Below are 212,301 nucleotides of genomic sequence, written 5' to 3' on the forward strand. Positions count from 1 at the left end.
AAATTGGTGAGAAAAAGGGGGGTTAGTTTAAAACACTTGTGTCAAGTTCTTAGAAATGTAAAAAAATAAAAAAACTTTATAGAATTTTCTACAAAAAAATTAATAAATACAAATTCAACTTTAAAATTGCCATGTGGTGAAAACCATCTTAGTAAAAATTATTATAATACTTTCTTTACACCTTGAATACATGAGAGTACAAACAAATGTGTGGCTTGTGTCATGGATGGCAGAGATTTCCATTCTTTAATGATTAATATAATCTTCTAGCAAAAGTTGAGTCAATTCTGTAGCATAAGATCTAAATAATTCAGTGGCATAGCCATCTGGCCCCAGAGCCTTGCCTGTAGACTCTGGGGCCACCAACTCCTCCAAGGTTATTTCAGAATCAAGAGAATTTTTTTTGCTCAGTCATCAGTTTAGGGAGTTCTAATGGTTCCAAAAAGTTTATAATATCTTTCTCAGTAGACTAAGACATGGAAATATAAAGATCAAGATAGAATTCTTTGAAAGCATTATTAATATCAAATAATTTCACCACCAGCAGATGTCACTGAGGTAATGGTATAAAAAGACTCTCTCTGCTTTTTATATCTAGCCAAAAGCTTCCCTGCTTTGTCCCCCGACTCAATGTATGATTGTCTTGCCCTGGATAACCAAAACCAAACACCGTTCTCATGGTATTATATCTGTATTTCAGTTGGGTCAATTATCTGCGGCCATCAGATGACATTTTGCGCATCAGCTCTGCCTCAGCACTTTAATATTCCCTTCCAACTCCACGAGTTATCATGCCTTGGACTTTTTGATGAATGAGACATCCTGTAAGTGCCTCCCAAGCCACACCTACAGAGGACACCGAGTACCAGTTGGTCTCCATATACACATTGATTTCCGCCTTTAACATTTGTTGGAATTCAGAATTTTTGCAAAAAGTATACACTAAAGCACCAACTATACAGTATGATTTCTTTTTCCCATCTGTGTCAACACCTCTAAACTCGTGATCTGAGGCTAAGAAGTTTCAAATTGAGCAATCCACAACAGATTAAATGAGGACAAATCTTATCGATTGATGAAAAAAAATTATAATCCCTACCAGATGGGTTCAAAAGTCTCCAAATATCTGTAAGACCAAGATTTTTATACATCCTGTGAAGCGTTGATGTTGGTCTAGGAGGCTTGCTGATTTTCTGGGTAATTGATTTTTTAACCAATAGGTCTCAGAGAGTGCTGGTCAATAATATCTTTTCTGACCTCCTATATACTTCAACTGGCTCTCCCCAGGGATGTGTCCTTTCACCTCTGCTCTTCATTATGTATACCGACGAATGTAGATCTACTCAACCTAATTGTCATCTGATTAAGTTTGCCGATGATACCGTTTTACTGTCTCTGCTTTCAGGCCCTTCAGCAGCATCATGGCCCAGCCCTTCAGGAATTTGTTGAGTGGTGTGACATTTCCTGTTTGGAGCTTAACTTGAATAAGACTAAAGAGATGGTAGTAACCTTTTCTAATAAGCAGAGGCAGGTGGCTATGGCAGCATCTACTGTTATTCACGGGAAGCCTATAGAGATTGTCAAGGAGTACAAGTACCTTGGGACGATTTTTGACAATCTGTTCAAATTTACTTCCAATACAGAGGAGATACTGAAGAAATGCCAGCAGCGGCAGTATCTTTTAAGGAAGCTCAATTCCTTTGGAGTTAGTAAGAACTTGCTCACTATGTTCTACTACTCCTACATTGAAAGTGTCATTACATTTTCCATCGTCTGCTGGTTTCATTCTATAAGCCTCCAAAATAGAAATAGTCTGGAGCCACAGTTAAAGTCTGCTCAAAAATTATTGGACTCCCTATTAGGGCTCTTTCTATTATAAGTGAACAGCAAACGCTGAGGTTGGCTGGAAGGATCTTGCGAGACACATCACATGTAATGTTCTCTGTTTTTGAGTGGCTTCCTTCACGGCGACGGCTTCGTTGTCCATGTTGTAGGACACAAAGGAGGAAGGCAACCTTTGTTCCCAAATCGGTGCAGCTTTTAAATTCTCAACCATCTCTAGCCCTCTTGTTTATTATGTCTTGATTTAATTATTTTTTAATATATGTATATTAGGTATTCATTAATATGTATTTCATGTACACTGTGTTATTTATTTAATGTAGGATGTTATAACGTACAATGGTTACGTTACTCTATGTGGCCTTATTAATTGCCCCTTGGGGACAAATAAAGTGTTTTGAATTGAATTGAATTGCGCATCTTTTGCTTCACTATGATCAAGTCATCAAAAGATTATAGTCTCCTCACAATATTATATCATGAGGGGTGCCAGGACTTGTAACATCATTCAAGATCTATAAAAAAGACCTGATCATCAACGATGATCAACATTTTAGCCAAAATCATCCTTTGCCCCTGAATTTTGGCTAAAAAAATCTCAGAATCTTCCTAATTTATCATTAATCTGTTTGAGACATTTGAATTATAGATGTTTACTTATCAGTGTAATGACTACCCTGCTCTTACTTGAGCCAGCACTAAAGAAAATATGTCCACACCATATCTTCCCAAATTTTTCAGCTTCCTGCTGGGAAAGATGCATGTATTGAAGAAACACAATATCATATTTCTAACGTTCCAACACAAAAAGGAGCAAAGAAGGCACTCAGTTCCCCGGACGAACAAGTGAAATAGCTGTATAGCCAGTATCGCACAATAACTTACTCATTCCATTGACTTTATGAAGGTCTTATTTTGGAAGGAAGACTTTACTGTGAACTTATTTTGTGTCCATCCTTAGTATCTATTCTCAATTTGGCCGGGAACATCAGTGCAAAAGCAACCTTCTGTTGATGTAAGAGTTCCTTGAATCGATCACATTTCTCTCTTGTCGAATTCTCAAAGTCTGGGAATAGGAATTGCTGTGGTTCTTCCAAGAAAGCCTTCCTTTGCTCCTTGCCTCGCATAACACATGATCTATATCGGATGATCTCAGAAATTTGGCTAGAATTGATTGGGGCCTGTCTCCCTCAGTGGATCTCCGAGCCGGAACGCGATCAATTTCCAGCTTATGGCCTGTTATGTCAAGCAGCCTCGGGAAGAACTTGTCTAGGAATTTCACCATATCTCTGCTTTCTTTGTCCTCAGGAATTTCAACAATTCGGACGTTGTTTCGCCAGCTACAATTCTATAAATCTTCCAATTTTTCCCAAACACGTTCCAAATCTGTCTTGGTTGCTAGCGAATTAGCAGCTAATTCCCTAACTCCAGATAATCGATCCTCTTACTCTTTAATTAATGAAACTCTTGTAACCAACTCAGTAAATTTCATCTCCATGGAAGCGATCGATCAGCGTTCGCCAGCATTGCCGACATGTCTGACAGTCGATGCTGAATCTCTACTACCACATCGTCTAAATTGAGTCCCTGGTCTGCGGCCCTGTCAGGGGGTATCAGCTTGAGCACTTAATGTCTTTTAATGTCTTCAAAGCCTGAGGATTTTGACTTCTTTGACATATTGTCATCATAGAACAGTTGTGGAACAGGATTTTATGACACAAAATGTATTAAAAACTAGCAAAGTGCTCAGAGCTTACCATTCACACGTCCGACCTTGTTCTAATGTCCACTTTCACTTTCACTTCCACATTCTTCTTTTGTTTTTGTAGAATTGCATTCTTCGTGCATATTGCCACCTACTGGGCAGGAAGGAGATATAATAGAAAACTTAAATATTGATCTGTTTCTCACCCACACCTATCATCTTGCTTCTGAAGATATGGATTCAACTACTGGAGTTGTATGGATTACTTTTATTCTGCCTTTATATGTTTTTTGGACCTTCAAAGTTCTGGCCACCATTCACTTGCATTATTTGACCTACAGATATTCAGATATTGTTTCCTGCAGAAGAAATTCATACACATCTGGAATGGAATGAGTGTGAGTAAATGATGAGAGAAGTTTCATTTTTGGGTTAACTATCCCTTTAAGCACCTCAACTGCCCCACAAACAACCAAGAGTTTCAGCCCAGCGCCTGGATTTTTTTATACAAAGATCAATCGAAAGGTGGTTATAGAACATAATTCTGTTTCTCTCTGGCTTCCATATGTGGCTGAGCTGCAGGCTGCAAAGCTCTGGACCTTTTCATGAGGATGACAAGGTGATCTAGCCAAGCTGTGGGTTGTGCTAAGGGGTTTGACAGTGGCAGTTCAATGGCATCTGTTGCTCAAATTCTTCAAAAGGTTCCTAGATGATTCTGTGTCTCCAAACAGACAGGCTTTTTGTCCCAGCGGTTGCAGGCTCGCTGCAAGTTAATGGAAGAAAACGTGGCAAGGATTGGGCAACCTTTTTGACATGGAATGCCATTTGTAATTTCCTTGTTAATCAACATGCTTATGCACACATGTATTCATGCATGTATGCATAACCAAACTGGTGTGTTTCAAAAGTCCATCTGTGAAAATGCTTCTATTTTGTTTATATTTTTAATACAGTTTATTTTTCATTACTTATTATAGTATCAGTTGAATGGTTTGAATTCATACGTTTTATAGAACAAAGAACATGAATTTGATAGATTTAGAGATATTAAATTTATAATTGAATATCTCCTCTTTGAGCTTTAAATAAAGCATGCGCTTGAGCAGACATGGACTCAAGTTTGTGCATAACCTGATGACCCCTATATTATTCCAACATGTTCCACACAGCTTCTTTTGTGCTTCAAGAAAATCTGACCTTTTGTACAAAATGAGTAAACACTGATGTGTTTATTTGAGTAGAGACCTAGAAATTGTGTGGAATCTTAATTAAATTTGTCATAAAGTTTCTTTGTTTAAAATGTCCCAAAATACTGAAATGTTTTAGATTTTCAATCAGACCCTGACATTTCAACCATACTCTGTTTGTGTGTGTGTATGTGTGTGTGTGTGTGTGTGTGTGTGTGTGTGTGTGTGTGTGTGTTAAGGGGAGTGTGATATTCCTAGTTCAATTCAAGTTAAGCTCTATCAGCTCAATAAAGAAATTGAATGTCACCCAAAATCTATTGGTGTTCATAAAACAGTTTTAATTGATAGAAGAGACATCGAACAAGTAACACTGTATAATACTTAGGAATTAATTTAGACTTTAGCAAGAAATCAACCAGTCAGGTTGAACGTACATGTTCACAGATTGACCAGTGCATGTATTACCTATGCAGATTTAGCCACCATGTCATTTCATCTGAAATACACACTAATCGTGGATCCCACCGGAAATTTCATTGAAGTCATATGTCCATTTGTACATTCTGGTCCACTGAATGGTCTGGTAGATTAATTGACCACAGTGTGTTAGCTTCTCTGCCCAGGTCAGATATTATTCTCTGACTGTCTCAGTTTCTTCAGGTAAAAAATTTCCATCAAAACTGGGCCAAGTTATTTATGGTGTTCCACAGGGGTTGGTGTTGGGGCCACTTTTATTCATAATTTACGTTCTCCCTCTTGGATATATTCTCCTACAACATGGAATTTACTGATGCTGATGATGCCAAACTATATATATATATATATATATATATATATATATATATATATATATATATATATATATATATATACAAAACCAAACACCACCCTTCCCCCCTCAGACCTTACGAACTGTCCACAGGGGGCTGTTCCAGAAAGCAAGTTTAGCTTATCTTGACACAAACCGTGAACTCTAGGTTGCTTAAACCAAGTTTTGCTTGTTTGCAGTTCTAGGTTCCAGAATACCAGTTTTTGGTTAGTTTAAACAACCCTGAGTTTGAAACTCACAGTTTAGGCAAGTTCACAGTGAACTCAGAAAGGCATTCTGAGCAGAGCACTAAATCTATGGGTCACCATGGAAACAGACACTAAGAACAAATGCGCACCATATTTCAGTGATGCAGAACTTTTGATGTTTTAATGACTGCAGATGAGCATTATAAAGTCATCTTCATTCGTAATAGCGAAAGGTGCTGCACTGGTTTAGGACTGAGTTTGCTTGACCAAAAGCTGCTGAATCAATGAGCGAGTTTTTAAAATCATAAAACTATAGTTTTGCTGTATTTTTGAAAGCCTAATTCAACATATTAGACCTCTCTTGCCCACCTACATTAATGTTTAATAGGTTGACTGTTATGTCATTAACTTCATAAAAGGTAATAACATTCATATTCTATTAATATTACAATAATAGTCTGTATAGGTTTACTATATGTATTTATTTATTTAAAGTACCAGTTTAACATCTGAGATTCTTTAAACTAAGCATCATATTATCTTCCATTTCCCACTGTTGCTTTGTTTCATTGCACTGCATTTGTAGGATTGTAGGATTTCCCAGCTGTCATAATTTTCCATAAATTTCATGTAATGCTTTTCAGTAAGTGAAACATGATTATTCATGCGCATTCTAAGATGAAGATGAAACTCATCTCTTCCTGTTTAGGAAGCTGTAAAAGGTCCATGTGACGAGGAGGAGGTGTGGCCGGCCCGAGAGGATTCACACCTGGCGCTAAGTTGCCATCAGCAGGAGAGAGATAAGAGGAGGAGGCTGTGCATCAGAAAGATATATATTTTTATTGAATCACTTGACCACCAGCTAAAGGAGGGCATTGTAGGTTACTGTAAATGACTGCATGTCTCATTTATATTTTCAGATAATAAAGAGTACATTGAATAAAGACTGGAAATGTGTTCATTTCTTTATGTACATGAATTAGTAAGAAATCAAATATCTAAACTCTTTGCTATATCAGTGGTTCATGAGATGATCACATACTGTATCATCGCTTTTATTATCTAATTAGTCAAAAATAATGAGTGAAGTGGCAGATATTACCTGCATACTGATTCCACTGTATGAAATGTAATTTTGTAACATTCATTGACTGAAGGAACTGGAAAAAATAAATAAGATTATTGTGGGTGTGTAATTAATTATATTATATTTATAACATAGATTTGTTAATAATATTAATTCATATTAATACGGAGTATGGAGGCTTTTCCGATGTGTCATTGACAATATTACAGTATAAAAATGTTCTATTAATAAAGCTCAATTAGAAAAAAAATATTTTTAATGCAAATCTGTGGTGTGTGTGTGTGAGACTGGAAATGTCAGACAGAAGAAGATAAAGAAACTGAAGCTATATAATGCTTTAAAATGATAATATTGTGCTTAGTTTGAGCTTCCACACCCATTTACTGTAAATAAATGTATTCATTAAACAACTAACATTTTTATGTTATTTTATATAGGTTACAGTTTTATCTTTTATTATTTCATTTTTGGTTTAACTGTGTGCTTTGCTGTTTTGTGTGCATTTTAACTTGCTTATTAGATAAATTGTTGCTTTTCACTTCTTGTTATGCTGTCAAGTGCTGTGAAAGGCAAATAAAATGTATTATTATAACTCCAAGCAAGCTAGGGTGTTGTCTCTGTAGTAAGTGTAGGTAGGGTATGGGTTAAATGGCTCCTTTGATTTTATTTTCTTCTAAAACACTTTTTTTTTTTTTTAAATCACAGTACTTTCCTAAATACCTGTTTGTCACTATGAACAGCAATTCATTTTTCCTCTTCCATGAGATCATTGTGTGTAATGTCTGAAAGTTGATTTTAAAGCCATTTGATCTAATATTTAATATTATTTTAAATGTTGTATGAATATCCTGGAAATTATTAAATTTATTTTGAAACAAAATACTTATTTGTCATTTTCAATTTTGTTTAAGGTGATTGTGAAAGGATAGTGTTTGGGGTAAAAAGCCCCTGTTGCAGGGGCTTAAGGCCCCTATTAAACACCTTGTTTTTCTTTAGTGTTTCTTTGTTTTGATTTTGTTTTTCTTTAGTGGGGTGAACAGGACTCGAACCAGCGTCTATTGCGTGGGAGGCGGGTGCGCTAACAAGGAGGCTAAAGGCTCTAGCATCAGTCACTAGTGCACCTCTTGAGGTCAGGAGAGTGAGGTTTACACACTGCATTATCTACTAGCTGGCTCCTGTTACACTCACATTAAATGATTCGGTCACAATGGAGATTAATTTGTTTATAGAATACATCTTTTGTATCAAAAGTATTTGCATAGGTTGACAAATTGTGCCCTATAACTATTGCCCCTCTATCTACAGGATATCAATCTAAACCCCCCACCCCCCTCCATCAATATGTTGCTCCATCAATATACAATAACAAGAAATGTATTTCTTAAATCTGGTGGCACTTTGTGACCAGAAAAAACTAAAGAAATTCCTTAAGGTACACATTTGGCCCCGTTTTCCCCCCTCCTTTGAGTGCACATACTTGGCCCCATAACTGCTGGTTGCATCATTTTATTTATTGTTTGTTTAAACTTTTAAAGGATCTTTCATTGTTTTATTTGTTACCAAATTAAAAAAAAAATTATTTGCTTCCAACAATGGAATTCATTAACAATACTTAATTTCGGCTATTACTCTACAAATATATATATTTATGATTTTTTGGAAATCATTCGTTTTCTAAAAAAAACAACCAAAATACACAATGACTTAGCATTTTCTTGAAATAGCTTTATTATTATCTGGAAATTGATACCATTCAGAACCAGAAATAACTATTATTAAAGCATTAACAAAACAAAAAAAATGTTTTTGACTGCATTTACTGCAAGTAGAAATAAAGCAAGGTCTTATTGTTCGTGTTTGGAACATAACTTCAGTATGAAATTGTTAAGACACTGCTATTCCCCTTGATGAATTGCATACTTATGTAAATTCGATCAAGAACATAAGGGAAGACTTTATATTCGATTTTATTTTCTTATACATATTTGCAACTGTGTAATATTCCTAGTTACATGACCAAAGCTTTTTAACTTATCATTTAGTCATTTTAATGTGTGACATTATTTAAAGGCTGGATGAGGAAAAAAAAAGTTAAGATAATTTTGAAAGTTATATGACAACAAGTATATAGTGCATTAAATTAATGGAAATTTGCCAAAAAAAGTGCCTAGAACATGTTGCAAAAACCCAGAAAATGGCTATATTTCTTTTCATCTTGAACCACTTGTGAACCATGCAGTCTAATAAACCTTAAATCAACAGCATGTCTAATAGCGTAAATGAACATTCACCCCCCATGAAAGAAGGGCCTTTTGTGATGGCATCTCTTCATTCAGGCCTTGCGGTGTCTGAAGAGGGCTCAGGACAGGCAGACTTTGTGATGTGTGGGTCGGAGTGCAGAGAGGGCCTGAAGCTGGAGCGTTCCAGAAAACCATCGTTGGTAACAGAATAGCAATGAGATGCCCACTCCAGTCGTTCCTTCCTCACTGCATTCAATTCTTGTACTTCTTTGGGGAGCTCAATTCCAGTCTGCTTAAAGAATTCAATGGAAATTAATATAGTCAAGATCATATGGCTGTGATAATCTGTATTGTGCTATGGAAAGACAACAAATATTAGATATTTATTTACAATTCTCAAGCGCAAGTCATACCTTTCATTTCTATACCTCAGTATTCTTCTTCTTAATGCATTAATATTCATAAATACGCAATCATTACATCAAAAAACAGATGCCAGCCAAAATAGCTAAACATAATGCAGCAATCATTAGTGTAAAAGGTTTCCAGAAAGACAAAGAAGGTAGTCCTTAAGGTTATAAGAAGTCAAATGATCTATGTGGAATAGCAGAATTGACCTCCAGTATAACATGGTTTACAACTGTTGGCATTAATATTCCCATGTTTCCCCATATTTAGTTCGTCTTAACCTGCCAAGTTTCAGATCTCTGTCCTTTCTTGGACATTGACAGCAGAATGTCCTACTCACTAGTCCTACACTGCCTACTCCCTTATCCAAATATGGTATATTGCGGTTTTATTTTTAATTAGCTTTTTTTCCACTTGGATATTGTGGGTTACTGTGTGAAAAGCTAGAAAAAGTCTAATTGTATAGGTTTTAATTTTACGCAAATATTCAGAAAGAGGGTGTTGACTTTCTTTACCCAACATGTCCTAACAAACAACAAATGTTACTTCAATTAACTACGATATAGCATAAATATACACAGATGAGCCAAAATATTACGACCACTCACAGGTGAAGTGATTAACATTGATCATCTCCTAATAAGGCCATATGTTAAGGCCTGGGTAGATTAGATGGTAAGCGAGAAATCAGCTCTCGTAGTCAACGTGTTGAATGCAGGAGAAATGGGCAGGAGTAAAGACCTGAGCGACTTTGACAAGGGCCAAATTGTTGTGGCCAGATGACTGGGTCAGAGCATCTCTGAAACGGCCAGGCTTGTTGGGTGCTCCCGGTCAGCAGTGGTGAGTTCCTACTGACAGTGGTCGAAGGAAGAACAAACCACAAACCGGTGACAAGGTGTTGAGCGCCAAAGGCTCATCGATGCGCGAGGGTAACGAAGGCTATCCTGTCTGGTCCAAACCGACAAACTGTGGCACAAGTCACAGACAATTTGAATGATGTTATGGGAGGAATGTTTCACAACACACAGTGGATCGCACCCTGCTGCACATGGGGCTGCATAAACAGACTGGTGAGAGTGCCCATGATGACCCCTGTCCACTGTCGAAAGCACCTACAATGGGCAAACAAGCGTCAGAATTGGACCTTGCAGCAGTGGAAGTATGTAGCCTGGTCCGACGAGTCCTGTTTTCTTTTATATCTTGTGGACGGCCATGTATGTTTTCAGTTTACCTGGGGAAGTGATGGCACCAGGATGCACTGTGGGAAGACAACAAGCCGGTAGAGGGAGTGTGATGCTCTGGACAATGTTCTGCTGGGAAATCCTGGGTCCGGCCATTCATAATTTATGTCAATTTGACATGTGCCACCTACCTAAACATCATTGTAGACCAGGAGCACCCTTTTGTGGAAATGGTATTCCCTAATGGCAGTTGCCTCCTTCAGCAGGATATTAAAACTTTGGTTTTAATCATAATCTATATCCCTCTGGTTAACTAAACCCCAGAAATAATTTTTAAAGTGTCTCACCTTGCCAATATGCAGCGTATGAACAGATTTGTTGTGGCTGGTGTCCATGTAAGAATCTACCAAGATGGTGTAGTCTGACATAAGGGCATCCAATAAAACTAGACGCAGAGGGAGCAGGTGAAGGACTGATACAGCCATGACCTTCAACAGGGCAGGTGGACAAGGACGCATATACCACACCTCTGGCGTCTCCTGCCAAGAAAAGGAACAATCTAATGTATTTCAGCGTGGAATTGGTTATACAAAGTATAAGGTTCAAATTGTCAGGAAGGATACAAGATGACAGCCTTACAATACAAATCAATTCTTATAGCATACTTGACCAAGTGCTTTCCAGTTAAAATATAAAAAAATACATTAAGCATATGAAGCTGTGCCTCAAAAGCCAAACTAAAACTAGTCTTAAAATGAGATTTAAACGTCTTAACTGCAGATATTTTATATAAAGAGGGAGTTTGTTCAAGAGTTGGGTAACAACAGCAGTTTATTATTAAAACTATCATTACAGTTACATTTCTTTGAAAATCCAAGTAGTTAATGAAGAAAAACACATTTATTTTTACCTGGGTCTTCATTGGTCCACTTATGAAATTTATGGGGCTAAAGTCATATACATTCTAGGGTTAAAGGTGCTGTAAGCGATTTTAACAATTCTAGAATTTCTACAAGCTCGTTGGATTAGCCATGCCCCCTTTTTCCATAACCCGCACATCCAAATATACCAAATGAGCTTTATTGAGATGACACAAGCAGAAACGGTTGTTAAAAACAACAGCAACATAATAGCGCCCTCAACTGACAACTGTTATGAGCAACATGGCATTAAAATGGCATTATGCCTCAATAATTTGCTGCAACAATTGATTTAGACTGGCAGAAAGGATTAATATCCATGACTTGCTTTTTTGTTTGCTGTTCATGGGGTCTAGAGCTGTCAGAGAGACTGGTGAGATATCTCATGACACTTATTTCATTAATATCTTTCAGGGAGTATACCTTTCTATGAAAGAAAAAAAAAAAAAACTCTTGCAGCACCTTTAACAAAAATAGAATATTTGTTTATCACATTTCAGGGCTTGGTTGAAGAGAACACCAATATTTTGGAAGTGAATGGCAGTTCATCTTTTCAATGTCAAAGTGTTAATTCAAATCAAAGTTTGATCTCTTGAAATTTAAATTATTTAACATAGTTACATGTACCATAACCTTAACTTGACATTATTTATGTTATTGCCATTTTAATAGATTTTTAAAGGCACCTTTAAATGAAACCAGGTCTGTATACCTCAGAGTCATGGGGTGGCGTGCACACGGTTTGTCTATAGCCTAATATGGTTTATTTCTAGGCATCTCATTGAGGTTGGAATTTGAGTTTATTCATTTAAAAAAAAAAAAAAAAAAGTGTTTGAGCACTCCAAATAAACTCAGACACCTCTAAAATAAGAGACCATACCGTTTGTACGTGTAGTGTAGTTTATATTACAGCTTTTTAAATGTAAATGTTTAAATTTTTGTCTTGAAACTGCATATACACTCACCGACCACTTTATTACGTACACCTGAACACCTACTTATTCATGTGATTATCTAATCAGCCAATTGTGTGGCAGCAGTGCAGTGCATAAAAATCATGCAGATATGGGTGAGCTTCAGTTAATGTTCATATCAACCATCAGAATGGGGAAAAAATATGATCTCAGTGATTTCAACCATGGCATGATTGTTGTTGCCAGATGGGCTGGTTTGAGTATTTCTGTAGCTGCTGATCTCCTGGGATTTTCACAAACAACGGTCTCTAGAATTTACTCAGAATGGTGCAAAAAAACAAAATACATCCAGTAAGTGGCAGTTGATGAGAGAGAGAGAGAGAGAGAGAGAGAGAGAGAGAGAGAGAGCTCAGAGAATGGCTAGACTGGTTCGAACTGACAAAGTGTATGTTAACTCAGATAACCGCTCTGTACAATTGTGTTGAGAAGAGATAGTTTGAGATGGGGGCTGGCGCTGTTTTGGTGGCACGAGCGGGACCTACACAATCCAAGGCAGGTGGTTTTAATGTTCTGGCTGATCCATGTGTATATTACATAAATAAACATAAGAATTGTGACCCAATGCTTAGGGGGATCAAGCTTTGCAGCCCCTAAACTTTCCAAAGTTGTGTAGCCCTGTCCTTTATTCGATTTTCCAAAGAGGTCATGAAGCTATATCTTGGCAACGATTTGGTGTATTAAAAATAAAACTTGATATGTCATTACAAGCATTCTGGCACAACGCCACCTACTGGTCAAGAGATATGTTTTCTTTTTGTAACTTCTGAATAGTTTAGCCTAAACTCATGAGACTAGACTCTTTACACTCTTTGGGCCATGCAGAGTCAAATGATACCCAATTTGCCATGGACAACCATACTTCCTGTCTGCCATTTTGAATGGAAATTGAAAACCTAATTTTTCGAACTGCTACGTCATATTTGCCTGAAATTTGTTGTCTATCATCTATGTACACTCACGACAAAAGGTTATTAAACGTATCAACAAATTTGATGGCAAGAAGCCATAAAGGATCCAAGGCTGTATCTTGGCATATTGACATTAAAGAGGCCTTATTACCATAATTTCCGGACAATTGAGCGCACCTGAATATAAGCCGCACCCACCGAATTTAAAAAAAATATATTATTTTGAACATAAATAAGCCACACATGTAGCCGCAGATGCCTACCGGTACATTGAAACAAATGAACTTTACACAGGCTTTAACGAAACAGGGCTTGTAACAAAAATAAATAGGCTTTAACGAAACACGGCTCGTAACAAAAATAAATAGGCTTTAACGAAACACGGCTCGTAACAAAAATAAATAGGCTTTAACGAAACACGGTGTGGCAGCGGGTGCATGGTTAAGCGCCCGTCCGGGACAGAAAAGCGGTAAGGGCGCTTACACCTGAGCTAAATTATTCCCTGCTGAAAACTGTCAAGGACACGTGAAGCAGGGCACTTGACGTTCCAGTTAAGGCTTTTAATGGCCACAGCAATGTTTACAATCAATTTTATACAGTTTCTCAATTCTTGGTCCTCTATGCGCCAACACTAGACTGATGTGTGTCACTCACTCTCTCTCTCTCTCTCTCTCTCTCTCTCTCTCTCTCTCTCTCTCTCTCTCTCTCTCTCTCTCTCTCTCTCTCTCTCTCTCTCTCTCTCTCTCGGCTCTGTGGCTGCTGCCTTTTTATGCCGCTCTCCCCATGCTTACTGAAATTAGACACAGGTGTTAGACATAATTTATGTGTAAGCGCCCTTACCGCTTTTCTCTCCCAGACGGGTGCTTGACCACGCCCCCGCTGCCACACATGGCTTGTAACAAAAAAATTAAATTTGCAGTAAACGGTAGTCTACCAAGAAAGTCATTGGTCACTATCTTCCTCCTCCTGTGCACTGAAACCACTGAAGTCATCTCCTTCGGTGACGGAGTTGAATAGCCTCAGCTTTAGTTGTCTTTTTGCAATGAGTCAATTCCTCACGCTGCTGTTTCCAACATCTTATCATCGACTCATTAAGACCAAGCTCCCGTGCAGCAGCTCGATTTCCTTTTCCAACAGCCAGATCAATCGCCTTCAACTTGAAAGCTGCATCAAATGCATTTCTCCGTGTGTTTGCCATGATGAGGGTGACAAAATGACTACCGTAATCAGAATGATGGGAAGTTTGAGCGCGCTCGATTTAATCTAAACAGTAAACAAAAAAGTTGTTTGACCATAACCCGTTCGGCAATTTCATTGGTCTAATGAATGCTTCACGCCACAAGTTTTTTTATAAAATTTTAAAGCGGGAAAAATCCATATATTAGCCGCGTCATTGTTTAAGCCGCGAGGTTCCAAGTGTGGGAAAAATGTTGCGGCTTATAGTCCGGAAATTACGGTAGGCTTTTTGGAATTTTACCTTTCCTTGAGTGTGTAATATAGCTGTTTGTGCATGTAAGTTACACAGTCACACACCAAAGGGAGTAACTCTCTCCCACAGAAAACACTGCACCTGAACTGCCTGAAACACATAGTTTGCAGTCCAGCCATTACTTCTATGACATACTGTAGCTATGTCACTATGTAACACATCTGTGTAGTGCCCGCCTCAGAATGTGCTGCTCAGGAAGCCTCGGCAGCTGAAACTCTGTTATGGTAAGGGCCGTTATATTTCCAAAACACGCTCTTAAGCAGTTGACCAATCACAACAGACTGGGCCAGCTGACCTATCAGAGCAGACTGGGCTTTTCGGAAAGCATGGCTTTAAAGAGACAGAGTGTTTCAGACAGAAGGTAAAAAGAGGTGCTGCAGCAATGTACAATATGACAAAAATAATGTGTTTTTTTTTTTAAAGCATGTAAACCTGTACTAGTAGACCCCTCAAATTATGAAACTGTAAATGAGCATAATATGGGCTTTTTAAACTTTGAATGTCTTTGTCACCACACCCTTACCACACCATATAGATTTGGTGACCGTGCCACCTATAGGTCAAAAGTTATAATGAATTGTATTGTGATATAGAGGGTATAGAGATCTGAAAGTACATGCCAAGTTTGGTTACAATTTTTCTTTTAGCAGTTAAGACTGAACCTGTGATTTCCTTCTTATTAATGTTCGGATTGCTTGTGGTATACTGTTTAGTTTTTGAAATTTACATTAAATACATATTTACATCACTGTATCTTTTATATTGTTCTGGCATTAAAAAAAGCAGCAGGTTTCAGTAGTTTGTTTGGACTATACTAATAATATAAAGACACAGGACAGGTGTTACTCAATCGCACAAGAAATACAGATTCTGTAATGCATAAAAAAAAATGGGAACACAAAATGGTTATGACAAATTAGGTAAATGCCTTCAACTGTTCAAAATATATTAATCTCATTCGCATACATTGACAGGTGAATGCTGGAAGGTGTGGGGTTAAACTGGAATCAATTTGTAGAACAGCAGCCAGCTGCTTACTTTAAAGGGGTCGAATTGGTTTTACATTTTATTCATTTTGGTCTTGGTGTGAACATCCCATGTGTCTGCAATTCGTTTAGCATTTTCTCAAATTTTATATGAATAGGTCTTGTAATATAAGGTAAACAAAGTTAGAGAATTGAAACAGATCATATTCTAAAAAGGAAAATCGTTGATAGTTTGACCTATAATTCATGGAGGTCCAGTATTTAAAGCCCTTGATTCTTGTTTGTACTTACCTTTCTGCAAATTGTGTGTACAGTATCTGTTGTTTGACTTAAGTATTTGTAATAAGACCACGTAAACAATGCTGTAAAGTTCAAGTATTCCAATTACAAATGTCTAAAAGGGGTCATGATGTAATCTTTTTATTAATTTTATCATCTTCCCTAAGGTCCACGGATAAAGTTAGTAAAGTTTCTTTGCACCAAAACAGTCATAATTTAGTAATACATGATATTTTTCCTCCCTGTCTCTGGCCCTCTGTGTGAAATGCTTGGTTTTGGCCTAAGGGCCTCCTTAAAACTTTATGTAAACGCCCACTGTTATGACTGGCTAGCATCGTGCAGCCCCTCAAATACAGTCCAAAGCAGGATGAACAAGACGGGCACACACATACTGAACATTATGATCGTGCAAAGAGGCACACATCACTGGAAACACATAAAAACTTTTAAAGATGTCCACCTAGTGCATGCTTACATACACCAACAATTAATAATAGCACAGATGGGTGCAAAGACACCTCCAGGACATATTTGTGCTCCAAACAACAAGATGCAGCAGCTGAGTGAAACAGGATCTCCTTTTCAGAATTGTAACTTCACACCATGTCTTTTAAAAATGCAAGATACATAGCAATGGTCAAAGAAGTCTATATACAATAATATTTTAAAATAGTCCAGATGGGTTCCATTTTGGGGTTCAGGAATAGTTAGTAGGCCACACCAGGCCTGTTCGTCCTGCTCTCTCTCTCCGTTTCAAACTAAGCCCCCAGTGGGCGGGGTCAAGGATGCAATGACATAAAGTTGCCGTAAATGTTGTTGCTGTAGAGGTGGTCATGAATTAATGGGCCCCTTCATGACATAGGGAAGTCACGGAAGTAGAAAAATAGGTGCGTTTCTGCTTGATTTCATTAAATGCTTTTATTGCATTGGGTATTAAGTTTTGAGTTCTGAAATTTACAGCATTTTTATATAGTAGAAAGCCCTCTTATATGTCAAAATATCAAGGCAAAATTTATTCTTCATGGCGTGACCCTTTTAAACGGATAATGGTATGGGAGTATATCTTTTTCATATGCAGTGTGTAGCTTTCCTCTCAACATTCTCAAACTGTTTATAATGAAATGTGATTATAATAAGCCTCTTTTTTATTGTAAACCTCTGTTAATGTGCCAATGAAGATTAAATATTTGATATCTTAATTTAATATTGTTGACAAAAGACTAAGTTTGTAAAGGTGCACTCAATAAATTTTTGTTGACATCGTCTTGGACTTACATTGACACTTAGTGGCAGCATCTTTCAAATGCAATACATTTCAGTTACTGATGTCATTGTAGAAATTCACTAGTCACAGCTAGCCATGATTAATTAAATCCCTGAGTGAAAGTGTTCAATAATAAGGGCGGTTACTGAGATTAAGCGAGTAGTATTCGGCTGGTCATGTGATCCTAACATGGCAGCCCCATGACTGGTTCCTCTCCATGGAGAACAAAACTGATTTTATAAGGTTACTGATATGACTGAAGTCTTCATCTCATGCGAGTAGTCATGATTTTTGATGTATGTTTCAAAATTACAATTAATTTCTGCTGAAGTAAAACTTTTTAAAATGAGGAATAAATTACAGAGTGTACTTATAAATTCACATTAAAAAGGTTTTATATTGACACGTAACATTAATTTAGTCCTGTTCTGCATCTCCCCCATTTTGCTGCTGAATTGCGCTTCTTTCTGACCTTAGTTTGCTGTTCTTTGGTCCAGAAAGGAAAGAGGTCAATCATGGGAACTTTTAGGTGAAGTCGGACCAGTTCTTGCAGAGTGCAGACCCTGTCTGGTAGGAAGCCTCCAGTGTCATTGTAGAAAAGCATGATATCAGCTACCTATAGCACAAAACATTTTCACCAACAAAATGTGAATGCTGTTGAGCGATTGTTGAGAAAAAATAAAACAGCAGCAATACCACTCATGATTTGTGCGTGTGTGTTTAAAGTTTGAGAAGAGACGTACCTGTGTGTCAAACACATTAGTAAGGTTCACTCCAAACTGTGCTTTTAAGCATCTGGCAACACAGCGGCTGTCATGAATGACCTAAATATGTAGAAACTTCAGTAAGCACTTTATTCCTCAGACACTTTTGTATGAATCAAGAGTATTTTACCTTCAGCATGTGGGGATTTTCCAGAATCATGGACAGCCCATTCTTAAAAGCTCTTCCACCAAGCAAAAGGACATCAAAGAGGTACACTGTGTTCTTAGTGGCAACCTGCATCAAAACAATCGTCATGTAAAAAATGTTTCCCGAAAGAATCTTGCCATTCCTTATACCGTTATCCTCTTAAAACTTTAAAGCTAAAGAGTGTAATTTGTGTCACTAGCTCCACCGCATGGAAATTTTTCTTCCAAAAAGCCTGTGATAAAAAATGAAATAAAATAAAAAACAGATAGTCACACCCCAACTCATGCCACTGGTTGAGTCAATGTTGTTGTGTTGGAATGGATGTTTTGCAAAACAAACGAGGATTTTTCAGTGTCGGCCCTACCTAATAAGAACCATATGCGGCTGCATAGGGCCCTGTGACCACCAGAAGGCCAACTACCATGGGTTCAGTGTAGACAAATAATTATTTGCTCATACTGTAAATTGCACTGGCCACATAGCCCAGCTATAAATAACAATAGTCTCAACAAATGACAAAAAAGTATATAATCGTTAAAGAAAGGGCATAAAGACACATGCAAATTTGACTTTTTGAATATCTAAGAATTGGCATGGCGACATTAGTACGGCAGTTGTCTATCAGTGCGGGCGACCTGGGTTCAAGTCAACCTTTTGCCAATTTCACTCTTCTACCCATATGCTTGGCATTTAAAGGCAGAAGGCCATTACATGACAAATCAGGCACATTTTCTCTCACTGCCAGCATTGTATTAAAGGTCCGTCAAAATACTTACACTACATGCAATGAGTAAGTCTGCTGGTTTCAAAGCGTTTTGAATGTTTCCCTTATCATGTAGCCTATAGTTAAGTGCCGTTTTCACAACTGCCACATCTATTTATGGCAGTTTTTCAGCATTAGCATAAATACAAATTTAATATTCCATGTTCTTAAGTGTCAACCCTTCTACATATAGTGGAAATTATCAGGGTTTGCTTTAAGCTAAGCTAAAATGCTATTTCTAGCCATTTTACATGCACGTTACCAGGCACGATCATATTTTCTATCAAGAAAATTCACGTTGGATCATAATATCTTTTTATCTAGTAAGACTTTGATTGTATTCTTGATAATCATTTTTGCATAGTTTTACAGGAAAACAATCTAAAAGTCCTTAAAACAAGATAAATTTCATGCATCTTGTTTTAGAAACAACACTGCATAAGATATTTAGTTTTTTCAGAGAATGTGTTTTTTGTCATGCTGTACTTGCTCAACTTACTGTAGAGTTTTTATAGTCAAAACAAGTGAAAAAATCTACCAGTGCTGAAGAAGTAATCCAAAGTATTTAGAATATGTTACTGACCTTGAGTAATCTAACGGAATATGTTACAAATGACATTTTACAGCATTAATTCTGTAATCTGTAGTGGAATACATTTCAAAAGTAACCCTCCCAACCCTGGCATCATACTTTCGGGATTGTGCATTTCAATTCAGAGTTTTTACATAGTGTGTCACTAATTAATTGTAAATCAACCATCTGTTTTTCATATCTGAATATTCATGCTTAAAAGCCATATGCTGACAATTTTAATTTACTCAATAAATATATGATAAATATTGGCAGCAGATACATCTGTGCATCCCTAGGTCATTTTGTGCATTCTCTGCACTTGTGTTCTTGAGTATTGTAATTTAACTTTGTCAGTGGATGATGTTCAGTGAAAATTTTGAGTTGAGTTTCTTAGCCCTAATTGACAGTATAAAAATGATCTTTACATTATTATATTCCGCCATGAACAACATGTTTATTTTAGTTTATGGCCCTTCAAATGTTCCACTAACCTGTAACCAACAAAGCCTCTCTTGTTCAATGACTCCAAATACATCAGCTCCGATTCCAATCACATCTTGTTCTTGGATGTGCATAACCTGAAAGACAAATGTAGTTATTAAAGCGTGTAATTTCTGCACCAATACATCACCAAAACAATTCTAAAAAAGAATCAGTTTTCCAATATATTCCAGAAAACTTCAGGATCACTTAACTCACCGCTGGGCCAAACTTCTCATGAAGCTCATCGATCACTATATAGTTGATGCAGTCCTCATGTTCATAATCATCTGGAAAAAGTGAACATGATGTCAAATTCCCCAATTGAAATAAATAGATTAATATAAAAAGCAATGCCAAATTAACATATAACATGATCACACTTACCCAACATTAACCTGTTCCCGGACTGAATATTTGACTTGTTCTCTTCGTCAGCACTGAACCTACAAGAGAGTTTGACAAGAAATGCTCATGACCCGGATTTAATCAAACAGAAGCACTCAATCAAACAGATTACATTTGTAAAAAGACACTCACGGGTTGTCTTGATTAGCGGAAATGGGAAATTCCACTTTAAGAAAATAAAAGGAAGAAACGAAATATTCGTTTAGGCTGCATCAACAACTGTAGGCGCTTTAAACATTATCCAGTTTGTACCGTAGTTCGGTCGGATTACAGAAACAATATGCTATTACTTTACCTTTAACAATTTCTTGTCCGAAAAAGAGTTTGACACCTCGAAATTTTCTCCCGCTTTTTACTTCTGACACTTCAGGGGAAAACATAAAACATTACGAACTATAATACACCCGGGGACATATACTGCACATTTGAACGGACTAGTGTTTATTTGGCCTTACCGTTCTCTAAAATGACTGTCTTGTTTAAATTGATGCGCTGTATAACGCCAAAGACTTGTGTATCTAACAGCGTTATTTTAACGCGTTTCCTCTTAAAATCGTCCAAAAATCTGCATTCCTCTGAAGATGATGCCATGAGCACACAGATGAAAATTAAACAGATATCGACAGAAGTTCATATATTTTCGGGATATCACGCCAAAATATACGTCAGTGTTACTTGGCTAACAGTTTAACTCTCAAATCAGGCGCTTTGATTCGTAATGACGCTTGCAGCTGTACGTTTGACATCGTATGTAGGCTAGGTGCATCTCTGAATTTTAATTTTTTATTTATTTTTATGTCGGGTCATTTTTTTCGAAATATTAGGATTTAGGATTAGAATAGAATAGCATTTAATATCAAAACAATATTATTTTAAACAATTTACAATCGCTGGAATATGCCATATCGGCCCAACAAAATGTTTAAAATTAAAAATAAATCGAACTATTAAAATATAAAAACAATGAACACAAATGTGCATTAAAAAAATATCACATCATTTAAAATAAAAATAAACATAGGCCTAAGCTGCGTCCGAATATCAATACTTCCATACTACATAGTATGGCAAAAACACTATGCCAATTGAGTAGTATGACCGAATCCACAATATTCATAAAACTGGATGACCTACTATTTCCGAGTCATTCTATGAAACGGGTGCCATTTGGGTCCGCAACGTTTAATGAGATGCATTTAAGGCACAAAAAAATGTCCCAAAGTGTGTTTCCAAAGCTTAAAGTTATTAATTCAAGTGTTCTTGTCAACATGATATATGATTAAAAAAATACTATTCTTAAAGAGTAACATACTAATTTTAATAATTTTTCATTAGTAGCTATATAGCCAAATTCACATGTCCGTGTTGACCAACATGACATTTTCATCTAAAATATCACCTTATAAGTTTTATATTTTTTTCAAACATTTATTATTTTCAGGGTTATATGTGTGTCCCTGATTACATAAGATATATTTATTCAAAATAAACCTTATTTTTTGTAAATATTTTATGATTTGTGTGCATCCCTCAATTTGACTTACCACCCCTCACACTAACTTGTTTTATCTATAAATAATGTACTGTTGCTTTAAATGACAGCACAAAGTGGAATTTACATCATTTGAGCCTTGTAGCCACCAAGAACAAAAGCAGGCAAGTAGCCTACTGACATTCTTTTACTTTGTTTATTTGTTGCTTTTTCATGTTAGGCAGGGTCCCTCAAGCTCAAACCAACCACCCTGTCATGCAATATAGATAGGGAAAACTGTTTTTTATTAAATTTTTTATATTATTAATGCAAATAAAATTATATTTCAGATTGAATGCATTTATCCTATGTTGTGATGGGGTGGTTCTGCTTCCCGTTTGAATGTGAGGATGTGTGAAATCAAGGATTCTAATATATGCTAATCAATTTATTTTCTGTTAACTTAACCCTGTTTGGTTCACTCACTCACTCATCACTCACAATATCTTTCAGTCACTCATCACTCACAATATCTTTCAGTCACTCATCACTCACTATATCTTTCACTCACTCACTCACTCACTATATCTTTCACGCACTCACTCACTCACTATATCTTTCAATCACTCACACACTATCTCTTTCAGTCACTCATCACTCACTATAACTTTCAGTCACTCATCACTCACTATATATTTCAATCACTCACTCACTCACTATCTCTTTCAGTCACTCATCACTCACTATATCTTTCAATCACTCACTCACTCACTATCTCTTTCAGTCACTCATCACTCACTATATCTTTCAGTCACTCATCACTCACTATATCTTTCACTCACTCACTCACTCACTATATCTTTCACTCACTCACTCACTATATCTTTCAATCACTCACACACTATCTCTTTCAGTCACTCATCACTCACCTATATGTAGACCAACTGGACCTCAGTATCAACTGTGGGGCGTGGCTTGGGAGGCACTTAAGGCAGTTCTTAGGGGTCTGATCATACAGTAAGTCAAGTCAATTTTATTTGTATAGCGCCTTTCACAACACACATCGTTTCAAAGCAGCTTTACAGAATATCAGCATTAACAGATGATAAAACTGTAATGTCTATAAAGTCAATTAATCATCGTGTAATTTAGATAAAATACGATTTTTAATAGTGTTTAAAAATAATTAAATGATAATTGTAGTAATAACCCCAGTGAGCAAGCTGTAGGCGACTGTGGCAAGGAACACAAAACTCCATAAGATGTAGATTAATGGAGAAAAATAACCTTGGGAGAAACCAGACTCACTGTGGGGGCCAGTTCCCTCTGGCTAACATTATGAATGTAATGTAAATATTAATTATGTATAGGAAAAATCATGGTTTAAAATTATTAAACTAAGTGTTAAGGGTCAGTGATTAAACATCGATTGAGTTTGAACTGTAAGATTAATGACCAAAGTCTTTGAAGTCCATCTTGATTAATTGCAGAAGTTCACATAGATGCAATTGTCCTTGTTAATTGGCTGATGAAGGCTTTTGTTGGCAATAGTTAGTCTAAGCATTCCATTTCAAGATCGTAGTCCATCAATAGACAGAGGTGATGCAGGTTGGAGTTGGCATCATTTCATCCTCTGAAGTCCGTCATAATAGATTGAAGTGATGTTTGGCTGGCACCGGCTGCATTTAGTCATCATCATTCTGCGACATGTAGCAGTAGAGTCCAACATGAAGCAGGAATGGTGCTGGATCCAGCCGGTTCTGGTGACCTCAGGATAGGAGTCCCGAGGTTGATACAGTATGCCTCATTCATCCAAAAAAGCACGGGAACTCGTGGAGTTGGAGGGGAATATTAAATGTGCCAATGCAGAGCTGAAACGTCGAATGTCATCTGATTGACCTGATTGAAATACAGATATAATACTATTTTGTCACGAAAGTTGGAATTTTGGGTTTTCAGGGCAAGATAGTCATATTTTGAATTGGGGGACAAAGCAGGGAAGCTTTTGGCTAGATATATGAAGTAGAGAGAGTCTTTTTCTACCATTCCCTCAGTGAAATCTGCTGGTGGTGAAATATTTTCCTCAGCCATTGATATTAATAATGCTTTTAAAGAATTCTATCTTGATCTCTATAGTTCCACTCCTTTGTCTACTGATGCATTCGAAACATTGTGGGACCATTAGAACTCCCTAAATCAGTGGTTCTCAACCTTTATTTCTACTGGGCCGCACTAAGGTCCAAGTGTTTTCAAGGGCCGCATATCATTTACATATGACGTCATCAATGCAAACGAACCGAATTTAATATTAAATAAGTTAATCAGTTATGGCAGTTAATAATATGAATATCGTGATACCTAGACAATTACATTTAAACAGAGTATAATGCTAATTGTTTGCCGTGTTTGGCAAGGAGCCATGACATTTTTAACGTTGCTAACGTCACGCCCTGGGACACCTTTAAACTAGCTTGCATTATATTCTGTTCAGCAATCGCATTTTTGTCAAGATTAGTTATCTTGAGAGCTCTGTCCTGAGATCCAGCTGTGTATTTCTTGTCAAATGTTGCATGGGTGGTATCGAAATGTCTTTTGACATTGTAGGTTTTGCATATGCCCTGTACTTTACTACAGAGCCAGAAAGGCTGCCCGTCTCGATCAGTGACAGCAAACAAGTTCTTCCATTCTTCCAGCACTCTCTTACCTTCACTGCTGATGCTTCGACTCTTCTTGTTTGTATGTGTTCCTTCGTTGTCATTTTTCTCATTTAGTTTCTCTCCCCTAATAAGAAATTTGTCCATTTTGATCCTAATTTTACCTAATGGCTGTTGATGACTGTTTTAATTCTGCCAAAGCACGCGCTTGCAAGTGCTCGTTAACTGCGTAATTGCGTGAACTCACGTAACTACATGCTCACATAGTAGGTCTGCACATGTCTAAAAATAATATATGATCACCTAAATAATTTTATAAGACAAAACATTTTTATAGTTCAAACTTTTTTGGTGATTTTTCACTGCCCGCAAACTTTTGATTTGGTTTAATACATATATAATATATTTTTGTATTAATTTGAAAACGAATTGTAAAACTGAAAGTTATTATTTAAATGTGGGTGGCATATCGCGGGCCGCACTTCCATGCATGACGGGCCGCAGGTTGAGAACCAATGCCCTAAATTGATGAATGAAATTATCTTGATTCTGAGATAACCTTGGAGGAGCTTGGCGAGGTAATTAAGGCTTTGCCTACAGGAAAGGCTCCGGGGCCAGATGGTTTTACCGCAGAATTTTTTACATCTTATGCTACATTGGCTAAAATTGACTCTAATATTGTTAGAAGTTTATACAGAATCATTAAAAATGGAAAGCTTCTGCCAACCATGACACAAGCCTGGATCAGTGTAATTCTTAACAAGGACAAAGATCCAAGTGAGTGTAAGAGTTACCATCCTGATTCCCTGATCCAACTAGATGTAAAAAATATTCTCAAAAATTCGGGCTAACTGATTAAGTAAAGTTTTGACATCTCATACATCATGTGGTCTTTATTCGGGGCCGCAGCTCTTCTCATAACATTAGGCATTTCATCAATAATATGTGGTCAGTGGCAAATTGTTAGACTCCGGTCACAGCAATCTCATTTGACGTCTAAAAGGTATTTGATATGGTTGAATGGGATTATCATTTTAGGATTTTGGAAATAATGGTTTCAGGATGTCACGATTCCCTTGTTGTCTGCCCTGTGTTTCACTAGTCTTTGTAAAAAAACTCCACTTCCCACAATTCCCAGCCCTCATCACTGCCAGCACAGTCATCTTCTTGGATGTTTTTTCGTGTTTTTCTTTCATTATTTCCCCTCGTGGATGTTTCTTTTGTTCCTGTTTGTTTGCCTTCACTTTTGACTAATAAAGAACCCGCAGTTAGATCCCCACTCCTCGTCTGCCCTCGTCTGCATTCCTAACAGAACGACCGACCATTATGGATCTAGCGGTTCTTCGAGCAAACTGACGTTTGCTGAACCTGAGGCAAGAAAACCGTCCTGTGGAGTACCATGTCCGTGATTTTTCTCGAGCTAGCGAGTGCCACAGACTTCCCAGACTCCTCCCTGGTGGTTTTCTTCCGGGACAACCTGACCAGTTCGCTCAAGGAGCGGTTGCCACCGGCGACGCGCGGCTGGACGCTCCGCGATTTCGTGGAGGAGACTCTGCTGGCATGCGGCTCGCTGTTCACTGTGGGCGTTGTTGAGGAGGACCCTTCCCATCCTCCCACATTGGTGACCCTCCAGTCATCCATGGCTCGTCCTTTCACGCCTGCCCCACCTGCCAGCAAGCCAACCCCCACGCCTGCCTTGGTCAACAAGCCAGCGCTGCCAACTTCGTCCACCCGGAGGAGGAGGAGAAGAAAGGCTTCCGCTCCCCAGCTCACACCTGCCACGGTCTGCAAGCCAGAGCCAACACCTGCCACGGTCTGCGAGCCAGAGCCCACGCCTGCCACGGTCAGCGAGCCTGAGCCCATGCCAGCCACGGTCAGCGAGCCTGAGCCCACGCCAGCCACGGTCAGCGATCCAGCGTTGCTAGTCTCGTCCACCCGGAGGAGGAGGAGGAAAGGAAAGGCTTCTGCTCTCCAGCCTCCGCCTACCATGGCCAACCAGCCAATGCCTGTAGCCTTGAACATCAGTGAGTCAGTGCCAGTAGCCTCGACCGTCCCAGAGCCAGCGCCTGTAGCCTGGACCGTCCCAGAGCCAGTGCCTGTAGCCTGGACCGTCCCAGCACCAGTAGCCTCGACCGTCCCAGAGCCAGCGCCTATAGCCATGACCGTCCAAGAGCCAGCGCATCTCGAGCCTCCCAGGGCTCCGCCTCTCGAGCCTCCCGAGCCTCCCAGGGCTCTGCCTCCCGAACCACCCAGGGCTCCGCCTCTCGAGCCACGCAGAGCTCTGCCTCTCGAGCCACCCAGGGCTCCGCCTCTCGAGCCACCCGAGCCTCCAAGGGCTCTTTCTCTCGAGCCTCCCAGAGCTCTGCCTCCCGAGCCACCCAGGGCTCCGCCTCTCGAGCCACGCAGAGCTCCGCCTCTCGAGCCACCCAGAGCTCCGCCTCTCGAGCCACCCGAGCCTCCAAGGGCTCTTTCTCTCGAGCCTCCCAGGGCTCCGCCTCTCGAGCCGCCCAGGGCTCCGCCCCTCGAGCCTTCCTCGGCTCTGCCCCTCGAGCCTCCCATGGCTTCAATTCCTGAGCCTTCCACGGCTCTGCCTCCCAGGGCTTCACCTCTCGAGCCTCCCAGGGCTCTGCCTCCTGAGCTTCCCAGCTCCGCCTACCTCGGCTCCGCCCTCGGAGTTCCCCATGGCTGTGGTCCTGAGGCCGACTCCCAAACCTCCCAAACCTGTCCTGTGGCCAGCTCCCAGGCCTCCTGATCCTGTCCCTGCCCTGTGGCCACCTCCCAGGCTTCCTGAACCTGTCCCTGTCCTGTGGCCGACTCCCAGGCCTCCAGACCCTGTCCTTGCCCTGTGGGCAGCTCCCAGGCCTCCTGAACTTGTCCCTGTCCTGTGGCCGCCTCCCAGGCCTCCTGAACCTGTCCCTGTCCTTTGGCCGCCTCCCAGGCCTCCTGAACCTGTCATTGCCCTGTGGCCAGCTCCCAGGCCACCTGACCCAGTCCCCGTCTTGTGCTCCCTGTGGACTGCCTGTCTGCTCCCTGTGCCCCATTGGACTGCCTTCTTGCCCTCTGTGCCCCCTTGGACTTCCTGTCTGCCCCCTGTGGCCCCTTGGACTGCCTTCTTGCCCTCTGTGCCCCCTTGGACTGCCTGTCTGCCCCTTGTGCCCCCTTGGACTGTCTGTTTGCCCCTTGTGCCCTCTTTGGTCTGCCTGCCCCCCCTCACTCCTTGGACGATTTTAGTTTTTTTGGGTATTCTTTTTTAAGAGCATTTGGAAGCCGCTCCTTTGGGGGGGGGGGGGGTTATGTCACGATTCCCTTGTTGTTTGCCCTGTGTTTCACTAGTCTTTGTAAAAAACTCCACTTCCCACAATTCCCGGCCCTCATCACTGCCAGCACTCTGTCATTGTTTGCACCTGATTGTCGTTTGTTTTCATCGTGTCTCTGTGTATTTAATCCCCGCTGTTCCTCCATTCCCTTGTCGGTCGTTGTTTCCTTGAATGTGAATGTTGATGTATGTTGTCTTTGCCTTTCATGGATGTTTCCCCAGCCTGTGTTCTTTTTGGATGTTTTTTCGTGTTTTTGTTTCATTATTTCCCCTCATGGATGTTTCTTTTGTTCCTGTTTGTTTGCCTTCACTTTTGACTAATAAAGAACCCGCAGTTAGATCCCCACTCCTCGTCTGCCCTCGTCTGCATTCCTAACACAGGAATACTTTTATTGGATGGATTAAGTTACTTTATAGACACCTGGTAGTGGCGGTACAAACAAATGTATTAATTTCAGATTATTTTACTCTGGATAGGAGCACCCGGCAGGGTTGCCCTATTTCCCCATTATTGTTCTGTCTTGCCCTAGAACCATTAGCAGCCTCGATAAGAAGGGAAGATGATTTTCCAGGGTTGGTGGCGGGAGGTGTGGCGCATAAGATTTTGCTTTACACAGATAATATTTTATTATTCGTCTCTGACCCCATTAGCTCTATGCCTTGCCTACATAGAATAATTTATGACTTTTCTAAGTTCTCGTGATATGGATTCATTTGGTCTAAATCCGAAGCTTGGGCTCTGACAGCGTACTGCCCAGTAAAGGCTTTCCAGCCGGGGGCCTTCCAGTGGCCCAAACAGGGCAAGTATTTGGGCATTTAGTCTGATTTTGACAGCTTAATAAAAAGGTTTTTGAGTGATGTGGGCAGCTGGGCTTCATTACATTTATCTATGATTGGGAAGGTTAATGTTATTAAAATTAATTGTATTTGACTACCTGCTGCAATCTCTCCCTGTAGATGTCCCCCTCTCTTATTTTAAGCAATTTGATAACATAACTTAGTCCTTCATTTGGAACAGTAAGCGTCCTAGATTGCATTTTAATAAGTTACATAGGCCGATTGACAAAGGTGGGCTATGCCTACCCAAGATTTTGTTTTATTGTTATGCATTCGGTCTCAGTATGCATTTGGCTCATTGGTTGCTTCCACCTGAAAGAGCCCCTCCCTGGTTTTGTATTGAACAGGAAGTACTTGCACCTATTTTGCCATTGCAAAGCCTTTCTATCAGACTAATCAGAGAAGTTAAGTTACACTCCATTATCTCCCATTTGCACTCGGTATGGACAAAAGTGTCCAGAGTGTTTAATTCGGACAGTTATTTGTTAAAATAACAGTTACATGTTGCCTCAAGTATATGGCTGAACCCTAAATTACATATTAATAAGTCCCCTTTAAGTCAGAGTGGATTGTGAGGGGGGTTACTAGACTCGGTGACCTGTATGAGAGTGGAGTGTTGAGATCTTTTGAAAATTTGGTTCAGCATTTTGGGATTCCCAGATTTCAGTTTTATAGGTATTTACAGCTGTGCCACCTGCTCTGTATTGTTTCTGGGGGTATAACACACACCCCTAAAGCAGCAGATACTCTGGGAGAGGTGATTACTGCTTTTGGAAAAGGTAATGAGGCATCAGTGTATTACTCCCTGCTAATTCAGAGTCTGGGGGATGGAGGTTTTATTTCTCTAAAGAGATTATGGAAGAATGATTTAAATTTGGTATTGGAGTGTGGGCTAGGATTCAAAAAAATGTCAAGTCTACATCTATAGTAGGGGCCTTGGTGGCTCAGCGAGTAAAGATGTTACCACCCCTAGAGTTCGTGAGTTTGATTCCAGGGTGTACTATTGGCTCCAGCCAGGTCTCCTAAGCAACCAAATTGGCCCTGTTGCTAGGGAGGGTAGCGTCACATAGGGTAGCCTCCTCGTTGTCGCTATAATGTGAGAAATTTGGAATTTCTTGCATCTAGAAATGCAAAGGTTTGCCTTATGCAATTCAAGATTTTGCATGGATTCTATTGGACCCAATAGATTGTATAGGTCTTAAAGACACACCCACCTGCTGGTGATGCCAATCAGAAGATGGAGATACATCACATGTCTTTTGGGGATGTGTTAAGATCCAAGAATTTGTTGTATGTGTGGTATTTTGGGCACTCAAATTTTACTTTGTCCCAGACTGTGTATTTTAGGTGATTGAGCGGTCATAAATTTGGGGGATAAACATGTAAAATATTATTGGCAGACAAATTATTTTAAGGTGTTGGAAGTCGGATGGAGCGCCATTATTTTCAGTGTGGTGTGCAGAGATGGGGAGTGTGGCAACTTTCGAGGAGGTGGCAAGTATTAGGCTGGGTTTTGGGGAATTGTTTGTTAGCAAATTGGGGTAATTATTTAGCCTTTTGGGGGGACTCTCAGGGAGGGGGTGGGGAGAGAGAAGTTTAGTTTAATTAGGTATGTTTATTATATTGTCTGTTTGTGTGTGTGTGTGTGTGTGTGTGTGTGTGTGTGTGTGTGTGTGTGTGTGTGTGTGTGTGTGTGTGTGTGTGTGTGTGTGTGTGTGTGTGTGTGTGTTATTATATGTGACCACTGGGGTGTTCGCTAGGGGTCAGGGTGGGGTTGGTGATTGGGGAGGGATATTAGTAGGGGTTAAATATGAAATGTTGATTCGATGTGTATGTATTGTGATTTGCTCTCTTGCATATTTTTAAATCAATACAAAATGTAATTGGAAAAAAGAAAATAAATCAATAGTTTTGTTAAGCTATTTTCCAGATACATTTCATAAAGGTATATTATAAATGTTCATAGCAATGAAATGAAAACTAATTGATTCTGATTCCAGTGAATCTTCTGATGCTAGTGTTGAAGGAAACAATAAATAAAATTAAACGGTAGCATTAAAAAAGTTTCCCTATATTTATATTATTATACAATTATTAAAACCATTTTAAAAGATTGTAAAAAGATTTTTTTAAACATTTATAATTTATCATGATAAATTATATCAGGCAAATGTGTGCCAAGTGATGTTAGTTTGGTCCAAAATTAAAATCATCTTTTCTCCATGTTGTTCATGTTGTTTTTGTTTTGAGTGTGAATTATTCCATGTACTGTATATTACTAAAATCTTACATAAATAACTTGATGTGTTAAGTGATAGCATTACTGCATTTAGGGATATCTTCAAAAAATTTCCCTTCACAAATTCCCCAATGAAAAGACAGCAAAACTGAAGAAAATGTTTATAAATTGCTTAAATTGTGATAGAAACAAAATCCAGAGCTGTGCAAGCAGACCTGAACAAATTGGTGCACAAAACATGATGATGGCAACAATCAACAGATCATTCTTTTTATCATGAATGGGTCATTTTAAATGTATAACCACAATAAATGTATTTTCCATGCTTGATGTAAACACTGCCACAGACACACTTAGCTCTACTTTAACAACCTGTCTAGACAACATCTGTCCTCTCTCCTCTAGACCAGCACGGACTACACCACCCAGCCCCTGGCTGTCTGACGTCCTTCGTGAACATCGGACTGATCTCAGGGCAGCTGAGAGGAGATGGAGGAAATCTAAAGATCCAGCTGATCTAGGTAAATATCAGCTTCTGCTTGCAACTTTTTCAATTAACGTTAAAACTGCAAAAACTTCATATTACCAGACCAAGATCAACAGCACCACAGACACTCGTAGCTTGTTTAGAACATTTAACACACTTCTCTGCCCTCCCCCTCCACCACCTAACACATCACTGACAGCAGATATATTCGCCACATTTTTTACTGATAAGGTTACAGCCATCAGCAATACATTCACAGCACCACACCCTGTCAAACACCTGGCTCCTGTATGCAACCCTTCTTTCCCTATGTTCTCTCCTTTAACTAACAATGAGGTCTCTAAACTCCTCCTCTCCAACCACCCCACAACCTGTTCCCTTGACCCCATTCCATCACACCTTCTCCAGGCCATCTCTCCGTCCATCCTACCGGCACTTACACACATAATTAACACATCCCTTCTCGCAGGCACTTTTCCCACTACATTTAAGCAGGCTCGAGTAACCCCACTGCTGAAAAAACCTGCACTTAACCCCACACAGATAGAACAATACAGACCAGTCTCTCTCATCCCATTCATGGCAAAAACTCTTGAAAGGGCAGTTTTCAATCAGATCTCCGCCTATCTCTCACAGAACAAGCTGCTGGATGACAATCAGTCAGGCTTCAAAAATGGACACTCCACTGAGACTGCCCTGCTGTCTGTCATCGAGTCGCTGAGACAGGCGAAAGCTGAATCCAGATCATCCGTTCTGATTCTGCTGGACCTTTCTGCAGCCTTTGACACAGTCAACCATCAGATCCTACTCTCCACCCTCTCTAAACTGGGTATCACTGGAACTGTGCTTGACTGGTTCAACTCTTATCTCTCAGAAAGGTCCTTTGAGGTAGCATGGAGAGGGGAAGTATCCAAGCCACACCAGTTACTTACTGGGGTACCTCAGGGATCAGTGCTTGGGCCACTTCTCTTCTCCATATACACAACATCACTGGGACCCATCATTCAGTCACATGGTTTCTCTTACCACTGCTACGCTGATGACATGCAACTCTACTTGTCTTTCCAGCCCAACGACACCACAGTGACCACTCGAATTGCTGCCTGTCTGGCAGACATCTCAGCCTGGATGAAGGAACACCACCTTCAACTCAACCCTGCCAAGACCGAACTCCTTGTCTTTCCAGCCAACCCGGCTGTTGAACACAACATCACCGTGCAGCTGGGTCCAACTACAGTTGCGCCTTCCAAAACGGTCAGAAATCTAGGGGTAACCATTGATGATGGGCTAAATTTCACAGACCACATTTCAAAAACTGCAAGATCATGTAGATTTACACTCTACAATATCAGGAAGATAAGACCCTTCCTCTCTGTACATGCCACACAACTGCTCGTTCAGTCCCTTGTCATAACTAGACTGGACTACTGTAACGCTCTCATTGCAGGCCTTCCTGCATGTGCTATTAGACCCCTGCAAATGATCCAGAATGCAGCAGCACGTCTGGTCTTTAATGAGCCTAAGAGAGCACATGTTACACCACTCTTTGTCTCTCTCCACTGGCTGCCGGTTCATGCACGTATTCAATTCAAGGCCCTGATGCTGGCATATAAAACAGTCACTGGGTCTGCTTCAGCATACCTAAAAACATTTATGCAGAGCTACGTTCCCACCAGAAGCCTGCGGTCGGCTAAGGAACGTCGCCTTGTCGTACCAAAACAAAGAGGCACCAAAATACTTTCCCGGACTTTCAGTTTCATCATACCACGGTGGTGGAATGACCTTCCCAACTCAGTCCGGGAAGCTAACTCACTCTCTATCTTCAAAAAACGGCTAAAAACACATCTTTTCCAAAAGCACTTAACCGGTCACTAAAAAAAAAAAAAAAAAAAATTATTTACATTTCTTGTTGCACTTAAATCTGTTTGGTGTACTATTCTGATGATAGTGAAACTTTGTAATATGGCACTTTTTGTACCACTGTCTCCCTAAGATGATTCGCTGATGTTCTTCCTCTTTTGTAAGTCGCTTTGGATAAAAGCGTCTGCCAAATGAATAAATGTAAATGTAAATGTAAAATGTCATTTTAAGTAAAAAATTAACTTCAGTCTTACCAAAAAATAATCAACAATTAAAATGGTGTAAATAAACTTGCAAACAGTGAACCATGCAAGCTCATTATTTATTCAAGCCCTGTGCACACTGGGAACACCAGCTTCAAAAATGTAAGTAAAATGTACTTATTTCATTTACTCAAATTAGCAAATAAATATGAAAAGTTTTTCTACTTAAGGGTTGATACATTGTAAACATAACAAACAATCATACATCATTTTTACTGTTAAGCTAGAGCATTAATTTTTACATGTTTGAATTGAGTACAAATGTAGAATTTACTTAATATTTTCAAGTTCACGCTTAAAACAACTTACATAATTTCTTCATCTTTTCTGCTATATTTACTTTACCATAAAATATTTTGTTTTCAGTGTTGTCTCTATTGGTTAATAACCTCTTTCTGGATTTAAAGCAATCACACAAGTAAAGGAATGGTGTGGTGCTAAACAGTATTTTCTATGCCTGAAATAATAATTTTAACAAGAATACTTGCACAACTTCAAATGAGTCTAATATTCTGGTAAATGCATTATTTAGTATACTGAATCATTGCTGGAGAGTTACCAGTGAGCTACCTTCTTTATGCTGACCCCATGATTGATATAAATGACATATTTATTTGTTTACATGGCATAGAGGTGTATTTACATTGTATGGATGGCTATTCACTTAGAAAAATTTGCAGATATAGCTCAGCAAGTAAAGACGCTGACTACCACACCTGGAGTTGCAAGTTCGAATCCAGGGCGTGCTGCTGAGTGACTCTAGTCAGGCTTCCTAAGCAACCGGTTGCTAGCGTGGGTAGAGTCACATTGTGTTAACCTCCTCGTGCTCACCATAATGTGTTTCTCTCTCTCAATGGGACGTGTTGTGAGTTGTGCGTGTATGCCGTAGAGAAAAGCGTGAAGCCTCCACACGCACAATGTCTCCGCATTAACGCACTCAAAAAGCCATGTGATAAATGCATGAGTTGACGTCTCAGACGCGGAGGCAACTGTGATTCATCCTCCACCACCCGGATTGAGGTGAGTCACTACACCACCAAGAGGATTTAGAGTGTATTGGGGAGACGAGGGAAGAAGAAAAAGAAGAAAAACATTTCTTTGTGAATTAATTTATATTGCCAGCCAGTTGCTTAATGACCATTTAAGCAACTGGCAGACAATATCGATCTTGTCGATCTTGCTCAGAAGCCGACAATCAGCCATACTACTAGCAAAATTAGGGTAGGAAATGGGACGTTGAAATTTTTTGTACATTTTTTGTCATAAAATATATCCCTGGTGTTTTAGCTTTTATTCACTTTTGCACACATTTTTTGTTTTCCTGGATTGGTTGATCTAAATAAACATTTACACACATATGTGGGTAGTTGAAATTGAATTTCAAGCATTGTCAGCAGTGTCCTATACAATTCAAACTAAAACTGTTTAAACAGAAATTTTCTTTTTTGTGTTACTTTAATGGGTAACACTTATGGTTGTATTTGTTAACATTAGTTAACTACATTTGTTAACATGAACTAACAGTGAACAATACTTATAATCTTGGTTCCCTGTCTGTCGCTCACTTCGAGGTTGTGTCGAGTAAAGCGACAGTAGGGGACTTCTTTGAAGGCCTCGTTTACCTCTGAACTTGAGAAAAGGCCAATGAGAAATTGGCAGAAAGAATTTGCATGCCCCTCCCCCAGACATACGGGTATAAAAGGAGGGAATCATGCGTCTGTCCATTCAGATTTCTTCTTCGGGGCCAAGCGGTTGTGCGATCAGTGAGCTGAGATCACGTACTGTTTCACTCACCTCTGCAGAGCTTATGCTGTTGGATCTATGATGCATATCTGCAGCTTTCTCCTTCTCTGCACGGCAGTGCATCTTTGCCCCTGGGCGCTTCGACAGTACTAATAAAAGAGAGTATTTTCCTAAAAGAGTTTATTTTTCTCTAAAAGATAATACACAGCTGGCGATTAACTTTTCAGGATGCGTCTTTATAAAGATGCCCTTCCACCCCTGTGTAGTTCCTGGATGCGGTCGATTTCTCTCCGCTCCTGACGGTAACAGGCACTACCTTGTGTGTCTGAGTAGCGAGGCAGCGTTTGTGGATGGTTTGTGTTCTCACTGCGAGAACCTTACCATGACAACGTCGTGGTCGCGGCTGTCCTTCTTAAAGAGGAACGCCACTCCATCCACTCCGTCATTTCTTCTTCCCACGAGATTGAGGACGACCCGGCTGGCAATTGAGGCGATTTGGGGATGGCAGCAGGCTCGGTTTTGCAGGGTAGAGCTCGAGGTGAGAGCGGCTCTCCTCACGGCCAGTCTGTTTACTCCCTCGAGCCCCCCGAGCTGGAAGATGAGTTCGCTGCTGCATCGGAGAGCGTTCCGGCATCTAACGCGGAAGTCTTGACTGGACTGCCTCCTTCGGGTCAGTACGCCTAGTCTGAGGCTCATGCCCAGATGGCCGACATGCTAGCCCGGGCCGCCGTCAGTGTGGGGCTGGACTGGAATCCTCCGTCATTCCCACAGCCTTCAGGGTTACACGATTGGTTCCCCGGGTCCGGGCGCCCCTCACAGACCCCCCACCCCCCGCCCGCCTGGTTTCTTTCTTCCCAGAGGTGCATGATGAGGTCATGTAGGGCACCTTTCACTGCCCGCAACCGACCTCCTTGCTCATCCACTCTCTCTACCCTCGACGGCAGGGTGGCCCACAGGTACTCTGAGGTCCCCCAGGTGGACAGAGTGGTTGCGATCCACCTGTGTCCTGAGAACGCCGCCACCTGGCGGGATCGCCCGGTGCTCCTCTCCAAGGCCTGTAGGATGATGTCATCATTGACCACCAAAGCCTACAGTGCCACCAGACAGGACACCTCCACCCTGCATGACATGGCCCTCCTGCAAGTACCATGCCCTGCCGCCGTACCAGCATGGGCCGTCCTCCGTCTGCTCGCCAAGGTTGTCCTCCTGTGGCTTCTAAACAACAGGCAGCTCCGCCTCAACCTGGGCCCAACTCTCAGCCCCAGCGTCGAGTGCCCCTCAGGAAGTACACGACCCCTGTGTCCTGAACGTCCTCCAGCATTATATATAATGTCCCTGTGGTTCACGTTTTCACCATAATAATTACTAGAAAGGATTAAAAACCTTTCTTCTTATTGACAAATTCATCCAGATCTGACAAGAGCTCTTTTGAGCTCTTCACCCAAAAACAAAAATTTTAGAAGAATTTCTCAGCTCCTTTGGTCCAAACAATGCAAGTGAATAGGTGCCAACATTTTAAAGCTTAAAAAAATCACATAAATTTGCATAAAAGTAATCCATAAGACTCCAGTGGTTAAATCAATAGCTTCAGAAGCGATGTGATAGGTGTGGATGAGAAACAGAACAATGTTTAAGTAATTTATTCATTTGCACCCCTTTAAAGTGATAGCTCAGCCATAATTTAAAATTCTGTCATCATTTTACAACCCTCATGTTATTTCAAACACGTATGACCCTTTGTATTCTGTGGAACACAAAAGATGTTTGACAGAATCTTAGGGATTGACTGTCTCGGTCACCATTAACTTTCAAAATATATAGAAAAAACACATTCACTGAAATTAAATGGTGACCAAGGATAAGATTCTGTCGAAAATGTCCTTATTGTGTTGCATGGAAGAAAGAAAGTCATACAGGTTTGGAACAAAATAATGGTGAATGATGACAGAATTTACATTAATAATAATAAAAAATAATAATTCTGTAATACATGTTAAATGTGTATTATGTAATGGAATGTATGGAGTTAACATCAATTATGTAATTTGTGAGATAACGAGTTACTCACAATTTGAGTACTCTTTTAATTGGATACTTTCTTACTCTTACACAAGTAATTATTTATGTTAGCACTTTTAATTCTACTTGAGTAATAATTATTTTAAAGTAATTGTTCCTTTACTTGAGTACAGTTTTGGTTACTCTACCCACCTCTGATCAAAAGATTAAACTTATAAAGGCAACAGTCAACTGGGCGCAATCCGTAACTAAGTATACCCGGGCCTTTAGGGCTGGTCATTCTGAAAATGATTAACTTGATTGATCATACATTTTTTATAACGTGCAGGGTAATCGAGATAGAGACATAATTAAACATTTATTGCAAGGAATCTGATACAGTTTCTAAAATGTACATAGAGCTAAGTGCAGTGTTGCATGTGCCAAAGTCACCCTTTTCTCATTCTCATTACATTACTTGTTCATAACATTTGTTTATGTTGAACCAAATATCTCAATAAATTGGAAAAAGAACCTTGATAAATAAGGTTATAGTCGCATCTTCAGTGATAAAAATAAAACAAGTATTACTACTCTAGCTATAGACTTTGAAAATAAATGTATTTAAATGCACATTACACATATACTAGTCTTCATTTCTCCTGTCTTTAATTCCAAATCTTGAAACAGGTATCTTCTTAAGAGGTTGGAGTATCACATTTCCAATACTGGTTTGACGTCACCTGACATACATTAAACATGACATCATGTGACTTGTACAATTGACAAAAAAGACATACTGTTAATGCCATTATGTCGGAGGAGAGCAAGACTGCACAATGACTTTTATAGCCAAAACTTTTTATGACCTGCATGCAACTACGCTGGAAGGGGAAACAATAGATTTCAATATTTTCAGAGGAAGAGTGGTGCTGATAGAGAATGTGGCATCACTTTGAGGGACAACCACCCAGGACTACAGCCATCTTAACGAGCTCCAGAGCAGATATCCTCACCGACTTGTGGTCCTGGGCTTTCCCTGTAACCAGTTTGGATACCAGGTTTGTAAATGGGCAAGTGCAGTTCACCGTTTGTTTATTATTTAAATTCCATTTGATTATCTACAAATTTCCAAGTTCATTCGATGTAACAAATTTTTTTTTAATTTTGACACTTCATGCTGTAGAACTGGTGATGATAGACCTTTCGCAGGATTATTGCATGATTCTTATTCATAGAATAATTTTGCCCTCTATGTCATTTTCCAGGAGAACTGCTCTAATGCAGAAATTCTGAATTCTTTGAAGTATGTACGTCCAGGTGAAGGATATAAGCCTGAATTCACCATTTTTGAGAAGTGCAATGTAAATGGGAATGATACACATCCTGTCTTTTCCTATTTGAAAGACAAGCTCCCTTACCCAGATGACGACCCAGTGTCATTCATGCAGGATCCTAAATATCTGATCTGGAACCCCATCAGTCGCAGTGATATTTCATGGAATTTTGAGAAGTTTCTAGTTGGACCAGAGGGTGAACCTTTCAAGAGATATAGCAGGAAGTTTCAGACTATTAATATTGAGCCAGACGTACAAAGATTGTTAAGGCTGACCAAGAACTAACCAAAAACATGTTAATTGATCACATTTCATACTGAGTCACGTATTGACTCATTATTGATCATGGTATTTCAATGTTTGCTGCATTGTGGCATTATCTCACTTTCTTTTATATGATTTAATGAGAGTGATATACCAAAATGTTACGGAGTATCACCTGAGACTGTACATATAAAAGAATTAGAGACGATGCCACTAAAAATTATCTGTAATGGTAATACTTAAATAAAATACTGATAAACACAAAATTAATGTGTGTGTTTTGTTTTTTGTGGGAGGACAAAATTATCAGGTTCCTATATGGCTGGCAGATGGTTAAACAAATTTAGACAAACAAACAAGTACACATACATAAAGTATATAAATGCTCAGCCCACTGTCAAAAGATATTCTAGCACAGACCATTTATGATCATAATTATCATCATTATATAATTATTTACTATACAGTGTTTTTAAAGGTCAATTATCTAACACTGTTGTCCACGAGGAACCTACCTGAAATGTTTCATATGTTGTCACTCTTGACTTGAAAAAAATAAATCAACACTTTTCTGGTGTTGAGTTCTTTAATCCAGGATCATTTCTAATCCCTAACGATGGGCCGACTGTTTGTTCATGCATTTATTTACTTAAGTGCAGCGCAACAGTAAGCCTGCAATCTGATTAATACTAAAAAATACATTGTTTTATTAAGTACTAAATAGGGTTTACAAAGTGCTTTAGGCATACAGGAAATGGACAATTATACTGTAGAAGAAATAGACAGTACTGAAAAAAACCCACCATTAAATAAACTGCAAATTAATAATCATTCATTTTTCAGTAGGTTTTGTATAGAATCAGACTAAATTACAAAAGCAATCAATTACAGAATCAAATGCACATCTGGGGCCCTATTTTAGAAGCACCTATTGTTAAGTATTAGTCTTAAGTAAAGCTCTAAGCAATACGTCACAGGCGCAAAGTCAGTGGACATGTCCACTGGTGAGCTGAGCAGGTTTTTGAATCATTCCTATGGGAGTCGAGCACCACGTTCGCGAGAGGGATTGTGGGATTGACAAAGGTGAGTAGCAAGCGCTTAGGGTGGTCGAGAGCATCAAAAAATAACAAAATGCTCAATGTTATCCAAATGAAAAGTGGAAATGCCAGCTAGCAGCCTATCACTGCAATCTGAAAGCAGTGATGTCTGTCATAAGCGCTTCAAAATCTGACAATAATGCTGAAGTTTCTGCTGGAATCAGTGCTTTAATCACACTATAATGTTTATTTCTGACTTCAGTTAGACTTTAAATGATGATTGCATGCATTCAATGTGGCAGTAATGTGGCTGAGTAAGCAAAAGGCATTCAGAAATGAAGTTGGCATCTTTCCAACTGTAATTACGCATATTGTAGGCGATACTATTGATATATTTACCTTCGCACTGTGAAATTGCGCTACTGTAAAATGTTGTATGAACATGAGATTTCAAGCCCTCATCTTTAAGTAAATGCAGTTGTCAATCCCAAAAATATGTGTGAACATAGCCTTAGGTAATCATAAACTGATAGTATACACTAATGTAAAGGTCTATGGAATAACATTTTGGAAAGTAATATATTTACGTTCTGCTTGATCTATCAATGGGTCCTCCAATAGTGGTTCAGAACCACGTTGCAGTGGGGAGGAGCTCCCCCACCCAAACTTGCGCTTGGGTGGGGGTGGCACACTTATAATTTGGGGGGCAAAGCCCACTCCAGTATCCCCATAGATCTGGCCCTGTCATGAAATCAGAAATTTGGTTTCGAAGATTCGATTCTATTATTTGTAAGGCTGTCAATCCATTCAAATGTTTTAATTGAATTAATTACATGGAATGCCGATTAACTAAATCAAATTAATCACATATGTAAATATTTGCTGACATAACTCAATCATTGGCCTATAGTTCACAGCAAACCATTTTGCAACTAAATTCATCAATCAATAGATTTATTATAAGGGCTTTTCTAAGGATGTCCCAATAACCTTGTTTCCATCCACTTTTCGTGAAGTTTTGTTATCGATAAAGTGAAAATGTGTAAGAAATGGCCTTTTATCAATAACAAATGGTGTGCGTTATGATGTCATACTTAAACACTTTGTAGCATAAGTTTTGGTTTATCGCAAAAGAAGTCTACCCTTAAGCTATTTCCTTACAGAAATGAATTTATATCGCTAATTGTGTACCTTTCGCCGCTCAAATTTCATCTCCTTGCACTTGTCGATGACAGGTGCATGATACCAGATATTTGTGTTGGCACTCCTGGAGGTGTCATGACGCAGATGTGTTTACAGCATTGGATCTGTGCAGGTATGCCATTAAGACCAATCCATAACAGTGTGAGTAATGCTTCATGTACAATAAATTGGGTTTCAAGGAAGTACACCTTGTCGTCATGATTAACACAGGCAAATGACTGGGGTAAATTGTGTCATGTGACACTACATTTTTGCTTAAATGCCTATTTTCTCAACAAAAAGTGTTTCCAAACCAGTTTTTCATGACATTTGAAGTATCGACATAGAGTTTATGTGCTAGATTTAAATGGAAAAATATTATGTCAACATTTATGAAATTGTAACAATAATTTGCATTTCCATCAACTACAGCGGTAAACTTTTTGATTCGCTACACCTATTGTCGCACCTGTGTCAGACCTACGATTTTTGAACTGCGCAATTTGTTTCTGTTCTCTGTCTGGTTCCCTGACCACACCCCCTCATTTAAAGCATAAAAAAGCCAAGAAAATACCAGAAGCATACTCATTGATATTCATTAGCTGTGTAAAATGTGTCCATTAACTGTAAGAGTGCTATTTTAGTTGCATGAAGTTTCGTAAAGCCACATTGGTGCTAATATAAAATGCAGTGCTTTTTAAATGATGTGTTTTTTACACAAATGTTTTAGTATATGATCACGTCCAATATTATCATGTCCTGCTGCAGATACTTTTAAATTACTAATTACATACATCGCCTTCATGGTATATGTTTTTGGAAATTGCCAAGTGTGGCAGGGCAGAGGGCGGAGGGCGGGGCCGGGTCGTGATTTTACACACCCGGTCCTTATCAGGCTAATCAAGCCTCCGAGAGGGATAAAGGCCGACTGCGGAGGATTGTGCGGGAGAGAGAGAGATAGTTTTGGTTTAAGTTATTCATTAAAATCGTATTATCCTCCTTTCCATTGACTATGTTACACTGGTGCCAAAACCCGGGAAGGAGGAGGGATACGGCGTAGTAGTGTTCTCGCCACGGCCATGGCCATCTGATGGGGGACGAGGAGCCCGGCCGCCTGGAAGCGGATGACGGCTGCTGACCGCGAGGGAAGAAGGGGCTCCTAACCGACCACCTAGAGCAGTCAGGGCCGCTGCCAGGGGCAGAGAAGTCACCTACCAGCCGCTGAAACCGCCGACCGTGAGCAGGGAGGAGCTCACTGCCGACCGCCTGGAGCGGGAGAACCGCTGCCAGGGGGGAGACCCCTTCTGTTCCCCAAGAATGCGGCAGGGCGTTCCGTCCGCCAGGGGCTGGAGGTCTGCCTCGGATCTGCCCGGAGAGGCGCGGCTGTCATCCGTTAGAGGGTGGAGGAGTTGCCGAGGAACAAGCTACAGCGTATCGGAGAAGTGTTTTTTTTATCTCTCTCTCTCTCTCTCTCTCTCTCACTGCCACTCCGTGTTGGCCTTTTCCCTCTCGTTTAAATTTTACTGTGTTTTTTTGGAGGGTACACACTGTTACAGGAGGTACCCCCCCTATTTAATTATTTCTGTTTCCCTCCCCTTGTCCCCTCCCTCGTCCAGGTAGACTGGGATGACCTGCCGGCAGACGGGGCAAAAAGGCACGCCCTTCCCCAGGGAAAAAGGGGGGGGGGGTGTACGTCATGCCGGGGGCTCCCCTGCCTGAGAGAACGAGGGAGGAATGTGGCAGGGGGGAGGGCGGGGCCGGGTCGTGATTATACACACCCGGTTCCTTATCAGGCTAATCAAGCCTCCGAGAGGGATAAAGGCCGACTGCAGAGGATTGTGCGGGAGAGAGATAGTTTACAGATATGTCCGTCATGTGTGAGTTTGTCTTTTGGTTTAAGTTATTCATTAAAATATTATTTGTATCGTCAAGCCGGTTCTCGCCTCCTCCTTTCCATTGACTACGTTACACCAAGTGAAGGAAAGTTTCCCTTAAAATAGTGTAATATATTCCTAAAAAAAACCTGAACTGAGTGCCTTAATAAATTATTGATTGATCCACTTTCTGCATGCAACAGGGAGTTTGGTCTTCTAAATACATGTAAAGTTAATAGTAAGCTTTATAGCACCTTAAATACAATCTGAACAGAACATGGATTCCAAGTGTAGTTAAAGTTGCACTCTGTAATTTTTTCCTCATTAAAAAAGTTTGCTCCTAAATATATGAACTGTAATTTTGAAACAAATGTATAGAATCATGTCCTGCAAATTTTTTTACTTAATTTATAGGATTAGGTGTCTTACACACATGCATGGGACCGCAAAATGTCAGTTTGGAAGGTGTGTACCACAGAGGGAAGAGGCGGTCACGGATAGAGATGACTATTTAAAATATATATTTTTGACAGTGTACAAGTAAACACTAAAACCCTTCTCCAGGCTCTCTCATCACAATTAATATATTTTTAGCCTGACAGAGAAAGATAATAAAGCACAGGGAATTTGTCTGCCATGTTCTCGATTTTGCAGTGCAACTAGTCCTGCCTCTCCGAAATTCACATTGGTCAATGGATGCCTACAAAACAGTGTGTTGCAGCAAAAGTTGAAATGTCCAGAACTTTTGGTTGCATGGCAGAGCTTCACTATTGGAAATCTTTGTGTTTTTGCTCTCCGTCGTTTCGAAGCAACATCCAATTTGAAATCAATGCATCTGCAGTGTTCTCTGACGCAGCATAAACTCTTGTGTGAAGACACCTTAGGATCGATGCCTTTTTCATGCATCAATATTCTGAAGATTTTCCAGATTATTATCAATATATATTGGGATTTTCTAACATATTTCAAAACACAACTTTAGTAAAGTGTGAGTGGCAGGGTAAATTAAATGGGGTCGCAAACCATTTCTGCAGTGCCACAGAGAACATTTTGCATAGTTCTCTGTTAAATTGAACCCAAATCATTATCAAAGAACAAAGGTAATTTATTCTAGCCATCACTGAATGATATACTGTATAGTGTGTACAGCCTTGGCCAAAAGTATTGGCAATGACATAAATTTTGTGTTTTGCAAAGTTTGCTGCTTCAGTATTTGTAGAGAATTTTTTCACATGTTTCTATGGTATACTGGAAAACAATGATAAGCGTTTCATGAGTTTTAAAGGCTTTTATTGGCAAAAACATTCAATATATGCAAAGAATCAATATTTACAATGTTGACCCTTGTTCTTCATAACCTCTGCAATTCGCTCTGGCATGCCGGATATCAGCTTCTGAGCCCAATCCTGACTGATGGCGATCCATTCTTGCCTTATTAGTGCTCAGAGTTGATCACAATGTGTGGGCTTCTGTTTGTCCACTCGGCTTTTGAGGATTGACCACAGGTTCTCAATGGGATTAAGATCTGGGGACTTGCCAGGCTACGGATCAAAAATTTCAATGTAATGATATCCATGCCACTTCATTATGACTCTTGCCTTGTGACATGGTGATCCATCATGCTGGAAAATGCACAGATCACCAAAATGCTCCTGGATCTTTGGGAGAAGTTGCTCTTGCAGGACGTTTTGATAGCATTCTTTATTCATTGCAGTGTTTTTGGGCAGAATTGTGAGAGAGCCCACTCCCTTGGAGTGCAAATTCACCCACATCAACCTGCTGCCAATATTGAGCAAGCTTGCACTGGTGGTGGCACGATTCCGTAGCTGACTCTTCTGGAGGAGACGGTCCTGGCGCTTGCTGGACACTCTGGGACGTCCTGAAGCCTTCACTGCAGTTGAACCTCTCTCCTTGAAGTTCTTGATGATCCAGTAAATGTTTTTTTTTCAGGTGCAATATTCGTTGCAGCAATTTCCTTGCATGTGAGGCCATTTTGATGCAAAGCAATGATGGCTGCACGTCTTTCTTTAGTGGTAACCATTGCTAACAGAATCAGAACACAATGATTGGAAGCACTTCTTCCTTTCTTTTGTAGCAATCAGTCTGCTCTTATAATCCAATCAGAATGATTGTTAGGTATACCTTGTCTTGTCCCACTGTTGCCCTTTGTTTGTCATTTTTGTCACTTTTGTAGTTCCTTAGTTTTCACTTTTGTCACCCTTGTAGCTCCATAGTTCCCTTGTTAGCTTTCGTGTTCTCTGTTCATTGTTTTCACCTGCCCTCGTTAGTTTGCCATTGGTTTCTGTTTATTGCCCTGTTATCTTGTTTGAGTTCTGTTTGTTCATTGGCCCCCGTTTTCCCATGTCCATGTATTTTAACCCGGTTGTTTTCACTCCCCTCTGTCAATCGTTGAATGTTGTTAAGCCTGGTATGTGTTCCTTGCCCGAGTTCTCAGTGTTGTTTCATCGTGTTTAAGTTTCCTGTTTTCCCATTGTGGGTTTTTCCTTTTGTGTTTGTTTGTTTGTTTAAATAAAGTGAGCTGCATTTAGATCCACTCTCCTCGTCTGCCTTCGCTGCCTCCATTCGTAACAATGATAGAGTGATTTCATCTGACTAGTACTTGTTCACACTTTCCCAGGTGCTGCTGATATGATTAGCGAAATTATGTTAGCTGGTCATTTTGTGCCAGGGCCAAAAAACAGTGAAATTTGGGGTTTTGTGATAAAGTTAATTTTTTTTTTGGCCAATGAAGCCTTCTTTTTTTTTTTTAAGTGAAGAGAGAGCTCAAGTGCTCATGGTTGCCAAACTAACAGAATATTTCCAAACTTCAAGTGTCAAGATTTGATTGGGGGATTTCAGCTATAGAAATCTGGCAACCTTACACATGTTGAATCCTAATTCTGACTGGCAAATTGATGCTATTTAAAGTCTGTTATTTATAAAGGGTAAAATATTTAATATTTTACTTGCACGATTAGTTCTAAGTAATACATGGCACAATTAATCTAAAGGGGATGGTAAGGGGGCTTGTGGTAACAAGGGGGATGCTTTTTGGTATTTCTTTCAACAAGGGGGATTCCACCCCCATACATATATAAATAAAATATCTGTATTTTAAACTTTCGTATTTTAAACGTCACTATTTTTATTCAACTCGCTTTGAAGGATTCCTTTACTTTAACCCACGCAAAATTTTAAATGAAATGAATGAATGAAAATTCTGTCATAATTTACTCATTGCTTTATTATTACATTTAAATTTTTGTTTGCAGTGGGACACAGAAGGGGTTTGCAGAATTTCACAGCCGCTGCAGCTCAAAAAATTATAATAGCCCTATAAAAATGATCATAGAAATTATACACTATTTGTGCACTGTATTCCAAGTCTTTCGAAGCCATATGATAGCTTTATGTAAGGAACAGACCCAAATTTAAGTAATTATTTAGTGGGCAAAGTCCCCATCTGTTATGACACTCAAATCCCACACTCATTTAAACATTCAAACATTTCCGCATGTGACTGCTTTGACGAAGGGTTTCAGCGATTATAATTCACTTAATGTTGCTTTCTTTTTGTAATTTTTTACAAAAAGCACAAGATAAATTGTAATAAATTATTGTGACTACTTTTGTCTGCAGATTTTACTTTTCAGTGTTTAGAGGTTGTTAGGTTTAGGGTATCTAAAATATCTATATAACATCATGGGAAAAGGCCATTAATGCCTGGATGTTGTAAACACAAATAGTGGTAGTTCATCAAGCAAACTAATTAACTAAAACATTTTAACCCACTAAAACCATCATTATTTCTGGAATAGCAAAAATATGAACATCCTTGCACTAAAATATAAAACAAAATAATAGTAGTTATAATAATAAAACATTTCTAAAAATAAATGGACAAATGTATTTGTTTTTTGTTCTTTTACAATTCTTTATGTAACTATTCTTACATAGTTACAGGTTATTTAAAAAGTAACCCTCCCAACCCTGTATATACAGGTTACTTTTGTATGTTTTCCACTACAGATTACAGAATACATGCTGTAAAATGTCATTTGTAATGTATTTCATAAAGTTACTCAAGGTCAGTAACATATTATAAATACTTTGGATTACTTCTTCAGCACTTGTTTTGACTATAAAAACTCTTCCAGTACAGTAAAAACAAAATACACATGTTAAAAATACATTCTCTGAAAAACCTAAATATCTTATGCAGTGTTGATTCTAAAACAAAATAAATCAAATTGATCTTGTTTTAAGGATTTTAAATATTTTTACAGGAAAACAATATAAAAATGATTATCAAGAATACGATTTTTGCTCTAATATCAAAGGTCTTACTAGAAAAAAATTAATTATGATCCAACATGAATTTTCTTGATAAAAAAATATGATCGTGCCTGGTAACATGTGCAAGTAAAATGGCTAGAAATAGCATTTTATCTTAGCGTAAAGCTGAAAATTTACACTAGGTTTATTTATATTTCTTCTGCTCCAAACTTACTTCAAACGTAATTCTCTGTCTGCTCGTATGAATGTAACACATCATAAGAAAGTGTTTCACTGCTGTTCAAATGCACTTTGGATCGCATCATTTATATGTATAAATGTTTTCCATCTGAAAGGACTAAATATGAAATGAAACAAATTACAATAAAATGCAAAGTAATCTCTTCAGTGATAAAAATACTTTTTGAATAGAACTGTATTCTAATTACAAATGGTGGAATACTTATATTTTGTATTTTACATTTTTGTTAAAAATAGTTGTATTTTGTTACTCCCAAACCCTGTATACTGTATTTATATATACTGGCAGGATAATGCACAGATATTGGTCTTATGGAAAGAAATTGGTACTTTTATTCACCAAAGTGACATTTAACTGATCAAAATGTATAGTCAGGACAATAATAACGTGAAAATTACAATTACAATTAGATTTTTTTTCTTAAACAACTTCAAAGAGTTCTCATAAAAAAATCCTACACATGCAGCAATGACAGCTTTGCAGATCCTTGACATTCTAGCTGTCAGTTTGTCTAGACACTCAGGTGACATTTCACCCCATTCTTCCTGTAGCAATTGCCATAGATGTGGCTGTCTTGTCAAATATTATTATATAGAGAATATTGAACCATATTCAAATTCCAATGTATGGATATAAAGGATTTTAACACAAGAAAATTACTTAAATGACATTGAAAATTTTTTAATTTTGGTTGCACAGCGTTTGGTCAAAATATCACCACAAAAGGAACCAACAACTTTCTTATAAAGTGGGGGTGCCAACATTTATTGCGTTATCATAATTTAGAGGTTGCCTGTCGCCTGATAGTCTGATCCATGCAAACAAATTAGATTGATCAGTTGTGTGTTTGTTAGCAGCTTTTACAAAGTCCATGCAAAACTCAGACTGACCTATCTATCTCAACTTCAGAGGCATGCAAACCTGTAAATATACAGCGCAACTGAGCTGATATAGACAGACAGACAGACAAACAGATGTATAGATAAATAAAATGAGGTGGAGGAATACAGAACATACATTTGACTTAAAATGTCCACTTATTTCAAAACCACAAAGTAGATAAAAAAAGAATTATAATCAGTAAGGATGATGCTGATTCGTGCAGACGGCAACACCCACCCACATGATTGACGTAAGCGCACTAAGTCGTATTCTCGAAGGTTGTTACGGCAGATGTAATTCTTAGCACGAGACAGGAACAGAACTCGACACGTGCTTTTAAAGCGAACATCGTAAACTGCAAAATACAACTTTATCTCACTAATCAAACTTTATACAAGAAGCTTATTTGACAAAGTATCACGATGCCAGCCCAAATCATCAGTGGGAAAGACGTCTCAGCGTAAGCGATTTTCTTTCTTAAGCTTTTTTCTCCCCATGCATGCTTGATGCAATTGTATACTCATTTAATTACATTTCAAGGTTTTATTATTCATGTTCACCCATACTTGTGTTAAGTGCTATTTAATTTAACATTTATGAGTGCGAGTTGAACTCCAGTAAGCCGCTCACGTGTCTGGTTGTTTTGAGGGGTTGACGCAAAGTGAACTTTGACTGTTTCTATCGTTACATGCTCTGTACGGACGTGAGGTGGGAATCTGAAGAAATATGCTACATTTACAAAGCCCACCCCTAGATCTAAGCATAGAGAGGCACAAGCTCTGTGGAGTAGAGTACAGATCTTTTTCTTACATTTTGAAAGAATATCTCATTATTTTCAGTGAATATAATCAGAAGACCAACAGCATGTGATCTTCAGATGATCCTCATTACGGTCAGTTAGGGATGTGTGCATATTTAATCAACTAGCCCAAAAGAAAGAAATTATCAGAAAACAGTCCAAAAGCATAGTATATGCGATGCATTTGAAATACTTTATCTATTACTCCAATAGCCAAATTTTGATACTAAATACTGCTGATAAATAAGACGTATTATTATGCTTGGCTTGACTTATTCTCATTGTACATTAGGCTATCCTATAAAATGACTGAATCAATGTCGGCTAGTATAGACGTATTTATTAAAAAACAATTGAATTGATTAGGCAGTCATTTGAGTGTAGTCTTGCACATCCTTACAGTCCACAATCATCCTGGAGTAACTAGAGCTTGAAAGATACAGTGATGGTAGTTCAATAATCAACCATTTTGTTTTCGTTTTTGTAACACTGTCAATATTTGTTAATGCTTGCCTTGAATGCTGAATCATGGCATCAGTATTTTCAATCCTCAGCTCTTAAAATGAGAATGTTTGTCCAATGTTCATTTATTAAAGTGGTCCTGTCATGAGGAGTAAATTTTTTCCTAGATATTTTGACATATAAGTTTTCTACTTTAAATACTTACTGTAGTTTTCAGAACTCAAAACTTAATCCCCAATGCAATAAAAGCCCTGTCCACTGGTGTCAATTTGTACCCTTTTGAGACAGAAAATAGGACAAATAGACATGGTGTGGCCTCCCTATTCCTGAACACCAAAGGGGACCCATTAGGACTATTTTGAATTATTATTGTATTTAAACATGCATTAGACAGACATCCTTGACCGTTGTCATGTATCTCACCACTTTTAAGAGACACAATGTGAAGTTACAACTATGAAAATACATTTATGCTGAAGTTTTAAGGAGGCACTTAGGCCAAAACAGCATTTCAGGCAGAGGGCCAGAGACAGGGTGGAAAATTAATCAATATTACTAAAATATTATTTTATTTTTTTGCACCAAAACACTTTTCAAACATTATCATTGGAGCTCAGGGAAGATGATGGAAATATTTTTATATATAAAAAAAAAAAAAAAGAGAGCATTTCATGTCACCTTATTTTATATTACCAAACAAAAGTAATTATGAGTATTGAAAAAACCTGATAGACTCTTCATATATCCAATTACTGAAAATCGTATTAAACTCAAAAGAAGTAGGATACTACAACGATGTCAGGGTATACGTATTCCTGACCAAAGCTCAATTTTTACTGCAGAGGCCAATGCTCTACTGTTGGTACTGAAGTTCATTGAGACTGCACAACAACAGGATATTTTTAATTATTATTTCAGATTCAAAACCATGCCTTGAAGCACTAGAATCTATTCAAACTGATCACCGAGCAATTGTGAAGATTTTAATAAAATTGTCTTCCCTTGAAGTAGGGATGGACCGTTCCGATACCTGGATCGGTATTTTATTATCGGAAGCTTTTAAAAATATCGGGTATCAGTCTGACAAGCCCGATCCAAATCTGATACTCTTGTGTTAGTCATGTTTGTTACGGTCAAGCTCAAAAAATGACATAAAAGAACCATAAAAACACAAAACAGTTCATATGACTCGTGCATTTTATTCAAAGCAAGTAAATATATAAAATGCGCATGCAGCTCCAGCGTGTTAGTGAATGGCACTGCTGTTTACACTTGCGGCTATATTTATCCTTCACAGTGGTGTGCAATATTTTAGTGCTACTCACGATCAACATCTCAGATGTAGATGCTCAATAGTTCAGTTCACTTATATATTATATATGCATATTACCAGAATTTAAATAAGAAGTGAATTAAACTATTGTGAACTTGCCTACAGACACATACAAGACTTCCTTGGGAGTTCAGAATGTCCATAATTTCATATGTCGAAAGCAAGTGGCAATCAGAATGGGATCAGTGCTTAATAAAAAAAACTCAATCCCGCTGTTGATACCAGAACTTTTTCTCTTTTAATAACTGCTGGGACCGAGATTATGTCGGATAGGCCACTGTCTGTCAAGCATTTTAATGGAATTTAATTTCAACAAAATTAATCCAGATTTAGTTTTAGTAAAAAATTATTATATATCCATCCATCCATCCATCTTCAACCGCTTATCTGAAGTCGGGTCGCGGGGGCAGCTGCTCCAGCAGGGGGCCCCAAACTTCCCTATCCCGAGCCACATTAACCAACTCTGACTGGGGGACCCCGAGGCGTTCCCAGGCCAGTGTGGAGATGTAATCTCTCCACCTAGTCCTGGGTCTTCCCTGAGGCCTCCTCCCAGCTGGACGTGCCTGAAACACCTCCCTAGGGAGGCGGCCAGGGGGCATCCTTTCCAGATGCCCAAACCACCTCAACTGACTCCTTTCAACGCAAAGGAGCAGCGGCTCAACTCCGAGCTCCTCACGGATGACTGAGCTCCTCACCCTATCTCTAAGGGAGAAGCCCGCCACCCTTCTGAGGAAGCCCATTTCGGCCGCTTGTACTCGCGACCTAGTTCTTTCGGTCATGACCCAACCTTCATGACCATAGGTGAGGGTAGGAACAAAAATTGACCGGTAGATCGAGAGCTTTGCCTTTCGGCTCAGCTCTCTTTTACGTGATCAACGGTGCGATAGAGCGAGTGCAATACCGCCCCGCTGCCCCGATTCTCCGCCAACCTCCGCTCCATTGTCCCCTCACTCGTGAACAAGACCCCGAGGTACTTGAACTCCTTCACTTGGGGCAAAACCTCATTCCCTACCTGGAGTACGCACTCCATCGGTTTCCTGCTGAGAACCATGGCCTCAGATTTAGAGGTGCTAATCCTCATCCCAGCTGCTTCACACTCGACTGCCAAGCGATCCAGTGAGAGCTGAAGGTCACGGACCGATGATGACATGAAGACAACATCATCTGCAAAAAGCAGTGATGAGATCCCCAGCCCACCGAACCGCACACCTTCCCACCCCGACTACGCCTCGATATCCTGTCCATGAATATCACAAACAGGATTGGTGACAAAGCGCAGCTTTGGCGGAGACCAACCCCCACATGGAATGAACTCGACTTCGTGCCGAGGACCCGGACACAGCTCTCGCTTTGGACGTACAGGGATTGGATTGCCCTAAGAAGAATATATATATATATATATATATATATATATATATATATATATTTTTTTCTCCCAATTTGAAATTCCCAATATGCTCCAAGTCCTTGTGGTGACCAGTCCGGGTGACAGAGGACCAATCTCAGCTGCCTCCGCATCTGAGACTGTCAACCCGCACAGTCTTATCACGTGGCTTGTTGAGCACATTAACGCAGAGATATAGCATGTTTGGAGGCTTCACGGCATCCACGCACTACTCACCTCGCGCCCTATTGAGAGCGAACCACGTTATAGCGTTCCCGAGGAGGTTATCCCGTGTGACTACCCTTCCTACAACTGGGCCATTTGGTTGATTAGGAGACCTGGTTGGAGTCACCAGGGATTCGAACTAGCGAACTCCAGGGATAGTAGCCAAAGTCTTTACCACTGAGCTACCCAGGTCTTACTTTAGTTTTATTATTTTAACCTGGATTTCACCATTAAAATAGCCATTGAAGCTGGCATGGCATTAAGCAACAAACAAACAATTATGAGTATTATGAGACACATGCTGTTGTGAAAAGTCAAGCTATTCAAGAAACGCATATTAAGAGTGAGGCAGTATAAGTCAATATACAGACAGGTGATGGTCAGGTAAAGGTCCCTGCAGACTTCTTATGAAATCATTTAAAAGTAAATCTGGCCAAAACGAAGGTATTTTTTGAGTTAGTTTCTGTGGTTCGTAAGAGATCTCCAGGGCAAACTTTCAGGATAATTTTATTCTGGCTGCTAAATGCCTTATTGCCATTGGTTCACGTATTTCTGTAGGTGTGACCTGGAGTTCCACCTACTTTGAGGCTGACATATTTTTCAGTCACATTTTTCAGTCAGTTAAAATCAGTCAACATGAATGCATTGGCATGCTGTGTTACTAGGTGTGTTCAACTTCCATGTGGCGCTGCACAGACCGATCGGCACTGGACTTGAAGCAGCGCATGTCGGTTAGAAATGTAGTCCGACTTCAGAAGGCGCCATCACGTTACGTATGCCATCAAAGTAATGCGAGAGCAATTCGAGAGCAGCCACCTGGCTCAATTGCAATTGGCCAGAATCACAACGTGACAATGGTAATGTGTTTCATGGGTTGCATTCGTGATGACGCAACACATACTACTCTTTCTACTTGTGCTATGTCAGTCTATGGCAGAATTAATAGTATAATAGTATGCCATTACCAAGGTGTTTATTCTGACACCTCCAGTTCTGAGAACTCACAAATCCACAAGTACATTTTGTGTTTTTGTAGTTTGTTTTTCTATTTCATTTCACCTCCATCAAAATGCAGTCACAGTGATTTACAATATTCTGTCATGTCTTTTTTATGAACAATTTACACGTGGTCAGGAGTTGGTATAAATATTGTTTGTGCCAACTTAACATTTGTATAAAACATTTTATCAATGCACAATTTGCACAAGAATGGCTTTGCAACTGATTTACACAAAAAAATCTTTCTGCTTGTGTATGATTGAGGCCCACTGTGTAGAATGGATCAAACAAGAAGTGTATTGGATTGACGAAAGAGCTGCCTTCTATTTATTCTGTTCCGACCACTTCAGCCCAATTTATGCTGTACAGTACTGTAAACAAAATGCATTGGCCTACTTGGTTGTACTGTGGCTTGCTGTGTTATTAACTCATTATATTTCTCCAGTCAGGTCAGACAAAGGCTGAAGGAGGAGGTGGACGCTATGAGAAATCTGCATCCCAATTTCAAACCAGGCCTTGTGGTGTTGCAGGTCAGTGGGAACAAGTTGATCTGTCTAAAATTGAATTTCATCCATCCATCCATGAACTGATTTTGTGTGCTCTCTCAGCTGTTGGCGCATTAAAGCTGAAGTCTAATTCCTGCGCAACAAACCCCACCAAACATTAGGGCTGGAAAGACCCTATGCCCTCAGACCATTTTGATATTGAATCTGCAACCAAATATTGTTGTAATAAGAATTGCGATTTAGGTGTTATGATATATTTAGCTATGTTAACCCCTTTTTTTGTGAAAGAAATGTTTATTGAAGAACAGTAGTGTCTGACATGACATTTGTTTCACTCTGTAAAATTTGCTGGTAAAAGGTAGGAATGTGCACAACTACCAATTTTCAAAATCGACTAGACTGTGCAGTGTCTGAGCTGTTAGTCAACTAGTCAATAAAGTTGCATTATGTACATGTCACTCCGATCAGACGTGGTTTAAATGGATGAGACGCTAAGCTCATCCATTTAAAGGTGCACACAGTCATTCTTTCCTCAAAGTTTAACTTCTGAAGACATGAATTGTAATTTTGCAATATGTTGGAAATCATGAGCACTCACATTAAAATGAAGACTCCAGTCATAAGTTACATTATAAAAGCGGTTTTATTAGACATGGAGAGGGTCCGCACATGGGGGCTGCCATGTTAGAATCACATGACCATCCCTACAGTGAAGCATGGTGGTGGCAATTTTCAGTGGCAGGAACTGGGAGACTAGTCAGGATCGAGGGAAAGATGAATGCTGCAATGTACAGAGACATCCTTGATGAAAACCTGCTCCAGAGTGCTCTGGACCTCAGACTGGGGTGAATGTTCATCTTCCAACAGGACAACGACCCTAAACACACAGCCAAGATAACAAAGTAGTGGCTACAGGACAACTCTGTGAATGTCCTTGAGTGGCCCAGCCAGAGCCCAGACTTGAACCCGATTGAACATCTCTGGAGAGATCTAAAATGGCTGTGTACCGACGCTCCCCATCCAAACTGATGGAGCTTGAGAGGTCCTGCAAAGAAGAATGGGAGAAACTGCCCAAAAATAGGTGTGCCAAGCTTGTAGCATCATACACAAAAAGACTTGAGGCTGTAATTGGTGCCAAGGGTGCTTCAACAAAGTATTGAGCAAAGGCTGTGAACACTTATGTACATGTGATTTAAATTGTTTTTTTTTTTATACATTTTCAAACTTTTCACATTGTCATTATGGCGTATTGTTTGTAGAATTGAGGAAAATATTGAATTCAATCCATTTTGGAATAAGGCTGTAACATAACAACATTTTGAAAAAGTGAAGCGCTGTGAATACTCTCCGGATGCACTGTACATTTCTACAATTGCATCAGAAACTGAAAATGTTTGATTTTAAATGATTCTGCATTCAAACCGGTAGGTGTCAGTGTAAGACCAAGATGACACTGAGACAAAAGATACTCTGTGCAACTTTAACAGCGTAACTAATGGATAATCTTAGTAACTTTTAGTAACCCCATATCATGCAAACATTTAAAATAAAAAAAGTGCATAGCTGTTAGATTATAAATATTGCGGGGTGCAACATGTAGTTCACAATATCAACCAGTTTGACAAGCCTTTTGTACTGCTAAACTATTTATTAACGCAGAATCTGCAGAATGACTAGTGAAAAATACTCTCCACAACATCCCCTAATAAAATTAGGATTATGCACAGGGTTATTATAGTTTTTAATATTTGTCTAGTTTTGATTTTCAATTTTAATTTAGTTTTAATGGCATATAGTTTTTATTTTTTGAAAAAGTCATTAGGATAGGATATTTATAGGATATTGAAGTTATAGGGATATTTATGCATTAATTTTAAATTTTTAACTACAAAAGCTTTGAACTTATTTTTAAAATTTGATTTTTAATTTGAGCTCTAGTCGGCTCCATAAAATTCTGGGGTCAATTTTGATAATACAAAGTTTTCCAAAGGAAAAACTCCCTGGGTTTACCTGGGTTTGGTGCTCTGATGGCTCTTTAGAATGTTTGATAATGCGATATGGCCAGCGATAATCCTATGATGATGTCATCAGAGCCTGTGGAACATTTGCACCCCCACCGCCCAAATATAACTGAATTTTATTTTGAAAAAAAGGACTGTCTTTTCCAGAGAACAAACATAATTTCATTGCAATGTCTTAATTCCAATTTGCATATAGACTAGGGTTGGTGTGTGTTGGATGCTAGGTGGTACTTTGGGGACATTTTCATTAAACAGGGTCAGGGTTAAGCCTACACAATAAAGCAAGACACATTGATTTTGAACTTTTATTTTTTATTTATTTTAACTTGATTCAAATGAAACTGGAAAAAAAAAAATTAAGTGCAGTTAAAATGTGTTTTACCTTTTGAAAGATGGCTTTACAACTGGTGTGAAGGGCAACATCTCTCTGGCAAAGAACCTATTTTATCCTTGCATTCTCTACCAGTCGGGCATTTCGTTGTCCAGAAAATACATCGTGTGTGAAATAAAAAAAAATTGTACCCTCCTTCATATATATATATATATATTAGGGCTGTTAATTGATTACAATTTTTAATCAAATTAATTACATGGTGTCCCGATTAATTAATCGCATATACAAATATTTGCTGAGAAAGCCCCTCATATAACAATAATTCAATATATATAATGATGAAATAATTATACATAGTTATCTTTAAATATTAGAAATGATATATATATTCAGATAATTAAAATGCATTACATTCTTGTATCCAGAAGAGTTAATCGTTAATAAGACAATACAAAAAGCAGCTTTAGAATACAATGTATTGTTTACTACCCTAGTATTGAACATAAACCAATCATTGTCATACAGTTCACAGCAATCCATTTCACAAGTGAATTTGTCAATCAGTTCAAGATTTATTATGAGGGCTTGTTTAAGGACCTGTCAATGTACACCTGCGTCAGACATGCTTGTGTAGCGTCTTGGATGCATTGTCATAAACATAACATTTTTAGGTCACTGTGTCAAGTTTAATACTTAGAACCCATTGAGATCTCTTAGTTGGGATTTGCACTTCAAGTGTTTTGAACGCAAGAATGTAACGCTTGTCTGTTTTCTGCTGCTCAAGGGTGTTTTTCTTCACTGTATAAACTGCGCATTGCCACGCAGCTGAAGTTTCAATTACATAAAAACAATTAGAAATGTAAAAATAACAATTATAATGATGATGATAATAATCACTGAAATATAAATCATAGTTCGTGAACTGAACTCAAAGCACCTTCTGAGCGGAGAAGTCTGATGTCATTTGCAGCACTTATAGACAATACTATAAAAATTTCGGAACACAGAAGGAAACCAAGAAAGAATGAGAACCTTTTACATGTTTTCCATGAGACTGCATTTTATGTCATCTGTTCTTAATAATATAATAAAGTGTGTTTTCTTTAAACGTGTGTCTGTGTGCCATGGGGCAAATTATTTGTAATATTCATTTGATGCTAAAAATGTAATACTTTAATGGGGAAAACGAGCCAAATATCGTCTTGAAATCGTCAAAGGCATACGCAATTGGCGATCACTCTGACGATCGCCAATCCCCGATATCATCGTCGACACCACCCTAATAAACACGGTGTATAATGCATACGGTTTTAACATTAGCTACATTTCCATAAATGTGTCGCGCTCCATCATTTGAACCAGTGATAGTGTTTTTTTAACACTCTGTGACAAATTGCGGAGCTGCCCATTCAAAGGGAGTGGGTAGCAACTCTCTCTCTCTCTCTCTCTCTCTCTGACTTCTAGCATGAAAAAAACATGAATGAATATCAGAGGTCATGTTGAACGATACAATACAACTTACTGAAATGCATCATATCTCATGTATTCGGCCAAACTGTTAATGTTGAAATGACTGTAGCCTAGTTTCCATCCACCTTTCGCGCCATTTTGTTATTGACAAAGTGAAAATGCGGGAAAAAGAAATTGCAACATTTGCTGCCTTCTGGCCATTTCCATTCAAATGGCCTTTTATCGATAAAAATGGTGTGTTCGATAACGTCATGCCTAAAAAAACGCTTTGTCACGTAGGTTTTGGTTTAGCGCAAAAGAAATCTTTCCTGAAGCCGTTTCCATTCAGGAATGTATTTATCGCTAATTCGCCTCCCAGATGTCCCTAATTTTTTTTCCTCTTAAGTTTGGGTAAAATGGGGAAATTGAGACAATTGAAATGAGTCAGCTTTCTCATTTTAATTAACAAATAAAAACAATCAGAAGAGGAGGAATTGCCCTTCTGATAGGACTGTAATCTTGGTCCTGATGTTGCGCATATCGTGGGTTGGCACCGGTTCCGACCCGAAAGCGGATCGTCATGGCCCTGTTCAACTGCTGGCAAAAGTAGTGGGGGAAACTTTCTGTATGTGATCCGAGGTAAAGATGGTTAGATTTAAAGTATTTAAATGTTTTAATGTTCAAAAGCTTGTTTTCTGAAAGTGAACTCTGCATTGGACAAATAGTTCTGATAGTTTGTAGTCTTGCAGAACATTCTGAGAATGTAATTCAGCCGACTGTTTTCATCTACAGAACAGGGTAAAGCTAATTTAAGTTTGTGTAAAGAAAATATATTGGTACACTTATTCATGCGATTTATCTAATCAGCAATGGTGTGCAGCAGTGTAATGTATAAAATCATGCTGATACAGGTCAGGAGCTTCAGTTAATGTTCACATCATCCATCAGAATTGGTGAAAAATGTGATCTGTGATTTTGAGTGTGGCATGACTTTTTGTGCCAGACAGGCTGTTTGAATATTTCTTTAACTGCTGATCTCCTGGGATTTTCACACACAACATTTTCAAGAGTGTAAAGAAAATGGTTGGGAAAAACAAAAACATCCAGCGAGCAGCAATTCTGTGGGAGAAAATGGCTTGTTAATGACCGAGTTCATAGGAAAAACATCACCTGGTCCTACAAATCTGGATATCAATTTTCTGTTCTTGGCTGACAGAAGTGGAACCAACGTGGTCTTCTGCTGTTGTAGCCCATCTGCCTCAAGGTTCAACATGTTGTGCATTCTGAGATGCTATTCTGCTCTCTACAATTGTACAGAGCGGTTATCAGAGTTACCGTAGCCTTTGTCAGCTCGAACCAGTCTGGCCATTATCCGTTAATCTCTCATCAACAAGGCGTTTTCATCCACAGAACTGCTGCTCGCTGGATGTTTTTTGCTTTTTTGCACTATTCTCTATACACCAGAGACTGTTGCACGTGACAGCCCAGGAGATCAGCAGTTACAGAAATACTCAAACCGTCTGGCACCAACAATCATGCCATCGTCAAGATCACCTTTTTCCACATTCGATGACTGATGTGAACATTAACAAAAGCTCATGGTTTTATACGCTACACTGCTGCCACATGATTGGCTGATTAGATAATCGCATGAGTAAGTAGATGTACAGGTTTTCTAAATAAAGTGGCCAGTGAGTGTATGTTAATATATGCTACATTTAATGCATTATGAACTATAATTATCAATTGTAGATTTATAAATCACCATTAACCTGTAACGCTCTCAAGGTCAGTTCAGGGGAAATGAGGAAATGGGAACCAGCTTACACACTAAAGTAATCGTTTTTTTTTTGTGCCGCTTTTTAGCGTACACGCAACAAATTCAGTAGCTCAAAACAAACTAAAAGCACTCTGTCATTGCTGTCTATGCTTTTCTGTCTCTCTCTCCATCTGCGGTTCTGGCTGCTCTTTATTTCTCTCCAGTTCTTCACTGTAACACAAAACAGATGTTAGAGAGAATTTCCCCCAGGTGTCAATCCTTACCACTCTTCCTCTCCCGGCCTAGCTCTCCTCAGACATCACTCAGCCACGCCCCCATCACCACAAACCAAGATTAATAAATGCTATAAAAATTGTATACTATAATAAAGTTCTGTAAAATGTTATCAAAAATATTGTTTTTTGTTTGCTTTTGATGCATTTATTAATTGTTAACAAGTTAGCCTGTATGTGATAACACAGGATCTGAAGCTTTTCATGCTCAAAATACTGTGAAAGTTTAAAAAAAATTGTCAAATTCATTACACCGCATACTGCAGCACTTGCTAACATGAATATGAATATGAAATGTGCTATGAATGTTCCATTGTCGATACATTCAGCCCTAACTACACTGACGACATCTCCACATTTACTGTACATTTAGCAGCATGGAGCCGAAGCGCACAGGTCTTGTGTCAAATGATCCACACCAGAGAATAACTAGTCATTTGATGAGGTCAAATAAATGGGGCAATAATTCATGTCATGCTGTCTTTGCAATGTTTCCAAGATGACAAGTGCTTTCTTGTTTATTTGTATATTGGTTATGTCCAGAGTCCCTTTTTTCCAAAGATATAACAAATCGGAAATGAAATGTATCCACTTATTAGATGAAAATATTATCTAGACATCGTCATATGAACAAGCAGTAAGTAACGGCACTGCCTGACTGAAGTCTCACAGATCTGAAGTACAACATTATATAAACTTTTCCAGAGACGGTTTAGACTTGTTATGTAGTCTAATGTTGTACTTCATTTAGAGTTGGACATTCATAACTTATAAGATTCACAGAACATATTCACCGCTCTTACTGATGTATTAACTAAAAAGAACCAGCTCGGGGGCTGGGTAGCTCAGCGAATATTGACGTTGACTACCACCCCTGGAGTCGTGAGTTTGAATCCAGGGTGTGCTGAGTGACTCCAGTCAGGTCTCCTAAGCAACCAAATTGGCCCGGTTACTAGGGAGGGTAGAGTCACATGGGTTAACCTCCTCGTGGTCGCTATAATGTGGTTCTGGCTCTCGGTGGGGTGCGTGGCGAGTTGTGCGTTGATGCCGCGGAGAATAGCGTAAAGCCCCCACACGCGCTAGGTCTTCGCGGTAACGCGCTCAAGTGACGTTATAAGATTTGTGTCCTCTGCTGCCCGGATTGAGGCAAGTTACTACGCCACCATGAGGACTTGGAGTGCATTGACAAAGTTTTAAAAAAAACATTTTTGTTAGCCAACTATTTGGATGTTGATTGTCTGTTGTAGGTGGGAGACAGAGAGGACTCAAACCTTTACATTAGGATGAAGTTGAAAGCTGCTGCTGAGGTAAAGCCACACCCACTGTTCTAGAGTATAGGCACTGTAGCTAGCTTCACCTTTGTTTATACATTTTACATTTCAATTAAAGGTATTGAATATGCAGGTACTGACTAATTCTCTTGGTTTTAAGGTTGGGATCAATGCTTTTCATGTGAAGCTACCTCAGACTGCTACTGAAAATGAGGTACAGTATATCGGCAAGATTTCCCAAAAAGCTTTTAAATAGTTTTTAAGCTTAGAATGGCAGTATGCCATTTACATGAGATTTGGAATCATTGGGTTATTCTCTGGTTTTGACATCAAAACGTAAACGTGCATACAACACGTGCACATTGGATAAGCGAGCAGAATGCTGGAAAAGGTGTTTACATGCAATGTTGATTTAATGGGCATCAATCTACAGCAGTGTTTCTCAAACTTTTTTTAAATCAGACATTGCAAGTGCCACCTTCTTACCGCCATAGAAAATTAAAAATTGTATTTGTTTGCATTATTATTATTATTATTATTATTATTATTATTATTATTATTATATTGTTGTTTTGTGAAAGTATTACTTTGCGAGAGTTAAGCAAAGCTCTTCACCAATAGCGTGGGGCTTGCATGCTTTAGCAATCAACAGGCTTCCTGAATACAAAGATTCTTGCGCTTTGGTCACAACAGTTACTGTACTTTTTATTGTGGGCTTGTTTTGATTTAACATGTTCAATTTCCACTTGCCACCCGGGGGCGCTTCCACAGTTTGAGAACCACTGATCTACAGTATTTGTGCTGATCAGTTTATACTTCAATTATTTAGGACCTTAACCAATAAAAGTGACCTTACTGGCTAATGCATAATCGGTGTAAGATGTAAACGTGCTCACTGTTTAAGATTGACTGTTTTGCTGCTGTCACACACTCTTTAAGGTCTTGCGCAGTGTTATTGATGTCAATGAGGACTCCAGTGTTCATGGGCTCATAGTGCAGCTGCCTCTCGACTCTATCCACACTATTAATACAGAGATGGTTATCAACACAGTGTCTCCAGAGAAAGATGTGGATGGGTATGCTAAAGAGAATTGAAGCTTTCTGAAGTTTTAATGTTTGTATTATGGCATTATTGATGAATGTGCAAAATTCAAATTGCTTTAATTGTAATTGTGGTGTTTTGATGTTTGATGTGTGCTGCTTTGCTTTAGTTTGACCAGCATTAATGCAGGGAAACTGGCACGTGGTGATCTTGGTGACTGTTTTATCCCATGTACTCCTAATGGATGTATGGAGCTCATCAAACAAACAGGTGAGACACACCCCAGTGTAGATTTGAGTGTAAGATATATATGGACTTTGGAGTAGTTCACCCAAAAAGATGAATATTGTGTCTTTGGTGTACTGATACCATCCTTTTGTGAATTTATTTTTGTAAAATGAAGTGCTGCATAACAGAAGGGAGATATTGGTTAAATATTATACAATTACTATTGATTTATTATTATTATTATTATACGTAGTAGTGGTTTTACAGTGAACATACATTTTTCCCATTTAAATTGAGCTTTTATTTTGAAGCCTTTTTCAGTTCCTGTGTTCTTGATGGTCGCTACGTGACCCACTGTGATTATGAAACTGCGAAAGGCTGCTATTTAATTAAATAAAAATGTGGTCTATGTCCCTCACACTATAAAGTAGATTAACGCTCTGCTCGCTGTCATATGCTACAAACAAGGCATGCTGTGCTCATGATGGTATTTTCAGTGTATGAGCTAAGAATCTCTAAAAGGTATGAGCACTTTGTGTCCTTATGTCTGCGTAACACTGGCTCACACATTCACAAGCTCACTTTTGAAGTGCGCAGCACATGCAAACTATATATTTATCTCATTAAATTGCAGCCCTTGCGTTTTAATAATGTCACTAGGACATAATGTGATTTGAATTTGTGCACTGTTTACGTAATCGGACCATTTTTATGAGCTTGAGTACAAGTACATGAGCGCTCTCAGACCCGATTCCGACCAGTATCTGTATCAGTACATCTCTAATTCTCATTCTTTACTCTTCCATGGAACACAAAAATTAGACTTTTGGAAGAATATCCTGGCTTCTCTTTTCCATTAAACAAAAGTGAAAGAGAACAGGGGCTGTCAAACTTAAAAATCACAAAACACCTTATAAAAGTAGTCCATATGACTCATGCATGAATATGAATGTTATAATCCAAGTAATACGATAGCTTTATGCAAGACTGAATTTCATTATTCACTGAAAATCTTGATGTCAGCTTAAATCTCTTGAGTTTATGAAAGTTGTAGTATATCGTATTTAGAGTCTTTTTGATCTTTTGATTAAATTTGTTTATCCTGTTCATCTTTTGGGCCTTGTTTTCCAAAACCGTCGTTAACCCAAATATATCATAGATCTAAAAAAAAAAATAATAAATCACAGCTATGGTAATGCAAAATGTTATTTGATGATAGTAATTAAGGATTTATATTCATTCAATATCTTTTGTCCAGGTGTGTCTTTGGCGGGAAAAAGGGCTGTGGTGATTGGCCGCAGTAAGATTGTGGGCGCGCCAATGCACGACCTTCTCCTGTGGAATCACGCTACTGTAACAACCTGTCATTCAAAGACTACAGACCTGGCCTCTGAGGTATTGCTTTATTTTGTGGTCCTTTTTTGTTACATTTCTGCCCTCTGATTTGAGCTACTGAAGAAGGAATTGTGGAGATACCTTCTCTCAGTCTATAGATGTATCTCACTGAGGGGGTTTGACAGAAGCCCTGAAGGGCAAGGTGGAAAAAATGGTTAGTGTCTTCCAGGGATTAGAAACAATTTTTTCGTTTTAGTTCATTCAGAGCTTTCCGGTTACTACAATAAAGTCTTATCATTTAAAAACAACACACTGCCTTTGTTTTATTTTATTTGAATATCTGAAACGATTTAGTATGAGATGATCTCAAAAAAAGAATAAATCGGCATGGACAAATACATTTTTACAGCTCTGTATGTGCCTTTTTAACATTAGACTAGATGGTTAAAAGTTACTGGGAACTGTTGAGGAGATGGAGAATGAAAAGTGCAAGGAGTTTTATTTACTTATTTATTTTTTCTCCCCTATTTGGCATGCCCAATTCCCAATGTGCTCTAGGTCCTCATGGTGGCGTATCCACGTCAATCCGTGCAACTTATCACGTGGCTTGTTGAGCACGCTACCACGGAGACCTAGCGCATGTCGACGCTTCACGCTATTCTCTCTACACCACAGAGAGCGAGAACCACATTATAGCGACCATGAGGAGGTTAACCCAATGTGACTCTACCCACCCTAGCAACCGGGGTAATCGGTTCTTAGGAAGCCTGAATGGAGTCACTCGGCACGCCCTGGATTCGAATTTGCGACTCCAGGTGTGGTAGTTGGCGTCTTTACTATCTGAGCTACCCAGGCCCCCAGAATTTTTTCCAGACTAATCTACACTATGCCCCATGATGACAAGGCAAAAATCTGAGTTTTGATATCTTTGCAAATGTATTAAAAAAGAAAAAACTGAAATATAATATTGACATATTCAGAACCGTTGCTATGACACTTGAAATTTAGCTCTGGTGTATCCCATTTCTCTGAATCATCTTTGAGATGTTTCAACACTTCAAATGGAGTACACCTGTGGCAAACTTAATTGATTGGACATAATTTGAAAAAGCTCATACCTGTCTATATAAGGTCTCACAGCTGAAAATGCATATCAGAGCAAAAATCATGAGGTCAAATGAACTGACGGGATGTGTCGAGGCACATTCTAAATGCAATTTATATCCTGATAAATATCTATATCGAACTATATGAAAAAGAATATTGTGATAATATTTTTGGCCATATCGGCCAGCCCTACAATGAACCGTATGTCCAAAGATCAAGGAAAATGGTATGCCTCATTTCATCATGAGTTCTTTAAAAGTGGAAGATTTCTTTGATTTGTGATGTTACTAGTTAAATGGCAGTTGAAGTGAGAGCTATGATACCTCCGTATTAGTGAAAGAACATTGCTGTTTTTTAGGTGGGAAAAGCAGACATCCTGGTTACTGGGATTGGTAAAGCGGAGATGGTTCGGGGAGAGTGGCTGAAGAATGGAGCTGTGGTCATTGACTGCGGTATTAACACTATTCCAGGTGTGTATGTTGAACTTGCATGTGCATTTCTGTCTACCATGTGTATGTTTAACAAAAGCCGGTTTTATGTTAGATGCTTCTACGTTTGGCAATCAATGAATCTCAGACAGCAGTAGACTAAATTAATGAATGAATCTTAACTAGACAGCAGTTAACTAATTAGAGAAGAGAGTCAGTCTTTAATTCTATTTTTAAATTAATATACATCACATCTCAGACAGCACCAGACCCAGTGGGAAGAGAGTGGTTGGAGACGTTCACTATGACTCTGCTAAAGCTCAAGCAGCGTTTATCACACCTGTGCCTGGAGGAGTTGGCCCAATGACTGTAGCCATGCTCATGCAGGTACATTATTCCTGTTCCATGAAGATCACACATTGTTACAATTACTACGGTCTATTGTTACTATCTTTTATATCAATAATGTTTTTTGTTGTGTTGTCTACTCTTTTTAGGGATTCAAGCACAGAAGGTGCTGGAACCACATTGTATTTGTAATTATTTTCTTATTAGGGGCTAAGTGCAGTTCTTTTCAAAATTCATACTGAATTTGGCATGTGTCATCTAGGAGCACTCGTGGAAGTTTTTAGATTGACCAAAGTGTTCTCATATACCGCTTCAACAAATTCAGCGCACGCCACAGAAGCTGTGAAGCTATATCTTGACATTTAGCATATTATTACTTTTTAAACGTCATAGCCATCATGCCTTGAAGTTACCTGAGCAGTTTTGGCTAAGCACCTCCTATTGGTCAAGAAATATGAAAAATTTATATTTTTGCTGTAAGTAGTGCTGTCAGTTGTTTAAATGTTTTTATTGTGATTTAATCACATAATGTTCTGAATTAATTGCAGATTTTGGAAGTGTTGAAATTTGACACTATATATTATTTTCTGGTCAAAATACATTTATTTCCAGCTTAGAAAATAAAATGTAACATATTGCTTTATTATCATTTTTCCAAACAAAGCTTTCCACAGTACAAAGATAGAAATGCACTAAAATGGCACCAATTTGAGTAACCTTAAATGATTCCCAAAGTCTAACAGGAAGTGAAAAAATTGAAAGAACTAGTCCTTATTTTCATTGCAATGGGCAATAAATCTCTTAAACTCCACAATCTGCCATTGGACTTTGCTATCCACTTGCCTACAGAATTAGTGAAGCTGCATTAATGATTCGTTTCAGGGCATCAATGCCAGTGCTGCTTTGAACTTCACATGAAGGGCGCTTGCAAACAAAAATGTCTCATTCTGCGTTTTGGTGATAGTTAAGACTTTGTGTTTCTGTGGTAATTAAAATGCACCTTATATAGACTTAAAATACTTGATTTCTATCACAAGGTGTGTGTGTGTGTGTGTGTGTGTGTGTGTGTGTGTGTGTGTGTGTGTGTGTGTGTGTGTGTGTGTGTGTGTTGACAGAACATAATGGGTCAACTAGCGTGTTACGAGAGTACCACCCATAAAATGGGACCGTCACTTTATGCTAAGGTTGTAAGCTCCCCTTGGTAGAAGGGCTCTGGTGTGTTTTGAAGTGTGCATCAGTGTAATGGCTCCAGTCAGACACTTTGTAAATGTCATAGCCATCATTCCCTGAGGTAACCGGAGCGGTTTTGGCACTCCGCCACCTATTGGTCAAGAAATGTGAAAAATTGCTTATGTCTGCGTCGTTTGGCTTATAACATATTAATTCCTTTAGGCATACAGAGTAAAATGATACCCAATGCTCCTATGTTAGCCATATTGGGCATCAAACCTTATGAATTTTTTGAAATGCTGTATTTTACAAACGTTTAGCGCATTGTTACAAATCTTGGTACGTGTAATCAACATGATGCCCTAAATGTACCTGAAATGTTTGGGGCCACCTAGTGAACAATGTATTATTAAATGTTTAAAAATGCTTAACAACCAATTTGATTAATTTGACTAATCTCAAGTCTAGTCTCTTTACATTCCTCAGTTGATCCTCAGATCAGCTTTCAGACCAAGCTGGGAAAAAGTCTAAATAAACCGTTGGTGCTAAAAGGGCTGCCCACAGACATACTGATAGATGGGTACTCTTGCTCATGTGATATTGCATTAATTTTATATTATACGCTGTAGTAAAAAATTTTTTCTACATTCTTCCATTTCTTTGCTCTCCGATGAAATCCACGAGCGCTTAAGTGCTTATTTTACAGTAGCTTTTCAAGAGCTGCTATGAGTGCCGTCTGCGGTGTGGGTCAGTGAGATGTCCGAGTTAATTTTGAGTGCTCATATAATGTAATAACGTTGGAAAATGAGACTCTCAAATGTGGAGTTCATGGCATTTAAAATTCCCTTATTTATTAAGTAAAATGTTACTGGAATTTGAAGTACACAATCACGGATTTCTTAAATAACCTCGATCAAGTGATTTTTTTAATTATCGCAACAGGCCTATTTTAAAAATAATTCACAAGTTTCTGTTCAGAAAGTTTACGCAAAGTACCTGGTCTATATCTACAGTTGAGTGCACAAGTTTGCATAACCCTTTTGTGTTCACACACCTGTTGCAAAATGTATACAAATGTGAGATAAAAGTTCTCACTGTATTCACTTTTCTTTTTTTCCTCAGAACACTGTTCTGAGTGCCAAACGTTTCCTTCAAGCACAAGAACCTGGGAAGTGGAACATACATTTCACCAAACTCAACCTGCAACGACCTGTTCCAAGGTTTGGTTAATTTTTCATTTTGTTCATTTTGACTAAACCAACTGTGCTAATGACAAAACAAAAGTGTTGGCGACAGCCACATCAATAGCCATGTTTCCACGATCTGGTCAAATTAGGGCTTCATTTGGATGCCAGTTGCATTACCACTGTTACTTTCGGGGCTTCATGGTGCCTTCTCGGGGCCAACAGCACCTTTGGCCTGCTGATTACCGTAATTTCCAGACTATAAGCCGCAACTTTTTTCCCACGCTTTGAACCTCGCGGCTTAAACATGATGCGGCTAATATATGGATTTTTCCCGCTTTCAAATTTTATTTAAAAAAAAATTACAAATTCTGTGACGTGCTCAGTTTTTTGGCGGCATGAATCTTTCATTAGACCAATGATTTGCTGAACGGGTTATGGTCAAACAACTTTTTTGTTTACTGTTTAGATTAAATCGAGTGCGCTCAAACTTCCCATCATTCTGATTACGGTAGTCATTTTGTCACCCTCATCATGGCAAAGACACGGAGAAATGCATATGATGCAGCTTTCAAGTTGAAGGCGATTGATTTGGCTGTTGGAAAAGGAAATAGAGCTGCTGCACGGGAGACGTTGGAAACAGCAGCGTGAGGAATTGACTCAGTGCAAAAAGACAACTAAAGCTGAGGCTATTCAACTCCGACACCGAAGGAGATGACTTCAGTGGTTTCATGTGCACAAGAGGAGGAAGATAGTGACCAATGACTTTCTTGCTAGGCTACTGTTTACTGCTAATTTTTTATTTTTTGTTACAAGCAGTGTGTGGCAGCGGGCTGTGGTCAAGCGCCCGTCCGGGAGAGAAAAGCGGTAAGGGCGCTTACACCTGAGCTAAATTATGTCTAACACCGGTGTCTAATTTCAGTAAGCGTGGGGAGAGCGGCATAAAAAGGCAGCAGAGAGAGTGTGAGTGAGTGAGTGACAGACAGACAGAAACACGTCAGTCTAGTGTTGGCGCATAGAAGACCAAGAATTGAGAAACTTTATAAAATTGATTGGAAACATTGCTGTGGCCATTAAAAGCCTTACCTGGAACGTCAAGTGCCCTGCTTCACGTGTCCTTCTTGGGAAAACTGTCACACTGGCACCAGTGTGACAGTTTTCAGCACTTGATGTAAGCGCCCTTACCGCTTTTCTCTCCCGGACGGGCGCTTGACCACGCCCCCGCTGCCACACCGGGTTTCGTTAAAGCTTATTTATTTTTCTTACAAGCCGTGTTTCGTTAAAGCCTGTGTAAAGTTCATTTGTTTCAATGTACCGGTAGGCACCTGCGGCTTATAGACAGGTGCGGCTTATTTATGTTCAAAATAATATATATTTTTTTAAATTCAGTGGGTGTGGCTTATATTCAGGTGCGCTCAATACGGTACCCTTGGGCCAAAGAAGGCCAACATGAGGTGGGGTCAATCTCAAAGGTGGAGTTTTGCTGAGTCAGGTCTCGCTTTCCACCAAGCAAAGACCAAAATAAGTAAACAAACAGCAGCTTAAGTCTCCATGTTCATTTCAAGGGCTATCAAGTCTCCAGAGTCTGATACCTCAGCTTGAGCTTCCCTCATGCTTGAGAAATGGGCATATTAATGGCAGGTTTTAGGGCAACTCTGGGGCGCTATTTGCCCGATGGTGGGAATGCAGATTGATTTTTGGTCTCTGGGCTCGAGGTCTGAGGTTTTGGCCCCAGCGGACCAGCTAATATCCCTGACACGCATTGACTCGATAGTGGAAATGTGTCTAATGAAGTGGCTAATTTAACGATCGCAAGATCCCCATTGAGATAAGTGTGACCGTGCCTTAACTGCACTGGCAGATTTTTTTTCACTTGTTTTTTGTTTGTTTTGTACTTTAAATGCAAGTTTATTTTGTCTTATTGTCTTACAGCACTGTGAGGTTTTTTTTTTTTTTCCACTTGTTTAGAGAATCTTTCTTTCATATACAGTCTAAGACTATGTCCACACTAATGTGTTTAGAGGGTTACTTTAAGCTTAAACACTTAAAGTTTAAAATGCAACAAATAAACAGAAATTATACATGTAGTACTCCTGCTTTGACTTTCTCACATTTTAATTATATAATTTCCCAGTAGTTCAGTTTATCATTTGATGTGACATTGCTCACTCATAGTGTGGGGCAAGTTGCACCTATGGCCCTGTTATATAGATGCTTGAATATTAGATTTATTTGTTTGACCTTTTCCTTGTTTGGAGAAGTGGATGTGGATCTTAACCCACTCTCCCTGATTCATTTTACGACTGTGTTTTATCTTGGCAGCAGAATATATATCTTTAGTGCTCTATATATCACAGGTTTTAGCATGACTTAAGCACAAAGCTATTACAATTATATCATGCTTTCTTCACCTTTGACTTTGTTGTCTTTTGTGTTCTTGTGTTTTAAATAACAAGTAAATTAATCTCTGCAGTGATATTGCCATTTCTCGCTCCTGTGTGCCTAATCCCATCGATTGTCTTGCCAAAGAAATTGGTCTTCTCTCAGATGAGGTTGAGCTCTATGGCAGGACCAAAGCCAAAGTCCAACTGAAAACAATTGATCGGCTGCAGGCTCAACCTGATGGCAAATATGTGGTTGTTACTGGGTAAGAAAATGTTTGTCTTTAATTTTGTAGCACTGATGAGCCAAAAAATCAGAGGTGAAGCAAATAATGTTGATCACGTCCTAACAAGGCCACATGCCAAAGTCTGGGTAGATAAGGTGGCAAGTGAACAATCAGTTCCGTAGTCAACGTGTTGAATGCAGGAATAAAGACCCGAGCAACTTTGACACTGGCCAAATTGTTTTAGCCAGATGACTGGGTCAGAGCATTCATGTGGAAGTCAATTTGACATGTGCCACCTACCTAAACATCGTTGCAGACCAGGTACACCCCTTCATGGCAATGGTATACTCTGATGAGAGTGGCCTCTTTCAGCAGGATAATGCAGACTGCACACATTGTTCAGAAATGGTTTGAGGAACATGAAGATTTCAAGGTATTGCCCTGGTCTCCATATTCCCCAATCTAATAGTACGCTAATAGTCAATCTCAATCCGATTGAGCATCTGTGGGATGTGCTGGACCAACAAGTCTGATCCACGGAGATCCACCTCACAACTTGCAGGACTTGAAGGATCTGCTGCTAATGTCTTGGTGCAAGATACCACAGGACATCTTCAGGGGTCGTGTAGAGCCACCACGAGGAGCTAGTAAGTAGTGGAAATTGGGAATGCCAAATTGGGTAGAAAAGGGGATAAATTAAAATAAAATATATATCTGTGTGCCTCTTGTACTCGCATTGATAATGCTGTTGGACCACAGTTTAGACCCAAATAAGTTGTTTTTTATACTGGGTACGTTTGCTGCAGTCCGATTCCGGACTTTCCCCCTCAGACTGAAAGGAAAGAGGAAAAACACTTGCAAGGTAATGACTTGTGCCTTGAAGACAACCTTGGGCACGTAGCTCACCCTCGACTGGAGGACAGCCTTGGAAAAGCCTGGGCCAAAACTGGAACTGTCAACAGTATTTTGTGCCATTTATGCACACCACAGTGAACTACACTTGCCCCTTTGCACCACATGCTACACTTCAGCAGATGTGCGTTTCGAGCAATGCATTTTCAGCCCTGATTACATCACGCTTACTCTTAGCATGCATCTAAAAGGCATCTCCCTTCTTCTGTGTCCCCCAACATTCCCTGCCACTCAAAGTGCCACGTGTCTCATAACGAAGATCCGGTTGGTTGCCTTTTGCAAATAAACCTGCAATTCCTCCATGAGCATCTGGATCAGGTCTTACCCCATCCATGCTTAAAGTAATCATGGCAGCAATGGCCACGGGTCACGCTATGGTGGGTGGCCTGTCTGTAGGTAGATTGAAGTGGGCATGTAGACCAGTGCCATCTCACCTAGTACATATCCCTGTGTAAAACATTTCTGCAGTGCTGGAAGTTATTCGCTTTAAACATTTCGAACCATACCCGTTTCACACACTATGTTGCTGTTCATTTTTGCTTCAGGAAGCTTGTTTGTGACTTAAAGGCTTGTCTGTGATAAGTCCTTGTATCAACTCCTTTGGTTGACAGCAGAATGGTTATTGGGGACATTCTAAAACGCTTCGCATGAAAAACAATTAACAAGGAGAACAATGCTGGGCTTTAAAATGACATGTATATAATCAACAACAACAAAACTGTTACCGAGGGGGGCGGAGCTTAGCAAAGGGGCAATTCTTTTTAATTAATAATTTGATTGTTTAATGTCATGCACATGGTCTCTAGATTCCTTGGGTTGTTATCAGTTTAGTTGGCCATAATGCCTGTCCACCATTTGGAATTGATCATTGATTTGTCAACTAATCTTTAGACAGTGCTGGTCAAAATTTACTTTAGAAATTTTTGATATAACAAACCATTTGCAGGTTTAACGCATTAATTTTATGACAAGGATGCCAAACAAGAACTTAGAATATTTTGACAATGACACAAAGTTTCGTCAATATGTAAAAGTATTGCAAAGATACAGCCTGATGTCTTTGACAATATCAAGAAAATATTTTGCTTGTTTTCCCATTAATGTATTAAATTATTATTAGGCTATTAATATTACAATTAATTTGCCCTGCCATGGTTCCATATCAACATCATCGCATATAACTGACACTTGAGACACCGACACGCGCGTTTGAGGATTCTAAAAATGAGGATTACTCATTTGAAAGAATTTTAAAAACGGACTCCAAAACTACATCCCACATCAAAATTCAATTACAAGTTGATTATATTCACAAATTATGTCAAGAGTGCTTGTTATAAAAGAGACGCATCATTCTTCTACCGTTGTAGTTTGAGCCATAATAATATTGTCATTATTGAATTAGTGTGCTATTAGGAGTAGGCTATTTCTAGTCTATGACTGACATAGCTTCTTCGATTTTTTCCCACTAACATTAATGTATAGGCCACAAGAGAAATATCAAGCCAATAAATTAAGATCAGAATATGTTGAGATAGATTCAGCTGTTCCTGCGCTTTGCGGAGCTCTCGTCGTCTCTGCCAGCTGTGAGAGAATGCGCCGTTAATGCAGGGACAGATGCCAAAAGCTCAATCCATTTTTGCTTTCTCCTTCTGTAGTGAATAAACATTCAAGTTATGGCCATTTGAGCCCTCGTTTGGCCGCAACAATATTGGCCCCAATGTCAGTTGTGATTCATGAAATTTTAATCTCTTCTATGTCCCAATCGTGCATGACCTCGGTCAGCCCCTCAGCCAGTAACTCTGTAGTGTGGTTCTCTGAGATGAAAGTATTTGAGACATTTTGCCTCCAGTTTCCAATCCTCCAAAATATCTGATATCTGATTTAAAACCGAAATATTGCCAAATATGCCACGTGACCTTTTCCTTTATCACCAGCTCCATCATTGCTCACAAAATGGACAAAGATTCTCATTTTCCGTACGTAATTTCCTGTGATAATAAAGTGTGTGGTGGTGGTGTAGTGGTCTAAGCACATAACTGGTAATCTTGTAATCAGAAGGATGCTGGTTCGAGTCACACTGATCAAGGACACTCATAACCTCTAGCATCTTAACTGTTCAAAGTTGCAAACATGTCTAGGCCTATAACTTTTGAATCTTAAGAACTGGAAACAAAATACATTTTTTACTCTTAATTCTTTGGGTAAATCCGAGACACAATGGGTTGCCTCATTTTGAAGCTCTGTCCACTCGATTTGTGCGTTTTGAATTTTCTAAATAAACCTTTTTGTAACTCCTCTGATCTTGACATATGTCAGATTTGCTTAAAGTTTTGCACATATTATCTACAGACATTCATGACAAAGTTGTGGAATTTCTGATCATGGACCAAACAGTTTTTTATACAGCATCAACAAATTCAACAGCGATCACTCCAAAATGAATGAGGCTGTATCTTCACAGCACTTTAGCATATTGTCACAAAACTTAATCTTATCACAAGCATGGCCTGAGTGTACCTGTACAGTTTCAGCACCGTGCTACCAGTAATTTTTGCTTATACTTATGAATAGTTAGGCCTAAAATCAAGAAACTGGTCTCGTTAGATTTCTTGGGTCATATGTAGTGTTGTCAAACACTGTCAAATGATACAAAACTTTTCTATGTCGCCTATATTTGGTGTCTGCTATTTTGAATTTGGTCTTCAAATGCTGTACTTTAGAAATGCATTGATATAATTACGAAATTTGGTTTGCGTCATCAGGGACATGAAGGTACTCTTAAAGATTGTGGGCAGCACCATTTAATGGTCAAATTATAAAATAAAATGCTTAGAACTTTTAGAAAATGTCTCCTATTGTCATGAGACTTGTGTTGTTAGCTTACTTGTGTCATACGGAGTAAGGTGATACCAAATTTGCCATGGTGGCCATACTTCCAGTGCACCATTTTAAATTTCATTGAAAACCTACTTTTTCAACTCTTAAGTCATCAAAATCTTTTATATACTGATAAACCAAACGATTCTCGAATAACGCATCAACTAAATAGATGGCAAAACTCCTAAAAGGATCCAAGGCTGTATCTCAGCAATGCTTTGGCATATAGACATAAAACTTTGTATGAGTCATTGCCACCACACCCTCACTGCACCATATAAATGTGTTGACTGCCACCTATTGTTCAAAATTTATAATTAATTGAATTGTAAAATAAGCAGTTCTACTTATACATATTTCCTTACATTTTTTTTCTACTCGTGACTGTTTTTCCTAGATTGATCACAATGTGCAGTTAAATTTACTTGTAATGGATATGGCATACTTGGCTTGTTGCTAAATATTTTTTTATACACTCTTTTTTTTTTTTTTTTATTAATGTAGAATCACTCCAACTCCCCTTGGAGAAGGAAAGAGCACAACTACAATAGGTTTGGTTCAAGCACTTGGCGCACATCTCAAACTTAATGCATTTGCATGTGTACGGCAACCATCACAAGGACCAACATTTGGCATCAAAGGCAAGTTGTACTTTTTATGTATTTTTTATTTTTTTAATTTATTATTATTTTTATCACTTTTCTCCACAATTTGGAATGCCAAATTCCAACTACTTACCATGTCCTCGTGGTGGCATGGTTCTCATCTCAATCTGGGTTGTGGAAGACGTTGTGCATGACACCGCAGAGACTCGCAGCATGTGGAGGCTCATGCTTTTCTCCACAATCCACGCACAACTTTCCACACACCCCATTGAGAACAAGAACCACTAATTGCAACCACGAGGTGGTTACCCGATGTGACTCTACCTTCCCTAGCAACCGTGTCTCCAGGGGTTGTAGTCGGCGTCAATACTTACGGAGCGACCCAGGCCCCTAGTTGTTTTATTTTAATCATACTGTACTGTAACTATCTAAGTTAAGGTTCAGTCAAAATCTTTGGTGCAACATTCAGTACCACATGGCAAAGGGCCTTGGATGTGCAATCAATTCTGATAATTTAGCAATTTTTCCTGGTTCTGAGAGCTTTAAATCACTACATAATTCTCACTGTCATATCTGTAGGTGGTGCTGCTGGAGGGGGCTACTCCCAAGTTATTCCCATGGAAGAGGTATTCTTTTATGTTAGCAACTTGTTTTGTTCAGTTAATGTAGATGTATGAAATCATTAGTTCAGTGTCAGTAATGGTCTTCTATTGCTTTTTTTAGTTTAATCTACATCTGACTGGTGACATTCATGCTATCACAGCAGCTAATAACCTGGTAGCTGCTGCAATTGATGCTCGAATCTTCCATGAAGCCACCCAGTCTGATAAGGTAAGGTACTGCTTAGCTGTTATGATTCAACTGGTGTTCATTATTAGCTGCTAGCTTTTTTGAGTAAATGTCATCTAGGGCTGGACAGTATGATGATGTATACATACATATAAGCAAAATATACCCATATGAATCGAATCTGAATCTGTCTCAATACCCAGCCCTAGTGTCTTAAATAATTTGTTTGATTATCGTAATTTATATTATCTTTTTTTTTTGTCTAGTCATCATTCGTGTAGACTTAATACAAGTTAATACTTGTTGCCATTCAATTTGGGAGATTAAGGCCTAGTCCACACTAAACCGTTTTTGTTTGAATACCCCTCTTTTATTCTCTCCGTTTTTTTTCTTCCGTCCACACTGAGATGGTGTTTTTTTGTCCACGGAAACTGAGCTTTTTGAAAACGCACTCAAGTTGACGTAAAAAGCTGTTTTCGCTTTGTAGTGTGGACTCTGAAAACGGATGCTTTGGAAAACGATAATGCATTTTTAGTCATGTGATCTATCCAACCAAAACAATCAAGATGGCGGCCCATGTTATAGCAGCGCTGTTGTACTTGATACTCACTTTGATAGTGTTGTTAAAAAATAAATGTTACTTTGTACAACCATCACATTGCGTTCCTTCAAAGGTGAAGGGAAGTTGACTCTGAATTGGTGTCAGGACAATTGCGTTTCAGACCATACATGCAATGGGGATTTTCCGCATGCGCAGTGACACGATTTAAGCGTTTTCATATGTTTCAGTGTGGACGAGCAACTTTTGGAAAACGCTTGAAAATGTTAGGGTAGACGGGGAGCGTTTTTGAAACTAAAAAGCCGTTTTCAAATGTATCCGGATTAATGTAGACGTAGCCTAAGAGACTCTGTATTGTCAATACAATATTTAGAGTGCCTGATAAATGTCTTTGTGTTCGGCAGCATAACAGAACAATCTTTCAATGTTTAAATAATGTAACTCCATCAGCCCAACCCCCTTCTGATCGGCATTCGCCCCAAAATAAGAATTTGATTGTTTAATGTGCATGTCAGCTTTATAAAAACTCTTTGATTGGTATTGGTTGTAGATTTTAAATAATTTCCATACATCATTCATTAACCCTAAAACAGTGTCTTAATATAATCTCTTACTACGCTAGGCTCTCTTTAATCGCTTGGTACCCTTGAGCGGAGATCAGAGGAATTTTTCCCCAGTTCAGATCAACAGACTTAAAGTAAGAATATTTATTTTGCCATTTTAATACTCCCCTTTAAGCTTTACCTCAGATTTTTTTCCTTCAGCAGTGGCATGTGTTGTGTGTTCTACCTACAGAAACTAGGCATAGAGAAAACTGACCCCAGCATGTTAACAGAGGAAGAGATCACCCGCTTTGCCAGGCTGGACATTGACCCAGAGTCCATTACATGGCAGCGAGGTGCGTTGTTTTTTTGTTTTTTTTTTAACCCTTGAATGCAGTTACAGGTCATTTGACTCTAAACTTTTAACATCAATTTACATCAACTTAATTTTACATTTTTGTGCAAATCTATGGCTGTTGAACTGTGATTTAACAAGCCGGGTCAATTTGACCCTCTTAAGTACTACAGTGCGTGGAACGGCACAGAAGGGTCCAGTAAAACTAAAATGTTTTATAGATTGCTTCTCTTTGAAAACATTGCTAGTGTTATAGAATATGCATGTATTTTAAATGTGATTTTTGTATTTGTTACAGTGCTGGACACAAATGATCGTTTCCTGAGAAAAATAACTATTGGCCAGTCTCCAACTGAGAAGGGTTACACCAGAACCGTAAGCTTTATCGCACACCTAAACAGATGCTTCATATAAAGTATACTAATATATAAGCAATAAAACCCTCCGATTGCCAAATTCAAGACACTTGATTGTAGTGGTGCACGAATCAGGAAATATGAGGCCAATATGATCTCTGAATTTTTTTAACACCAAGCTCTGGTGATACAGATTTTATTTATTTATTTTTTTAAATGTGCCCTTTGCCACACTTTTGCAAGTTAAATTGTGCAGTGTTAGATGTTTATGTCCCACACTACTTTTAACATTAAATAACAACATAACTGTAGTTAACATGAACTAATGAACTTTATGTTAGTTACAAAATTTACTTTTACATTTTTAAAATCTTAGTTAACATTGTTAGTTCATAGTGCATTAACTAATGACAATTTTTAATTTTAACTAAAATTATAATTAATAAAGGCTGTAAAATATATATTGTTCATTATTTATGATACTTAATGCATTAACTAATGTTAACGAGTGAAACCTTTTCATTAAGTTACCAAATTTACATTAAAATTACTTGTGAATTGCTAATATTTATTTGTTTTGAATTATTCTGTTGTCAATATCAGAAGGTCATTGTGACATTGTAAGCAGTAAAATCCATGAGAGCATCACACAAAGCAGAGATACTTTCAAAAATAAGATATATACATTACAAGCCCTAAAACTGCTCCAGTGAGAAATCATCAATATCTGTGATTTTTGTTTTCTGTCTTTGGTGTTTTGCTTAAATACAAATTAATTAATTATGTAACAGCAATATTTATTAAGCAATTGCATGAAGATGCGGTGCCGTTATGATTAAAATGTAATTGCTGTGATTAGTGTTAATGTGATCAACATCAATCTGATTTAAAGTGGGATACTCGCAGAATAAAGCTATGATGAGAGACTGATGAGATATTGAGAGCATCTGGAGAGCACGCATGTTTGATTGACACTGCGAGTGAGAATATTGAAGGGAGTGAAACTGAAAGTGCTCATGATCCCTCAAACAGTCACTGTCACTCAACACCGTCTGATTGTCATGACTCATGTTACATCACATATGCTCAGATTTGTGTGCGCATGTTCATTTGTTTTAGTTTTTATACCCATTTAAAAAATTAAAAAATATTCCATCTGTGCTCGTGGTGCAGCGAGGCAGAATTTTGACAAAAGCAGTTTTAGACACTTTTGTGTATCTTATCACATTGATATTGGTCAGAAAATCATTGTAATAGATTACCAAATAATATCGATTTTTTTTTTTTTACATTTTTTTTTTTATATTGTTATTCAAAGGGTGTATTCTTAAGATGCATTTGTGCTGACTTCCAGTATTACCCATTTCTATAAAGGTGCAAACTAATCCAGTTTACATGAAATAATCTGCTCCCAAGCAGGTTTGAGTTTACAGACCTGTTGGTGTTGCAACAAATTCAAGATAAGCTTTGAAGAATGCAACAATCCATTGGGTCAAATCATCAACAATGATATCCAGGTACAAAGAACAAAGCCCAGCTCCAGTAACCACTGAATGTTTTGTTTTGCAGGCCCAGTTTGACATCACTGTGGCAAGTGAGATTATGGCAGTTTTGGCTCTCACCACCAGTCTGGAAGACATGAGGCAGAGGCTTGCAAAAATGGTGGTGGCCACCAGCCGCAGTGGACAGCCTGTGACCACAGAGGACCTGGTGTGCGGCTAGCATACGTAAAAAAATGTCTTGCTAAGATGTCAAGATATTTAGCCGGTGATTGATTCTGTAATGTTTGTGTCTTAGGGAGTGTGTGGAGCTCTGACAGTACTCATGCGAGATGCCATCAAGCCAAACCTCATGCAGACACTAGAGGTGAGAGGAGTTATATCACATGGACAGATTGGGTTGTTGTTGTTGTTTCCATCATAGTTTTCTTTTTACCCCCCAAAAAATAATACATTTTTTAATACATAAAATTAATGACTATACCAAATTAATGGTCTATAATGACTAGGGGTATAACGATATATCCCATTATAGCACACATACATCACCCATACACTTGATTGTTTGGGTTGTTCACCAGAATATACATGTTTAAGACGTTTCCTTTTGAATGTCAATAAGACATTCTGCAGATATCTTTTGAGACGTTTATGATTAAGAATTATTTGATTTTATGATTTAGATCTTTTTAAGATGTTTAGCAGATGTTTATTAGAATGTGATGCTTTCCAGACAAAAGATATAAAAAGGACATCTCGGAGATGTACGTGTGCTGGGTCGTGGGTCATGCCACTTTTTTATATCATGATACAAAAATTTGACAGTTTGCATCATGGGTTTAAAAAAATTAATCTCCATTAACAAAACTATCCATTTCTCAAAATTTTTACCAACAAAAAGTTTGACCAACAGAAGCTGTGGTCAGCATAGGCCTCATTTCTCTAAATAAGCATAATGCTGTGTTACTAACTTTACATATTAAGTCACATAGATGATAAATTGAAGAAGCACAAAGCTCGTTCATTTCATATAAGGGATTCAGATAGATTTCAGACTGTTGATTTGCTCCGTATCATGATTAAAGTTTACTCTGTGTGTGTGTGTATGTATGTGTGTGTGTGTGTATATATATATATATGAGCTAATATTTGGGATGGTATCATTTTGACACGCTTCGCGATCAGAACTGCAATATTATTAACAAAGATCGTTCATCTCTTATTGCTGCACTGCTCAGAGTGAGTATACCACCATATACACGCGGCTCAGGACAGACATTGGTTGTTACTAATTATACAAGTGTGCTACTGACTAAGGTAGCAAAACAGAATTGAAATGGCTTGGCATAATGATATGCAGTCTCCACTGACGAGGCCATTGGTGACAATGCCATTGTCAGGTGATCGCGTATTAATTTATATGTGGATCTGGATGTAAAATTACTTTTTTTAATGATTGATACATTCAGAGACTCTCAGCCTAAGAAACTGCAGAAAAATCACAACAAAAACAAATTTACTTTGACTTTTTTTTACATTATTTGACATAACATATCTCTGGGTGTAAATAAGGTGTCTCTGAAAAACTGCTTTTGTTTTGTTCCCAATTATGTCAAATGTATCTGAGAAAAATTGTGTGTCGATATGACAAAGTAATTAAAAGTTATAGCATTACAAAAATAATTTATCGTAGTGTCCAAAAACTTCTCCATGTGCCCAAAAGCCTCTCCAAACAAATAAAACATAATCATTTTACATAAGAACTAATTACACACAGGGCTCGCGTTGAGGGGGGATGCGAGGGGATGCCGTCCCCCTTGTTGCAAAAAATACCAAAAAGCATCCCCCTTGTTAAACCACCATCCCCCCACTTACGCCCATTTCACACATACTCCGTTTGCGGTGCGTATGTTTTTCCGTACCCATGTTAACAGGTTAGAGCTTTTACACTGCACGCGTATGCAGTCCGTCGATCCGTTCCAGTTGCAGTGCGTATACAGCAGTGCAGCGATGGTTTACGGACAGAGTCTATTTTTGCTGCGCTGCACCGCACTGAATTAAAGTGGCAGCGCATTGTTCACATTAAAATAGACATAGATTGTCAAGAAACTGTAATAATGTCATCATATACGCATAATTACAGTTAATGTGTTCTACAGTTACTAAATTACAGGGTCAAGGAAAACAAAAAATTATGATTATAGTCCCAAAAGTTGCAAAATGCAAAAAAGAAAAAAAAAAAAGACAGTGATCCCAAATGAGTCTCATTCTTCTCCTTCTTAGCAACAGATATAGCGCGATAGCTTTTCTTCTGTCAACAACTCAAACTACATGTAAAACAAAGAATCACAGTGATTAAAATTTATTTTCATACTGTTTCAATGCCTTAAACAATCTCAAAGTTAACGTTTGGATTTAAAATAAAAATTCCTTACACATTTTTGATTTTGTGGCACACAGAAACTGCGGATCAGTAGCTAGCGCACTGCAAACGTAGCATATGTGAAAGCACTATAGCGTGTGCTGCTCCTGTACCGTATACGCACCGCAGACGCACTACACACGGAGTATGTGTGAAACGGTGTTACAATACCCTTTAGATCAATTGTGTCATGAATTACAGAACTAATCATGAAAGTAAAATATTTCATTTTAATGTTTGATAAATAACAGACTTTAAATTAGGGAGATTAGCCGGTCAGAATTATATTTCGACATGCGTAAGGTTGCCAGATTTCTATAGGGGATATCCCCAATCAGATCGGAACACTTGTACAGTTCCCGCAATCCGTTTTTTTGAAAACAATGTAAAATAAGTATGTTGGAGTTTGTGATGGATTGACTTTTTTCTTTCCTAGTGTTCACATGAAACTTGCACCACAAGTTTTCAAATGTTCACGCACATTCTAACATGGTCGAATAGTAGATTGAAGTAGAAAAAATGCTTGTCTGCAGTGGGTTGAGTGATCTAGATAAAAACCCTTTTCATGATCATAACCTGGATTCTTTTCACAAAATAAATCCTAAAATACAATTACAGAGGGTGTCAGGTGCATATTATGACCATATGTTCTAAGTGGCAATGAAGTGACGTTGATTTTTGTCCTGATCCATTAAATTAAAAATAAATAAATGCAATTCACACAAACCATTTACTTGAATACACCTCTTCAATGATGAACACTTTTCAATTGTGGAGTAAAAAAAAAAAAAAAGGCTCATTAAAAGCTAAAATTTCTGAAAAAATCAATGTGGGTATGACTAGTGCAGAATAATCTTTTATTGTTATTTCTTAAAGAAATAAGCAGTGAAACAATTGTTATAAAATATGAATAAAAATGCTTTTGTTCTCCAAATCAAAGTCATTGGGTATTAGTAACCAACATGTAGGTAGTTATTATGTTGTTTATGTTGACCATAAAACAGAGCAGACGCCTTCAAGTTTTAAAAAACATCTGAAAAATATGTTTGGAAAAAGTTTTGGAAATTAATGATTACGTTTTTTATACTTGTGTATTCAAGGTGCAAAGGTCTTGAATACTTTGAGTCCAAATTGGACACAAAGATTACATTTCTGAGAACATGACGCAAGTATTTTAAACTAGATTTTTAAAAGATTTCTCATATCCCAGCTTAAAGGGTTAAAAATATACACATCATGCCCGTGGCCTTTTTTTATAATGTGAAAAACACGAATTTATGAGGATTAGCTGATTTTTTCATCCATCCATCCATCTTCAACCGCTTATCCGAAGTCGGGTCGCGGGGGCAGCTGCTCCAGCAGGGGGCCCCAAACTTCCCTATCCCGAGCCACATTAACCAGCTCTGACTGGGGGACCCCGAGGTGTTCCCAGGCCAGTGTGGAAGATGTAATCTCTCCACCTAGTCCTGGGTCTTCCCCGAGGCCTCCTCCCAGCTTGTTATTTCTTAATAATAACATCAACATCAGCTTTCTAGCTGGTTTTTAAATTGTTAAAATAACCAAAAATCATTGTTGTCGTCAGATTGACACAATGACAGGAAGCTATGCCGTCATCAGTTATGCTTCAAATGTTGCGCAGCCATGGGAACCAGCTAAACCTGCTGACCTCACCTTTTGTTCCCGAGGTACTTTGATGGAAAAGTCATTGTGACCACCAACCGGCAAGATGAAAAACTTGAAAAAAAAATTAAAACGGTATGCTGTATACAGTATCTTAATTTCAAACTGCTGTGTGTTCGAGGTTACTGTGCTTTTCTATACCCACATTTCCATTTTTTTTTTTACTAATCTGGCACATGCCAATAACACTCTCTTGAAATATCTGCGATCATGTTTGCCTCTTATTGAATGTCTGCTTAATTGTGTGATTGGTAATGCATTAACACAATTCCTTTCAAATAAATTCATCATTTCAATGCAACAGTCATTATAACATTAATATCAGATTGAATGATGTTGCAGCATCTTTGCAAAGACAAGATCAGGTCTGTTTAGAGATTATTTCTTCTTGATGCTGTCAGGTGTCACAGCACGATTAAAAAAACATTGTCCCAACTAGAATGTGTGACCATTACCCCTACGCTAATTCCACATTCTTTAGTTTCAGCACCCCTTTTTTGCTTCTGTATCAACTACTTTTTCAGTAGTAAGACAGGATTAAATTAGATTCAACTTTATTGTCATTGTGCAAAATACAAGTACAGAGCCAATGAAAAGGAGCCCAGCAAGCTACTTTTTTCAACGAGTTGCAGTGTAGCATGTCATAAAATGTGTAATAATAAATGTGTGACATTATTTGTACTCGCTTCAATCACTTCAAAAGACCAGCTAGTGTTTGAAATAACTTCAGATTAGGATCATCTTTGGATTCTGATGATGACTTCTGATTGACATCTGATGATCCCTCAATGTCTTTGTGTATGTGTGAAAATAAACATGTCAACTAACAAGCCTTCAATGTGTGGTCATCCTCATAACTACATTTTGTAATAAATGAGTGATACAGGAAAGTCAGTGCTTCTGTGGTGTTGTTTACTTCCACCTCTTTGAATCAAACGGCTACTCAGAAAAGGTGGAAGGTTCTTTTAAAGCTTTTTTGCGTTTTCACATGCAAGACATGTGCTAATGAGCAAGAGCGTGATCGCTTCATCACTTTGGGGATTGAGACTTTAATGTGCAACTAGTAAAAATGCAAATTCTTACTGATTGTGCTCGTATGTTTGCAATATTCCACGAGACTCATGACACCGAGAGAGTTTATATGCCTGATCTCTTCAAAATGCACAGGCGTGGAGGCTTCATTTGTTGATTATCTCCTGTTCTCATGATTAATTATATGTTGAGTGAACTGTCTTTGCTTATGGCTTTTTAGGGAAATCCTGTGTTTGTTCATGCTGGACCTTTTGCAAACATTGCACATGGAAACTCCTCAATCCTGGCTGATAAAATAGCTTTGAAACTTGTTGGGCCTCAGGGATTTGTGGGTAAGTTACTCAGATCAATGCCAATATTCCATCTTTGTCATAATTTATACTAACCAGTTAATTTATTCAGCAAACTTGCCAAAAATCAAGAGAATTTTTCTGTTTAAAAAGCATTATACAACCGTTTTGGGCCTTTAATCTCATTTGACATGTGGCGTTCCTATAGTGATGATATTTATGGTACCTTCACGTAAAAAAAAACTCTTTCTGACATGTAATTATGAGTTTGAAGAATGTTGTAAACTGTACATTTTATTTTGTATTAAACGACTGGTTATATGTGAGGATTTTGGAGGGTTTACACTCTTCTTGTCAATTTTTGGCAGTCACGGAAGCAGGTTTTGGAGCAGATATTGGTATGGAGAAATTTTTCAACATCAAGTGTCGTTACTCGGGGCTCACGCCTCATGTTGTGGTCCTGGTTGCAACAGTTCGAGCACTGAAGATGCATGGTGGTGGACCAACGGTGAGTTTGAGATGAATTTCTGTTTTTTCTAGTTGGAGGAAAAATGCAAAGGAATACTTAAGTTCATTGTGCCCACATGTGAAGCCGAAAAGGATAAATACAGCTTTAAAACCAGCAGAGTAGAACAAAAATTGCAATCATATAACCTGCTGTATACACCTGCTCTGTTTAACCTAGTACAGTTTGTATTGGGTTTTCTTTCATTTTGTATCTAATCTGTAGGTGACGGCTGGAATGCCTCTGCCAAAAGAATATATTGAAGAGGTAAGATTGTGTTTTATTTTCTGCCATTCCTTGATCTTTTAACATATGTAATCATTGAAATGGTTCTGGTTAGTATTTCACACGGGCGTATAAATGCTGGCAAGCAAAGCATGTTTGGCCAATTTTGTCAAAACGCTATTAAAGGGATTATTAAAAGAGACAACAAAAAGTGTTACTAAGTGAATACTGTAGCACATTTCCAGGACTATTAATGATGAACTGATTTCTTTCAGAACCTGCCGCTGCTGGAAGCTGGCTGTAGTAACATGAAGAAACAAATGGAAAATGCTCAGCTTTTTGGGGTGCCAGTAGTCATAGCTGTCAATGCTTTCAAGTAAGACTGTACTTGCTGGTTAAACTTATTCAGTAGAAATAAATGTTTTTGATTATTACTTTATTCTGTCCTAGCTTAATGTGAAAATGCTAGCCAAAATTAGCCAGTAATAGGTTGGTTGACATTTTCAGCATTACTCTGTTTGTTTGAGCATCCCAGCCTGACATGGCAACAGCATTGGCTCAAGCAATGGTACAAGTTTGGAGTAAGACTATGTATTTGGCTGACCAAAGTCATATGGGGAATGTCATTATTTTTGCAGTTCCGTTTAGTGCGACCAGTGGCACAGAAATTACACACTTAACCTACATACTAATAATAATATACTGCATAAAATTGTATGCAATAAATTGCCCTCGCCCAAAGGATCGAATTGTATCATGATGGCGCTAAAGGCCCGAGAATACTTTTTTTCTGCATTTCGAAACATATCGCACCCGGTCAACCGCATTGCGAGGGATGTCATAAAATGGTGATAATTGAACGGCACGTTATTTCATCAATATATTTTTGAGGCATCGATATATTCAAATTGGCCAACATTTGCATGCTTTCCAATTCACTCAGTTGGCCTCTGTTTAACAGTCTGGCATAATAGCGTTGGGAGACAATTTACTGAAGCGCGCGCACACACACAAACACACACAGGAAGAGTTGAAGTGGCACAGGAGATGGCGGTCTACAGTTACAAAAGTTTTGGTACTTCAAGAATGAACTTGGTGACATTGAGTTTGCAGGAAATTATGACATTTATTATGCAATCTCTCTGTATGTAGCCTTGAACAGGTCTTTCTTTCAAGCTTTCAAACCACAAAACGACATAGCTGTAACTGAAAATACATTGTGTAGTCTATATGAAAGATACATGTAAACAATATATCATCCAGTGATGGCTAGAGTAAATAATCTTTGTCCATTGATAACAATTTGGGTCCAATTTAATGGAAATGTGTGTGTGTGTGATAAATTAATGTTTTTCTAATTTTAGAATGTGCCATGTGGTCCGCCATACATGTCCGGTCGGTCACACTTTATTAAAGTTGTGTTGAGAAATATGTCTACAAAGACTTGTGCATTAAGCAGCCCTATTTAAATCTGAAAAAATCCGTCCGTCCGTCCGATGTGTTAAGGCATAGATTCAAAGCCTACTATCAAACTATACTTTTTTGACTACGAGTAAATACAAGTGCGTTCGACACGTATGGAATGATGGAGGCATAGTGGGCTAAAGCACATAACTGTTAATCAGAAGGTTGCTGGTTCGATCCCCACTGCCACCAGCATTGTGTCTTTGACCAAGGCACTTAACTTCAGGTTGCTCTGGGGGGGATTGTCCCTGTAATAAATGTACTGTAAGTGCACCAACGTGGACAACCAAAATAACTTTTGCCTTAACCCTGAAATTGCTGTATAATTATTAATCATGTCTGACATCTTGTGTGCGCAGGACAGACACAGATGCTGAGCTGGATCTGATCTGTAGACTGGCCAAAGAGGCAGGAGCGTTTGATGCAGTGCGCTGCTCTCACTGGGCTGATGGAGGCGCAGGTGCTGTTGATCTCGCCAGAGCAGTGCAAAACGCTGCAGACTCACCCAGCAGCTTTAAATTTCTTTATGACACTGAGGTAACTATTAACTAGATCGTAGACATTTCATAAGTTTGCAATGTTACACAATAGTAATGCAAGTAAGCTCAAAGGATCAGTATTGATTCCGTATCCATTTGTGTTGGTATCTGACAGCTACCCATTGTAGATAAGATCAGAAACATTGCACAGAAGATCTATGGTGCAGATGACATTGAACTCCTCCCAGAGGCCCAGCAAAAGGTGGAGCTGTACAGCAAACAGGTTTGAATCATTGATTGTCCCATAAAACGAATTATTCGTAGACCACTTATTTCCTGAACCAAAAGAAGGTAACACCGAGATGGCTATTTTATCAATGTCACATGACCAAGAGAGCTGTTGAGCACTATACTGCCCCAGATATGCATTAAATCCAGTCAGTGGATGCTCATGTGATTTTAGTTTGATTCTAAATAATACCTACTGAAAAATAAAGAAAACAGATGATGCTTGTTTGCTTCATACATTATTACAATCAAAAAATGATTCATTTGTTGTTGTTTTTTCTCAGTACTTTTTTTTCCTGCTATCACCATTTCTTGAACCCTAAAACATTTTATTTTTTTCACACTGCATATGATCACACTTTGTTTTTATTATTATGGATTATGTGGTGATACAATAATGCGGTGTAAAGCTGAAAACAGTGAAAATAATCCAGGGTTAATAAATCTGTATCCAGCTGTAATGGACAATCGACCTGGGTGTTCGCCTGAACATTTTGTTAATTTATAGAGAGAAATGCACATTAGGTTTGAGCCGATCGACGATGGTCAGAGTGATCACAATAGCTGATGCCTTTGACGATGTCAAGAAGATATTTGGCACGTTTTCCCATGTATTACATTATTGTTATTAGGCTATTATTATTATCAATTAATATTACAAATAATTTTCCATGCGGCACACAGACACACGTTTCAAGAAACACACTTTATTATATTAAGAACAGATGACAGAAAAGCTGCTTTCCGTATGAAATTATCTAAAACAAACATCTCGGAGATGTATCTGTGTATTTCGGGTTAGGCAATAAATTGATCGTTTGTTGCAAAGAATGTTATATTTTTAATTGGAAGAATATAATTTTTTTTGGATTTTAAAATATACACTTTTTAAGTGCACACGGTACATTCAACTAACATGAAGAATAACAGTTATTTCTTTAGAACACTAACAGAAGTTAAAGAAGAGAGGGGTAGTTTGGAGTATATAGAAGATACTGGAATGTTTGTGCACTTATTCCAGATTGAATCCTTTTAATAATGCGGTTGGCATCATGTTCATGCAGTTTTTTTTTTTTTTTTTGTCTCCCTCAAGGGTTTTGGAAATTTACCCATATGTATGGCAAAAACCCATCTGTCTCTCTCTCATGAACCTGACAAGAAAGGTGTTCCCACTGGATTTGTTCTTCCAATCCGAGACATTCGTGCAAGTGTCGGGGCAGGCTTTCTCTACCCTCTAGTTGGCACAGTTAGTAGCATTATACTTTTTGTTCAAATTTTTTTTTACGTGTTATGCTGACATATTTTATAATATAAATGTGTAATACAAAAAAAAAGAAATTGACTTTAAAAGAAACCGCTGTGTGGAGCGACTTGATTCAACCACCAAACAATTTTCCTTTTTAAATAATGAATTCAATCATTTTCAAGAAGAACCAATGTCATTATGCAAATAAAGTGGTATTTGGTATCATTTATAAACTAAATTTGCTTTTTGATGCAGATGCCAACTATTCCAGGCCTTCCAACTCGTCCCTGTTTCTATGACATTGATCTTGACCCGGCGAGTGGAGAGATTGTTGGACTGTTCTAAATGGAAGCATTTCCAATTGGGGTATGTATTCACTATTTTGAAATTCCCTCATTTACGCATGCTCATGCCTTCCCAGATGTGTTTGAACTTCTGCTGAACACAAACATTTATAGAAGAATCTATCTCTGTAGGTCCATACAATGCATGAATGGTGACAAACTTTGAAGCTCCAAAAAGGAGATATACAAAAATAATAAAAGTAATCCGTATGACTCCAGTGGTTTAATCAGTGTCTTCTGAAGTGATCCAGTTGCTTTTGGGTGAGAACACGCCTATATATAATATATAGATGGATAGATCTATCTATATCTCCTTTTTCACTGTACATCTTGACATGGTATTCTCTAGGCACAATCATGATTTCAAGATTGATTACATTTCCTAGCACTTGACACAAGTGCAGAGTGCTAGATACGTGTAATCCCCTTGAAATCATGATCACCAAGGAGACTGCTGAACATTCTTTTGGTCTGTTCTCCCCCAAAACCAACTGGATCACTTTAGAAAACATTTATTGAACCACTGGAGTCTAATGGATTATTTTTCTGCTGACTTCATCTCCTTTTTGCAGCTTTTGGAAATGTGGTCACCATTCACTTGCATTGTATGGATCTACAGAGATATTCTTCTTACTTCTGCAGAACAAAAACAAAGATTTTAAAGGGGTCATGACATGGGTTTTTTTTATTGTATTATTATGTTCCCTTAGGTGCAATTATAGTATTAATATATTTTTTTTTAAGAAAAACTTTTAAAATCTAGTGATTTATGACCTTTTCCCACCCTGTTTCTCATCCTCTGATTCAAACAGTCTGTTTTGGGGGCGTTTTCCATTTAAGACTTCAGTGTTAACGCCCACTGTTATGATTGGCTAGCGTCAGTGCCTATGTATCAATTATTGACGCCCCAGCCAGAACAATATGCAAGTAAACTAAGTAAAAACACTGTGATTATTCATAATGAATGAAATTGCGCTTTAAAAAGTAGTTTAAAGTTTAAAATAGATTACTTACAGTTTGCGTCGTCGTTGTTCCCAGAATAGTCGGCACGGACTTATCTTTGAGCAACAGTTTTCTGGCAAAGCCAGCATCATATTGAGATTTGTTCTCAAAACAGTCATCCTTAAAATGTACAGAACAAACGCTTAAGTTAACCTTGCTGTGACTGGGACGTCCGCAAAAAATAAACTGCATCCATTTTTCCCTGACGTCTGGATCTTTCGGCAGCTTATTCAGAGGTTTTGTTTGACCACAGCCAGGAACAGCACATCTGTGTGGCATCGTAATTTTCCTGTGCACAAGTAGTCTCTGTCAGAGCTCGCTGTCCATCGACTGAACACTTGTGAGGCGCACGGCGATACGAAATGAGCGTAGTTGACTTGCGCTTAAAGCGTAGTTATCTTGTGCTGGAGGCGGTCATATGCAAACGCTGGTACGTCACTTCTAACCGTCACATCACTTCTAACCATGAATCCAGAACGAGCTGTATTTTGAGCTTGATTAAATGATTCGTTTAGAATGGGGAGGACGTCTTAAAATATTAAACTTGCAGGACGTTTTAATGATACAAAGACCTCTTATATACCAAAAGATCAAGGCAAATTTGGTTTCTCATGTCATGACCCCTTTAAGTCATACACATCTGGAATTGCATGAGTGTGAGTAAATGATCTGAGAATGTTCATTCTTGAGAACTATCCCTTTAAGTAAACGCATTATGCCATAAAAATGGTACATATTCTAACAGATTTCTTTTCTTAATTGCTATTGCAGTTGGTGGCCTTACACACAGGATTCCTTGCACTGTTCTTCGCAAAGGTTATTTTTTGTTCGTTTGCCTCTTCATAGAGATAAGATGTGATTTTGTTGTAATAACATCTGATACATACTGTACTGAATACAAATACTTTTGTCCATTTCTGAATGAATCTTTCTAATAAAAAATATTCTGGCTACTAGACTGGAGCAAAAAAACAAACTAACACTAAACAATAAATCAAAATAAAACAAGTCTGATTGAAGTGTGTATGGTTTTGTGGTTTTCTAAAATATAAAAATCCCAATTCCTATTAAATACTGTTCTATAAAGAAGAATGACATTATTAATAATGCTTATAATATACTAATACATTAGTTAGGAATACAACTAAATCATCATTTAGTTTCTAGGTGTATTGAACTATTTCTTGCAGTCAATATGAAGCTTCCACCACAAATAATTGTAAACAATCGGTTAAATAATTGCAAACAGTTGCCTCACTTCACTAGCAGTCTTGCTGCAGTCTTTGAGTCTGTTATTTAGCTTCAGTAACATGTGTTCTTGCGTTTGATTACGAAGAGCTGAATTTGAAATCAATCGCATCCATTTTAAACTGGAAAGTATCATATTTTGTAACCCTTCCAATGTTTACCTTGACAACATTAGTTCTGCCAAAAAATACCATAGTTACTACAGGTATAGTTAATTAAAAAAGTTAAACCTGGTGGAAACTTTTGGTCAGGAAATATGTAAAAATGCACACAAAAAAAAAATCAAAAATTAATTTTATTGTAACAATAATTGCAGTAGCTTGTTATTTTGGCCGAAAATATTGGTTGCCATGGTAAATGTTTTCCACAGAACAGATAAGATCATTAGTGTCAAGCTAACCATTATTCATCATACTGAACTGATGTCTTTCTGTTTATTAAAGACTGAACTATAAAGAAACTGCATGACACTCAACAGTACAAAGTACTTTTATAAAGAGCGACTCAAAACTTTGAACTTGCTCTCATAACATTGTTGCCGCTTCTCGCCCTGTCCGATACTTTTTCATCTTTCTGTTTGGCGAGTGTGCACGATAACAGTGGTGTGTCATGATGTCAAGTGGAGTGACCTGTTGGCCACATCACCTCCACCCCTGGCCATGCCTTTCCCTTGCTTGATATCGTGGTGAGAGACCGAGTCTATCAAATGACATTGAGGAAAACAGTCACGGCCAGCGCAACGGTGTGAAAGCGTGCACTGAGCAGAGCGCATTTGCTCTGAACAATTTCAGTTACTTTTACCAAGGAAATAATTACACATTTATCAAAATACCACGTGACCCAACATGTTTGGCTATGGGACCCAATTTTAATCTACACTGTATAAATTTAAGAAGAGGGCTTCCTCAGCTGAGTCTTGGTCCTCAAAAAGGATCTTCATCATGTACTGGAAACATCTTATGAAGTTTTCGATCACCTTTGGCTTACTTGCTGGGAGATTTGTAAGGGGCTATTCTTTGTAAAGCTGATTTGGAACAATATGCAATGTAAATTTAAAATAAATTGAGTTGAATTTCTGGCTGCTGTTTTTTGCCAGCCCAAAAGGAAGTTAAGATAGAACCACAAAATGAAGGTTAGACAAACTTGGGTTGCAGGAAAGTGGTTTAAATTATTATTATATACTGTGAAATTTTTACAAAATGCCATGTGCAATACCAGTATGCATTGAACAATAATGAAGAAAAGGTCTAATTAAACTTTAAGGTTTTCTATTTATCATAGATTTTTTGCCGAACATTTGTTGGTGCACAACATCGTTGAGATCGAATCCACACCAAGCACATTTGTGGTGTTTGGGGAATTCCCCACTATGTAAAGTGCTTTTAGTGTCTAGAAAAGCACTCTATAAATGTAAGGAATTATTATTACTAAGTAGTGATGTGGTCTGGATATTTAAAATTACTTATCTAGCCTTAAACGGAAAGTTCATCCAAAAATAATTCTCCCATTATTTACTCGCCATTAAGCTGTCTAGTTTGATTTACTCCAAATGTACACAAAGATATTTTGGAAAATATATGCGTTTATGTCCGTACAATGCTAGTCAATGGGGTCCAAAACCTTCAAGCTCAAAAAAGGGCATAAATGCAAGTGATACGATTGATTTCGGTGAGAAATGGACCGAAATGTAACTTTATTCAATATAAATCTTGACAACAGCAGTCTCCTTGGCGCATTCACAAGAGCATCTCTATGCACGCGTCATGCAAGAGGAAGTCTAATCAAGCTTCTCTTATTAATCGTATCACTCCAGAAGACATGGATGGGGTCTTCTGCCTACATAGGCAGCTGTCTTCTATGGCAGCATACTAACTGAAATGGCCTCATAGGAGAGCGATTAGGAACACTTTAAAAGGCAGCAACTCCGTGTTCAAGTGGCGCTCTTCACACACAGCACTGGGAAACTTGCAAATTATTTCAATACAGAAGATGTGAAAGGAATTACGCTATTTAAATAAAAAAAACTATCAATACTTTTGAGTATTGAATGGATTGTACATATAATTATAATCTATTTCTCTCGTTCCGTCTGCCATCTTAGATTTTTTTCCACGAGCTCATCACAGTGGATTCTGGGATCGCTTACCCGGGAAGGAAAAATACAATGATACCTTTAGAATTTGGTGAAAACTAGATATATTAGGAGGCAGCATAATTAAGATTTTTGAAACGGCCTTCACATCAGAAGCGTATTTATGCCTTAAAATTCTGCCTCCGGAGAAAGCTCACTAGGTTTTGGAGCAGATCCATGGATTAAACAACTTGAATCATATGGATTACCTTTTAAGTTGCTTGTGTCAAATATTGACTTGGTGGCTCACGCTACAACTACATTATAGTGAATTTACTTAATGAATTTGTAAACTGAATGTTCTCAGTGTCGAAGGAAATTGAATGCACATCACACGCTGGATAGATTTACCAGTGGTAAAGACACATTCACCTGACCCACCTGATGTCCAAACCTAATTTTGTCTATTTTGCTTCCAGATTAGTTAAACTAGCTTTAGATGAAATCTGCATTGTTGCTTTCACAGTTGAAAAAATTAAAAAATTTGAATGGCAAACTAACGAGCGTTAAATGACAATAAAATACCCATGGACCATTCAGTGTGGTGGAACTTTCTATGTTGTACTTTGTTCTTCATTGATGTGCTTAATCGAATGTTAACACTTCAACATTTTGCCTCATTCTTGGTTTCTGGACAAAAGAATCTCAGAACTGAAAATACCACAATCCAACAGCAAGTAGTCATGTGGATGCTACAATTTACATGAGCATTCAGATTTATTTTAATTGAATATTAGATGGAAGACAAGTATATTAATACACTACTGTTAAGTTAAAAATAAATATTTATACAACAACAAAAAAGGATACAAATCCCACAGGGATATATCATTCATACCTTTTTATACTACATAAAATTGTACATTTTTAAAAATGATTTCATCTATTTCTTTCATCTGAGATTTTCAGAAATACAAAATGGTTTTAGACACAACCTTAATGGAACATCAAAATTTAAAATGTTGTACAAAAGATTTTAACCACTAATCAAATTTTAGTAACAAACAATTTGTTGAAACTACTATAAATGTGTGAAAGCAGGGGCGCATTAATGCACGGGCTTACACAGGGGCTGAATCCCAGGGGCCCACAACTCATTCACGGCATCCGTCACCCTATTCTCCCCTGTCTACGTTCGCGGGAGGAGAGTGCATGTAACCGTGTTCAGCAGGGAGATGCTGATATAAACAAGTGTCTGTGTAGCGCATGTTCACAGAATAACCGTGGAATGGTGAGCCCATGGGCCCTGAGGTACCTTAAGGCGCTCCTGTGTGAGAGTGTAACTGGATGTACTTGCCAGCAGCAAACAGTACAGTGACATACAGTATGTGGTCCTGAGTGCAAAGCCTTGTAAAATAATAATAAAAAAAATCAGTCTCTAACCTAAACATCAACTGTGCAGCCACTTCTTCAGGATGACCATTGGCTGCATGTCTTGAAGTTGTTTTAGCAGAAGATCAGAACATGTGGAAATGTTTTCATGCATAACAATTTTAACATTCTTTACAGTCTTGATCTTCAGGGGATTTCTGAAATTAACAATACATTTGACTGCACCTCTTTTTCGGATGATTGTTTGAAGTGTCCGCTGTTGCTTTGATTTCCAATGCCGTGGATTTATTTTTCGCTTGGCAGAGTTTTTGGCTGAAGAGTCTCTATTGAACTTCAGGACGGATGTCTCAAATTTTGAAGGCCTGTGAAGTTTTAGTGCAACTTCTTTCTCTACATGCTTCTCTTTATGGTAAGAAGAGGTCAATATAGATCCTGAGACTTTCAACATACATTTCCTAAGACTTAGCTTCCTCTCTAGAGAGATTTTGTTTCTACATTCCGACTTGCGTGGACGACCCCTTTTCCTTTTGACTACCGGCATGGTTGTGGCAGTGGAATTTTCATGAACTAGAACATCTGGTGCAGCCAGAACATCTGCAGGAACTTCTGGGCCTACGTCTTGAAAACTGACCTCTGAATTCTCTGTTTGGTCTTCGTGAAGGACTGTTTGCTCCATCTCAGAATCTTTCGCAGTCTGAATGTCTGGTGCAGTCTGAACTTCTGCAGGACCTTCTGGGCCTACGTCTTGAAAACTGACCTCTGAATTCTCTGTTTGATCTTTGCGAAGGACTGTTTGCTCCATCTCCGTATCTTTTGAGGTACCATCTGGCCTGGTCTCATCGCTGCTTTTCTTGCAAAATATAAACTGGCCCCTCTGATCCTCAATGAACTGTTCTGTGAGACCATGAGTTGTATAATGTTTCAATATAGTCTGCTCTGCACTCATAACTGAATCACAACTTTGAATCATGCAGGGGTACTGTAGAGGAAATGTTTTATTGCACATGGCAGATGCTTCATCAACGGATTTAAGGGCTGGCTTTACAAAGGTCATCAAATGGTTTTGTGTGTTCGATTTCCGTTTTGAATTCGTTCTCTTTACTTTAATATTGTTATTTGCAGTATTCTCTTTTCCATTAGGATCTGCACTTGTGCTTAACTTGCTTGATTGAACATCATCCTCGTTCCCATTTTTTTTCATGGTTTTAAAAGTTACATGATGTTTCTTCATAAGATGTCGTAGAAGGTTTGACTTGGTTGTATAAACCCTGTCGCAACCTTCAAATTTACACTGAAATGTGAGGTCCACGCTCTCAAAGTCCCCGTCTGCCGAAACTTTTATTGCCTTGTGATCATTTTTGATGTGATCAATGTATTTCAAATGACATGTGAAGTGAGCTGAACATTTTGACTGGTCACACTGAAATGTGCCAACCTCAACACCAGATAACAATGCACTTGCTTTTTCCAATGTGCATCTGTGAAGTAAAAGATAGTGTTTCAACAAACTGGTTACCTTCGACACAACTTTTGAGCACTTTTTGACTTGACATTTGTATTCCTGCACTCGGAGAGTCCTTTCAGCTTCTTTAGAACTGGCGGTTTTTTCATCTGACTGATGCATAACCCTGTAATGGAGGATAAGATTTTGTTCGATTGAAAAGGCAGCCATACATCCTTCAATCACACATCGGTATGGCCTGTACAAACCCAGTGTACCACTTGAATCACCAGAATCAATGTTGCCCATCACCACATTTGAATTTGTCTCAGTTTGTCCATTCAACTGTGTAGTTGCACCTTCGGTACCATTGTCTGGAGCATTCCTTGTGCCAAAGGCATAGGGACTTCCACCACTCAGCTCTTGCATTGCAAATATACCTGGCTCATTTGGGTCACTAACATGATTTTCTGTGCTCACAGAAGGGATCTGCAGCGGTTTTACAAAAGTATCTGAAAGCACACCAAGATATACTGAATTTATCTGTGATCCTTCCAAAGTCCTGCAGGTCTCAGGGCTGAAAACTTTGAGGGAGTCTTGAGTAGGGCTCTCATTTCTCCTTGCTGCATTGGCAGCTTCTCCTTGCACATCTTCAGATAAATGTAAAGATGTGTTGGTTAATTTTGGATTGATTTGGGAATGAAACTGCACATGTAAAGAGTCAGTTCCCTGTTTAATGATGGGACTGGTTTTCACGCCTTCTGAATCTGCTGTAGATTTTCTGATTTTTTTTCCGCCTAGACCAATTTTCAGGCAAGACAATTCTTCTTTTGAAAAACGATGGACATTTCTGTAGTGGATTTTAAGGCCTGTGGTTCTGGTAAATGACTTTGAACATAAATGACAGCTGTAGGGTGCTAATTTGTCAGGGTTTTTCTTCATTTCGTTTATCCTGTCCTCACTGTAATCATGTACCCGGGAAAGGTGTTTAAAGAGGGCTTCTTTTGTCATTGCCCCATAAACACAGCCTTCCTTACATCTGAAAGGCTTTAAATTTACTTTCTGCTCATTTTCTTCGTCATCTTTAATTGTGTGACAATTATCATTTCTGGTTTCAGTTTTAGAACTTAAACTCAGAAGGTCACTGCTCTCAGATACAAATGTGTCCTGATTGAGTATATCGACCAAATCAAGACGTTCCAATGCCATTTCAATTTCTACAATTTTGCCATCTTCACCTGTATTTGTAGGCGTGATTTCAACTTCATGTTTGATTTCTATATCTTTCTCTGGTACAGATGGGTGGAAGAAAGTGGAATTTTGAATAATTTCATATGGGTCTTGAGTAGACATATTAGTGTTCTGAATGCTGCAATTTGTGCCAAGCATGTTTGTTGTGCTTGTTATAGTGCTAGCATTAAAGATATTTGATTCTAATGGTGGACCGATGAAGGATTCATGATTTTGGTCATGCATGTTACTTGTAGGCAAAGGCATTTGTACTGTTGAAATATCAGGATCATTCAGAAAATCAAGAAATGATGTCGGTAAATCAGCAGTAAGATCAATTTCATCAACAGGTTTGCACTGGGAACGTTTTGATAAATGTCCTCCAAGTGACTTTGTACTTGAGAACTCTCTGTAGCACCTGCAGCAAATTACTTTCCCATCCTGTATTATGGCAGGCCATTTTGTTCTCTTAGATGATTTGATTTTCTTGGTTTTTGTAGTTTCCAAAGAACTTGAAATGATCTGATCATCTAAATGGAGTCCTTCTTTTCCATTGAGTGACAATTCGGGATTACAAAAATCTCTTGGATTTGTCTCATCAATCAGGGGGACGTCATTAAAAGCTGATATGGCGAAATCTTCTGATTGTTCCTTAAAATAAGGGGTTGCAAGATTTGACATACATTTGATTTCTGATGAGAATAATGCATCAGTGCCCATTTCTTTGTTTGAATTTCCCAGCGACTGCACTGAAATGGGACTTGGCTCTGATGGGAAAGTTGAAAAATATGGACTGAAATTCTGCCCCGGCAAAGGTCCAGTATGCAACAAATTCGTGCTGAGAGAAATCTCATTGGAATGTTTGTGTCCAATCTGATTGTATCCGAGATCAACACCTGATTCAGCCTGTGACAAGTCACAAGTCTGATCACAATTAAGGGCATGAAGTACCCTAAGAGAGCTTGACACATATTTTGAGGCTTCGTTCATCACACTTGATGGTGTGTGGGCATCCACATGTGCGATGCCTTCATAAGATGAGGCAGAAGCGTAATCTAAGACTGCACCAGAATGGTATGATGGGCTGGCGTGGTTCTCGGACAAAATCATAGGAGGGTAATGATTCTGTACTGAAAAACCTGCATCCATGTTATCCGTTGAAGGTGTTGCCCATGTCTGAGATATCGGTAATTGCATCAGTCCTGTCTGATTTGGTATTGCAGTGTCACTTTGAGTGCTTTCCAGCTGAGAGCAAAACTTGGCACTTAAGGGCTGCATACTGTTATGCCCAGAGAGAATGGAGGCAGGACTTTGAATCAGTGAGTCAGGAAATTTAGTCTGTTCAATTCCCTCATCATGCTGACAGGCTTGTTTGGAATGGCATTTCTTCGTTTTCCGGGAACTAGTATTTGTGTCCTCAGATGAGGCCTTTCTTGCAGCAATTTTTGAAATCCTCTTGTATTTCTTTGACAGCTTCCACTCTTCAAAGGCCTCTGCGTGAACATTTTTAACATGTCTTGATAAACTTTTTGAGGTGCTGTATTTTCGTGTGCAGGTTTCGAATGGACATATATGAGTCAGACTTTCCTCATTGTTGACCTCTGTTATAGAGGGAGAAGATTTCAATGTGGAAATTTTGGGCTTACTACTTGGGAAAGAAAACAGCTTCTCATCTTTCAAAAGCGATTGAGTAAAACTGTCAGCATTCCTTAGCGCATTTAAAATTGTAGGATCTTCCCTCTTGATTGGAATAGGCTCCAGTTTTACATAGCAAGGTTTAAGATGCAATTGCTTTATGGGTACATCAGGCTCAATGGCAGATTTTTGGAAATCATTTTTGCTTGCTGTCAACGGAGCTGTGCATTCTGCTGAACCTTTAACAGTATCTAACATGCTCTTAACTGAGCATTTCATTTTCACTAGACAAGGCTCTTGTGAAACTTTATTTATTTGGCTATTTGGAGACAGTGCTAAGGCAAGACAAGTCTTAGCTGGTGATGGCAGTTGAGAATGTGAGCCCTCCTCAATCGCAGGGTGGTCCTGCTTTGCGTGATCTTTCTGATGCAGATCTAGCTCAGAAAGAGTGCGGAATGCCTTGCCACAGTTTTGACGTTTGCAGGAGAAGACCATGTAGTGCTGTGCTTCATGATCATAAAGTAAGTACCTCTCGCTGAATACTTTCTCACAGTTTGGATACGTACACTGTGCCTGAAATTCAGCATGCTCTTTTCTGTGCACAAGAAGTTCAGTATGAGAGGAAAAGCTGCAATTACATCCCAACTGAAAGCAAAAATATGGCTTCTCGCCACGATGTAATTGCAAGTGATCATTAAGATGAGTCACATTTACAAACTGACGGTGACAATACTGGCAGGTAGCCTTCTTGCTCTGTTTCTCTAGGAAATGTGTTGCTTCCTGTTCATTTTTGTGGGCCCTAACATGTGCAACCAAGTTCCTGAAGTACTTAAAAACTTTTTGACAGCTTGAAACGGGGCATGAACAGTCTTTAGTGTTGTTAACATCACGAACAGGTTCACCTTGTCTTGGAGATGATGCCCTAATTTTACCTTTTTTATTTTTGCTGGGAGTGCTGTTTAAAGTATAAAAATTGTTACTGCTAAATGTTATCCCTTGTTTGACTTGCACAGCAGTATTAATGTAACGGTCTTGTATTAAGGTACTGCTAGCTGATGTCAACTTGGTATCAAGACTGGGACCTTTCTTGGTTGCATTCATAGCAGCAAGACGTTCCTTACATGACTGTTTCACATGTGATGCTACATGAGGCTCTAGAATTGCCCTAGTTTCAAATGTTTTGGTACATATTGGGCAATGGAAAATCCCATCTTGGACATGCTTTAATGCATGCTTCACAATCCTGTGTCCTAGGAATTCTTTATCACACAACACACAATACTGCATATAAGCTTGCCAGTTACGGAATCGAGCAGACACAAATCCCCTCTCTCTCATCTTCTTCATTTCTCTTTTCTTCTTTCGTTCTGCTTCAACTTCACTGAGCTCATAAGTCGGACTATGGGTTAAATGTAGATTGCTAAAATCATTCTCATCAGGATCCTGGCCTTCATTGTCTTCACTGTCACTAAGTTTGTCAGCAGACAATATTGCCGTTGCCTCCTGACTCATCAAAGCAATGCAATGACGCTTTAGAGTTTTCCAGTCCCAGAACTCCGGATCAAAAGGCCACTTTGTCTTTAAGGCCAACAACAGGTCACAGCGTAGTGAGTTCACAATTGGTGGATCCTCCTCCTCGATCTTTTGGTCAGGTTCATTAAAAAGTGTCTCAACAGCATAAAAAGAGTCCAATGATGGATTTACCAGGAATTCAGTGAGTTGACAAGCCCGTTTCACTTCTAAGTCTAAAGGCAGCAAACAAGAGATTGTTTTGCAGATAGTGATATTGCAGTCCTCTTTGTCATGAACACCAATTTTTAGTGCTTGAATGCACATTTCGATGCACACTGAAAGTCCATCTTTTCCAACCTGAAGAATAAAAAATGTCATTGTCACCTAAGTGCCATTGCCTTATTTATCCATTAAAAATATTAACACATAAAAACTAAAACTTTGCTAACCTCAGCCTGAATAACTTTGATGAGAAGCAGAATATGGTACACACTCCCAGAGAGGCGTGATAACAGTCTGCACTGCTCCAAGAAGACCGGTTTTGATTCTAGCCGAATTAGAAGCTTACTCCAAAACAGTGTCAGCTCCCTGTAAGATACACATAAAACTTGTGCATTCACTGGTTTTTAAATGACTGTAGTCAAATAGAAGTATTATACATTTTCAAATGAAAAATTTCTTTTATTTTCAAGAGATTAAACTACTTTTACTACTGCGCGTACTTTTTAAACAGTGATGACAGTTACAACAGGCAAGACTTGCAGGAAAATTCAGGGTGGAAAAAAGTATAGTTCGGGTTTGAAGTGAACATTTAACATCTGCGTACAGTGGAATGCTCACCTTTCAAAGTATACTTCATTTGATTGTTTGCACATACACAGGCAGATGGCACATGCACACCACGACTGCTATGAGATACTGAACTATTTCTCATCAGGAAGTTAGACCCATAAAGATGTCTTTAACTTGAGTCTGCATGAATACAGGTGCTGGTCATATAATTAGAATATCATCAAAAAGTTCATTTATTTCAGTAATTCCCAAAAAGTGAAACTTGGAAAATGTATATATTCATTCCACACAGACTGATATATTTCAAGTGTTCATTCCTTTTAATTTTGATGATTATAACTGACAACTAATGAAAAACCCCAAAATTAGTATCTCAGAAAATTAGAATATTGTGAAAAGGTTCAATATTGAAGACACCGGGTGCCACACTCTAATCAGCTAGTTAACTCAAAACACATGCAAAGGCCTTTAAATGGTCTCTCAGTCTAGTTCTGTAGGATACACAATCATGGGGAAGACTGCTGACTTGACAGCTGTCCAAAAGACGACCACTGACACCTTGCACAAGGAGGGCAAGACACAAAAGGTCATTGCTAAAGAGGTTGGCTGTTCACAGAGCTCTGTGTCCAAGCACATTAATAGAGAGGCGAAGGGAAGGAAAAGATGTGGTAGAAAAAAAGTGTACAAGCAATAGGGATAACTGCACCCTGGAGAGGATTGTGAAACAAAACCCATTCAAAAATGTGGGGGAGATTCACAAAGAGTGGACTGCAGCTGGAGTCCTTCAAGAACCACCACGCACAGACGTATGCGAGACATGGGTTTCAGCTGTCGCATTCCTTGTGTCAAGCCACTCTTGAACAACACACAGCGTCAGAAGCATCTCGCCTGGGCTAAAGACAAAAAGGACTAGACTGCTGCTGAGTGGTCCAAGTTATGTTCTCTGATGAAAGTAAATTCTGCATTTCCTTTGGAAATCATGGTCCCAGAGTCTGGAGGAATAGAGGAGAGGCACAGAATCCATGTTGCTTGAAGTCCAGTGTAAAGTTTCCACAGTCAGTGATGGTTTGGGGTGCCATGTCATCTGCTGGTGTTGGTCCACTGTATTTTCTGAGGTCCAAGGTCAACGCAGCCATTTACCAGGAAGTTTTAGAGCACTTCATGCTTCCTGCTGCTGACCAACTTTATGAAGATGCAGATTTCATTTTCCAACAGGACTTTGCACCTGCACACAGTGCCAAAGCAACCAGTACCTGGTTAAAGGACCATGGTATCCCTGTTCTTATTTGGCCAGCAAACTCGCCTGACCGTAACCCTATAGAAAATCTATGGGGTATTGTGAAGAGGACCCAACAATGCAGAAGAGCTGAAGGCCACTATCAGAGCAACCTGGGCTCTCATAACACCCGAGCAGTGCCACAGACTGATCGACTCCATGCCATGCCGCATTGTTTCAGTAATTCAGGCAAAAGGAGCCCCAACTAAGTATTGAGTGCTGTACATGCTCATAGTTTTCAGATACTGAATTTGGGATTTCCATTAGTTGTCAGTTTTAATCATCACAATTAAATGAAATAAACATTTTAAATATATCAGTCTGTGTGAAATGAATGAATATAATATCCAAGTTTCACTTTATGAATGGAATTACTGAAATAAATCAACTTTTTGATGATATTCTAATTATATGTCCAGCACCTGTATATACAAATTTCCACCTTCGTCTCCTGTTGTTTAGAGGCAATTACATCTTCTAGCACTTCTTCGTGACAGCAAAGGCTCTATGATGAGTGTTTTAACTTATTAGTGCAAATACTTCCAAGCAAAGTATACTTGGGGCTTAAGGGTCTTACCAGGCACAGTAAACATCCCCACTGAGAAGCTGGCGCTTAAAGAATGCTGTACAAAGACTGAGAGCTCCTTTCTCGTCTTCCTCTGACTCCAAATTACAAATCATGTCCAGAGCATCTTTGCAGTCTATCTCCTTTATCTGCCCAAAATAACAGCGAATTTTAGAATACACTTAAACATGAAAGGTAACTGACTAGATAATGCAAATGACAAAAGGCTCATACATACAGAAAGCTGTAAACCTGACATGTTGCTAACAGTCTTTTCATTGATCATATTTCTGTAAACATTACTATTTTACAAGTTACTTTTTATTAACCATATTGAAAATAAAACGGCATATGTGGCATGTGTAATAATCCTTTTATACTTCCAGATTATCCACTAGTGATCTTTTTAAGGACTTCATTGATTTGATGAGTCAGGTAATGATGATTCTTAATCTTAAGATCTATTCAAATTTTTCTGGGTGTTTTACTTGTCTAAACAAGAGCTGCTCTTAGTAGCTGACTGATAATCACAAAATAAAGACAAGCAGAAGAAAGCTATACAAAACATTATGTAAATATCTTAATATTTACAATAGACAATCAATACAGTTACCAAAGTTATATGGCAACCAGTGGCACAGAAAATATTGTGCAGGCAGAAGGAATAATGGATGGATATCAAGGTTATGTCCCAGAGGTCACTGGAGAAGCTAAAAAGAGTCTTTTTATTACTAAAAACACACTCCAAAATAAACCATGAGCTGCTTCAATAAAACACAGTTCTAAATGCTGCACAAACATGCAGGGCATGCAACCTCAAAAATAGGAAGTCTGTTAGCTGGACACAAGATATCTTTTCTGCCAAGAAAAGGAAGTGACCATTTATGGTGGATGACATTCCTAGAAAAATTGGATTCTAAATAAGCATACACTTCAGCATTAATGCAATTTAATTTGGCTGATTCTTTAAAAAGATCCTCACCTCTTGCATGAGTTCTTGTTGTGATTTAATTTCACACAAACATACAAGGTACATTTGTTTGAAATTTTTCTTTCCTCCAAATTCAGGAAACTTTGTGCAGGTCCTTGCAAGCCTCGCAGCTTTTTCCACAAGTTTCTGTTTGATTAGGTGCTTTACACGCATATGAAGCAGTTCAGGGCCTTCTCGAACTAAAAACTCTTGAACTATAGAAAAAAACACATCAATTGAAGCTAACAATAGTAGCATTACAATTATAGATTAAAGCTAATGTGTGTCATTTTTTCTGTTAAAATGCTTCTATCCAATCTTTCAATGTAGCGACATCAATTCGTATGCCAGATGTATGTTAATTTTCCTGAAAGGTGTTTGAACATTGAGATTTCCTGTTTGTTTGAGCATCCCGACCAGACAGACACCGCAACATTTGGCACTTTTCCACTGCACGTTACGGTTTGACTCGACCCTACTCGCTTTACTTTTCTGAGCTTCCTTTTCCACTGCTGTTTAGTGCCGCCTCAACGTGGGTGGGATTATAGGCTGATCGTCATAGTTGCTCCGCCTCTACTGCTTTGACATCATCTTAAACGTGACTCAAAACAATAAACAATAACACGACCGCTAGCTGTTAGCTACAAGCTCATTGTGCTGCATAAAGCAGTTGTTGCATTGTGATTTTACACAAGTGTAACAGTTAAATTGGCCTGGTTGTTTTAGAAGCAAGCTTTCTATTAGCTGGTCAACTAAATAAAGTCCAGGGCACTCTGCCTCCCATTGCTCGCTGGTCTAGATAGCGTCCATTTGGTTGAACTAATTTCACTTTTCCTTGATGGTTCTGTTAATTACTTTTTTTTTTACTTTTCCCTACACTGTTGGTAGGTCCGGTGGTAGCCGTGTGCGGCCAACAGTTGAGACACTTCCTGAAAGGCATTTTCATTTTGTTCATCACTAACGAGAGGAACGTCTGCACCTTGTTTATTGCCCATGGCGTGGTTTTGCGCACAGCCATTTCTTTTTACAATTTGAAAGTCAAGTTGAACAAGTGTCGAAAATCCAGTGACGCTGATAGTGACTTCTCTCTGACCAATCAGTGATCTGCAGGGTTTTGACGTCACATTTAGTATCGGCTCGGCTCACTTGGAACCTCAACTGAGGTGGTACTAAAAAAAGTACCAGGTACTACCCACAGTGGAAAACCCCCAAAAAGCAAGCAGAGTCGAGTTGTACCGTGCAGTGGAAAAGCTCCAATTGACTCAACCAGTGATGCAAGTTTGGGGCAGGACTTTTGTTTGTTTGCCTAATGGCAGACAGATATTACACACTTCAGCTTTAATGTCATTATTATCAATGAAAACGGAACAAATAATCATGATCAAAAACAAACACTAATAATATTCAAAACAGAAAATTATACAGTAGACGGTGGATTAAGTGGCTATTTGACCTTTCTCTACATCAGGCATGTTGTTTGAGAGAAGGCTACACAGCGTGGTGTCAGTCCACACGCCATACTCTGCTAGACTGAACAGGGTGTGAAGCTGTGAGTTCCCATGTGCCTGAAAGATGCCATGAGCCACCTGCCACAAGAGAAATCATTAACACGTGCGCACCGAAAAATGAAACTTCTGTACCATTTACTCATTCTCCTGGCACTCCAAACATATATGACTTTTTTTTCTTCTGTGGAACGCAAAAGGAAATAATTTAGCCTAATGAATGTCCCGTCGCCAACTCAGTAGTGGCAAATGTATATCTTATGACAATTTTGAAGAACAACCATCTAGTTACACAAAGTACATTTTATTGTATTTTAATATTAGTACATAGTAAAGACACCTATTCTTAAGTGGAACCATATTTAGTTGCTAATTCAATGTGTATTGCCATTTTTGATTATCAGATTTTTGATTATTACGTTTAAGAAAACAAAATTATAAAAAAACCAAAGGAACTGAAACTGACAGCACAACTTATCAATGATACATGTATTCTGCAGAATGACTCCTGAAAAATATTCTCCACAGTATCTCACAAATAAACCTGTGAATTATGCACAATAATAGGAACATTACCCACAGTAGAATATTTGAAATCCGACAGTGAACAAGCAGCGCCTCTGTAGCAGCAGTGCAATAACAAACTAAGCGTTAAGAATTAAAGAGACAAAACTTCCTGGAGAGAAAACCTGTTTATGTGAAACTTGGCACAAATATATTGTTGGATTAGCATATTAAAACGTAATTTTTAATAAAATAAAAATCAATGGGAGACAATTTTAAGCATCGTGATTGCGCAATAGAATAGAATACTTTTTTTCCCACCCATAAACACAGAGTGATAGTGTGTCAATTTATGTTTTGTATAATTCTGCATCACTATTTGATTGCCCATGTCTGCCAACCCACATTAAAACATGTAAATCTTTTCTCTGACCTTGACAGAAGATTGAAACCTTTCCCATAAGGCACCTGGGAACTGTTCAGAGAATGACAGCAGAAGATTTAGACAGCTCCTAAAAATGGAACAAGAACATCAACTGAGTAAAATCACTCACAGTCAAGCAATTCCCCAGTTTTGGCTCATATCTGACACTTTTTTTTTCCTGGGCCCACCAGGACAGTAGTTCAGATTTTCACTTGCTATGCCAACATTTCCACTGTCCCCACCACAAAAGAGGTTACATTTTATACTTATAGAAATGTTTGTATGTGTCAGAAAAAGTTTTCACAAAAACATTTCTAGGTTATTACTAATTACATTACTAATATTACAAAGCCACAATGACAACTATATTAGAGGTCTGCAACCTGACCCGGGCCCAACGGAACCCAAGAAATCATAGGGTTTTGGGTGGGTTCGGGTCAGTCTTTCAAGTAGGACTTCATGCTCGGGTTTGTAATTAATGAAAAATAAACTTGTCTCGCGCACGCACGCACTCTCACTCACAGACAGGCACGAATGGACGATTTAGGGGCCGATTACACCAAACATGTTTATGTGCGCATCTGCTCTGTTTTCCTATGTAAACACATGCTGGACAAATGTCTTTGACCGTTGCACTGCGTCTCACTTTTCATTCAGCGTCTCACGCAGGACCGGCACATTTTTAGACACCATGTCAAGTAAAAATGCATATCGAGACACCTGCGGTCTGCTTCATTCGTTGCGCTGTGTCTAGCTTGTTTTTAGCACAGCTTTCACAAAGATGCAACTTTCTGAACAAGTTCAGGCTGAATAGAGGGGACTATTACAATGTCACATGCTATTATCCAGATTGTTCTGCATCAAGCAAAGTTTCGGCCCTTGATAAAGTACTTTTTAAATGCAAAATACTCTGAATAGGCTTCTACTATTTCTATGACTGATCAGAGTTCAACACTAAGAATTTTTTCTACTAGCCTGGTTGGGCCAGTGCTTCAGATTTTCACTGGCCCTGCCAAAACGTTCACTGGCCCCAACACAAAAATAGTTGTCTTTATCGTCATGGCTTTAAAAATTATGTCCGAAAATAAATATTTTTTACATATCTTATTTTTTTAATACAATGTCCCCCGGGGGCCTGGGTAGCTTAGCGAGTAAAGACGCTGACTACCAACCCTGGAGTTGCAAATTCAAAACCAGGGCGTGCTGAGTGACTCCAGCCAGTCTCCTAAGCAACCAAATTGGCCCAGTTGCTAGGGAGGGTAGAGTCATATGGGGTAACCTCCTTGTGGTCGCTATAATGTATGGTTCTCGTTCTCGGTGGGGTGTGTGGTGAGTTGTGTGTGGATGCTGTGGAGAATAGCGTGGGCCTTCACACACGCTACGTCTCCGAAGTAACGCTCTCAACAAGCCACGTCAAATTCGTCCTCCACCACCCAGATTGAGGCAAGTCACTATGCCACCACGAGGACTAGGGAGCATATTGGGAATTACAAATTGGGGAGAAAAAGGGGAAAATACTAATTAGTTCGCTCTGTGTAATATTTGTGCTTTCTCGCTTGTTGTTTGCTTGCACTAATGTTATAAATGCAGCACTGCCCCGATCAAGCAAGTGACAGTTCTAGCAACTGGCACAAATCTTTCTCATCAGCAGTTCTTAGTGTTGAGCCCTGCTGATGTTTTCATCTGTTTGTGTGTAAGCATTTGTGTTTTGGTGTGCAGCTTGTTTGACCAGCCGACATCAATCATGTATAAATAATGATCGCTTCTGACTATAAAGTGCACTAAGTAATTTTGTGTCATCTTGGCCACTGACACCATTTAAAATCAGGTTTTCAGTTTAAAATGCCATTGTAAAAATGTTGTATTCACAGTCAGCCATGATTAATCACTGAGTGAATCTTATTTTCTAAAGGATTTTTATCTTATTATTTTAACAAAGTTAAAGTTTTGTGTGATAATTTTCTTTAGCAGTTTTAAGTACAGAAGTATGACATTTTTTGTGATATATTGGCATTACATCGGCCACCTTGCTCTCTGAATATCGTCATCGACATAAATTAAAAATGACAATTTCTTATTGGATGTTGCTGTCTTTATTATACACTATTTATTTGTGCATGTAATTAAAAGAAAAAAAGTTTACCTTCTTAATCTTTAATCAAAAAGAATATTTTACCACCCCCATTCGCAACAAAATCTATTTTTTTTTTTACTTGCTTGTTTTTCATACATTTGTATTGGCACAACGGCTCCCGCTTAATTGTAATCAAAGGCGATGTGCTGTGTGCGTTTGAGGGCTGGTTATGTAGTAAAGATGACAGTTTGAACATTCGCTTCTCAAAACATTAGAAAAGCTGGCTGGCTTTATAGTTCTACATCTTCAACTACTGAAGAGGATATTAAAAACATTGTGGAACCATTAAAACTTCCTAAACTGTTGGCCGAGCAAATGGTTTTCTTGATTCTGAGATAACCTTGGAAGAACTTGGCGAGGTAATTAAGGCCTACGGCTTTGACACCTCTTATCAGGTGTGGTTTATTCGGGGCCGTAATTCTTCTGATAACATTAGGCTTTCATCAATAAAATGTGGGAAGTGACGAACGATCAGACTTCGGTTGCTGCCATCTCGCTTGATGCCGAAAAAGCATTTGTTATGGTAGAATGGGATTATCTTTTTAAGATTTTGGAAATGTACGGATTCGGGAATACTTTTATTGGGAGGATTAAATTACTTTATAGACACCTGATAGGGGCAATTCAAACTAATGGATTAATTTCAGATTATTTTACTCTGGATAGGGGCACCCGGCAGGGTTGCCCTCTCTCCCCATTGTTCTGTCTTGCCCTGGAACCATTAGCAGCTGCGATAAGAAAGGAGGATGATTTTCCATGGGTGGTGGCAGGAGGTGTGGTGCATAAACTTTTGCTTTACACAGATTACATTACTGTATATTATTCGTCTCTGACTCTACTAGATCTATGTCTTGCCTCCACAGAATTATTCATTCATTTTCTAAGTTCTCGGGAGTTAATTCTAAATCCAAAGCTTTGGCTCTGACAGCGTAATTTTCAGCCGGGCGCCTTCCAGTGGCGCAAACAGGGATTGTATTTGGGTATTTTATTCCCAGCAAATTTGTGTGATTTAATTAAGAGTACATTTTTACCCTTTAATAAAAAGGTTTTTGAGAGATGTGGGCAGGTGGGCTTCATTACATTTATCTATGACTGGGAAGGTTAATGTAAATTAATTGTATTACAAAATTCAACTACCTGCTACAATCTCTCCCTATAGTTGTCACACTCTCTTATTTCAAGATTTGATAGCATAGGGAATTTGATAGCATAGGGAAGTCCTTCATTACACTTCAGTAAGTTACATAGGCCGATTGACAAAGGTGGGCTAAGCCTACCCAAAGTTTTGTTTTATCATTATGCATTCGTACTCAGATATTTGGCTCATTGGTCGCTTCCTCTTGAGAGAGCCTCTCCCTGGTATTGTATTGAACAGGAAGTTCTTACCCCTGTCTCCTTCATTGCAAAGCTTTTCAATCAAACTAACCGGAGAAGTTAAGTTACACCTTGTTATCTTGCATTTGCATGCGGTATGGACAAAAGTGTCTAGAATGTTTAATTCTGACATTTATTGAAATGAGCATATGGCTGAACACAAAATTATGTATTAATAAGTCACCTTTCTGCTGGATAGAGTGGATTGTGAGGGAGATCAATACGCTCAGTGACCTATATGAGAGTGGAATGTAGAGATCCTTTGAAAATATGGTTGAACATTTTGGGATTCTCAGGTCTCAATTTTTTAGATATTTATAACTGTGCCACCTGCTCTGTACTATTTCTGGGAGAAGCATACACCCCTCTAAAGCAGCAGACACTCTGGGAGTGGTGAGGCATCAGTGTATTACTCCCTGCTCAATCAGTCTTTGGGACGGAGCTTCAATTTCTCAAGTGATTATGGGAGAAAGATTTAAACTTGGTATTGGAGGAGGTAGTGTAGGCTAGGATTAGGGTTGCAACGGTATGAGATTTTCACAGTACGATAACCGTCTCAGAAAATATCACAGTATCACGGTATTACACAATTATGATTATCAGTTACAATGACCTTTGAAGGAGTGAAAACAGAAGTTTTTTTTTTTTTTTAAACGCTTTATTATAATTGAAACTTGAAACCATTTTGTTTAATTGAAGTATGTGTAAAAAAAAGTCTTCATTTTGAAAATAAATAGAATAAATAAGAAAGCTAACAGAATTATAATAATAAACGGAATTATAAGCATGATAAAAAAATAGGATGTAACTATAACATGTTATATAACTAAAGCATGTTAGTTTACATGTTAGCATTGCATGTTAAATTAACTACTAAATGACAAATAACATCAGCTGTATGAGCTTTTAAAGTAATGTCCTAAGATTATTAACAATGAACATATACTGCAGCCAGACTGCTCCTGTTTGTACCTTTAACTCAGTGGTTCTCAACCGGTTTTGCTTTCAGGACCCAGATTTTACAATGGAAATCAAGTGACGACGCACCATAGTAAAACCATAACCTGTATTTAATGTATCCTGGGTCGCATTTCCTTTTATGTTTGATAGTTTTGTTCATGGTTTTCAAGTACAAGGACATGCATCAAGTGACATTATTTTTGTTGTTGAGGTCAACAACAAAAGCAACATGACTCCCCCCAACCCCTTTTTTAAAAACTGAAGAGCATATTTACTTATATGAGCCCATTATTATCCCTTTGTTTCCTAATTTCAAACATAATTCAGACAGAACATACATATTACACAGGAGGAAAGGCACCTCACTACCATAGTTAGTGAATGTAGCTAGTCTTAAATAATAGTAATAAAAATAACAAATTGTAATATTTATGAAAAGATAAGTACTAGCTGAAACACATCTTGAAACTTTAACTACAACTGCCACTGTTGATATAAAATGAGGTTTAATAGATTCTACCTTTAGATTATTTCATATGAAAATATAACATTTTGTCAAAATATAACGAATAATGTGCAATTATTTAATTTTTTGGCACATAGCACAGTGTTGCTCTTTCCCTCCTCAGTGCTGTTTGGAATGTCAGGTCTGCCTACTGTTTGAGCGATCCTCCGGAATGCTTTAAACTTGAAAAGTCTCACTAGAATTGAAATTTGTCATATAAGTTTTGAGGTCTGTGCGCCGCAATATCGAGGGAAGCCCGGTTGTTGCGTGCACGTGCCAGAGAGAAGAGCAAATCATGATCGCAAGCTGGTTCCGTTACACTCGTGTGAAAGTGCAGATGACAAGCCTTTAGCTGATTGCGAGATTATCATTAAATCTACCTCGGCAGTCCTAAACGCCGAGGTTGGAGCGCCCTCATTTTGGGAGTGGTGCATGGAGATGGGTAGGGTGGCATGTCAGATAGAAGGATAGGCAACCTGGGGATATTTAAGAGGAAGTGGGGCAGTTATTTGAGGGTGTCACAAAATATCGATATATCGATTACTGATCAGCATGTTATTTTATCTATATATTTTTGAGGCATTGATATATTAAAATTAGCCGACATTTAAATTAGAAGCACAAATTGCATGCTTTCCAATTAGGCCTGTAGTGATTATTAAATAACAGTCTGATCGCGGTTATTTGAGACAAATGCGATAATTGGGCATTCAAGTTCCAATCACATTTTAATGCCCAAATAAGGGGATTTTAAGCGAATATACTGGATAAATCCCACGAATGGCACATTTGTGTTTCATTCAGTTAAACTCTGAATTTAACTGAATGAAAGAGTGCGTGAAGCAGAGGCTTGCTCCAATCTCCCACGAAAATATAAACAAACAAGTATAATCTTTGGTAGTGAGCACAAAAAGCTGTGTGACACAGAGGAGGAGACGCACACTTATTTCTATTTCTGTGGCATGATAAAATGATGAAACCAAATCTCAAAGGTTTCGCTCCATGACAAATATGGGCTCTTGGGTTTTAACAGAGCATTAACATAACACGTGAAAGTGAAGAAATTAGAAAATAAATGTTTTACTATTGCATAATATCATATAAATAGAACGTATATATAATATATATATATAAATTATATATATTATATTATATATAAAAATTATAAAAAATATGAGATCAAGTGTAAATGTAAAACTGACCAAAACTAAAGTAGACCAAAAAGAGACATATTTTAAGTATTTCGAACATTTTCATGTCATTCGAAAGTTTTTAAAGCCTTTATTATATTCCTATTTTATTATTTGATTTATATGTTTGAAATTAAATAAGTACAAATTACTTCTTAAGGTATATGAAGCACACATGCAGAAATAGAACATTAATAATGAAAGCCCTTAACGAGAAAATGAATTGGCACAGCCCTAAAACAGATAATTAATCGTCATAATCGCAGTTATTTGTTTGACAATTAATCGTCACCCAAATTTCATAATCATGACAGCCCTATTTCCAATTCACTCAGTTGGCCTCTATTTAACAGTCTGGCATAACAGCATTGGGAGACCACAGGAGGGCGATATACCATTTACTGATGCACACACACAGGACGAGTTGAAGCGGCACAGGAGATGGTAGTCTAATGTTACAAAATGTTTGTACTTCTTCAAGAATGAACTAAGTGATGTTGATGAGTTTGCAAGTTAGTAGAACTGTTGTAACTGCGCAAACTGAACAATTAGTAATGACGACATTTATTATGCAATTTCTCTGTATGTAGCCTTAAATAGGTATTTCATTCAAGCTTTCAAACCACAAAACAACATACCTGTAACTGAAAATACATTGTGTGTTGTCTATATGAAAGGTACATGTAAACAATATATCATCCAGTGATGGCTATAAAAAATGATCTTTGTCCATTGATAATGATTTGGGATGAATTTAATGGAAAACTATATGAGCTGCGCTCCGCGGCACTTCATAATGATGACACTGAGCGTGGACGGTGTATGCATACCTTTTGTAGGAAATAAATAATTGTTTTGAATTTTAGTATGTACCATGTCGTATGCCAGACTGTCTGGTGTGCAACCCCCTTTAATTCACCCTGCTGCTCAGTTTTTTAAAGTTGTGTTGAGAAATATGTAGGAAGAGACAAAGCCTATGGTGCAATGAGCAGCCCTATTTATATCTGAAAAAATCCTGAGATATATATATATGGATAATCATCAAGAAAATCTTTTGATTATCGATTTGAGAAAAAGGCATTGGTCCCAAGCCTACAAATGTTTATTATCTGTCTTTAATATAAATATTATATAAGCAGGGTTCTCTCTCAGAATATCCTGTTAACATTTTCAATTAATTTGATCAACATTAAACATCCATTTTTTTATGTAACTTATGAGTATTGACTCGTACTCTTAAAGTGATAGTTCACTCAAAAAAAAAAAAATATTCTGCCATCACTTACTCACCTTAGTGTTGTTGCCAAACTGTGTGTGCGGGTGTGGGTGAAATTAATTTCAGGCCCTGGACTGTAAATAATGAATTTTCTATGAACTATTTAAAAGGAAATGCAATGTGATTAACTTAACTTTTTTTTTTTTGGTCTGAGCTTTAATTACATGTGAACCCCCCTGAACCATACATGCAAACCCATAATGATCTACAAGTACAGAGAGAAAACTATATAAAAACATACCATGATAACTTGTCTAGCACTTCTGTCACGTGTTCACACTCAGGGCAGAGGAACGGTCTTGCCTCAGCATAACACACTATAGCTACTGTGTACATTGCCAAAAGAGGCACCGGATCTTCATCTGGTTTCCACTGACTTCCATGATTCATCAAAACCTGGACCAAAAAATAAAATAAAATTTAAAAAAAAATTACATAAAAAAAGAAGAAAAAAACAAGAACTGTAACTGAAGTGTCCAGTATCAGTCCAAAGGCCACACTGAAACGCCTGCCTCTATTCTCTGGGACTGTTATTGAGCATGATTATCACTGATACTCCAGTGATTGTTTTGGAATTATTGATGCTAGAGTGGATGACCTAGCAAACATTTCATCCAGCCCTATGCCAATAGTATTTAACGGATGTTATAATAGTGGTAATAACAACGGAATATGGGCTTCAGAGTAGGCTGAGAACATTGCAGTGATTATATGATCATATTACATTACAGATGAGGAGGCCACGTCCTACTCAGACAAATAGTGTTGAGTGTCTAGCATGACTTATTCTACTGCTCAAAGAGATATGTAACAGATGGATAAATCCTTTAAAATTAGTTACATTTCTGATTATAATGATTATTAAAAGAAACCGCTATCGGTGTACTTTTGCAGCAGTTTTCTTCAATAAAGAACACTTGAATAACAAATCATAATTTTATGTTACACCCTTTAACATTTATATATCTATATATTTACATCATAGGTATCTAAATAAATATGCATGCATCCTTATTCTGAGTAAAAATAAAGGCTGCTTCTACAATAGGCTAACGAGTTAGCCACCAGGAGCTGTGGTCATACACACAAACTGCATGGCTGCAAGATTTACAATCTTAAACTCAAAGAGTGTAAAATTGCAATCATGCCGTATTTTCCAGCATACAGCTTTGATTTAGAGTGTTGTTTATCCCTCATATTTATAATTGCATGCATTGCAATTGTTAGTTTTATCGTTTGTGCAGCGATGCCAACATGCAGCATCGTCCATGAACAAAGACATTAAAACGCATAAATAAAATCGTACTTGACAGAAATCCTGACAAAAGCTATTGGAGGCATCAAGCGGCGACTGGGAACTCGATTTTAATTCAGAGATTAGATTCTGAAATCTGTGTCTGAGGGCCACAGCCTCGGTCCTGCTGTCCTCCTCCTCCGCCATCTTCGCCGCTCTACAGCAGCCCAAATTATTCAAACTACTACGACCAAGGCTTGATAATGAATATTCATGAGCCATGCCTCCACCTTTAAAGAGTTATGGAGTAGTGTCGGTAAGGCCTAAGTAATATGCAAGAGAAAGACTTCGTGATTGGAAGATTACTGAACAACGTCGACGCAACCTGATTAATATTCATAAACGAAGCAGTCGCCATAGGAAGGTTACTATGATTCATTAATTAAATTTGATTAAAGCTAATTAACTTTCATAACGTAACCTTCGTCATAGTAGAATTTCGCGTACCGCCCCGACAATGGCGCAGGCTTTGGGGGCAGTCTGTCTTCACAGTTGACAACAAAATCATATTTTCTGTTTATTTAACTTTGCAGCTAGGCGCCATTCCACAGAAAATTCTGGGAAAACCGGGCCACCGTTTATGTCTTTATCTGTGTCTGAATAAAATTTAATCTACAAAGCAGTTTAAAAGTTGGTTTAATCTACACAAACATACTCGCATGTTCTCTGTCTTTAAAGGGTTTTTTTTCCCTTGAAGAGGTATGCAGAAAATGTTCCTTCTCCCTGAAAGATATCAGTGAAATAAGTGTCCTGAGATATCTCACCGGTCTCTGTGACAGCAGTTAAAGACTCTTTTAACAGCAAACAAAAATGTGACAGCGGGCCACTAAAATAGGCTTGCAATTCACAAAAACAATAAAAGAGGGCTTTTATTTTAAAAAGGAATGAGAAATAATAATTGAAGTCTGACAAAACATAAAGCCTTATATGATTTGGAAACAGATATGGGCTACAATAATAACTGCAACCTTTTTCTTATCATTGTGAAGAAGAATACGTTGATAAAGCATTTAGTTTGGGGAAATAGACCTAAATGCTAAATTATAGTGTAAGTTCCAATGGTTGTAGGCTTCCACTAACAATTGTGTTCTTTTCTGCTCTGTATTACTTACAAATGGATAATAATCACAATAGTGGTGACAAGAGCTTAGTTATGACTATAAAAATGTATACAATGAAAACCCTAATAAACTGACTTTACTCAACTAAATTGAGTAAACTCGTTCCCTCAGTTTAACTGAGTAATGACACAAACTTGTGTAATTAAGATCACTTAAAGGATTAGTTCAACCTAAAAATGAAAATGCAGTCATTGTTTACTCAATCCTGTTTTGTTATATCCCTAAATTACTTTTGGTACATTCTATCAATCACTTGTTTTCTATTTTCGGCTGGCACCGGTCCAAAAACTTTCAAAAAAATAAGGCTGGGCATAGAAATGCATCAATACTTCGACTACAAACTCTTCAGATATGTTTTGTAAGTTCTGTTCTCTGTTTTGTGTGCAGCTGTGTTGTGTTCTTTTGTTAATATCACTGTTGCAGACCTGTTTTTAGATAAACAAAATTTGTTTTCGCTTGAATGCCCCAATGTGGGTGCTGCTTGAACTGTTGCTCTCGTGCCCTACCATGAATAAGCACAGAATATCAATGTCAGTGAATATTTTCACAAAATAATACATTCGATTTTGGTTTGTTTCTCACCAAACCTTATCGTATGCTTTCAAAACAATCATGAGTCTCGTGGAATAATTTATACTACTTCTTTGAATGATTATTTTGCTTATATTTTCTTTTGAAGCTTGAAGAGGTAGTCACTGAGCATAACCATTTTCACAATTTCTCCCTTTGTGTTAAGAAAAAGAAAGTCATATAGGGTTGTAACAACACAGGGATGAGTAAACAGTGACTGAATTTTTATTTTTGGGTGAACTATCCATTTAACTTTGTGTTCATATAGAATGTAATTAACTATTTATGTTAACCATGCAAGTAGACTTTTCAGTCTAGATCAATTGTATTTAAATGTTGTTTTTACTTAATAATTGTAATTAAATTGACTCAAATTTAGATAATACAATAACACAGCTCAAATAAACATTTTAACTGATTCTAGGTGAATCATAATATAAACTTAATTCTCCACAGAAATGCATATTTGTAATGGTGGCAGTATCACACAAAACAACTTTAGCAAAAAAATAACATAAATTATACTACAATAGAGCAAATACGTCTATGAGTTATAAGCCCAAAATATTGACATTTCAAGTAATTTTTAATTAAGACAACTTGATTTTCCAGCAATGACAAAATTGGGGTTTGAAAATGTAAGAACTTTGAAAGGTTTACATAACTATTGAACATAAATATATATTGGCACAGCTATACAACAAAATAATAAGAGCATGTTCACCTTAAATACATTATAGTCAGTCTAATTTAAGTAAAGAAAACAAGCATTTGAGCAAAAATGACAGGACGATAAGAGAATATAATTAGATGTAGCCAAAACAAAATCTGGAATGCTATAATGTATCTTTAAGACTTGTGATAGTAACAGGTGCTGCAGTGGCAGTCTGTGTGATTCACTAGTTTGACATCATTGACAAGTACCTGCAGGAGACAAACACATAACCAATACTTGTTATCCACACATTTGAATCATATTTAATATTATATATCAGCAGCTGTTGTTAGTTTTTTATTGTACCCGTTTAACTTCTTTGGCTACACAGCATGTAGCTTCTGATGTGATATTCTTTGGGACAAGCATGGTTTTCTTGGACCTCAGGGGAGTGGGGTAAGCTCTAGAAAAGCAGCATCCCATACACTGATAGACAGGAGCCCCAGGCTTTGAGAAAATGTTGTTCTCCTTGAGTTTGCACTCCTCACATCCAACTGTTATATATGAACAGACACAAACATAGGCTTTTAAATATAAAAATATTATTGTAAAGGCAAATTTTGTGGCTCCATCATAGTTGAAATATGTCATTGATCATAAACTTACAGTTAGACATGTCATTTTTTGGGTATAGTTGTCCAAGTTGAATAAGCATTAACAACAATAATATACTTGCTCCAGCGTATTTAAGGGTCCAATACATGATGGCTATAATAGAAAGAAAACAAAGAAATATAAAACACCTAGATGAAAAAAGGAATTCACTTAAATTAAATAATATTGACATACATGCACACCATAATCATTCATCTGAGAATCTGTAATGTGGCAATGGTCCATTTGAAAGATATTCTTTAAGCTCAGGTGATTTGATTTGAAATATTACCTTTGTTCTTGTCTTCCTGTGAGAGGTGATCGATCTGCTTGCTCAAAACCACACAAAACACACAGGCACAGGTTTAAATACCTTTTACACCTTGCTTACGTCTGCTGCATTAAGTGTGTGTGTGTGTGTGTGTGTGTGCGCACGTGTGCATGTGTGTGTGTGTGCGTGTGTGTTTGCGTGACTGAATATGTGGTTGTTCCCTCGGTGACCTTGTAGTCCATTAGGTAAATGAAGGAAAGAACTGCATATGGACTGACCAATTTTGTCTTTGAGATTTCAGACTTAGATCAGGATTACATTGTTGTTTGAAAAAGCACACACTCACTTGTAGAGAACGCATTTCCTTTATTCTATTTACTATTTATATTCTATTCTATTCTTGAAATTGTATGTTGAAGACTGTAACATTAATTCATCAGTAATTACTGTTGTTCTTCATCTCTCTACACATAGTATCAAGTGTCAAGGATAATTGCTCGCTTGTCTTGACTATCTCTCAATCTTTCCATCTGCAGTAAATCCACAAGTCCTTGGTTTGGATCGTGCTGTTTCATGCCTGATGCAAATGTAATTCAATATTTTCCAAGCCAGATGGAGAAGAGTATGCAAGATTAAAAACAAATTGATATCATTGTAGAAAAGGGCAAAGGATGCTCCAATATTCTCAAAAGCAACATTGTACATTCATAGATTTTTGGCTGTGATTTATCTACCTGCAGAGCCACAGGGACCGTAGAATCAGGGCAGCAGTTATGATATGCTATTTTGCGACAGTGAGACATTAGTTTCTGTATATTACACACAAGCATCATAGTAGACACATAAGAAATACTCAGACACATGTAGGTTTATAACACGTAGGTTATGTTTATTACTTATCAGTGGAGCGGTGTTTGGTTCTGTTTGCTTGGCTGATTCTCTTCCTCTCTCACGGTGTGTCCGAAATCGCACACTTCAGCACTATTCTATGCCATTTAGCAGTGTAAGTAGAATGTTTTCACTGAAAATGCAGCAAAAAGAAGGGTAATACGAGTATCCAGATGCTGTACTTCTTCAACTGAAGAGTGTGGAATGTTGGACACTTCATACACTCAGTGGTCGCAGATTTCCCTACGTAGCAGGAGTTCAGTTATGAGGCTGCAAAGCTAGTCTGACAAAACAATTGAAATGAATAGTGAATGTTGCAACTAGCGAAACTTCTGTGAAGACAACACCTTACAAATGTAAGTTGAATGCTTTACCATCAGAATGTGCTCTGGGAATATGTACATTATTATGTACAGCAGCCTGTAGTACATTGCTTGGAGTATGCTACATGTGGGCTGAAATCATAAGCCATATTATAAATCATATATTCAGATGTGAAGACATGCAGAAAATAACAAACATTTTCAGAAAACAGACATACACTTCCAGTCAGGAGGGAGCTCATGTATGACATGACCCTAGTCAGACCAGTAAATGAGAAGTACACACACTGAGAACTTTATTAAGAACACCTGTACATCTACTTATTCATGCAATTATCATAAACAATCATGTGGCAGGAGTGCAATTCATAAAATATGCAGATACGGGTCAGGAGCTTCATTTAATGTTCATGTCAACTATCAGAATGGGGAAAAATGTGATCTCAGTATTTCGACCGTGGCATGATTGTTGGTAACAGGCGGACTGGTTTGAGTATTTCCGTAACTACTGATCTCCTGGGATTTTCACACACAACAGTCTCTCGAGTTTACTCAGAATGGTGACAAAAACACAAAACATCCATTGAGTGGCAGTTCTGCGGAGAGAAGCGCCTTGTTGATGAGAAAGAGAGAATGTTAAGACAGGTTCGAGCTGACAGAAAGACTACGGTAACTCAGATAACCGCTCTGTACAATTGTAGAGTGCAGAATAGCATCTCAGAATGCACAACATATCGAACCTTGAGGTGGATGGGCTACAACAGCAGAAGACCACGTCAGGCACTTTATTAGCTCAGTGCATGAAGACTGATTTATACAGACAGCTATGTTTTAAAAGGCCAGGATTTTCTTAAGTTAACAAGTGTTATCCATACAATGAACATAGAGTTGGTCATTTACCTCTAGGCCATGTAAACTAATACATATCAGTAATTTCTTAATTTCCCTGTGGTTTTAGTCAGATCAAGCATCAAACATAGGGTCAGGATCCAGACGATAGCTCACCGGTAATTCTCCAGCACTAATTCAGTACGCTAACTAATGCCATTTACCAAACTCTTATAATTATTTTAATTTATGCAAGTATTCCTGTTAAAACTACTATTTCAGGCATAGTGAAGTGTTTAGCACCACACCCTTTTTTACTTGTCCTTTACATATTTTTTAAAACCCTAGCAACACCCCTGTGCTAGACTACACTCCTACAGTGACGAAGCAAGTGGCAGCTGCCTGTGGTGTTGACAGGCGGGTCTTGTTGGCACAAATGCTACACAAAGGTTTTACCCCCTCTCAAAAATAGCAGTTTGAAATAAAAAATAAATATGTCAATGTTTCATAGAGCTGTGTTATAAAGTGCTGGGTTGAAATAAATTATTAATAATAATAAAGAAACAAAACGAATAAACGATTGTTACTTTTTTTAATATAATAAGGTTATGTTGTGATGTAATAAGCAGCTCCATTAGTCACAAATGCACTGGCTGCTAAACACCTTCTTACCCAAGTCATGGCTTTGACCCATTAACTGTTGTTTTGTATGCTGCTTCTTTTATGTGCCGTTTGCAGCCAAAAGCCATTCACAAGTCTGCCTAAAGAGAGATATGCCTCAAATCAGGGCCGGACTTAGGGGGTGGGGGCCCCTGTGCTGGAATCATTGTTGGGGCAATAGATTGTTTAAATATTACCATTTTGAAAACAAAAATAGTAGCACTGAATGCTTCAGACTTTGGCTGCAAAAACAGTGGGAACAGATGCAGTGTATGAAAACAGAGTAGATTTCTGCACCCAGCTCAAAGCATTCTGTAATTGGCCCACTTGAACTCCGCTCTGGGTTTTTCACATTGCGCACTTTACTATATGAAATTTACATTCATAAATGTAATACCTCTACAGTATTTAATTATCAGGAAAACAAATATAAAGGATAAAAATAGACCTTAGCTGGGTTGCACCAAGCAGAACATTAGTCACTTTCAAACAAAGTGATATGAAATATATTGCCATTAGGGCCTACAGTATTTCCGGGGATAAAAAAAAGTATTGAGAAGGACCGCATTTAAAACAATAGGTATTCTCCACAGGCTGTGCATGCAACGTGATAGGCATGTTTGTGGCTAAGTGTCTTATTCAACTCCACAATGAGTCTTTGCTTGTGGTAATTACCTCCCCACATTTGCGTACATCTTCACATATTCAGTAAGCATATGTGATCAGTATCTTTTTTTCTGACCGTTCATTAAGGTTGACATACATTATGCTCATGATGGAGAGGTATCGAAGCAGTCTTGGAGTGAGAGAAAACAATCTGATGCATACATATATATATATATATATATATATATATATATATATATATATAGCACTGCAAAATTATCAGTTTCTTGATTTACTATTTAGCTATGTGTTTCAGTAAAATTTAAATTTTTGTTTTATTCTAAAACGTACTGACAAAATTTCTCCCAAATTCCAAATAAAAATATTAATTTAGGGCATTTAATTACAGAAAATGACAACTGGTCAAAATAACAAAAAAGATAGTGTTTTCAGACCTTGAATAATGGAAAGAAAACAAGTTCATATTCATTTTAAAACAACACAATACTAATGTTTTAACTTGGGAAGAGTTCAGAAATCAATATTTGGCCCCCTGATTTTCAATCACAGCTTTTATGCATCTTGGCATGTTCTCTACCAGTCTTTCACATTCCTGTTGGGTGACTTTATGCAACTTCTGGCGCAAAAATTCAAGCAGCTCGGCATTGTTTGATGGCTTGTGACCATCCATCTTCCTCTTGATCACATTCCAGAGGTTTTCAATGGGATTCAGGGCTGGAGATTGGGTTGGCCATGACAGGGTCAAGATCCGGTGGTCCTCCATCCACAATTTGATCAAATAAAGTGTTGCAATACACAGCATCACAGACATTGCTTAAATATAATACAATTACTATTTATTTATTATTATTTGTTGTAGTAGTATGACAGTAAATGTTACATTTCTGTCATACTTTTTTATTTAAATTGAGCTTTTATTTGGTGGAGTTTTAATTTGAAGTGTTTCTGTGTTGTTATGACCAGGTAACTCTGACCAGAACCCTTCTATATATAGTGGAGCTTTCAAGCTTAGCCTAAAATAGCATAACGCAGTGGTCCCATAGACATTCTATGGGCGGTACACTGGTGATGAGACAAGAGGCCGTGGTTTTGAATGGATGTCAATGGAAGAGATGCTTCATTACGCTGAATAAACTGTTTTTGGTAGGAAACAGCACATCATTTAATTAATTGTACGCCTGCCCGCTAATCTTCAACATGTATTGCACTAAACAATCCTTTTGGAGTGAACTATGTGTGGAGTTTACTGGGCTTCCACCATGTATTCCCTTACCAGGGGCAATTTGTTCTCTCATGTTCCGCACATGCTCGATGATGGAATGGTGGGGGGACGCCTGCTGTTCCCAGGCCTCCTTTGCAATATCCAGCAGTCCTCACGGCTGAAGGTCGAACAGCATATAGGAGGGAGTGAAGCCAGTGGACACTTGGGGCATGTATGGAATCATGAGGTCCTAGTCACGCCCATATTCAGCTATCACCTCAGGCGGCATCCGCTTCAGCTTTTGGTTGAATCACTCGACCAGCCTATCCATCTCGGGGTGATAGACAGAGGTGCGGAGGTATTTGACCTTTATGAGCTTGCATACTTACGCCATCAGCCGAGAGACAAAGGGGGTTCCCTGGTCCATCAGAATTTCCTTTGGAATGCCTTCACGGCTGAAGAGGAGCACCACCTCCTTGCCGATGTTTGCTGAGGTGGCCTTGTGAAGTGGGACGGCTTCAGGGTACTGTGTGCCATAGTCTATGATGACAAATATATGCTTGTGTCCCCTAGCGGACTTCGGCAGTGGTCCAATGAGATCCATGCCTATGCATTCAAAGGGCACCTCTATGATCGGCAGTGGGACCAGGGTGATGGCTTCTGGGGTGCAGTCCACTGGCAAACTTCACAGCTTCTGCAAAACCGGTGAACTTCAGCATCCATGCCGGGCCAGTGAAACCGATCCCAGAACCACTGGGTGTTGTTCTCTGTTCCTAGGTGTTCGGCCATTGAATGGGAGTGGGCCAGTTCTATAGCAGCTCAGTCTTCATCAGCAGAACTAACAGCAAATATCTCTCCTTCAGTAGGGGTGCAATATTCTGAGCCAACTTAGCGAATTCCCACCCCTTGCACTCGGCAACCACCTCGAATGTTTGCAGGTATGCCTCAACATCATCTTGATCCATCAGTTTTGTCAGGAGCTGTTGGGTGTTTCAACTCGGCTCAGGAAGGGGCACCAAAGATGGAGCAGCTCATCTTAAATCTGGCTCTGGCCAACGACAAGCTGTTCTGTTAGCTGCTGTTGGTGAACCGAGATCTCAGCAATATGATGAAGCAGGTCCTCGAGTCCTGGGGCGGGAGCGGAGGTGGTAGCAAGTTGAGAATCCTGCTTGTGTCATAGATAAGAGGCTTGCCTTCTCCACTAGTGTAGCGTGCCAAGGAGAGACACGAGACAGGTTGGCGAGTGAGCAACACCTGGAGGGCAATTTATTAATTCCACACACTTTTTAAAGAAGAAAGAGGAAGATAAAGAGGCTTGTAAGGTGAAGGGTAGCTCGTGCTGGTAGAGGCAGAATATGCGCTGGGTATGGATAACCGCTGGAGCATCTTGGGCATGGAGGCGAAGGAGATGAACACTGGCGGGTAGAAGAACCCAGTGCAGTCAGTTGCTTCCTATTATTAGAACAGACAGAAGAGGCAGTTAGTTTCTTGCATGCCTTTCCCAGGTCCTTCTCCGTCTTCTGATTCTCCTGCTGGCATTTATATTCCTCTCCTTGATGGGAAAATCTGCTGCAGGTGCAAGTGATCAGCCGAGAGGCTCCACTGATTGCCATTGACAGGGGTGAAGCTGATTGCCACATTGGTGTCTCACCACAGTACTATAACTGCTAAATCTATTTTTTTTCATTGTATCAAACCATTCAAAACAGCTGGAACACAGAAATGAATCAGACTTCCGATCACTTACTGCTTAAGTATTCTCCTTTGACAGCAGTTACACAACAGTTGTGTGCAGCAACATAACATATCAGAGCCGAAACATTTCACCAACCAATCAGGTAATGCTTTCCTCATGAGTGTGAAGAAATTTTCCCTTGACGGCCAGGCGTATCAGTACAAGGTCCTCCCCTTCGGCCTGTCCCTGTCCCCTCGCATATGCACGAAGATCCCAGAGGCAGCTCTTGCCCCGCTAAGGGAAGTGGGTATCCGCATACTCAACTACCACGACAACTTGCTCATCCTGGCTCATTCTCGAGAGTTACTGTGCGCTCCTAGGGACCAGGTGCTCAGGCACCTCAGCCGTCTAGAGCTTCAGGTCAACTGGAAAAAGAGCAAACTCGTCCCGGTTCAGAGCATCTCTTTTTTGACGTCAGACTTTCAACCCTTGGACAGACCTCTGCTTTCTGCGAACCGGAGTCCCCATGCAGCAGGTGTCCAGACATGTTGTGGTGACCACAGACACCTCTTGACAGGGTTGGGGCGCCGCATGCTATCGCAGCCCACCACGACGCAGTAGATGGCAAGTCCCTAGGTAAGCACGACTTCCCCGGCCTAGCCTGTTCCCCTTCTGGGATCTCTCTGTGGTCCTCTCGGGCCTTCAGTTGAGCCGCTTGATTCAGTTGAGCTCATCCTCGTGGGCACTGGCCCATGGCACCTCCTTAGCAAACATCTGCAGAGTAGCGGGCTGGGCAACACCCAATACCTTTGCCAGATTTTATAATCTCAGGGTCGAGTCGGTCTCGTCCCGTGTTTTGTCAGGTCCGAGCCGGTAGAACTCGGTAATACGGCACAACCGACCAGGTGACCTTCACCAAGTTGATCCAGTGCGCCTTCTATCCCAGGTTAGCCACTAAGAATCGCTCCCTGGATGTTCTCCTCCCTAGCCTTCTGGCCAGCGAATTCAGCAGAGCAATTTGCGGCCAGACCCACTACGAATCACAGATGCTCTGTACTGGGGTCGGGCTCAATGGGCTTAGTTCCCTTTTCAGGCAAACCCCCATGATGTATTTCCCTTGGGCAGCCCCGCTGCCCCGGTCGCTGTGCTTGTAGAGTCCTCCCTCATTAGGCTGGACCTACCACCGTGCCATTTCCCATGAACGGCTTCACAACACTCGTGGTGTATTTGCCACATGTTACCTCCCCCTAGACTGGGCAGGATGTGGCCTCCGCAGGGTCTTTTCCCCCTGAAAGAATAGGACCGGGAAAGACCGCCTTCCCTGACGTGTTTCATAGCTTTAAGATAGCCCCAGCCACTTCACGTCCTATGTGAGAGATATAGTGAGAGAAAAGGCTGCGGCTGCCGGGCTTGCTCCCAGTCATGTAGCGCCTGTTCCCCCCCTCAGAGGTGCGTGCTAGAGGCAACTGTGTCGGCTGCACGTAACCCTCCCATCTCTTGGGGGGCGTTGGGGAGGGCTACGTGCAACCGACACAGTTGCCTCTTGCATGCAGTAGCCTGCTTGCACCTGTCTCGACAGTTCACGTAACATGGTCAGAAGGGGAACGTCATGGTTACTGTTGTAACCTCCGTTCCCAGAGGGAGGGAACAAGACGTCGTGTCCCTCCTGCCACAGCACTAGACCTACCACTGTAAACGGCCATACCTTATTTTCGGCTCCTCAGTGCAAAACCCTGACTGGCACTCGCTGCCCCGCTTCCCTTTATACCCGTATGTCCGGGCGGGGCATGCAAATTCTGTCTGCCAATTTGACATTGGCCTTTTCTCAGGTTCAGAGGTACGTTTGGCATCCCAGGAAGACCCCTTGTGTCACTTCAGTCGACACAACGTCTCGTTCCCTCCCTCAGGGAACGGAGGTTACAACAGTAACCATGACGTTTTCATGCGTTCCAGTGTGGATGAGAGCCACAAACTTAGCTAAATTAATGCATATTCAAACAAAAACAGATTAGTGTGGACGTGGCCTAAATTTCAGTTTAGATTAAATTTAAACAGTGCGCAGATTTTTTTCAATCTTTCTTTGTTTTTTGCACTATTATCACTGATGCAGTGAGTGATGCACTTATCTGAACCATAGGCATAAAGGCACTTCTTTTTTAAATTAAAAATAAATCTGGGCCTCTGTTTTTGTCTACATTTTTACAACTTGAACTTATTCTTGGAACTTGGCAGTGTGATACTGTATATATTGTTACCTCCTATATGAAAAGTTGCTTGTGATGTTCCTCATTTGTAAGTTGCTTTTTAAAAGCATATGCTAAATGACTAAATGTAAATATAAATAGTGATATGCAGTGAATTGCATCAATTTAAAAAAAGACACTCACACAAGGAGTTCACACATTCACATTGCTCAGCAAACAGCAAAGTTCAGTGTTCAACTGTTACCAGGCACGATTATATTTTTTCTTTCATGAACATCTCTGTTACATCTTTCTTTCCCTGTAGTTGCACATTTGCTAAACCTGCATGTTTTTAGCCATGTGAACAAGATAATAACCATGACATAAACAAGCATATTGATAAACCGGGTATTAACCTTGATGTTTATTAAGCTACATGGACAAGTTTCCAAGCCAGTGGGATCCAACAGGATATGTGACCACCTGGCTGATATATCATCACTCTGCTGAAGACAAAAGAATACCCCCCCCCACCCCTCCCCGCATTTTGTTTTTGCTGATGTGAATAGTTTTTTCAAAAAACAATTTCACGATCCCAGATTAAAAGGCAGAGACAGCAATAATAAGTAAGCCATTTGTGAGTCGATACAAATATTCAACTATTTGTGTGCTTACATATCATGTCCAGCATTTCAATAAACTAGCGGGTCATCTAAATACAGTGGCAAGAAAAGGTATGTGAACAATGTACACATTTGTGTTAAAATCTGCTTTGATCTTCATCTAAGTTACAACAATGAACAAACACATCCTGTTTCAACTAATAATGAAAGCATAATTTAAACATTCACAGTGTATGTTGGAAAAAGGATGTGAACCCCTAGGATAACGTTGTCAACAAAAGCTAATTAGAGTCAGGAGTTGGCAAATCTGGCATCTCATTTATGAAATTAGATTGGAGGTGTTAGTTAGAACTACTTTGAGTTATAAAAACCAATCATTTTGAGTTTGCTATTCACAAGAAGCATCAGCTGACGTGGACCATGCCTCACAAAAAAGCCGCTGTTTTACAAAAAACAACAACAAAAAAAAACATTGCCGCATGCCTGAAGTTTGCCAAAGACCACCTTGACACTCCACATCGCTACTGGGAAAATGTTTTGTGGACTGAAAAATTTAAGATTGAATTGTTTGGGAAGAATACGCAGCAATACATATGGCGTAAAAAGTGCACAACATACCAACATGAAAACATAGTCCCAATGGTGAAGTACCGTAGAGGGAGCATCATGATTTGGGACTGCTTTGCTGCTTCGGGGATTGGACTGCTTGCCATCATTGAGGAAAAATGAATTCCCCAGTTTATCAAGATATCATACAGGATAATATCAGGGTGGTGGTACACTAGCTGAAGCTCAATAGAACATGGTTGATGCAGCAGGACAATGACCCTAAACATCAAAGTAAATCCACTACATTATGGCTTCAAAAAAAGAAAATCCACCTTTTGGAGTGGCCCAGTCAGAGCCCAGACCTTAACCCAATATAGATGCTGTGGAATGACCTCAAGATAGCCATTCACACCTGGGGCCATCTGTATAAATCCGCTTTGAGTAAAATTTTAGTCTTAGGTGTAGAAGTTTATATGGAATCATTGAAGAATGGAAAGCTTCTTCCAACCATGACACAAGCCTGGATCAGTCTGATTCTTAAAAAGGACAAAGATCCAAAGGAGTGTAAGAGTTTCTGTCCAGTTTCCTTGATCCAGCTAGACGTAAAAATATTGTCAACATTTTGGCTAACCAATTAAGTAAAGTCATGACATCTCTTATACATATTGATCAGGTGGGGTTTATTCAGGGCCATAGCTCTTCTGATAACATTAGGCGTTCATCAATATCATGTGGTCAGTGGCGAATAATCAGACCAATTGTCACTGACAACTCACATAATGCCGAAAAGTCATTTGATATGGTAGAATGGGATTATCTTTTTAAGATTTTTGAAATATACGGGTTCGGGAATACTATTATTGGATGGATTAGGTTACTTTATATACACCCAGTATATAGCCAGCCAACCCCATAAACTGTCTCACCTCCTTTTTGGACTTTGGATGTGGGCAGGACGCTATCGCTGCGATTTATCAATTTGGGGGTGGAAGCCCAGATACCGAACTTCCACCGCCCATTTGTGGATTTTTTCTGGTTTGCCTGCCTCAGAGACCTCAGCACAGCTCTTAGATGCTACATATGCCTCTGCCAATCATTACTGTATATGATAATGTCATCCAGGTAGGCAGTGGCATATGCGGCGTGTTGCCGGATGATCCTATCCATTAGGCACTGAATGTGGTGGGAGCCCCAAACAAACCGAACGGAAAAGTGACGAATTGGTGTAATGCGATCGGTGTGGAAAAGGCTGTTTTTTCTCAGGATAATGGAGTTAAGGGGATCTGCTAATATCCCATAGGTAAATACAGTGTAGAATAAAATTGAGCCATACCCAACCGATCGAGCAGTTCATCAATTCTGTCCATTGGGTATGCGTCAAATTTAGACACCGCATTGACTTTCCGGTAATCAACACAGAACCGAACTGACCCATCACACTTTGGTACAAGAACAACTGAGCTTGCCCAATTGCTGTGCGATTCTTCTATTACCCCCATTTCGAGCATTGCCTATAATTCGTCCAGAATCACCTTTTTCTTGTGCTCAGGTATGCGGTATGGCCGACTACGTACTACCACTCCCAGCGGAGTCTCGATATGGGGCTGTATGAAGTTAGTCCTACTGGGAAGAGAACAAATCAGAAAACTATTTTTGCAACCTGGCCACCTCCGTGAGCTGGGACGTTGAGAGGTGGTCTCCACAAGGTACCTAGGTGAATGGATCGATTTTGAATTTCACCTCTGGCCCAAGCTCCGCCCTCTCTGGAACTACTGTCTTCATGAACATGGGGACCACCTCTCTCCATACTTGAAATAGGTCGAGGTTGTAAATTTGACGTGCCTCGCCTCTATCCATTTGTTTAAATTCATAATAGTGGTCCCCGACTCACTGTGTAACCTTAAAGGGTCCTTGCCACTTGGCCAGTAATTTCGAGCACGATGTGTGGAGTAATACAAGTACTTTGTCTCCCGGTGCAAATTCTCGTAGCTGGGCACCCCTATTATAGAGCCGGCTTTGTGTCTCTTGAGCTTGGAGCAAATTCTGTTGTGACAACTGACCCAGTGTGTGTAGCTTTGCTCAAAGATCAAGGATGTACTGAATTTAATTTTTGCTCTGGGAAGGTCCTTCCTCCCACACCTCCTGTATGACTTCAAGCACCCCGCAGGGGCGGCGTCCATATGGAAGCTCGAAGGGGAAAACCCTGAGGAGGAATGCAGGACTTCCCTGACTGCAAATAATAGGGGGTCCAGCCAGTTGTCCCAATTTCTAGCATCCTCGTGTACAAACTTACGAATCATGTTTTTTAGGGTGCGATTAAACCGTTCCACCAGCCTGGGTGATAAACGCTGTTGCGAATCGATTTAATCGATCATCAACCGATGGACTCAATCAAAGTGTAGAAACATCTCAAAGATGATCCAGAGAAATGGGATGCATCTGAGCTAAATTTCAAGTGTCATAGCAATAAAAGCTGCCAGGTCAGCATATTTTAGTAAACTCATAAAAATAACCACAACAATCCTAGATGTTTATTCAGTACTGTGGCTAAATTGGTTAGGAATAAAGCTTCAACAGAACAAGATATTACATCGCAGCACAAGAATTTCTTTACAGATAAAATTTTAATAATCAGAAATAAAATTGGAATCATGCAATCATCTGTCATAGCATCTCAGTGTCTAATAATTTTCCTCACATGCAACTTCAATCCGTCTCTGTCATAGGTCATGAAGAGCTAACAAAAATTATCAAAACATCAAAAGCCACAACATGTATGTTAGATCCTATACCAACTATGATTTTAAAAGCGGTATGTCCTGTAATTTCAGAACCTCTTCTTAATATTATTAACTCCTCGCTAGGACATGTCCCAAGAATCTTTAAAATGGCAGTTATCAAACCACTCCCAAGGAAGCTCCAACTTGATCCTGGAGAACTGGCTAATTATAGACCGATTTCAAATCTCCTGTTTATGTCAAAAATACTAGGAAAGGTAGTATCCTCCCAAATATGTTCATTTCTACAGAGAAATAGTATATACAAAGAATTTCAGTCAGGATTTAGGCCTCACCATAGTACAGAGACTGCATTTATCAGAGTTACAAATGACTTGCTCTTATCATCTGATCGCGGCTGCATTTCTCCTCTAGTGCTTTGAGATCTTAGTGCTGCATTCGACACAATAGATCATGACATTCTCTTGAATAGGCTAGATAATTACGTTGGCATTTGTGGAGTTGCATTAGCATGGTTTAACAGACCGCTACCACTTTGTCTATGTAAATAAGGAATTGTCAAACCAAACAATAGTAAAATATGGAGTGCCACAGGGATCAGTTTTAGGGCCTCTGCTTTTCTCCTTGTATATGCTTCCCCTGGGAGATATTATCAGGAATCGTGGAATAAGTTTCCACTGCTATGCCGACGATACACAACTTTATATTACTTCAAAACCTGATGAGATTTCACAATTCTCAAAATTAGCAGAGTGTATCAATGAAATAAAAGATTGGATGGCCAGAAATTTCCCTCTACTCAATTCTGACAAAACAGAGGTACTAATTATTGGATCAAAACACTACAGTATAATTTGACTCTTGATGGATGTACTGTTACATCATCTTCAACAGCGAAGAACTTAGGTGTTATATTTGATAACAATCTGTCCTTTGAAAATCAAATTACCAATGTTTGTAGAACAGCATTCTCCCACCTAAGAAATATTGCTAAATTAAGGCACATGCTCTCTGTTGCTGATGCCAAAAACTAATTAATGCGTTCATGACCTCAAGACTAGATTATTGTAATGCATTACTGGGAGGATGTCCAGCAAGTTCAATAAATAAACTTCAATTAGTTCAAAATGCAGCAGCCAGAATGCTGAGAACCAAGAAATATTATCATATTAGCCCCATTTTATCATTGTTACATTTGCTACCTGTTAACTTCCGTATTAATTAAAAAATTCTGTTAACTACGTACAAAGCTTTGAATGGTCAAGCTCCGCAGTACTTAAGTGACCTTCTACCACGCTATATTCCATCACGTTCATTACGATCGCAAAATTGGAATACTATGGAATAGTCTCCCTAACACTGTTCAAGATGCAGACACACTCCTTCAGTTTAAGTCTAGACTAAAGACTCATCTATTTAGTCAGGCATACACTTAATTTATCCTTCAGTCCACAATTAGGCTGCTTTAGTTTAGTCTGCTGGAACCAGAAACATTGATCATGATTTATAACTATGCAATAAATTGAATGGCATCTATGTTTATATTATTTTATTTGTTTTCCTGTCTCAACCTCGGGACTCCTATCCTGAGTTCACCAGAACCGGCTGGATCAGCTCCATTCCTGCTTCGTGTTGGACTCCACTGTTACGTGTCGCTGAATGATGATGACTAAATGCAGCCGATGCCAGCCATACATCACTTCAGTCTATTATGATGGACTTCAGAGGATGAACTGATGCCAACTCCAACCATAAGACATGGGATACTTCATATGCCATTGTCTGAACCTTGGATTTAGGGTGGACCACACCTAACCTCACCGAAATTACTGGCCAGGTTGAACTGCGTTTCACATCCCCGATCTCTGCCTGCATCATCTCAGTCTATTGATGGACTACGATCTTGAAATGGAATGCATAGACTAACAATTGCCAACAAAAGCCTTCATAAGCCAATTAACAAGGACAATTGCGTCTATGTGAATTTCTGCAGTTAATCCAGGATGGATCTCAAAGACATTGGTCATTAATCTTACAGTTCAAACAAAATCAATGTTTAAACACTGACCCTTAACATTTAGTTTAATAATTTTAAAGCATGACTTTAACTATAAATAAGTAATATTTAAATTATATTCATGATGTTAGCCAGAGGGGAACTGGCCCCCACAGTGAGTCTGGTTTCTCCCAAGGTTATTTTTCTCCATTAATCTACATCTTATGGAGTTTTGTGTTCCTTGCCACAGACGCCTTCAGCTTGCTCACTGGGGTTATTAATACAATTATTATTGAAATACTTATTTTTAAACACGATTAACAATCACAATGATGATTCATCGACATTATAGACATTACAATTTTATCGTCTGTTAATGCCTGATCTTCTATAAAGCTGCTTTGAAACGATGTGTGTTGTGAAAATCGCTATACAAATAAAATTGACTTGACATAAATTAACATAGCAAAGGGTCTGAATACTTATGTCAATGTAATATTTCAGTTTTTCTTTTTAATACATTTGCAAAGATATACAAAATTCAGTGTAGATTGATGTGAAAAAACAATAATTGAAAGCATTTTAGCATAAGACTGCAACATAACAAAATGTGAAAAAACAACAAAGGGGTCTGAATACTTTCTGAAAGCATTATAAAACATAAGCTCAGTTTTGTGTGGGGTATCAGGTGCTTTGACAGATTCCTTCTGCAGATTAATGTGTTTGAGATGTTTAACCACAGCTCATAACTTAATTTTACTGAAATATTTATTTGTAAATATTATAACCCCAAATCATGCAAGTTTCCATTTAGCCAATCAAATAATTAAATTTAAAACTTATATAACTACAGTATAAATATGGCCCATTTATGCCATTTAAGCCCACAAGGCTTACTGATATAATTAAGAGGAAAACAAAATATATACTAGGCTTTGTCACAATTAATTTTAAATTGTAAATTATCAGACTGTCTGCCAATTTGTATGTCCACATTCATCATATTGAAATTTATATAGAGACATTTGTATGCTTTCAATGTCAATTGTTCCCCCTAAAATAATTCTTAATGCAGAATTTGTGATATATCCCGTTTACAGAAATGTTATTTCATATTCCTGCTATCCTATTTGATGGCATAAAAAGTGCAAAATAATGTGGTAGCATTGTGATCATATTTGCTAGTTAAAGCCATTATTCGCCACTGACCTTTAACATCGTAAGATTCTACCCTGAAACATTTTGAATGTAACAGGGTTGATTGGTCATTGCACAAAACATGTTATGAGAGAGAACTGTCAAGGGTTATTCATGATAGCGCCATCTTTCATTTTTAATGGAAATGACGACTGTGAGGGATAGACTTACCATCTCTTCAATGGCACGCACGGTATAAAGATGTATAAAGCTCCTAGAAAACATCTGACTTACCACAAATCATGTTGCCTGGAGTTCTTTGTATACTTAATGTTCTCTGACAGATATTTTATCAATGTTTTGTCCACGGAACTATACAAAAACACTTTAAACTGCAGTACAGCTCATTTAAGAGACTATACATCTATCCCTCACAGCCTCGTTGTCATTCCCATTAAAAATCAAAGATGGCGCTAGTGTGGATAATGTGTCATTTATTAAACTACTAGAATTACCCAGTTATCTATTAAAATGATAGAAGTTCATAAATTCCAAACTTACCGTGACAGAGGTTAAATAATGTAAGATAAATGACTGTTGCTTCTTTGCAAGACTTAACCATATATTTAGGATTGGGGTAAATGTTTAAGAATTGGCCATTGAAAAAAAATCTGTATATTAATTATTGTGAAAAAATAAAAAGCAAAAGGTATATTTTCATGAGAATAGACCATATTTGTATAAATATTCACAAACATTAAACTCTTTAAAAAAAAAACTTAAAATAAATAGGCCTGATGTATCACAAAATGTCACAATTCAAATATAATGAATTCAATTCTGTAAGGAAGAATGGTCCAAGATTCCTTCTGAATGTTGTGCAGTTATAATCCGCTGCAACCGGAAACGCTTGGTTAAGGTTATTGCTGCCAGAGGACACGGACACACACAGACATACACACATAAATTACAGGAAACAGTTGTCCAGCATCTGCAAAGAGCATCAAAAACTAGCCTATATAGTTACGTTTAGCAGGGAAATAAATTTGCAGGGCAAAGTATGGCTACTTCAGGGATGTATTGAAAAGGAAAATATGATTGGTTATCAGATATTTAATCCCATCTAAAATTAACATTCTGATTGGTGGATCAAATTAGTCGGACTGTCTGCCTTGCCCGTGCCATCATTTGCACGCCCCCATCTCCGGGCGCATTTAGAGAGAATCTCTGTACACATTTTAAAATAAAAAAATAAATAAATACAAAATTGATTCTGGAGGCATATGCATCATCGCTTATTTTAAGTGGGCACATGCATAATCCTAATAAAAATAGGTGGGCATACAGCGCCCTAGACCATCGGCATTGCCAGGTCATTTTTCCGGGGCTTCAGCACCAAATGTTTTGACTGTATCCCCCTAATGTAATTTTAAATGTAGGCAACACAAGTTTAGGTGCAGCTTAACAACAAAAATATTTTTGAATGAATATGCAATAATCTTCATGATGCCGCCTGTTTTACAGGTTTTCAAAGAACGTAGGCTACTTGCAATAATATTAGATAATAAATAACAGCCTTTTGGACTTTATCGAAAAGAGTAATAAGAGGATTTACTGAGTTTAGCTTAATGATTTTAAACTTGTGGAATGGTCAAGGATGTCCAAATTGTGGCTGGACATACGTCCTCTTTTTCAGACCTTAAAAAAAGCATCCGGTCGGGATTTCTAAATGTCCAGGATTCAGCTTTAGTTGTATTATGATGTGCATCTGGTCTAATGCTTCATTGTGTGTATGCACATATTTGCATTGCTTTAACCCCTCTTTGCAAGTCCTGCTTGATGCAACTATTGGCCAAATTCCTGCCTGTCAATCTCTCCGCGAGCACTTTTGTGTTCGGCATCAAACAGTTGCTTGACACTGACAGTCGCAGCAAATGGCAGCTGAGAGAGGAAACAATGCCCAAACTAAGGTGCAAATTTACAGAAGATTTGCACAAAAATTCATCATGCTTTCATCCATGTGAAGCAGATTGTATGACATGTAAAGTTGGCACTTATGTGTCAGTTGCTTATAAAGTTGCAAGTGATTTAGAAGCACACATTAGCTCTGCGATAAAGGGTCAGCAAAAGGTTAAAGTTCATCAGGTACATTAACAGACTCATTTTTGCGACAAGATAAAATAGTTATCACATTGCTTCATTTTCCATGGCCATTCAAAATAATAGTAATAGTAAATGAAGGTACACACATGGCATCAATTATTTAATTTTAGCACATGGACATTCAAAAGAATGTTGGAAATTGTTAGTTATGTTATGCTAATAGTGTATTTTTCACTGTATTAATGTTTGCATTTATAGTAGCACTGTTTTGAATCCTATTATCCCCGAGGTGAAAAAAAATGCATCCTCTATTTGGTCACCCTACCAAATGTCCACATTCAAGAAATAAATATAAAATATACTTGTATTTAGAAATAAGTGTACATTTGGTAGAAATAGCCTACATCTTAGCCACGGTCTCGTAATGAACCAAAAACATTTTTACACTTCTCATCTAAAATATTTTTGCTCTTCAGTCTCATAACAACATAAAATAAATGGTTGTGTTTTGTGCTCCCTCTCATGCGCCAGTCAGCTCCTCACCTGCAGCTGTAAACTCACGCGATCACACACACTTGCAGATATATGCACTGGAGTATTCCTTGATCCATCTAAAATGATTTGGTTGAGGAAATTTGAAGTAATTAACGTTAATTAACATTAAATGTATCCACTGCATTTATACACTACTCCACACACAATTTATCATCATCAGTGTACAAGAGCATACAGATAATATTATTGCCGAAGTTACAATCATGATGATTAACGTAATTTACTAACGTAATATTAACTAGCTAGCTATCTTTAGCAGTCTGAGGTAACATTAAAAGATAAAAAGCTGAAACTGAAATCCCTAGTTTGTACCCTGCTTTTCAGAAGGAGCATACAAAAATATTTTAAGAGATGTCAAACCCCAGATGAGGAAGAGACATGGGGTCTAAGTTAAATGAGGCCCTGTGAGAGATTAGTTAGCACCACAGACTCTAGCTCTAAGTGAAAATTGTGGGTCGATCCAGCTCATTTTTGCCAATCGCTTTTGGCGAGGCAGGCCTTGGCTCTGTCAATTAAACCCTGGCTGGTGGTAAAGCGCATCATGTATATGGGGAAGAATTGGGGGTACAGTTTCTCACAATTCAATTTATTTCAAAATTGCCTACTGCGGCTTTAAGAGCACAAAATTGTTAATTTGTATTTTCTGCGGACCACTTAGCACCTCCTGGTGGCCCCGTAAGAGTCTCCGGACCCCAGTTTGAAAACCCTAGTTCCCTTACGACTCAGTACACTTGAAATTGCGTTTATTAATGCATATGGGGAGTGCCGATGATTACACTACTGCAAGAGATCCTTTTTAACATCCATTTAGATTCTTTGGATCATACAAATTTGAATGATACCAAAGTCCTTCTAGCAAATCAGTCCACTGGCGGCCATTTTTGGAACATCCCAGGAGACTATTTCCAGTTAAGCCAGTGCAGCTCCAATCTACTTGAATGGAAGAACACCGACATCTCAAAAACTTTTTTGCCAAACTTGCGTTTAAATTACATATTTCAAATAAGCAGTAAACTCAAACAACACTGATATCATAAATTGTGCTTCTTTACTTCGGATTACGCTAGAAAACCCTATTTTTCCGGCTTGTCGAGCTACTACACATTCTCGAGTTGATTGACAGGCGATGTCTGTATATAAAACGTGATTGGCTTTTACCTGGAAGGCAGGACTTAATTTCTCCATCAGTTAGAAAAGCACGCAAGCATCTTGGGTGTTCCAAATTTCTCCAATTCATTTAAATAGAAGTGGCCTGTCTGCTAAATAGCTCCTAATGATACCCAGAGTGTCTCATACAGTCGGCAAGGAGGCCCCGCCTACCCGTGGGGGAAAGAAATGCACGGTTACCTTGTAAGCTTTTTGTCGGTTATTAGGCTGCAAAAATTCATTTCCAGGATTTAAGGCTTTGTCTGACATGTAAAAAAACAGCGCAACACGTTTTAATCATGTTTTTCATGGTTAAAATAGACAAATCCTTTATATGTTTCTCCACAAGGAAATAATAAGTTACTATGGTAAAAGTGTTTCACTTGCACCCCTGCTAAACCACGCCCACAGGGTGTTGCTGCATTACTGATTCTATGTCATGAATCTGTATATCATGAACATGAATTCAGGCACTGGCAAGGGTGTTGATCCACTGAACAGAGACACCCATGACTCAATTCTATGCAACACGAAACTAGGTCATGCGTTTTAGCCCATGGGACAGCCCTAGAAATGGCCGACTCCCTGATCAGTGCCCTAAGTATGGAACTAGGAAGCTTGTTGTTCCCAAACCTAATATTCCTATGTCGGAAGTATAGGTCGGCATTTTAAAATTTTTTGTAAAATGCTGTATTTTACAACCGCATTGGCACATCGTTACAAAACTTTAGGCTTTGTGTCATTGACACCATGTCCTGAAGGTATCAGAGAAGTTTGGGGTCAGTACAACCTAGTGTCAAAAAGATAGTTTAAAAATGCTTAACTTTTAAATAAGTTGGCTTATTGCTTTGAGATTGTTCTTTTTACCATCCTTAGGGTAATGGAAAGTACAATAATACCAATGTTGCCATGGACTTCCTGTCCACCATTTTGATGTCATTCTGAAATTGATTTATTCGAAATCCGCCTACACCATTTATTGGATCTTCCCCAATTTTGGATCAAATCATCTTCAGACCAGGCTGGCAAGAAGTTATTAAAAGCTTTTTGAGAGACCAGACTGCTCATTGAAATTCTGAGGCTCTTACCAAAGCTTTAATGTTTTGATATGAAACTTTGTATGTGTAACTGCGACAATTCCCTGACAATATTACATACATTTAGTGACTGCACCACCTATTTGTACAAATGTATAAGCAGGTTTATTTACATTTTAAGTAATTCCACTTATGGCTTTTAAACCACTTTGATTACCGGTATATCATCTTTGGTGTTCATTTTAGGCAATCAATCATTTTTGACATTGTTGCTATTGTGCTGCCGGCAGCAATTCAATAATTATTAAATAAAATGTTTTACCTTCTGAAATTGTCTTTCATTCCTTAGACATGTTGTCAAGACACCTATTTTTCGAGAGCCTTTATTGTAAATTAGTGAATACATACATTTTCTTGGGTTAATCATTCACAGAACATTTTTAATATCAATATATAATATCACCAATCAAAACATTACTGAAAAAAGGAGGGGAAGAAAACTAACCAAAAAAAAAAAAAAAAAAAGAAATCCATATTTAATGTACTACAACCTTGGTGCACCATAATCGTCCGGCATTCTCTCAATGTTATACCTGTCAAAGAAAAATGTTGTAACAGTCTCGTTTAGTTGAGAACTCCCATTTATGACCATAGATAATGTGTATACATATTTGTACCAAGCTAAAATTCTGCAATTACAATAAATGTGTAAATAGGTTGAAAACAAGTTTGAATTCTTGAGACTTGACCAAACAAAGCTCGAGTACCTGTGATTAGAGACGTACATGATTGGCACTCCTGGGATCTTTCGAATCCTCCTTTTCAGGTCCCTGTCCACTGTGGCCACAATGTAACACTTGTGCTAGTGGAGCAGTAAGGAATCATTTAGTAAGAAATCAAAGCAAGATATAATGTGAGTAACTGACAATTTACTGAGATCTTGTACCTGTGTTACTCTTTGGACTAAGCAGTCATCAGCATATGTTCCTTTGTGTGAGCATGGTAAGCGTTCAAAGCGAGAATCTTTGGCTATCCTGCACAGAAAGTAAAAAAATTATTAAATGTGTTTTGTAATGTGTAGCTAAAACAAGAAACATTAGCTTTAATCTCTCAATGCTTTAAAGCAAAACAGTTTCAAATGACTTTGTCAAGTACTTTTAATCCATCAAAACTGGTTACCTTCCATTAACTTTCATGGCGCTACAAATGTGAAGACTTACAGATTATGATAAAGGTTTATATGGTAAAAACCTCTCCATGTTACTCTTGGTTATAATCAAACCCTGATTGGTTAAGCCACTAAGTGGTAAAGCATGGCAGCAGCAAGTGAAGATCGTGCATAGGCAATATACGGCTTTGCAATGCCAGGTTGAATTTCCAACCAAATTTGACCCAATTCAATTTTAGAGGTGAATTTGTAAAACGGAAAATAAAGGAACAAATATTACCTGACAAATAAATTATGTAGTTTTTTATTTTATTTAATATTTTGAAACTTTGAAAGGTGAATATTTATTAGTTTTTTTACTAACTGAAATTTTGTGCAAACTGCTTTTTAATTGAAATATCTACAACATATATAACCAAGTTAAATTGCAGCCCAAAAAAATGCAAGTACTGTTAATGCAATGCATTAATTTCTTTATTTATAAACTTTATTTTCAATCAGTGTAAAAATTTGTGCTTTTTATTTTTTCGAAAGACTTTTGTTATTAACATACTTCCACTTTAAATACTTAAATATTTACTCCCCCTCATGCAATCTCAAACTCATATGATTTTCTTCTGCAGAACACAAAGATTTTTTGAATGATGTCTGAGGTGTTTTTGTCCATAGTAGGCAGTAGTTCCAGTAGCTGGTCAACTAAATAAAGTGAAGCTTTCAAGCAGAGTATAGAGTTAACATAACATCCTCCATCGTGTCCAGAGCACTCTCCCTCCCATGCACGCCATTTAGATAGCGTCCATTTGGTCGAACCACTTCCACATTTCCTTGATGGTTCTGTAGTCTCTTTTTTGTTTTTTACTTTTCCTTTCACTGTTGGTAGCCCTGTGCGGCCAACAGCTGATACACTTCCTGAGAGACTTTTTTGTTTCGCTCATAGCTAACGATTGGACCGTCTGCACCTCTTTTATTGACCACGGCGTGGTTTTGCTGACAGCCATTTCTTTTTTTCACAATTCGAAAGTCACGTGAACAAACGATACTGTTATCGCTGTTGCTAACTTTAAAACTAGCCGATTGATGTTGCGTGTCGGAAATCCAGTGACGCTGGTAGTGACGATTCTCCCTGACCAATCAGTGATCTGCAGGATTTTGACATCACATTTAGTATCGGCTCGGCTCGCCTGGAACCTTGACCGAGGTACTACCACAGTGGAAAACCCCCAAAAAACAAGCAGAGATGTACCGGGCAGTGGAAAAGCCCCAATACATCCTTAAAAAAAATTATTTTGCAGAAGAAAGTTTGAATATGAGTTTGAGACACATTAGGGTTAGTAAACAATGAAAGAATTACCATTTTATGGGGTAAACTAACCCAAAGTTTCAATTAAGAACTATTACTTAAGTGTCTATATAACAGATGACTGTTTAGCATGTGTTAAAAGTATTTTGTGTGTCATTACCGCAAAGCCACTCGATACTTCATGCCTAATTTTTCAAGCTCAGCCATCACACAGTCTGTAATGCAAGGAACACCTGAATAACACAAAGCCAACAAATTATTACAAAATTCTCACTCATGATATATATATATAAATGAATATATATAAAAAAATGAACATTCCAGGTTGTCATTGCCCATTTCCCTGGCAGAGGTCACTGAGGTAGTTGGAAAAACTCAGAAACAGCAAGGTACCGGGAGTGGACAAGATCTCATTCTGAGATGCTTCAGGCACTGGATGTTGTTGGGCCAACATGGCTGAAACACCTTTTAAGCATTCGCATGGGGATCGTGGTCAGTACCTGGGGATTGGAAGACTAGTATTGTGGTTCCCATATTTAAAAAGGTGGTCCAAAGGGTTTGTCCTTATTATAAAGGGATCACACTTCTCAGCCTACCTTGGTGTTAAACTCCACCAAGGCTGTCCCGTATCACCTATCCTGTTTGTGATTTTTGTGTACAGGATTTCATGGAGCAGCTGAGGGTCAGTATGTCTCCAGTTTGGGCATCCTAGGACTACATCTCTACAATTTGCATTTAGGACGGGCTGAGAAACTAAATTCAAATTTTTCACTGAAATGTTTCCAAAATTCGAATTATACTAAACTTTTAAAGACATCATTTCAGATGTTTTCATGGAAAAAAGCTACAAGACATCTGACTTTTCAATTTACATGGTCTCCTATGTCCACAAGAGGGCACAATAAATTAATATAAACCAATCAGCAACGTGCTATAGCTACTGCTTATTGCAAAGAACATGGCTGTTAACGAAAAACCACATAAACAAAAGATTTAGCCAGTTCAAATCCCCAAATCCTAAGTAAAACAAGGAATTGTAGGAATATTCCTTATTACAGAATTTATGCACGGCTCCAGGGCATGATTAATTGCGTTTTATGTGTTATTTTTCACAAAATGAATTGCAGTAAATTAACACGTTATGTATTGTAATCTAGTATGTTGTGTATGGAGTACATGTCACACTGTTAACTGCTGGATGTTGCTGCACAAGAATTTCCCAACATGCATCAAAAAACATCCATCCTCTTCACAACAGCAAGAATTCTGAGTAAAGAAATGGTGACTCACATTTAGCATAGAGGCAGTCCATCATTGACTGAACGACATCTAGTTTGGCTTTAATTGAAAAGTTGATGAAGTTGGTATCAACAAGGATGTAATATGGAGGTCCAAGCTGAGTGTTGTACTGGAAGAACAGACACGATGGATACTTTGCTCTGGGGAATTAGAAAAAAAAAAAAAAAGATTGAAATGGTGGCTTGAGAATTTAGTATATTAGTGTAGATTGTTCGGTCAAACATACAGTGGCAAGAAAAAGTATATGATCCCTTTGGACACACAAACAATTATAATCTTTTATGTCTTTATTGAACACATCCCAAATATGAAACACTCACAGTGCTGTGGAAAAAGCATTTAATAACTGGTGGTTTAATAATCCTCATTTGGCAGCAACAACCTCAACCTAGCGTTTCTGGTAGCAGCGGGTAAGACCTACATTTTGGACCATTCTTCCTTCTTTTACTGCTTCAGATCATCCAAATTCTTAGGCTGTCTGGTGTGAATGGGTCCTCTATTGGGTTAAGGTCTGGGCTCTGACTGGGGCACTCAAAAGGATTTTGTACTTGAGGCTTGGCATACTTCAATCAGGCAGTGCAGTACTGAATAGTTTTTCAAATTACAAGAGGTTTGTTGGAATCAGTTCATTTATAAAACTATAAATGAATCAGGGAAACGTAGTCACATTTTCTGTTTTTAGAATCTCATTAGCAATAAATATGGTAATAATTGTCCAGTGTTGCCGTCAAACTTTGCAGCAAACATTTGATGTTTTCTCACTGTGTGCAGATATATCTGCTTTACAACCTCCACAGGTTGTTTTCCATTTTAATAGAAATCATTAAGACACACAGCAGATAAAAATGCTTTGTAATGTCACTGTTCATTCAAGACCACATATGAATAATAGTCATTCAGTATATGAACTTTTTTTGCCAATTATTGTGACATCAACACTGATCTCCCATTTCTTTCGATGGAATGTGTAGCAAAGCTTATCTGAGCGAGTAACAGTTACCAAGGGGGTTGGATCTTAGTGAAGGGTAATTTTTGATGCAGCTAGTGATGTGAAAATTACACACTGTGGCTTTAAAACTGGTACAGATGTAAACATGTAAAAGTGATGTAACACAAAAGCTCAGAAAGTTAGAATGACACTTACACTTCTTGTTCTTTGATGGCCGAGGGATCTTCTTTTTTCTTCTTTTGTGTTTTTTTTCTGTCCTTTTCTTTTCTAGATGAAAGGATGCTTTATCAGTCAGGGCATTCAAAGAGCAAACGTAAAAACTGATGCATAGTTTTAAAATTGTTATCTTTTACAATCAATGATTGTAATCCATTGTTTTCAGTTTACATAATTATTTTTTTAATGAACTATTAGTTTAAGAATGGTCTCTTACTACTTGAAAACCCTCTGTTTAAAGTGATAGTTCACCCAAACATGTATCTTTTCTCATCATTTACTCACCCTCATATGGATATGAGCTGCACTTCAGTTTCTTTTAAGCATTATATTGCATTTTGTAATAACGTTTGTTACGGTAAGCCAAATAAAAAAGTATTTTAAATGGATATCTATGGTATAGAATAAATTCAATTATTGCTAAATTACCGCTTAAATTATTAGTCCATGTACAGTAAATAATATGGCATATTCAATATTCAAACTTAATAACAGCTGATTAAAATCGACCAAGATACTGCATTCAGTGTGCCCTTAGGTGGCTAGACAGGGGACCATTAATCCGGTTAGATCTTCAATGGTGATCTTGTTCATGTAAGATCATCGTTAGATCAAACAGTCATTTGCTTTCGGAGTTTGTGCGATTTGTGAAAATGTTAAATCTGCGTGGCAAATGGGTCTTATTAGAGCAGATACAATAACAATGACAGTGATTCCTGAAATATGCTATTCATGCCATATTCTTTATGTTGGCTACACTTCCAAAACACACTTGGAACAGTTCAGCCGAATTATTTTATTGATATTTTGTACAAATCAAATTCACCCAAAAAAAATCCTGTAATAACATTTTTAATAAATTGTACACAGAAATCAAACAACGTGACAAACTCTCCCATTACAATGACTGCTGTCACTCACTGCGTATGTGCCTTGATTAGAACAGGATCATTTTAGTTTTGTCGTGTTGCCCATTTTCAATGTATTTAACATCTATGTTCAAAGCGAGCAGTGCAATATGCAATAAATCCAAAATATTTACAATTTGCTTTTCGCTCTTGTTCTACAGATTGTTTTCAAATGTCAGGTGATGTTTCTTCATTATTCATTTTAATGAGCATACAAGTAATTGGCAAAACTCCAGTGGCTAAATCCATGTCTTCAAAAGCGGTATGATAGGTGTGGGTTAGAAACGGATACAATTTTAAGTCCTTTTTTGTTACTTAAAATCTCCTCTTTCAAACAGCCCTCCAAAGAGCTCATCTCTCCTAAGAAGAGTTTTTATTTTTGGCGATTCACATATACAGGTGAAACTCGAAAAATTAGAATATCGTGCAAAAGTTCATTAATTTCAGTAATTCAACTTAAAAGGTGAAACTAATATATTATATAGACTCATTACAAGAAAAGTAAGATATTTCAAGCCTTTATTTGATATAATTTTGATGATTATGGCTTACAGCTTATGAAAACCCCAAATTCAGAATCTCAGAAAATTAGAATATTGTGAAAAGGTTCAGTATTGTAGGCTCAAAGTGTCACACTCTAATCAGCTAAACACCTGCAAAGGGTTCCTGAGCCTTTAAATGGTCTCTCAGTCTGGTTCAGTTGAATTCACAATCATGGGGAAGACTGCTGACCTGACAGTTGTGCAGAAAACCATCATTGACACCCTCCACAAGGAGGGAAAGCCTCAAAAGGTAATTGCAAAAGAAGTTGGATGTTCTCAAAGTGCTGTATCAAAGCACATTAATAGAAAGTTAAGTGGAAGGGAAAAGTGTGGAAGAAAAAGGTGCACAAGCAGCAGGGATGACCGTAGCCTGGAGAGGACTGTCAGGAAAAGGCCATTCAAATGTGTGGGGGAGCTTCACAAGGAGTGGACTGAGGCTGGAGTTACTGCATCAAGAGCCATCACACACAGACGGGTCCTGGACATGGGCTTCAAATGTCAAACATCTTACCTGGGCTAAAGAAAAAAAGAACTGGTCTGTTGCTCAGTGGTCCAAAGTCCTCTTTTCTGATGAGAGCAAATTTTGCATCTCATTTGGAAACCAAGGTCCCAGAGTCTGGAGAAAGAGAGGAGAGGCATACAATCCAAGATGCTTGAAGTCCAGTGTGAAGTTTCCACAGTCTGTGTTGGTTTGGGGAGCCATGTCATCGGCTGGTGTTGGTCCACTGTGCTTTATTAAGTCCAGAGTCAACGCAGCCGTCTACCGGGACATTTTAGAGCACTTCATGCTTCCTTCAGCAGACAAGCTTTATGGAGATGCTGACTTCATTTTCCAGCAGGACTTGGCACCTGCCCACACTGCCAAAAGTACCAAAACCTGGTTCAATGACCATGGTATTACTGTGCTTGATTGGCCAGCAAACTCGCCTGACCTGAACCCCATAGAGAATCTATGGGGCATTGCCAAGAGAAAGATGAGAAACATGAGACCAAACAATGCAGAAGAGCTGAAGGCCGCTATTGAAGCATCTTGGTCCTCCATAACACCTCAGCAGTGCCACAGGCTGATAGCATCCATGCCACGCTGCATTGAGGCAGTAATTAATGCAAAAGGGGCCCAAACCAAGTACTGAGTACATATGCATGATTATACTTTTCAGAGGGCCGACATTTCTGTATTTAAAATCTTTTTTTTTATTGATTTCATGTAATATTCTAATTTTCTGAGATTCTGAATTTGGGGTTTTCATAAGCTGTAAGCCATAATCATCAAAATTATATCAAATAAAGGCTTGAAATATCTTACTTTGCTTGTAATGAGTCTATATAATATATTAGTTTCACCTTTTAAGTTGAATTACTGAAATTAATGAACTTTTGCACAATATTCTAATTTTTCGAGTTTCACCTGTACTTCGCCACCTACTGGGCAGGTAGGAGAATTTATAGTAAAAAAGGACTTGTATCTGTTTCTCACCCACCATATTACTTCTCAAGACAATGGATTAAACCACTAAAGTCTTACAGATTACATTTCTGAATATGCAACTAAAGAAAATGCAAATCATTGCACATTTCCATCAATGCGTTATGCGCATTATCTGGAGGGAGTCCGTTACTTCTGAGAGTTGTGGTATGGGACATAATGTTATTAAAAGCTGCCAGAAGACAATGAAGAATGTGGCTGTGTCCAAAATCGTTCACTCATTCACTCTTTCCTATACAGTGAGTAAATTAATGAATTCGGACTCTGACGTACACCGAGTGTCAGAGAGAGAAATGGAGCAGTCACGATACGACTTCATCACATATGTACTTTTATATGTACATTCATTTGCAAAATAATAATACTTGTTATTCTTAAATCAAATGGTATATTAATACAATAAATCTTCATTTTTATAAATGTTAATAATGATTAATTAAAACTACATAAGTTTAATAAAATAAATAATGCGTACATTATTGTTTTTATTTATTATGTTATAGTATGTTTAAACTCCAATCCTACCAAAGTAGCGTTTCTGGACACCCTCATGTGACTATAAAACAGCACTGAAGTTATCAAAATCTGTTTGTAGCAACCGAATATTTGAATCATCCACTAAATTATCATTGCCACTGTGTGCAGTCTCCTGATTTTCAATAATATCACCAGTGAATTATTTAGTGAAGAAAAAATTATTTAGCTTAATGGCAAAATAAAACTCCACTGTATGATTCACACTCAATCTGTATGATTGTGGCTCAGTGGTTGAGGCTCAGGATTACTGACCAGAAGGTTGGGGGTTCAAGCCCCAGCACCACCAAGATGCCACTGTTGGGCCCTTGAGCAAGGCCCTTAACTCCAGGTTGCTCTGGGGGGATTGTCTCTGTAATAAGTGCACTGTAAGTCGCTTTGGATAAAAGCGTCTGCCAAATGCATAAATGTAAATTTAAATGTAAACTGGCATCTCTACCGGCACGTCAGTCCTCCCCGCGGTGGATTATGGGCAACAAACCGCCATCGAGTGTACTCACCCACAATGCATTCTGATTTTGAGTGTACATCGGATAAGACTGAGTGACCGAATGTAGGGAACGAATACTTCACTACTACAAAATGGCCGACACACAAAAAAGCGCCCTATATAGTGGATAGGGATAACAATTTCGGACATAGTTCAAGTGCAATATCTCATATGAGGGTTGAATTAGCTGCTATGCCCATACACCAGCACCTCTGTATATACCTACAAAATCCTGCACTCAAAACGATTAGATGAGTAGACTAGTTTAAACTTCCAAAGGTCAAGGGCTATGCAGGAAGAGTTGTGTGCAGTGTTGGGTAAGGTACTCCTAAAAATGAACGAAATACTAACTATTCATTACATCTTCTACAGTGTAATTAGATTACTAAGGCTTCCATGGCTTCAGCGCACTGTGTTTGCCTGCTAACTTGTTTCAAATCTGGCAACCCGGGGTGTCAAAATACTAATGGGAAATGGGCAGTGGGTGGGATCACACAGGCCAAAACACAAACAGAAATTCTAGAACAGACATTTCAAATGTAGAATATACTGGCTGTATCATTGTTTTCGGAGAAGCCGGTATTTCAACTTAGCAAGTTTACTAAATCTCTGATAACATATGGTAATTTTATGCTTTAGTACAGTAAATATATACATATTGCACATTTAAATTAGAAAACATATTTTAACATTAGGCGTTACATTTCGAATTTAAATTCACTATTGTTTTATATAGAAATGTTCTTTCGCCTATACAGTATTTAATGCAATTACATCAGAAGTAACTAATTACATTAATGAAAATTAAAGTAACCCCTTAATTTACTAATTTATTCCAATGAAAAAGTAATTTACAGTAATGCATTACACCCAGCATTTGTTGGCATTTGCCAAGGTCGGACCTTTTGTTGGGCCAGTCACGTCAAACTATCGTACACCCATACCAACCGACGAGCATAATGCCATCGCGCTTTACATACACAAATGGTCAAAACAAACTGTTTAATGCGCATTTCAACTAATGCGAAACTCTAGAAAATCCACATAATCCTAGCGCATTACATTTCTACTTGAATGGAAACGCATATAAAGCATTCTAAAAAAAAACACTCATCAAAATAGTTGGATGGAAACCCAGCTCCTCTATACAAATTATCATGGTGTGCAGAAAAAAACTATCAATGATCGCAGAGTAATTCGTAAAATGATTCTTGGATATCACATTTGTACCATACGACAACAAAGTGCACAGAAACTAAATGACTATATCTTCAGGAAAAGTACAGAATTCTGCCTTAGCATTTTCACACGAGAGCCATACTCATGTCATCACCGTACTGACCAATCTGTGACACACTTTATCAACATTGTGGCATTTGTAAGAATTAATGAACGTATTTTATGCATGTTTGGAAGCGTCCTGTATTTATAGATAAACAATAAAACACGATACTCACATCCTCTGATCTTTTAAACTGATCATTCTTTTCATCGCAGCATATTTCTGCTTCTTCTGTTTCCCCTAATTCACACAAATCAAAGTTAAAAACAAAATAATATGTTTGTAATAAAAATATTTGATCATCGCTGTTGAAAATTAGTGAAATTATTTCATTATTTTACCATCGCGGCCGATTATGTTGATATCACAACTCCAGTCCTCGTGTGTTTTCCGATATGCGACCAAAAGGCTTCCTCAACGTCATCATCCTGCGACACACTCCCCATTTTACATTTGTTTCGTCATTTCCTGTGTCTTTCCGGTTCTGAATAGACATCAAGCAAGGTAAATATGTGAAAGGCAATATTGCTGCTGTCCTCTAAAGATGCATTCTTGTCACTTGTCGTGTGGTGCTTTTGGTTTATAATTTCCCATTGACTACATTTCAGGTATGTCAGTACTGTTTGATGATACTATATCTGTAGCTGTTATTGTGCACCACAAATATTTTGTTTATACCTTTGTAATTCATTCTGCAATATCTGTTGGTTTAAATTGATTCTTTATCTGGAAGCTCATACTAAAACATATTTTCAGTGACTGAAAATTGTTTTGAGTGGTTTGGATTACTAGTATGTAGCAAACAAATATTATTATATCATGCTAGTTTGCATTGTCAGCAGGAATGCTGAAAGATCAAGAGCAATGATCATTTAACAGATGCCTTCTGTGCAGCTTCAGCATTTGGTCAGATAGTCAGGTTAGAATGAATGTGGATGTCTAGCGTAATCATTGGCTATGCAGAAAAATGCTAAATGAATGACAGGGTTCCTTGAGGTTGCAAAACTCAGAAATGTTAGGGAGTTTTAAACTTGTCATTTTAAAATTATTCAATTATTTCTTTATATTTCATTTGATTAATGTTGCTCTTAATACAGTCTCTATAAAATGGTATCCTTATACTGATGAAAAGTCATGGAAATTCATTGGCCAAATAGAGTGTGAACCCTTAATCATCATACTCTTAATTTTCTTGCCAGTAATGATGCCTTTGAAGCACAGCAATCATTTTTTAGTCTCATAAACCCTTTTACAGTGTTGCTTCTTGCATTTGTCAAATGTTGGGATCACCCTGAAAATTCTACATATTTGCACATTCATTTGCAATCACACAATGCTTCAAAAAGGCTGAATTGTGTGTATCCCATTATCTTCCCAAGTACTGGAGAATACCTCTGAGAAATGCTCGGGGCCAGATAGGACAGCATCGAGGGAGGCAGACCCTGAGCTCACAGAGGTCTGAGTGGAGGCTGAAGATGGTCTGATGGACCGCCGCTTTTTGCTGACTTTCATCTTCTGTTCAGTCTCGTGGGTTTTCTTCTGGGAGGTGCGCTGGAAGAAAGGCAAGGAAAGTCAGATTGAAGAATGGCTCCAGCGGCACAGCCTCTCTGAATACAAATATTTGTTTGAAGGTCAGTTTAACACAATAAACATGATCACTTTTTGGTCTGTCTTGACAGCATGTTGCTCTCACATATACTGTAACCATAGGCGGAAATCGGGGGGGGGGTCAGGACCCCCCTATCTGAGGGTTGTCCCCCCCCCCCCTAAAATATAATAAAAATATGTGTATTGTAAATAATATAATGATATATTCTTAAAATAATTGTTTAAGAAATAAAATAATACAAATGCAAATGGGGCAACAAAAAAAAAACCTTGGTGTCCCCTTCAAAAATTGCTCTTGAGAATTGTTATATTTATTGTCCCCCCCAACATTTTGATGAAATTTTCGCCCCTCACTGTAGCATATATGTATAATGTGTATGTTATTTTGGCAAAAATCCAGGGTCACGGTACAAGTTATTTTATGTCATAGGAGTAAATATCACAATTTTGTTTTGTTTTGTCCCATTGAAATTCCATTCTGGACAAAATGTAATGCCTGGATTATCTGCAACCGATTTAAATAGTTTTTGCAAGCTATGAGTTTTTTTATATTTTAATATAAAAATGCAGATTTTTTGTTAATCTAGTGATGTTTTTTTTTTTTTTAACTGTGAAGTGTTGCTGTTAATAGTTTACTATACAACACATGCAGGCATTAAGAGTTACTACAGAACTAATTTTATATATGAAAGATATACTACAAAGGACTATAGACACTATATTTTTTTAAATGACTTAATCTGAATCTGATAAACAAAAAATATATTGGTGACACTTTATACTTGCTTTCATTAGTCATTAAAAACATAATATAATTCTTAACTGATTGGTTGTTCATTCATTCAAATATAAATTAAAATATATTGATCAAACGTTTATGACATATTTGACTATTTATATTTATTTAAAATGTTTACAAATTATTCGTTAAAAAATTTATAGGCTAATGCAATAACGCTTTTTAGTGTTAACGGTAAACATTTTATGACACGCACAAACTACCTGACATTTTTTATTCTGAGTGAACTTTTAATTTCTTTTTGCATCCGTATATGCTTTTGTAAATAGTTTTTCTATGTTATGCGCTAGACGGAATTATTTGACTGTTGTTCCCTGTCACGCTGTTTTTCTCAGCGTCTTGCAGTATCAATTCACCAAGTACTCATTCAGCTTTAAATATTCGACTAATAAAATGACTACTCGACATATTGACTTTCTTTGTGCCTTTGCCTGCCAAGGAATAGTTGATACAAAAATGAAAATTCTGTCATTCAAGTATTGCTTCCGAAGACTCGGAATGTATTTTCAGTGTGTGTGAGCAATTTTTAGATGCTGTTTTTTATTCACCTTTATGCTAATGTTTTCATAAGAAAAACAGGTTAAAAGTTTTAAGGTGGAACTTTGCCAAAACATACTCTTAAGTGAACGCAGACGTATCTTGCAATGGAAGCTCGATTTCACAATGGAAATAATTTGGCCTGACTCCGGAGTCACTCAGCACGCCATGCGATTCGAACTCGTGAACTCAAGGGGTGGTAGTCAGTGTCTTTACTCGCTGAGCTACCCAGGCCCCCACTAATAAAATGTAAAATGTTAGATGTAATCAGAGTGTCGGCAGGGTCATTATTTAGAAAGAGAGTTCTGTTAATGACCTTGAGAGACGCGATTGTGCACACTGATTTCCTCTGATTTACAAATAGCTATGTAAATGAAGCTGGACTTAAACTGAAAAGACATGTTTCTTTGTATAGATATTCAGACTCTGGAGGAGCTCAGTTTGAGTGTGCTATCTCGACTGGAGGAGGTGGTAAGGGAGAAGCGTCGCTGGAGGGAGATCACTGAGGCCCACTTGCAGCTGCTCAGAGACTTTGCCTTCCAGGAGTGGCTTTGTTCCCAGAGCCTGGAGCACTACTATCACACGTGAGTTGAAAAACTTGTCATTACGTTTAAAAAAAAACAGCAACAGGTATACCTGCACTTCAGCATTCTTGTGGAAGAATGAAAAGGTAGCTAGTAGAGAAGGGCACTAGCAACACCAAGGTTATGGCTTTGATTCCCAGGGAATAAACATGTTTATAAAATGTTTATCTTAATTAAAATGTAAGTTGCTTTAAATAAAAGGATCTGCCATATGTGGAAATGTAATGCAATGATAAGAATTCAGGGGGTTGTATTTTGAGTTACCACAAAGTAGAGATTGACCAATGTAAGTAAGTAAGTAAAATTTATTTATATAGCACTTTTCACAGATAAAAATCACAAAGTGCTTCACAGTAAAATGTAATACAAGAACAATTTAAATACATTCCCCAAAATACAAACATCAAACACTACAAACAACCATAAAAGAAACCCCTCGACTAACCAAAAGCCTGCTTGAAGAGCAAAGTCTTCAGTTGTTTTTTAAAAGAATCAACTGAGTTTGCGCAACGTAAAACAAGAGGCAAAGCATTCCACAGCCTGGGAGCGACTGCCTGGAAAGACTGGTCCCCTCTAGTTTTAAAATGAGTACGGGGAACAACTAATAACATCTGATCTAAAGACCTGAGACTTCGGGGAGGAGTGTGCAGCAGTATCAGGTCAGTGATGTATGTAGGGACTTGGCCATGCAAGGCTCTAAAAGTAAGAACCAGAATTTTAAAATAAATTCTATACTGGACTGGTAACCAGTGAAGTGATGCTAAAACAGGTGTGATGTGTTCTCTTCTCTTAACGCGGGATAAAAGCCTTGCAGCAGAGTTCTGAACAACCTGGAGACGATGAAGCTCCTTCTTACTCAAACACGTAAAAAGACTGTTGCAATAGTCTAAACGGGAGGAGATGAACGCATGAATAATCATCTCTAACTCACCTTTAGTCACAGATGATCTTAATTTTGAAATGTTCCTCAATTGAAAGAAGCAGTTTCTAACTAATTGTTTCGAATGAAGCTCCAAGGACATAGCTGACTCAAAGACAACGCCTAAGCTCCTGAGGCTCGGTTGGACAGACGGGCCCAAGTCGCCAATATATTGTATTATCTTTGGGATTTTATTTTCAGGGGCAATGATTAGTGTTTCGGTTTTGTCAGAATTGAGAAGCAAAAAGTTCTCACATAACCACTTTTTAATACTAGACAGACAGTTAATTAAAGAGGACAATTTAAACAACTCAGATTCCTTAAAGGAGCAATACAGTTGGATATCATCCGCATACAGGTGGTAAGATATGTCGCTAAACTGACTAATAACCTTACCGAGAGGAAATATATACAAGAGAAACAAAATAGGACCCAAGACAGAACCCTGCGATACCCCACACGACAACTCTGCAGTTTCAGACATAATTTGATTCATATTAACACTAAAGCTTCTACCTGACAGGTAGGATGAAAACCATTTTAAAACTGATCCCGACATGCCAACCAGATCACGAAGTCTATTTATCATAACATTATGATCAATTGTGTCAAAAGCTGCTGAGAGGTCCAATAAGACCAACACTGTATATTTTTTAGAGTCAGCTGACATCATAATATCACTTGAAACTTTAAGTAACGCCGTTTCTGTTGAATGTTTTTTGCGAAAACCAGACTGGAATTTGTCAAATAACTCATGATTCTCTAGGAAAAGGGTGAGTTTTTCAGCTACAACTTTTTCTATAATTTTTGACATGAAAGGAAGCTTCGAAATTGGTCTATAGTTTTCCGGTTGTAGCGGATCCAGATTAGTTTTTTTAAGTACAGGCTTAACAACGGCATGTTTAAAAAAAGCAGGAACAACACCATTTAAATACCAATGTATTGTTTTTGTCGATTAATTGGCACTGATAGTGCTTAAGACTTAGTACTCTTTAAGCTCGGATGGGGCTGCCAAGAAAAAAATATGAACAAAAACATTAATAATTACAGTCTTGACCAACACAACATTTTTATTGTTTTAAAGCCTAGAAGCTGTACTTTACAATGCATGTAGACATTATGGCCAAGTGATTTGAAATTTTCAGACAAATCAGAAGTGTTCCATTTTAATAATTTATTAATATTTTTGCATTGCACATTTTAATGTAATCAGTAAAAACATAAAACTGATCAAATAGCCATGTGTCATATGTCATTGGTCATTGTTTTACTCACATTCAAAAATGAAGCGAGTAATAGCAAAGTAAATGTCTTTGACATACATGTAAACAGGTGTTTGTGCCATTATAACTTCATAAAAAAGAAAACATAAAATATCACATAACATTACTTAGAGGAGGCAATTATCTTTAAAACAAGCCCCCACACAACATAATCGGATGCATAGAACATTAGACAATCCACACAAAGCAGAATGTGCTTACAGCACATAATGTGCTATCTTTCTAAAAATAACACATTAGCTTTCCTGGATCTGATGGCTTCATCAGAAATGATGTAGTTTGTTTTCCAGCATCATGGAGTGCTGTACCAATCATATTAGCATTCAGATCACTAGAAGCAGTAGTGGAAGTCATCCAAATATGGGCTGAGAGAATCGTTCACTATAATTACATATGGCCACCAGGAGATGGCACCAAGCACATGGCACAGACATATTGATGGCTCTAATGACACAGAATGGAACTGAATGAAATCTCATTACTCATGCCTGCATGATTTGGAGAGAGAGCATACCTTTTCTCATTGTTGTTTTTGGATGTAATTAGTTCTTATGTACAATCATTATGTTGTATTTGTTTGGAGAGGCTTTTGGATACTAGGATCAATTATTTATGTAATGCTATAACTTTTGATTACTTTGTCATATCAACCCAAAACGTTACTCGCACATGGAAATAAAACAAAAGCAGTTTTTTTGGAGCTACCATATTTACAACCTGAGATATATAATTTCAAATCAGAAAAATAATAATAAGAAAAAATGTCAGCAGTTTCTTAGGCTGAGGGTAATCTATATAATTAAAAAATGTAAAAGTTTTCTTTAAAATGACACTAAACACTTGACTCCCCTTGTTTTTTGTAGCCTTTAATGTTTGGTATGCCACTGAAACAGGAAATCTTTAAAATCACTCTCAGAGCTTAAAGGATTAAAATACTGTTGATGAACTTCAGCTCATATTTGTTAATTGACAATATTTATTTCATAGTGTTTATAATGTAAAATGTGGTAGATGATTGTAAAAGTGCATGTTCCTTTCCCTAAAGCCAGCGTCACACTAGCCAATTTTTCCAATAATGCCAATAATGTAAGCTTCTTTTACGTTATTGCCGGCTAGTAGGTGAGAGTTTGCATTAGCATTTGCCAGTGGAAGGCCATTAGTCCCTTGACTGATAGGACTCCCTGCTGAGTAAATGGTTCCAGCAACTGGGAAAGCACATCAAACTTGATAGAAAAAATGGTTTAGTTTCCAGAGTGGACTCTCGTCAAGTGAGCTACTCTTACTAAAGAACTGACCAGACTTCATGACCCGGTTTCCACCTGCTATTAAGACACGTTTCGGGTGAAAAATGTGGTCAGCCCTAAATACAGCTCTAAAGTGGGTCTAAAACATTTTGTGATCGGATCACAGAAACCACATATAAATGTGGTTGTGGCAAACACGCCTCAAAACACTCACAAAGACTTTTAATTCAACAAAACACAACATAAAACTGCTTTTCAGCATAACAAAAGCACACTCATAAACACTGAAGCACACACAGTGGCTGCAAGCGTCTCTCCTTCTCTCTTGAACTGGCGTCCCCGGCTCTCCTAGCTGATTGGGCTGATTCAGTGCCGGGCATCCGTCATTACTGCCCGGCAACACCCTCCTTGTCACATACCCCCAACGCCCGATTTGGGCTGGGGAAACCTTCAGCCTGACTTACCCCCTTCCTGGAGGTGTGGTGTTGCCCTTTCGGCCATCCTCCCACTGGCCGGTCTTCCCCACCTCCTGGGAATCTGATTAGGATGAGGTGAGGGAGAGGGAAAGAGAGAGTGTAAAAAAAACCTGATAACACTGCCACATGGTACCCTGGCAGATGGCAGCAGGCTCCTTCGCCTCCTGACAGATGGCAGAGGTTCCTCCGCCCCCTGTCGGACGGCAGCGGGTTCCTCTGCCCCCTGGTAGATGGCAGCTTCCTCCGATCATAGGTTCTGGTACCAGTGTGGCAGACAAGCCTCTTTTTCAGTAGGGATAGGAGGAAGCAGGAACCGGATTAACAACAAGAATTTATTTACAACATTAAATGCTGAAGTGAAACAACGACACATTGACACACAAACACAGCGGCTGGTGGTCCTGGATCCTCTTTATCCCTCTCCCGGCTGATTCTGCTGATTCGGCGCAGAGCGTCTATCGTTACGGCCCGGCCGTATGCCACCCCCAGTATCGGTTTAAGTTTAAAGTTTATTGTGTGGAGTCTGTAATTGACAATGTTGGACAAGTCTAAAATTGCATTCGGATTACCTCATGGCAAAAGTAATCAGATGACTTTACTTTCAAGTTTCTTTCTAAAACCCATCGAACCTGCAAAAAATACTAACAAGGCATTTTCACACTGCGCTTAACCTCGGTTTATCATCTTTTTAAGCCCTGCTTTTTTTTTTATCCCGAGTAAAGCAACGTTTCACACTTGTAATTTTGAAAGTGGGTTAGCACCGCTTTTAACCCAGGGCTATGAAATCCTGTTCAGAAAACATTCATAAGCTGTTTACATTCTCCATCTGAGGGAAACCGCTTAAACGTAGAACAGTGTTGGCCAACCCGATAAGTGGCCTGATGAAGAGATAGTATTAATTTTGCATGTGTTTTCAGGGTATGTTTCAGAGAGAAAGACAATTTGCTTGCCAAGATTTTCGCAGCTACATTGACAGGTTGCGAGCTGTATTCGTCCATTCACTGTTATTGACATTCATTGTTATTGACAGTAAATATGCAAATAAGGATTAACAATGACTTTCCCTGGGTAATTAATTTCAAGTGTGAAAAGCCTTCTTATTTCTGTCAGTACTTTTAATATCGACTTAAAACAGTAACAAAATTATAGCAACATGACAAACATGACTAAAAATGCAACTGAACTTTCTTATCTCAAACATGTCTAGTAATTAAAACTCTAGTATCTTCAGATGCGTGTTTATATGTCTGCTATCTACAACCTTCTTTGCTGTGTTTGGCATGTATGGTATGCTTGTTTAAAGACAGAAAAAGAACCCTCATAAATTTAAAACATTTCTGAAAACACATTTGCAAACAGTTATAGTAAAAAGGGCCGCTTCTCTGATGTATCTGTTTGCAAGAATATATGGCAGAGAGAATTTAAGGATGTGTGGAACAGGCTCAGAAGTTTCATGAACATCTATAAAAAATAGCTCTTCTTTTGTTTCTTGGCAGTCTGAAGACCCTGGGCTGCTCTAACCTGGATGATCTAGCACAGTTTGACAGCCAGCTTCAGCTCTCTCTGGCAGCGTGGGGCTATTACTACGAAGATTACATTAAACTGTCTACTGGTGTGAGGGTCCTTCTGGCATCCAAGGGAAGCAGAGATCAGGACTACGAGATTCAGCTAGTGCACAGCCTTGCTGAGAGACGGCTGAATGAGAAGTGGTCTTTTGGTAAGTGTCATACTGATGGATTTCATTCTCCTTTACAGAGTTTCTAAAATCGGGACATATCTAGGGACCAGAATATTACAGGCCCCATTTATACCTGGCCAGATGCATTAAATTTCAAGGTATAAATTCATCTCAGCTAAAGAATATACAGATACTGTCCAGCTATGAAATGCATGTTAAATGGAGTAGCATTCCGATCACAGTTAGCAAGGCAAAAATTCCACCCCCTGTACCTCATCCATTTTTCAATGAACATATTTTATTGATTCATAGACATATAACAAAGAAAAATCACAAAATATATACACTGATTCAACATTTAAACCCCACTATTACCCCTCCCCAATCAACGACCCCCAACGAACATCCCTGTGATCACAATAAGAATGCTAACACACACAAAAAAAGAAAATATAATAATCATATATGATTAAAACTAAACTACTCACTCCACTGCCTCTACTCTAGAGTCCCCCAAAACACGAAGCAATTGCCCAATTTCCTATCAAACAATTACCGAACCCCCAGCCTTCTGCTTGACCCCTCCTCGAAAGCAGCCACCCTCCCCATCTCTGCACACCACTCCGTAAATGAGGGTGCTCCATCGGACTTCCATCCCCTTAAAATTATTTGCCTGCCAATCATAATACCGGTCAGAACCCAATTTTTTGGTGTGTTTATCCCCCAAATTTATGACCACCCCATCGCCCAAAAAAAAAAAAGAGTCTGGGGCAAAATGAAACCAGAGTGCCCAGATCATCACACAAAACTCTGAACCTTCAACCAAGATTCTTGGATCTTAACAGACCCCCATAAAACATTGGTTGTGTCTCTATCTTCTGATTGGCATCGCCAGCAGGTGGGTGTGTCTTTAAAACCAAGCCTATACAATCTAGAGGGGGTCCAATAGAATCTGTGTTAAATCTTGAATTGCATAAGGCACACCCTTGCCTCTCTAGATGCAGACTTGATGTTTTTTAGAATCCTAGCCCACTCTCCCTCCTCCAATTCCAAGTTTAAATCCTTCTCCCATAATGTATTGATAGAAGTTAAAACTCCGAACCCAAGACTCTGAATTAGCAGGAAGTAATACAATGATGCCTTGTGACCTTTTCCAAAAACAGTAATCACCACTCCCAGGGTATCTGCTGCTTTAAAAAAAATATAGAGCAAGTGGTGCAGCTGTAAATACATAGAGATCTGGAGAATCCCAAAATGTTGAACCAAATTTTCAAAAGATCTCAACACTCCACTCTCATATAGGTCACCAAGTGTAGTAAGCCCCCACACAATCCACTCTGACCAGCAGTATTAATACATATTTTAGGGTTCAGCCACATGCTTGAGGTAATATTTAAATAAATGTCCAAATTAAAAACTCTGGACTCTTTTGTCCATACTAAGTGCAAATGCGAGATAAAGGGGTGTAACTTAACTTCACTGATTAGTTTGAGTGAAAGGCTTTACAATGATGAAATAGGGGCATGAACTTCCTGTTCAATATAAAACCAGGGAGGAGCTCTCTCAGGTGGAAGCGACCAATGAGCCAAATGTCTGAGACCGAATGCATAATAATATCATTATTACCATTAATACCATTCTATTCCAAATGAAGGACTCAAATTACTTGAAATAAGAGAGGGGGACATCTACAGGAAGAGACTGTAGCAGGTAGTTACATTTTGAAATACAATTCATTTTAATAACGTTAACCTTCCCAATCATAGATAAATGTAATGAAGCCCACCTGCCCACATCACTCTCAAACCTTTTTATTAAGGTGTCAAAATACTAACAATTTATTATACAATAATTGTAACAAATACTAATACAAACTAAATCAGACAAATTTGCTGGGAATAAAATATTCTGTTTGGGCCACTGAGAGTTGCCCGGCTGGAAAGCCGTTACTGGGCAGTATGCTGTCAGAGCCAAAGCTTCGGATTTTGACCAATTGACTCTGTATCCTGAGAATTTAGAAAAGGAATTAATAATTCTATGGAGGCAAGGCATAGATCGAATTGGTTTGGAACCGAATAATAACATATTGCACCACACCTCCCATCACCACCCCTGGAAAATCATCTTCCCTTCTTATCGCGGCTGCTAATGGTTCAAGGGTAAGACAGAACCAAAATTGGGAAAGAGTGCAGCCCTGCCGGATGCCCCTATCTGGAGTAAAATAATCTGAAATTAATCAATTTGTTTGTACCGCCTCTACCAGGTATATCAAATGCCTTTTCGGCATCAAGTGAGATGGTAGCGACCGGAGTCTGATCATTCGCCACTGACCACATAATATTAATGAAACCCCTAATGTGATCAGAAGAGCTGCAGCCTCGAATAAACCTCACCTGATCTATATGTATAAGAGATGTCATAACTTTACTTAATCGGTTAGCCAGACATTTTTCAAAATTTTTTACTTCTAGCTGGATCAGGGAAGATGGACGGTAACTCTTACTTTCGCTTGGATCTTTGTCCTTTTAAAGAATCAGACCGATCCACGCTTGTGTCATGATTGGCAGAAGCTTTTTATTCTTTAGTTATTCCAGACAAACTTCTAACAAATGTGGAGCCAGTTCTGTAGCATACGATCTAAAAAAATTCAGCAGCAAAGCCATCTGGCCCCAGAACCTTGCCTGTAGGCAAGGCATTAATTACCTTGCCAAGCTCCTCCAAGGTTATCTCGGAATAATAGTTTTTGCTCATTCATCAGTTTAGGGAATGTGTTTTTGAAGACAGAGAGTGAGTCAGCTTCATGGATGGAGTTGGGAAGGTCATTCCACCAACGTGGTATGATGAAACTGAGAGTCCAGGAAAGTGTTTTGGTGCCTCTTTGAGTTGGTACAACAAGGCGACGTTCCTTAGCCGACCGCAGGCTTCTGGCGGGAGTGTAGATCTGCATAAATGATTTTAGGTATGCTGGAGCAGACCCAGTGACTGTTTTGTATGCCAGATTCAGAGCCTTGAATTTAATATGTGCATCAACCGGCAGCCAGTGGAGAGAGACAAAGAGTGGTGTAACGTGAGCTCACTTTGGCTCATTAAAGACCAGATGTGCTGCTGCATTCTGGATCATTTGCAGAGGTTTAGTTGCACATGCAGGAAGGCCTGCAATGAGAGAGTTACAGTAGTCCAGTCTAGTTCTGACAAGTGACTGAACAAGCATTTGTGTGGCATGTTCAGAGAGGAAAGGTCTTATTTTCCTGATATTGTATAGTGTAAATCTACATGATCTTGCAGTATTATATCTGTATTTCAATCGGGTCAATTCTCTGAGGCCATCAGACGACATTAGGTGCTTCAGCACTTTTAATATTCTCTTCCAACTCCACGAGTTCTTGTACTTCGGATTTTTTTATGAGTGAGGCATACTGTATGATCCGACCCCTAATATCCACCTTAAGTGCCTCTCAAGCCACGCCCATAGAGGATACTAAGGACCAGTTGGTCTCCATATTGACATTGATTTCAGCCTTTAGCAATTGTTTGAATTCAGGATTTTGCAAATTGGCAGCTATATGATTTCTTTTTCTCCATATGTGGCAACGCCTCTAAACTCTCCAGGACGTAATCTGAGACAAAAACAACAGATTAAATGAGGGACTTGAATAAATAAAAAAAAAAAATCTATTCTAGATTAAATCTTATGGACTGATAAATAAAATGTATATTCCCATCCAGATGGGTTCAAAAGTCTTCATATATCTGCAAGACCAAGATTTTTACACATCCTGTGAAGTGTCACTGTTGCTCTAGGGGGCTTAAACACTTTTGCTTCACTATGATCAAGACTGAGTCCATCAAAAAATGAAAGTCTCCTCCCAATGTTATATCATGAGGGGTGCCAGCGGCTTGCAACATCCCTTCAAGATCAATAAAAAGCCTTGATCATCAGCGTTATGTGCGTAAATATTAGACAAAATCAAACTTTGCACCTGCATTTCTGCTAAAACAATCGTGACTCTTCCTAATTTATCTTTAATCTGTTTGAAACATTTTAATTGTAGATTGATTACTTATCAATGTAATGACTCCCCTGCTCTTACTTGTGCAAACACTAACGAAAACATGTCCGCCCCATATCTTCCACGTGCAGAGAGACAATCCACTCATATTAACATTTTACATTTTGACATATTAGAAAATATAGATTGTGTGTCAAAAATAAAATTATAACAACCATATTCCAACATTAGTGCAACAATCAAACCCCAAACATCCCCCAGAACAAAAACCGCTCGCACGAGAGCGCAAACTGGCATCCATCCCTCTAAACTCAAACAGTCCATGTATGCCTACGAGAGCCCCTGCAACAACTTTGCTGTCAGATTGCTCAAGTCGGGTGCGTCTATACAAATTTTGGGAGACAGAATTACATAACAGAAAATAATCTATAAAACAAACTTTAACCAATAGGAGGCATAAGCACAAAGAGCATGTAGATTCATCAACATAACTGTTCTGAAGGCGTGTTATTCCACAAAACAAACTCCAGCCGCTAGACGGAACTGTCACAAAAAGAAACAAATAAGGCGCTTCGCTTCCTCGGACAGTCAAGTGAATGTTCAGTGAGTCAGGCCCACTCAGCTGCAACATGAAATCCACAAATAACTTACACAGTCATTGACTTTATGAAGGACATTGCTTGTTGTGGGCATGTAAATATTTTGCGGCCATCCTAAGTATCTATTCGCAATTTGGCCCGGGATCATCAGTACAAAAGCAACCTCCCGTTGATGTAAGAGTTTCTTGCATTCCTTGAATCTATCACATTTATCTCTTTATCTAAAAAATGCTGTGGTTCTTCCAAGAAAGCCTTCCTTTACTCGCCTCACGTAACACGAGATCTTTATAGGATGATCTTCATAAATTTGGCCAGAATCGATCAGGGTCTGTCTCCCTCTGTGGATCTCTGAGCCAGAACTCTGTGAGCTCGCTCGATTTCCAGCTTATGACCTGTTATGTCGAGCAGACTTTGGAAGAGCCCATCTAATAATTTCACCATATCTCGTCCTCCTTCTTCCTCTGGAATTCCAACAATTCAGACGTTGTTTTTCTGGTTACAATTCTCCTAGTCTTCCAACTTCCAATGCTCCAAGTCGGCCTTGGTCGCTAGAGGGTTAGCAGTTAATTCCCTCTCCGATGACTCCAGATAATCGATCGGTTTCTCAACATCTGCCACTCTTATAACCATCTAAGTAAATTTCGTCTCCATGGCATTGATCGATCGACGTAAAGCAAGATCCAACGATCTTCGTTAGCATTGCTGACACATTTACCAATTGATGCCGAATTTTCATCACTTCACTATCCAAATTGACTCCTGGGCTTCCGGCCTGCTGCTCTGGGGCTTCAGCTTGAGCACGTAAGTGTCTTTTAATATCTCTGGAGCCCGAGAATTTTGAATTCTTTGTCATACTGTCTTCCTAGAACAGTTAAGAATCAGGGTCTATCCAATCTCACCGGTTTTATGATGCAAAAAGTATTAAAACTAGCGAGCTGGGAGCAGAACTCTCCGTTCACACATCCGAACCTCTCATGTCACCACTTGACTCCAAAATTCATGGTATGTAAGAGTGTCTTTTTTTTCCCACTTTTTTTTATATTTATAATTCTTTGTGTATTACAAGAGAAATGAGTACTATATTCATGCAAATAAATACTATATCACGTTGACTTTCTGTGCAACAATGAACTATCAACAGTGTTGAATTATCAAAACTTAAAGTACAACACATGAAAGTATGACTATTTTCATTTGGGTGTACTACTGAAATAATGTAAGTTGTGCATCTATTTATTGCCTGAGATAATACATAAGCTACACATAAGTTGCTCATACAAAACACATTATTAGATTATGTGTTATGTGTAGCTCAATATTTGTTTGTCAGCCAGTTGCATCTCATGAAATATCAGTTTGAAAATAATTAATCCTGTTCTTGATTTTTTGTGATTTGTTGCATTATCTCTTTAATTTATAAAAAATAAATACATTTTATTATTTTTTTATTGTTTTAAAAATAACACCTTGGCGGACACATACAATTCCTTAGTAACAGCGTGGCATGCCATTGCAACCACTAACAACACCCTAGCATTATGATGGCAAGTTTTGAGCAGACAAGCACCTCTCATATTTTGGAAAGAAAATTTAAAAGTCTACTTGCATTAAGTCCTTGATTTTGTTCAAGACCCAGGCAGGTGCATGCTTGTTGAAGAATTAGGTTGCTTGCTGTATGTTAAGTGCATAATATATACTAGTAACTCAGAAATACAGTAAGGGCCTGTTCTATACTCAAGTAGCAAGTGATGTCTTTAATAGTGTCCCTCAACAAAACTTGAAACTTAATGTATCTCTAATATTATTTTATTCTTTAGCATTGTATTTGTGTGCTCTGTGTATGGTCAGGGTTTTAAACCAATAGACTTTTGTGAGAAAAGAGTTCTCCCAAATCTTTCAAACCTGTGACTTGGCTGACTAGGTCAAGAAGCATGATCATGATTTTTGGTACCTCCCTGTTGCTCACACTCACTTGATGTCTTTTACTTGTAGTATGTTATTTTGTTTCTGATTCTGCTCTAGTAACTTTATTGTTACTGCAAAATAAATGGGTAATGTTATGATTTGATCATGTTGCATTGATTTACATTAAGTATTATAATGTCTCACCTCTCAGCAGGAGCTCTGATATTTGGCTGCACTGTTGCACTGTGCTTTCTGATAAGGGACCTCATGTTTTACGTGATTGGTGAGTTTATTTTTGCTTAATTATGTAGTTCCAAAATGCCTGTTGTCACAAATTTTATGCTGATATGTTCATCTATCAGTTCTTTTTTATGTGATTTTGCAACTTGATGTACAGTGCATCCGGGAAGTATTCACAGTGCTTCACTTTTTCCACATTTTGTTATGTTACAGCCTTATTCCAAAATGGATTAAATTCATTATTTTCCGCAAAAGTCTACATACAATGCCCATAATGACAACGTGAAAGAAGTTTGTTTTAAATCTTTGCAAATTTATTAAAAATAAAAAAATGAAAAAGTCACAGCCTTTGCCTTGACACTCAAAATTTAGCTCAGGTGCATCCTGTTTCCACTGATCATCCTTGAGATGTTTCTACAACTTGATTGGAGTCCACCTGTGGTAAATTCAGTTGATTGGACATGATTTGGAAATGCACACACCGGTCTATATAAAGGTCCCACAGTTAACAGTGCATGTCAGAGAACAAAACAAGCCATGAAGTCCAAGGAATTGTCTGTGGACCTTCAAGACAGGATTGTATCGAGGCACAGATCTGGAGAAGGGTACATAAACTTTTTTGCAGCATTGAAGGTCCCAATGATCACAGTGGCCTCCATCATCCAAAAATGGAAGAAGTTTGGAACAACCAGGACTCTTCCTAGAGCTGGCTGCCCGGCCAAACTGAGCGATCGGGGGAGAAGGAGCTTAGTCAGGGAGGTGACAAAGAACCCGATGGTCACTCTGACAGAGCTCCAGCGTTTCTCTGTGGAGAGAGGAGAACCTTCCAGAAGAAAAACCATCTCTGCAGCACTTTACCAATCAGGCCTGTATGGTAGAGTGGCCAGGTGGAAGCCACTCCTCAGTAAAAGGCACATGACAGCCTGCCTGCAGTTTGCCAAAAGACACCTGAAGAACTCTCAGACCATGAGAAACAAAATTCTCTGGTCTGATGAAACAAAGATTGAACTCTTTGGTCTGAATGGCAAGTGTCATGTCTGGAGGAAACCAGGCACCGCTCATCACCTGGCCAATACCATCCCTACAGTGAAGCATGGTGGTGGCAGCATCATGCTGTGGGGATGTTTTCAGCGGCAGGAACTTGGAGACTATTCGGGATCGAGGGAAAGATGAATGCTGCAATGTACAGAGACATCCTTGATGAAAACCTGCTCCAGAGTGCTCTGGAGCAGGTTTGAATGTTCATCTTCCAACAGGATAATGACCCGAAGCACACAGCCAATATAACAAAGGAGTGGCTACAGGACAACTCTGTGAATGTCCTTGAGTGGCCCAGCTAGAGCCCAGACTTGAACCCGATTGAACATCTCTGGAGAGATCTAAAATGGCTGTGGACAGACGCTCCCCATCCAACCTGATGGAGCTTGAGAGGTCCTGCAAAGAAGAATGAGAGAGAAAACTTGTAGCATCATACACAAAAAGACTTGAGGCTGTAACTGGTGCCAAAGGTGCTTCAACAAATTAATGAGCAAAGGCTGTGAATACTTATGTACATGTGATTTTCTTTTTCTTTTTTCTTTTTAATAAATTTGCAAAGATATTAAACAAACTTCTTTCATGTTGTCATTATGGTGTATTGTTTGTAGAATTTTGAGGAAAATAATGAATTTAATCCATTTTGGAATAAGGCTGAAAGTGTTGAAGTGCTGTGAATACTTTCTGGATGCACTATAATTATATCTATTATGACAGCTGTTTTTAGGACATTATTTATCTTTTCATTTTGTTTGTGAGTTGCTTCATTTAGTTTTATTGTCTGGAAAAATAGTTTCTATAGTACATGAATTTATAAACCCTACTTCTAAATTTACTCATAATCTCTTAACGTCATTCATCTCTAGGTGGAATAACTGTTTCCATCATCGCATTTGTCTTCACCATCAAGTTCCTGTGTGAGCTTGCTGCTCGTGTGGTCAGCTTCTTACAGAATGATGACCCTGCCCGACATGGGGACCGCAGTATCTATGACTATGTGCGGGGTAACTATCTGGACCCACGCTCATGCAAAGTGTCCTGGGACTGGAAGGAGCCACAGGAAGTGGGCCAAACCATGAGTTTCAGAGTACAGGTGACCAATAAGTCGGCACACTGGTGTTTTCAATTGTACTTTTGTTTTAATCACAGAATCAGAATTCACGTTTATTGCCCTTGTTAGTTGCACTTTTTTGAATTTGACTTTGGTTTGTTCAAAGAACACACATATATGCATAATAAACAGAATATACACTTGAAATACATTACACCATACATTTAATAATTGACAAAATGCAATATATAATATACACACAACAGACATAATGTACAATACAGCATACACAATACATGTTACAATACAAAACAAATCACAGTATACACATAATACCCATGTGTGGTGTGTGATGGTGTTGATTCAGAGTGCAAAAGTAATGAGCAGAATAAAAAGTAATATTTTACCCTATTAAAGTATAATAGAATACTATTATTGAATGTGTATCTGTGTAAAAAAAAAAAAATATATTTTGTTTTTTGGTGCTGTCTAGGTATGGATATATATGCACTTTTCCCATTGTTTGATTGTTATTTTCTGTATGCTACAAATAACAGATAATTTAAAACACTTATTTTCAACCCTCTTGTCAGGTACATATCGGGATGGATTCACTTTTATACTACAAAAGTGTTCAAATGTAGTGTCACAGGCATTAGACTAACTCTGTATGTGGTTTGAGTGATCACAAAACGTTTTCAACCTCATTTACACCTGTATTTAATGCTGTCAACTTGTGATCAGGTTGCCCAAAATGTATTTTAAAGGAATAGTTCACACATAATTGATAATCTGTATGGCTTACTTTATTCTGCAGAACACAAAATTAGATTTTATGATGGTGCTATGGCGTTCGTGTTCTGCAGAAAAAAGAAAATCATACCAGTTTAAGAAGGCATAAGGGTAAGTAAATGATGAGAGAATTTTACATTTTGGGTGTACTGTTCCTGTAATGCCAGGTGTAAACGGGTTCTTTAGAGATGCTTGCGCTCCATACATTACAACCTTTACTGACTATACAGTTGCTGCCTTTTTCATCCTGCAGCTCAATTGAAAAAGCCTACAGTTTGTGTCTGTGCAGTGATTAGTTGCTATGAAATCTTTTTTCTAGCTCTTTTACAAAAACGGCCAGCCATTCCCAGCACACAGACCTGTGGGACTGAGGGTGAACATCACACACATAGAGCTGGCTTTAGAAGTCCCTGTTACTCAGGAGGTCCTTCAAGAGCCAGAATCCAACATAGTCAAAGTGGCCTTCACAGTGCGTAAGGCTGGACGCTATGAAGTAGCTGTCAAACTTGGTGGCTTGAATGTGGCCTACAGCCCTTACTACAAGATATTCCAACCAGGTAAAATGCTGTTAGCTTGATGTGGGATGTGTTTTGAGAGTAGTCCTGAGCTAACCTCCTATTCTTTCCATTCTTTGACAAATTTTATTCCAGGGGTGTCAAACAAAATTTCAGCCTTGTCCACATCAGCGTTATGTGTGCCCTCAAAGGGCCGACTGAAAGTGTGGCACCAGCACCTGCACCTGATTTGGTAGCACCCAGGCAGTTACCAATAATATTGCACATTTTGTGCATTCAAATGCATAGGTGACAGTGAAGCATTAGTATTGAGGTTGAGATGCATGGTAACCTGAAGTAAAATGCATGGCTCCTCATTTTATATATAAAAAAAAGATTAGTCTAAATACATCATATGTGTCACTGCCAAAATACCATAGTTAATACAGTTGGTGAATTGTTACTATGGTAAATGATGTGTGGATTGAAAAGTCTTCTACTTTATGTCTATGCATGGCACAGAATTTTTCCCTGTTTTCTTCAGCAGATGCTTTGTCAGTAACTGATGCAATAGGAGCTTCTCACAGGAAACCCCTGAAACCACTTTCAATCATGACAATCTCACTGGCCGATGGCGCTTAGCGCTCTGCCACAGTACATGCATCGTCATGGTCATATTAACCAGAGTAGAGCACCATTTCATCAGGATTTTTCAACTGAAGGGAGGAGCATCTCTTGGTTCCTTTGTGAGAAATCAGTACTGCGGCAAACCTATGCAGGGTTTCGATCCATCCTTTCAGGGAGCCAAGGGCACAGTCGTAACCAAGACGTCCGCTTTCTAATCTGTCACTTCGATGCTACGTTAGTAGCTGATGCTATTAGAAAATACCATAACGCTGTGCTAGTGATTCACATGCACAAAGGCAATGGCCACTAGCCAACAGGGTGGTAAAAAAGCATGAATATAAAGTCCCTTCGTATTGAAAAATAGGAAGGAAAAGGGTGAACAAATAAACTGTTTCTGGCAACGGTATAACAATGACACAAGACATTCTGGGTAGTGAAACATTTTTCAGAAAACTCTTTTTCACACACAGTGGGAAAGGAAGAGATAGACTGGTAAAAGACCAGGAATGTACTACAATGACACTAGCCTTAGGTGTAATCTCCGCAAACATAGTGCTGAAGAGAGAAGACAACACGGCCATGAGACTAGTCCACTAACATAAGCACTGACACTAGCCATGTAGGGTAATGTAAAATTGATATATCAACCCTCCTTTGCAGTCAAAATGTGGGAATAGAGAAAGGAAACAGCCAAGTAATAGAAGCTGGCAAAGGTGTTGGGAGAGGCCCAGCCTACAGCAAGACAGATGTCCTCTAAGGACATGGCCTTCGCCTAGGAGTAGGCCATTCTCCTAGTGGAATTAGCCTTAACACCCATGAGACACTGTATGCAACTCTAAACAAGCCTGAAACTCTAAACAACTGTCCCTGACTGACAAGCAGAAGGTCCCCGACACGTTTGACTGAAGCTCAAGTGAGTAGACAGTAGCACAATGAGATTATGCGTAAAGGCTCAAGTATACTTTGTTTTTCCGCATTCTGCATCATCTCGCACACAGCTGAGTGCTCAGCCTTTCAAAGTATACTTATTTGATCGGAAACAAATACAAACACATTCGACATATGTGCACTCCGACTGCTTTGTTAAACTATTTTAGTACAGTCAGTGGCAAGAATGGCAGAATGGCTTTGACCTTGTTGCGAAGCTCTCACAAATAAAGCCAAATATGCCACTCAATGGAGTTCCCATAGATCTACCAATAACCTCGGCAGTGACATGGGTAGCCCAGAGTGCGATATCCGTGGAGCAACGCAGCTCTTTGAAGGACTCTGGGTTGAGGCCATTTTCGTCCACGTCCCTTAGTAGTTCAGCTTGGAAGGCTTGTTGGACTGCCATGGTGTGAAGGGCCAAACCAGTCTGACCAGCCGAACGCAAGACTTACCTAGTAGTTGAACGTGAGCCTACACTGCTTGGATGAATGCAGCGGCTTAGATTATCACGCTAGTGTGGAAGAGGGCAGGCACAAGTAGTCCTTGACTCTGTGACAGGGGTAAGCTCAATATAGCCTCTTAAGCGTGGCATGATCAAGCAACGTTGATGCTGATGCACCGGAGACATTCGGTCTCGTTGAGTATGGAGCACACAAAGTCTTGACCAGCTGGTCATGCAGCTGGGGAAACAACAGCACCGGATGGCAGGACTCAGAATTTTGCCAATTCAGTAAAAACAGCTCATCAAGTTGAGAACCTTCCTGGGAGCCACAGAAGTATAGCGGGAGGAAGGGGGACTAGCATTGGTTTTGAGAAGGAAAGACTGCAGAGAGTGAAGCGACTTGAGTTTCATGTGCTTACAATGATTGCAATCAGTTTTACCGAGCACCACTTCTGCATGAGCTTGGCTGAGGCAAAGTAGTGCTCGTGTCCGTCAGACAGAGCGATAAAATGCTACCATGGGGGAAACATTTGCAAAACAGCATCTTTACAAAGACGTCTTTAAGCAAAAGGCTCTTTTTGTTTCTATTAACAGTAAATTAGGGGTTGTATAGACTAGTCGACAGCAATTAACTTATTCGACACCGTCAGCCTAAAGTCGACTAGTCGCTCATTATTTTCCACCCAGGTGTCAAACTCCAGTGCGCATTTCCATGGCAACCTAAAGGACCCCATGCATAGTCTAACTGGCTGTCTAATGCCTGACAACATATTGCTACTTGATATTTTTGCATATAATGCATATAACTAGCTAAAACGCATTAAATTGTTGCGAACGTAGTTGTGTTGTAATTTTATGGATTGGGGAGTGGGATTTTGTGGGAGGGCTGGGGTCAGATGTGCGGGGGTGGGGGGGGGTGGAATGAAGTCATGACTAGTCAAATTTGACGTGACTAATGGCTCGACTTGTCGACTATTATAAATCAGTAGGCGTGCAACCCCTATTGTAAAGAAACACACTTGAATATACAAAATAGAACACGAAAGGGTTCAAAGGATACACTATAAACAATCCACTCGCTGTGGATTGGTGCAATTCCAAACAAAGAAGTGATGAGTCTGGTTTTCAGAGGACAAGAGATGTCAATCGGACCCGGAAGAGAAAAAATTGAGATGAAGTGGCGCTGTGCTCTGGTTTATATGCTCGTGAGGACACACACTTTGGGTGCCGGAGCGCCTGGATTTCAGAGATTGGTACTCCTGTCAGGAGCTCCCATAGCATCAACTACTGAAGCAGCTTCAAAGAGACTGACTTGAAAGGAAACCCCTGCATGACACTATCTGACTATAATTTCCATATGAATATTTACATCCAAACAGATGCTAGTAGAAACACAAAAGAAGATAAAACTGGCTGTAATTGTTGTCTGTATTAAAAAAGATGTATGAGCTGCAGTGGACAATTTGTTTGAGTTTTTTTACTCTGTCAAAATGAACAGTTTTTGTTGATTTAATTAATTGCATACATGTCTTGCAGGTACAGTAGTGCCATCCAAAACAAAGATAGCGTATCACTTCTCCACACTGGTGCTGACCTATGGTCAGCAGCACACACTGCAGATAGAACCACGTGATGAGTACGGCAACCCCACCAGTAATTCTGTCTCACTTGTGGATGAGGTCAATTACAACATGCATGTCCACTCAGTAAGAACATTTATTGCATACCTAATACTGAGTTTTTAGCTCAGATTAAGTAAACCTTGGATGTTTATGTACAGGCTACAAAATAAACTTTTACTGTCCATGAGACGTTTTATTAAAGCATATGCTGTTTTCTCCTTGGATATTTGTGGCGAAATGCGTAGGTCATCATGTCATTTGTAGCATTGCATACAAGATGAGCCAGTCTCTTGGTAAAACTATACCATCTGGATTTTGTTCCTCATATTTTTGTTTTGGTGCCTTAATGCAAGGAATATTTCACATGTGTCACCACATGGAGTTCTGAAAAAAATAAAAAATAAAGATGTTACTAGCTAAACAGCTGTAGGCAAATTTTCCACTAAGTTTAATGTCGTTAGAAGTAAGTAGACATTTTTTATGTCGTTGATTTTTATATCACATGTCACTTTCATTAGCAAAGGTCAAATATTTTGTCTTACATTTCTAATTAAACCATTGTGTATTATGTTGCAGTTTCTAATAAAGTTACCGGCCAACTGTCGAGTACCTCCATTTACTTAATCGCAAAAATAAATTTTGACTCGCATTTGGCTCTTCCTGTTTATTTTGGATCTTGTTTGTGTCAGTACTAGGATGATAGTATTTCAAACAAGTTGTTGGTCCTTTACAGTTTGCTGAATTCCATTTACATCTCTAATTGTCTTTGTTCTCACAGTTGGGCACAGTGGAGGAGGAGAGCTCAGAGGATTACTACAGTACTACTGTATCATTAAATAAGCCGCAGTGTCAGGTTCTGATGAGGCTCACCTTCAGGAAGAAAGGCTGCTTTAGAGCATGCATCTCATACTGGGACCAGCCCCTCAACAATGGAGAGTTTGACATCATTGTTCTTAGTGGTGAGTTCATTTTGGTATCAGAAAGGCCAGATTTACCAATGGTCTATGTTTGCTATATAGTGTTTATATAGTGTTTTTTCTGCTGGTTGACAGAGGCTTCTGCTTGGTCTTAGAGCTGCCATTTTACATGTCCTGCTACAGTTTTTTTCTTTGCACCTCGTTCAAGCAAAATTAAGCTCTTATATTATAATTATTCCTTAGTCTCCAGTGGTGATGACCTTAGAAATATCTGTAACAATGCCCTGATAAGGAATACATTTTTGTACTTGTGCTCTGCTCAACATGTTGCTCTCTAAATGTATTTTTGTGGCCTGCTTGATGTTGCCATCATATTAAATAGGATTAGGTTTTCATTTTCAAGAGTAGTTCTTAGAATCATTGCATTTTGTGGCAGCGGGGGCGTGGTCAAGCGCCTGTCCGGGAGAGAAAAGCGGTAAGGGCGCTCACACCTGAGCTAAATTATTTCTAACACCTGTCTCTAATTGCAGTAGCTTGAGGAGAGCGGCATAAAAAGCAGCAGCAACAGAGCCCAAGGGAGAGCCCGACACAGGCCAAGAAGCTATTGTGTTATATTAGTGTGTGAGAATTAAAAACAACCTTACCTGAACCCTGTTGCTGTTTCCGTCCCTTCCTCACTGGAAACTTGTTACACTGGTGCCGAAACCCGGGAATTTGCAGGAACAGTGGTCCAAAGCTATGGAACAGAGTCGCCCCATAGAGTCCTCCCAGCTGGCGGAAGTCCTCCAGTCCCTCGCTACGCTCCATCAGGGCCACCAACAGTCTCTGCTTGAGCTCCGACAGGACCAGGATCGTCGGTTCTTTGAGATCATGCGGGCTCAAGCAGAGGACCGGCTTGCCATCCGGAGCCTCCTCAGCCAGGAGGCTGCTCCAGACGCAGCCGCGACCCCGGACACCCGCGCCACACTGCCCCCACCCGCGCTACAGAAGATGGGGCTGGCAGATGATCCAGAGGCGTTCCTGGACCTCTTTGAGCGCACGGCGGAAATTTGGGGTTGGCCACGCGACCAGTGGGCAGCCCGCCTCGTCCCTCTCTTGTCCGGGGAAGCACAACTCGCGGCACAACAACTTCCGGCAACAAGCCTCCTGGCTTATACCGACTTGAGGAGAGCCATCCTGCAACGGGTTGGTCGGACCCCAGAAGAAAGTCGCCAGCTCTTCCGGGCCATGAAACTGGATAAATCCGACCGCCCGTTTGCGTTCGCCCAGCGGCTCCGTGATGCCTGTCGGAGGTGGCTGCTTGCGGGGGACCGCGACGTCGAGGTGCTCGTCGATCAAGTGGTACTGGAGCAGTTTGTCCAACGCTTGCCCCGGAAAACGGCGGAGTGGGTCCAGTGCCACCGCCCGGCGTCGCTGGAGGAAGCCGTACGACTCGCGGAGGACCACATGGCGGCGATTCCAAGGGCGGATGAGCCCTCTCTCTCTCTCTCCCCTTCCCCTGTTTTTCTCCCCTCCCCTCTGCCCTCTCGCTCTGCTCTCTCCCCAGGGTCCGTTCCTGCCCCCCGCAGGCGCGGAGGATTCACGAGACCAACTTCCCGGCCGTGGGAGAACCTGCCTACCCCTTCCCCGTCCTTCAGCCACTCTCCTCCTCAGGTGGGGGCGCCCGCCAGCACGGGTGCGGCCGTGGCGCCTGGGCCGGTCTGCTGGAGGTGCGGAGACCCGGACCACTTCCGGGATCAGTGTCCGCTGATGGAAATAGGGATGGTGGTGCGGGTCTCCGACTTCCCGCAGGCTGCCCTCGATCGGGCTGGAGCGTACCGTATTCCGGTAAGGATCCAGGGGGGTACATACCAAGCATTGTTGGATACCGGCTGTAACCAGACCACCATCCACCAACGCTTGGTTCAACCCGGGGCTTTGGGAGCTAAACTGGTGAGGGTGAGGTGTGTGCATGGGGATGTTCACAAGTATCCCATGGTGACTTTGGCGATTAAATTCAGGGGAAAAAACCATAGTGTGGAGGCAGCGGTTAGTTCCCGCCTCACCCATCCGCTAATCTTGGGTACTGATTGGCCGAATTTCAAAGATATTTTAGAGGGTATTTGTGCGGATGGGTCCTGCATAAAGAGGTGTGCGGTGTGCGATGCTTTGGCAGGGGAGGCGGAGCCGGGCCGTCCTCGGCTGCTCGGAATGACGAGGGAAGGGCGAGGTGGCCGCCCTCCTCTCAGGGAATTCCCTGAGGGGACTTCCCTCTAGAGCAGTCGCGGGACGAAACCCTTAAACATGCTCTTGGCCAAGTGAGAGTAATTGATGGTCAACAGCTCCGGCCGGGCGTCGCCATTGCATACCCATATTTTTCGCTTATTAAAGATCGGTTGTACAGAGTGACGCAGGACGCTCAAACAAAGGAGGAAGTGACACAATTATTGATTCCACGGAACCGCCGGGAAATGGTTTTCCAGGCGGCTCACTATAATCCTATTGCCGGTCACCTCAGGGAAAGAAAGACACTTCTCCGTCTAATAGCCCGTTTCTGTTGGCCGGGCATTGGTGGTGACGTCCGCAGGTGGTGTGCTGCGTGCCGTGAATGTCAGTTGGTAAACCCACCGGCCACCCCAAAAGCACCTTTGCGCCCCCTTCCATTGATCGAGGTCCCCTTCGAAAGAATTGGAATGTACCTCGTCGGGCCATTAGAACGGACAGCACGCGGACATCGCTTTGTGTTAGTCCTAGTGGATTACGCAACACGATATCCGGAAGCAGTGCCCCTGAGCAACATCTCCGCACGTAGTGTTGCAGGGGCACTCTTCAAAATAATCTCCCGGGTGGGGATTCCGAAAGAAATCCTCACCGATCAGGGCACAACGTTTATGTCACGTACACTTCGCGAGCTTTACGAACTATTGGGCATTAAGTCGATTCGCACTAGCGTTTACCATCCGCAGACTGATGGCCTAGTGGAGCGATTTAATAAAACACTAAAAAATAAGATTCGTAAGTTCGTACACGAAGACGCTAGGAATTGGGATAGGTGGCTCGACCCCCTGTTATTCGCAGAACGGAAGGTCCCACAAGCCTCCACGGGGTTCTCACCGTTCGAGCTGCTGTACGGGCGACGCCCACGCGGGGTCCTCGACGTCATCCGCGAAGCTTGGGAGGAGGGACCTTCTTATAGTAAAAATGAAATTCAATACGTTCTTGATCTTAGAGCAAAACTCCACACACTGGGGAAATTAACACAGGAGAATTTGCTCCAGGCTCAAGAACGCCAACGCCGGCTGTATGACAGGGGTGCTCAGCTACGGGAATTCGCACTGGGAGATAAAGTGCTTGTATTACTCCCAACATCGAGCTCGAAATTACTCGCCAAGTGGCAAGGACCCTTTGAGGTCACACGACGAGTAGGGGATCTCGATTATGAGGTTAAACGTACCGATAGAGGGGGCGCGCGTCAAATATATCACCTCAACCTCCTGAAATTGTGGAGAGAAGAGGCGGCCTCTGTGATATTGGCAACGGTAGTTCCGGAGAGGGCGGAGCTCGGACCGGAGGTAAACAAAGCCCGCAATCTCAACACCCCGGTTCCTTGTGGAGACCACCTTTCACCGCGCCAACTCTAACACCTGTTTTCTCCTCTACTGTGCCGCACAAACATCATACATCACCATATCGAGACCGAGCCGGGCGTGGTGGTACGTTGCCGCCCCTATCGCTTGCCCGAACATAAAAAGAAAGTAGTTCGAGAAGAATTGGACGCGATGCTTGAGATGGGAGTAATAGAAGAATCCCACAGTGATTGGTCCAGCCGGTCGTCCTTGTTCCCAAGAGCGATGGGTCTATACGTTTCTGTGTGGATTATAGGAAAGTCAACGCGGTGTCTAAATTTGACGCGTACCCAATGCCCCGTGTTGATGAACTGCTCGATCGGTTAGGTACGGCTCGATTTTATTCGACCTTGGATCTAACGAAGGGTTATTGGCAGATCCCCTTGACACCAATTTCCCGTGAAAAAACGGCCTTCACCACGCCGTTCGGATTACACCAATTCGTGACGCTTCCTTTCGGTTTGTTCGGGGCACCAGCCACGTTTCAGCGCCTCATGGATAGGATCCTCAGACCGCACACTGCTTACGCCGCTGCCTATCTAGACGATATCATCATTTATAGCAATGATTGGCAGCGGCACATGCAACATCTGAGGGCCGTCCTGAGATCGCTGCGGCGGTGTGCGAAAAAGTGTGCGGTTGGGCGTGTGGAGGTACGGTATCTGGGGTTCCACTTGGGTCATGGCCAGGTGCGTCCCCAAATTGACAAGACCGCGGCGATGGCAACTTGCCCTAGACCCAAGACCAAAAAGGGGGTGAGGCAGTTCCTGGGGCTGGCTGGCTATTACAGAAGATTTGTGCCTAATTATTCGGATGTCACCAGCCCGCTGACTGACCTCACTAAAAAGGGGGCTCCAGATCCGGTCCAATGGTCGGAGCAGTGCCAACAGGCGTTTACACAGATTAAAGCTGCACTTTGTGGGGGGCCGCTTTTGCATGCACCTGACTTCTCTCTCCCTTTTGTTTTGCAGACGGACGCTTCAGACAGAGGGCTGGGGGCCGTTCTCTCGCAGGTGGTGGAGGGAGAGGAGCGCCCGGTGCTGTACATTAGCCGGAAGCTCTCCTTGAGGGAGACTAAGTACAGCACCGTAGAGAAGGAGTGTCTGGCCATCAAGTGGGCGGTCCTCACCCTCCGATACTACCTGCTGGGGCGGGCCTTCACCCTCTGCTCGGATCACGCCCCACTGCAGTGGCTCCACCGCATGAAAGATACTAACGCCCGGATCACCTGTTGGTATCTGGCCCTCCAGCCTTTTAAGTTCAAGGTGGTCCACAGACCGGGGGTGCAGATGGCTGCCGCTGACTTCCTCTCCAGAAATGGGGGGGAGTGGTAGGCAGGCCGGATGGCGCCCCGGCCTGAGTCGGGCGGTGGGGGTATGTGGCAGCGGGGGCGTGGTCGTGGTCAAGCGCCCGTCCGGGAGAGAAAAGCGGTAAGGGCGCTCACACCTGAGCTAAATTATTTCTAACACCTGTCTCTAATTGCAGTAGCTTGAGGAGAGCGGCATAAAAAGCAGCAGCAACAGAGCCCAAGGGAGAGCCCGACACAGGCCAAGAAGCTATTGTGTTATATTAGTGTGTGAGAATTAAAAACAACCTTACCTGAACCCTGTTGCTGTTTCCGTCCCTTCCTCACTGGAAACTTGTTACACATTTCTTTACAGATATAGAGGAAAATAAACTGCAGGGAGAAAGAACGAATCAAACAACAAAGAGGCAAATATAAATCTGAATAATGCTGCGATCAGCAATTATGGAGCCAAGCACAAAAACGGCAAATTTAGTAAAGGGAAATTACATTGCACATAGCACCCTCGATGCTTAGTTTAGGAAAAAACTAAACTTTAAAATGTATAAGTATAATTCCTTGTGACAATACAATTACTTGAAATTAGGCCCAGATGGGATCAGCTGACCTTTTTCACATTTTCTGCCTTGAGAATACTGCACTCTTATTGGTAGCTGAAAACACACTCAAATTTGCCAAAATATTGAATAAACCAAGGTGTAATGGTGCACACAGTGGTGCAATCCTGCAGAAATCTAAGGAGTTTTCTGCAGAGTTGTGAGTGCACCAATTCTGTATATTACATCTATCAGCCACAACATTAAAACCACCTGCCTTCTCACCTTCTCATTAAGACCTTGTGGCTGAATAGTGTTTAGTTGGAAAACGTCTCTGTTACGACTGTAACCTTTGTTCCCTGAAAGGAGGGATCTAGATGCTGTGTCAGTAGCTGACACGATGGGAACTTAACCCAGGAGTGCCGATCTCCGAAGCCCATATGGAATCACGCTAATTTCAATAGCAGATGGCACTTTGGCCACTCCACCCATTTTGTGCACGTCATTGTGAGCATATAACCAGTGCACATCTCCATTATATCAGGATTTTTTTGACTGAAGGAAACAGCCATTTCTCAGTTCCTTAACAGCTAAAAATCAAGTGTGGCAAGCTGCGCAGCATCTCGTTCCCTCCTTTGAGCTAACCGTTGTTACAGTCATAACCGAGATGTTCCTTTTCGGTCACTTCGGTGCTGCGTCAGTTGCTGACGCTATGGAAATTTAATTCCGTAACATCATGCTACTAGGGCTGGGCGATATGGCAAAATATATTATCATGATATTCTTTTTCATATCATTCGATATCGATATTTATCACTATATACAATCACATTTGGACATTGCACATTTTTTTAATTTCCCAAAAAAGAAGAGAAAACTAAATCCTAAACAGTCTAAATAGTCTTTACAAAACTGCATTGGGGCCCAGACACAGCCAATGCAGTGGTGTCTGAGGGATCACAATATTTTATAGAGTTTATCAATTGAGTGCAGTTGGATATGAATGTTATAAGATGAACTGTTCATTTTGAAATCTATTTGTTTATTATTAAAGGCTTGGAACAAGCTGATTAATAAAACTAAATTGAGAAAGAAAAACCTTTATGGAAACACGCACCTCATGTTTACTCACATGTGGGCAAAAGAGAAAGCCGGTATGGACCTGGACAGGGCATCAGTGAAGCATGTTTCAGTGCTAGAGATAAATATTCAAGAATACAGCGCAGAAAGTTTAGATATGATGTTCCTGTTGATTTGTCGCACTGCTCACTAGAGACGATGAGAGGGCGTAACTGCCGTCATGATGTCTTGCTGTCAAGCTTATCGTCGATATCATAGAGTGATATATTGTGATAAATATTGATATCGTTTTATCGCCATGCCCTACGTGCTACTGATTTACACACACAAGAACAATGTCCACTAGCCAACAGGGTATCTAAATAACCTACCCTTCATATTCACAAACAGAAAAGAAGAGGAAGAAACATTCAAATTGTTTTTGTGGTAAAAAAATAACATAACAATTTCACTAGCCAGTCGACCACCAGTGGGCCCCTACCACTGGTTCAGTATAGCCAAATAATGACATATTTGCAATAAGTGTTAATAGCACTTCCCTCAGAGCCCAGCTATATTCACATCAATAGTCCAATGGAACTTGTCAAAACTATCATAAATATTACATTCGTTTTAAAGAAAAGACATGGAGACATGTCCAGCCCTAGCATTTTGGGAGCCCAAAGCAGATTTTCAAAATGAGGCCCCCATGCCTACAAGTACACCTATCTAAAAACACCCAACATAAATAACTAAGCAAGCTTAAAGTTGTGTGGATAAACATGTCTAATTGTTTTTTTTTGTTTTTTTTTTTAAACAAACCAAATTCATACACACATTAATAAATTATAATAAAATATAATTATCTTTAATGAAATTCTGTGCAAATTAATAAAATTAATTACATTGCCAAATTAAGCTATGGTAGATGCTATTTATTTACAGTTATTGTAAATAGTGGCATGCTGTTTACACCCTGGTATATTATACAACAGTATTTAATATAACAACCTAATCAATGTTTCTAGTATAAGTATTGGGACAGAACTTAAATACTTCGCTGACAGCAGAATGAAACACACTCGATGTGTCACATAATGGTACCTTGTCACTGCTGTCTTTTAAATGCCAAGTGCAGCTCTAGAGAGGTACAGGGAACGTTTATCCACGTCGCAGCCACGTGGCCGCACACGTGCCTTTCCCGCTTTTTTCCAGCAGCTTGGCATTTAACAGGCTGGTCGAGAGTGAGTGTCATGACAGCAATGTGGTTTTCCGTTCCCTGGACCTGAAGAGAACGCTCTCTCATGTGGAAGCTCTCTAATGCTGCGTTCTACATTTAAAGACAGCAGTGACGGCCCTGGATATAGTGTAGTGGATAAGATCCCATTGATTTTCCAAACTAGAGTGTTTAAAAATGGAAGCTTACAACTACTATGTTCCATACTGAGTTTGATGGAGCTGCTAAATCTATTCATATACTCATGGAATGCATGTAGTTTACCTAGAGCACTTTGATTTTGCACATTTACACTCGTGTACCAATAAAGAAGAACATTTTGGATACCTCGGCTTATAATCCCTTTTTTTTGTGAATAAATGGGAGTGAGTTGCAAAACTTTTCTGAGACCCTCATGGCATGGTGCTATTGACAAAAAAACTATTTTTTTTGCGATAAGTCAAAATTAAAAATGTCAGATGAGCAATGCGGCCAACCAAATGTTATCACTTTACTCTGTGTGACCTAAGGAATCTAAAGAGACCAGTCTTATGATTTTAGCACAATTATTCAAACGTTTTAATCGAAAATGTTTTTTTTTTGTGTGGTGCCATCACTAAACTACTAAATGCACAAATTTAGCCATGATCCGATGAACGCTCTAGGACGAGTTCCAAAAATATGTTTTCATCAAAATTCAAATCTGGTCAGGTGGAAACCAATGCAGTGGACTCGGCATGAGCCAATGAATCATAGGAAAAAATTATTGGGTTTCTACAATGTACGGTTCAAAAGTTATAAGCAGAAAAATACATGTAACTTTGACATTTAAAAACATGAAACATTCACTGCAAATGCGTTTTTTTTTTTTTTCATGTTTATAAAGTTTTCATAGTGTATTAAAATAATAAAAGCGAGTGTAAACACAATAAAAAAAAGGGTACGCCGTCTACTTGCATCAAACAAGTAATGTAGCCTCTTGACGCTAAAGCAATCCTGCTTTGTGGTCCCTGAATTTTATATAGCTTTTGTAGAGATAAATTTGCTCACAAACCAGTTGGCATGCTAACATGTGTTTGTCCGTTGAGTATCACTGCCACTGTGTGTGTGTCACTGTTTGACTCAATGGATGGCAAATGTTACTAGCTAAAACGTTTCCTCTATTTAGGACCAAAAGTGGTCTTCCTCTAGGAAAAAGGGGGCATGGGAGCTCAAAGATCTAAAGCCACCTTCAGACATGTCAAAATGTGAGATTTAGAATGTGGGAACCCCTGTTTTTTGTTCATTCATTTGAACCGCAATGTGTCAAGGACAGCAATAACCACAGAGATTGACATGACACAATTGAATCATATATTATATAATAACATTCTATGCCAAAACCCCACCATTTCTTCATGTCATTACATTCTTGTGCAGAAAATGAGAAGAACTGTGTGGAGAAAAACGTGTCTACCCCAGGTATCAGCATCTACTTTGAGGCCTACCTCTACAACATGGGAAATTACAGTAGTTGTCCCTGGCAGTTCCCAGCATCCTCTCAGCTGGCCCTGCAGAGACGGCCCTCCATGGGCGATGATGAGGAGGAACATGACTCCCCTGTAGAGGGCCAGTCAGAGAAGATCAAGAAACCAAAAAAGGTCTACTGCTATATATCACCAAAGGTAAAGAATGTCTATATAGATTAGTGGTACATTTGTATGGTTCATTTGGTTTGTTAATTTTGGGATACCACCTCCTGTTGTTTCAGCAATTCTCTGTGAAGGAGTTTTATCTGAAAATTATTCCCTGGCGTCTTTTCACCTTCCGTGTGTGCCCTGGAACTAAGGTTAGCTTGCATAACTTGTACAGGTGTTAAAATACAAGTTCAAGATGTTTGTTACAGTGCTTGTATTATTGAATTTTCATTATTATTCTCCTCTTCCTACTTCTCCTCTTTTTTCCTACTGTTCCTTATTCTACTACTCCTGCTTCTCCTACACTTTCCTGCAATTAATTCTGCTCCAACTGCAACAATGCACTGACTCCATTACTCCATTCAAATTGTGTATTTTAGATAATATTAAGCTTTTCCTCTTGTTTTACTTAAACCATAACAATATCTTTTCCTGCCTTGCAAATGCTGGTATTTCCTTCTGGAAATGCAAATCTTGAAATTTAACAACAATATAAATATGTATATATATATATCTTTGTATATTTACACTACCAATCAAAACTTTTAAAACACTTGCCTGAAATGTTTCTCATGATCTTAAAAATATTTTGATCTGAAGGTGTATGCTTAAATGTTTTACATTATTTTTGTAGACAAAAATATAATTGTGCCAACATATTAATTTATTTCATTTCAAAACAAACAAATTATTAAAAAAAAAAAAAAAAAGGTTTTGAAATGGATGACTTTGATGACTAGGCCAATAAGTGCCCAACAAGAAGTTGGTTGAAAAAATGTCAAGAGTAGATGTCTCAAATTCTAGGCAAAGGGTGACTACTTTGAAGATTTACTACTACTTTGAAGTTTTGATTTACTGTATTTTGGATTTTGTTTAGTCACAACATAATTCCTATATTGCCATTTAGGTTATTCCATAGTTTTGATGACTTTATTATAATTTTTTTTTCACATTTTAGAATAATAGTAAAGAATGAGTAAGTGTTTAAAACTTTTAACCAGTAGTATATATATATATATATATAGACATTAATAATATGAAAAATTACTATTTCAATAAAAACAAAAATTCAGATTCATTTCACCCCACACTTCCTGGAGCACTTGCCATAGATGTGACTGTCTTGTCGGGCACTTCTCATGCACCTTACAGTCTAGCTGATTCCACAAAAGCTCAATGGGATTAAAAAGCGCAATTCTTCCCTGAATCCCCGAGTCTTCTCTTTACTATGTACATGAAACTGGTGTTGAGCAGGTAGAATTCAATGAAGCTGTCAGCTGAGAACATGTGAGGTGTCTTTCTCAAACTAGAGACTCTGATGTACTTATCCTCTTGTTTAGTTGTATATCTGGTCTTCTACATCTCTTTCTGTCCTTGTTAGAGACAGTTGTCCTTTGTCTTTGAAGACTATAGTGTACACCTTTGTATGAAATCTTCAGTTTGGCTATTTCAAGCATTGTACTGCCTATCATTCCTCAAAACAACGATTGACTGATGCGTTTCTAGAGAAAGCTGTTTCTTTTTTGCCATTTTTGACTCAATATTGACATTAAGACATACGTACTGTGGCAACTCAAAAACAAAGACAGTGTTAAGCTTCATTTAATGAACCAAATAGCTTTCAGCTATGTTTTATATAATGGCAAGTGATTTTCTAGTACCAAATGATCAATTTAGCATGATTACTCAAGGATAAGGTATTGGAGTGATGACTGCTGGAAACGGGGCCTGTGTAGATTTGATCAAAAATGACTTTTTTCAAATGGTGATGGTGCTGTTTTTTTTACATCAGTAATGTACTGACTATACATTGTGATCAGTTTAATGTCACTTTGGTGAATTAAAGTACTTACTCTTGACATTTTCTCAACCAACTTCTTGTGGTATCACCCTGTGATGCTTTTTAAACAGTATTGAAGGAGTTCCCATTTATATGTTGGGCACTTAGTGACTGCTTTTCTTTATTATTCAAGTAATCCATTTCAAAAAAGAAATTTTAGTTTTTAACTAAATAAATTAATATGTTGGGACAATTATATTTTTGTCTACAAAACTAATTTCAAACATTTAAGCATACACCTTCAGATTAAAAGGTTTTTAATATCATGAGAAACATTTCAGTCAAGTGAACCCAAACTTTTGAACGGCAGTGTAAATATATACACCGATCAGACACAACATTAAAACCACCTGCCTAATATTGTGTAGGTTCCCCTTGTGCTGCCAAAACAGCACCAAACCGTATCTTAGAATAGCATTCTTCTCACTACAATTGTATAGAGCAGTTATCTGAGTTACTGTAGACTTTGTCAGTTTGAAATAGTCTGGCCATTCTCCATTGACCTCTCTCATCAACAAGGCATTTCTGTCCACAGAACTGCCACTCACTGGATGTTTTTTGTTTTTGGCACCGTTCTTAGTAAATTCTAGAGACTGTTGTGTGTGAAAATCCCAGGAGATCAGCAGTTACAGAAATACTCAAACCAGCCCATCTGGCACCAACAATCATGCCAAATCACAGAGATCACATTTTTCCCCCCATTCTGATTGTTGATGTGAACATTAACTGATGCTTCTGACCCGAATCTGCATGATTTTATGCACAGTACTGTTGCCACACGTTTAAAGTAATTAATTTCTTCCTCCTGTCCTTGGCAGTTCACATACCATGGACCAGACCCTGTTCACAAGTACCTGACTCTGGTGGTGGATGATGGGTTCCAGCCTCCAGTAGAGCTAAGCTGTAAGGACAGGAACATCATGGCTGCCACCTTCATCCGGTTTCTGCACAAGAACATTGGTCAGTATGTGTGCTGGTGTGTCTATTAATCAGTGGAGGAAAGTTTTTTTTCCTTTATAATTCTTTGACACTTCCATTTTTTTTTTGGTGTGTGTGTGCTTATCCAATAGGAGGATCAGAGACATTTCAGGACAAAGTTAACTTTTTCCAACGTGAGCTGAGACACATTCACTCTAAGAGACCTCGTACCAAAACCTGCCTGAAAATCAGCCGTCATTTACTCCTCGAGTCTGTGAGTACCTCTAGCCACATTTTAGAGGTCATTCCTCATGGTCAATATAAGACAAGTATCACAAAACACAAAGGAACATGCTAAAAAAACTGTATTGTTTACATTGTTATAAACTGTTGTAAACCTGCCTTACATCTTTAACCTCATGAGACCCCTGTGTGACTACTGTGTGCATTTTCCATTCCCCTTTTTGATTTGTAACTAGATTTGTATATATATATATATATGCCAACCATGTTAAAATAAAATTATACATTATAAATTCGGAATTTGTGTACTGATTATCATTGCCCCATGTCTGCCAAACATGCTGAGTGGTCCAAACATCATCTGCAGCCTGAAACTGAACTTTAAAAAGGAAGTTTGGATCGAATGCACGTATAGAGCATAGAGCGCTATAGGAGGCGCCATTGCTCTCTATTTAGTGAATGACTTCACCTCCAGTGGGTTATCTGTCTGCACTGGTCTCAGAACAATTCGAAATGCACCTTATTTTCATCCTAACTCCATAAAAATCCTCTGAAAGCAACATTTTCCAGTTTTTGGATGCATCCATTAATTCTCAATGTGATAATGCACAGTGAATATAGGATATTTTAACTGAAACTGAGCATACGAATGTGGCCATTGTGCTTAACAGATTGCCGTTTCGCAATAAATCACTCAAATTTGAAAAAATGGCATATCGGATGAAATTAGAGACTCTTTTGATTAAAATATGTTTCAGTGCAAAAGCTTATTTAGGTTTCTTAATAGATGTAGTTGGCATTCCAACCAAACACAAACTCCTCTGCAATAGCTGCCATGTTGGTTAACCTTTTACTGACAGCACAGAGTCTCCTGAACTGAGATCAGTAGGTTTAAATGAAATTAAGCGTTATGTATAGGGAAGCGGAAATACAGTGTCCACACTAGTGGACTAGTTAAACTAAATTGTGGCAATACAAGCAGTACTGCAGCACACCAGTAGTACTGGTTTTCAATGTCTCATTAATCAAACACACCTGATTCAACTTATCAGCTCTTAGTAGAGTATTCCAAGACCTATAATGGATGTCAAATCAAGGAGACGTCCTAAATGTGTACTGTTGTTGTGACTCCAGAAACAAAGTTGGGAAACACTGGTATAGACCACTAACTGAACACATTCAGTTGTGATACATTCTTTTGTCTCTTTTCAGTCTTTAAAGGCCACAAGGAACTTTTCAGTGTCTGATTGGAGTAAGAACTTTGAAGTTGTGTTCCAGGATGAGGAGGGTTAGTTCCAGGATGAGTGATATTATTCTTTAATTCTTTATTTATTCTTATTAAGGGCTTGATGTACAAAAGAATAAATAAGTAAAACATTTAAAACATTTGCTGGATTACAACCAGTAAAACCTTGCCATTGTCTGATTAAATGATTTGATCCCATTGCAAAAACATTGTGGCACAGTAGTGTTAAAAAAGCTTAAATTATTGTGATATTGTGACAAGTATATGTACATTTTTGTTGTGTGTGTATGTGTGTGTTTGTGTGTCTAGCGCTTGACTGGGGAGGGCCGAGACGTGAGTGGTTTGAGCTCATCTGTAAGGCTCTATTTGATACCAATAACCAGCTCTTCACACGCTTTAGTGACAACAACCAGGGCTTGGTAAGTCACATTAACTGCTTCTGATACTCTCACTGAAGATGAACAAAAAATAACTGAATGTCATTCTTGGGTGTGTCCAGAAAGATTTATGAAATTTGGGATGAGTATAAATATACTAACCATATATCAAAATACCATAGTAGTACCATGGTTTTCTTGGAAATGCATTGAATAACCATGTAAATACAGAATGGTACATAAGTATGGTAGTTGTATATCAAAGTATTATGGTATTACCATGTACTAACATCAGATATTGAAGTGTTATTGCCCAAGGAATTTGGCCTCTGAAAAGAAACTTCCAGTACATACAGAAATACAACAGCTAGCCACAGTTAAAGGATAAGATGAAAAGTAAAATGTATGTACATTGAGTTGTTATATAGGAATGTGAAAAATGAAATTATGTACAAATGGGTATGGGTTTGTACATGTAGTAGTTTAAATATGAAAATAAAAGGAGAATTTGTGATTTTGCATATTAAACACATGGGTGTGTATAGTTAGCATGTATAAATATAAATACATTATTTTACATGCACATACATTTCATATTGCACTATACTGTATACTGGTATACTCTATTGCACTATATTTTGCCATGGCTTTGATAAACAGAATGTGAATAAGTCTTTTAGATGCTTTGTCTATGACAGTATGCACCATGTATCTGGTGGATACATTTTTAAGTAGCTTAAATATAGCAAGCTACTTTTGGTGTGTAGGTTGTAGTGTAACTTGCTACTTTCTCTAAAGTGTAGCTTTCAGCTTAGCTTAACCTATCTTTCTATTGAGTAGTTGGTAGCTTAGCTAGCAAAATGTTTTGAGTAGCTTGTCCAACACTTCTTAGAGTTGGTCTGTGTCCCCAGACAGACCCCTTGACATTAGGGCTTTCAACAGGGCTAAGAATCTAAATTTGATCAGCGAGTATTGACGCTGACTACCACCCCTAGATTCGCAAGTTCGAATCAGGGTGTGCTGAGTGACTCCAGCCAGGTCTCTTAATCAGCCAAATTGGCCCTGTTGCTAGGGAGGGTAGAGTCACATGGGGTAACCTCCTCGTGGTCACGATTAGTAGTTCTCGCTCTCAGTGAGGCACATGGTTAGTTGTGTATTGATCGCAGAGAATAGCATGAGCCTCCACGTGCTGGGAGTCTCCACTGTGTCATGCACAACGAGCCATGTGATAAAATGTACGGATTAACGGTCTCAGAAGGAGAGACTTTTCCTATGCCACACGGATTGAGGTGAGTAACCGCACCACCACGAGCACCTAGTAAGTAGTGGGAATTGGGCATTCCAAATTGGGGAGAAAAGGGGATAAAAAGAAAAAAAGAGACTACATTTGAATTTTTACCTTAAATATTACCAAAATCCGAATTAAAATTGTTTATTTATGTTTTACATTGATGCTGTTTCCTTCATCCACAAAAGGACACAATGAATACATTTAAGTATGACCATCCAAATCCTAACCCAAGTAGTCACATGAGATGCATTTAAGCATCCAGGTGTAAACAGCGATGTGTCTCACCTGACCACATGTGATCGGATTACCTGAAACACATCTTAATACCAGATGGAAACAGGGTCTGTTACCATGGTGTTGCACTTGTGTCACAGTACTACCCCAGACTCAAGCCATATAGTAATGGTGATGTCACAGTGTTTTTCATTGCAGAAATATTCCCAGATATTAGTGGTATCTGGCTGAATTCTGTGGCAAAGCTGCTCACAGAGGCTGTTCAAACAGATGGAGAACAACAAAATGGCACAGAACGCGACAATCTCAAGATGCACATTTCCAAATTGAACTTTCCTGACAAAGCATTTTAAAAACCCATTGCTTAATCAAAGAAATGCTGAGAGCAAGATGCAATGGACCTCCATCAAAGGGGCTGTTCACACAGGAAGTTTTCCAATTGTTATTCTCTGTAAACATGCACTAGACGGACATATTTGACAGTTTTTAATTTATTCAGCATCTCGTGCAGGAGTGCTTTGTTTTTTAAAGATGCTGTATCAAGTTAATTTGTTAGTTCGAATCCAGGGCGTGCTGAGTGACTCCAGCCAGGTCTCCTAAGGAACCAAATTGACCCGGTTGCTAGGGAGGGTAGAATCTCATGGGGTAACCTCCTCGTGGTCGCTATAATGTGGTTTGTTCTTGGTGGGGCACATGGTGAGTTGAGCGTGGATGACGCAGTGGATGGCATGAAGCCTCCACATGCGCTATGTCTCCGTGGCAACGCGTTCAACAACCCACATGATAAGTAATAAGGTTGACGGTCTAAGACGTGGAGGCGACTGGGATTCGTCCTCCACCACCCGGAGTCACTACGTGGCCACAAGTACGTAAAAGCACATTGGGAATTGGGCATGCCAAATTGGGAGAAAAATTATAATTTAAAATTTTAATTCAACAGTCTTACTTGACATGCCCCGCAGACAGCAGCTGGGCACTAGTAGTTTGGTGCCCCCTTGTGGGCCACAGTTGAGTATTCTCCTGCAGTGTAACTGGCATGCCATGGATTTGTTATGCTGTAGCGTGTATATTTTCAGAGAAAGACAGCTGTTTTGAGCCTCCCCTGTTTGAGTCTGGCTGTCACCTGAGGCGTGACTTATGTTAAACGTGCTGTATTCATTCATGTTTTTTATTGCAATTATTTTGAATAAAGAGGTGGTCTGATTTAAGGAGAGATTCTGAAATTGACAGAAGCTGAAGTGATTGGAAAACACATTAAAGAGCATAACTGCTTTTACAGTATAGTTTAAATTTCATGATAACACTGACTAAATCTAGAAGCCGAATTTGTGTTTTATCGAAAACAATAGAAAACCCTAAACTGCCAAAACTGCTCATTGGAACTTCTGACTCATTTAGATGGAGAATGTCACATTATACTGTATACTTGCACCCTTGTCATGCAATGTGGATGCTTGACATCGGCTGTCTGGGAATTAAACCGGTTTATGTGATGCAGTATGTTGCTAGCCCTCATCGTATTGGTGACATTATCTTTTCCACCGTTTCATTGAATTCTGTGCCATGGTCACAACCTTTGGGTTGCTTCACATAAGGCTTCTTTAATATTGGGTGAATGCCAGTCTTTTCAAGGGACAGGACCAAAACGTATGAGAGTATTTTTCTAAATCTATTTTACATTTGGAGCAGACTGCTGACATTTGCGGATAAATTTTGTGGAGAGCATAAGTGGTAAAGTCGATGCAATGCAATATTTTAAACGTTCTCTACATTTGCCAAACCTTTAATAGCAGCAGTTAAGATTTGGTCAGATTGTAAAATCCAGATTCCACGCTTTTAAATGACCTTTCTTCATGGGAGCAATTTTTTAATTAATTAGTTGAAGGGTTAAAATGTTTAAAATGGTTAAATCTCGTTATTTAGAATAAATTAACTTATTAAATTGAAGTATTTGACATTAAAGGATGACACAAATTCATTTAGAAAAAAAAATGCCCTCATACTGGTAAAAAATGCCCATGAAAATCAGTTCCAGGTGACAAATAATGACACTGGTCAGCTCATTTAAACCCTTCAAAGAAGGAATGACATAAATGGAGATGGACAAGTTTTTAAAATGATGGAACGGTTGCAGAGTTGTATAGTACCAACTATAAGCAAAATTGGATGACATTTACATGTCTGCGTGTTGAAGTTCTGTACAGTTGTACTTTGCGTTTTAGATATAGGTCAAGAAGTGAATGTTTTGACAAATTAAAATTCTTTGAACAACTTTTTGTCAGGACGGTCACTAGAGGATAAATGCCAAATATTGTGTAGGTTATTATTTTAATAATACATTTTCAGACATTTGTATTGACTGAAATTAAATTGGAGTACATTTTGTTTGGCTTGACTCAAATTTGACTTGAAAAAATCCTTTTAATTCTTGCCCAAATGGCTTTGGAGCTATTAGGGAAAAGGAAATATATTTATTTATTATAACACCATCTAGCACTTTGGTGCTTTGACTCATTATTATTATTATTATTATTATTATTATTATTATAATAATAAAAGTGAAACCCTGCAATTACAAGTTGTAGTGCTTCGTGCTTGACAATCTATTAATTGGAAAATCAGTACAAATACAATAGGGTTTTTGGACCCCTAAAAATCCATTAACAAATTGAAGCCTCTATTAGCACTGAAATTGTTAAAGGTCACGATTTGTATTGTGACCTTTCATTACAGTTAAGCAAATTTTTGCATGTTTTGAATGGAAGTTTTACTTTGGAGATTTCTTTTTTATTCCCATTATTTTCAGTGTTTATCCACATTTAATTACTGTAATACAGTATTTGTTTTACTGTATTGCAGAAAGAAATATTGTATTACAGTATTTTTTATTTATGCATATATTAAAAGCAGTACAACAAGTACAAAACAAAAACTCTTGTAAATACCATATTTTTCAACCTTTTTGTTGCATTGGTTTGTTAATCAAAATCATCTAGTGAAATGCTGTCAGCCATAGAAAAACAATGTTCTGCAAACCATTAGATTAACTGTAGTTATTGGCATAAGCTTTTGAATATTGTGTTGTTGAACATTAGGATGATGTGTGTTATGCTGTTCTGTGTTTTCTGGGCAGGTCCACCCAAACGCTGAGCGTCCCCCTCATCTGAGGGTGAAGATGTATGAATTTGCAGGGCGAGTGGTGGGGAAGTGTTTATATGAGTCAACATTAGGCGGGGCCTACAAGCAGCTGGTACGAGCACGGTTCACCCGCTCCTTCTTGGCTCAGATTATTGGTTTACGGATGAACTATAAGGTGACAAAACACTTCAGTTCATAATCTGTTAATTTATGTACATTTTATCCTGCACTGTCCATTTACAAATGCATATCACTATTATGTTTAGTCATGTCTCCTTTATTTTTGTGTAGAAATAATTGTAAATACATTTGTCTTCACATGTACAACAGTTGTAATCCACTCATTTTATATTGTTTGAGTTTAGTTGAATCTAAACCTCAGTTATAGAGGTGGAATAAAGAAAAATATAGAGGCAAGAAAAAGTATGTGAACCCTTTGGAATTTCCTGCATTTATGGATAAATTTGTTTTAAAATCTGTTTGATCTTCATCTAAGTTACAATAACAAATGAGCACAATCTGTTTTAACTAATAACACACAAATTATTATATTGTTCTTGTACATATTGAATACATCCTTCAAATATTTACAGTTTAGTTTGAAAAAGTATGTGAACCCCTAGGCAAATGACATCAAGAAAAGGTCATTAAAGTCAGGAGCTGGCAAACCTGGCATCCAATTAATGAAATGAGATTGGAAGTGTGGGTTAGAGGTACTTTGACTAAAAAGCACTCAAACATTTTGAGTTTGCTTTTCACAAGAAGCATCTGCTGACATGGACCATGCCTCACAAAAAAAAAAGAGATCTCAGAAGACCTACAATCAAGAATTGTTGCTTTGCATAAAGCTGTAGAGGGTTACAACATTTTCTGGAAGAGCTTAGATATTCATCTGTCCCCTGTTGGACAAATTGTCTGTAAATGGAGATGATTTAGTACTGTGGCTACTCTCACTTGAAGTGGTCATCCAGCCAAGATGACTTAAGGGGCACACCGCAGAAAGCTTGTTGAGGTAAAGAAAAAGAACCCTAGAGTGACAGCTAAAGACTTGAAGGAATCATTGGAACTGGTTAACATCTCTGTTCATGAGTCTACTATATGCAAAACATTAAACAGGCATTGTGTCCATGGCAGGACACCACGAAGGAAGCCGCTGCTTTCCAAAAAAACATTGATGCGTGCCTGAAGTTTGCCAAAGACCATCGTGAAACTCCACAACGCTACTGGGAAAATGTGTTGTGATGAACACACTAATGAATCTAAGGTTGAAATGTTTGGGAAGAACACACAGAACTACTTATGGCGTAAAAATGGCACCGCAATCTCAAGGGTGAAGTACGGTGGAGGGAGCATCTTGATTTGGGACTGCTTTGTTGCTGAGGGGCCTGGACCACTTGCCATCCTTGAGGGAAAAAGTAATTTTTCCCACTGGAGCACCACAGGGCTGTGTTCTCAGCCCACTCCTGTATTCATATACACACATGACTGTGTGGCAACACATAGCTCCAATGCCATCATTAAGTTTGATACGACGGTGGGAGGTCTGATCACTGACAATGATGAAACAGCCTACATAGAAGGAGGTGCACACTCTGACATGATGGTGTCAGGAGCACAACCTCTCCCTCAACGTCAGTAAAACCAAGGAGCTTGTAGTGGACTTCAGGAGGAAAGACAGAGAACACAGCCCCATCACCGGTGGAGAGAGTCAGCAGTTTCAAGTTTCTCGGTGTCCACATTACTGAGGAACTCACATGGTCCGTCCACACTGAGGCCGTTGTGAAGAAGGCTCACAAGCGCCTATTCTCCCTGAGACAGCTGAGGAAGTTTGGAATATATCAACACATCCTCACACAGTTCTACACCAGTACTGTAGAGAGCATCCTGACTGGCTGCATCACCACCTGGTACGGCAATAACACCGCCCACAAACGCAAAGCCCTGCAAAGGGTGACACATCATCAGAGGTGAGCCTCCAGGACATATATAACAGGCGGTGTGTGAAAAAAGCTCGGAGGATCATCAGAGCCTCCAGCCACCCGTGTCATGGGCTGCTCTCACTGCTACCATCAGGCAGGCGGTATCGCAGCAACAGGACCCGCACCAGCCGAGTACATGACAGTGTCTTCCCCCCAGCAATCAGACTTTTGAACCCTTGATCTCTCACGATCTCAATACGATCAGCACTGCACTTTATTAATCTATTATCTCACACTGAGCTGTCATAATTATATTCTCCTCAATACAACTACTGTATATATATTTTTTTATATACTCTTTATTTTTTTATTTAATGTGTATTCTATATTGTGTGTATTGTTTACTGTACATTGTATATTATTATTGTGTTGTGTAAGTATGTGTACATTTGGTATGTAAATTAGTTGTGTAAATATGTTGTTTATTGTAATTGGTATATGTCTCGTCACTGTCATGACTGCTATGTTGCTCTGAACTGCACACAAGACTTTCACCTACTGTTGCACTTGTGTATATGGTAGTGTGACAATAAAGTGATTTGATTTGATTTGAATTCCCAAGTTTATCAAGATATCCTACAGGATAATGTCAGGGTGGCTGAAGCTCCATAGAAGTTGGGTGATGCAGCAGGAAAATTACCCTAAATATCGAAATAAATCTACTACAGAATGGCTTTAAAAAAGTAAAATTCACCTTTTGGAATGGCCCAGTCAGAGCCCAGACCTTAACCCAATAGAGATGCTGTGGAATGACCTATGAAAAGCCGTTCACACAAGACATCTTAAGAATTTGGCTGATCAGTTCTGTAAGAAAGAATGGTCCAAAATTCCTTCTGAATGTTGTGCAGGTCTAATCCGCAGCTACAGGAAGTGCTTGCTGCCAAAGGAGGCTTGACCAGTTATTAAATGCAAGGGTTCACTTACTTTTTCCACAGTACTGTGAATGTTTAATGGGATGTGTTCAAAAAAGACATAAGATTATAATTGTTTGTGTGGTGTTAGTTTAAGCACATTGTGTTTGTCTATACTTGTGACTTTGATGAAGATGAGATTACATTTTATGACCAATTAATGCAGAAAACAACCTAATTCCAGAGGGTTCACATACGTTTTCTTGCCACTGTAGTTGTCAATCATAGATGTTGTTCCAAATTTGTATGATTTTCTTTTTTCTGTGGAACACAAAAATAAATATTTTTCAGAATGTTGGGTTCAGTGGTTTCCATACAGTAAAAGAGGATGAGGATTTTTACTGTAAAGCTCCAAAAAGAAATAAAAAGCACTATAAAAGTATATAAGTCACCAGTTTTTCTGTGTTAGCTGCAAAGGGAGTCTCCAGCTGACCCCCACATCATTCCTTGTTTGAGTTTAGCAAAATACTGTATATTTAAAATGCATCTATCATATATACAGTATATATACTATATATAATTATCTAAAAGTATATGGGTAGGGACTAGGGCTGCATAATTTGGACAAAATTGGAGTTGAACTTTGATTGGATAAATAACAAAACAAGTGATTCCTTTTGACCAAATGTAGGAAATGCTTTTGCCCATGCCCTATTGCCATGGGCAAAAGCATGGGTTCACACTTGAGTCAACCAAATGTAGCCTTTTTTTTTTTTTTTATTCCAGCCAAAATAAATAAATAAACAAAACAGTAAAATAAAGAGGAAAAAATGTCTTCTTCATATTCACATTGTACCTGTATTGGTCCACTTTGTGATAGGGCTTCAGCACACATTTCTTAATTTTCTGGAACCCTGTCAACTTGATGATGGTGATGATGATGATAATAATAATAATAATTAATATAATTTGTATATAGTAGTAATGTATTTCAGTAATAAAATCTTAACTTGCATGGGACATTGCTATGCAACATAAAATGTGAAAAAATAAAGGGGTCTGAATACATTCTGAATGCACTTCAGAGCGAGCGCACGTTAGCAAACTTAACCAAACTCTGCACAGAACCTCTCTGAATCCACTGATCATGAGCCATATGTATGCTCTTAGAATCTGTAATTTACTCATACAACACAGACAGAACAGAGCTGCACACATAAACATTGAAGATTCGGTTTGCTCATCAGCTTTTAGCAGCTTGCGCTCTGTCTTTGACCGCTTGTAAAACGAAAGTTGCCTTGCAACGTCTGGCTTTATGATTGTTCTGTAAGTCCGACCCATACAGGACAACGGAATAGAATAATAAAGTGTGCTTTGTACATTATTTTGCGGTGCCCGGCATTTTATTTATATTATATATATATATATATATATATATATATATATAGATATATAGATATAGATTTTGAGTTGGACGGCAAACACGGATAAGAAATTTTGTTTGCAGCTTTACTAAAGAAAACACTGTACCTCACAAGTCATTTGGACTAACACTTTAAGGAACTTTATTTGTTTAAAAAAAAAAAGCATTTTTGATTTTTTGTTCTTTGCTCTGGCAGTACTTCGAAACAGACGATGAGGAATTTTACAAAACAAAGGTCTGCTTTATACTGAACAATGACGTCAGTGAAATGGATCTGGTGTTTGCCGAAGAGAAATACAGCAAGTCAGGACAGCTGGAGAAGGTAGTGTGCAATAATTCAGTGAAAAGAAGACAACAAATTGGACGAGTTGTATGTAATGTACAACATTACACAAGTTGTAGATGTATGTAAGTGACCCAAGGGTTTTTGAAGGTGAAGTGTAGGCTTAACTCCATTATTCGTGTCATAATGTTACAGGTGGTGGAATTGATATCTGGTGGTGCTCAGATTGCTGTGACCAATGACAATAAAATTCACTACTTGAACCTTCTGGCCCAGTACAGACTAGCCAGTCAGGTGCGAGAAGAGGTAGAGCATTTCCTCAAAGGTAAGAATCCATGATTTAACTATTCTGCTGGATTTCTCTGTGAGAAGACAGTGGGCTCTATTTTCATGACAGCGCTAGGCGCAGTGCAACACACAGCGACTGTTCGCAACGTCTTATCTAAATTTCTTAGTCCGTTTTTTTTTTGTTCCAGTGCAAAGCGCAAGTGGCCGTGTAGGACTGTTTGCACTATCTGTGGTTTTATGTGTACCAACTGTGGGTGCATTGTATGTTAATGAAGTGGTGCAATGCACAATTTGCTCATTTCCAGAGAAATAGGTTTCAAAACCACATCTTTTTTCAACGCAAAGTCTAAACTCCGTTCCTGCATTTGCAGTTCGGAGATTCCACCAGTAGGTGGAAATAAAGTTTATGTTCAAACTCTGAAAAAACAATTGGACCTCAGAATTAAATTGCACTTGACCCAGCCTGTTAGTGCTTTGGACACGCAATTTCATTAGACCACTTGTGCCTAGACTTGGTGCACGCTTACCAAATACAGAATACCAAAACTTCATGCCCATTGACATTGCATGTATGACATGTCGTATAGCGCTGCGCTTAGCGTTTTTTTTAATATGGCCCAATGACTTCAGCTAAATGACATAACCTTTTGCTCAGGTTTGAATGAACTCGTCCCTGAAAACCTTCTGGCCATATTTGATGAGAATGAGTTGGAGGTGAGAAACTTTGTGTAATTGTTTTTAATTTCAGATATGTTTCTTTGTGCGAACAAAAAACATGTCTTACAAAAAACCTTTTTGGGATTTTTGGTTATGTGTAATTTGAAGCATTAATAGTGTAAAGTATTCATTTTTGTATGGAGTTCTTTTGCATGCGTTAATTGTGTCCTATGAAATTAAATGTTCCAAAAGGCCTATAACTTTGACTTTTCTCCCCTGTTCTCAGTTGTTGATGTGTGGCACAGGAGATATTAACGTGCAGGACTTCAAAGCTCATGCTGTAATTGTTGGAGGGTCATGGCACTTCAGAGAAAAGGTGAGCGAAAGAAGAATTCATTCATTTATTAAGAGATGCAGCTACCATGAATTATTTATTTTTCTTGCCGTAAATGTTGTTTGTGTTTTCCTGACAAAAAGAGGATCATCTTAAGTGCAAAGCCATATGTGATGATTAAAAGAGGAATTATGAGGAATGCTGAGATTATCAGTGTAGTAACGTCCTTTATCTTTTGCATACTTCTCATTTTTGTCTAAGTTGTACAAAACGGTTTGCCTACAAGTCAGCAAGCACAACATGACAGAAAAAACCCAATAGGCCTCATTCATAAAATTTCTGTAAATCATTCATAAATCCATTTTTATGTGTAATGTATATTAAAACATAAAAATAGTTTTACGAACAATTTACACAGAAATTAATTACATGCGTTAGTTATTAGTATTTACTGTAATGTTTGTTTGTATGCAAGATTTCAGATGTTCGGCTGAAAAAAATGATTTAATTTTAGACTTAAAGAAGAGTAATGTGTCTGATTTCCACGTATATGCTAAGAGGTCACAGATATTGAGTTTTGGATACAAGTGTGTTAAAACGTGGTCATTATGATTCTCCTGTGTGTTTAGGTGATGAAGTGGTTCTGGGCAGTGGTGTCATCCTTCACACAGGAAGAGTTGGCACGCTTGTTGCAGTTCACCACTGGCTCCTCGCAGCTCCCACCCGGTGGTTTCAACACGCTCTGCCCCTCCTTCCAGATCATAGCAGCTCCCACACACAGCACGCTGCCAACCGCACACACCTGGTGAGACACACACACGGCTATCAAACATTCCTTCTCTTCAAAGAAGGACCACAATCCAATTCCTATAATTAAATGTCAAATTACCGAAACAGCCTTAAAAATCAGAACTTTACAGGTTTCCATGAATAAAATATAGTCATAATTATTTATTTTGTGCACCTGTAGCCATTAAATTAAATGAGATAAAATGTGTAATTTGTTAATAAGTAACTTTAGATCTTTTAGATAGTCATTAATAAATCGTATTGTTGTTGCGGTTGCAAAGTTTTACCACCGCAGTGTTTAATGGCCAACCACTGCCGATGAACGGTTTTGCACAGTGACTGGAGGGTGGGGGAGGAGGTGCATGCAAATTCCGTGTGTATAGTGGATCAAACTTTAAAAAGTGTGTCATTGAACATGGAATAAAAATGAAACATTTATACCATAATACAAAACTATTTTTTTGATTTGTTATTGCACCAATAGCCTGTCAATAACACTGGGAACATGTAAACATCATTGGCTAAAAATATTCCAAAATGTAAAAATCTGTTTAAATAGCTGAACTCGAATATTCATCAAGTCTAAATATCAGTAAACAGCCAAACTGTAATTAAATGGTTCAGTCCTACCTTGGCTGAAAGCTTTTCAATTGTCAGATGTTTTAAAAAAAATTTGACAGGAAAAACCCCAACATTGTCCGTTTTTAGAAAGGACCTCACTGGGGTTATAATGTATTTTAGCTGCACTGAATGCATGTTCAGTGATAGAAATTACTGACAGATGTTTTTTATTTATTGCGATAACAAAGATGAGATGGAAAATATTAGGCATCATGAGGATAATTCTACTGAAAACATATTGATGATGAAAATATGAAATAAAATAACACTGCAAGATATTACCAATGCACTAACAATGTTTAATTTAGAAGAAGAAAACCCTTGTTGAATAAAACCTTGTCAAATGATCCGATTGAGCTGCAGCAGCTGAGCTGAACATTGATAAACTACATTTACATTACTTTTATCCAAAGTGCTTACAGTGCACTTATTCCGAGGACAGTCCTTCCGGAACAACCTAGAGTTAAATGCCTTGCTCAAGGTGCAATGGTGATCGAACCTGTAATCTTCTGCTTACCAGTGCTTTTGCCCACTACGCCACCACCACAACATATAGCTGAAGTGCTTAGTGGGTTAATCACCTTTTTTCAAACACATCCTATATGATATTTATCAGCTAAATCAGTAACATAAATATAATATTACCACTTACATCTGAACAAAAAATAAATTTAATGCACAACTGAGCTTGTATTATGTTGTAGGAATCTGCACAGACAATGAAACAAGTTGAAAAAGTTGCGCTATATGCATAACTCATAAACATAAAAGGCTGGCACGGTAGCAATGTGCTAGTTCAAAATCCTGTAGTCTAAATAACTGAAAATGAATGCTGTCTCTAGCATTAAGATTCAACAACACAGTAACTAAGTATCCAATCCTTCACTACAAGGGCGTAGATTTGCCTTGAACATTGAGAGGGTTGTAGCGTGAAGCAATGACATGTTTCCATTGATCATGGAATAAATTATGAGTGCCGCTGTTAAATTTCAGTGGTTCAGTTAAAGTTGGCATGAAATGAAAATTCGTCCATGCATATGTTTTTATTTAATTTTTTTTTTTTAACCTCGTCATCTTTAATCAAAATGTCATAACTCGATCTTCCAGTAAAACGACAGACTTCTCTCTGGTGTCGTATGCAGGACTTCTCCAATCATTTAGTCCTCTTAAACCCGGCCCCTTTCTTATAAATACCACAACCTTGCATAGAGTTGAACGAAACATCAATCACATGTTGGTGAAGATGTCAAGATGTATTTTCATCTGTTTTCCTTCAAAACTATCATTCCTTAACCCAAAGATCCTTGGTTACGGATCTGCTTGCTTGAATTTACATTTCAAATTAGGAGGAATAACAGCGAATACGCGGATTTGTTTGAGACATTTCACGCCTGAAGCCGAGGTGATCACTGATGAATACAATGTTTCGGATGCCTCTGGATTTTTTTTTTGTTTCTTTTTTTAGTAAGATTTTTATTGATTCCATCCACAAAAACCAATAAACACAACATAAAATACGGAATCAGTTATATAAATCAAGATTATGGGAGAGAGATTTAAACTTTGCATTGGAGGAGGGTGTGTGGGCTAGGATTCGAAAAAAGTTAAAGTCTACATCTAGAGATTCAAGGGTGCATCTGATGCAATTTAAGATTAAATTGGACACCCTCTAGATTGTATAGAATTGATCTTAAAGATACACCCACCTGCTGGCGATACCAATCAGAAGACGGGCACACAACCCATGTTTTTTGGGGATGTGATAAGATACAGGAATTTTGGTTGAAGATTCAAAGATTTATTTGTGATGTGTAGGACACACAATTTTCAAAATGTGTTTCTTGAAGAAACCCTATATCACATTTCTTTAGAAAAAAATAACCTTCCTTCGTTTTATGGGGTGCCCCAACCCATTCACATTCCATGTGGAGATAGATAACCCAATCACATTAACATTTGACATTTTGATATAATAGACAAAATAAATTGTGTCAAAAACAAGATTATACAGACCACATTCCAACATTAGTCAATTCGTCAATGCAAAAGTTTCTTGATGGAGTGTTATTCCACAAAACAAACTCCAGCCGCTAGGTGGAACCCACACAAACAGAAACAAAAATGGCGCCCAGCTTCCTCAGACAGTCGAGTGTATGTTCAGCGAGTCAATACACTCACATGAGAAACACCAAATGGCTTACTTCAATGTATTTATGAAGGACAATACTTTCTTGGGACATGTAAATACTTTGCGGCCATCCTTCGTATCTATTCTCAGTTTGGCTGGAAACATCAGTGCAAAAGCAATCTTCCTCAAGTTACTTACACTCCTTGAATCAATCGTGTTTCTCTCTTGTTGAATTCACAAAGTACGGGAACAAGAAAATATTGTGGTTCTTCCAAGAAAGCTTTCCTTTGCTCCTTGCCTCGTGCAAGGATGATCTCAGAAATTCGGCAAGAATTGATCAGTGCCATTCTCCCTCAGCAGATCTGCGAGCCAGGACTCTGTGAGCTCACTCGATTTCCAACTTATGGCCTGTTATGTCGAGCAAACTCGGGAAGAGCTCATCTAGGAATTTCACCATGTCTGCCTTCTTCATGCTCAGGATTTCTAACAATCCATATGTTATTTATTTTCGAGATCTTCCAGTTTTTCCAAAATGTTTTCCAGGTCTATTTTGGTGTCGAGTGGATTAGTGGATAATTCCCTTTCTGATGAGTCCAGATAATCAATCTATTTCTCAACATCTGCCACTCTTGTAACCAATTCAGAGTATTTTTTTCCATCGCTGTAATCGATCGACATCCAAATCGAGTCACTAGTCTGCAGGCCCTTCAGAGGTTTCAGCTTGAGCAAGTAAGTCTTTTAATGTCTCCAGAGCCCGAAGATTTTGACTTCTTTGACATGTTTACCTCAAAGAACAAATATGTAACTGGGTGTAACGAATCTCATCGGATTATAACATGAAAATAATTAAAAAACTTGCAAAGTGCACAGAGCTCGTCGCTCACACATCTGCTCCTCGCATGGCATCACGTGACCTCTGCCTCTGGAGTTTATTGATATTTTTGAAAGCACAGCATGAGTAAGTCTTTTTTTCCTTCATCTTTATTGTGATTCAAAATGTTAAAATATGGTTATATTTTACTCATTTGTCTTCCATTTCATGCCAACTTTAATATTCTTGACGCAATGTAACTCTTGCTAGCCCCAATCAACTGTGTGCTTTCTACGCTGTGAAGGAGACCTCACACAACACATACACACACAAATACATGCACATACTCCGTGACGTCACTGCATAACACACAGGTGTCAAACTCACTTTATTTCATGTGGCCCTCAAGCTAATTTCTGAAATTTAGGATGGCTGGGGATTGTAAAGTCTCACTGACCAATCAGTGATTGCTTTCCCCGTGAATATTAATGAGCTCTCCCATGTCATCTTAACCTTATGTTTTGGAGTGCATTTTGCTAGCTTCAAAAGCTGAATAAAATGACGTTACCCGCACCATTTATCAACATGGTTTAATGGATAGAGCAGAGCGAGAGCAGAGCAGGTGCTTTAACTCACGGACTGCACAGATCGTTATCAACAGCGCTAGACGCTACATGGATCAATTATCAACACAGCAGAATGGAAAGAGGTGTGTGAACAAAGGGCAGATGAGTGTCCTTGTGGACCAATTACACTGAAACAAACAGCCCCCACATTCTAAATGGCACTGACAAAGAATACACATTAGAAGGCTTTTCAATCCTCACATCACAATGCTTACAAAATTTTACCATGAATTTAATGTAGCACCACTTACTGTATTAACTATGGTATTTGTGTCAGAAGATGTTTATAAAAATATGTAGAACTCCTTTTAAACTCTTAATCTCCTGTTTGTTTGTTTTTATTCCAAAACTGCTAATTCTTTATATAGAGCCCATAGTTACTAACCATGGTAGTGAGGAACCATGTGTGGTTTTACCTACGGTTACCATGGTCTTAACACAAATGCCACTGTTAAAACTATGGATACTATGGAAGAATTATGGTACATTTTCTTAATTATTACGGACCAAGCTATCAGTTTTCCACCTGTATAAAATCTTTTTTTCTTGTAATGCTCTCTGATTGTGGGAAAGTGGTTTTGTTTGCCTTTCAAGAGAAGAGATTAGTATAGATTAATCAGTAAAAGCCTGATGAAAGGAATCTGTAAAGGTAACTCAACTTAGTCGCACTGTGAGAATATTTCATTTTAGCCCTATAAAAATTAGGTGTTAATTATTTTTTTTTTAAATGTTACTGTAAATTCATAATTAACATCTGCATCCCAACCTCATCTCAGTGCACAACATATGCAATATTATTGGAAATAATGCTACATGCTGTTTTGCAAAATTATCACATGATTCACATTTTCTGCTACTCAGTGATGGGAAGTAGCTTCACTAAAAATAGCGAAGCTATTAGCTTAACTAAATTTCTTAGTAGTGAGGTAATAGCTTCTCTAGTTTTTAAATCAAGTAGCTTTTCATTATCGATGCTATATTTGTGATTGGGTAGTGGCGTAGCTTTAACAAAAGCTAGCTACTCCACTACATCATGCCTTGTGCCTGTTGTTTACTCTCTCCAGTTTTGAATCAGAACTAAAAATGTCCTATTCACAAATGAATCGCTCATTTGAGTCGGTTCTTTTCAATGAATTGGTCACACGTGATAGCAAAGTGTTCTGAATCCGTTTGCAATTCAATCTGAATGGCTCCGAATCATATGGTGCACACACTCACTTTCCAACACGCTTATGGAATATTTTACAATGCGGACAATTAAGACAATGCTGATTGCAGTGGATCTATTATCAATGGAAAACAAACCTGCAAATGCATCCTATCATTTGCCAGTGATTAAGGTCTTTATGAAGTACCATGGTATGTACCATTACCTGGGAGCACCATGTTAATACAATAGTATATGAATATGGTAATCATATATCAAAAAAGCATGGTAGTACCATGGTATTCTTTGAAGTACTTTGAAGCCCCATCTAACAACAGACTGGTACATAAATATGTCAAAGTACCATGGTATTACCATCTGATATTATCAGATATCACATTGTTATTGCCCAGAATTGCTGGTTGGTAGCTTAGCTAGCTAAATGTTTTGAGTAGCTTGCCCAACACTTCTGTTGCTGAGGTTGATGTACGGATAGGTTTAGGATTAGGTGTTAAGGTTAACAGTGTAACTATAGATGTAGGCAAGGCATGTCATTTTATATACAGTGCTGTGGGAAGTGCTTTGCCCCAATCCTGATTTCTTCTGTTTTTGTGTATTTTTCATACTAAATTGATTTAGATCTTCAAATGTGATATAACATAAAACTAAGGCAACCTGAGCAAACACAAAAAATTTAAGAAAAAAGTTATCCAACACCTACTGTATATCACCCATGTGAAAAATGAACTGCCCTCTTATACTTAATACCTGGTTGTCCCACCTTTAGCAGAACAAACTGCAACCAAATGCTTCCGATAACTGGAGATCAGTCTTTCACATTGCTGAGGTGGAACTTTGTCCTACTCTTCTTTGCAGAACTGCTTTAGTTCAGCCACATTGGAGGGTTATCGAGCATGCCCGTTTAAGGTCCTGCCACAGCCTCTCTATTGGGTTCAAGTCAGGACTTTGACTAGGCCACTACAAAACTTTAATTTTGCTTCTTTTGAGACATTCAGAGGTGGACTTACTCCTATGCTTTGGATCATTGTCTTGCTGCATAATCCAGTTGTGTTTGAGCTTCAACTCAAGGACTGATGACCAGATGTTCTCCTTTAGGATTTTCTGGTAGAGAGCAGAGTTCATGTTTCCCTCAAGCAAAGCCTCAATGCCCTGAAGCATCAAAGCATCCCCACACCATCACACTACCACCACCATGCTTGACCACATGTATGATGTTCTTTTTGTATAATTCTGTGTTTGATTTACACCAGATGTAATGGGACCCCTGTCTTCAAACAGTTCCACTTTTGACTCATCAGTCCACAGAACATTCTCCCAAAAGGTGTGAGGATGATCAATGTGTGTTTTGGCAAAATTCAGACGAGCCTTAATGTTCTTCTGGGTAAGCAGTGGTTTTCGCCTCGCCACTCTTCCATGGATGGCAATTTTCGCCAATGTCTTTCTGATAGTGGAGTTATGAACAGTGATATTTATTGATGCGAGAGAGGCCTGCAGTTCCTTGGATGATGTCCTTGGCTTTTTTGTGACTTCCTGGATGAGTCATTGCTGTGCTGTTGGAGGAATTTTGGAAGGTCGGACACTTCTGGAAAGGTTCACTACTGTGCCAAATTTTCTCCTTTTGGAGATAATGGCACTCACTGTGGTTCTTTGGAGTCCCAGAGCCTTTGAAATAGCTTTGTAACCCTTCCCAGAACCCTTCCTTTTTTCTCGTCATTTCTGGAATTTCTTTCGACCTTGGCATAGTTTGCTACTGGGTGAGACCATTTAGCCAACTTCATGCTGCTGAAAATGTTCTATTTAGGTGTTGATTTGATTTGATTGAACACGGCTGGCAGTAATCAGGCCTGTGTGTGTCTAGTCCAGCTGAACCCCATTATGTTTGCAGTTTCATAGATTTGGGGATTTGGTAACAAAGGGCAAATACTTTTTCACACAGGCCCAGTTGGTATTGGATAATGTTATATATTGAAGCAAAAAAGTTATCATTTAAAACTGTATTTTGTGTTTACTCAAATTGCCTTTGCTTTATGTTATATTTTGTTTACATTTTTGAAACAATTAAGTATGAGATATACACAAAAACAAAAGACATCAGGGTGGTGCAGATACTTTTCCACAGCACTGTAGGTACAATAAATGTACAATGTAAGTACAATGCAACAACACATATGTACATAATAAGTACATTGTATCAAATAATTAAGTACATAGTAGTTAAAGACACCTAATATAAAGTGGGTCAAAAAGTAATATTTATGTATTATAATCTTATGATTAAAACAGGTGATCCCTCCCAAATCTCATGTCACTTGTTGAGCCAATGTTGTTGGACATTTTGGACATTTTTCTGAAAATATATATTTTTTTAATATAATAAAGTTTTTCTTTTCCATTTAAATTTTAATTATACATTTCTTGCAACATGAGTCACAACAGTTGTATAAGTAGACGTAAGACAGTTAAAAAAAAAGAAGATATCCATGTATTTTCGACTTGTGTGCTTAACTTCACCTCCATCTCCTGTCCTGCTCAGTTTTAACCAGCTGTGCCTCCCAACATACGACTCCTACGAGGAGCTCCACAAGTTGTTGAAGCTGGCCATCAGTGAAGGGAGCGAGGGCTTTGGGATGCTCTGAACATCTGACCAGCTCAGACCCCCTTTCCCCCCTTATGGACATGTCACCCCAGTGTACCATGTAACAGGAGGACTCGGATCACAAGATGCCTCTGGGAGGATTCAGGAGTTATGTACATATGTATTTAAAAAGATTGTACAACAAAAACATGAAAAAGAAGTTCATTTGAATTTTATTTAGTTGCCTCAGTGCAGGCATAAATAAATGGCCTAATTAAGTGTCAAGATGCTTGGTTTGCATTTGGCATGAACTAAACTGGATTTTTTTATGGTACATTGTAGTCTAGAGATATCGGGAATGACTGCATACTCACTGCACTTTGGCCTTAACTGATCAGGGAAGGTTGTGTATATAACTGATATTTCAGTGTGTGTTTTGTTTAAACAGTGTATACATATTTTCCCTGTAATTGTTCATTTGTTCTTATTTATGAAGAAGGGACCTTAGACATGTTATCACTTACAATGTTCTCCTCTTCTAATATCCTTCTGTTTTTGTTTTTGTTTTTTTGTGAGTTTCATTTAATGCAGATTACATAAATCATAAAATACTTTTATAACATCGTTGCTCTCCTCATTGAGCCCCTTACTATACATTTGGACAATAATCATTTGGACAAGACCATACAAACATAAAGTAATGTGTGCATTTAAAGTAGCTAGTGCTAAAATATTATAATTCAAGGACTCATCGAGAACCCTACCTGTTGCAAAAATATATGGTACTTAAACTTCTATTTACTGTTATTCTGACATCTTTGGGCAACATCTATGCACCATACCAACAGGCCCAAATAACCTGATAACACTGGGTTTTGCTTGTTTCTTACATAATTGATTGCTGTGTTAAAATAATCATGATTCTGTTAATGCCCATGTTTAGCCTAAAGCAAAAGTACAGTACTAGAAAATGAAAGAGGAATGAAATCACAGGAAAAGGTATATACTTAGCATGATGGCTAACCATTGGTGAACATTACTGACCTGTTTTCAATAGAGCCTTTAGCAATACTGTAAGAGGTCACGTATAAATCTGTAGGGTCATTTTGTGACCACTACAAACCATTTGCAGGGACAAAAAACATGACTACCCTGATGTTACACTGTGCTTTTGCCTGTCTGACTCTCTCACTTTTGTTTTAAATGTATATAATGTAATATAATGTGGAGGGGTTTGAATTGAAATCATTTTAAATTTTTCTTTTTCCATGAAGTTTGCCTTTTGGGTTTCAAAATGAATATTTGTTTGCAGATTGCTACAGTTTACCTGGTATTTATGCAACAAAATAAAAAGCAGGAAAGCTACTTTACTTGTGTCGTCATACATTCTTTTATCTTCATGTAACAATTTTGAGGTGATATTAAAAAACATGTTATGGATAAACATCACCAAAAACTGATGAAAAAAAATGTGTTTTCATTTTGTACATCAGGGATATTACAATATTAACGATAAAGTTAAATGTTATTTAGTCTTTGGTACACATATTTGTTTTGGGGTTTTTTTGTCGATGGAGTACTTGAGTCTTACTAATGTTGATGCCGATTAGTCCCAAAATCTTTTCAAACTTGATGTTCTGTAAAAGAAACACTTTTTAGGATCATATTAGAATTTAGATTGTAGATATTAATGTAAACTCATTTTTTGTTTGTATTTTAGCACTGTTTTAAAACCTTAAACCAGAAAGTATTTTGATAATACTTTAATTTTATTATCACACTTATTTGCAATTCACAAAACATCAAATCAAAACACACTCAGTAAAACACAAGGCAAAAGCTAAAATTCACAAAGTAGTAAAAGCAAGTCTATACAAATGAGTTTTGAAATGAGACTTAAAAACACACACAGATTCAGCAGATCTAATATCCCAGGGTAGGCTGTCCCATAATCGTGCGGCCTTCACTACAAAAGCTCTATCAAACTAAACAAACTAAAAAGGGTCTAACTGTTTTGTAAGGTCTTTAAAGTTCTGCTAAATAATCTGGCACCATACCATGTGATGCTTTATATATAATTCATAAAATCTTAAAATCAACCCTAAAATGAATTGGTAACCAATGGAAAGAAGCTAAAACTAGAGTAAAATGATTAAAAGACCTAGTTTGTTTCAAAACTCTGCACTGATTGTAGCCATGCTTTAGTGCGTAGATTTAAAGATGAAAAAAGTGCATTACAACAATCAAGGAAAGATTAAATAAAAGCACGTATAAGCATCTCTGTACCCCTAAAACTCAAAACCTGTCTCACCTTGGAAATGTTACTTAACTGATAAAAACAAGACTGAACTAACTTCCTAACATGATATTCAAAATGTACATTTGTATTGAAATAGACTTTCTCACTGACTGCTGAATATTTGGGACCACCTGATAATGTGCTGACTCAATCGGACGTTCTTTTTTAAAACCATGGCCGATTATAGCAACCTTTGTTTTATCAGTATTTAACTGCAGAAAATGACATGCCATTAATTAGTTCTTCAAGCGTAAAGAACATTTCAATTAGTTAGATCATTGAGATTCAACAAATTACTGCTGGTCATCTGCATAGCAATAAAAATGTTTGAATCACAGAACCAAGCGGTTACATATGTAGAGAAAACAAAATTGATGCTAACAGGGATCCTTGCAGAACACCACAAATCATTGTTGAAGAGAAGGACATCTCATCTTCAACAGACACTACAAATTTCCAATTCGACAAATAGGAAACAAACCAATCTAAACTCACCCAAGATATTCCCACCCATCTCTTCAATGTATCAGTTAAAACTTGATAAACTGCATCAAACACTGCAGGTAAAAAAATAGGGATAGGGACCAATGACTCCCTACTATAGGGGTGGGTGGTTGTAGGTGTAGACTATCTGCCAAGACTACATCTGTATGTCAATGGATGTATATAATATGAGTCGGGACACATTTGTTTGCATTTTGCTTTGTGGTTTACTGGACAAGAGCGCAACCATGGAGCAAGTACAGTGCACATCTGTGTGCATGAACATTGCAACTGCTGCAGGAAATTGTATCTTAACATTGTTAATGTAATTAGATTACATTATTTGTTTTTGAGATGTATTATTTCTTTCACTAGAAGTCCTTCCACGTGAAATCATATCTTGGTCTGCTGCATTGTCTTAAAAAAAAAAAAAAGATGTACTAAAAGCCTTGGATGACGGCCCATTTGGGCTGTACAATTAATCGAAATAAAATCGAAACCGCAATATGACCTTGTGCGATTATTAAATTGCAAAGGGCTGTGATTTAATTAAATAAATACTTAAATAGTCTGCTCCCTTCAAAGTGTATTTGCGCTGGTCTGTCCAGTCTATATTAATTCAGAGCATTGTTACGGTGTTTTCAGAGCGGTTCTGTGCTCCACAACTCCCTCTCATGCTTAGAGTAACAGAAGTGCTCTGAGTTCTGTTCCGTTTGCTTAGATGCGCTAAACTGGCGCGTCCTGCGTGAAGCGGTTTTCATTATTATCTGCGGTAGCAGCAAATCATTCTCCGCAAGGCATAGGTATCATAATAATAACGCAGATTACTAGACAGGGTATAATTCAAACATCTTTATTAAATGATTACTGAGCAAACAACATTAACAGTAACACCTGTAGAGTACAGAAACATCTCCTGTCATTTGTTGACCTCACGAAAGAGCGCGTCGCCCTTATTACACTCCCCGCTGAAACAAGTGAAAGCGGAACTAATATTACCAACATCCAACAAAATGAAAAGGAACGAACATACACATAATAAATCTATATCAAATATTTAGTTACTATAATATAGTGCATTGCTAAATTAAATATAATAAATAAACAATTAAATGGTGACAAACTAATAAAAATGTTCACTTTAAATTTAATTAGGCCTACACCAATGGTTATCAGTTCAACTTAAGTTTGACATTAAGCCTCGTTCTTTAGGACTATCTTATACAGTAAAGAATAGTTTGTATACTAGATTTTAAGGCCTAGAATAAATAGTAACATTTATATTTAAAAATATTTTTTTGTGTGTGTCCTGAAATATTGACTGGCAGCAAAAACTAGGCAACGACTATGTTAAATAAATATCCCTGTTGCTAAAACCAGTGACATTTAGCAGAAAGCTTACATATAACCAGTTTTGACAGAGCTGCTGATAAAAAGTTAAATGATCAGCATCGATTGATGAGATGAAAAGAACATTGGAGATATCAGATGTTAAAATCCTGATTGGAGCATCCCTAATATTCAAGTTGACTATGTTTCAAAAACTAATGATGATGATTAGTGGGCTGAGACCCTATCACAAAATGGACAAAAACAGGTATACGGTAGATGGTAACATTTGGATATGAAGAAGACATTGTTTCACTGTTTATGTATTTATTTGTTTGTGGGTGAACTGAAAAAAGGTCTCAGTTTGGTTCTTTTTAAGAGGGTTCAAGTGTGAAAACCCATGTAGCCTTTTTGCAGTTGAACATGTGGAAAACATTACCACCATAATCGCAGTTCAAATCGCAATCATAATATTTTTCAAAATAATTGACATTTTGTCCAAATCGTGCAGCCCTACCGCCCATCAATAGAGCGCAACAGTATTGTTCCGGAGGTAAAAGTCCCATTCAATTTTCTATAGGCAAATTTATTTTCAACGATAACACATAGCCATAAAACTCAGACCTGCCGTAAACTCCGAGGTAGTTCATCGATGTTCAACCTTTGTTGAAGCCATCATTATGTGTAATGTCAACTTTATAGTTTAAAAATCATGTTTAATAGTGGAATTTCTTGTGAACAACTGCACTACCCATGGTCCAGCAGATAAATATCTATTAATCAGAGATCCCTGTCCAACAAAGAGGACCAAACAAGTCCAGCAACCACTTCCATGACGTGCTGTGAATGAAGCAATCGAGTTGGTGTCCCTACACCCTCAAACTACATGTATCAGTAGACATAAAATATATTGTTTCTATATAATGCACAACTAAATTCAATAGTTGTATATATTTGCATTACTTTTATTTGATTCCTTCATTCACAACGCTTCATCGGGTTTTGTGCCCTTGTGAAACATGGTAAGTACACAGTCTTGTGCCTTTGTCTTTTTGTCCCATTTTCAAATACTTTTTTGCTTCAAATCAAAATTTGTAATGTTGTGATTTACCTTGGAGCTGGTTGTTTGGTTCGGTTCATGGCTTAGAACTCTGTTATGAAGAAGTTTTTGAAAAGCCTATGGAAAAAATTAATGGGAAAAATACTACCGGAACCCAGCCGGATGAAAAATGAATGGTTTGCGCTCTATACTGATTATAGCTGTGGCAGCTATTGTGTGTGTTGTAACAATCAAGAGCATGAAGAACAAACCACTGAGAAATGGAAAGTTGGAAGAATTTATTCACCACACAAGACTATATTCAATTTCAAAGCAGGAGAAAGCAGAGAGATAAACAGACAAGAGACAAGTAACTAAAAGACAGAAAAAGACAGCAGCTACTGACTACAGAGGCATAATATTTTTTTACAAATTCCACTTAAGGGCTCTAGTCTTTCAAGATTCAAATATGAACTACAACACACCTTGAAAAAACTGTAGACATTACAGTTAAGGAACTAGAAAGGCAATTTGAAATGAGAGAAAACACACAGCAAAAAAGTACACAGGGGAAAGAGATAATTCGATGCTTTATCATGATTCATGGCCAGACGATGTTAACACTTTTGGATAAAATGAGATCGACACACTGTTAAAATGGTATCAAGACATCTTGCTGAAGGATGAGTGTGTTCTAAGAAATTATATTTAGCGGCTCAGTGTGAACATGGCTTTTCAGCCCAAAACAGAATAAAATCCAAATGT

At 38.7% G+C, this 212,301-nt stretch overlaps 7 protein-coding genes across 11 annotated transcripts; 3 read left to right on the forward strand and 4 right to left on the reverse strand.

Annotated features, from left to right (window-relative positions):
- Positions 1–9,166: 9,166 nt before the first annotated feature.
- exd1 (exonuclease 3'-5' domain containing 1) lies at positions 9,167–21,215 on the reverse strand. Its single transcript, XM_052144969.1, has 11 exons — positions 21,080–21,215; positions 20,920–20,988; positions 20,757–20,790; positions 20,604–20,662; positions 20,436–20,506; positions 20,228–20,314; positions 18,382–18,486; positions 18,231–18,311; positions 17,960–18,103; positions 11,034–11,206; positions 9,167–9,377 (listed from the first exon to the last, which is right to left on the reverse strand). The coding sequence occupies exons 1-11, from the start codon at positions 21,213–21,215 to the stop codon at positions 9,167–9,169; spliced, it is 1,170 nt and encodes a 389-aa protein (XP_052000929.1).
- A 17,116-nt stretch (positions 21,216–38,331) lies between these two features.
- gpx2 (glutathione peroxidase 2) lies at positions 38,332–39,114 on the forward strand. Its single transcript, XM_052145630.1, has 2 exons — positions 38,332–38,553; positions 38,761–39,114. The coding sequence occupies exons 1-2, from the start codon at positions 38,332–38,334 to the stop codon at positions 39,112–39,114; spliced, it is 576 nt and encodes a 191-aa protein (XP_052001590.1).
- A 9,770-nt stretch (positions 39,115–48,884) lies between these two features.
- Positions 48,885–91,372, forward strand: mthfd1b (methylenetetrahydrofolate dehydrogenase (NADP+ dependent) 1b). 2 transcript variants are annotated; one of them, XM_052145312.1, is made up of 28 exons: positions 48,885–49,065; positions 54,253–54,337; positions 61,417–61,476; positions 61,601–61,654; positions 62,380–62,516; positions 62,652–62,752; positions 63,969–64,105; positions 65,511–65,622; positions 65,840–65,967; positions 68,221–68,318; positions 70,756–70,929; positions 75,187–75,323; positions 75,867–75,913; positions 76,011–76,118; positions 77,258–77,332; positions 77,431–77,533; positions 77,831–77,907; positions 79,458–79,598; positions 79,686–79,754; positions 84,742–84,853; positions 85,180–85,319; positions 85,542–85,583; positions 85,817–85,917; positions 87,365–87,542; positions 87,660–87,767; positions 88,866–89,018; positions 89,274–89,384; positions 91,136–91,372. In XM_052145312.1, exons 1-27 carry the CDS (start codon positions 49,028–49,030, stop codon positions 89,361–89,363), a joined length of 2,805 nt encoding a protein of 934 aa, XP_052001272.1. In that variant the 5' UTR covers positions 48,885–49,027; the 3' UTR covers positions 89,364–89,384; positions 91,136–91,372. The 2 variants fall into 2 exon arrangements, with proteins under 2 accessions (XP_052001272.1, XP_052001273.1); XM_052145313.1 differs by lacking the exon at positions 48,885–49,065 and adding an exon at positions 49,355–49,497.
- Positions 91,373–94,436: 3,064 nt separating this feature from the next.
- On the reverse strand, positions 94,437–115,809 carry znf292a (zinc finger protein 292a). The gene is made up of 8 exons (XM_052144900.1): positions 115,675–115,809; positions 114,610–114,764; positions 106,939–107,017; positions 105,950–106,082; positions 104,509–104,711; positions 103,539–103,675; positions 101,343–101,481; positions 94,437–101,250 (listed from the first exon to the last, which is right to left on the reverse strand). The coding sequence occupies exons 1-8, from the start codon at positions 115,807–115,809 to the stop codon at positions 95,134–95,136; spliced, it is 7,098 nt and encodes a 2,365-aa protein (XP_052000860.1). The 3' UTR covers positions 94,437–95,133.
- Positions 115,810–117,893: 2,084 nt separating this feature from the next.
- On the reverse strand, positions 117,894–121,146 carry cga (glycoprotein hormones, alpha polypeptide). 2 transcript variants are annotated; one of them, XM_052145436.1, is made up of 4 exons: positions 118,955–121,146; positions 118,675–118,776; positions 118,375–118,562; positions 117,894–118,277 (listed from the first exon to the last, which is right to left on the reverse strand). In XM_052145436.1, the coding sequence occupies exons 2-4, from the start codon at positions 118,769–118,771 to the stop codon at positions 118,203–118,205; spliced, it is 360 nt and encodes a 119-aa protein (XP_052001396.1). In that variant the 5' UTR covers positions 118,772–118,776; positions 118,955–121,146; the 3' UTR covers positions 117,894–118,202. The 2 variants fall into 2 exon arrangements, with proteins under 2 accessions (XP_052001396.1, XP_052001395.1); XM_052145435.1 differs by having other exon boundaries at positions 118,675–121,146.
- Positions 121,147–139,580: 18,434 nt separating this feature from the next.
- On the reverse strand, positions 139,581–149,814 carry fcf1 (FCF1 rRNA-processing protein). The gene is made up of 8 exons (XM_052145883.1): positions 149,718–149,814; positions 149,552–149,616; positions 144,114–144,185; positions 142,961–143,109; positions 141,831–141,903; positions 140,149–140,236; positions 139,970–140,064; positions 139,581–139,795 (listed from the first exon to the last, which is right to left on the reverse strand). Exons 1-8 carry the CDS (start codon positions 149,718–149,720, stop codon positions 139,747–139,749), a joined length of 594 nt encoding a protein of 197 aa, XP_052001843.1. The 5' UTR covers positions 149,721–149,814; the 3' UTR covers positions 139,581–139,746.
- Positions 149,815–149,844: 30 nt separating this feature from the next.
- On the forward strand, positions 149,845–207,742 carry arel1 (apoptosis resistant E3 ubiquitin protein ligase 1). 3 transcript variants are annotated; one of them, XM_052145897.1, is made up of 22 exons: positions 149,845–149,880; positions 150,756–151,007; positions 152,736–152,904; positions 158,323–158,543; positions 165,230–165,301; positions 167,160–167,386; positions 168,456–168,693; positions 172,166–172,335; positions 173,030–173,210; positions 182,310–182,554; positions 182,641–182,718; positions 185,225–185,366; positions 185,477–185,598; positions 186,780–186,855; positions 187,123–187,232; positions 191,849–192,028; positions 196,303–196,428; positions 196,585–196,714; positions 197,333–197,391; positions 197,621–197,710; positions 198,298–198,473; positions 206,345–207,742. In XM_052145897.1, the coding sequence occupies exons 2-22, from the start codon at positions 150,860–150,862 to the stop codon at positions 206,445–206,447; spliced, it is 3,063 nt and encodes a 1,020-aa protein (XP_052001857.1). In that variant the 5' UTR covers positions 149,845–149,880; positions 150,756–150,859; the 3' UTR covers positions 206,448–207,742. The 3 variants fall into 3 exon arrangements, with proteins under 3 accessions (XP_052001857.1, XP_052001856.1, XP_052001858.1); XM_052145896.1 differs by having other exon boundaries at positions 149,866–149,984; XM_052145898.1 differs by having other exon boundaries at positions 149,866–149,984; positions 165,233–165,301.
- The last annotated feature ends 4,559 nt before the right edge of the window (positions 207,743–212,301 follow it).

This window comes from Xyrauchen texanus, chromosome 16 (genome assembly GCF_025860055.1).
Source record: "Xyrauchen texanus isolate HMW12.3.18 chromosome 16, RBS_HiC_50CHRs, whole genome shotgun sequence".
NCBI lineage: Eukaryota > Metazoa > Chordata > Actinopteri > Cypriniformes > Catostomidae > Xyrauchen > Xyrauchen texanus.

What these genes read in the sequence shown, in the direction of transcription:
- exd1 (XM_052144969.1), bottom strand. Translation starts at nt 21,215, where the DNA reads ATGGCATCATCTTCAGAGGAATGCAGATTTTTGGACGATTTTAAGAGG. An exon ending in AGAGGCTTTGTTGGTTACAG is followed by an intron (nt 18,487 to 20,227) that starts GTTAGTGGAACA and finishes GTTTTGATGCAG; the next exon opens with GTTGCCACTAAGAACACAGT. An exon ending in AGCCACAACAAATCTGTTCA is followed by an intron (nt 9,378 to 11,033) that starts TACGCTGCATAT and finishes TTCCATTGAATT; the next exon opens with CTTTAAGCAGACTGGAATTG.
- mthfd1b (XM_052145312.1), top strand. Translation starts at nt 49,028, where the DNA reads ATGCCAGCCCAAATCATCAGTGGGAAAGACGTCTCAGC. An exon ending in CTACAGACCTGGCCTCTGAG is followed by an intron (nt 64,106 to 65,510) that starts GTATTGCTTTAT and finishes GCTGTTTTTTAG; the next exon opens with GTGGGAAAAGCAGACATCCT. An exon ending in AATTTCTTTATGACACTGAG is followed by an intron (nt 87,543 to 87,659) that starts GTAACTATTAAC and finishes GGTATCTGACAG; the next exon opens with CTACCCATTGTAGATAAGAT.
- znf292a (XM_052144900.1), bottom strand. Translation starts at nt 115,809, where the DNA reads ATGGCGGAGGAGGAGGACAGCAGGACCGAGGCTGTGGCCCTCAGACAC. An exon ending in GTGCTAGACAAGTTATCATG is followed by an intron (nt 107,018 to 114,609) that starts GTATGTTTTTAT and finishes TTCCATTTTTAG; the next exon opens with GAGCTGTCTAAATCTTCTGC. An exon ending in AACAAGAACTCATGCAAGAG is followed by an intron (nt 103,676 to 104,508) that starts GTGAGGATCTTT and finishes TATTTTGGGCAG; the next exon opens with ATAAAGGAGATAGACTGCAA.
- cga (XM_052145435.1), bottom strand. Translation starts at nt 118,855, where the DNA reads ATGTCAATATTATTTAATTTAAGTGAATTCCTTTTTTCATCTAGGTGT. An exon ending in AAAAAATGACATGTCTAACT is followed by an intron (nt 118,563 to 118,674) that starts GTAAGTTTATGA and finishes CATATATAACAG; the next exon opens with TTGGATGTGAGGAGTGCAAA. An exon ending in TAGCCAAAGAAGTTAAACGG is followed by an intron (nt 118,278 to 118,374) that starts GTACAATAAAAA and finishes TGTCTCCTGCAG; the next exon opens with GTACTTGTCAATGATGTCAA.
- fcf1 (XM_052145883.1), bottom strand. An exon ending in GCCATCAAAGAACAAGAAGT is followed by an intron (nt 143,110 to 144,113) that starts GTAAGTGTCATT and finishes CTAATTCCCCAG; the next exon opens with AGCAAAGTATCCATCGTGTC. An exon ending in ATGTACGTCTCTAATCACAG is followed by an intron (nt 139,796 to 139,969) that starts GTACTCGAGCTT and finishes TTTCTTTGACAG; the next exon opens with GTATAACATTGAGAGAATGC.
- arel1 (XM_052145897.1), top strand. Translation starts at nt 150,860, where the DNA reads ATGGACCGCCGCTTTTTGCTGACTTTCATCTTCTGTTCAGTCTCGTGG. An exon ending in CTACAAGATATTCCAACCAG is followed by an intron (nt 168,694 to 172,165) that starts GTAAAATGCTGT and finishes CATGTCTTGCAG; the next exon opens with GTACAGTAGTGCCATCCAAA. An exon ending in ACTGCTATATATCACCAAAG is followed by an intron (nt 182,555 to 182,640) that starts GTAAAGAATGTC and finishes CTGTTGTTTCAG; the next exon opens with CAATTCTCTGTGAAGGAGTT.